Source organism: Zosterops lateralis, assembly GCF_965231275.1.
Source record: "Zosterops lateralis genome assembly, chromosome: 10".
NCBI lineage: Eukaryota > Metazoa > Chordata > Aves > Passeriformes > Zosteropidae > Zosterops > Zosterops lateralis.
The window spans coordinates 16,689,335-16,949,426 of NC_139770.1; the positions used below are offsets into that span (position 1 = coordinate 16,689,335).

The 260,092-nt window shown below is 40.1% G+C and overlaps 1 protein-coding gene across 1 annotated transcript; it reads right to left on the minus strand.

Moving 5' to 3' along the window:
* Window positions 1-19,752: 19,752 nt before the first annotated feature.
* Window positions 19,753-152,573, minus strand: NYAP2 (neuronal tyrosine-phosphorylated phosphoinositide-3-kinase adaptor 2; the record flags this gene model as incomplete). Its single annotated transcript, XM_083868621.1, has 7 exons — window positions 152,113-152,573; window positions 145,292-145,534; window positions 91,368-91,666; window positions 70,142-71,239; window positions 52,100-52,309; window positions 44,108-44,211; window positions 19,753-19,980 (listed from the first exon to the last, which is right to left on the minus strand). Exons 2-7 carry the CDS (start codon window positions 145,495-145,497, stop codon window positions 19,753-19,755), a joined length of 2,145 nt encoding a protein of 714 aa, XP_083724747.1. The 5' UTR covers window positions 145,498-145,534; window positions 152,113-152,573.
* Between the last annotated feature and the right edge of the window lie 107,519 nt (window positions 152,574-260,092).

The following is a 260,092-nucleotide window of genomic DNA, read 5'->3' on the forward strand; positions in this document are numbered from 1 at the left end:
AAACCTTCTCCTCCTCTTGGTTTTTTTGGGTCATACTCGGATTGCTGGGATTTAGGCACCGGTTCTGTTTCACCAACTAAAATTTCTGATGGTCAGGCTTCATATTGCTGAAGACTGAAAATTAAATAATAAAATGTCTCCCAGTTTTTGTTAACTGTGACAAAATTTCAGTACAATAGTAACCAAAATAAACTCACTTGACACATATCTAACTTTCATCATTTCCCTTTGTATATTTTTGTCATTAAAATATATAGAAAGAGTTATGCAATAGAGCATGAAGTTTCTTCACCTTTTTTCTAATTAACTAGCAGCTCCCAAAATGAAGCAGAAATTTTTACCTGAGCCATGTCTCAGCTCAAAATTAAATTTTTAAATATTTTTTTTATTTTAACTTGCACTATCTTAAGATTCTGTTCCTAGTCATTCAGAGGAGAGTTTCTGTTAGGTCTAGTGCTGCATGAAAATTTTAAACCACAGTAGCATAGGTAAAAGGAAATAATTTGGTATTTGTGTTTAAAATGGATTCATTCATTATTCCTTTTAATTGGAGATGAAAGTACTCTGCATTATAGGAATCAAATCTTGAAATCTCTGCTCTCAGGAATTCATTTACTATCCTTCCTTTCTTAATCCATTAGTATGTTGAAAAGAAAGAGAGAGGGGAGGTGAAATAAATCTGAAAATAGGATATAATAAAAAAAGATCTTTATGATAAAGGAAGAATAAAAATAAGGAGAAAACTACGAGTCAGGGATATCTTTCACTGCAGGGACATAAAATCCCCTAATTGAAAGAGAGAAGAGCATGAAGAGAGGTTGATGTTGACAAAGAAAAGGCAGTGGCATTGTATCACATATTTTGTCTTTCCTGGAACAGTGCCTTCAACAGGTACTTTCAGAGAAGGCAGTGGTTGGCCACAGACTTCATTCAAAGTGAGGATTTCCAGTTTCCGCAAGAACATTGGGAAATTTTTTTCCCAAAATTTGAGAAAAATTAAATTTGCTTAAGGCAGAATTTACTCTTTTCAGAGAAAATTATAACAAAATTCAATGTAAACTAACTGCTTGATATGAACTTCCAATCCGACTTCCACTCAAAAAAGAAAACCAAACCAAAAACCATGACAATGGATTCTGCCTTCCCAAAGGTGCTCACCAGTTCCAGAGGAGCTCCTTATGTGCTTGCAGTGTTCCCCAGAGAGTAGAACCCATTGGCTTGGTCCACAATCTAGAGATAAGAGAAGAGAACAATATCTAGCCACATCTTAAGTCTCCATGAAATCAGGGAAGAACACATTCCTATTGTAATTTCTGTTTTGAAGCATCAGCCCAAGTGCTGCTGTTGAGAAAGGTGCAGGAGTGTTCTATCAGCAGAGAATTCCCATGACTCAAGCACAGACTGCCCAGTGACCACGCATGGACAAAGTGGGAACCAACAGGACAGCAACACTGTGCTGGTTTTGAGTGTTTGTTTGCATTTGAAACATTTCAGAAAAAATGACAAATCATATATTTTGGCAGGTTTAAATGAAAGTTTTCCAGGTGCTTAATTAAAAATTAGAATGCTGTCTTGTTATACCTTTGTGACAAATAAAATTGGACAAAACCTTCTTCTAAATATTGTATTGTAACTTGACAGGAAGTATAAAGAAAGTGAAAGGGCTTTGATTTCAAACAACAGAATTTAAGCCAGCTCAAGCTTAAATGCCTTGCTGTTAATTTTGAAACTACTCAACCCAAAGTAATTTTAAATTTAGCAGATGGAACTCTTTATTTAATAGCAAAACCCAACATGATTAATCTTGGATTTAAATGCTATTTAACTCCAAAGTGTTCAAAGTGCTGAAGTCAAATATTGTAACCATAGCAAATCTCAAAACAAATGAGAACATTGCAACATGGTTCAAGCCATGGAGAGAAGCTGAATGTTAAACAACATCTGGGAGCAGAACAGTCATTTAAAGAAGCAGTTTTACTAAAGGAGACTAGCTAGGCAAGATAAACAAATACATTCTTCTGTAAGAGAATAACTGAGTTCTACACAGTACCAGATGTGTTGGATACTGTGAGGGGCAAGAGACAAATTCCGCTTCAGAGTTGTGATCTACAGTCAAATACAAATGTTGAAATTAGAATCAATATTTCTTTCAAGCTCTTAAAGTAATCTTAGTGCATCATGGGCTACATAAACTGCAATACTCTCTCTAGAAGTCTAAAAGCAGAATAAAAAATTGTTAGCTACACAGGTTTTTTCCTTTTGCACAACCTGGATGGAAATAGACGTGTTTCCTTTTTTTCCTGATGGAAAAAGTTATTGCTACAAAATACCAATAAACCCTACTGAAACAGAAATATTGCTCAGAGAATCATTATTCTACAGTCAATTACCAAAATTTTCATTTAAAATTGCAGGAAGATCAAACTGATACCTACTGGGCAGGAGAGCAGGCAGACTTAGACAAGTGTGTACGTGCCATAATTCTTCTTGAATTTCCCAAGTAAAGTTTCAGCTGTTATTTGAGATCCAAGTGCTTCTTATTCATTTGGAAAATATCAGGTAAGTCAATTCCAATGAATCAATAAAACTAATCTCAGAATAGGGAGCAAATCAAAAGGACCAAAAAGGATTAAGGATCCTTAAATCAAAGTATTTTAGATAAAAAGAAAAGTACATATTAATATTGATATTAATATAAGAAATTCACATTAATACATAGCCATTCTGGAAAAGAGCATTGTTATTAAGATGGTGCGTGCTGTTATAACTATCATTGGCAGAAACCTTCAGGCTGTGCCATTTAATTTTATTTTTTACTGTACCAGATGGGATGCTGGTATCACTGTCTAGTTCTTTCCTTCTCTCATATCTTGACAGTATCTTTAGATATCATGAATGTTAAAAATACTATTATCAGGAGGAAATGGGATCAAATATAACAAATTTCTTGTCCTCCCACCTCCAAGAACGACACCTCCAAGAACGAAATTTCTCTCGAAAGAAAAAGAGAGGGGTGATACATAATGAGAAAGGTGACAGAAATCAAGGGAAGATAAACCAGAGGAAAGATAAGCAGGGGAGAACATATGCAAACTGATTGTGAAGTTCCACTAGAGATTAGAGCCCTTGTAGGCAACCTCCTTCATCCTGAAACATCAGCAATCCTGTGTCCAGGGCTACTGGAAACTCAGAGCTTCACCTGCAGTAGGCACAATGCTGCATCTCACCACAAAACACTCCCTGTGTGCTGCTCCAAAATCCCCACAGGATGCTGGACAAAAACCCAGTGAATGTCTTCAGTAGAATAGTTGAGAAAAATCACATCCATTCCTTCAAAAGAGCATGGTGTTTTGAAAGATTTCTTCCTACTAGGAGAGGCCAAAAACTTAGAAATGTGGCTTTTTCTCCTCTATTGACAGGGAATTCTAGGGAAAAAAGGGACTGTTTTGGAAGAATGATAATGAATTTTCTCTTCCTGCTGTCTACTTGAAATGATCTTGGGAATTTCACAGGAATAAAATTGACCTGAACATAACCTAGGCTGACAAAGAGAATCCAAGCTCCCAGAAATTTTTGCCTCCCTTAGTCAGCTGCTTCAATGGCAGTGAGACTGCAGGGTACTCAGCATCTTCATCTCCCTGTAAGATATTCACAGGAAAAGAGCTTCTTAGTTTCATTTTCTCTCTTCAGGCAAAGTTTTCCTGAGGGGAAAATATCTTCTTTCCTGTAAAACCATATTTTTTGCATGGAAAAATATTATTTCCCCCAAAAAGGCATTTCATTTCAGAGAATTTGCATGACAGAAGAGACCCATATGATTTTATCATCTGATAAAATTGATTTCACAGTAAATTATTTTAAAATATTTGCTGGGAACAGATTATTAGCTCTTGAGAAATCACTCCACTGTTTTTCTATTTAGATCTCCATAGTTTACATTTTTAATAAATCTAACCACTTCCAAAGGAATAACTCTTAAAAACAAGTTTCCTCTTTTTTTTGAAGTTCTGGTTCTTTCCCATCTCTAACACTTCTTCCAATACTCCAGTACGTTGGGATAGCAAAAAAATCCTCAAGTTCATATAGTGAAATACTCTCAGTGTCTTAAAATGCAGAGATGTTTTGATTGTCCCTTGTGATTCCTGGGAAAGGTTCAAGTCATCAGCTGGCAGATTCAGTTACTGAGCAGACAGAGTCAGCGAAATCTCACATCTCGGGCATGACACAAGGACTGGGAAGGACAAAGTAATTTAAGATTAGATGGGACCTCCACTCTTCGGAGGTTCACACGGTACAAGAAGCAGCATAACTACATAAACCCCTTGTGCCCTCCTCACATCACGTGGTGAATCAAGTTCAAGATCCTTTTAACTTTAATAACTCTGCCTTCTTGCTCCTTCTTACCAAATTGATCCTTTAATCTCCATGAGCCAAACCAAAGGCTTTGTTCTCACACAGCACATCGCTTCCCAAAACCTGGCTGAACCTCAGGAGCCCAGAGCATTTTTTGACACTCCCTGGAATTTACTGCAGTGATTTGTCCAGCACATTCAAGAACTACAAGGCTATAACCATTAACACCTAAAACAAGCTTTGTGTCAGTTTTGGTTAGGGTCATTATTATTCATTTTCTCTTAGATCTGTTCTTGGAGAGGAAAAAGATGAACAGAAGTCCAGTGCTGCCTTGTAAGTATTCTGGCAGAGAGGTGTGAGTTAAAGTCCTGATAACTAGAAACTCTCAAGGCTTAACTAACCATGCCTTTAAATATCAGCTTTATACAAACCATCAATTAAGTTACAGATCTCTGTACAAATATGTACCTGGAAAATTTGAACAACTCTTGCATGATGCATTTGGAAGCTGAAATGTGCTTTGTGGAACAAACTTCATTCTCTAAGGTAAAGGGCATCGCAGACCCAGATCAGGTACTGCTGACAGGACCAATTCAGCCCGTTCAAGTCAAAAAGAATTGCTCACACAGTATGTTCAGAAATTATTTGAGATAGACACACAATAAATGGGGTGACCACGAATGTAGATCATTGGAATGGGATGCCAAGTGACTGTTGCTAGATCTGGGGCAATTTATGACACACTTAACCTGTCTCAGACCCAGAGGCTTGTAAACTCACTGTAGTGCTGGTTTTTGCATGACTTTTTGCAATAGCACAGTGGGTGATGAGCATTTGCTCATGTTTACAGCAGGACCTGCACCCCTACTCCTGCTCACATACACTTGGGGTAAACATACACCATTCAACCTGGAATTCAAATACGGAGTTTTCCAGACGTAAGAACCAATGGATACCTAAAATGTAAATAAAACAAGCAGTATTTTGCTTTGTTATAGACTTCACTCCTTTCAAACTTCAATTGTACTTTTGTTATTTCAGGGGTTTTTTTCTTGAAACATAATTTTATTTGATTATAATTTTTTTTATACTATGTGTCTCTTGCATTTTAATTACAGTTTTAAGGTACTTGTTAACCTGCAATTAGTATGCTGTGAAACTGAAGGGCTGCCTTGGTTGGGCCCAAAATAACCTTGTAATTTTCTCCTTATTCTCAGCTTTTTAAGCTCTAAGGCTCCAGATTGTTTGATTCCCATTTGGATTTTTAGCCCATCGTGAACTTGACACAGTTGCTAAGATACATATCAGTCTGCACCGTGTTGATACAATATTATTTAAACACTTTAAAGGGCAGCCTAACAGTTCTCTGTAAACACAAAACTCCACCATAAACTAGCTGTTCTCTGCAGAAGCAAGCAGCCTGACACAAAAATGAAATCCAGGGTATTTCAGAGATTACTGTGGAAGCCTTTGTGAGCATCTGCCCACCACCAGCAAAGCACCCCACAGTTTTGTGGCCACCCTGGTCCAGCTTCAATGTGCACACAGGTCCTCTGGCTCGGTGCCTGCAGCAGCCTCCCTGCCTCAGCTCCCTGCCGTGCCAGGTTCCTGTGCTGCTGTCACTGTCACAAGTGTGCAGGAAGTTTGATTTGATGGTGGCAGCCCAGGGCCAACACTTGATTCCAGGCTCACCTCAGTAACTTGCCCAAAATCGATCTGACCAGGAGCCCTGATCACAACCAAAGGCCTTGCCACACTGCATAATGTTTAAATAAATAAATTAAAAAATAAATTAGAAGGTCACCCCTTTACAAAGAAGGGCCAGATAGTCACACAGGTGGCAGAAAATACAGGCCAAACTCATGAGGCCGATCCTGTAACTGGTGTTTGTATTCCACGGCACCTTGTACAACAACTGTCAGGAAAAAGGTTTAAAGACTTTCTCAGATGTTGTAAGTCTTTCCTGAAACACAAGGGAACTCTTTCACAGAGCTAAGCCTCGACGACAATGTTTTCTCAGTGGTGTTTGGTGTTCGGCCTGTGAGCTGCATGTCCCCAGCTGGGACAGCCAAGGCAGCTTCTCTCCAATGCGGGCACGTGTGGGGAGTGTCACATCCAGAAAAACACACACAACCACACGACAGCAGCTTGAACTGACAGCCTGACATTCTCCATGACCATTTCCAACCCTCTGAAAACAGTGAGGAACACCTTATGCAAAATATCCCTATCTGGGAGCCAAAATCCAGAGATCACTGTCTCATGCTGTGTATTAACAGCATTGCCTTGGGCAATCATCCCCTGCACCATATTTGAACTGGCAATAATAGACCAAGTTCTCAAAACCAGAAAAACTTCACCCAAACTCTACATTGTTTTCAGAGTAAAAATATTTCGATCCATACCATACCTTGACTCCACAGTGTCACAGTCTTGAGGAGAGTTTCACGAGGGCCATGCATCAATATGGGTGATGGAAGGGCTAAAAACACCTGAAAATTCTTTCCCATTTAGTTCATTCCTACCAGTTTTGGGGTTTTTTTCCACTAATTATTCTGAATATCCTCAGGTCAGCCTTAAATTTTAACAGCATCTGTGGCTGTTTTCCTGGTTTTAACTCCATTAGGTACAACAGCAGTAAATATTTATCTTCTCCCTTCTAGTTTTACTTCCTCCACTAAAGCATATTCAGTCTCTTCATTATCTCATTTTTTGGGTCAGGCTACAAACTTTTCAGTATCATGTCTTCTCTCTTCTATGGTGGTTCAGATTGCTGCATGAGCTTTTCTTCTACCTGATTTTGTCCTTTTCTAAATATTCCTGTTAATCACTTCAACCATTAAGTTTCCAATGATATGATGAGTAAAAGCAGAGCAGGCTAGGGTGCAGGTAGCAATTCAGATCAACAGCAAAGTCCAAAACAACAGGGCTTTCTCTTGCAGAAAACTAATTTCTATCTTACAGAACAGGCCACGACACACAGCATGTTTTTTCTGCCTCAGTTTTTAGTCCCATCATTTTGTGTGGTCACAGAGACAACCACTTCTCGTGAATCTGAGGGCTTGTTTTAGGGTTTTCTTGATATTCATGTTGTCCTTTGACACTATGCCCACAGCCAGCTCTTCTGAAAGACCACACTGTGGCCACTGTCCTGGTGTTTATGTGTCAGTGTGTCATGCTCTGGTGCTTCAAATTCCTATCAGATTTTTTTTTTGTTTTGTGGGTCATGTAATCATTTTGCAGCTTGTTTCCAAAAGAAACAAGGTTTCTAGTCTTTCCTGTTCCAAAGTCCTAAACTTGAGTAACTGCACCAATGACAGTGATTTTTTTATTGAGTTTTTTATTAATATGCAAAACCTGCTTAAATGTTAAAAATCCATTTCGAAATGGAAAAAAAAAATAAATTCCACTTGCAAAATTAATCTTGACACACCAACATTCAAAAATTGCTTCATATTTTTAAACAAAAATAGAATTTTAACATCTTTTTCTATTAAAAAAATCTCTAGGAAAAAAGACTTCCATTTCAAATTTTCTAATCAACTGCACTTCCTGTTCTTTGCATTTATCTTCCTGATATATCCTGTCATTTATAATATTCAAAGAAGTTTGTTCTTCTTTCTCCTGTGGAGAAAGCAAATGGAAAGTGATCCAATTCATATTTTCCCCAAAGCCAGGCCTGAGTGTTGCAGTAATATGAGACCACAATTTTCCATGCTACTCCTAATCCTGCCAGACCAGGGAGATGTGGACATCCTTCCCTGCAGAGCCATTAGAGTACCAGCCTGAAAGTCACCTCCAAGCACACAGTGAGTGCTCTGAGCCATCAGAGGTCCAAGAGATGGAGTCAATTCCCTACCCTCTCTACATGCTCAGCAGAAGAGAGAACAGATATTGTTCTCTTGTCCTGCTCTGATCCCATGAAATTTGGAAACTCAGTAAGCTGAAGGCTTGGGAAGACACAAGATATTCCAGCTGGCACATTCAAGGATCTGTGTCACACTATTTCACATTTGCCAGTAAATATTTTCACCAATTTTAAAAGAAAAATAAACCAAAGCATGGTTTTAAGACAGAATCCTTGGACTGACTGTTTTAAGACCCATGCTTGGATGAATACTACTCTAAGCATACCTTTTTCATTCTAAATTCAGAACTGCTAAGTGTCCCCACATTTTCTTAGGCTACAGTGACAGTCTCTAGTTAGGACTTATGAGGGGGGCTATAATGTAAAAAAAAAAAAATCAATATTGTTATTTTAAAGTGTTCAGCCATGAAAGAACTATCAATGGTTGAAAAGACCAGGAACAATCGATTTCAATGAGCAGTTCATACTGGGGAATGAGGCAGCACAGAAATAAAGACTGAACTGATAGGAAAGAATATTTAAGGCATTAATTAGATACACTAGAGCTTAATACCCCTCAGAACAGTTTTTAAAAGAAGACACTATCTTAAAGTTTCACATTCCATTGCAGAATTACATCCATCAAAAAGCACTTGACAACTGTGACATTGAAAACTATTTTCTTTTAAAACAATAATAATTGGTTAAGCTAAAGCGTATACTGCTGCTTGAATTCTATTGGAGCATGTAATGTCATTTCTTGAACTCTCTAGAGGGAAGTTACCCACATGTCTAAGTAAATAATTGACAAATTTTATGGCAAAGTAAATGTCATCTTCAAATTGGGATTCCAGGCTGGAGCTGTCATAACATGGTGTGAGACTTTCTTAATGTGAAGGCCCTGAATTCAAAAAAGGCATATGATCCTATTTTCTTGTTCTTCTATAGGAGCACTTGGAATCAGGTACTCATTTTAGTTTTAAGATGTACAGACATACACACATGAATAGATGTGTGATATGCCCCTTCCTTGTTATGGAAAATTAGTTTATCTCTTATTTCAAAGGTTTATGGGAGAGTGTCAGAAGAATAAAAATATATAACAAGACTTACAACCCCAAAACCCAACACAAAAGACCCACAGCAAACTACCTAATAGCAGGAATGTGAAGAGCATCTGTAAGGTGCACATTGTAAAAAATGGTACTAAATTCAAAAATGGAGAGAAGAGTTAAGGGAGTACTGGAGGTTGAGGTCTCCAACATTTTAAAATGTTCTCTGAAATAGTGGGATAAATTGACACCCATCTTTCATTAAGGCTTTGATTTACCTTTGACAATATCAGACATCCACTAACAGTCTACCCAAACACAAATCAAAGGTGTACAAAATATTTTTTGTCCAGAGTAAAACTAAGAGTGTATTTGTCTAGAACAGCAGTAAATGTACAATTCGTCTTGGCTGTATGATCTAGTGTTCTTCAGTCAAGATAAAGTTTGAAGGACAGAGAACACTTTGCCACAAGCAAAAATCGAAAGTCAGCATTTTGTCCAATTTCCTATTAATCTGTCATGGAAACAAAATAAAACTTTCCTAAAACACTCCTTGAACTAGCAGAATATGTACATTAAGAGCTATATTTCACCACACTGAGACACTAAACAATCTTTCCCTTCCTTAAACCCACTAACCTCACTTGGCAGAGCCTCATTTATCTTGTGGACAAACAGAGAAAGAAAAACCTGAGTAAAAAGTGCTACATATTCATTCTTTCTCAGAGAGAGAAGGACAGAAAGGTGATTAATATGTTGTAGAACCCTGTTAACAAAAGCAATATTGAATTTCTGTGGAAATTCAATGGGCAGTAAGAAAGGTTTCTTATGAAAGCAAAGAAAGCATGAACTCAAATTTGCTTTTCTATTGAATTAAAACTTGTCAGAGTTTGAAATTTCTTTTGGTACCAAGTTTCAAAAGATTATTTGTGCTTGAATTCCTGAAAGAGATGAAAAATAAAGGAATATGAAACTTATGGCAAAAATAAAAATAAGAATCAGAAAAGTTACTTCGTTCATTTCAAACCCTGCTGTTATGAAGGGCTTTCAGCATTTCTCTCTGCCATAGAGTCAGTGTATTAATTCAGGCAGTGTGCTGGAGATTTGTACTTCTGCCTGTGTCTACAAAAATAGACATAAGTGATGAAACAGAGGAGCTTCCCAGGATAAATGAAACAGCAGCAAAAGTACAAGGAAAAACACATGATAACTGGTCAAATTCACAATTCCTGTCAGTCCACAGCAGTAAATCCCTGGCTCATATGCAGGATGATTGCAGCACTGTCTGTGGTGTCTGTGCAGCACCTGTTTGCAAGGGCTCCCAGCAATGCCCAGGTCACACCTGAAGGCACAGCCACACCACAGGGTGGGCAGTGCCAGGGCTGCTCCATGCTGGGAGATGTCTAGCTGGGCTTTCCCTCAAAGGTCACCACTTTTCTGTAGTGCTGCAAACCCCAGGGAGTGCTGCCAGGGGCACTGCAAGGGGTGTTGAGTGGCTTAGGTGAGCTTAAATGACCCTTCCAGGTGCTGATTTTCCCTTTGTCCCTGTGCACAGTACTGCAGGTTTTCCTCTGATGACTGCTGCTGCACAATTTTTTATTGAGGCTGATGGCATTGCTTGCAACCTTGAGTACCCTGAATAGGTTGGATCCCAGTTAGTTTCAAAATTTGTCCTCTTTTTCAGATGTACCCACCAAATTAGAAACCTCTTAGGAAGCTAGGCCAGGTGTTCTGTCACCATGGCCAAGGACAGGGAGGGCCAAAGCTTGGAGGAAAAGTCTTACACATGGTGAATGTGGAAATGGTAAGCAACACAGTTCAGAGGTTAAAGAGGATAAAGAAACACTCACAGGTCATGCCTGGTCAGTGAAACACGTACCCCAGGGAATAACTCATCCTGCCAGCTTATTCCATCCACAACATGTGCCACCACATCCCACACACAGGGTGAAAGCCAGGGAAAGAAAATGTGGGCTCCTTGGACGGGCCACATAGTTCAGCAGAAACTGTGACAAAATTCTCAAATGAGCATAAAACCCAGGCAGAAAGTGAATGCCTTTCCCTGCTTGGCCAAGGAGACCTTAGCCTCTTTTAACTTAATAAATAAACACACCAGCCATTCAGTTGTTGTGTTTACAAGAACAGTAAAAAAACCCTGAAGAACTTGGGAAAGAATAGAGCTCTTTGGTAGGAGCTGGATTCCACAGGAGTTAATTTGAATTTCCCCAGCCAGCTGGAGCCTGGGGAAAGCCGATTTTCCAATGCCCTGCACCTTGTAGAATCATTTACACTTCCCAAGTGGACATAAAACCATGCTAGGGGCACTAACAAGACCATTTAACACTCGCTTTGCAGAGGTGTTAACGCCCAAAGAAAGCATAAGGTCACGGAGAGCAGGACTGAGGACATTCAATCAGGAGCAGCTGATGAGGAGGTGCAGACTCCTCTCTCCCCCCGGGGCTGACAGCACGGCATGTCCCTGCTCCCCGAGCACGGCTCGCTGCCATGGTCACCAAAAACCTGTCACAGGAGGTTCCTCCTGTGTGAGGAGGGAAAGGGACCCTGCCTGGCTCCCTGTAGGGTCACTGTGACTGGCCCTGCTGCCTCAGGGACACCCTTGTTGCCGGCGGCTCAAGCTCACTCGGTGCTATCACTGTTCCCAGAGAGCCCTTCGGCTTGCTCTGGGCTCTGTTGTGATATCGTGAAGTTTTAGGCAGGTCTGGACCTGGGCAGAAGAGTGTTTGTATCAGAGAAGGAGCGACTTACAATCGGTGATAAAAAGATGTTTATTCAGGGCAAAAGCCCAGGTGGTTGAGGCCTGAGTGTGTGTCCGAAAGTGAGGGACCAGAGAGAGCGATTTTTGGGTCTGTCTTGCTCTTATGAACAGGGGTGGAACTGAATACAAATTAAGGGGAGTGACATTACCATTTAGGGTTTGAAGGGGGTGGGATGTTACCTGAGGCCTGTCTGGCCATCTGGCCTCCTCTAGCCATCAAGATGCTTAGGTGTACGCTCAGATAAGATATAATAGATTCTTAACGACTGAAACCAGGGCTATCAGAGACATACAGTGGGCTAGCCCGGGCCTATTATGTGACTTAACGACTGTAATTAAGAGAAGCAGGGATATGGGGGGTAGGAATGAAACCTTACAAAACCTTAATAACAAAAATTATACAAAAATTAAAAATCTCAATTCCACACCACTACACCGTGCTTCCCGTCACATTCCCAGTCGATCCTCTTTCCCCAGCCTTCTGTGAAACCTGCTGTGTATAAACCAGGGACAGCATTGATAAATCCTGCCTTCTAAAATAAAATCAATGGTGGTTCATCCTCCTGCTCTCCTTGTATGTTTTCATGAGGGTTAAGAGAGCACAGAGTCAGCTGAGAACAGGGGAGGGAGAGAGCATTAATGGGGAAATGGGGAAATTAAAAAAAAGTTGACAGAAACTCTTGTACCTACAAATGTATTTCCTAAGGCACATCATGAAAGAAAGGATTGAGACAGAAAGAGAGGAGTCAAAAGAAGATGAAAATATACCACAGTGTTAAAAATGGGCGGAGATAATATTTTTCTCCTTAAAATGCCTTTATTATTCAGCTCTTACAAAGGTGTCTCGAGGGGCCAGCAGCCGGGTTCGCTCTTGAGGAGGAGGGTCTTGGTCAGCTTTGCAGCAGGAAGTTTCTGCAGAGCTGGAGAACTCTTCCCTCGCTGGGGGTCTCCAAGGAGTTCTGATTTCTGTTTGTTTGCCTTGGGGTCTCACCTTTTTTTTTTTTGTATTTTTAGGTTACAGCGAGTTACAAAAATTGTATTAATCAGCTCTATTAATACTCTAGGGTATACACAGCTTAGTACTGGTTTTTGTGGGTTTAAATTTTACTTGGATTTATCTTTATAGGGGGTTTTTGGTGTTAAAAAGGGTCCCAGAATGCTTTGGGATTCCTAATTTACATGTATTACGGGGTTGCCCCAAGGGGGGCGGGGGGCAGGGGCTGGAGCAGCCTCATGGCGGGCTGGAGTTATTTCGCAACCAGCATCAGCAAGATGGCCGCGCTACAAGGGGAGCGGGCGTCTCGGAGGTCCCGTGGTTTCGATGGGGGGGAGAGGCGCTGGTGGTGGCACCTTGGCCGCGATTTGCCGCCGCTTGGGGAGCGGGTTTTTTTGGAGCGGGCCGGGGCAGGGACGGGCCGCCCCGTCGGCAGAGCCACGCTGGCGGCGGCGGGGGTCTGGGATGGCCGCGCTGGCTAGGAGCAGTGGGCTGCCCCATCAGCAGGGCCACGCTGGGGCGGGGGCACATGGCATAGCTTCGGCAGCGGCGGTGGCGGCGGTCCGGGATGGCCGCATGGGCTAGGAGCCGCGGGCTGCCCCTTCGGCAGGGCTACGCCAGGACGGGGGCAGCGGTGGGAAGGCGCGGGCAGCCGGCATTTCGCGGGGGTTGCAGGCTCTCTCAAGGCGGCGGGGGGGTAGCCCACTCCGGCATCGGGGGGGGCTGTGGGCAGCCTCCAGTGACCAAGCAGCCCCCCCTCACTGCCCCGGAGGACCACGGAGGTGGCTCTTTACTTTTACATTACAATTCAAAATTATTACATTTAAAATATTAATACACTTATTCCATGACAATCAAGGGTTTCAACTCTTCAAATCTCCAACATACATTTAGGAGTTTTTTTAATTTTCATCCTTTTCAACAGGTGGGGAAAACACTGAAACCACCACCCATCCTGGAGCCAAAAATCTCAATTAAAAGGTGACAGATGTGTAACCTTGTAATAAGGGAAAAGAAAAAGCACTATAAAAGAGACGTTGGCAGGTTTAGAAAATGCCAAATGTGTTCAAGTCTTGCCTTTGAGCAGTGTTTCTTTTCAGTTGTCTTTAGGTTTTGTAAATTTTATTTGGTTTCCTGCAGTTCCCTTGCCAGCTCTGTGAGTGCTGGCCATTGATCTGAGATGTTGGCCCATCTTCCCTCTAAGGGCTGCTTGACTTCCCTGCTGTGCTCAGGGCAGGTTACTTGTTCCTAAGCAAGACAAGCCCCTCTGTGCTTTAATTGCTTCTCAGCCACTCTGGCACCAGCTGAGGTCACTCCAAGTGACTGTGGGGGGGAAACAGCAGCAACTCCAGCCAGCGGTATTGTGGTGCCTTTCAAAATGCAAAAGGAGCAGAGACCCAAGATAGAGCACTGCAGGCACATTTCCACTTCTAAGTAAATAAGCTTAGAGAAAATACAAGTGTAAAACACAACTGTTGCTTTTTATGGTCTTGTCTCCTTTTAATTTAAACCTCCTATGTTTAATAAACAATGGTATATAAAAAGTGTTTCTGTGGTGGCAAAGAAAGAGAATACACATATTTCATAGGAAAAAGTCTGATTTTGCCCCATATTTATGCTCCCTGGTGCATTTTCAATGCTTCCATTTAATTCCTTCTCTGTTCAGGTACTGCTGTGTCCAGAAGTGGTGCATGTCATGTGCAGTGAGGTGAATGTTGGAAGTCACCATGGCAAGCCTTTAGAAAGGAGCTAGGACACAGGACTTTGTGAGCTGTACCACTGAAGAGCACAGACATGAATCTGACAAACTGACAAAATCTCTTCTCCTCTTTCAGGGCTAGAGAAATCCTTGTAAAACATCATTAATTTGTAGTCATCCGTATGGGGTCTTCATATAAAACATAGAGCCCGTGAAAAAAAGGCTGGATTTTGCTTCAGAGGATGAGTCACTCTGAACATCCATATCAGGGGCTGGGGAGAGGAAGAAGAGAGTGAAGAGGTAGCAAAGCTCTTCATCCTATGTATGGGCCCTGTCAGTGGGATTGCTGCTGAGGAGAGAGGATGTGCCTTGTGGAAGGCAGGTTACTCCTTGGCCAGGGAAGCACTTGGAAAGCACCTTCTGGATCATTTGCAGACTGTCCCAGAAGCAGCTCCTGCTGAAGACAATCAAAAGCTTACCCCTGCAGTGCACTTCTGTATGCAAATTTGTATAGACAAGGAGAAGACCTTTTTTGCATATTAGAGGCAGCTTTTTTTCATGAAAAGAGAGAAATACGGTCACAGTGCCACAGCAAGAGCATTACTGTTTCTTACTGGGTTCTTTATTAACTACTTGTTTACTTGTTCTTGGAAACCTTTTTAAATTGCAAAATGCCTTCTTAAAAATATTAGGGGGGATGTCTTCTTAAAAAGTTGTGGAATTCCTCTGCAAGGGCTGGGTTTTACATACTAATGGGACTAAAGCTCTTGTCTGGAAACAGGAAGAGATTATGTTTACTTTTCAGCAGATTTTTAGAGCTTTATGGAGAGTGTGATAGGTCCCTCTCCCATGTGGGGATTTTGTGCAAATGGAGATCTTTGAAGGGGATGTCTTTGAAGCAAGCATCTGCCATTCCAAACTGTGAAAGGTGCTTAGACAAAAATTTATCTGCTCTTCAGAGAAATCTTATCTGAAGGATTTAGTTGAGGATGGCACTCATGGCATTAGATGCAACGAGGCATGACTTGCAAATACTAACCTATTAAAGCAATTAATTCATTTCCTCCAACAAATGGTACGATTAAAAATGTGCCTAGGGAATGCTAAAAATATTAATCTATGACTTGACTTTTCTTCCCAGGAATCTCTGGCTTATCCTTAGTGAATAACCTGTCTCTAAACTTAAACTATTAAATGAAAATGAACAGTCAAATATTTTAAACTATTGCTTTTTATTATAATTACACCGGAGCACAAATAAATAAGCACTAAATTATTGTAAAATATTGTCAATGCACTAAAGAAAGCAGAATTGATCTTCAAACAACATCTTATTACTTCAGAAGTATCAAAGTACATTTAATTACATCTTACCTAAAAAAATCACGTACAAAAATGAAAAGAAAATTAATATGTATTTATACTGTGTATATAGAAACGGCTAATAATAATATATGATTACAGTTAGCCTCTAGCTACTCCTTAGTCCTACACAATCTCAGGCACATACCTGACAATTTCTAATGAAATATAAAAAAAACCAACATGACATTCAGTTTCAAGATATTGGTAAATGTATTACATTGGAATGAACACAGAATGATTTCATTTTATTTAAAAACCCTGTCATTTAAAAACATAGTGCCATTGTCCACTTAAAAATAAACAACCCAAACCAAAAAAACCCCATACTATTTTATACCATTTGCTTTAATTTGTCAAAAGGAGCGATAAAGTAGACATACATTGGCTAATATACGTAAACACATTTTTAGTGCAAGAATAACAAGACCTGTGACTTTACTGTGCTTTCTTGAAATCACAGTGCACCTTACACAAATTGCTACACTATAATGTTTAACTTCAGGAGTTTAAAGCAAAATAAGTGCATACCAAACAATTTCATATATACAGTCTCCATAAGTGTGTGTATATATGTGATCTGTATGTATATACAGATTGCATATTTATACAGACTACAGCTTTAATGACCGTGTGTAACTAAGCACTGTCATTCACCCTGTGACACAGAAGCTGCTGAGACAAGAGGTGATGTAGGAAATGTTTGACAGCGTTCTGATGGCAGCTCTCGGCAGGACCATGTGCCTTTTACTCAAGCCATAGGGTGAGCCAGCAGTCATGGGACAGGGTGGTGGCTGTGTCCTGCTCTGGCTCTGTCCCTGACCTTTGGAAACTACTCTGCCTGAGCCTCACGTCCCTCCTCAGCAAAACGGCTCTCTCAAGCATGAGGTTTATTTCACATTTCTAAAGTGCTTTGAAGGTAAGTGCTAAGTTACATTTTACTTTCTCATGTTGTCGCACTTTAAAACAAGAAGCCATTGTTTCCATGGGATACAATGGAGGTCTGGAAGCACGTGGGCAGTTATTTAGGAAGGACAACATAAACAGTGTTGAGCAATAAAAGCAAAACAAGGAGTTTGCGGTGGGTTAAGTGTACAAGCAAGTCTGCTTCGGACAAGAATGCTTCAATTCCCTGATCATTATTCCTATTACGTCTGGATATGGAAAGGACACGATATGAACAAACACTACCAAGCACAGAAGTGTTCACACTGACACTGCCTTCCCCCAGCAGGTGTGCCCAGGGCCCGTGCTGCCAGCCACGCTCTGGCAGCGCGCCGTTAAAGGAGCTGCTCCAGGAGGAAACCAGTGAGGAAAAGGATTGGCAGAGCTGACTGAGCGCCAGCTTGCGTTTTGTCACCAGTGGCTTTGTGCAGCTGGGGGAAAGGGCTGGGCTAAGTATTTCACACATGGATATGGAAAATTCTTCTCTTGCCACATTACAAGGAAGACAAAGCGTGAACACTTGCTGAATAATGAACCTGTTATCTCAACAGATTCCTCATGACCAACAAGTTGTCTTCTTTCCAGCAGATTCGGGAACTTTGCGAGATCTCTGGAGTTTTTCTTCTGCCATTTTCTTTCTTAAAAAAAAAGAGAATAAGCAGAATAAACAGTTGGTGTCTTTTGGATGTAACGGGTTCAAAGATTCCCTCACAGCTTCCAGGTTTTTCTCATGTCTTCTAACATTTTGGCTGTGAGGGGGTCTTCAAATCTGCATTTCAACACTGTACCTATTCCAGTCTTTGTATAATCATAACACACCAATATTTAACGTATGTGGATATACGTATGCACACATCTATGGGTATATATAGATACATGCATATATACATGTATATGTGTGTACACATATGCATATATACATATACAGTAATGCTAATATACATACACACATATAAACACACACTTCATCTTTTACAGAAATCTCAGTTTGGACATCAAAATATACATTAGTTAATTAGTTATAAAATATTTAAAAACTTTATTTTAGAGCCTGAAAAGAAAATACTACTGATAAAACCTTACTGAAACTCAAACTTCAGCAATATAGATTACAAAAACCTTCTAAAATTTGTTATTTTTGGTCTTTTTTGATCAGCAATTACAGCTGTGGCAATGCTGTCAATATAATTTTAAAGAAAAGCCAATATAACAAGAAGTTTCAAACAACACACCTTTTCTTCTTGGCGAATATAACATTAAAATGATTGTTTTAAAGAGGGAATTTTGTACTACCAAACTTCAGACACATAGATAGAAATTTTAATATACAAAATATATGTCATAGATCTTTTTTCCCCCCTATTCCACCGCAGTACAAGTTTCCCTCGTCCTCAACAGATCCTTTTGGAAGATATTTCACTGCACAGATTTCACCCTCATAATCAGTATAAGCCATCTCTTTCTCCCGTTAAAACCAGGAGGTCATAATTCTTTGGTCATGACATAATATTCTGTTATAATGAGTGTAACATAATACAGGATTGCAAGCCAATTCCAGAAGCAGCCAGGAAGAAGAAATGGCATAGCTGGGAGAACACGTTATGTGGGCTTCTGCTTCAAAACCGCATGAAATCAAGAGGGATTTCCCAACAGCCTTTCAAGGAGTCTGAAATCCAGCCCACAGAAACAACATGGGGAAATCTGACACAGCGTAAGTAAGGATGTGCTGCTGGATTTAAAAATAATAAACATGTAAACATATTTTGTTGCCTTTATTATCTGGACCATCGTTGGATGTGGACAGGGACGGCGGCTGCGGTGGCACGGCCTCAACTCGCTGAGCGACTGGCTCTCTCTGCCAAGGGCTGCACAATGCTTAGTCACAGTGAACCATGGTCTCTGCTAATCAATGGAACGTCATCAAGGAAGAGATTCTGTCCCAGGCTTTGCTGCAGAAAATTTAGCTCCTCGGCCAAATCATTTTAATAACTGGTTCATATAAAACCAAGGACAATTTATCTGGTTACCATGACGGGAAAACAGATGCAGAACAATGACTATTTTAAATGCAACTTGGGCACCCGCACTGAGCTCTTGTATTTTTGGTGCTTGCAGGTTTGCTGTTTCCCACCAGAACTCTCTCCTTTGTCCATCCCACCCCCCAAGCTAAGGACATCTAACAAGTACAACTCTAGTTATCTTCTACAGCCCTAGCACTGAGTTGTTTTGCACATCGTCCTCTCCAACAACACGTACAACCACATGCTTTTGTACAGAGGCCACATCTAGGCAGGTCAGAGAAATGAAAAGGTGGCAGTGGGGGTGGGGGTGAGCAGTAGGATAGAACATAGAAAATAGGTAATAAAACAGTATAACAGTAACATTATATAGTAAAATTCTCCATAAATTTTTGAATTTATATATATATATATATTTATATATTTAAACAGTGTATTAGTTTGGGTGTTTTTCAATATATTGGTGGAATATTTACATTTTGATATCTTCTGGATCCAAAAAAATCCTGGATAATATGTATGCCTTAATCCAGTCGGAAACTTAAATCTCTCTCTTGATTGACAGGTGAGAACTGTACCAGTGTGTTTTTTCCTAGGAAGCTCACCACCTGTAGGTAAGTCTTAGGTTAGAGCCTTTGCCTTTGAAAGAAAGCAGGCTACCTGTCCTTGGTGCCACACAGTGGAGAGGGCATCCTCCACAGATCTGTCAAATTGCAGTGTCCCAGAAAACAGTTTGTTGTTTGGAATAAGGAGGAGGGCTGTATTTCTTGGTCCCGGCATTCTTTTTCCAACTTGGCAAAATAGGCATGCTGTCCTGTTTGCAGAGTCCTTTCTCTGATTTCTGTCGAGCTTTGATCTCTTTGCAGAGGCAACGCTTTTTTTCAATCATGTCCAGCATCGTATGGTCCCCTTGCAACCACTGCATGCACGTCACCTGTTGGGGGAGGTGGATGGAGGAAGAAAAGAAGGGGTGGGGGGGGAAAAAAGAGTGAAGAAAACCCAAATAACTGTTTTGGTCATAGATTAAATACGATTTTTCTTTGCAAAGTTAGCTTATTCTTATTTGAAACACTCTGATTTTATGAATAAAAATCTATGCCAACAACAGAAACAGAGTAAGTCTTTACTTTTAATTACTTCTTTAAGGAAAAAAAGAGTAATAGAAGATCCAGAGCACTAAAATCTAATAAAGATAAACTGTTTTGGCTATCTCACATTGTTGGATTTTAAATGATAGAATAGATCTTAAAAAGGCACATGGATCTTAACAACATCCTTAAGCTGTGGAAATAAAAAATTCTACACACTGAAACCCATGTTTTATATTGCTTTCCAAATCCAATCTGTCACATTAAAAGCAGGGTGTTAACATTTCTGAGTATCAAGCTAAATATAACCGCTAAATTTTATTAAAATGATTTAATGAACTCCATGCAAATGATATAGATTAACCTATCCTACTCTGTGATATTTCATTAGCTGGAAGGCACCAAGAGTTAAGAAACTCCACGTTTTCATGCATGTGGAATACTGGAAAATGTGATCCTGATCCAAAAGGGGAGGTTAGCATATGTTTAGCTGTAAGTACATGTCACAGCCCCTCTGAAGCTGAGAATGTGACTTCATTTGAGTTCAGTGGGGAGTTCACAATTGAAAATGTGTCTTCAGAGGCTTTAGACTGGAAGAGAAATCACTAATAGTAAACTCTTCTGAAAGGGGTCATTGGTTTTGGATACCACTGTATACCTGCAGCTCAGGAAACTTCCTCTGAGCATTTACTTTGCGAATTTGAAGTGATGTCTTGAGTGTCCCCACATTTATTTCCCCAGAATTGAAGATCTGTGTGTAAGTAAATACACACAATACATTCACAGGGGCTGTTCAGGTACATCTCTGCTCTTGTTATGAAAATGAACATGTACAGCAATATTTTGGCAGAATTTGTGGTTCATGAAGGAAATTTATCTTTATTATTAAGAGTATTTGAATACATTTATTAATGCATATGCCTTTAATTCACAAATCTTAAAATGCCAAGCATGGGCCTGGAACTTGGGCCTGGTTTGCCTAGGATCCTCTATAGAAACTTCCTTGGATCTCAGTAGTTTTTGTGTTCAGCTTGAAGCATATTTAGCATTTACTGAAATAGATTAAGCAAATGTTCAGATTCATAGCAGAAAACAAAGCAAAAAGAATAAATTTAAGAAAGCCTACTGGAAAAAGTAATAAAAATGATGTACTCAAACAGAAAATAGAATACAGAAATGTCAGTATTTTTTGTAAAAAAAAAAAAAAAAAAAGGGGGCAAACCAGGATAAAATAATTTTATCACAAAACCATGCTTACCTTATACAATAGATAGTACTCTGAGTAAAACAAGCCTAAACCATAATAATATGGATTTTGCTCTTGAATTATGAATTACAGGTAATGATTTTTATGAATTTTATGAATTTTTGAATTACAGGTAACTTATCTGCAATGTGTCCTCCTGAATGGCTGAGCCATTTCTTTATGAATTCTGCTGTGCCTGTTCTTTAATTGAATACTTATCTTTCATTTCAGGCGTGATATAATGTTCACTGTGGTGCAGGTGGGCATGAGGCACAGCATCTTCCATGGCCATAAGACTTTCTCTCTTTGGGTGCCCAGGCTTGGTCCCAAACTCCCTGTCTGAACTGGAGATGCTCCCCTCCCACCCCTTGCCTCCACTCCACAGATCTTTGGAGAGCCTCTGCCTGACCCAGATTTCCTGCTGCTCTGTTCACCAGTGGTGGGTCAGTACTTACACAGCAGAGTCTTCAGCTTGGCTGGGTCCTCCTACATGGGGAAGGACAGGGACAACAGTCTGCGCGCAATTAATTACACAAATATTCACCAGCACAGCAGTGTCCGTGCCGGGCTTGACGACAACGCTTGAGCACGGATTTCCTCTCGTAGGCACCGGGAAATACCTTCTCTTTTACAGCCCATCAGTCCCAGGCAGAGCATGTGCCAGTGCCAATCCCCACTGCACGTGGTGTGCTCCAGCCACCCAGTGTCACAAGCAGCACCCACCACAGCCCCGTGAGAGTGTCACATCCGTGCCAGCCCCGCTCGCCACTGTGCACACACAGTGCAGTGCCAACACCGTGCCTTGTGCTACTCATCTCCTGCAGCCAAGGACCTATTCAAGGGGACAGAAGCAGCACTGATTTGATTTCTAACATGTTGGTTTCTAACATGCCAGTTGCAACTTCCCAAAGATAGAAATGGAGTTGTAGAAAGTATCAGTTACACAGACACTCTGCCACCCCCTGCAAAACAGCACCTAAAATAAACCAGAGAGTAGGCAGCTCCAAAGTATTTTTTTTTTTTATACTGGCCACCGTATTTTGTTATGGTTAGTGAATCATTTACTGTGAAGAATTTGAATTTTCCCACCTTCCAAGACATAGATTTTCAAGTCTACTTGGGATTTTTTTAATTCTATTTTTGTTTGATGGCTAAGCCCTTCCTATCAGCATCTTAGGTGTACTGTCCACTTGGCACAATTCTCTCTTGGAACTGCATTCAGTAATGGTCTGTGCAGGAGAAACATGTAGAACTGGGATGGGCAAAGTCTTTTGCTAAAATACACCAAGTGAACACATATGATGTCAAAAGGCCTGGGGGGAAAAAAACCTTTAAAATAAGCCTGAATACTAAAGGTGGTTTTTTGTTGTTGTTATTGTTGTTGTTGTTGTTGTTGTTGTTGTTTTTTAAATATGGTTTTGCCCAGTTGTTTAAGTGCACCAAAATAAAAATATTAGGAATATTAGTTCGTGGCCACTGGAAGCTGTGGGACAGACCTGAGAGGAAATCCTCACTGCAGGTCAATGCACTACAGACATGACAATAACCATGTTGATGATTTGAAGTCCCAGAGTGTTAAGTAAATTTTCATTGTGTCCTAGACAAATAACAGACACTGAGGCTCACAGGCCAGGACTCAACCCAGATGTTTAATCACAGTAAAAACCCTCTATGACTTCAGTAGGGCTACTGAGGTGTTTAAAGCTAATGTGTTTAACACTGCAGTCCTAGGCCTAATCCTCCCAGTGACTGAACTGATGGCATTCACACTTAGTTCCAGCACTAATTTTTTTTCACATCCTCCCTCCTTTCTGGCTTTAGCCTGCTCCTCTGGTCATGCACCAGGCTGTTAATATCCCTGCTATATCATAACAAGGGATTTGTTCAGTGTGAGAAGCACAAAAAATAATGATGTTACAATCTAATTTATGGAAAAAAGTAGAGCATTCAAAATGTTTTGCAGCTATACAGCTCTCCTGGGAAAGATCCCATCGTGCTTGAGGAATGGTGCACATACTGCAGCATGTCAGAGCTTGGCTGCAGATGTGGATGTACACAGACAGGCACAAAATGCATCAGCACTGGAGGTAACAGCCAGGAAGACAGAACACAGGAGAGGAAAAGTTGGTTCTGACCAAAGAATATTGGCCCAAAGCCCGAAGAGGGAAGAAGGAGCCAGGAACTAAAGTTAGGATTGCAAGAAGGGACCTCCTGGTGACTCCAGGATGTGTATCAGGTACTATGTCCCATAATACCCTTTGGATTACAAAATTTGCTGATTGCACATCAATTTTTGTTTTGAAGGTATTTTTACTCATTAGGTTATTCAAGGTACAAGACATCTTTTATAAAATTTTAATTTTAGATCAGATAGCGCAAGAGAATGAAGAAAAACACCAGGCAAAGGCCTAGAAGTTTGGTCATTCACCAAGGAGGCTTTGGAAGTAGGCTCAATTCCTTGTTCCTAAGCAGGCAGTAAAAGCTGTGTGATAGTCGGATGTGCAGGAATGTGACTGAGTGCAAGAGTAAACCAGGATGTCTGACAAGTTCTTGGTAAACACACTCACCCTTTGATTAGTCATCAGTCTCTAGTTTTCATTCAAAAATCTTCTTCAAACCAAATGCTTGTGCCAAACTTGAACATCAACAATAAAAAGTGAGAAACTCCTTCCACTATGCAAAATGGAGCTTTTCCATACAGTTTTAATCACCAACTTCTTTGCAATCTTTAGAAGAAACCCGTCTATGTTGCCATCTTACTTTCACTATTTTCTCTCAGTTTTCTGATATTTTTTATTTCCAAATCATTGGAAGTAAATATTATTAAGATGTTTTATAAACTCTTGGGTTCTGTGTTGGTACTGCCATGGAACAAGAAGTAATATTATAAACCCATCTTCAGCTAAGATAAAACAACTTTACATATCCTCAAAACAATGCAAAACTAAAATCTTTCAAAGTGGAAAAAAAAAAAAAAAAGATCCCTTCTGGTGGCTGTTTTAATGCTTTATGAAGGTAAAAGAAACAAGCTAGACAAAGTAGTTCCCTTGTCTGCAAAGTGAAAATGGTATGTTTTTGTGTGTGCCTATATTAGCAGTGGACCTGACCTCATATCTCATTAGTTTGAAATTTCATATTATTCCAGAAAGGTAATTAGCAGTCCCAATGGTTTCCAAATACATGTATTGCTTAAATTAGATTGCCCTGAGCTAGACCACAGAGATGTCTTGGAGCAGAGATTTGATGGGCAGAACACGTCCAGTTCAATTGCTCTTAGAGGCCAGGACTTGGAGCCAGAGGTCAGTACATGCCATAGCTCCCTGCCACATCAGAACTTACTGGGAAAAGCACATAATCCCAGGGAAAACTCAGAACAGTGACTGACACTGCCAGGAAGCCCGTAGTATCATAGCAGACTCTTTGTTTTCCATTGCCCTGGTCCTGTGTCTGCCTGGCCCTGGGCAACCCAGCTCTGACTGCTGGACACTGCTGGCCCTCACTGTGCTGAGACACTGCACCAGCACATCCACTAAACTGCTCAAACATGGCTGTTTGAAGCAAGAAAGAGAAATATAAATGAGCATGCTTCTTTCCTTGCTCTTAACCAAGCAGGATAGTTTGGTTTGGCAGAGAGAGTCATAGTTACAGATAGAAAAAGAATAAAATGCTATCTAAAAATACAATTAAGCAGCTACTGATGGACACAACTTTACACACAGGCCAGCTGTGTTCACCAGGTATAGAAAATATCTTGTATCTTTTTGTGGATGAACATCCATGCTATGAAGTCAGACTCTTGGGCCCTTCAGGAACTGGATGCTTGCTATCAGGAGCACCAGGCAAAGTGCATCAGGACAAGCCCCAAGCAGGGCTGTGCAATTCCTGAACACATGAATGACTCTGAAAAAAGACATTTTGATACCTGTAAGTTACATATAAACCAAATGATCCCATGTAGCATAACTTTTCGAAATGAAAAACATGAGGGCTGTGAAAAGAAAAATCAGTGAGCAGAAGTAAAAATACAGAGTGAAACATCCTCAGCACCAGGCCTGGGACTCTCTTCGTTAGCTGTGAAAAAAATTTATTTATTCATGTGTTAAATAAATAGCTACATAAATACATGGATGGATAATGCTGTCTCTTAGTAAAAAGACATTTTGTGCTACGTAAGTCCCACACACATCCCCTTGTCTCAAGCCAAGCCCCAGGTAACCTTAGCCCTGAACACTGGACAGGCAGGAGACAAGAGGAGAGCAAGTGCCAGGAGCAATTCTGCTCCTCCAGTGTCAGGCCACTGGGGTGAAGTGTGGTATGAGGATAAAGCCATGCTAATTCCCAGTGCTAAGAGGTGTTTCAGGAATCCTGTCATTGAAGGTGCGCTATAACTTTTTCACGAGTGCCCGTGAAAATATGTGCTGCTAAAAGTGCCATGTGGGAGAAGAAATACCTGAAATACTGTACACAGCTCTATCAGTAGTCACTATGTTTGAAAATGTTGACAATTTTAATTCATTTTTGAGGAACCCTTTCTAACATTTGAAGTGACCACATGATATCTCATGCTCTGGACAGGTCTGGGTATTCTGTTGTGGTGTATGAACTTTTAATGACCTAAAAAAATATCTTCCAGTATAGCTTACATGAGGGCTTTAGACAATACCATATCCCCTTCAGCTGTTTCTTCTCATGGCATCTTGGCTGTTAAATCCTTTGCTTGCCTTGTTTTAATGCTGTTGGTTTATTTGATGTGAAATCAAGAGTTCTGGGCAATAGGAGAGCCCCATGATTCAGTTGTGTATCCATAATTTTTTTCCTAGTAGAGTAGGTTCCTGCTTATTGTGCTGAAATTCCATAGGTTATGGGGCTGAGGAAGATGCTGTTTGCTTCTGGCCCTCGTGAGCATCTCCCTCTCCTGCTGGATGAGAAGAGGAACTGACTTTTGAAGAATGGGGAAAACTACATCACACAACATGGATGTCATATATAAATATCCTTTTCCTTGTCAAAACTGCATAACACAGAAAAAATAAAAGCCCAACAGCTGAAGTGAGGCTGTAACAAAGTGATCTTAAACTAACACAAAATCCATTGGAATAAAAAAGGCAGCAGGAGGAGATTATTAGCAATGTCTCCTGGATCTGTAAGCAGTGGTCTCTAGCAGTGCAATCTGTGTGCAGTGCTACAATCATTCAGCAGAGACAAGCATGCTGGTTTGTTTTGGCAGGCTGCAGTAAGTGAAGAAGAAAGGCTTTCTGAAAGCCACTTACCATCCTCTGGGAGGAAAAGGTACTCCCTCCCTCACGCCTGTTCTCAGACAGGAGTTTCCAAACTCTGTTTCCCACTGAAACTCTTGATGTCACTTTCTCTGGTGCAGATGGCTCCCAGCCCCTTGGCTGGGTGAGGTGTTTCCACTGGGAAGGAAGGTGTGAAATCCCACTCCTAGAAGGCAGTCCTGTGCCCAGGGCAAGCGCCGGAGGGCTATGTTGGGCAGCAACAGTGACTTCGCTATCTGATACTCGGCTTGACGTGCAGGTCCTCTTTGCACATGTTCCCAAAAGGGGAGTTGTCCAAGGCAGGAGGGAGTTCAGCCAGAATCAGGTTTCAGAAAATCTGAGCAGAGATCCTCACCCATTTGAAGACAAAAGGAATTTACCGTCTGACCTCGTGGGTCCAAGAATTTGACTATCGTTTTTTTTAAACAAACAGTAAAAATAACCTCAGTAAAAACAACTTTTAAAATACTTTAGAGGAGCACTTGGAAAGTTACTTTGAAAAAGATTTCTTTTGCTAACTGTGAGCTATAACCATTGCACTGCTGTTGAATGTTACTTCCAATGGCTGCAAAAGTCAGTAAGTCAGAATGGAACTACGGGCTAAATTTGCAGTCATTCCCCTCTCTCTGACAGGGGTATTTTGGAGGAATATTGCCATGAAAGACAGCAAAATTTGGCCCAGGATAGTTACTTGTTCATACAGCTCGGTACTGCTAACCCATCCTCCTGTTACTGTCAAATTCAAAACAACAGTTGATTAATAATACAAAGGTCATTAAAAGTAACAGTCTGTTCAGGAACACGCAGGGTGTGCAAGGTGAGCTGTGAAAGCAGACACTCTCCATGCAGTTTGGAGTGCCTGGGAAGGCTCCCTGGGGACAGTGGATGGCAGAACTGCAAATTCCTCCCTAGGAGTGCCTCAAGTGTTTTCTAGAAGCTTTCCTCTGACGCCAGCAGTCACATTAGAATGATCCTGTGCATTTACGTAGTTGCATCACAAGCACAAGTGCACACACAAGGTGTTAAGCACTACACAATCTGCCCTTTCTGACCTTCCACAAATTCTTCTTTTCAAGTGACACAAGATCAATCTCTACTTTCCATCTAAGAACACAGGAAAGAATTTCCTCATCACACTAGTTTTCATTTCAACAAAATATGTAGGAGTGAACACTTTGTAATGTTACCCTGTATATATTTAACATTAAAAGCAGTCACTGACACCTGCTATTTAAACCTATGAAACAGCATATGCAACACATTTTAGGGCTCTTATAACATTTGAATTGGTGTGTTTAAGGTTTTGATTTACATTATTTTGAATTTCTAAACTCCTAGAAATGTATTATTTCAATGATACTACTACAGAAAAAAAATGAAAACAAGGGGGCCTGTAAAAACTGTAAAACTAGAATCCCTGGAAAAACTACACTATCACTCAATGTAATTACATTATACAGTACAGTAAAAGAACTCTGGACACCTTTTTTCAAACTTTGAAGTCACTAAAAGACTTGACTACATTGTGTTGCTCTCTATGGCCTGACTAATCCACCATTTCAAAATGACGGACAAGATTATTTGGAACTCCAGGAACTCCCAAAGATTCAAGATTATGAGCAATTAATACTTATCCTAAAATTAAATTAGCAAGTGATCAGTAAACCTTCAGCACCTCTGGTTCCAGACCTCCAGTTTCATGATTCATTGCTTTCAATTACTGAATGTCACAGTTACTTTAGTCAGAACCAGCCGTGCACATACTCCAATGCCTCAAGTTTTCCAGTAGCCCTCAGATTTTTGCTGAGGCTACTAATAAAGCAAACTTCAGGTTACAAATTCACTGTTCTGCTTTCCATTTTCATACTGGCAGTCAGTCTAGCTATAGATCTTTCTGGCACTGCATTATTATCTTATTTGGAAACATATCCTTTTCATCTATTTTTTTTAACACCAAACAACTGTCCAAAATGATCATACTTGATCATACTCTGTAAATGCTTTCAAAACAAGAGCCTGTAAATTCACTGATATTTGGGATACTGTGGAAAGTCATCTCATGCATCTCAGTGGATCATCACAAAGTGCATTCCTATTGAGCTCACTTATTAAAAATCAAAATTTCATCTATGCCTTCACTAAGGAATAAATGCAGAACTCAAGCAACCCACCATTATCCTTCCTGTCATTCACTGTAAAATAGATAGGAAAATACAATATTGTATTAGGTCAATCACAGGAGGGACAAAGGACAGACACTTTGCCACAGTTCAGTTACGCAGACATCTCCTGTGTACTGCATTTTGCAGTGCAGCAGCTGCAGGGTAACACTCTCATGTCCCAGATTTCTTTGGGGGTTACTAACCCATTCTCTCCAGCATTTCCCCTTGCTGGAAGGTGCTGCTCTGTGGCCACAATTGCTCATGACCCAGACTTTGCACAGCAGAGTGGTTTGGGCTGTGACCCCAGTGGCCACTGCCCTGCCCACGTCTGGGTGGCCCTGCCTACAGTACAACCCACCTGCAGCTAATATTACTCTCAGTCATGGCAGCTTTGAAAAACAGCCAGATTCTAAATCTCATTTGGAGATGAACATCCCCCCTCTCTGCACTGAGAGGTGGTGTGGAGCAGTGAGAGCTGCTGGGCAAGGTCCTTTCCTCCTCCGGATCCACAGAGTCCCTGTGGGTTGCAAAAGCTCTAATGTACAAGGGACCTGAAGGCAGCAGGGTGAATACTCTGGATACTGCTCGGACCAAGAAAGGCCCAAAAACTGAGAATGAAAGTGAACGGAAACAAGACCATAACTTTGGAAGACCTAAGAACTGCAAGAAAGAGGACATTGAAACCTGTACTGAAGTTACAAAAATGTGACATGTGGGGACACAACAAATTCCATTAGTTTCCCCATTTTATTGGACCTCATTGTTTCCAAACTATAAAAAAAGCACATGACCTTCAGCACTATTTCTATTGAAGTCATACTTGAACCCAAGATTTAACTAACTGTTATTGCTGCTACAGGTGAGAACTTCACCACACCAGTTTACCAGCAAAGCTCCTAAGTCTTTATATTTCTCTAGCACTTTCAAGAAAATGGCCAAAAAAATTTTAAAAATAAAGAAATATAAAATTAGCAAAATAATGTATGGAGTGAAAATGCCTCTGTACTGAAAGCTGCTTTACTTTAAAGTTGCTTTACTTATGAGAAATTTTGAAATATGCTCTTACAGTTCCTCATTTTTGATAGTGAAACTGAGCGAAAGATAATTTTCTTAGAGTAAATGCCATTTCTCAAATATTGTACTGATTGTATGGAGGGGAAATGTTCAGGAAAACATGACTAAAAACCAACACTGAATGTTCGGAGATGATCATAATCTTGTAGGTGGTTACAACTTCCTTGTAAAAATGTGCAAAAACATCATTAAAAGACTTAATCTTCATTAATCATTTACTTCTAACTCCAATTTGAAGTGCAGTTAAACAACAGTTGTTGAAGTTATAAACCATACTGAGAGTTTCTGATGAATACAAAGATGTAAGAACTTGCCTCGGTATGAGATACCACATCTGATGTTACCTCACAGCAACATCATGCAATTTTGAATACATCAGGAATGGCTAAACTATTCAGTACTCACATCTAATATAGACGTGATTTCCTGGCACACAGAATGGCTGAGATACAGCAAGAGACTCAGCCTGGCATCCATGTGCTTTAGAAAATGGGATTCATTGGGTTCAGAGATTCCCTGTACTTTACTTCTGTTTTCTGTTTAAAAGAATCTCTGAGGGGATGGTGTTGGCTGACAGAGTGTGTGAATCAGCACTAACACACTAAATCAGGAGCAACAACCTCCTCAAGCGTGGAGTGACCTGGCAAGCTCAGCTTAGCCTATGCCAGCATCATGGGCTGTGCTCAAATTCAGATCACCAGAGCAGGAGGGAAATTTAAATATCCAGCTTAAAAGGAATGGCTAATGACAATGCAGCACAAAGAAAACATTGAGCTGCGTGTTAACCTATAGATAGACACATATCACCTGTAACATAAGCAAACAAACTCAAACAGTAAAAACATGCTTCTTTTCTCCAATTATGTTTTAAAGTTTGGTGCCAAGACCCACGATCTGACAAATGTTAATTTTAAAAATTCAAGTTGCCATTGTCTTTCCTAATTTTTATTATTTTCTATTGTGAATTATACAACTCTGATCTGAAACACCAGATAGCAAATGTGCTTTTCCAGACTGTAAAATAACATAAGGGCCAAGTGAATCCAAGAGTCCACTAACTGCCACTGACTTGTAAAGGCTTAAGATCAGGCCACTGGCCCATAAACTCCTGCCTTAATTAGTAGAATAAGTCCTTTCTCCAGCCTATGTTTTGTTAAGGGAAAGCATTCCTTGGACATTCTTGTTATAGCTTAGGAGTAAAATGGAAATTTGCTGTTGATGTGTGTGAGGTCACAATTTAACTCTGTAACTTCAAATTAAAAATGAAAAGGATTTTCTATTATGCAATTTTAGTTGGAGTGAAGGGTCTTCCTTAGAGTGTTACCATCACCGTACAAGGTTCTCAGTATTTCCTGCATAAAGACTTGTTTTCTGAGATTTTTCTGAGTAGCTGCTGCCACACTGCTGCAGTAATTTATTGCATGCTGAGACTGGTCCAGCTGGACAAACTAGTAAAATGATAAAATTAACTGTAAAGGGAGAACATTTATCACTCATAGGTCTCATAGAGAAACACAGATGATTATCATTTAAGCTTCAATTCAATGGATAACCTAAACACATGCTCAACTGGAAAAAGTGTATCTGTCACCCTCCTGACTAACAGAAATATTTTACTATTTAAGATAAGCCAGTGCTTTGCTGCCTCAAGGGCAGATAACTGAGCCTACATACAGATGTGTGGTGATTCATTTTACAAAGGGCTAATAAATGATTGTTAGCTGTTTCAATGAATGCTTAATCAATTGGCAATTATAGGTTACTGTGAACTGTAAAGGGTAAGAGGTCTGACAAATAGTCTGTAATGCTCCTGTAAAATCCACTTATAAAGTTGAGTATTTTTGTCCATTCCTAATGCTCACCTGCACTGGAGAAACTTTCTTTCCAGCCTCAGGCCCTTCTATATCCAGTATCTATTCATGTAAGATGTTATGGATGTGAGTCACCCCTAGACTGACAGCAAGTTCCTCATGTGAATAGAGCTGGGATCTGCAGCATAAGAGTCCAGCTGTTTTAGGGCATTTGTAAACCTTGGAGCACTTGATCTGCATAAGATACAGACAGCCAAAACTGCGCCAACTGAGCTATTTCCAAATTTTTTTTACCTACAGAAAACTGTCAGGAGAAACACCAATATATTTGCCATTTTGGATCTGAAAAACTGGAGACCTTAAAATTAGTAAAAAGAATAATCTTTTAAAGTTCTCATTTAAAATACATGATGTTTTTATTTTCATTGTTTTAACAAGACAAAATGAGAATAAAAGTAGCTTATCAAAAGTGGGTGCTGGCATTCATACTTTTTGTTTTTTAATTGGCATACACTTAATGTATATGAATAGCCACACATTTCTAGTGAAAGACTATGAACAAACACACGTACATATACAGAGATAGAGAAACATCCTATACATACATACATGAGTGAATATACATATTTATGTGCATACAGTATACAGACAAGATTCTATACAGGTACAGTCAGTGCAATATACTGTATAAGGCTACACAAACACCAAGAGAGTCTGGTGGGGTGGTGACAGCCATGAGAACAAAGCCTGGATGGTTGTGACTCTGCAGACAGTGGGGACAACCTGGCTGCCCCGTGTCGTGTTTTATGCATCAGGCACACGCAGCTCCAACAGAAACATGGCACAAAACAGCTCAGAAAAAGAGGACGAGTGGGAGCGCATGGAGGAAACTGAAATGCGTATGAGCAGACAAATAAGGTTGTTCTACCTAGGATACAGAATGTTTGGTTCATTTACAGAGAATGCCTATATATAAACCCATGCTTTCATGAATTCATGCCATTTTTTTATTTCTATCTTTTCCTTTAAGAATATTATAAAATTCTTGCCCTGAGTTAAACATAAATACACACAGAAAAGGGGGTGGGGAAAAAGGAAATTGCATGCTTCTGGGCTTTTTTAAAATAAATTTTTAACCAAGGCACAATTTCTTCAAGAGTGGTTGCAGGACCATTTGAAATAAACTTAGCAAGTGCTATTGTTCTGGGACTGTGGCAAAACTAATTGTTTGCATACAAAAGTCTCAGAACAAGTTTTGAAGTGAATTTACAAGTTTTAGAAGAGAACAAGTAAATTTATTACATATGCCTTAAAGAGAGATTCCCTGAAGAGGAAGGAATGCTACCAATGCTACCAAATTAAATTATTTTATAGACAACTTATTGATGTTTGGATGGAAATTATTTCACACAAATAACATTATATATTTGTTTAATCATTAGTTGTTACCTATTTTTAGTAGAATCATGTACAGTGCTGTAAGAGCAGCTAAGAATGAGATGGAGAACTTCCAGATAATTTTCAATTTTTTTAGCAAGCAGTACACACAGTGGTCTCACTGATTCAATGAGCTGCAAGAATCACAGCTCAGGCACAGCTGATCAGTGGTGGCATAAGACTTTCAAGGCTGTATCTCTCTCTGTCGTTGACCTGCATAAGTGTTTTATTGGAAATATTAGTTACTAGTTCCTGTGGGTCCCACTCTGTACACTCGTGCTCAAGTCTGACTCTCAAAGGAAAGGTCCGAGTGCAGAGGCCATGCTTGGCTGTTGCCTCCACATTCAAGCACTCAGGCTCCAGAGACACACAGTTGCCATCAATTTCCAGGCATTCTGGAGGGTACCTCACATTCCAGGGGCTCTGGAGGGTACCTTAAATTCCAGGGAACAACCATCTTGATTGTGCTGTGTTGGCTGCAGCATCTGTCCCCATAAATCTCTCTGTTGAGCTGACTGTCTTTCAAAATGTTGAAATACACCATCTCGATTCTATCAAAACCAGGCACAACATAGCAACCCCCTGAAACCTCTGAGCCACACAGGTGAAATCTTCTCATGTCTGTCCTGTGCCTGTTCAAGAAACTGTAACTCTCAATCTTAGAAACAACTAAGTAAGGACAGTAAAAAAATGCTGAGCATGAAAGTGAAAACCTCATAAATGCTGTGTTATTTCATCCTTTGTCAGAATATCATTGCATTTGAAAGGTTTCAACAATTTCTGTCACCAAGCTCAGCTCTTTCTGTTCTCTGCTGACAAGCTTGCAAAGTTTGTGCAAGAATAAGATATCAGGGTAAAGGAATGGAATACTTTTTCTTCTCCTCTCTTCCATCACACCTGAAATAGTGGCAGCCACATTGGCACTCGAGGGGAAGGCAGGATGACAGACCAGGTGTGGTGCTCACATCAGTCACTCTGTTCCCACATCTGACACCCTCTTGCTGTGGTATTACTTTTTCTACAGCTAATATGTATGGTGTAGAATGCTTTCACCCATTACTTCCTCCCCCTCATATATTTTGTGCCTAAACCCCGTGCTATGACCCATATGGAGAGGGAGAGTCACCAAAGCCATGTTGGGGCTTGGCACCTACAGTGACAGCAGTGCAGGCTCAGAGCCACCTGTGCCTGCTGTCCCCCATGCTGTGGGGCAGAGGCTGCTTTGGCTGTGTGGGGCCACACTTAAACCAGAGTCCTGGCAAAGCAATGCACTGGCCTGCTTCTGCTGCATGACCAACACAGCTGAATGATGAAGAAAAGATGTTGGGACAGCAGCAGCAGGCTTGTCTGCCAGCAAAAAGACACTGCAGCAAATGACACATTTGCTTCTCATGCCAAACTGTCAGGTGTGCCTTGGAGGTGAGGGATGTTGGATGTGATAATTCCATCTACTTCGAGGTTTTAATTTTCTTCTATTTTTTTGTTTTTGTTGTTTTAATTTTACTTTTTAAATAAGCATTCTCTATTTGCAATTTGTATATTTAGAAACCATTTGCACTGCTCTGGACCCGTGCACTGATTATGTAAGTCCACATTCAAGCTGAAACTCAACACAATGCAATGTGGAGCCTACTCCAAAGCATTAACATTCTTGTTGTTGCTCTCATCCAAAATGTTGACAGCATATTTGGCTGGACTGTCGACAGCAGAATTTTGCCTTCATGTGTGCAAAGGATTTGTCTTCGCAGGAAAAACCCGGAACTGCAGAAAGTAATCCGACCGCTCCCTCTCGTGGGCACAGGGCTCTACTGCACTTTAGAAAGGCACAACTCACGTAAATCCCAAATCCTACAGATTCTTAGCAGTGCCAAGTCCCCAGAGGGCTGTGTGAGACCGCAGGACACAGTTCATGCCTCGTGTCCCGGCACTTCTTTCAAGGTGGTGGCAGTCAGGGTGACTGATCCCTGACTCTTATGTACATTCAGTCTGAACAAGAAAGTAAAATCCTATGGCTCTAGATTCATGTTTTTAAATACACCCAGGCCACACACACTGGTCAAATCCAAACATTATCTCAAGGTAAAATTGGCCCCTGTCCCATAAGTGAAATGCCTGTCCCATGGCTTCTCTCTGTAGCCTGTTGTGGGTTCTTCCATGCCTGTCCATCCTCCCAGGTAGGACCCAGAGGATTTCCTCTCTCCCAGCCATTTGCAAAACCAGCATCCATTAGATTCAGTCTATGCCTACATTCCTTTCTCTTTGCCTACACAGACACTAAAGATTTCTCCATGACAGGGCCATTTGAAAGAGAGACATAATTTGTAAAGTGTTCTGAGTAAAATATACCTGGTTTTCCACTTTTAGGCATTCAAATGCATTTCATTGTATCAGTGACACATAAAACTATGTAAAATTGCTGTCACAGTAGATTGCACCCCAAATAGTTTTTGCACTTTCTATTTTCACAAAACCCAAACCTTAAGCAATTCCTGTGAGTTATACCCTTACCAATCTACTCCCATATGCAGCCTCTTACTTTCTCTCTATTACACTGAACTTATAAATCCTTGGGGCAGGAACAGCCTTTTTTCCATGCATATTGTCTACCAACAAATACCTACGACTCTTGGACACCACCACAATCAATATTGTGGTAGATCCTATTGGCCAACATTAAGCAGGTTTTTGATCCACTGACAATCCCAAGCCTTATTAAATGTGATGGCAAAGCATAAGGAGTAATTAAGTTCCTTTAAGTGAATATCTTCTCAGGCAAGAATAGAAGCTACCATCCGAAGTAATAAATAGTGTATAGAAAGTCCAGACCAAAGCCCCATGGGGCACTGATTACAGAGTGAGCAGCATGGGGCTGTTCCCACACTGTGGACATATATTTTGGATGAAGGAAAAGATCAAGTAACAAAAAGGAGCAACCATAACCTTGGCTCCAGGAGCACAGAGACAGACATCTCAGAGGCATTGCACTGGCTCAAGAGGAATACTTGGCATATATACTACACAAAGGGGGAGGAAAAGGATTGCCACTATCCTGTAAATTGTTTCATATGTTTTGCTATTCTATGTCCAAAATACACAATAGACTTTCAGAACTTTAGAAAATTAGAGGAGGAAAGAGGGGCAGAGAAAATTATGAGTGGCAATTAGCACAGTAGTTTGATATTCCCTTTGAATAGAAAACTAGGACTGCATGTCCCCTGAGATCTTTAACCAGCAGCCCACAGGGATCATTTTCCCTTTTGGTCCAGAGGGCAAGGATGACAGAAGTTGATTCTTTCTTTGCAAATCCTTGTGCATGATAAGAGCCAAAACAGCAGAATCACTAGAGTCTGGTGTTAGTTCTAGGTTGAGATTCATCAAGGAGTGCATGTAGCACAGATTGACAGTACTGAGTGCTGACATGGGTCTGTGCTGTGTAACACACACAAACTCTCTCGCTAGCACAATTTATATTTTTTACTACCATTTCCCAAGTAATCAAATTGGATGAAGGACTACTTCAGTCCACAGAGTTCTCCATCTACCTGCAATGACTGTATTTCTTTCATATTATGGAAGCTAAAAAAAAAGACTGCCGTGATCAGATACGGAACAGTGGATCTTGATTTATAGGTGCTCATTTCTCAGCAGTAGAATTCGTTAACTGCAGAATCAGGAACCCAGCTCTGCTACTGTGCCCCACAACTGCAGGGTGTTTGCTGACTCTTTGAACTCTTGTGCACTACTGCTGGGAAAAATTGGCAACTTTAAGCTGAGAATAATAGGAGAGCACAGATGCTTTGTTTATGCTCACAGAGTATTCACTTTCAGATGCACATTTGCCAACTAAAGCATGATAATGTCAATTCATGGGGGAAGTACTTTGTCTAGGTGCCTTCAAAAATAATTATAGCCATAATGGTAACAATTTACATTCCCTGCATTCATTAATTACAGGGTGACCACAATGCTTACAAGGCATACAAAGACTATAATATGTTTTGTATTCACAACTAAAGCTAGAGATATTACAAGCTGGGCTGTAATCACTCAATACAGAGTGAACTTAGGCATGAGACAAACGTGTAGCTGTGTTGCTGAAGAGTACTTAATACTTGAAAAAATTAAATTCTAAATTATTCCTTTAAATAATTGTAAAAAAAAGTGTATTTTTTTACAATGAGCTTTTACTGTGCTTAAACCGCAAGGTATTGCTCTACTCATGCATATGAAAAGCAGCTAAAATATGTCTCAGCTTCTCTGTGGAACTTCCCTTCCATCATGATTTTGTTTTAAAATGGAACAATTAGAATAGGTGTTTGGAATTTTTCAGCTGAAGTACAAAGTTAAACAATAGTCACCCTGAAAGTCTCACATCAGTTTTAATGTTAGATTTTTTTATTATTATTATTTTGCATGCATTTTGGTTGCATATCAGTTAGCATCTAAATACTGGGTCTTAAATAAATATTATCTAAATTGTTGTGTGGAGGATTTAACAGGTGAGGCTGAAGCAAGCCTTCTCCTTCTCTCCTTCCCTTCTTCCCTCCGAGGCAGGGCAGGAGCAGGTGGGGTGGCCCCAGTGAAGCCCCATCTTCCCCTGCAGATGCAGGATGCGGGATGCGGGATGCGGGATGCGGGATGCGGGATGCGGGATGTGGGATGTGGGATGCGGGATGTGGGATGTGGGATGTGGGATGTGGGATGTGGGATGTGGGATGCGGGATGTGGGATGTGGGATGCAGGATGTGGGATGTGGGATGGGCCGGCTGAGTGGGGTGTTCTAGGCTCAACTCCCCTCAGCCCAGAGCTGAGCCCACCTACCCTCAGTGGGATGGGGATCAAACCTCAGCAGCACCCTGCTTTGCCTCTCCAGCACTGGGGTAAATAAAGCTTTTTCTACTCCTATTGGATTAGGCAAACTGTCCATCTTGAACAGTTGCTAAAGTGCATTTTCACCCAGGCTGCCTCTGGCATGGACCCAAGGGGCTTCTCTCCCATCCCTGTTCTCACACCCTGGTGCACACTACCCCTGTCCTAGGCCAAGGGGACAAGAACACAAAGACAAACGCCCCCCCCCCAAGCTGCATATTCAAAGTAGCAAATCTGCTTCTTACTTCCCTACCTACACTGCTATGTTGGAAAACAGCTGGAAAACTCCTGGTCTCTGCTTCCCAGCTCTGTGAACCTTGGATTTCCATGTCTGGACTGCAGCTCCCTCACCCTGCCAGCCCCAGGCAGCACATGGTTATTCTCCAAGTCTTTTTATTTTTCTACCTAGATATGAAATTAAGGAGTCAACTTGTATCTAAAATTCTTGCCTATCAAAGACACATTCTCAAATAAACTATTGATGGATTCACTTCTTCTGGTGCAAGACAATGATCAAGTCCACTCCATCACAGTCCACAAAGGCCTTTCCCCTTTGCTATATAATATTCATAGAAATCATAAAATAAGAACTGTCCTGAATTTTGGAGGGTAATGGTTAGTTTCTCCATGTTGTGCCTTTTATTGTGTTTACCAATGTGGTCATTGTGGGGAAAGTAAAAGGCTGCCTCAGCTTGCAGAGGGCTCAGGAAGATACCAGGCAAGTAATGAACTGAGCTGCAATTTTTCTAAAATAGGCCACAAAAAGTTTCAGTGTTAATGCTGGTATATTTTCTAGCTTTTTCTTCATGCCTTCAGTGCACATTGAGACTCCTTAATTCATAACTGTCCATGTATCTTCATTCCCTCCTCTGAGTTATTTCCTCTAATCTCAGCATGGCTTCTGGATTTTACTTTGATCATCTCTGTAAAGTTTAAATCTTCTTTCCTTGCTTAAATTGGAGCTAGATATCACTGTCTGGTCCTCCCCACAACAAGACACCAAACCTTATGAGGCATACAAACCCTCAGGGTTAAGATAACATACCTTGAGGAGGCAACGGGAAAGGACAGTGCTATCTGGCCACTGGAAAGCAAGAAACTAACAGGCAGCATGAAGAGAGGCTGCTTATTTGCAGATAAGGAACACAATTTTGTGGAAATCTATCTAAAAATAGGCTCTGCTTTGCAGGAAAGCTAAAATATGAAACTCTAGCTATCAGTAATTTTGTTTTCAAAGAGTGTATTTTTCTTCAGATCATGGATCTTAAAAACATGCACTACTGTGCTGCTATGCAGCCTAGTACACGGGATTTTCCAATCACTATCTACAAATTAGTGAAAACAAATCTCACTTTGCAGAGTTCATTCACAGAAAAAAAAAATCCCAATGTGTTTATATGGTCTCTTTTTTTCTTAAAATGAAAATCAGTGGGGTTTTTCTGTGCTGAAGACTGTTTCAGTCTTCAGGCATGGCAGTGAGACAGAGAGGATTTTACATACATCAAAACTCTGGATGCAAGATGTTCTGCTCTCCAGTAGAGGGACTTCCACAGTCTGCTTGGAACGTTTCCTTCTTTTGTGACAAACATGCTCAGTGCACACATACCCTGTGTGCCACAGGGATATCTGAGCTCATCGATGGAATGGAATCCTTTGTTACCCTGCGGTGAAAATGCAGAGAGCGACAGGATGGCAGGGAAACATCGTTGCATAGCAGTGATACCTGTGACTCCAAATCCTGCTTGCTTTACACTAGTGCACAGTTTTGTTCACTGCAGCTGTCCCATGGCAGGGCTGAGCATTTAGCACTGCAGGGTGAAACCCTTGACCATGCCTGCTGCACAAGTCTCAGGCACCAGCATAGAGGCTCCAGCAAAATGGGTGAGGAGTTATTTACTGGGGCATCTGTGGAACTTGTTTATTGTTCTTTATAAATCTCACAAAGTGGTTAAATTCTACTGTTCTCTGTCCACTTAGTTGGCTACAAAAGACAGTTACTTGTTTTCATTTCCATATAAAGGCCAAATACAGATGGACTTTTACTATCTCTAATGTTAATCACACACTTCTTTTCTCTAAGATATAACTCACTTTGCTCTCTGCATTTCTCCATTCCCTGTAAGCTTTTTGTTGTACCTTTATAGAATGAGAATCACTTAGGCTGAAAAATGCCTTTAACCTAGCACTAAAAGCCCTCTATTAAACCATGTCCCCAGGTGCCACATCTACATGTCTTTTAAATACCTCCAAGGATGGTAGAATGGACTCTTCCACTGGGCAGCCTGTTCTGTTGCTTGACAACTCTTTCAGTGAAGAATTTTTTCCTGATATAAACACAGAATATCCTACTGTGTGTGTCTAAGTGTTCAAGCAGGTCACTGACCATTTCCCTGTGGATTATGGGGGTTTCATTCTGTTCCCTGTGTCCATCTTCCAGCTCAGGGGGCTGATACCTGAAGAACAGCTGATCTCAGTATTGAAGACTGAGGCAAAGAAGGCATTAAATACCTCAGCTTTTTCTTCACCTTTTGTTATGTTCTCTCCACCATCCAAAAATAAGATGGACATTCTCTGTAGACTTCCTTTTGCTGATAATGTATTTATAGAAACATTTCTTATTGTCTTTTATGACAGTAGACAGATTAAGTGCTAGTCAGAATTTGGCCCTTCTAATTTTCTTCCTCCATAACCTCATGACACCCTTGTCCTCCTGAGTTGCCTGTTTCTTCTTCCAACTTTCATAAACTCTCTATTTTCCTGAGTCCCAGCAAAAACCCTGTTCAGACAGTCTGGTCATCTTCCCTGCTGGTTGATCTTTCATCACTTGATGGCCTGCTTCTGCATGTTTAAGATTTCCTTCTTTCTTTCTTTCCTTTCTTTACAAGACAATACATTCTATCTACAATACTCCTCTGCTACTTACGCCCCTCTCTGTAGGACATTTTTATTTAGATATGCATTTAGAAAATACAGCTATGTGCCACTTTTGTAGCTCAAAAATATTCTATGCTTCTGCCATTATTACAGTTCCAAGCCCTCCACCTGACTTCTTCTGCTAGTTCTTTAATTTCTTAAACTTTGTCCTTTTGCAATCAATAACTTCAGTTTCAGGATAAACTTATGTTTATCTTTCAGTTTAAATTGAGACAGTTCATGACTTCATCCAAGGTTGCTTCCTGCAACCATCTCTTTCCAAATGGCCTCACCATTTCCCAGAACTAAGGCAGGCTCTCAGTCTGCCTTAGCATGTTGGTAAATCCTGGTTGCCACTACAGTACAGAATTTTTAGTGTTCTCCACCAGAGACAAGCCACATAATAATCTCTGCCTATAAGTCCTTTCTTCTTGTTTTTAGGTGATCCCTCTACTGCTTCCCATGAATATATCTATTCCGTAGATATATTCTGTGAATACTAACTGATTAATCATCACAATTCCTACATCAATAAGCAAACAAGAAATAAGAAAATAAGGCATAGGGGAGTTAAATGACGATAGTTACATAATTATCTCATATATGATTGGAATGAGAATATAGTTGTCCTTAGATCAGATCTATTTTTAATTACTAAGCATAGTCACCACTTCTTTGAACAATTGTATTACAAATGGTGGGGTTTGAGAATTCAGTTGCAGATTTGTCTTTTTTCCAAATAAAGCATTTTGAAAGCCATTAGTCTGGGATCCATGAAGATTTGAGAAAACCAATTAACAGTAATCTTTCCCAGATCTTATATTCCTGTTTGAATGTTAGCTGTGCTCATATGATCAACAAAGAAGTGGATAACACAATACGTCTTCTAATCTTTTGGAAAGTCTAACTGCTCATTATGATGTTAAGGAAAGCAGTATCAATACAATCAATAGCCACAGCACACAAAAACAGATACCCTGTATGCCACAATCCAGCAGACTGAGAATGGGCTAACAGCCCAGCTGTTGGAAACACATTTTACCAGCCATCCGTTATTTGCACATTAAGAGAGAATAGGCATTGAAAGAACAATCAATGTTCGTATCTGCTGTGGAGATAAGACTCCTGTCATTCCTCTGAAATCAGGGTCAAATCCACACCTTTAAAAATTATGCTATCATAGTAAATGGCAATGTAGTAGATGGACAGTAAGAGATTGTCAGCTGGAAGGGAAGACTTAGAGAGAGAAAGCGTGTACTAGTTTTTCTTGTTTTTCATGAAGTCATGACCGTACCATACATTATTCAATTAACAAGATCACCCTCCTACAGTCACTTGAAAATTCCTCTTATCATCTTTGTTCCTTTCTTCTGTATGAATTGAGGTGGATTTTTCCCTCCACAGTTTCAGTGAACCCTGGCCACAGCTTCTAAGAGGCTCATTATCTCTTCTATCACATCAGCTTCTGCTTTCAAGGCTTATTGTTTAGTTCTTAGTATAAACTGACAGGCTAAAATCCCTTCAAAACACCCAAGGTGCCTTTGCCACTGAGTAAACAGCAAAGCATCATGAGTGCTGTAAGACCCATTTAATCAAAAATATATACTGAATGAACACTGGGACACTGAAAACCTCTGGAAGTACAATTACCCTAATTTCTTCCTTAGATGAAGGAACACTTGATGTGTTATTTAAATGGGCTGTCATTTTGAATCTCCATTATGGATTTGATTTGCTTATGTAAAATATGCTTTAGAAATGTGCAGGGTTCTCTCAGTCTTCATCTCTGGCAGTGCTCAGAAGTAATACAATCATATCAATTCACACAGGTTACAGAACTGTAACCTGTACAGACTTGGCTATCCAAATATAACCTTCCTAACATGTTCCTCGCTTTTGGGAGTGAGTAAATCAACCTTACTCTTGTGGTCTTTGCTTTGGTCAAGGCATTATTGGAGCAACTCACCAAGATACAAAAAACACAAATATGTGATTATTGCAAAGCAGTCCTCAGGGAGATTTCCACTCAAACCTCAGTGACATTCAATAGGATTTAGGGCCCTAACTCCCTGAAAGCCAGTCAAAAATTCTCCATCAAAGTACAGGTGCCTGTGTGTGCATACATATATGCATGTGCACATAAATCCATGTGTTCCTGTCTCCTTGTGCACATACACTCCACACATACACACCAGTGATGCAGTGCCACAGTGCTTTGACAGAAGCCATTCACATGATGTTTAAGCAAAACCTCTTCCTTCAATTGCTACTCTCAGCTAGTTCTGTCAAACTAATAATACAGGTCTGTGCAACAAAATGTTACAACATCAGCATTAGCATATAAAATAAAGTATAAGTATAGGTTTCCCATGTCTTTATTTCTTTTCCATTTTCTCTCTATTGGAGAAATTTGCCAAACCCAAACACTTTCATTTTTTCCTATATGGCAGTTTTGTTTCTGATGAGGGCAAAAAAAGTATCTCTGTTTAAGAAAAAAGACGTTGCTCCTTTGATTTTTGTTTTTTTTGATTCTTATCAATGTACAATAAATATAACTACAGTGGACTATTTAATAGTCCTGTAAGCATTACATGGTCTATAGCTGAAGAGGGTCTAGCTGCCTCAACTAAACAAAATCACTTGCTGTAAGAGCAGTTTTCAGGACAGTGATAAATCACAGTGTAATACAATCATGCATTAAGCTCCAACCAGATGTGAGACTGGCACAAATATTAAAGTACAACTGGGAAGAAGTCAAGTATGTACAAGTCATTGACAACATTGGTGTAAGTGCTCTAGACAAGACAGTCAAAAGAAATTTACATAAAAACAGAGGTTAAATTTATCAAAGTTTGATAAATTTTAAGACAGTAAAAAAGTACAGAAAACATGAAAAAATAAAAAACCCATCCAGTTCATACAGTACAGCTTTACTACATTTATATTACAGAATGAAGACAGAAAAAGATACAAGGAATTAAAGAGCAAAGAAAATTCTGCTGGCTGTGGCCAGTGGAATTTCGTTGCCAATGAGAGATGCGCACACACAGATGCACGCAACACGCACAGAAAATAAAGACACAAACCAAAAACATCATTTACTGTAACAAATGACAGACAGAGAGGTGGGAACATTTGGCATGTTGCAGCACATGGAGTCATTCCCGATGGGCTAAGGATGGTACCTGGCTCGGCTGGAGGTCGCTGGGCTGCCGGAGCGGCGCCACAGACGCAGGAGGCACTCCCGACGTGGACGCAGAACGGCCCAACCGGCAACTCGATTTCGACTCTGAAATGGGTGAGAGCAGAAACACCAGTGAGCAGGAGAGGGTACTGCTGCAGCAAGCTGAAACACTGATCCAGGATTCCCTTGAAATGGAGACTCCAGCCTTGGTAATGAGTTAAAGTCTTGGACATTTGGCTGACTCATGAGCAGAAGTTGAGACCGGAAGGGGGATTCAGACAGGACTCATGCTGTGTTCTGCCTCTTTGCTCCAGCATCTCTGAAGTATAGAGCATAAAACAGCAGACAGGGAGAATACAAAATAAGCATTCTTGTTTCCCCACTCCCCTGCTCTCCAACATCTTTTCTTATAATCCACAGTGATTATAAGGGAGTTACAGAGGCTTCTGGTTTCAACTCTCCATCCCAGAGCTGAGGTACACGGCAGCCCAAAGATTGACTGTGATGAAGGAAAGCATGAAATGCCAGAAAATAAAGGAAGCAATATGTAAAAGTGGTGAAGATACTGTCACACTTGGGGATTTGGAATGACACCAAAAATACTTGGGAATCTCATGTCAGTGGCAATGATTTGAGAGACATAAAGTAGGAAGAAGAGACAAATCAAAACATTGCCAGTGGCAAAGTCAGTTGTCCAGAATCAAGGTGATAAAAGAAGCAAAGTTTGCCTTGAGAGAAAGCTCTACTTCAGAGAACTGCACAGAAATGACAGTTATTTGATTTTCCTTCTGCTGTTTTATATGGAATAGTTTCTGAGAAGGCTCCCCATTGATTTCCAGCACAGGTTACTATTGTACACACTGACATGAGGTGACCATAAAGTTCAGGATGCCTGGACAAAGGTTTTTATATCTAAGCCATGCTGACACCCATGTGCTACCCCAGCATTCAGCTGGTCTGGAGGAAATTGTCTTTTCCCGAAAAAAGGATCTGCCTGTTTCTGCCCAAGAAATTTTTTTGTCCTTACATTTCCTTTATGTGGCTGAGGAAGCACCTCTCAGCCTTATGGCTCTGCTCAGATCAGTGTGTTTGTTCTCCTCATGTTTCATAAACCTTCTCAACCCTGCACCTGCTTTTTCTATTTAGTGGGCAAACACTGAAAACATTTGGACTCACCAGACAGATTTGGTAGAATAAGAGAGTCTCACTTTTCACACTGACAGTGCTGCTTTACCATGAATAACAAGTAATTGCAATACCATGCTTCATTACAATTTAAAGAATTTTAAGGTTTATTTAATAAGGTTTGCAGAATTCCTCCTATTCAATTCCATGTTTTCAAGAAGAAGGAAGGACCTATGCCTCGTGCAGTTGTGGTTTAGCACGATTGCCTCTGAAGCATGTCTTTTGCCTGTGCCTGTCTGAAATTTATTTTCTTGTGCCTCATTTACATGGCTGCTTTCTCTGTGTCTGTTTTACACTGATTTCTCTATTTCCTGTGTGGATCTCTGGTATCACCATTGGCCACTGGTCAGGCTTGAAAGGCAGAAGATGCCTATCACCAGCATGTCCTTAAAGTCACTTGGCACACCTTGGGAACTTGAGGACAGCTGGCACATTACTCTACATTCCAGCCACAGGCTGAAATGGATTCTTCCACTTTCACTGATGCTTTCTCACTGTCACCTTGAAAGCTTATTTTCCTCAGATATTTCAGAATTCAATAGGGCGTGGAGAAGAGCTATCCACTTATGTTGGAGCACTTAGACCAATGAAAGCATCTGTATGGGTGAATATTCATCAACTAAATATTAATAGGTTAGTTAACATCCAGCTGGCTGAGCAGCAAAAATATTTATGCTGTTCACTGAATGCATTATTCAATTCACTCTCTCCTAGTCAGTCTGTAAACACACCATGAGTCAACACAGCCACAGGCACACAGAAAGGAGCAGACTGGCCTCCTCTATAACCTTGCTTTTGTACATAGTCTGCTGGTTTGCTTTTTTTGGACTTGGGCAGCTACTCTGAAGGTTGATTAGATTTGTTTTTGTTCTGATTTCACACTGTCTGTGTGCCAGATTTCTGACTGTTCCTTTCAGTAATATAGATATAATAATGGATCTCATTATTATACCTCATCTCACATCTCCTGGAATTTTGCTGGGGTTTCAGAAAGGACAAGAGTTTGGTTTTTTTTCAGTTGTTTTTCTCTACTGCTAAGTAGAGAATCTGTTTCTGCTGTGACAAGCAGAATCAGACACTCAGCACATAAAAAACTCCAAGACACTGTCTGACTATGCTTCTGAATTATTTTCTTTGCTTCAGGAAAGCAGAAAGAAGTGTCATAATTTCCAATTTGGAACTATGTGCAACAACAAGAGATTACCATTTCCTTGCCAAAGAGACTCCTTTCATCTGGCATCAAAGAAATAAAACCTATCACACACAGATGAAGTATTAGTTCCTTTATCTCCCTGTAATATATGTTACAGTATTAAGGAAACTATTGTGATTTCCATGGCGATCCTCACCAAAAGGTGCTTCAGACATGGCTCCATTTAGATTTTGTGTCCCAGTGGCAATATTTTTTAGACCAAATAAATACTGTATTCTACTGTAATTAGTGGTCTGAGTAACAGCACACCACTGTGGAGGAAAAATATTCCATACATAGTCTGTTCTTTAAGTGCTGCACAACTCACTGTATTTTGCAGGATATTATTTTTCAGCTATGAGCAGCTTATTCATTGTACTGGGGCTATCTGGATTTTCCTATTTAATGCCAAGAATCTTAAAGGGAGAACCAAATATCAGGGATGGTTTCTAGTGTTTAGAAATTCATGTTTATCTCTCATGGATGATACTGAGACAGCTCAGTATTAACATCTGTAATGAACAGTCTTGGACTTCTTGAGAAGTCCTCTTAGTGACAGTAATTCCTGGTGTGGAGCTGAGTCCTGACAGGCACATGGGGAAGGCTCTGTGGGCCAGGGGATGTGAACAGCCTCTAGGGATGCCCCTTGCGTTCAGTGGGGAGCATGAGGTCTGAACTCAGCAGATTCTTGGGGGAAGCCAGAAAGGTGTGAAATGTTATGGCAAAAAAAAAAAAGGTCTTAAAATTCAGTTGGTGTATTTGGCATTTAAGTGGTATTATTTTGCACAGCTTCAAACATGGCATCTCTCACAGTGGCAAGATATGAAAAAAGCACTGCAGATCCCTGGGAGGCAGGGGCAGAGTAGTGCTGGGAGGGCACGGTGGGCCAGGGAGCCTCAGTCCCCCCTTGTGGCACCCACAGTGGCCACAACACTCACACAGTGGGGTGGGACCACAGCCCCCTCACACTGAGCAAAACCCCACACAAAATCAGCTGCAATGGCCCAAACATCACTTCACTCTCGGGTTTAAACTCACTCTTGACAGCACCAGAAGGATTACACAGGGAAACAGGCAAGCAGTCAGTCCCAAAGGGCAGCATTAAGGATGAGAATTTTAGGAGAGACTGTGCAACACAGAAATACAGGTTTTCCAAACACAAATAGGATTGCCTTAAAGTTCTGCATTTAATTATGTGTCTAATGGCTTGTTTTCCAAAACTGCAAGGGCTGTCATCATGACTAAAGATGTAGAGGCTTGGCTGATTGCATTTGGGACACAGGGTGTTGTAGGATTTTCCTCAATAAAGCACAGTGCTAAAATGCCACACGATTTTATGTAAATATTTTCAATCAGTTTTATACCAAAGTACCACCATAGTGTGCTATGGCTTTCTATATTCTCTAGAAGTACAACGACTCTTCATGATTTTTATTTTTGGATCTTAATGGGAAGAGTCCTTTATTGATCCAAGGAAGCCTTCATTCTGCCCATCCTAATCTTAATTCGAAAAAATACTCTGGCTGTCACTCACATTGGAGAAGCTTCTTATCCTGTCACAGTCTCTTCTTTGCACATGAAAAGAGAAATATTGCTTATTTGCTGCCAAGAAATGCGTTTTGAATTCAACAAGGCAATGTGACAGCCTTAGAGCAATCACATGAAAAAAAAAAAAAAAAAAAAAAAAAAAAGAAGAGAAGAAATAGAAGAAAAATACATCATACCAAGTATCTTCATACTGGCCTAAAAAGAGATGAGTAAGCTGAAATGTAACTTGAAATTATGGAACAAATAGGGTGCAAAAACCTATATAGTATTCTGTTATCTAAAAAAAGCATTGAGTACTTTGCTATTGGCAGAAGCCAATTAGTGCTAAAATATCACAGCAGCACATCAAACTGAACAATTTTCACAAGGAGAGCACTGAACCTATGGAACTCAGTGTTAACAGATGTCCATAGGTCAGAAGTTTAGCAAGTCTCAAACCCAAGTCAGGTAATGAGAAAAATCATGTCTGAAAAGGAACTCTCTGTTTAAGTTTAGTGGATATTTTGCCCAAAGGGAAAAGCTGTTAGTGTTACTTTGTATCCTGAAATATGGGTGTTTATTTTCTTTGTAAACTATTTCTGGGTTGTAGGATTTGGCTGTGTTTGTTTGCTATTTCCTGGCTTCTTTGAAATACAAGTAAGCGTTTCGTATCTTTTTTCAGTTTTTTGTGTGCTCTCCTTACACCCAGGCAATATTTTTACCCCATCCAGAATCCATGTGATCCCACATCCTGGAGGTCACACAGCAGGACCACGGGCATTGGCAGGATGCCCTCAATGTGCCGTTCCCAGTACTGCTCATTTTATTATAGTGACAGGCACTGCTCAGGAGGAGCTTGTGAGCAGAGAACATGAATGACCACAGGAATGGCCAGTGCAGGCAAGGCGTGGGCCTCACTGGGCAGTAACGTAAAACCCCAACATTAAATTGCCTTCATGTGGAGAATCCTTGTGGGTTTAGGAGCACAGTGATACTGCCTGGGAGAAGAAAATGTCAGGCTTTGTGGGACTACTAAGTCATCTTTGTGTGAAGCAGACCTTGCTGGCAAGATCTGGGTTTTGGCTGCTATTCCTTTCTTACACCAATGGATGTGTCTTGTGCCTTGGGCTTCCCAGGCTTTGCCCAACTCCCAAATAGATGAACTAAAAATATTCATTACTTTTGGAAATCGACAATGATGGCCAGTAACCCCAATGAAGGGGGGGCATTTACTCCCTTCCTGAATTACCTACGATGTTTTCAGATGGAATATTTATGGGTGGCTGAGTGACAAGCTGGTGGCAATTCAAAACCAGGATACAACAGTTTCTGAGAATTAAAAGGCAAGGCAGTGCCTGTCTCCAGCAGCAGGTGGCAATGCAAAATGCTTCTTCGTTGCAGTGAGGAAAAAAGCAGCAACATTCCAGAAAATACTCTTCAAGTCTCCTGGAGTGAAGTTATACATATTCTGTGTTACAGATTGTGTTTGGCTGTTCTTTATAATTGCACCGACTTTCCTAAAAGTCAGCATGCCCCCAAATCACACTGCTTTCCATAAGAAATTATAGGATGCCAAGAAACAGAAAGTGCCCTTGACAAATTCCGTCTGTCACAGAACAATCAGGCATTAGAGACAGTGATAGCTGTGTGCAGCTGACAGCCCAGGTTCTTTGAACAAAATGGGCAGAAAATTTCAAGATTCTGTTTGGAGATAGCTCATTCCCCCTCTGATCTTACTAACAGTTTCAGAGTTGGGGAGAACCCACCAAAAATCAGTATTCTCACTTGGGTATTTGCCCAGGTCACCCCAGTTCACAACTCATCTGTGCTGGAGCAGAGCTGCCTGATGAGCACATGTGGTAAGTCCATTCACATCCTTTCTCTTTTACAGCTGAGAAATTCAACCCTTTTTTAAAAAATGTACTCCAATATTGCCCTAATAAATGCCTGTACCAGTGTGAACTAAGAGACAGGTACCAACCTGTGGTGTTTCAAGGACATGTCTGCACAAAAAAGAAGTAGTCTTTTTTTCAGTCATCTATGATGTTGCAAAGAGAGCAACAGCAGTGATGACTGTACTGGGGACTGCCTTGATTTTATTTAGTCCTGTGGCAAATCTAAGTTCTAATTCCTAGTGCAAAATTACTTTATCTCCTTGACTCCAGAAAGCATTTGTATTCATATGAAAGTATTAAATCTCTCTTCCTGCATTCTGTTACAGTTTTAATTTAATTGCAGAGAATGAGCTGTTACAGTTCATATACAAGTTCATTGAGGAGAACTGTGCACAGCATTCTCAATGCAGTGCTCCAAGTAAAGGTAAAACATGTTGCTCAGGCAACAGCAAGAGACACAGGGGAAAAAATATTCAGGGCAGATGAGAAGCAATATTCATCAAATAAAATATCATAAATCTGAAGGGAAAGAAAAATTACAATCAACTCTCAGATTTTAATCATAGAAAGGAGTCAAAATTCAGCCAAGAAAATAAAATTTTTCTTTGACAGTCCTAGCAATGTAAGACAAAGTCAGTTAACTAAATCAAGGCATGATTCAACAACTATTACAGTTTGCTGATGCCAAATGGAGATTGAGGCCAACATGTTTTGTCTGCTTTTGGAGATCAACCAACTCTTTGAAATAAAACTGCTGCAGAAATATTGGACAGCAGTATTATATTTTCCTAAGAGCTTACTCTTCAATTTTAACTTCTTTACTACTCTGCTCCATAGTGTCATCTTGCAGAACTGAAGAGGTTGGTACACACCTTTAGTCTAATTATTGGATGTCCCAATACTTTGATGTGGTAGCTTTAAACCCATCCTTTAACCTGCATTAGCACAGATGATGCTCTAATACACTGGGAACAGAATTTTTACCAAAAGCTATGAGCTAATCTGGAAAATTCCCACCTTCCAGGATACTTTGTGAGAACAGACAAGTAAGGAAATGGTAGTAACGCCAAATAAAATCTGTACTAGAGACATGTTTTGCAGAAAAGTCACTTACGTTGCACCAGTAAGGACTGTTTGGGGGGTCTGTAGCAAGTAAATCTGGACTACATGATTGCTGCAAGTGACATTTCACATCAGCAAAGACTCTTCAAGTTATACACTGAGTTTCAGGTGTCATTTTCAGCAATTCAGGGACAAGGTGAGTCCCATTATCACACAGGGAAGCAATGTTCTGGGTGAGGCGTGAGCATCTCTGCTCACTCAGCAGTTTAAACACTCCCTGCTGCCACTCACTGCCCAGCAGATCTCTCAGGCAGGAATGATTTCTTGTCTGAACAGCTCATTTGTGCTCTTACACTTACTGAACAGTGACCATGACTCTTCAGGAATAGATATGCCAACTGTCCTTAAAGTGGATATTTCTGATAGTCCAACTAACAAGCAATGAAATTACTCTTTTATGAGAGCTGCCAAATCTCAAAAGTACCAATACAGTGCTCATGCAAGGACCATAGATACCTCTTTATAGATGTCTATTCATTTATCAGTTCAATTTTTCTTTGTCAATTTATAAACAAGACTGCATTATAATGAAATGGTATATAGCAATTTACTATTTAATATGTAAACATTTTTCATTAATAAAATGAATAAGTGTGAATCTAAGACTTCTGAAATCCATAGTCACTTTTCTAGAAATTTCTGTACAAGCAGAAAGTGAAGGTTCCCTGTGTCCTGTCACTGTGCCCCTCAGTAAGACAGCTTTGCTTTTGCACAACGTATTTCTGTTACTTTATGTGATACCTGAACTTATGAACTTCTTCCTGAGGTGCCATCCTGAGTGTCTTAGCCATGGTGTCCCTTTTCAATGTCAGGTGGAATCCTTTACATCTTTTAAAGTAGATGACTACCACGTTTACATGCCTCTATTCTGTGCCACCATCTCAGTTGTTCCAGCACAGAGCACAAGTACAGCACAAGGTTTATTAGTGCAGCAGCCAATGGGCAGGGCCAAGTCTCGAAGATATTTGGAAGTCTAAAGAATCTGGATGCTTCCTACACCTGTGTGTCCTTAGAGATTCTTCATCTCACAAGGAGATTCATTAGATCTTCCCTTCTCTGCTATTTGACATACCTGAGCTGTTGCCTCCAGCCAGCATGGTTGGGCTGACAGAGGATCTCCCCAGTCTGCTGGACACCACAGGGGGGCCCGGCGTTCCATCCCATTCCTGAGCTTTCCCTGGCTCCCTGGAGGAAGCTGTCCCATGATGTCCTCTCTCTTTGTTTTCCAGCTTTGGTAGTGGTTCAGTGCTGTGACTTCTGATCTTCAGCTCATCTAGCGGTTCTACAAAATACACAAGTACACTTTTCACTATAGAGTAACTGCTAATCATCCACATCATGCAAAAATCTTTTGCAAAATACTCCATACATATCAGTCATAAATCCTTTAAGGGCAATTCATAGCATGGTTTTACCATCTGGGCCAAACCCCTATAGTTTACATAGGTTTCAATACAATTTTAATTATTAAAAGCACACACCATGCAGCAGATGGATAAAATGGAACATTTCTGTTACAACTTTTATATGCCAGGAAAATAATTTTGAAAATGGTTCCCTACCAAATTGTGGTTTATTAACAATTTATAGAAGTCCTTGAAATCTTTTCAGCTGTCATTTCACTAGGAACAAGTTCTTCTTCAGGCACTTTCTAAGGAAGCTCTCTCCTAAGGCAATATTGTGCAAGCAACGTATCAGTGCTTCTCATAAGCTCCAATAAAAGTGCACAATCCACGAAACAACAAAGCACAAATCCATTTTGGGTGTGCCCAGCACCATAACTTAGGGAATGAAACTGCACTTGGTTGGAAAATCCTTGGAGTCAGAAAATTACTTTCTGCTTGCAACACCACGAGTCGATGAAAAGAGGAGCAATTCAAAACACAGTTGAATGATTTTTTCAAGTGAAGCAGTGATGTCTGCTTTCTTCATGGCTGGTGATTTTCTGTTCTTTTCCAAGACCATAATTTCTTTTCTTGCAGGTTGAGCAATGCATGGAGAAAGAATTCATTCCTGCTCTTTCCCATCTGTAGCTGTGAAAAATTCACATGGAAAACTTGATACAGGAAAAACATTAGATTGCTCTTTAGTTGTAAGAGCTAATTACTGTGCCACTCAATTATTCAAAGCTGCTGTTTACCTCCTTTTGAAAAAAAATCAGTTCTCAGTTTGGAATTCTATATCTCAAACCCAAAGAGATCCTTACATGATACTCTCAGTTCTAGTCACACAGATCTATTAATCAACCCCCTGATGTACCTTAACTTCTGTAGGCATCTACAGTATTGAAATCCACATTTGATAGAGATAACAACCTTACCTTGAGATCTATCTAAAAAACTTTTAATGGCTTTGAGGGACTTTGGAAGGTTTGAGAGAGCTAAACAAAGAGAAAATGCCAGGAGATGCCAGCAGTTCCCTGAGGGGCCCAAGCTGAATGGCAGGGCAGGACTGACAGTCTGAGTTTCCACCTCCTCTCCCAGTCACCCCCATGGCCAGGAACTGGGACTATTCATCAGGGATCACCACTCAGATGGTACAGTCCCAGAAAAGGACCATGTTCAAATCCTTCTGATTTGCCTGTGGCTCAATACCCCACAGACTGTTACCTGTGGTACAGTGAACAGGGGAAGATGCACTGTTGGACATCTGTGATAGGTAGAGACCCCACCTACCCAAAACAGTGACAAAATCTCATCTTGTTTTGTGTTCTTTGACATTCCAGCTTGCAGATGACCTTAATGAGTAACAACACAGTCAGCCTGAGGTTTTGTCAATGAAATGTCATACAGGAAACATGTAAAAATATCTAACTGGATATGCAGTGTAAGATGTTATCATTAGTGTATTTCATTAACTACTGTTGGTTAATAGTAAAATTTAATATTGAGAATATCTTACCACAGCCTTCAAATAGTAACACTGCATGAGAAAATTATTAAACCACCCCAGGCTGGGAGTTGTAAATAGGATTCAGTGACATTTTATGTGACAAAGACCTTCAAAACTCAAACTCTTCCATGAACTTCTAGGTCACTTACCTACTTTAGTGTGTGCAAAAAGACACTGCAGTGAAAATCCAAAGTGTTTGTTTTTCCTAGTTGGTAACCCCAGCAGGGTACAAGGTTGAATAACAGTCTGTATCAATATAACATGACATCTGCCTTTCAGGGACCCTTGCTACGAGATGTCTGTGACACAGATCTGTCTGTGACTGCACAGAGAGACCTGCTAATACAAAGAGCTGTGCCAAGAGAGGGAGAGCCCAAATTATTATCAGGATTTGAACTGTTTCAGTTGACAGCATCGAGCTATCGAAAATACTGATGTGTTTTTTCACATAACAGATGCATGTAATCATACGGGATTTTTTTCTTCACACCAATAACATTCACATCTTTAAGATACTACTTATCTGGGAAAAGGAAAGATAAAAACAAAGTTTCAAAATGCTTTGAAAATGCACACAATCCTCTTTTCCACTAGTACAGGATGGTGTCAAGATTGCAGTTTATTCTTCACAGCAAAATGAAGAGAAAGCCAGAAGACTAGAATGTGTTTTTAAAAAGTAAGAATTGGGCCCTACAAGTGCCCTACCAAATTAATGCATTATTCAATAGAATTAATTTACTATGTCATCCAGCTGCTCCTGGGAATGCTGTGACTACCTTAGTGAAAACCTTCTCTGTGTGTGCCTCATTGACACTACTTGAACACCACCCCTTGAAATTTCACACACATGCAGTCAGCCCTTGTCACAGTGGAAACGCTCTGGCTGAGTGTGTAGCTAAGGATTTATCCACTTCAGTTTACTTAAGAGAGAAGCATTTGTACTTGTTGCCTGATAAAAAAGATTTGTGCATTCTTAGTTTTATTGTCAGCTGAATCAAAGCACAGCAGTTCTCTGCAACCAGCTGGAAATTGTGGAACTATTCAGACTAAATAAAGATTTGGTTTATAGCCTGGTTCTTTATAAGGTGTAGAAAATCAGTTTTCAGCTGGCTGTCTAGACTCTGTAAATTTACATTCCACTATCCTTTCTTGGGGATTTTCAGTTCACAGTTTATCTGAGAAGTAATATATCCTAAAAATGAAAAGCAGATTGAAACAGATTATAATGTCATGTAACCCATCACAGGGCCTGAATCATTATTATTTGGTGATCATTATCAGTAACAATGATACACAGACAGAAAACAACATGTCAGTGTTTTATGTAGTTTTCTGTAATATTGCTTTCCATATCACTTGTGAATACAGAAAAAAATGAAAAAGAAAATTATTATCTCACTTTTACTCAAATGTTTTGGGAGAATTTTAGAATAATTTCAGCTTCTTTAATAAATGTCAATGGGAAACATACTCCAACCCAATTAAAAAAAAAAAAATAAAAAAATCACTCTGCTACTTCTTGGTTGACTGAAAGAGCACTTCAGTTCCAATGTGCCCAGGACAGCTCCAGAAATGCAGAATGCTCCCCTGCCAGGTCTCAGCCCATCACTGGCACATTTGTTGACTGTCCCAGCCACTTGGACATTTTGATCTGGTCAACTACTCCCTGTAATAAATACAGAGCAGGCTAAGTGGCACAGAATATTGTGTCTCATAAGAGCACATTCCCTGCTCCACGTTTTGGCTCCTGCACAAGGCATTGGCAGAGAGCAGAACATGCCTGTAGCTGCTGGCTCTGGTTACCTGTGGGGTGGGGATCTCATCATCCACTGGAAAGCAAACCAGGACATTTTAAACAGAGTAACCCTTTATAAAAGCTACAGCAGGATTTAAGTGGCCACTTTATCCCTATTGATCCTATCCTGAAAACAGAAACTCTTGCCAGTCAGATATATCCATGTATACAGACACACAACTGAAAGGTAAAAGTATCTGCAAACCTTAATTTGGAGGCAGAAAATATCAAAGCTCAGTACTATGCTGGGAGCTCACTGAATCATATGGTGGCCACCAGAAAATCTTTTCACAGTCAAGTGCTACTTTTTGAAAAGCTGAAATTTTTATGGAAAGCATCTTTATTATTCAATATTTCTTCCACCAAAGTGGTACATAAAAATGTAAATTTCAAGAAATAATTCACTGCTTTAAATATTTATGGTCACAGTTGGTTAAACTGCTATAAAAGGCACTCAAATGTTTCAAGCACTTTCAGCCATCATTGTATTTCAATATTTGAGATTTGAATGATATGAGAAAGATATGATTTTTTCTTATTTCCTTCACCTGAATCTCAGACTTTTCCATTTAAAATATAAGATGGCTATATTTCACAAGTAATTGGCATGTACAATCTCCCCTCTAGGAAAGATCCCCTAACAGCTGTGACTAGGCAAGGCTGGCACATGAGCTATGGTACTAGAAAACCTGGGAATGCTGAAGGAGGTGAGAAACAAATTGAGTCAGTTGTAACTTGGACCCAAGAAAACTGAAATTACAGCTACAGAAAACATCTTACCTCAAAAGTTATCATTCAAATGAGTATAACTCTGTGGCCAATCTGCCACCCTGCTCTTAAACACAAATTAATTTCAGGTCCAGGTGGCTTCTTAGTGCAATGCTGTGATAAATGGCAGAGCCTTTATTACTGCTTGGGTTTTGGGGGAAGAATGAAAAGCAATTGTCTTAAGGAACTAAAAATGAGGATTGCTCTCTGCTGTCTCTCTCAGCTGTGAGCTGAAATGTATAAGCTAATCCATATATTATTAATTTATTCCTTTTTTTTTCTTTGTGTTTGTTATGAACCTAAATAAATAATATATCACTCTAGGCAGAACTGACATACTGGGGGAAGCAAATGGTCTAAAATTCAGCACTCACAAACAGGTGCAAAGCAAAGTCATTCAGGATGGGGTTCAGATGTGAACCAGAACTGATCCTCTCCAGCCTCAACATATCAGAGCTCACCTTGTGTGGCTGCAGGGCAGGCATGGCCCTGGCTGAGGGAGCAGGAGCACAGAGCACCCCAAGGGCACGGCTGGAGGAGTGCAGATGCAGGATGAGACTGCAGCCAGCACGTGTGTGCGATGGTCAGTGCTACCTGAGCCATGCCCCAGGCACTGCTGACCAGGGTCCCTTGTGCCACTGCTGGCACCACGGCAGCCTGTGCCCGTCTGACTGACCCTGCCCACAGCACAGCATGCAGAGCAACACTGAGCCCTTTAGAGAATCCCACAGTTTCTTCTGTCTGGGGCTTTTTATTTACCTTTACTGCACATTTAAACATTAGAGGATTTAATGGATTTCCTGATGTGTGGTGCTTTGTCTGATCTGCACAGTTGTAAATTTATCCCAATCTTTCCCAAAGAAAAATAACTACCTATTAATACCACACACAAGAAACATGGATAATGCTCACTGTTTCAACCATTAAAAAAAAAAAAAAAAAGAAAAAAAAAAAGAGCGTATTATACTGTCAGTGAAACCCATATCCTCATCTTTATTAACTATAGTGGTTTGTCTATTCTGACTTCATCCACTTGCTAATTAAGCAGAAGTTTGCTTTGCATATCAATTTTTAATATCCCTTTTTTTACAGTTAAGTGAGAGTTGCAGCAGCCAGCTTGTTCAATTAAAAGCAGCTCTGACCTAGTTCCATGCAAAATCAATAGGAAGCCTGAAATTCTCACAAACCATCCAACATTTAGGGAAGACACGGCTGAACTGCTTCTTGGTGCTCACAGAGCACATTCCTATGAGCAGTGTAGGGCTTGTTTTGTTTTATGTGGTGAAATCCAGAGGAGATCACATTGGCCTGCTACAGACAGCCAAGGGAGGAGAAGAGGGATTGCTGAAGAAAATGCATTTAGTTGATTTTCTGTAGCTGTCCCAAACCTGCTAAGTGTGCAATCCTGGTTATTAAAACAAGACAGGAAAAAAAAAAAAAGCCACAATACAACTAGCTGAAGACTCATAAAAGAAGGGATAGATTTATAGCAAAAGATTTATATCACAGATCTATCAATCAATGCTTTAGAACAAAAATAGTCAATGAAAATTATATAAGTTATGATCTGCTTGAAAAATAGAATAGAACTCTTTAAGTTTCAATAAACTTCAGCTAGTAGCATTAGTCCCTTAAAAGACCAAGTTTTAAAATTTCACCATTGTAAGACATATTCAACATTATTTGATGTCCTATGGTAAGAGGAAAATTGATTGAAATAAAGGAAAACCTATTTTTACAATTAAATGAGGAGAGACATTTTCCATCCCTGGAAGTGTTCAAAAATCTGCAGATACGGCACTTGAGGACATGATTTAATGTTGAACATGGTGGTGCTGCTGGGCTGACAGTTGTAACCAATGATCTTAGAGGTCTGTTCCACTCTTAATTCTATGATTCTATGATTGATCCAAGATAATCATATTTTGGCATATATTACATAAGTGATGACAATCACCTGTTTCCAACAGGGCCATCATTATTTCTTAATTATTCACTCTGGCTTGATCTTTGAAGTGTGCGTATTCTGCTGCAAATCACATCATAGCCCCACCATCTGAACAAAGAGGCCACATCTGGAAGATATGCACTGTACAGATGTACTACTAAAGCTAATAAAACCATTGTCCTGGGACTCTCAATATTACATCAAATGGCAGCATATTAACAAGTTTTCTACTTAATTCAGACTAGTCACAATTACATAATTAAGCAGAACACTTTATTATCTGACATTCATTGCATGTTTCTTTTTTTATCATTTTCCTTTCAGACCTTGGAGTGCTGGAAATTGGTGACCTGCACTTAGACAAACCCTAAGAGAAGCCTGTGTCTTCTGGTGCCTTTTTGGGCAAAAACCTAATTACAGCAAGTCAAAGGGAATTCTGTTACTGACTTCAACAGAGCAAGGGTTTTCCTTCCAGCAGTTATTAGCTGGGGCTAGCCAGCCATGCTGATTCATATGAATAGCTGATCATAGGGAGCTGAAAACATTTCTTTTAAACAGTTTGTGCACACAGATCTGCTGATAATCCAGGCTGTGCTTTTAATTAAAAAACTAAATGTGTGCACATACATTTCATACCCGTAGGTGGGTATGAACAAGGTCTAAGACTGCAGCAGATAGGATGTAAGTAGAAGGAAGAAGCCTAGCCTGAAAACTCTGAGTGTGGCAGGCTTGTGAAACTTTGGTTTCACTGCCATTAGCCTTGGACTAATTAGCAACATGCATTGCACAGACTGCCATGCCCACCCCAAACTCTATAATGATCAAAGAAAACACTGTTAATGAAACCCATAATGGAACTGTGGAAATCAGTCTCTCTAAAGGTGGCCCAACTGTTACCTGGGATTTGATTTGAAGGGATGGCACCTGCTCTTACTTAAAGGCTTTCCTTCTCAGCCTCATTCATTTCACCTCTCACTCATTCTGTTATTCAGGTTCTTAAAATACACTCTTGATTTTTGAAAGAAGACACAGTGGTTTGATGGGTCCTGCACACACCCCAGCACAATATGGCAAGAAATCATAAGGCAAGAGTGAGCCAAAAGAGCTGAACTACAGAGACATTTCAAGAAAAATGTTTTTGTAGAAAGTTCATGACCTTATGTTTCAAAGCTTCACTTCAAAAACATCAATCTTTCATGGAAGTCCTGACTATATTAAACTTGTCAACACTCTTTTGTCAAGTTTTCTGCTGAAAACCAGCCTTTGAACTCTTTCGGGAGTTTGGATGTAAGGTTTTTCCATTTTCTGAACACTTTAATTTCTTTTAAAGAGTATGTTTTTATCCAGATTCAGTAGTAAATGTGAGTCAGAAATTGAAGATAGAGTAAAGGATATGGATTGTGGAAACTGGGGACAGAAACCATCCCTTCTGTATGTGCACATAAAAAATATCAGTTTCAAAGTTGAAGTGAAAATTAATTCTTTCCTGGCTATTTTGCCTATGGTTTAACTAGCCGTATGAAAAACATTCTTATTAATGCATTTCTCTTTATTGGCTTCATTAATGAATTAGAAAATTTGCCTTTCATTATTAGAACACACATTGTGCCAAGTGCACAGCTCTCCTTTTAGCCAGTATGTTACCTGTAAAAGAGAATCCTGACACTTCCTGACACTGACCTCATCTGAATTTTGCTCTCTTTTACAGAGCCAGGCACAAGCACCTAGTGTTGCTGTGCAGCCTCTGTGCCTAGCTCTAGGTCAGGATCCCAAGAATCCACAAGATTCCTCCCCGTTACAAGATGAAACCTTTCTGTCATTCATGCTTTCTATGCCTTTTAACAGAATTAATTCTTTTAGGCCCTCCCCACTTTCTAATTAGAGGTTTCATTTTGCGAACTGGTTTTATTCTTGCTAGAAAAGCAACTGTGAAGCTGTGCCAGCACAGACTTCCGATATTGAGGAAGTAAGTAGAATTGCAGATGGTCTTGTAACAGCTCTGGCTGATGTCTGTGCTTGCAGGGCCTTACTATTATTGCCTCCACAAGTGTGCAGAGCAGCTACTGTGGTTGGCGCAAGGCTCACTCTCTGTGTCACAGCACATGCAAACTACATACAAATTACACAAACATTGCTGGAGCAGTAAATTAGCTACAGATTTCCTGGAAGAAGGTACTTTTTGAGTCATGAATTCAAATGCACACACAAAAATAAAGTAATTGCCATCTTCAGTAAAATTAAACACACAGCTTCTCTCTTTCAGATGAGTAGTTACAAGAACAATGGTTCTCCTTACTCAGTCTTAAGTGCCAGATAAAGTGCTAATTGCATGTTACTGTTTTAACAATAAAATAATTATTAGGGATGGATAATTCTGTTCAGAGCAGTGAAAAGAATGTGAACCTTCACATCAAATTGAATGTAAAGGAACCTGATTTTTTAATATACATGATTATCCTCACAATTATTTCCTCAGTGTTCCTGTGCTTTTCACCTTATCTATACCCAGCAAGTTTGTACACCCCAGAAATTTCATACTTTGATATTTGAATCATTTACATGTATAACCTAAATAAAACAATTTTTAACACTTAGATTTTTCTTATTACTGATAGAGTCTTGGAAGGTTCAGAGAAAATTTCAGGGGAAGCACCTTTCCTCCATTAAGAACCCAAGACTCTTTATCAGAATATTATCTCTTCTCCCAGGCAACTAATGAAAGCAAATGAGGAAATGGCCTCAAACTGGACCAGGGGAACTTCAGGATGGACATCAGAAGAACTTCTTCACTGAGAGCATTGTCAGGCATTGGAACAGAGTGCCCAGAGAAGTGATAGAGTCACCATCCCTGGAAGGGTTCAGGAAATGACAGTCTGTAGTTTGTTTAGCAAGGTGGTGTTTGGCCAAAGGTTGAACCCCATCTTGAAGGTCTTTTCCAGCCTCAGTGATTCTGTGGGTAGATTAGACAATACACTGACAAAAATGTGCAGCATATCATGCATTCATTCACCACTCAGTGTTTATATTATTCACTGCAACATTCTAGAAGCCAAAGTACAGAGTGGTTTTGTAAGGAACAGCAGCCTAGGACAAACAGAGGACCCTCCTGTCATAATTTATAATGGGATCCCCTGAAGTATATCCTCAGGGACCTTTGTATTGAGTCTTTAATGATGGGGTTTAAAAAATGAGCTTATTCAGGCAGGAACCAATTCAGTCATGCCAAAAAAAGTGTGTCCTTTAAAAATGGATATATGAACCACTCAGCCCAAGATATTGCCAGTGTTTGGTACACAGATCAGTAAGGTAAAAACATTTTAAGAAATATAAAGGTGAGAAATAGCAGTCAGAGAGATGGGATTTTGGAAGTGAGGGAATAAACTTTGTTGCACCCTTTACTCCCCACAAAGTTCCCACCATCTCCTCTTAAATCACAGAGGTTCTACAGCTGTGTCACTGTAAGAACAGATAAGGCATTTAATTAAATCTTTTCCCTTGTAAAGATGCAATAACAGTGGCTCAAGAAATCCTTGAATCAGTTTTCAGATCATAAGCTGGTGTGCAAAAGTGTTTAATTTAACAGCGATCTCAAGCAGCTCCTCTAGCTATGATGCAGATTGAAGAAAAAAAAAATGAAAGTTTTGTTTGCAAAACTTTTTTTCACTCATGATTAATTTTGAGGAAACTGTTATGATATGCTCTGTTTGAAACTTGTGCAATATTTCACCATCCCAAAGTTCTCAGTCCTTGGTTTGGTGGTGGTGGTGGTGTGGTCTGTGTGGTTTTGATTACTTTTCCTAAACAACATGGGGATCTCCTTCCCTGTGATTTGGCTTACGCAAAGAGTCTTACATACCATCTCTATACACTTCCCGTGGAAAAGGTCAAATGTGGTTCAAAGTGCTTTATGAACACTGTACTTAACAATAAACACAGACCTTCCTACTACTAATCTCTAATTTTACTAGTAGGACTTAACAAACAAAAATGCACTTGAATCCTAATGCAAAGAAAATCTGACTCAATTCAGAAAAAGATGCATTTCCAGGTTACAAAGAAAAGTTCTGAAAGAGCTGGCAGCTTCTGCTCTCAAGCCCCTGGCCCTGCCAGCCCAGCCAGCTTCATCCGATGTGTCTGTGCCAACTTCCTGAGTGAAGGAAACATAAATAACCCTGCACCATTCTATTAAATCAAACTACTTCCACTCCTATCCTCTTTTTTTTCCTTAGTTCTTTCACAATAGGACCTGATACCTTACACTGACACCACATCCCCTGAAAAAACCACAGTGGGAAATTTTAAGAAAATGTATTTAGCAGTTTTTTTGAAGCCAATATATGGTCATGGAAAACACCACCAGATTAAGTATTTCTTGCCATTAAGATTGAGCACCCATAAGTTGGTCATAAATTGTGTGGTCCTGCTTGAAACAGAAAGGCAATAAACTCTCCAGTTCAGCATCCTGCTGTATCACTGCACCATTTTGAATACAAGCTGTTCTAGTCACAAAGGACACATTTATTTTCTTGAAGCCAGAGACACAGATGGTATAAACTGGAGTACCTCTCCTGATTTCAAATAAAAAGCAGTGATTTATAAGTGTTGAGGATTTGGTCTAAAGGTCAAGATATTTCTCTGGCTTAGAAAGCTCTGTTCAGGGGAGTGGGGAAAATCAATGGCACTTAAAACTGAGAACCTATTATCATTATCCATGTCCTTAAGTGCAGCACATGTTCCTTTGCTTATTTACCATATAGTGAACTGGGTGCCAGTAAGTGAATTTAAGACATTTTTCACCCTCTATTTTTAACAACTTTCAGCCATCTCACATCTTACTGTACATTAATCATAAAGAGAATGTCTTTATTATTTCTTTATCTGAAACCATATTTTTACTTGAAATATAACAGAGAGAGAATAGCTTTATCTTTTCTTTTTTACCCCTTACAAGTTTATTTCAGAAAAAGAAATTTTATCAAGCAGTCAAGTAATATAAACAGAAGGAATAAATAAATCTGTATACATCAATCAGAGACAGCAGCTGTTTCCAGAAAAACCTGAGCAATTATTTATGAAATTATGTCTTCTTGAATGCTTCTGCATACCCTCAGAATCCCGGGAGGGCCTGATTTCCTGATGAGCCTAAATTGCTGAATTAGAAGAGGAGACAATGCCATGGTACCAATTAGCAAAAGCACTGCATATCATCTCAAAATGCTTGTTTTGTGTTTTAATAACTGCATCTAACAAAAAACATTCCTTCATCCTAAGCATGGAGGAACATCCCACCATTAATGACTTGAATGACTAAATGCCCTTAAAATGGCCATGGTCACTTTTGTGTGAAAGCAGCAAGACAATAAACACAGCATGCATTTCAATCAAGGAACAGGTGTCCATTGATTTATCCATTAGAAACAAGTTCTTAAACCTGACATTACCCTTGGTGCTGAGAAAGAATGGAATTACTGGCCTGCAATGCAAATTGGGGCAGTGATGGTGGAGGTGTGGCATGGAATTGCCCTGCTGGGATGTGCAAGGTGCCACAGGGCTGCAATAGGTGCTTCCACACGTTTCCCCTTTGGACCTTTGCTTTGCAGCTCACTGCTTCCCCTTTAGAATAAACAAGCCCAGGTGAAACTATGTTTTCCTGCCTTTTGTGGGCTTGGCTGAAAGACCTTACTGACACATTATGATTTTTTTTTTTCCAATTATTGTCTGTGACTGCTAACTGGGGAACACATGTCAGCTTCAACAAGAGTCTCCAGCTGGCCGGATTAGCTGATCAAGCCCAAAATACTTAGTCCAGTGGACACCTTCCTTTGCTAGGGATCTAAGGACTACTGTGGAAGGACAACAGCAGGCATGGCTGAAGCAGCATTCAAGACCACTGAACTGCAAAGTGAATCTTGTTTTTTCTCAGAAATTTGGCTCCTGAAGGATGCTGACCACATCTGGTCATCCCCATGTGTACACTTCAGGCATTTTCAGTGCTGTCCCACAGCATGGCACAGCCCCCAACAGACCCCTCCCCTGGGGGAGGACAGAGCTGTAGAGACCCACGTGAGTCTGACAGATCATGACTTTTGTGGGTGAAGGTGTCCACATTTCTTGCTCCAAATATGCACTTACGAGTGAGCACCTGCAGGAAGTATTTCTGATGCTGCTACTCCTTGGCTTGCTGATGTCTTGGTAGACTGGAATAGATGTAGCAATCCCCTCTTGGGGTTTGACTAAATGGAATTAACTGTGGCAAGATCATATCCTTCCAGGGGTGGACGAGTGTCATTCTCTTCAAAGCTGCTGTTCTTTTTACCTTTTCCTCTGGCACTTTCCCCTGCTCCCACTAAGTGTTTGCTTTCAGACCTACTTTCAGGACTGTCAAATGAGATGTGACTGTTTTGATCACCTCATTTAATCCCACACATATCACGGCTCATCAGATTACAAAAGCTTACTATTAGAGAAATGGATGCTTTTTCAGTGATGGAGAAATCAGTACATCTCTGGCTCAAAGGTTCAGGAATAACTGAAATGCTGTAGCTATCTCATTAGACTGAATACAACATTCATACTGCATAGAATCAATTGCTATAATGCACGAAAAGGGACAGAGAATTAGGTTGACATCCCTTTAGATAAAAGTATGGAAAAGATATTAACCTAGAGGTTAGAAATCAGGTAGGCACTCAAATTTTAGTCTCTAATGCTGACTCAGCTGTGCAGTAGTTGATCAATGGATGTAATGAAGTATCTACAATGGTTTTTATGGACAGCCTCATCTTGCAGGCAAGTTTTTCCTGTTCAGGACAACAGAGGCTGGGCAGGTACACAAATGAGAAGCTATGTGCACAACACCATCCCAATCCCACCCTCCTTAGGCCAACACTTCTCATTCTAATTCTGTTAGAAATACATCAGCTGAAATCCTGCCCTATGCCCCTCATTCTGGACTTAATGCACAAACATAGAGGTTAAATGGGCCCACACGGGATGAATTTTCACTTGATGCATCTCCCAAACTCTGTTCTCCATCACACTGTTCAATCTAACAAAGCTGACTGAGGAATATAAAATGACCTGAACTAGAAGGGACCTTAAAAATCATCTAGCTTCAATCTCCCTGGCACAGGCAGGGATGCCATTCACTAGATCAGGTTGATCAGGGCCCCATCCAATCTGGCCTTGGACCCTGCCAGGGATGGGACATCCAATACTTCCCTGGGATTTCTAGTATCCTGGAAAGCAGCAGTATAAAAAAAATGGAGGAAAACAAATTTCTACTCTAAGTCTCAGCTGCCTGAAATCAGCCTAAACTCCTTTTAACAACTGAACTACTTCAGCATCCCCTCCCCCTTTCCTTACACTATTTGATATGTTTAGATTCTTAATTCAGTACCAGCCAGGAACAGGAAATGTTAATAATTATTCCAATTTTCAATCACTATAACTGAGTTTTCAAAGTAGCACGTTCACAAATTTCCTCCCTTTATGTGACTAGAAGCTGAGGAGTAAAACTCTGTAGGCAAATGCCAACGCAGCTCTGAAGCCCTGCAAAGCAGCTTAGGAAAACAAAAACCTGAGCTGCTGTGCATCACTTGTTTGACCTCACACCTGTGTGCAGAGTCAGAGCACACAGCTGAGGTCACTGCTCTCTTTTGCAGATCCTTAGGGAGAATGTTTGCAGTAATCGCTCGAAACTGGTATGAAGTTCCCAGGAAACTGTGAGGAAACAGAAGTCTCAACAAATGGAAACAATCAATACACAGAAAGAAAGGCTGGTCCTGACAAGGATTTACAGGACTCCCTCACAAAGCAAGCCTTGGAGCCACACACACAGCCTGAAAGGCAGTGCAGTGCAGGTGCACAGCAGCCTCTGTTCTTCTCTGTGGGATGTGGGGATGCCTTCAGGCACATGACTCCAGTGCTACCTCCTCATGGAGTACAGTGTGTTTCTATGGTGCAGAAATGACAGAAACAGCAAACAGAGCTCCAGAAAAGCTTCAGAGCATTCCTTTCCTCTCCCTCCTCTTTACTGAAGGACACAGGTGACACAGACACTCTGTGCACAGCGACAACAAAGGGACACTGTGGTTCCACACAGATGATGGAGTGGCCTTACTTCAGAAAATGTGGCCCTGAGGTGTCAGACTCCTTAGTCCCACTGATTTATTCCAGTTTCTCAATAACACAAATGAACCCCAAAGAAATAAAATGGACAGGGATAAAAATGGAAAAAGTGGCAGAAAAGTGAAGAAAATAATACAGAAAGGCTAAAAGGGCAAATTTACTTGTATACTAAAGCTTTTAACTAGAAATAATTTTTGTGCAGTCCCATCTCCTCAAAAAACAAAAACAAAAACAAAAACAAACACAAACAAACAAACAAACAAACACCCAAAAAACACCCCAACAAAAACAACCAAACCCCCTCCCCCACAAAAAAAACCCCACTCAAAACCACCAAAAAAAACCCCCAAAAACCATACCAAGAAAACCTCTACCAAAAAACACCCAAAAAATCCATTCAAAAATAACACAAATTAAAAGCCAGCAAATACATTTGGAGTTTGGACTTAGATGCTAAATTTCCACAGTCTCAGTTGCAGTAACCATAAAGATGAGACAATTATCTCCGTAACTGCTGAAATATTTTCCAAATAGACTCAGCTGAACATAAAAGTTAGTATGCTCTTTTTTTCAGACTTGCATATGGTAGAGAAGACTTCAGACAAGTCACAGGGGGCACAGTCTTGGAGAGTTCAATGAGAAAGTGGCTTGAGATGTGGTCAGAATAATTTTATATTTTAGAAACAAACATTCTTAATTTCCTAGCATGACTTTGTAAGAGTCATATACCTTCTTTTCTGTATGTTTATTTTCCTCTAGATTATGGAAATTTTTCTGAATGCTGAGAACAAATTTCCCTGACAAGGCAGTCCCAGTTAGTCCCACTCTGCATTTGCTCTCCCACTGCTTCAAACAAACAACCCAGGATGGTGTGGTTGCCTCAGGCTTCCAGAGTGATTTGCAGGATCAAGGTTTCTTTAACATATCAGATGAGTAGCCCAGCCTCCCCTGTCTATCACCATGTAAATCATGACATGTAAATGTGGCACTCTGGTCAAATGTCATGTTCAAATCTCCCAACTGAGATTCTTTGTGGTGGATCATTTTAATGTAGAATTGAAAGACGTAAAATGCCAGGCCTGTATGTGTTTTCTATAAATCTTAGGGTGTCTTCTACCTCTGCACTATCTGAACACAAACCTGATTCTTGCTCAGGGCAGTAATCCCTCAGGATTAAACCATACTGTAAATACCAGACAAATTACAATCAGATTAGATGGGCAGCCTGTTCATTTACTCAACAAAGCTGCTCTCCAGAGTCTCTACACCACTGGTGTCTATTTATAACATGAATGTGTTTTTCTTAAGTAAATGAACACAATTTCAATTTCATCTCTCTCCTGTTCTTACCGTTTGTGGCCAATAAGGAGCACATTTCTCCTCTTAAAGAAAGTGCTCCTTGAGAGGCCAACAAGGCTGTTCTTGGCACAGATCTGCAGGGCAAGATTTAGTTTAAATTTACCAGTGAATGGGTCTTTGAAAGTTTTGCATTCAATATCAGTCATGTAGAATACAGCAAACATATTCTGGAGATAGGTATAAGACAGCAGCACAGATATGCTGGAATTTCCCAGAACTTGCAGTATTCATGGCAGGAATTTCTCCAGGTTCCAAACCTGCTTACACTGGTGGGAGTACAAACCTCTCCTCCATGGTGTAGCATGGGATTATAGAGGATTTCTGCTCACTTATGAATAAGAAGCATATTTAACAATGTTCAGTATTACCTTCCAAAATCTCCCTAGCACTCCGCTAAAATTATTTATAAATGTCACATCACATCCCTCATAATTGTTCCCAATTACAAGAATCATCTTGCCTTTTAGACACAAACTTGCTTCCATCCAGCACACAAATCCGGTGTTGCTGTAGTTTTACTACTGCAATCAATTAATGAAACCCTCCTGAATCATGGAGCTGAGACTTTCCTAAAACAGGATTAATGACTACAGGCCATGAAAATACTAAAGGCGAATCAAGCAAACTGCTGCACCCAATAGTATTCTCTGCATCTTGCTAAGTCTATTCTCACCTTCACCTTCTGACTGAAGAGTAGTTATTCCTGATGTGCACAGAGATAAATAATAATATTGAGGCTGGAGAAGTGGAGCCAATGAGTCAGGAGGGATGAGTTGTAGGCCAGCCTAACCCATTGCCACCAAGCTTCTCCATTCTTATACACAGGCATATCCTCACTCAGCCGCAGAGGTGCAAGGCAGACAACTCTGTCCTGGAAACCCAGAAGAGGTGTCCTGCTGAGCACCCTGAGCATGCCCCAAAGGGCTGTGACCACACTGCAGTGAGTGACATAACAGTGGCACAAACACAACCAGAAATACTGTGTGGAATTCACTTCCCTTCTGTGGTGATACAGTAGCCTGGAAACCAGAGCATGCTTTTATCAGGTATAAACCAGTGCAATTTATCATACCATACTGAATATGTTAGAGCTATCAATAGCCATAATATTGTATGTACACAAATATGAGATCAGCTTCTCTCCAAAGACAGCTTTTTCATTAGGCAGGTGTCAACAGTTCAAAGTCATAAACAGATTTTACAGAAGTGGAGGAGAAACCATCCCGAGTCTGCTTTGCACTGAGACAGGAGGTGTAAGAACGACCATCCACTGCAGGACACCCACTGAACAGGAACATTTTTGCAACAGAAATACTGGTGCCAGCCTCTGCTTTCACACATGTGACTGTTGATTTCAAAAGGAGTTTCCATATTTCACTAGCTCAGAAGTACATGGTGTACATGGTGTAAACCTGAATGCATATGGAACATTGATTTTACAACACAGCATAAGACAAGTCAATATTGGCTTCAGGTTTTCCTGCATAGCCTCCTTCTGTGCCTTTCTTCCTGTGTGGGTTTATAGGTTATGTGCATTATAGGTTATGTTGGTTTTCAGATCAATTCACAGCACAACCTTCCAACCAGTCACACCAGTCCAGCTGAAAGAGATATTCCATGGCACAGCATGGAAGGAGAGGAATGGTTTACAGAGAATCACAGAATCATTTTGGTTGGAAAAACCCTTCAAGAGCATCCATCTTAATCTTTGCTCCAGGCTGAACCAAGGCTAAGCTGGTATCTCTGGTTGCCATCATATTTTCCAGGATTTCTGTCCAAGTTAAGGGTGATCAGTGGATCTTTGCAAATTACCTTTTAACAGCTACTGTTTGCTTATTTTGCTACAAGCTGCTTACTGTCTTAGCATCCATCAAGAAAGGAAGGATGTGACAAGGTGAGAAGATCCCAACCTCACATGGAACATTTACAGCTGTGAAAAAATTAGTGAGAACTGACTCTTTTTGCAAGACCAAGCCATGAATCATACTTCAAAGTGCAGTATGCATACTTAAAAACCTTAAATATATAACAATATAAGAAATATAACAATATGAAGACTAGAGAAATTTTAGCAATAATAATTTTTCTTTTCATTACAAGAAATTTCTATAAGGAATTCAGAACTCTGAGTTATTTAAATTTTTGCAAGCATTTTGATTTAGTAAAGTGCAGTAGCAGATATTATTATACAAAGATGAGGAAAAATTACATCAAGGACTTACTTTCTGCAGGTTCCTTAGATCTTCTGCCACTGGAGGATTTCCTCAGGAGACTTCTTCCTGAGGTGAAGAGGCTGGTTAGTTCCTCCAGAGGACTGGTGGGTGTCCGAGAACGGGAACTGCTCTGAGATGACGACCCATAGGTGCTGACTGAGACACTGACCATCTTTCCTCCTTCTTGCAATGTGTTTCTGGCTGTAGAATGAGGCACTGATGGAGAGCTTCTTGAGAGACTTCCTGAATGTACAGAGTCATAAGGTGGAGGTCTTTTGAGGCTTAAGGGGGTAAGAGACCTACCCATACTGACAGGAGAAGGTGAGGCAGAGTGACTTTTAGGATAACCGTGTGGAGACTGTGTTCTGTATAATGTAGAAGGATGAGGAGGTGAGGAGGTGTGCCCAGGGGTGCTAGTTCCATGAGATACTGTCTGGTCTTTCTCCAGTTTTTGATGGCCTGGTGTGTGAGGTGGCAGTGAAGATGGAGAAGCTCCAGCTTGCTGTTTGATGTAAGACACGTTTTCTAAGACGGGGAGCTTTGTGACCTCTAGTGGAGTTAGAGGAGACTCGTCAGAATTCGGGGAACACTGCACTGGTGCTGGTGGGAACACCAGCAGTGGAGGTCTGTGGGAAAGCAGATTTGGAAATGGTGGGGGTATGTCACAAAGCAAGCCCTTGGGAGTAGATGGCACTGAAGACTTGGTGAAATCTAGGTCAGGCACTGTGGGAGTAGCACACTGAGAAGAACAGGTGTGATGGTCATATTCACATTGACATTTTGAATCTTGGCCTACGTCATCAAATATAGGGTATTTCATCTCCTCATAGACCGCTTCGCTTTGGTCATCCTCGTCTTTTTTGAAGTCTCTGAGAATATTCCCAACCATTTCAATATAAACAGGCTCTTCCTCCTCTGTGTCTGGAGCAGGACTGCTGACCTGCGAGAGCGAGGCATCCCTAGTGAGGGTGGTCTTCATAGGGCCATGCTTTTTGATGTAGGTTTCATCAAAAGATGTGCTTAGCTGAGTGTTTGGGTTTCGTTTCGGCTTAGGAGGTGGAATCTTCTTTGTGTACTCATCACTGTGAGGTCTTGGTTTGGCTGACACTGAAAACAGAATAGAACATAAACTAGTCAGAAGCCTGTAACATGCCTTGTCAACCATAGGGTCGCGTTACAGTGTCATAATTCTGGAATGGATTTCCTGAGACCAGCTTGTTGCTGGTTTTCTCTGGTATTACATCAATAGAGCAATATAAAAATAACACTCAATTCAAAACTCTCCTAGACTTCCCCCAGAATGCTCTGACACTCCAGGATTAAGTAACTAGTGAGCACTTCCCTTCCTCCGAGACATCTGTTCTTTCCCAAACTCTTTGGGACAGGGGACTTTCCATTTTTAAATATTATGCTTTTCAAATATCACTGTAGGATTTTAAAGACCCATAGAGTTGCCAGTGACATAACACTGAATATCAAAGTGAACTCCTTTTGGCTCCAAGAGAACAGTTAAGGTCCTGGACAGTCATACTGGAATGACAGTGAGGTAACTGCAGTGACAAAGTGATGAATCAAGACCTTTTTATTTATAGTAACTTTTTGCATAAAGCACAACAATCGTCTCAGCACTAACTGAGAAGGAAAATAGTCATACACAAACTGTAAAATCTGCTGTTGAGATAATCCTAGTGATTTATCTGGACTCTGTTCTATTGTTAGAATCTCGTGAATCTTTTCACAAGATTTCTGTGAAGTCAAGGAATAACAAAGTATCTCACAGATTTGGATCCTTTCCACACTGGTTATTTATAGAAACCTTGTCTTTGAAATTATAAATCAAAACATTGTGATGAAATTCATTTGAAATGAGAGGTCAAGGGTTTCTTGGAGATTATAATTTATGACTTAAACAATAAAGAAACCCATGCAAATTGCATTTTGTTCACTTTGCATAAAGAGCTAATAAAACATCTAATTAAATGTTAGGGTTAATAAAATGCCTCATTAAATGTTTAAGTGAAGTCAGTTTTTATCCTAAGCAGACTCAACAAACTTGTTCAGAAAGAAAATTTATCACATACGCTAAACCTAGCTCATATTTCTAGAAGGTAATTGATACCTCATTGGTAAGTTCCCCAGTACAAACAAACAAACAAACAAACAAACAAAGAACTAAACTAGTGGACAGGTTAGAATGGTAGAGAAATTTCCAGACACCTTCTGCGGACCCATCAGCAAACAGCCAGCAAATGTCTGATGCTAAAGCAGGCAGGCAGCACTCGTGGAGTTGAAACCTCCCTTCTAGAAACAGCTGCAAACATATTCCTAAAGCCAGCAGTGAGACAGTGTGACAGTGACAGCTCTGCCAGCTCAAAGACAGCATTTTGAGTCTGGGAGGATGCTGGCTCAGAGCTGGAAGACACCCGTATTAAAGCACTTTACTAACGTGGTTTGGCCACTATCAGAGGAGGATTCAAACAGTGTTATCACTTTGTCACACTCCTGCTTTGATCTGCTAAATAACTTCTGTTCAATTCCCACAGGTGTAGCAGTAAAGGCAGATGATAAACAAGTTTTGATCAGGAATAAGGAGCTGTGAAAGTGTACATATACAAAGTAATGAGACTACTCTTTGCTAACAGCATTTGTTTTAGCTTAACACTTAACTAAGGTACAACAAAGCAAAAAGCAAAAGGAATCTTTCCCGAATTAAAAGGGGGGAAAAAAAAAGACTCAAAAATTATATTATACTTTCATGATGGTTCCAATTAATGTGTTCCACTTTGCAGCAGGCTGGGGACATGCAAAAGCTACCACAGATAAGAGTGTTTGGTAGCTTGATAGTTTTTCACTATGTGGATATATTCTAATGCATTTTAAATTTGTCTTTTTAATTAACCCAAATTAATTTTCTTGAATGTATTAGGCTAGACTTTTGGGAATAAGATGTAGGCTACCAGAATCATTTGGGCTTTGCAGAAAATATTACTTGTGATGTATTTGACAATACTAGCAGATTTTTCTTGCCTGTTTCCAGCTAAATCACTATTTCATTTCTGTTTAGTGTCTTATTTGTATATTATGTTTTTGTATAGTCTACTAGCATAAACTTGATCTCGGTCCTCTCTCCAATCTCTGTTAATCTGATTTATAACCCTGTCAAAAGCAATCTTATTCATATTGCTGTCATTAAAATGAAGACACAGCCAATGAAACTGGCACAAACTGCCTGATCATTTGTGAAGATGTTGTACATGACCTGAACCCTACTTCAGCTACATTTGAAAATCCTGTATTTTGTAAACACGTGCTTCTCACAGTCTTCAGTTCCCTGTGCATCACGCTGCCATCACTAATGGATACCTGAGAAAGGAACATTTCCTGCTCCTCTGCTTCCTCAGATCCCTGTTCCCAGTGCTGCCTTTTACATCTTCTGTGCCACAGGTGTCATGCTGAGAATGTGCTCTGTCTTACAGCCACAACCCCACTCTTTGATATCTTTATCTGGATGGATGTTAATGATGGACAAAATAATCAAAAGCTGAGTTACTCTTGTGCTGTGGTCATTCAAGGCTAATGTTAACTGATATTTTTTCTAAAACCAACCAAAAGTGATTGAAAGTGCTGTGTTTTTAAATGTTTAGAAAAAACATTTTTTTTCTCTTCCCTCATTCCATTTTCACAATTTTTACCCAGCTGAAGAGGTTCTGTTACGTGGTCTAAACCTGTCCTTGGGCGTTGGAGTTCCCATATAAAACATCCACAGGTTATTATATTGCAAACAAGGAAATGAGAAATGTCAAGGCAAAACGATTGACATTCTGCCACCCAGCCTTGTCTTTTTGCATGGGTTGAAATGAAGTACCACAATGACACACAGAGCCTCATCTGCCATTGCATGATATGTAGCATTAGCCTAGAATACATGGTGACATTATCAACAAAAAGGTCAAATGACCCAGTTTTGCTGTATGAGACAGGGTAAAACATGATAAGGTGATTTACTTTCTATTTGCTATTTAAAGCATTTTTCCTCTGCTGCAGTTGATTTTACTAAACCATCTATTTCCAGGAGGTGGTGTGTTACTGAGATCTTTTTCCCTTAGTGACAAATTGGACTTTTCAAACTAAAAATTTGAACTAGATTGTTTAAATATTTTACAAATAAAAAATATACCTCCAATATGCTGCACAGAGCATGAACATTTGCTGCTATAAGACTCCCTAGAGAAAATACACAGGTAAATGGATAGAGATAATAACAAAAAAAGTTTTTTATAATTACTAGGAACAGAGGAACTGTTCACACCCACTAGGAACTCCCTCAGCTGCAGGAGGCAAACTGAATTATTTTTAAGAAGGCTATGGTGCAAGACACTGACATTTATTTAACAATGGTGTCTACACTGAAACACGGCAAGGGCTGAACTCTACAGCACACCTGTTAATGAAATATGGATTATGAACTACTGTTCCAGCCCAGGACAACAGAGAAAAGTAACAGTGATCCTGCAGCTAATCAGAGCTGTGCAAGGCTAACAAAAGGAGCAGGGAGTACTTGTGCACTTCCTGTGTTACCAACATTTGGCAGGGATAGATGTGCATAAATGCAGAAGCCCTGGCAAGATCCCACACCCAATGAAAGGAAATTATTTGGCAATCTCCAGAGAAGAACAGGCAAGATTGTTGAAAGTACTTGACATTTATCAGGCAGAAAAAGCATTCGGTGCCTGCTGGGAACTTAAACTTCTATGAAAAGCAAACCACGCTGGCATATTGGTGATACACATACTGCCATGGTGTCTGCTCTAAACATGGAGTAATTAAGTGCCTTTCAACGTGAATTACCATGTCCTTGATGAAACTGTTGCCTGTAACTTGTGTTGAGACTCTGCCACTACATCAGAGCACACGAGTCCTGATCCAAAGCTAAGTGCACAAAGAGAGTTGTTTCTTTCCCCACCAGGTGCAGCTTTCCTCAAACCCATCTCAAAGTGCACCACAAAGCTCTTGTGAGTGCTTCTGTTACAGACACACACAAACACAAGAGCCCCAGGCCTGTGAGGAGTCTGAGGTGCTCAGGGGATGATGCTCAGCACCTGCTCCTGGTCCTCTGTCCCCAGAGGAGCTGCCCCAGCTGTGGGAGCTCTGAATGTTGTGCCAGCACCTCCTTGTTTGCATCAGAACCACCCAAACCACCACAGCTGATAAACTTGCAAACAGAAGTGAAGTGTCCAGGGTTCTCAGTGCCTGGGCAGGAACTCTCCATGTTTAGCAGGACACTCCTTCCAATTAACTGTCTGGCTCTAACAAACTTTCAGAGAATCAAGAGATGCAGCTCCAGTAACTCCAGGTCTCATATCCAAGCAAGAAACACAGTGCTTAAAATAGCCCCCTGGAAGCCCTACTGAATAAGGAGAATATGACATTTTTGAAATGAGATATTTGTAGTGCAAAGGTTATGCATAGCTTTCAAACATGCCCAGACAATCTCCGTTTCATTGTCAATTTTGGAAACAGAGAATGCTTCTGGTATTATCCTGTTGAAGTATTTTTTTATTCTTTAAGGAGAGACTGAAATATGAAAACATGTTGTTAGATTGTTGTTTATTATTTGCTCATTGTATAAGGAATGAGTGAAAACATCTAAAAAATAAAATTAATTTGGCTATTTTATATTGTCCTGTGGGTATTTTCCAGCTTTTGCATTCCACAGACCAATCCAGCGAATTGTTCTGTTCATTGTAACAAACAGAATAAAACCACAAACAGGAAAATTATTCCCTTTCAATTTCTACAAGCGGCTATAGATCCAATGAAGGAATGATTTGGGGCCTATTTTTTTTTTTTTTTTTTTTAAATCTTAAAAATCAGACTTTAAATGCAGGAGGATTTAATCTTGCTGTATTTTAGGGGGTACCTCTATCAAAAAGAGCTTCCAGGAGTGAAAGGAAATAGAATTTCTTTAATTAAACTCTGAATGTGTTGGATACTGAATCACAGATGCACAGATTCTGATTTTCATCACAATATTCTAAAGAGAACATCCAGCTTTAGGGTAGTACTGAGCCTGTGGATATATGTACAAGCTCAAGACGATGAACAAGCAGTTCATTTCATTAACACCAGTGGGGTTACTTGCACAGGATCTTAAGTGCATTTGTGCACCAGTGCTTATATTGGGTTAGATTTCATTATCTCTGTAGATGAAGTTTGAATAGTCTTAGTGAAACTGATTTTTTAAAAGGCAGAGTCATCTGAACTATGCAAAATATTGGCACTCAGGAGACCTGAGTTTAATTCATCTCTTTTCACAGGCCACAGGGCCTCACCTATCATCTTACCTCCTAATGCCACCTTTCAATATGCCACTTCTGCCTTGTTAGGCTCTAGGGTATTTTACACAAGGGTTTTAATTTATTAGTTTATATCAAAACTTGCACAGAACTTCCTATCATTGGAAAGCAACAGTAGAAAACAACAAAAAAAATTAAATGTAGTTATTGGGGACATGCAGTGTTGAAAATGCATCTTTTCTTCGCCAAGAAATATTTGAAGGCAAATGTTCCTACACCGTGAACAGCCATAAAATATACACACAAAGATGCATCTTAGCAAATGATTATTGAAACATCACCAACAGTTTGAAGTAACATCAGAGAATGTACTTCTCTCAAGAAAAAATTCTAGCTCTCAAAATAACACTGTCCTGATGGACACAAGGCCCTTCCCTGCAGGTTACCTCCTCCTTTCCTAAAAGATATTCTAAAAGAAGGGAAGCACAGGGGAGGAATAAAAGGACCATCTAATTAATTCAAACAGGAAATGGGTGGTTTCAGCACAGTGGTTTTAAGCAGTACATATTTCTCCCCCTTCATGAATCTATTAGCTCTTAGTGGAAATTATTTGGGCATTTAAAGAGGACAAAACTATACTGAAAATGAAAGGACTAAAAGCCAGTGTCATAAAATAATACTGACATACTACTCTTATATCTCAAGGCTATGATTATGGATATCTCCTCAAAAGTATTCAGGTCCCTTTATTTTGGCTATGACTTCTTTTGGCTTTTAAAATGATTGATTTCTGCTCTAATTCAAAGTGGTGGAGAGCTTGTGGCTCTGGGGGTGATACTCCAGAATTACACATCAGTACACCAGAGAGCAGAACCAGGGCCTGCAGTTAAATCCAGGTCTGCATTGTTCCAGCAGTCCAAGCACTGCAGCTGACAGGCTGTGCTTGGAGACATTCTGCTCCCAGGTTCAGCTCAGGGCTGAGTATCTGGGCCACAAAACTAAACTCTCAGCCCCAACACCACAGCCTTTTACACTCTGCATATGCCAGGGTTGTTACACCTTCCTGGGGCTCACAAAACCAGCCCAGGGCACCAGTGCCTTGCTGCCAGAGCCTCCTCCCAGCCCTGCAGGTGCTGCCAGACTTTGCTCTGCAGCACCAAGGCAAGGGCAGAGCCAGAGATGCCAGGATATGTCAAATCCTTTGTAATATCAGCATAGTGCAGAGATTCCAGAGCAGACTGAATTCCAGGTTTTCTCCTCCACAGCTCTCACTTCTCTGTACCTCCACCTGGCCAATTACTCTTTCCTACAGTGTGAAGGTTTCCAAAAACTCACAAAATATTACAAAATTATTGTCTCCTCCTGAATGCCCAGCCTCATGCTCTCCTATATTTGGAACTTCACATCCTTGTCTTTTTACAGAATGAGTAATTATGTCCCTGATTTTTCCAGATAACATTGAATAGGCAAAGAAAAAAAAAAAAAAAAAAAAAAAAAAAGGATATTTGGGAAATAATTACAAGTTATTTGCAATCAAGCTGTTCTGTACTATTCACTGAGGCTAAAAGTTACTGTCAGTTGGCACAGGCCTGGTAAGGCAGAAAAAACAACACTTTGGATAACTAAGGAAAGAATAGTCAATTTGAATCATCCTCCTTTTACAGGAAAACTGATATGCTGATTGCAAATGAAGGCAAATGGAAATCTCACTGTAATTTCTTTTAGGTTACACTCTTAGTACCTATCTAGAAAAATATCCTTGAACTAATATAAATACAAGGGGCCAGATTTCTGGCATTAAGTTATTATTCTGGGTTTAAGTTATAGAAGTTCCAGTGGAAGAGGCTCTGAGGACAGAGAGGTGGGAGAATTACCAGGGAAAGATCCTCATTCTGCCCACACATGTAACAAGTATTTTTGAAGTTCTGGTTCATTCTGAAGTCTGCAATATGCAAAACAGGTTTTGCAACCAGTGCTAGAGTGGCAATAAAAATTTCTGTAACTCTATATACTCTGAAGGAATTCTAGAGAAAGGCAATTGGTATGGAAATTTCTCTATCACAAGCATCATTAGTGAAGAATGTACAAATGGAACTACTGAATCACGCATGCAGACAAATTAATTTACAAAGTCCATGTGCTCATTTGTTGGTGTCTTTCAAGCAGGAATCTATATAGAACTGGAGTACTGAGGGGTTAAGCATGTTCACAGCACAGAACAGTAAAACAGCCACAGAGCAGAAACATCATCAGTAAAGCCTTTCTAATTTATAGCACGATTTGAAATGAAACCTGAAAGAGTTTGCTGGTTTACTGTGAATTAACTGCCATTGCTCTATTTTTATGGCTCCCTACAAACTGACTGCCTTTCACAGGGAGAGCAATGGGTGACACCAGCCAGCCCCACCCCCCAAATCAGCATTTTTGTTGTGGTGCAGTCCTCATGGAGCTGTCACCCTGCACTAGCTGCCCCTTCTCCCTCTCTGCAGCTCCCCTGTAGCTATTGCCTATCACACAGAAGACAGTGATGCTCTGAGTTTCTACAGGCTGTGCCAATGGATTGGCTGCATTACAAGTGCAAGAGAAGGTCTCTCCTCTGTCCAGAAAGGGAAGCTCCTGGTGGTGTGTGAAGAGTGAAGTCCCATTAAGACATGCCCTAGACACCTACATCACATGAGCTTGGTGTGTAGGGGACACAAGGACAGCAGTGAGTGTTGAGTTGCTTATTCCTGTTACCTGCTGCCCAAAGGCACTGAAGGCCTCTGTGGTATTATCTGTCAATAATATGTATAATCTGTACAATTATCTGTAAACAGAGGCAGACTCCAGTCTGAATGCAGCTCCCACCTTCACAGGAACAACACTGCTATTGATTACTGCCTGAGACAGCTGGGGGCAGCAATGTGGGAAATCATTTGCTGAACTTTCATGAACTTCTTGGAGAAGTTACAGCACACAGGCTCTCTGACCCAGCGCTCACAGAGACACTGAATGAAATAAATCTCTGCAAGACTTCCTAGCTCTGGGGGATTTCTGAAACCAGGACACCCAAATAGTGGACTCCAACATTATTTACTGGAAAAATGGTAAAGAAGGAGATCAAGCTAGAGCAAGAGCAAATACTAAATGAAACAGTAAGTTTAACTTACCTACTTTATTTATCTAGGAAAATAGTCTGTATTTGCTCACTTGATTTGTTGTTTTGGTTCACAAACAACCAGACCAGAACACTAGCAATTACTATATGCAAAGACTTGAATAATTTATCCAGAGATATGAGACTCCTCATTTTTCAGATCCTAAGCAATGCCTATCTTCTATTTACAGCTAACATAAGTAGGTCAAATGCATTATTTGCTTATATAAGTAACAATCTGTTTGCAAGCTTCTAAAATAATTGCAGCCCATTAAATCAAGCTGGCAGGCCTACTAAGGTGGTACTGAGCTTGTGGGGACTCCAACATGAGATGTGCTGTGTCCAGCTGGTCCACAGGCACAGCAGCCCCACAGAGGGTTCTGTGCTTCCTTGGCACCTGCACAAGGAACCAAGAGATTCCAGTAATCCCCTCTCCCCTAGAAGTTCAGTGTGCTCTGTACAGTCCTTTCCTTGAGGCAGTTGTACAAAGCTGCCTGACACATCCAGCAGCTCCTTCCGCCACCACTGAGCTCACATTTCAAAACAAAGCACAAGGTTGATAGCCAGGGTCAGATGAGTCACCACAGCAAGAGCATCAGAAAGCAAATGAGCCACAATGAACAAGAGTTCAGTGACAAGGGGCACTCTTTCCTTTACCAGAGGCCACAAGGTGACCCTGCAGGAGCAGTTCCTGTAAGTTGTCACTGAACATTTTTGGGTGAATACGATGACAGCTGAAGTGGACAGAACACTGCCAGAACTGCTCACAGGCAGGCAGCAGTGCCTGGAAATGTAACAGCAGCAGCACTATGGTCAGAGGCTGAGTGCTATAAAATACTCACTATAATCAGCTTTAGGAAAAATGCCTCCCAGCTATTAATTTTACTTCCATCTCCATAGGAGTGACTCCTCTCCCCTCAACTCTAAATAAAGTGTTGACAAAATTACAGACAGGCCACACTTTATCAGCCGTCTCATGCTCAGAGCCTCTCTGTGTGTCTGGCAACTATCATTTCATCCTGCATTTATTTGCAGATAGTGTAGTGAAATTAGTAGAGCCTGTAATAGTGTTGATCTACAAGGGCCAAGCAGCTGGGCCTAATCCCCATAAATTCACCTGGTATGACTGCAGTGGACAGTGCTTTTTAACAGTGTTTTGTGCAGTTCCAAACAAGTTTTAGGAGAAGCATCTCATTTCAAATGTCAGGCTTGATCTCATTATTCCACCCGAGAAGCAAGATGGAGGATGAAAGGGCAAAGATGGAGCAGAAAAAGGAATGGGAAAGCAGAGGTTATTGCTATAACCTAGTGTTTTCCAGACTGTTTCATTTTGTTGTTTTTCAGAAATGAATCTCTTTGCAGGAATTCATCCCCACCACTGAGGCACAGGCTATGGCAGAGCAGAGCTCAGAACAGCCTGAGCTCTGGGGGGGTGGTTATACACCATCTCCTGGGACTGTCTGTTCTGTACACCCATAGCATTCAGCATTTCAGAGCTGCACCATAATGGCAGCTCAGATTTTGCCATCCTTTTTCACATTCTGCAGCATCAGTGATACCAACAGGAAGCTGAGAAAAGGAACTTGAGCAGTTCCTACACTGAGTGGCTGCTTGAAGTCTTCATTTCCAGAGTGACTTCCCTGAGTTCACAAATGAAGCCCTGTCAGGTGTGCAAAATTTCACATTAGCAAGGACAGTGGTTTTCACATATTCCTTTCTCTACTCAAAAGCCTCTTTCTAGAGTGCTGCTCACAAAAGCAGTGTCCCATCATCTCAAGCTTTCCATGTGAGCAGAAACATTCTCATCATAAGCTGATTGCAAATTACTTCACTAAACAAAGCTTTTGTCACTATCTCTGTGTTACAAAGGAGGAATCTGTGACACTGAGGGACAAGTGAAATACTCAAGGTCATCTGAGCCAGTGGCTGTTCCTCCACTTACACCCCTGGGAGAGGATGCTTAGTATTATTTTACTAAGTCTCCATTTGGCATAACACTTACTGACATGCAAGTGTGCATTTGCAGGACTGGGGTCATATGACAATGAGTCACTGCAGATATTTGGCCACACCACCAGTAAAAATTATTTCACCTTTAACATACCAAAACAAATTCAGAATCATAGAACATTTTGAATTTTCATGCTGTTGCTTGCAAACACTCAAAACGAAGAAAATAAGTAGGCCAGACATATTATCAAGCTTTTGCATACACACTAGTCCTATAGCTTCAAGTTTGTGCTTGGCACACTTTGGTGTGTTTGCTTTTTGGTTTTGGATTTTTTTTTATTTTAATCACAAGGTTACTTACCATCCTATTCACCAAAATTCAGATATTAAGAGACTTCCATTGTCATAAGCAAAACCCTAACCCCATTGAAACTGAGACTTCTGGCATTACTCTAGTGATTCTAAAGCAAGGTTTGGTATTCTACCAAGAGGAAATAGGAGAGAGCTCCATTTGTAGTCATGCATGGAGGGGAGGATGTCAGCAATCTCCTTAATCCCACAAAGCACCATTAGGAACAACAACCCAAAGGTAATACTGCTGGTTTTTCCAGGCATGTTTATGCCCAGAGAGTCCTGTACTTGTAGTATTGGTTTTACCACTAAGCATAAGGGGAGCTATAATTCTTCAATTGTTATTGTGCAAGAGGGCTGTGACTTTGAAGGTAGAGTATTATTTGCAATTATCTCAGAGAAATTATGGGAGCCATGCAAATATTATACCATTGTACTGAGAATGGATATTAAGCTCTTGCTGATGCCAAGTACACTATGCTCCAGCTTTTTACTGCCCACTTCCAAACCTTTCTTCACCCTGAACTAGAAGCCATCTACCAACCAGACTTTGGGAGATGCGCTTCTCATTTGACACGCCAGTGGTTTAAAGTTAAGGCCACTAAAATCAGCACCAAAATTACGTGGGCATTGTTTTATATTTTCTCCTCTTGCATCTGTGAGAAGCCCAGGCTGGTACACTGTGAGCTCCAGGCAAGCTGATGGCCCTTCAAGAAGGAAGCTGTGCTCTGTGGAGCTGTCAGTGTCAGCACATTACCCCAGCACAGCAGTGTTTGCACACGGACGGACGGACAAGCATGAAGTGCCAAGCACAGTTGCAGCATGTCAGGCATATGTTGCCTGATGTCATCCAGCATTAAGCCAAGTGGAAGAGATGAAAGCAGCAAACCAGTGCACCAACCAAGACTACTATATTCAAACAGTCATTAGAAAGAAATTACCAACAAAGCAGAGGCTGGCTGTGACAGGATCTCACCTGGAGCTAGACTTGAATCTTTTGGGATGTGATTCTGTAAGCACTGTGCATCCCCAGTAAAGCCAGTGTGAGTGCAGGGAGCACAAAATGTTTTGAGAGCTCAGTCATGCTTCACTCCATGAGGATTTGTCTCATTTGGTTATTAAAGTGAGACGAGAATTAGGGCACCAGTTAAAAATAAGGTAAAGACAATGAGGCAGAAATCCAACGTACTTGCTGTATTATAAAAAGTGCAGCTGTTTTGTGTTTTTTTTTTCTTTAACTCCAAATGAATTTTGCCAGACACATCTATTATCACAGACGAGCTCTGAGAGTAAACAGGGGCTTTAGGATTTCAGTCTGATCCCTCAAGCCCTTACTCATTTGTCCACAATGCCTTTAACAGAAAAACATGCCAAAGACAGTATGCAAAACAGAAGTGTAGTAGGAGGATTCTCAGATTGTTATTTTTGCAGTTTCAGAGGCATTTCATTTTACTTAACAATTTGTGATGTGCTGTCAAAATAAGGCAAGAGAATTAACCTGGATTTCTCCTCCCCTCCTTTTCTGGCCTTGACTTCAGAGCCATTCAGTGAAGCAAAATAATGCAAGAATCTAGTATTTCATAGTATTTCAGCTCATAATATTTCAGTATTATGGTCCCCTGAGGTATAAACAAAACAAAAAATGAAACAAAGTCACAAATGTGATGACTTACAGTGATCTGCTGACAATGAATAGGTTTATTGATATTATAACCTTACAGTTACATAGGGTCTGTCTATCGAGGCTGCAAATTAACCATGCAGTGAACAAGACCACCCACACTTGAGCTTTCTTCAGAGACTTCCTCTTCATTCTAGTCTTTCTGGCAGAGATTATTGATTCAGACACCTCAAAGATCACATCTGAAATACTTCCAGGAGTGGGTTGGCTCTAAAAGCAGCCTAGTGACTTTCATATGATGTGAAACCTGTGCTAATACTCTGTCCTAGATTTCAGGCATGAATAAGTGGCTCACATTTCCTTGCCTTGTTGGCATGTCCAGGGGCTACAGTGACCTGTACAGCCAGAGGACAGCAGTCTGAGAAAATCTCCCATACAGTATGTCTGTGTTATGCCCAACACTGCTCTTAGCTCTGAGATGGTCCAGCTAATTCCAGGGCAGAATGATGTGAATTCACCAGCAGTTTGGACCTGAGGCTCTGACCAGGCTTATAAACTCTCCTGAGCCCTGGAGCACTGGGGCTCTGAACTGAGAGTGCAGAAAAGCCCACATGCTCACAGCAGGAGTCACAAATGTTTAGCAGAGCTTGCTGGCTTCAGCTGAGGGCAGGCAGCTCCTCCTGGACTGGCTGCATTTGCAGTTAATCTGGTAAATCAGCAAAACACTCCCTGAACTCACATTATTAAGGCTTTTCCATTATCAAGAACATCACAACTTCCATCACCCTTGAGAGCAGAGCAATAGCTGTACTGCAGGGGAGCTGCACAGTTAATTTTGGGCTTTTTTAACCCAGGTGCAGAGTCTCAGCAAATGAGCAACATCCTATCATGAAAAGAGCAAGGAGAAATACATAAAGCAGCTTTGTTGAATTAAGAAAAATAAGAAAAGCCACTAAGTACACAGGATAGACTAGCAGAACACAGCTAAAGTACCAACTGCCAAGTCCTGGGCACTGTGTGATTCCCCAGTGGGTAACAGAGCTTCGTGTCTTTTTGCCTGGTCTATTTTCTGTTCAATGCTTGCAGCTTCCATTAACGTTAATGAGTATGCATGCGTGCCTGGAGGGTAAGAACATATTCCCTCTGTGGCTTCAAAACTTGTTTATAAATCCCTCCAAAAATCACATCGTGTTCATTGCTCTGCACAGAAAGCTATTATAACAGCTATAAGAACTGCTATGTTCATTCCCTCCTTTCCCCTTGCCCTTGCTTATCTGAGGGATGAAGAAACAGACCTGGAAAGATGAAGGGCTGAAGAAGGTGATGCAGGGAAGTAAACCAGCTCTGAAAGCTGCAATATGACAACTGACTTGCTGCAGGGAGGGGCAAACTGAAATCTTAGCAAAAGCAGAGAAAACCAAATCCCAAAGCAGTGAAAAACTACTCTTACCACCAACACCCCAGAAAGCAAAGCCTTCGAAAGTCTCTAAGCTATTAAATACTAGAGAACAGACCAACATCTTTGCCATGTCCCACCTGCTTGAAGGCAGATCATTGGGAACAAACTACTGGGCAGAGTCCCAACACAGGCCAGGGCTGCCCTCCACCCTTCTGACCCCTGGGCAGGCAGGAGGCTGCGAGGGGAAGGGCTGAGCAAAGGGAAAGACATGCCAGGGCTCCATTAGGAGCTGCATGGCCCTGACACTGCTGAAGGCACCATATGCATCCCAATGCCAGCTGGACACACAGGACACACACATCTCTGGAGTCAGACACAATAGCTGAAAGCCAATTCCATGTCATTCTACTGACAACAAGGCCTGTGATTTCTGACTTTGCTGGCTTTGACTTTTCCCTTCATCAGTGCCAGCCCTTCTCTCCACGTGCACAGATTCAAGCTAAGCTCTCAAGCCTCACAGGCTGCAAGGGATACAGCACAGCATACAAACAATTATGGGTAAGACAGCACTGAGATCAAGAGTCAAATTAAGGTACGTGAAAGAAAACACTTTGCTCTACACACAGCTCAATACCAGCTCACATTATACCTACATAGCTAATATGAACCAAGCTGCAGCTTCCACAGGGAAAAACGCTGCGCTCAAAACACAATGCAGGCTGCAGGAGAGAGGAAAATGAGCTGTAAAACATAAAGTGCACAGTATGCAAGCACTGAGGCCTCTCAGTGACCCACTGCAGCTCAAACTGAGCACCTGGCTGAGGAGCCCGTGCCCTGGCGGGATGTCCTGGAGCTGGAGCTCAGGAGGGAGCACTCCCTTGTGCTGTTCTGCTGCCCCCAGGCCCACACCCTGGCACTGCAGCAGCACTTCACACCACAGTGACAAGTGGCCCTCGTGGCAAGAGCCATGGCACAAGCCTTGTGCTCACTGCACAGGGCTCTGACAGACTGCACTGCAGGATGCTGCTCCCCAGACCTGCCTCCCCACTCCTCTGCCACAGCTCCTGCCACGGGGTGCAGCAGCACTCGTGCCCCAAAGACATTTCCCTAAAGCACTGCACTGTGCTGGGCTGTCATGTCAGCACGAGGTCAAGCACACAGCCCAGAGCAGGAGCATCCCAAACTGCCCACAGGTCAACCCACCAGAACTCATCTGTCAGTCCCTTTTGACTTGTTAGGTCTGAAGAGGGCTCATTAATGAGATTTCTTCCTTTGGTAGGCATGGATGGAAAGATCTGGGAATAAGATCTGGCTATAAGGAAGAACATGTCATGGTTACTGCAGAGGATACTATTTCAAAGTTTGGGTGAAATACATTATTCACTAAGGTAGGAAATAAAAGGAAACCAGCTCTATGTAAAGCCAGCAAAAGTGCTAAATCCCTTTAATCCAAACTCTGGTTAATGAGAATAGCAAAAGTTCAAATTTACAATGAAGAGCCACCAGTCTAGCTGACAGAAAACTAGATTTATGAGAGAGACCAGCTGGACTGCAAGTCCAGTTATAGTTACTGTAATTGCTTTTCTCCTGAGAAAAATCTTCCTTACAAGCTGTCCCCCTTTAGAAATTGCTGAGCTCACTGCAAGGGCTTAGAAGGCAGCAGCAAGATCTTCTTTCCCAAAACACTTGGAAGGAAAACACTAAACAAATTGAGTGGGTTCAAGAGGTGGGTCCCCTTCAAGTATTTTCTCACATCAGAGGCAAATTTTCCTTTGTCTCTGGCAGCAGCAGAATTACAACATGAATAGCATTTTGAAAATGCTACTCTGAGTTTTAACTGGTATCTGTGTGCACATGTTTATATCTACATGAAAGTATATAGAACCTGTGTTTCCATTACACATGTGTATATTATGCAGATATAAATTAAATTTTATAATTCAATTATATATTTCCTGTGCATTTCTCTATATAATTTAGTACTCCATATCACTAAGCAGAATTTTTAACAAAAAATTAACTTTCAAAATGCAGTTCACTTGTATTTTTTTCATTTTTATTTGCACTGCAGCAGATCTGTAAACTTTCCTGTAGACACGCAGTGATCATATCAAAAAAACACTGCTTGAGGCTGGTTACATCAGCCAATTACACTGTTTTATTACTTCCTTTTTCTGTGAGATTGGGCACTGAAAACAAATCAATTAATTACACTCCTGCATTTTCTCAATAAAAAGCCTTTCAGGATCGAGATTAGATATGCCTTCCACGCTGAAATGTTATTTTAAATTACCCTTTTCAGTTCACTTCTCACTTGCAATGTGTGATGCATGGGGCACAGCTCCATTTGTTTGCTGTTCCTACCAGAGTTTGAAAACTCTGAAGAAAAGACAACCCACATTTGGAAAAAAAAAAAAAAAAAAAAAAATCCAGAAATCTGTCATGGAGGAGAAATGCATTGAGTGGAAGGCGTTCTGTGGGTGCATATGAGAGGCAGCCAGAAGAGTAAGAAATGGAATATTAAAGCACAAGAAGGGACACAAAGTATGGAAACACAGCAACAAAGCTAATGTCAAGTTAAGGAGAAGGATGCCTGCAGGCTGGAGAGGGCTCTTTCAGGCAGAGCCAAGGTAGGCTGGGATGAACAAAACAAACCCAAGTGCTGCACATCGAGACAGGGCCAACATGTGTCACTGCAGCTCAAGGGAGGATTCTCACACTCCCACAAATATGGACGCCAGAGCACTCACAGGAAAAGTGCACAGAACCAGTGTGGGTGTTACTGCTGCTATTTGTGCTTCAGGAGGAAAACGTCCTTCAAGCTCATGACCAAATTTCTTCTGGTCCTGCAGTAAAGTCCGATGTATTCAAACCAATCTAACGTTATGGCAGATATTATGATGGGATAGAGTCAATATTTTGATTTCACTATGATCAAAAAGACTATCAAAGTTACTATCAGTTACTGCTTTTGTTTGTATAAACAGGATCACTATCAAAAAGCAAACATGTTTAATAAAAATGAGTGATGAGGGAGTCCCTGGTTGTCTAGAAAATGTAGCAAATTCCTTTTCAAAGTAGCCACAGGGTCAGACAATAGACATTATAGTCTGAATTATTCTGCACAGCCATAAAAAAAATTGAGCTGGGAACAATTTTGTGACAACTCCTTTTTAGAGATTCCATGGTAATTGATGGAGAAACAATAGAGTTTTTCATCATTATTTTCCATAGTTCCTAGAAAAGGCTGTAGTCATTCAGCCTGCAAACACCACAAGAACATGCAAATGTGTGAGACACATGCATATACAAATATTTGGTTACAATACAGACAACAGTGACTGAAAATTAAACCTGCCTGTTCTTGGACCTGAGCTTTCAAAGACATCCAAAACAAAACATGAATATTATATCCTATGGAATTTCTCACCTGAAATTGAGAAGAGGCAGACTTACAATACCTTGAATTCAAAGTTTGTTACTAGAATGAGAACTGCTGCATAGGTATAACCAATGGTCCACACAAAACAACACCAGTAGAATTGAGTTTCACAGGATTCTTTGAACAAAATTTCAGATACTGAATTTGCTGGGAATTAATTTTAGAGCAACAATAATAATTTCGTATTCAGTGACAAAGCTTGTCTAATATTTGTATCAATCAATACTGCAGGTAATGAACTTTGACTTCCATCTGTTCTTCTCATCTTTAGAGGTTCTCATCTATGTATGACCATAGTTTTTATATAAACATTCCTATATTTCCAGATTACTGTGAAAATTCATCAAAACAAACATTACCTTGATAACAAAGCCTCTCCTAGTGAGAGCAAAACATCTTAGAAATACATTCTGTTCATCTAAACACCATATTGTATCACCCTTGAGTATACCTGTGTGAAAAAATTGACTGCTCCCTTAAAAAAAACCCAAACCAAACTAAAAAAATGTACAGTCTGATCTTTCTATTAAACTCTTTAGTGAAACCCCAGTATACATAGAACCAGGGCAGGCATTCTGAACACACAAAAACAGCAGTGTGATTAAAGGGTTCTATCAATTGAAAACCTCCAGGAACTTCTTCATTTTAGCCTGAAAGTGCCCACTGCTGCTCTGCATGCAAAGAACGAACATAACACATGTCATAAATTAAACATCATAGAGATTCTTAATGTTCCATGAAGGCATTTATTCACACTGAAAGGTAACATTTAGGTATTATCTTTTTTGCTAGTGATGAAGTATTACTCATTCATCAGTTCTTTACAGACATATTCATGCTATGAATATTCAGCTCTTGATTACAATAATGAGAATCCAAGGTGCTCTGCAATACTTGGTCTCTGGTATTGTACCATTGTCATAGAGACGAACCAGAGTGAACAAGGCTACAGTACCACACATGTCACTCACAGCCTCATATGATGGGGTAGATCAAGCTCAACCTGCATGGAGTGAAGGAGGAAAAGTGTCTTTGGAACAGAAATGTCAACCAATTTCAAACTTTGAAATCTGTCAGAAGGGACATGATTACATATTCCTCCCTTGGACTCAAATATCAGATGGCAGAAGAAGATGAGGGAAAAGAACCAAAGTTTTCATATCCTTCCAGAATGAGAATAATGCTGAAAAAAACACTAGTTCTGTGAGGAAAAAGGCTGTTTAAGGAGTCTGCCATAACTTCTCTGAGGCTGGCAAAATACTTGGATGTATTTCAATCATCATTATCATTGCTATTATTGCTACCTCAAGCCAGTCAAGTTCTCTTGCATCTCAGCAAATGAGGAAAAGGCTGGGATATGGGTAAAACAGACTCCATTCCTAATCATCCTAGAGATGATGCAGAAGTCAGCTATTCTGAATAGCATCATGCAACTCTGGGGAAGATTCTCACACTCCCACAATGCACACTTGTGACTCAATGCACACTTGCAGGAATAGTCATTAAACAAGTTAGAAAACATTAAACTCTTTCCTACTACATTGTCTGCAAAACAAACTTCATCTAGTCTTGGTGATTCTGGTTGGGCAGATTCAGGGAGAAAGAATGCTAAGTAATATATTAAAGAATTATAAAAATACTTTAAAATGTTGTGTTTTTTAAAGAAGTTTTGAGTAAAGTAAGAGCTCCTGACTTTCACCTCAGAGCATATCAGACCAAGAAGTTTGTGCCATGCATTCTCTTTTGATATTGAAACAAAATTTGGAAGACTTTCTGATATGAGAATTTAAATCTCAGAGTTATATGGTTTCTGTGTAGGCTTAGGTCCAGCAAAATTGTGGAAAACTGCTTTTGTTAAGGACAGCTACTTAATGCTTGCATTTGCCATGTTAGTCCAGTGGAGTCGATGCCATGGTCCCTGAAGAAGACAAGCTATAGAAATAATGAAAAACGTCATATGCAAAAAAACTACCAAGAGCATAAATAAATCCACAGCTTTGTTCAGCACTTGCATTCAACTTCACAATCATAGACATATGTGTCACCACGATTTACACATTCATTGGCATCTTTGTTATCATTGACAACTTTTTAAAATCAAATTTGCTCAAAGGGGGTCACAGCATGAATATAGCTAACAAGTATTCCTGGCCACAACACCAAGCAAAGGGATACACACAAGGAGGACAATGTGCTGTATTGGGTGTCAAAACTGATATGTAGCACAGCAGTGGGAGACACCAGCACTGATCAAAAACATTTGTCCTTATGGGTTCCTTCCTACAGTTCCCACTGTGAAGTAGAGTCATCCTGATCTCTCCTAGGAGAGAGTACAGCTGGTCCTACTGCTGCACAGGATGTATTTACAGCATGGAATAAAGCAAGGAGATGATCCCTACAGTGTTAGCTCATCTGCAGCAGTGCAGAGTAAGGAACAACATCCTTACTAAAACCATTTGTTAATTCTCTTCTGAATGCTGCACTGGCTGGCATGTAACTAGGAGGATTGGGAAGAGAAGATGTAGACTCAAACACAAACAGGATCTTTGAGCAATCCATTATATCATCCTGGCTAAAATTTTTACTGTTGGATGATATTTCTTCGCTGTGGAGTTTCAAGGCCATGCAGTATTCTTTTTATTAATTTCTGTTCTTCACTGCTTTGTTGAGGAGAAGCCTTTCCAGAGCTGTGGTTTGCACCAGGCTAATGATATGGTTGGTGGAATTTGTCTGGTGGGCAGATAACATCAGTCTACATTCCAACTGACAGCAAACTCTTTTCCTCTTCACTTTTAATAGATTCAACTCATTCTCCAGTATACATCTACACCATCTAAGTGGTGCAGTGACAAATATCCACAGCAAAACTATCCAGAGGAGTTGGGTAGTTGGTCCAACATTTAGACATGAGTGGTCTAGGACCCCTGTGTTGGCATTGTCACACTAATAAGGAAACATACAGGTAATTCTTAAGTGCAACAGGATAATCTTAAGACTGGTTTACCAACTCCCTTTTTTCCCAAAGAATGACTGTGTTTACCTTCAGTCCTGTCCGGTAGTTTCCCACTTTTGCTTGTTGTTCCAGTGTTGACTGTTTCAGACGAGGTGCTCAGTTTGGTGTTGGGGTCTCGCTTCGGTTTTGGAGGCGGCTGCTTTCGAGAGCTGCTGCTTTCATCGTCGGTTCCTCCAACTGAGTGAAGAGACTGGGATCTGACAGTGAAGCCACTGGAGCAGGGGTGTGGCAGTCTGTCCTGAGGAGCAGGCATTGTCATAAATCCCATGCGGAAATGTTTCCCCACGTAGCTGCCTTCATTTCCTCTTGCTACTTCTCCACCTATGCTGTAAGAGAAAATACAAATATAAGTCAGAGGTTCTCCTTTGCCTGAACCATACCTGGAACCAGGGTCTCAGTTCTGCCTTTGACAAGCAGATCATGTTTATGAATTTGAAAACAAGCAGTGCTCTTCTCTGAAAAGAAGATGACTACTAGAAAAGTCTATTTTTCAACATAAGCTGCCAACAACTAAGACATAGTTACACTGCTACGCACTCAGAATTTGCAAGAAGAAATCAAGAAAAGCTTTTGTCAGGTTTCATAGTATTGTAACTAGAAATTTTCTACAGAACCAATTTCAAACATTGAAAGTCAGAACTGAGTTTTCAGGAAAACAGGAGACTGTGAGTAGGGCAAAAAATAACACTTCAGAAATACAAGATGGTGTATTGATCCACAGTCCCTGACACTCATCTTTGACTACAGATGCTCATGTAGCTTGGGAAACAAGGCTTGTGGCATCCAATCAATCTTTTCCCTTGAGACTAAAGAATGGTAAAGAAATGTTCTAAAAATTACCTGGATATAGGAAATTCAACATCACATCTAATCCACGTAAGTCTGCAACAGAAGCAGCTTCAGACTAGTAAATTACAAGTGTAGCAGATGAAAAGGCCATGGACTGTGGGACACCAGGAAGAAAATAACCTCCAGCCATTCAGAAACACAGGTAAAGAAGGAAAGTTCAGTTGAAACAAGTGCTACCATGCCAAACACTGCATTTTTATGTGGGTGGCATGACTGAGAACTTGGTATTATTCCTGTTCCACTTATGCTTACCAGTTCTGAAAAACAGCTCTTACTGGTGTTTATACTGCAAACCAACAGCACATTTCAATTCAGGCAAGTCAGTGACTATGCAAAGAAGCTCAGCAACATACACAGGTCAATGTGGGCCTCTTTGCAAGGAGGTTTGAAATGTGCACTGTGGGCACATAGAAATGTCAGCACAAGAACGGTGAAGTATCAGAAGGCTCTAATTAACTCCTGTTTCCCCTTCACACAGAGTGAAGCTCTAGGCTGGGTCAATGTCCTTCTCTGAAAGTTTCTTGATGTTGCCTTGGGCTGGTGCAGTTTATTTGGTGCTGGAACACATTTCCTTTTTTAAAAGACAGGAACATTTCTCAAAAGTGTGAAGACTAAGCAAGGTCACCTCATTTCCTGATACTGTGTCCATCTTCACTGTAGGTAAAACACAAGCTGTATCTAATTGTCCTAAAAGCATCAGACTGGCAATGAGCAATATACAGCTTTGTGCATGATAAAGCAGAATCTTTGTTTGCTTATTACCCTTCCTGCCTTCTTATTCCATTTCCTCTCCAAGTGGAGATGTTTACTTTCAAAACTGGTTGACAACAGAACAGGTCTAAGTGACCATGTGCCCCTTTCCAGGGCAAATGTAAATGTGTGAACACACATGACACACGTATGAACACACTGGCCCGTGTTCATAAACCAAATTGTTACTAAATCCTAATTGGCATCAATTCCAAAGGGATTTGCAGCCAGAAAGATCAAAAGGTAGAACTCATTAATATGAATATTTCTAAAAAACCTGTAGCTAGTTTGAGTGATTAACTATGCCTCTACTAATCTTTCATAAATTGTTCTGAAAATAATATAATCCTCTGACACTGGACTACAGAAAGAGCCTGTCATATTATTTAAAGAAGATTACTATCCAAACATGCTGAAGAATGCAGGTGGGGAGTCTGCTTCCTTTCTTAAGTCCATTGGATAATCATGCTTAGCAAAAAATATTTCAGTTTGCCATGTCTCCAATGTTACAATTCTTAACAGTTTACACTATTTAATTACTGCATTTACTTCACTGCTGCATGAAGGTGTTTGAACCATCCATTAGAAGCCAGGTTCTGTCCTGGATGGACTTGCACAAATCCCTCTGAGGTGATATATTTCACCCTTTCCCTAAGAATACACAGAACGGCATTTGTATGAAGGATTTCTGCCAAACTGTTGCACCTTGTATTCCAGAAATTAAAACTTACAAAATGTTTACCTGGTATCTAAATGCACTGTCTCATTAAACAATTAAATCCTTCCTTTTTCTTCCCACTCCCCTCCCCCTGTTATTTTTTTATACTTTACTGAATTTCAGCATAGATGAAACCCTAACCTGTTTCCTACACTTTCTCCAGAACAAAGACCCTCTGGCCAGGTCAGACAGAGGTTGTGGGTACAGATGGGAACAGAACCTGCTGCTGTGCAGCATCACAGCTGGAATAGATCTGGTCTTGCTCTACTATATCCTCTGCTCAGCTACCAGGCAAAAACAGCAGGGCACCATTTTCCTGTTTTCAGCCACATTTAAAAGAGGGTCCATTTGTCTTTGAATGTAGGAGCCAATGCTCAACTGTAAACACTTACATACAGTTAAGAACTGTAAACCACAGGCTGAAGAAGACCAACCTCTAATCTTTGGTCCTGGGCCCTTGTCACTGACCAGGACCACAAAAGGCTCAGACTCGTTCCTCACCCTGGCAGCAGTTCCCAGTGTAGAACAGTGAGTGTTTCCCAGCTGAGTCTGACCAGTTCACACCAGCACAACACACAGTGGGGTGCCGAGTTCACACCTCAGCAACGCAGACCAAAACCCTCTGTGTGTAAAGAGAAAGGAGTAACCCCAGACTCACAAGTTCAAAAGCAGGATGGCAGATTTCAAACGTGGCACCCCCTGCCCTCAGGCAGCAGCATCCTGAAGGTCCATTTGGACTTGTGCAACACACGCTGTTGCTGTTGTTACATCATGAACCCAGACAGAATGAAAGGATTTATTTATATAATCCTCCTGCTCAGGGCCATTGGAATTGGCTGGGGCTAGCATGTGTGTCCCACTACAGCACAGCAATCTGACAAAGATTTACACATAACTTGCTGTGCAGCAATGACCACAGAGACAGTGAGAGTGAGAGCAACTGTGTCTCAGTCCATTATTTCTGACAGGTAAGACTCTGTGCTCCTCATTGTGCTGATAATGAGCTCCATCTCATTCCAAAAATGTATTGTGTGGGTTGCTACAAGTATTACATAGTTTATTAATATATATGAAAATGCAGATTTGGTTATTCCTCTGGGAAGTTTCAATTTGAACTTGCCCAGGATCAAATGCTTCTTTGACAAAGAATTATGTACAGCATTAAATAACCATTAAAAATGCAAGACTTTTGTCTGCAAAGAGAGCCATGATTATATAACAACAAAATTAATAATATGATGGCTTACACTACATACATCAAATCTGACTTTGTGCTGAAAATGCACTTCTATGTTTGCCCAGGTCCAGTGACTGATGCTGCCACAGGTGCAGAAAAGGGCAATGCCAAGGCTGGTGTCAGACGCCTTTAAGAAGATTGTTGTGAACCATCTCTCCTTTCAGAACCACACAACAGGCCTTCTCCAAACCCAGCTAACTAGGCCAATGCAGACCATTGAGAGCTGCCACATGCTCTCTCCTTGGGTGCAGTGCAAGGGAAGCATGAGCCCTTCCCTTTCCCTCTTCCACACAGTGATGGAATTAAATCATTACAACAAATACCCAAACAGTCGGATCTGTCTTAAACCAGTAACAGCATATTTCAGCTTTCATTTACAAAGTGTGAACAAGAGATCTGATTGATGGATCCAATGCATCTCAATATATAGGTTTTATCTGTCAGCTGAGTTTTTTGAGGTCAGAACTGGGCTGGCATTAAATCACACTGGCCTTGCTGCTCCTACAGCAGTGTCAGCCTGCTGTTATGTAGGCTGTGGCCATGGCAGTGCTGGACACTTCACAGCTCACTTCTGGTGCTCTGCCTGCCCTTTTCTACCCAGCAGATACCAGAGTATTGCTGTAACTATGGCACACAATAATGGAAGAACCTCTTTGAAGAACTACAGAGGAGAAAGTCTTTTATATTATTCATTTCATTACACATCACAAGAGTGAAAGTTACAGAAGAAGACTAAACATTAAAAATGAACACAGAAAGTACTCAATGCAAACAGCACGGGGAAGGTCGTGTCTGCCTTGCTTTGCCATGAGTCATAATGTTCCTGTTGACTGTGAACATATTTTCAAGCTGTTAGAAAACTAAGACAAATAAATTTTCATCACATTTATGAAAAATACATGGCAAACAGAAAGTATCCAGAGATTGTCTGCATCAATCAGTGTGGTCTTTTTAGTTTGCATTGCTCCTATTTAATATTGCAAAGAACTTTAATTTGCTGTGCAGTTTCATTACTTGGTCCAGACAGAAACTGAATTAATTCCTGGAAAGCAAAATAATAGTTGCATGAAAACTTTTGTTTTACTTGGTGTCACTGTTTAACTATAAACAAAATGGAATAATAAATTCCTCAGTGCAGCTGTAAGGGGTAAAAATCTTGGACTGAGACCATAAAGTCAGAATACCCTGGAGATGCACTTTCTTCCCAGCCATCTATCTACTCTTGTTCTTGGTTTTCATGCAAAACTTCTCCTATCAGTTTAAATTTACACTAGATTATTTTCATCCCTCAGGCACCAAGAACCACTTCGTAGTTCTCCTCATCTTTGCATAGTTTCCTTTTTTTCTTCCTGTGCTGCTTTACATGGGATTTTCTGCTTTTTAGACACAAGTTCAAAAAGGGAGCTACACCTGATTATGAGATTTGACCTCCAAAGACGGAGGAAGGGGGATATGCTTTGCTGGGGATGTGGCATCTTTGAAGGTATTTTACCATTTCTTTGCTGTGTTACATTCCAGTCAGGGATCAGAGAAGGCCACAATTCTTCTAAGTGCTGAAATTCCAGGTAACCAAGAGAAACCATTTTAAGAGCATCTGCTCACTCCTCTTGTGCTTGAAGAAGATTCATCATGGATATTGTTTCATTTGCTGGCAGAAACTGAGCTGGGAGTCTCTGCAGGCTCCTCAGGAAGTGGGGAGAACTATGAATTCCAGGGCAAGTGAAGCACATGGATGGCCAGGCTCCTTCCCTCTGGGGAGCTGTGAGCCCACACAGAGCTAACCCCCCATGACACGCTTCTAACCCACCAGGGAAACCACCTGAGTCAGAGACAGGAGAAAAGTCACTAAAAAAATTAACTGATAACGTAGGAAGAATTTTCTGTAGAAATGACTAATCATCAGCAAAACAAAAGGAATAAAAATACTTAACTCAAGGATTTCATACAAGCTGGCTTCACTGTGCAAGCAGCAGTTTATCCCATGGTGCATTTATGTTTCCTGGGTTAAGAGAGTAGCTACTGCTGTTTTAACCATTTCCTTGCTCTTACAGCAGTGAACATCCAGCTGCCCTACTCACATCAAATGTTCTGCATATGAAGGGCTGAAGTGGCTTTGAAATGTCTATTCCCCATCAGAATAAATTATACACACATATACTAAGGATGACACATTTTACTTTGTATCTGAGAAGCACTTTCAAGATTAGCATAAATTATATTTGTAAATTAGAGGTTGGATGCCAAAACAACAGAAGATATACTATTTTTATCCCCCTAAACATGATTTCAACAGACCATGAAATGTAACACTGAGGAAATAAGGACAGGATCACAATCATGGATACAGGAACTACCCTGTAGGTATGGTTTTACACAGATCTATACCATTTTTATCACAAAAATTAAACATGTACATTTATCTCTATTTTTTAATAACACTTTAGAGATCCCCCTTCTTATTCCCAAGGAACATACACACTTTTTTTCTGCATTACTTTTCTGAAATATTCCAAACAACTCACCATGATCTTAAATCAAGATCCAGAGGTTAATGCTACCATCCTTTTAGATATAGGCTAAAGCCTAAATGAATTGTGACAAGGGTCAGATTTAGAGCCATTTTGTGCACCTGGAGGACTGCCTAAAATGAGCAGCCAATATGTCTATACACATCAAACTTCTTCCCTCTCCCATATGCCTCTGCTTTTGAGGTAGGAGATCAGGTGCTGCTTAAGAAGTCAGGCCTCTCAGGATATACGGAATACATTAGTGCTATAAAATAAAATTTATTCTTTTATCCCACCTGTCAAACCCACAGGCCCAATGTTTGATCCTGAAGACATGAGATGAGCTGCCAATCCCACTTTGAGGACCTGCATTATGCACTGGAACACCCAGGAAGCTTTGTGGAAATTGCTCGTGCCTCATGAATCTCTTGTAAGCAACACCACTTGCAGATGTGTATCCACTGCCCATTTTGACACTTATTTCAAAGAGTTATTTCTTTTCAGGGTTATTTATTTAAGCCCGTTGTGGTCCTCTTGAGAGTCTGCCATCCCCAACAGGACTCACAGAAGCTCCAGAAGAAACTGAACTGCCACACCACATGTTGTGGCTGCACTGTGAGATTAACTGAGTCCCTGGGGAGCAACCAAAAGACAGCTGTATTCCCTCTGCAGTGCACAATGGATAATAGAAGCAAAATTAACCAAAACTGTCCACAGCAGGTTTTCCATATGATGCCAGAAAATCTGATTTCAAATAATGATCTGTATGCTCTGCAGTGAACTACTTTTATAATGCAAATGTTGAAAATTCTAGCAAGAGTTGGAGTTTTGGGGAAAAAAGGAAAGAAAAGGCAAAATCAAAACAAACCCAGAACACTTTATGAGAAACACTGATAAATTAAAAACTTTGGGTTATTTTTAACAAACCTAACATAAGCTAGACAGCTTGGAAAGGAGTAAATGAGGAGTAAGGACCTTTCTGATCCACAGAGAACAAGATTGTTTCATGAATCTGAGCAGAAGTGCAGGTACTAGTTCTATTTTCCACTGGCACTGCTTCTATTTATATCAGACTGTCTCTTAAACCAGGGACTAAGGATGCCTGCATTGGGCTGAACATCCACAAAGGCCTGAAGCTGCTCTCCTCAGGAGGACCAACTCTCCCTGCTGTATCTGGGGGACAGGGACTCCAGTGCTGCACCCCACGTGTGCCCGGTGACCAACTGATGCACATGGACCCACGTCTGTGGGTTGTGAATATACAACACTTAAGAGGCTGGAATGGAAAGTGCTCTGCTGTTATAAAGATACAGTTATTTTTAATTTTGCATTGGGGGATGCACAGCTAAAAGCCAGCAAATGAAAGCTCATATGTTCAGAGTCACCTAGAATTAGACATGGAGCATATGCAATGTTTAAGCTGAGTGCAAATGCATGTTCGCATTAATGGAGTGGGGCTTTGCATCCTGTCAAAAACAGGTGGAGCTCGACCAAGGCTGTGTTTTTATCACATTCACTGGAAAACCACATGGCCCAGACTCCACTCTGCCTGAGCAACTGTGGCTAAGTAAATATTTCAATGAGATACGGGAATAAATTAACATACAAAATAATTCTTGGGCATTTCTGTAAGGAAATTTTTCTTCAGTTTTGAATCAAAGCTTCAATGGAAAAAAATATGTAAAGAGTAAAAAATGCTTTTTGTGGATCAGATGCTGTGAAAAGTTAAAACCTGAGGAAATTAATGAAATGTGCTGAAACTCTAAGACAGAGACCTGTAAACCAAGTGCTCTGTGTGGGCTGAGATGTTACACTGGGTCTAGCCTTTCCAAATTCAGGCTTACTTCAAACACTGATTGTACAGATGCTCTTCTCAGTCCCTCAAGCAAACATGACACTGCTGTTTTTTCAAATCCAAGCTCAAATGGATTGACAAGGAAATTATGGTGTTGAATAAATGCTTCCTATGGTATCCAGTTCCAAAGAGAAAGGACTCTGAAAGTATTCTTCAATCCTGAGTGGCAGGGAACAGGAAGAGCAGCATTTCAGTTTGGAAGAAAACCCCTGACAAATTGCACTTTAGGATGATCCATAGCAAAACATACAGATTATTTTTTACACAATTGGTGATCTGAAGGTCTAGTTATTCACATTATTCTTCTGGTAGTATTGTCATTCACAATTTGCAGTTCAAGATACATTCTCTGATCTGATCTGCCGCTTCATTTTCTTTTTTAAATACCCTGTGAGGAGGTAAGAAGGAGAGAGGCACTTCCTGGCATACTGGGAGAAGCTCTCAGTAGCACAGTTGCAGTAGGGATGTGACAAGGATGCAGGTTCTATTGAAGGGACAGTTTTACGCAGCAGCCTATCCTGTGACAGCTCACCACTCCAGGTCTGTTATATTCATATCGGGTGATTTTGCTTCCAGACATCTCAGCACATGACAAAATTTGGGAGTTTCCATTCTTTTGATCAGGCATTTATCCGAATATCTTGGGGACAATTTTAGCCACTGCTTTCATTGACATTCAGGGTCAGTGGGTAGTTACTAAAAAAATATCTGCACATTAGCAACTTAAATAGGACTAAATTGAATTTAATCTACAAACTATATATTAAAAAATTCATTTTAGGGGAATGCACAGTGCAAGATTTTAAAACAATGCAAGGGTTATTTGAATATTTTCCCCTTTTATGAGGACTCTGGGTGCTGGACTGGCCTTTGCACAGGCAACAACAACAACAAAAACTTTACTGCAGTTTACCTGGCCTAACTACAGAAGTGTTCTGCTGGATACATCACTTTGCTGTCATAGGTTCTGGAACCCACAGAAGTCTTCACCAGAAAATCCATTTTTACCTGGAAGAACCCTGCCCAAGCCCATTGCCTTGACTTTCCTGTCCTAGAATTACTGCCCTTGTGCTATTAGGTATCTCTCTGTTCCTTCTGATGTCTGAAGGAAAGGTTTCAGCTCTTTTGTCCATCACCACTTTGTATTTTAAGTGGATAGCAGCGAGTATCTCTGCTTTGCAAAATGAAACAGACTCAAAACCTAAGTGAAATATTTTTGACTGGTGTAATAAACCCAGAAAACAGGAAAGGGAATCACTCCACAGATGTGTACATTGGTGTCCCTCCCTCCTTGGACAGTCTCAATCTGCTAAATAAAGCTAAATGAAATCCTGTACATCAGTATCAACAGTTCTTATCATCAGAGCCTCATGAGGTTTGTTCACTAAGATACAAAGTTCTTGTGAAGAACTCCCTGCTTATGTCACTCTTCTATGAGTAACAAAGTGATCATTATTGCAACAACAGAATATTAATGTGCTTCACATCTAAGTTTAGAAATAATAATATAAAAAACTCTTTCATTGTCTTGAGGGATGTCAGTTTCTTAGCCAGGGTTGTCAGAAGCTACTTATTTGTTCAGAGAAATAAATAAAAAGGGACATTTTATTTTCAGAAACACAGTTAATTTAATACTGCACGTCAGAGCATGTGAAAAGGAAGCGTAGTGGGCATAGAGGTGGTCAGGACCAAGTGATTTGAGTCAGGACACTGAAAGAGGCCAGCCAGTAAATGTACATCTTTCCCCACTCATGCATATACCCAGCACGACACTGAACCTCTTCAACACTGAGGTCTTCCAACACATTCATTGCATCTCCATGCACTCCCTTTAGAAATCAAGGTGAATTGTCCAAATGCAAAGCACAGAAACTCTTTTCTCCTCTGTATCCGAGCACAGATCTAATGGGCCAGACCCAGGAACTCCAGCAGACTACTAAAAGGTCTTTATGTATACAGGAAATTAACACCAGAGACAACTGGCTACAATAAAAGCTGCCAATAAACTTCCAAAGCTGACAGAAATCAGCACATGCTGACTTTCATCACTCTCAGAATTACTTTTGCAAATGGGGATGATCAGATAATTTTGGGCACTGCTGTGTTGTGCCTTTTTTTTTTTTTTTTTTTTTTTTTTTTTTTTTTTTTTTTTTTTCCCTGCAAGAGTAGCTTTTTGCCAAAATTTTTAGCAAAAAACTATGTCAAAGAAACTCTGACAGTAAAGGAAGATGGAACTTAAATGCTCCTTTAGGGACAGGTACTTATATTGCCCAAAGGGTCATCACTACAACCTATGAAGCTGCAACAAAATGGAATTTTGCTAAAGCAACAGCTTGTTTTCCAAGCTGTGAAAGTCTGTGTGAGGATTTGTTAGAGAGCTAAAGCATTAAAACAAAGAGTAAACACCCTTGTAACCTGCATTTAAGGGTGTAATGGTAAATTAAGTGGGGAATGTACTAGTTTAGTTCCCTGCATGGGAGGTGATCAGCTCTGTGCTGTTCATACTGAAAGTATGTAAATTCCCTTTATTCCTCAGGCAACTCGTCAGAGCTGTCACTTATTGAGTGTCATGTTTGGAGTGTCTCAGCTTGAAGAAATGATGCTGTGTGTGCACTGAGGTGGTGAGCTGTGGCAGCCAGGGTCACACAAAGTCTGGACCTAATTTTACATCAAGGTGACAAACCAAAAATGATGTGCTGTTGCTTTTCTTTGCTCTGAGAATTATTGTTAAAATCAGCAAAGCTGCTGGTAATAAATTGTAGTGCATGTATATTTCCAGGCTGCTTAAATCCCTTTGAAAAGTCTTCTATCTAGGAACAATAACACTGACATAATATAAACTGAATTTCCCTCTCCCAAAGCTACATTGCAGGCAGCAGCCTACTGAAAAACAACAGAAAGGGGAAGAAGCTCAGAGACAATTTGTGTGTAAGCTCCAAGTCCAAATCAGTTATCTGCACACCAAGGTGCACACAGGGGATGTCTCTGTGCCTCAGAAGAGCAATTCAGCTATGCTTTTTAATTGTTTATATATTTTTAAACCTAAAAAATTACTGTTCTCTGCTCCAGAGTATGTGATATCCCTTTCTCTGCCCTGTGGTCCACACAGGACACAGGAGCCTGTTGCTCTGTCCTTACTGCACCAGCTACCCCAGAGTTTTCAACTTTGAGATGCTAAAACAAAAAAAGTTCCTTCAAGAGGGTCCCATGATAAAAATCTTAAACCAGAGCAGCCTCAATTTAAACATTTTGGGTTGTTATGTACAGGACTGGAACAGTAGACTTTCAAGTCCTACAGAGAGCTCGTGACAACATATCTTTTAATAGGCACTTTCACCCACTTAATAAATGTAGGGATGGGATACTGAGCTTTAAGGAATAGAATCACTGAATCACTGAAGTTGGAAAAGATTTTTAAGATCATCAAATCCAACCATCAACCCATTATCACCACCAAACCATGTCCTCAGTTCTAGGAAGGATGAACCTTATTGGACTTTGCACATGCACCTCTGTGAATTTGCATGTTAAAATATTTTGTACCCTACCTAGAATGGCACACAGAAATGTTAATGGTCCTGGTGCTGCTCAGCTCATTATTCTGATCTCTAGAAACTCTATTTTATTCTTACCTCAGTAAGAAGTGAAAGATAACAATTGTTAAGAGCTAGCAGCACCCAGTCATTTAACCAGTGGATATACTGCTTTACGACAAAAGTAGGTGATTGGAGGTAAATTACATTATTGCAGCTCTAAAGTGCCTTCTAGAAATTTGTGAAGGTAAAGGGTAAAATCAGCATATTTCCCATAGCGGGTTTTGAGTTAAACAGTTACCTGTTGTCATGTTTCAAGTTTTGCCTTATATCCACAACACACTTGGAATAAGAGACAAGGCTTTTTGATAGTTCTTCTATTGCATTCTGGGAAATTAAATGTAATTCAAGGTTGTACGACACTGGAAAAAAATTGGGCAGTCAAAACTATGGAGTTTCACAGATGATGTTTGTGAGTGATCCAAAGTGACACTTAACCCACTCTTGGATATTAAAAAAGAGATATTTCATAGGTGTATCCAGTAAAATTAGGATAGCTTTGATTCAAGATCCAGAAGAGCTTCAAGAGGGCTCACAAAAGAATAGTATCAAGGAAAAAAAAATCTCCTAAGGAGAGATTCTCCCCTGTGACAGTGACAAAATTGGGTCGTCTCCTAGATGCCAGCATCTATAATTCTTGAAACGCAGATAAAAATAAATAAAATGTATAAACCTTCATAATACATTGGAGTTATTTATGCATATACTTACTAATCTGTGTTTACTGCCCTTCAAGCTGCATACAGAAACAATTAGATCCCTTTTTAGAAGGGGTAGCGTGGAGCATGCAGATCTATAGCTTTGATTTAAAGAGTATGACAGGCAATCAGTGTGTGTCAGAGGAAGCCCACATCAGCAAAATGACATGTTAAAGCCACATTTGAATTTTCTTTTTTAGGACTGAAGAGATGAGTGTTTCCTTCATGTTCTGAACACAGTGAGATTGAGAAATATTCTGAATTTCAGGCTAGGAGAAAATGGATTGCTTCAAATTACAGGAAAATGAACAGGACTGATTTTATTCCTCACTTTCAGCAGAATTGAGTGGTGCATAGCAGAAACAGGAAAGCCAGATGCATTTCTAATATGTTATATATTTCTACCAGAAGTAGCATAACAACTAGAAATTAACTATTTCCCTACATTTTTCACTCTCATGAGGAAAAACATTAAATTTGGCTAATGAACTGAAAAGAAAAAAGAAAGTCTATGGATTATTTTTTTTTAATGATTAAATTAAACAGGAATACAGACAGGAAATTAAAAACTGGATTCCTGTATTAATACTGATGTTCAATGAGAGCAGCTAAAGATCCCTTTTAAAAAGACATCAATATTGCTCCCACAAAATGTTTACATCAGTTCTGAGAATATGCAGTGAAGCTATTTCAGCTGGGAAGAGTCTGATTGCAAAGTCAAAAAACTGTTAAAGGTGCAGACTTTAGGAAGGAAGGAAGAAAACATCTAAGCTAAGAAATCTTTTGCATTTTGTTTTTGAAACCAGAGACTCAAACCATTATGTGTTAAGTTTGAAAGAAACCACTACAAAATTGAGAATCCCGAGCAGGACTCCCCAGTCCCTTCTGTCCCATTTCCATAGACAGACTCCTCACATCCTCTGTCAAAGCCAGGCTCAGATCTGTCCCACTGTGCTTTGTCAGGACTACAGAGGCAGAGAGGAGTGTAAACAAACTGCTCTGTTTTTTATGGAAATAAACAAAGGTCAGGTTTTGTCCTCCCAAGTCAAGTCACTCAGTGACTACAGTGAATATGAATGGCTGGACAAATGTCTACTGCTGTCCCTGGAGAGGAGCACTCTGTGCCCTGTGCTTCTTGTGCCAGGAAGACTCAGCCAGACAAGTCTCTGTCCTACTTTTTAACTGCAAAGTGCAAGATAATTGAGAGTCAAAACAGAGTCTAAATAACCCAAGAAAAAAAGTTCCTGAGGTTCAAGCTCTCCAAAACTTCCTTTAGAGACAGTTATACACACATGTACTGCTTACACAATCTCATGAAGAAAGCTTCAATCTCAGATAGTGCTGTTTCCAATGCCAATGTTCCAATGTGTGGTTTAATAATTCCATTGGTATTCTTTGACAATAATGACCATTGTTGCTCCTTTTTGTTTTGCTGCACTTTCTGTTATTTTCCTAGCTTCCATCCCTGATGTGTTTTATTATTATTCTGGTCTTTGCCCAGTTTGTCTGTTACCTGCTCATTAGAACTCCCGTGGTAGAAAATGTTCCTGCAAGAACCTTATTCTGGTACGTTTCAATTTATTTTCAGGCTGAGTGAGTATAAAAGCTCAGATTATTAAGGTGAGCTTGCAGTGATGTATTTGATAGACTGTGTTTTGTTGTACTAAGGCAAAGGGAAATTCATCTATAAAGTTTCAACTTTATACTTGGAAAGCTAAACAAAAAAAAATTAAATCTAGACCCTCAAAGGTGCCTCCACTGAGGCTCAAAGTGACTAGGAAGTCAATGGGCAAAACAATTCAAGGCATTTCTTTGTAAGACGTATGAGAGGGATATATGGCAATTAGCAATTCAAGCTTGTTCTGATGACACTTTCACAATGGAAAGACAGCTTGGAATCCTCCAAAACAGCTTGAAAAGTTCCAAACAGATTTTTTTAGTTCAAATTATCAATAAAACCACTGAGTGAGTCAGTGAATTGAACCTACAGCAAGCTCCAGAAGCACAAAATTTTTATATGCAATTTTAGGGCTGAGTTCCCTACAGAACGACTGTAGAGCTGTTACTGCACTGCAGTTATGGCTATAAAGTATTAGCAATGTTAAGTAAATTACAATGAGAATATGAGAATGGCCTTCCATCAGGTAACATCTGGCCCTCCAAACTATTCAGAACAGGCCTTATTATTTGTCTCCACTTTATTTCAAATTAATATATTTACTAAGACTTAATTTAAAGAAAAATAAAAAAGAAACAAAATTCTAAGAGTTTAATCATAGCTAAAAGGTTTACAGCATGCACATTTTCTTCAATTAATTATTAAATACAGCAGCAAAAAATGACTGTGATATTGAAAGTGCAAGATAAAATTAAGCAATGCCTCATCTACTACTTCCAACTCAATTTTAAGCACTCTGGGCCTTTTAATATAAATGACAATTTTATTGCTGGCATTAGAGAAGTAGTTATCCTGCTCTCTGAAAATGCCTACTACTTTCTGGGCAAGTCAGTGGAATATGTGTAAATGATTAACCACAGGCCAGGTCAGCTCAGACACAGAGCAATTACAGACCACTGCAGAGCCCTAGAAAACTTCATAGCCACAGGCCAGAAGAGGCTCTGGATTGAGGGATGCAGACTGAGCCACTGGCCAGCCACTCCTACCAGAACAAGGTGGACTCAACAGCCTCTTTCCTGTTCCCCTGCACTGGTTGTTTTCTCATTTCCTGAGGCAGGACCAGTGTGCTCATATCCAGCAGGCAGCACCATCACAACCAGCCCCTGGGAGGCTCTGGTCTCCACAAGAGCTGTAACAGCCCAGGAGCATCTTGTCAGACCAGCCAGCCTGAGCAGGGGGAACCTGGCTCTAGCCCAGTCATGCCTTAATGAGAATATCATCTGCCTGATTACAAAAGACACCAAATAAAACTGGATATTTAGGACTCATACTGTCATGAGAAGGAAAACTGCTACTAAATATTAGCTTATCACTAGGTATCCAACCAATTTCACAGAAGACTAGCAGCATCTCGTTAGGTTTATATATATAAACTGTCATCTGTTCAGTCCATTTATAAAATGTGGGAAGGCAGCAGGAAACCTAAGGATTCATGAGGAGTTCTTGGAGAGAAACATCCACTGCTCTCTTTCTCATTTCTCTCAGACTTTGATTTTAGCCTCATCTTTTCACAGTTCTTTTTCCTCCTTTCTGCATGCCCCCTGCTACTGCAGAACCACCAATCACCCTGTGCACTCCATGTTAGACACTGAGGGAGCTTCTGTGCAAATGTTCTGTCAGCAGCTGTATGCTGGCTCTGACATTTTACAACACTTGCTCTTAATCTAGGGACAAGGGGAAAGGAGGGCATGAGGTGCACAGGGGAAAGCAGCAGCCACCCTACAAAGCTTGTTTTGACACAGCCCACAAGTGGAGCTGCAGGTCAGCAGGACGGCGGGGACTTCAGAAACCCCACTGAGTACCTGGGATCCAGCTTTGGGCAGCTGCCTTGTACAGTTATACAGTCCCAGGGGCTTACACTACCTTGGCCTCTCCTGATCATTTCCTCTTGGATTGCTGCTATTGCCCCATTTCAAAAGTGGGCAGATGATACAGAACAAACAGCTGAGCCAAAACCTGAATTCACACCCCATGATTCCCAAGCTACAATCTCAAACTCAGAATCCCTTTGACATGCTTCTGCTTTTCTCCGTGTGCTTAGAGTTTCACCTCTGAAATACACAAACACTGGTCTGAACACAGCTTCAGAGCCCTCAGAGAGGGGGCACCACAAGGCACCACCTGCCAACTCAGGAGGGAGCTGTTGATGCTATGAAGACCTCTCCAATGCACTCTTTTTTGACACAAATGACAATGGCAGTTTCTCAGAAGACCAAGCCTTTGACCTGAGACCATAAAAGGGGTTGAGGCCACAGATCTGGCAAGCAAAGCAGAGTATGTGCTTGGCTTACCTACAGCTGCCATCTCATTATTTCACTTCTCATATCTTGCTGTCCAAAGTTCCCCAGCACACTAGCAAGAGAATCAAGTCTATAAAATACAATATAAATACAAATAAAAGATTAAATTAAATACCTCATGTTGTCAATATGATACAGCCCTTGGCCAGGAACCTGTGAACAGATTTGAGTATTTGGACAATCTGTTCATAACAAAAGACATGAAAGACAGAAATGCAAGGGTGTGTCCAGTAAACACGGTGAAGTGCCAAGGCTGGGGGGATCAGTAATGACTGGAGGAAAACAAGTTATTTTGTTTTCCACAGGTCAGATAAACAGGAAGAGGAAGATGAGGAAGAAAGGGAGAAGTGCTGCTCTGAGCATAGTCAGATTCTTCATGGATGGATGCATATTTGCTGCACTGCAGATACACTCACACATAATAAACCTGAATTCATTAATACTAAATATTTACGCTCAGCTTGTAACTTGTCCAAAAAAGCAATTATGATACATCATGCTGATGGAGAGTATAAAACCATTAAAATTTGGATCACTCATACAAGGTACTGTGTCAATGCATTAACAGTAAAATTCCTAGCACAGTACATTTAATGGGAATAGTCCAATGCTTTCTAATAAAGCAATGCAAAATCCGTTTTGCTGTGACTGCCCTGGTTCCAGGAGGGATGGAGTTAATTTCTTCTCAGTGTTGTTACAAAGCTGTGTTTTGGATTTGGGATGAGAATGATGCTGATAATACACTGACGTTTTGGTTCTTTGCTGAGTTGTATTTAAATCAAGTCAAGGACTTTTTTTTCCTTATCTCATGCTCTGCCAGTGAGGAGGTACATAAAAAACAAATAAATTAACAAAACCCCAAAAATCTTCCCAGAGAAAAATTTAGCATGGCTTATCTAATAAACTAAAAGGCAGCTCTTGGGACTGCACTTTGTAATATTTTCCCAGCAGCCTAACACGTTACAGGTGTCATTCACAGGGAACTGAAAACCTAGAGATGAGCTGGTAGCAGCAGCACCTCATCATGGCAGGTGAGGAGAAGCTCAGGAAGAGACTCCTCAGTGCCCATCCTCAGCCTGTTTCCAGTCCTCTCAAATATCTTTGAGAAAGGGCTAAACAACAGAAACTCCTTGGATGGAAATGAAGAGTGGAGCTACCAAAAGTCAGACCCTGAGATGCAACAGTCAGAGTTCTCTCTTTCACAAATAACACTTGTCAGAGATTAATCATGTGGTCTTTTAAAAGGCAGCACATTCCCTGCAGAAGTCATTGTTCATGCAAGTGCTGCTGGATATGGCTTCAGCTCCCACAGCACAGTGGCCATGGAATCAAAATCTGGCTGAAGTTGAGATTGTAAGTCTTGGAATTACCAATAGCTGCTTAAGAGATATGTAGTCTAAAGTACATTGAAATACACTGAAGGGAATCTGATACCAGCTGATGACAGACACAGGTTTTAGGGGAAGTAGCTGTCCAGTTTGGCACTGGGAGTACATCACTCCAACAACGTGACCTACACAAGTTGTGAGCATCCCTTTGGATAACCCTGTATATAAACACGTGGTGCCAGTGGTAAAACATCGGCTGGCAGGATAAATTGTAAAAGGGATAGTATTAAATCAGGCATTTCCAGGGCTCAGATCCAAAGATACTAATCCTTTTATCAAGATTCAAATTGGCAATATTCCATATAGGAGGACATTTGTTCTCTCTCTGGACTGGATATAAAATTAATCTGTTCAAGAGAGCGAACACTCTTCTACTTACAACTCCACTACTATGTTCTACTATGAGGAAAGGCATAAAACCATGTTTGCCTTCTGTGTGTCTCCCGAATTACCAGAGTGACCATGAGTGCAGTGACAAGCCAATGACACTATTTGGGGAGATGTAATGCTCAGATATAAGACTTTGTATTGTGTTTCACAAAGCCCATTGATAGTATAGGAGCATGCAACATGTTTGACCTACACCAGGATCGAATATCCTCACTCAAGGAAAAAAAATCCTGTTTTAATATAAGCCCACCTTAGTACATGACTTGATCAGATTCATGAGTTCACAAACAAACCCAAAGCTGTATGTATTGTATTTGGGCTGCTAACATGGCTCTCAATGCCAGCACAAGAACAATATTCAAAATTTCTTTGTTTGGAAATAATTCCAGTGTTCTAGATACCACATCATGAAACTGCTGGTGTTTTTGTAGTGATTGCCATTCCCTCACAAAACTCATCTGCAACAAGCAGTTCTCCAAAATCAGAGTTACCATTCTGACAGAGAATGATAATCTGATGATTTAAGTCAGACAGCAAGGAAAACAAGTTGGGACTACTTCAGAATATTCAGTCTGTGATCATTTCCTTGAGTTTCTGGTTTGCCATTTCTTTTATTCTTGAGGCTGAGCCTGAGAACTTATATCTGTGCTTGGATCAAATTGTATGCTGCTAGTTTGGGCAACCACATATAGTAAATATCACTGGATGTATAAACAATAAAGATGTTTTACTCATTTCTCTGCTCGATTCCTATGCACTAGGAAGTGTACAGGGTGGCTAGAGCCAAATAATGATTTATTTTCTGTGGTAGGAATAAAAGTATGATCATTACCTTGAAGGCTCTATTTCACCCTAATACCATGGGACAGGAGTGTGATACTAACCATTGAGAATAAACAAGTTTATTATTTATGGAAGTGCTTCATCGATCCAAACACAAATCACAGGTCAGGTTTACACAGCTATAGAAAGCTCAAGGAAGTATTAAATGAAATGTTAAAATTAATATCTGTGTTATCTCCCAGGTAATATAATAAATTATTGCAAAGAAATTTCTCCAATTCTGTGTTGGATATCATATGTGGTAAGTAAAGAACCTTAGCCTGTGGATTTCTATATGTACAATTGGAGCATTTTCCAAGCCAAGTTTTTTCTACTAGTATGTGTTAATGCATCTTATAATGTATGAAATATAGTTCAGGCAACTCAGTCTGAAAATCAAATTATTTTTGCTACACATACTCACCAGGTCAAGATGGTAAGTTTTTGCATAGTAACTATGCTTTAAAAATATATTTATATTATTTAAAAATAAAACCAAGGCTTGATAACTTGTGTTTTAGCAAAAGGAGAAATCTCCTTGTTTTCTAAGGAAAGAACTACTTGTGGAAGCACGATATAAAGTATTAACTTAGCAGAAACCATCAAATAAGTGTCGATTTTTCCAAAGTTTTATAAAGCACTTTTGTGCACAATACATAAAAAGATGTACTTAGCCTTAACATGGTCCAAGGATATAGTGTAAAAAGCATCAAAATCCACAGCCTTAATAACCATTTATTCATTAGTTTCAGCTCAATGAAGTGTCATGGAATCATGACAAAGCATGTTATTTACTCTTTTTTTCAAAGTCAAGCAATCCCTGTCTTTTCAGTTTTTTTCTTGTATTGCTTCTAGATGGAGTTACCCTGTCAAAAAAGTGTCATAATATTTCTTGAAAGTAATTGAAAATACTTTCTAAATGTGTTCTTTTAGGATAGATTAAAGCACAATAAGCCATTCCACTTCTTTTGAAAAATTATAACTACTGTAAAGCCCAGCATATCAATGAGGTCTGATGGCACACTGCAGCAGTTAGCAAGAGGATACATCTCATTTAGCCATCTCCAACAGGAGGGTAAGGAGGATGAGTACAATAACCCACTCAAGCCTGCAAACACAAGCCACAAGCCCTCACCTTGCTTTTGGACAATCAAGACCCTTTCCTTCCCGCCTACACTGTCCAAAACACAGAAGAACTGGCCAGGGAGAAACTGTCAATGAGACATTTGAGGAGCCAAATGAGGAGCACAGATTTTCAAAAAATGACAAAACCACTTGCTCCATGTAAGCAACTATATTTTGCTAGTTAAAATGACCTGAAGGAGTGGGAGCTGCTCAGGGAGCAGAGTTCAGTGCAGCCTGGGAAAGGCAGGGAAAGCAATGAAACTAATGGGGCTGCAAAGCTGCTGCAGCAGTGCATGAGGCTGGCTCTGGGAAGGGAAGGACTGATAACATCCTTACACTATTTATTCCGGTCTAGAAATGTCCTAGAAAGGCAATTTTGCTTCATAATGAGAGAAAATACCTTTAGATCTGTGGACTGGCAACTGCCAGCAGCTTTCTGGGATGCAGCAATACAGTCTTTGAGCCTTGTCTTCTGCCCAGTCTGAGGTTCTTGTGCAATCAAGCCCCACAAGTGGGGTGATAATCTACTTGAGCACATGGATCTTCTTATGAAATAGCAGCTTCCTGTGAGGAATTTCCTAGCTTTGTCTCCCCAAACCAATCTGTGGGGAGACAATGTGCCTAATTTCTGACTTTATAAACACTAGAACAACTCCCTTGTCTCACATAAAATATCTCTAACTGACCGATGTATAACCTCAGGTAATTAGATAGATTCCTAGATGGCAAATACCCAAGATTCATCTTTAATCTCAAGGGAAAGAATAGTGACAGAGCTTTTAAAAGATTTTCAGGTAATTCATAGAGACATTACATCCCTCATTACAGTCATCTTAAATGCAGCAGAATTGACTGAGTTGGAGTTTCAGGAATGAAATGAGATATAACCTAAAGCATGCTCAACAGCCCTTTCCTAAGCATCTCCTCTTTCCTACTCAGCCTCCTCAGACAGGTGATAAATGCAATCTCTCCATTTATTGGGTCATATTTCATCAAACACAAATGTATGTGTCACTGTACATCTGTGAGCACCCTACATGGCCCCTCCAGATTGTGCTAATGGGGCTGCAGCTCAACAGAACCTGCTCAAGTCTCCATTAAACAAACTCGGGACAGCAAGGGATGCTGACACAGGGATACAGTTTAATCTGGCCATTAATTCAGGGCCTAGGCAGAAAAATAAATGATCCACTTTTTCAGAAGACCTCTCTAATTTAATTCTCAGCTAAACAGGAAAGCAGTTTCTATTCTTTCCTGACCTCAGAGATCCTGGGGTGAGCAAATCCCTGAGTCAATATCTGAGGTAATTCACCCCAATCTGGGATGGGTTCAGACCTGGTCCAGGGCTAAATGTTAAAGAAGCAAGATTCCAAGTGGGATGGTCATACCAGAAACCTAATACACTGTTTTACTAAATCAAGCAACCTAAAGTCACTTTTATTTCTTTACTACTGCAATTGCTCTTAAAGGTCCCAACACCCATCCTACAGACCATGAAAAGGCAAGAATCCAGAGCTAGTTCAAGAACACAGGAAGGCAGCTACTGATAGCCTCTGAATTCTAAATCAAAACTTCTTGAAATAAAAAGTAAATAGTTTATAAACTATTTAGCAGCTCAAGGATTAGCCACAGAATTATCCAAACAGTTATAACAAATTTATAAATCTATAAATAAAATCATAAGCCACCCTTCAGCAATTTATAAAGCAGAAAAACAACATGTCAATTATTTGCTGTAAAAAATGTTTTCTACTTTAGCTTCTACTTAAGTAGCTACAAAAATAAATAGCTTAACAGCCTGCAACCATGTTAGTTTGGCACAAGAGCATTTGAATTTAACTCTTAACAAAAAGAATTTATGATTTACATTCACTTTCATTTCAGGAAAACAAAAGAATATACTGTTTTTCCTGTCTTTACATTTATAAAGTAGAGGGCATGGATCTTACAGAGAACAGCCTTCAGCATGTAAATCTGGACTGAGAGAACTGCAGAAATGCCTCAGTTGCCCCAGGCTGATCATCGGGAATCAGTGACAGTCAACTCAGGATTCAAAAATTCCTGCCTATCAAGGATGAAATGTTCATGAGATGTGACCTATTTCAAAGTTCAGTGAGGTTCAGTTATAGATCTAAACTTTGTCTCAATTGTGAAAACATAGAGTAAAATACTAAATCCAAACTCATTTCACATCTGGTTGAATGTAAGTTTTGGGCCCACCCATCAAAAGCTTATTTTAAAAACCTCTTGGGACAGAAGTAAAAAGCAAAGTCAGTACTGTGGGATTGGATATTCTGATGAATGGGAAAACTGGGAATATGAATAGGGAACAAATGAAGAATTACATCAAGAAGTAGCTGAGCTTCACTTAAGAAAATAACAGATAGTTGATTTCAAAGAGAAAGATAATGGCAAAATGAACTATGTGAGAAAACCTGAGAGAGGCTTGGTAACGTTCAACACCTATGATGTGGTATTCTTATTGTGCAGATCAGCTCTAATACTTTTGCCACACAAAAGGAACAATTCCAGCTATAAAAAGGGGTCAGTTAATGATACATACATATTTGTAGATAAAACAGGTAAGAGTATGTTTTTCAGAATATGGTCAGATCTATAGTTCTGGAATTGCACAGCTTTTATTTCTACACTTCAGATATGCAGTGAAAAACATATGGACTGATTTTACTTAATCAAACAATTTAAAGTATGAACTGCTTTCTCATTTAGCTATTAGCATATAATAACCATTAGAACATGCCATAAAGTTATCATCTTATTTGCATGAATACCATACTAGAGGAAATGAAAGTATCCCAGATTTACACAGTCATTGAGAGGAAGATCAAGTCCACAGTGTATAAACATTAAAAAGACCCTAATTAGAATCAAGTATTTTTGACAATTTTATTTCCAGCTAATTAGCACTGATGTTTTAGTACTTGGACCTGACTGCACTGTATTCCGCAATAAAGATGATTCATATCTACATTCAAATAAATAATTCAGCAAAGAAATATGCATAGAAGTGCTTTTGTTTATAGTGCTGTCAAAATGAAATACTTGGGAAAAAAAATAAATGTTAATCGTCATCCACTTTTAACAGGTTGAGACTAGACTAAGTGCTATTTACAGGGACTCAGCCACCCTGAAGACTGGGAATAATTAGACACCAGAGCAGGTTCCTTGCAACCTGACATGTAAAGGCCAATTTCTGTGTGTGCACACACCCACATCTGCAATGGGAGGAGGCTCTGTGTATGCAGCTCGGAGTCTGCAGCTACAATTGTGCCATTATGTGACATATTTGGGTGGCTGCCTTTGCCCAAGACCCTCTTACAGGGAGAGGAGGTTCTGCTGGCAGTGCAGGGGAGTGCCCTGCCCTATATCCTGTGGGGGAACAGGGTGATGCACTTGCACAATCCAGCACCCAAAACCAGAATCAAGTGCCAGGACTATTCTCCACCCTGGGGCTTCTGCCACACTCCCATGCAGGGAATATTGATGCCAGAATACCCCACACCTGCTGGAAGACTACAAAGGTACATAGAATTTGCAGGTAGAAACACAACAAAATGGGATCACTGCATTTGGAAATGTGTATTTTCATGTCCAAAGTCTTCTGTACACATGCAGAACTGTAAAGGTTACACGTACAAGCCTTAATATTTAATGCAGAGTCTGTAGATGAAGCGGCCTGGAAGTACATTAACCACAGAGAGAGACACTTCACAGCCAAACCCCAGAAATATATTGACAGTAGGAAGCAGAGAATCCTGAATCACTCTTGTGCACAAAATAATTACTATGTCTAAGGTCATTTTAAGAAAGAAATTGTCTCTAGGCATGGCTGCTGTCAGAAATGGCACAGAGAATAAAGATAGAACATCAGAATAAGATTGCTATGAAGGAGGGGACAGGCTATTCAAAATATGGAAGACTTCCCTTCATCTCTTTGTTTCACCATACTCACTGCCCAAGACTGGCTTAATCCTTCATATCATCACTTATAAAATGATTCATCCTCTGGAAGCTCCTGTCCTTCCACAGCAGGTGCCCAGGCCATTCCAATGTGCAGTTATGGACATTCAAACCACGGGACTAAAGTGGGATGGGTCATGGGGGTGGGAGGGCTGCCCCATTTTGCAGCCACACTGTTGGCATCAGGTGCACTGTGGATCAGAAGTTGCTCCAAACAGCAGTATGTCAGTACTTACACATCCTGAGGAGAAGTGGGGCATTGCATTTACCACTGGTCCTCTCTGCTAACAAAACCAGTTTAACATGTAGCCAGCAGCAGCTGCAAAATGGAACTATAATTTTTACTCCAACTTTCTATCACTGTGTATAAACCATCTCAGTGAGTACAAATAATTGTAACATCCTGTTTTGCTCCTCTATAAGTAGCAGTGCACTGACTTCAGCCAGAGAAACATGTGAATACCTTGGAGGTGATGTTTCTCTTCCCTTGTCCCAGCCCTGCTTTGGGCCAGATTTCCTGCTGGTGTAGACTAGAAAACTTCACAGGACTAAAAGAATGACACTGACTTATGGCAGCTAAGGATCTCTACTCTGCTAAGTACGAGGAGGAAGAAAAGGGAAATTTATTAGTGCAGTTACTTTAAAAGGCAAATTACATTTTTATTAGAGGAAAAGCTTCAGCAGTTTTAGTTATTTACAATTTAACAACCATGCTATGAATTTAATTGATATAAACTTCCTCCCCCCCAAAAAAATAATTAACACTATAAACAATAAAAATGAATTGAGTGTGGATCGAGACAGTTTGGAGTAGACTTGGTGGTATTTTCCATTTAGTGAAGCGTTATTATTACCACTTTAATGACCTGAGCTTAGACATTCTGCTTCCTTTTACCATATGTCACTTTTATTCTGCCCTTCTGGATACACATGTGGAAAAGAGCAGGCCTGATGTATATTAGAAAAGTTAAGTCATTCGATTAATTAAAGCCTTTGTTTTTACATCACTAACATTTATGAAATGGGAAATAAAAAATTTATTCTAAACCAATAATAAAGAATCAACAGCATTAATTAAACCTTTAATAATGAGTGACAGTAATAACCCCAGAGACTAGATTACATTTTAACCATGGTAGATAAAATCTGATGCAATAAACTTGTGATTTTGGTTCACTAGTAGAGATTCATGTACCTCACCTGGTATCTCACCTGAGGACAGTAAAGTCTCTGCTGAAGTCTCACACAAGGCACCAGATTTGCATGGAGTGACTGATTCTGTTGGATGGCAGCAATTCAGCTCCTTCTTTACTCCCAGAGAGCTGATGTGAGTAGCCAGAGTCTGATTTCACACCAGTTTAACACATCAGCAACATTTCTCTAGTATAATTCAATCTCAAACTACCCCTTCATTTACACAGCCAGCCAAGGTGAAAAATCAGGCAAAAAGACAATTCCAGAAGCAAGGTTGCTATTGCCTGGAGACAGAAAGGCACATACCTCCCACATGTCTGTGCTCCACAGAGAGATTCATTTCATCCATTCACCCAGAACAAGCAAACCCACAAAGAGAAGAAGTGAAGCATTCTGCTTCAGGCTTGGATCCACAGCAGAGTTGAGCTCAGGTCCATCCCCTCTGCCATGGGCCTATTAGCAAGCAGCTCCTAGTGCCTCAAGGGAAGAGGGAAAGTGGGGATAAGACAACTCCACCACACCCACACCTACCTGCTGCACCAGCAGGACAGGCAAGACCTGGGCACAGCAGGACTGGAGCCAAGACATGAACTAGTTCTGCCCTATCTAGACAGCTTCAACCACTTCTCCTCACACCTTTACTTATTTCTGTAGCTGTCACCCCACACTGCTATCCCAGCCTTGTGTTTTGGTAACTCCATCATGGACTGGAAGGGAAGAGAAGGCATTTCTGCCCTGTGGCTCCAGTTCCTCCCCAGGCTTCCCCTGGCAGTGCTGCACAAAGGAGTTTAATCCCTGAAGAGAAGAAGAGCTTGCAGTCCCCAGTTCTGAAGGGAAGGCACATTTATTTTGAGCAGGCTCCAAATGCTGCAGAACTCCAATCTTTTTTTTTTGCAAGATCCAGTCAGCCAGTCATTAAAACTGACTGGGTCTGGCTGCTGGATTCTGCTCGCTTGCATTTTACAAAGCAGCCATGGCAGCTCCTCATTTGCTCCTCTGTGCAAATGTTAGCAATTACAGCTCACACAGACATGAAATGTAGGTATGCAGGCTTAATTAGAGCTGAAAAGATTTAAAGACAAATATTTTCCTTAGAGAAAACCTATCTGAAACCATACTTCAGACACTTGCTTGGACAGGTTCTTTGTGCTAAAAAGAGTTCTCCACACTGTACCATGCTGGAAATCTTTAAGGAGAATAAAAGAATCAAGAGCTCAGAGCAAGCTTTAATTCCAAATGCACCACTGATGTCTATATTCCTGTGATCCCTTGACACATTTCTTTAACCAGCCAGCTGGGATTGCAGCCAGGCCAGTAATATTTAGTTCCAGACTAGAGGAAAAGCTATTTGCACATCCAGCCCTCTGCTGTAGATGAGCAGCACTAATAGTTATCGTTATGTTATATATAACAATGAATTAGAGCTCAACCATTAATGAGCTTTTAGAAGATGCGTTCATTAGACTCTGCTGCAGTGAGTCTGAAACCAAGAAAATGCTGTCACCTGTCTCCTGTGAGCTGCCTCTTACAGCTCCATACAGCCAGTCTACTGTCATTTCAAGTAATAGGAGAGATATTTTTGAACTCCTTTGATCAGGGTTTTTTATTTTTTTGCAGAAATAGCTGAAAATAAGGAGCGTCTAGGTGCCATGTCATCCTTTCCCCTCACCTACCACTTGCACTGACTGATGGCAGAGAAGAAAATTCCTTGGCTGGTGGCAGAAATCCTGTCACTTCATCAAAGCTGGTGGCACAACCTGAGTTTACACGCTTGAAAATTTGGCTCGGTGAGGATTTACCTACCATACCAAAATGTGGTCCTGGATAGAAATTTGCCTCCTCTAGATAAGTTTAAAATCCAAAGTTAAATTTGTTTTAAAAACCAGAAAATTTATTTTCTTTAACAGACCTCATGTGGAAACTTCAGAAATCTGAATCTTCATAAGCAGATTAACTTTGGCATCTCCCACCATGAAACAGGAATATTTAAATCTAAAAATAGTATGCTAAAGCTGTTTTAAGTTGGATAATTCAGCTGGAGGTGGCTTTCATTTCATCTAGCTCTACCTAATTTGCTACAGCTAAACCCTATTTGAGACATGCTGAGCAAAACAGACAAGCAAAGCATCCCCTTGTCCACAGCTTAAAACTCCACTTTAAATCTTGCAAGTCACTGCACACATCTTGTCCTATATTTAAAAGGTCACATTTAACCAAGCTATAATTAATCACACATCCTCACAATTTAATCAATTGGTAGAGAGATTATACTAGTAGCTTTCTGTAGCAGCATGCAAATCTTTTTGCCCTAGTTCAGCTTCTTTCCAACAAAGCAAGTCAGTTTCCAGCAGAAATATGAAAAGCTATGGCTCATCTGTTAGAGGAGATAAACACAGGAGATGTCTCTTCCTTTTGTTTTCCTACTTAAAGATCAAGGAGAATGTACATAGGTATGGGAAGGCTGATGTTTAATTATACAATAGCTATGGAGAGATAACAATCTCTTTGAAGTGTTTTAACTTCTGTGCCACTTTCTCAAGTGAAAAAGGAAGGAAGATACTTATCACTTTGAATGACGCCAGCTTAGACATGGAGGAGGAGACAAGGGGGAAGAATGTCACACTAAGGAAAATATATATTCAAATTGATTAATAAATGTAAACACGTCATTCGATTAAATAGCAGGTTAGTTTCCTGACAGGTAGGCTGTCAGGAGGAGAGAAAAAGAAAGGAAGATCACAAAACCCAAACAAACAGGTGCTAAAATAGTGGAGCTATTTGGAGCTTGATTCTGTTTCTATTTCTGTTGGTGAGAATCTTTCCATCAACTGGATGCAGCAGAAGGAAACCATGGGTTGTTTTCTGCAGCTCTTTGTGTTGGTGTCAATTAACCAATTCCTACTTTATTCAGCTTAGGCACAATTCAAATCTATATTTTAGCCATAAAGTGATTCCTCATCCCTGTCCAGGATTAGGTCTGAAGTTCTTTCATGAGAGATTTCCTGTTTCAAGGAGCATATTCTGGTCAGGAGTAGGCAGGGGTACCTTCCTGCTACCTGCAGAAAGATTCTGTTTTCAGCTACTGAAATGTTAGGAGTAATCAAGAGGGAAAATTCTGTAAGTGTCTTAACTGATCAAATCTGGCAAAATAAAAAGGGATAGATTTTCAATTAATAACTTCTTGAACAGGGAAGGCAGAGTGCAATGACGGAACTTTTCCTTCCACTAAAATCCTTTATAAATGTGTATTCTTAGTAGGCTGTAAACTTTAAAACAAATCTTTAGCAAAGGGAAAATCTATACCAAGAACATAAAGAAGAAATTAAATTAATTCCATTCTCTGTTATTTACTGAGCGATCAAAGTGTCCAGCTGTGAATTTCTTAGTTCAAGAACTAATATTTTTTTTAATTTAAGGATGGCAGAATTTAGTAAAAAATATGGAGTGATATCCTAAGCAATGAAAGTATTGCCAATTAAATTATACAGTTGATTAGTACCCATTAAAGCAGAGGGAGAAGGGAAGTATGATAATTTAAGCATAGTGTCTAGAGAAGATATATAAACTGGTATCCTTTTTGAGGGCTCCAGATCTGATTACATAATCTTCTGCTATTGCTTACAGAGTTTTGGCCCTCTCCATGACACATATATTTATTTAATCTTACATACCAGATGTAAAATATACATGTAAGCCTATACATGTTTTAAAATGAAGTGTTGCTTAATTTTAAATAAGCTTTTTTATTAAATAATATATAATTTCCATATGCCATATGACACACATGGTTTGATTATCGTAGCAATAACTTCCACTTATCTCTGTGTACTTGCAAATACTCTCTAGAGACCAATAAAAGGACATATGGCATAGTGGCATCTCTTCAACTGTAATCATTATTACATATTAAAGTATCGAAGGTGAACTGAGGGCTTGCCAAAGACAAGCTCTTTAACACAGACATTTGCTTATTTCTTTCAGACAAAATTACTACAAAAGAGGGCACCTTATTCATGGTGGTCTATATGATTTGGCAGTGGGGGTGCAGCTTTTGGAAGCACCTAGTTTTGACAGGAAAACTTGCCTAAGAAATTCTACCTCCCCTTTCTTTCTTTCATAGCCCAAAAGCCCTTCAGTTTGGCTCATGTTCCAGTTTGGGTTAACAACAATCTCTTTTATTTGGAGACAACAAAAATTTCTTCCCTGTAAAAACACACATACAAGTGTGCTCTGTTCCTACCTTGGAAGGTTTACTTTTGGAACTATCTCATCCTATTCCAGCAGAACAACTGCTTACCTCCTATTTGGAAAACACAGCTTTATTTCTGTGGCTCGGAGTCAGGCAAAGCTTATGAAAGCATGTAACAAGCAGTGAAAATTGAATCCAGAATTGGAGCTTCAGTTACATTTTTCCAAATTTTTGAGAGCTGTCTGGATCCAGGGAGTTATGACTGTAGGCCAAACACCAAGGTTCAGTGCCTAAACTCACATATGGAATATGCTTTTAATTTAGAAACTGGGCCAACATCCAATGATGGCAATGAGGACATTCATTTCTACTCTCCTTCCCAGTGAAGAACAGTGGGTGTCAGTGAGGGAACTGTTTGTACTACAACAATTGCTGTCTGATGCAATGATGGCAAGAGGTCACCATCTTGTGTCTGATACCAAATAGGGATTCTCATCCCAAAATTACAGCTTTACTTGATAGCTGTCTCCAGCTTTCATCCTAGCAGGTCAGAGGCATCCAAACCCCCTGAACAAATCATTCAGACTCTCCTCCCAACATCACAAATCCACACAGAAACAGACACTACCTGAGGAATGCAGCTTGAACATCACACACCTCATGGGAATTCTCTAACTTAATTCTAGCATCCAAGTACAACCTCAAATAGTCAGTTCCTCATATTTTCTCAGGAGCTGCACTCAATACCCAGGATTTCAGAAATGTCATTCAAATGTGGAGCATGAGGTTGGTTTAATCTTCCTCAGAGCTTCTGTATGATGCAGTTGTACAAATATCAGACAACATTATTATTTATTGCTTTCCAAGCAGGAATAATTAGGATGTATGTGAGTGTTTTTCTCATCAAGATAAACATTAGTAATTCTGGGACTCCATTATGTGTACCTATCTGTATACACAAAAAGTGGAGTTGGCTTATCACTCCAGATAGCTGGTGCAAAATACATCTGATCCTGACAATAACCAAATACCTGGAACATTAAATTTGCAGTGTTGAAGCAGCCCTCTTGTTAGAGGGTAGAAATGAGCCAAGACACAGAGTTCCTGTTTATGACAGTATGAAAAGGGTCCTGGTTTATTCCTCTTTACAGCTCAGCCATCCTGAGTCCAACCATTCACTGACTCTGCTGTAGGTTTCCCTTGCAGCCTCTGACTGATGATGATTTCCTGCCGAAGTCTGACTGCAGGTGTCAGTTTGCAGACTGACTGCAGACTTTTACCTGGCTAGACTGTGACTGCAGGGATTGGTGTGCAGACTCTGACTGCAGGCTTTTACCTGGCTAGACTGTGACTGCAGGGATTGGTGTGCAGACTCTGACTGCAGGCTTTTACCTGGCTAGACTGTGACTGCAGGGATTGGTGTGCAGACTCTGACTGCAGGCTTTTACCTGGCCGGACTGTGACTGCAGGTTCCACCAACAGGCTCTGACTGCAGACCCAGACTGACCTCACAGCAGTGATTCTCTCTCCCCAGGATCCTTCTTCTCAATGATTTCTTCCTTCACGATTCCTCTCACTATCTAACCCACTCCTTTTTATCACAATTATCTTTCCTGGATACAGCTGCGACTTATCTGGGGCGAGGTCACCTGTATTCCCTTCTCCTACAATGCAGATGTAAGTAGCATTTTTAAACCATATTCTACTGCCCCTTCGAATAAACCAGCTCAGTATCACTTTGAATCACACTAGAGTTAACAAGCTGTGAACCCAAGCTACTGACAAAAAGGTCTGTTGCCTCAAAATTTACATCTCCACAGCTGCTTAAGGAGTACCTTATTAACTCTTTTCATAACTCATCTTCTCTCTCTAATGAAAACTGAAAACTTGATTCCTGTTGTTTCCCTACAGGTAATGGAATTATATGGCTTCTGAACTTTAGTCTGTCTCAAAATCTGCAATTAAGGAATGCTACCTCCATTTTATATTTATAGATTTTTCCATTATTAGAAAAAGTATGACAAGACATAAAGGAAGAAAATCAGTCTGAGACTCCTAAAATGATCAATGACCTCTGATCCAGCAGCCTTCAGCTTAAAATGATGAAGAATAAAACCAAACAGCCTTACTCAGGAGGTGTGGAGGATACATCTCACTGCTCCCACTGAGGCTGAGGGAAGTGTCTGTAGGCAGGACACTCCAGTGCTGCTGCCCCAGCATCCCTCACACACCTCCATGGCCTCATCATGGGCACAACCACAATGAGACGTGGTCAGCCCCTGCAAGGGGTTCATAGTCTGAAAATAAGCAGGCAAAGCAGGGGGGGAAGCAAAGGAAAACAGGTTTAGTGACTTTCTTCAGGTTTCATTTTCTAGCAACAGCAGAAGAAAAGAAAATCCTTCTCTCCAAAGCCCTACTTTGGTAACTTTTTGTCCTCTAAAGTGCTGCTTATGGCAGGGGAGCTCAAGCGAGTCTCTCCTGCCTTCTTCCTCTGGACAACAGGATACTCCTCTTTAAGCTCTTGTCTGACTTATGGGGAGCTGGGACTTCATTCACATCACCTCAAGCTCTCTTATGAAACATAACAAACAAACTTTTGAAACATATATATGATTTCCAGGAGATCTTTTTTACTGTTATTTATAGTCCTGTTGCCATCTCCTACTCCTCGTCCTTTCTCTCTTCCTCAATATCCACATCTCCTGGAAATCAGCTGAATTGCAATTTTCACAAAAAGGAAAGCAGCAAAGATGCATAGGCAAAAATTCAGTTGCAGGGGGAAACCAAAAAAAGCAAACAAATAAAAAACACAAACAAACTAACAGGAGGAAGAAAAGACATCCAGTTAGGTATAAAACCATTTCCCAAGAAAATCCATGCAGAATCCAACACTTGGTGTTTGAACTTACAATTTTAAGCCCAACTGAACCACGTCTATGTGGCCTTCTGCTTGAAGATGTAAACAACCCCAGCCCCAACAATGCTTTTGTGTTAAAATCAGCACTGGCAAAGCATGACATAAATACTTTTTGTCTCACTCAGGAAAGGATTCCGTTTGCTTTGGGAACTATTCAATGTTATCTACTACCCTGCAACTTAAAAGTTTTGCATAGTATGAAAATAGAACCAAACACGACGCTCACACACAAAGAATAACAAGCACAAAACAACTCACGGGTACTCTATAGGCTGAAATTTGTTTTGCACAAATTATTCAGTGAGCCCTTATGAATAATGAATGCATTGTGGAAGTCATGACTAGCTTATGAATTATTTATTAACTGAAATATGGGCTGAATTTGTCAGATAACCTTATTTTCCACAAATCATTCAACCATCTCCTACATTAAATGGTACCAACTGGTCTCCAAATAGCCCTACCTGCAAAATACAATCTTTGTTTTCTGTGGCACGAGAGGAGCTTTTTAAATCAAATTTCTGGAGACCTTCCATAATATTGTCTGTCAAAGCTTTGCTCAAAAAACAAGTAATTATCTAGAACCAATACTAATGCCATCCTATATTTTAATTACCAAAGGCTATAATGTGACAGCTTGGCACCTATCCTATCAATCCCAAGCCTGAAAAGAGAGTATGGGTGGAAATTACCTACCACATAATACTTTAGAAATAGTCCTGCCAATCACAGTGCCTTTAAAAGGAGTCATTATTTTTGAGTTGTCTGGGAGAGAAAGAATAACTAAAACACCCCAGTAGGTGAATGAACATGACAAGAAATTTAAAATATTTAATTTTGAAGTGTTTTAAAATGCTTGGGAAATTAATTCAAACTTGACATTTTATAATATAGTCTCTTTTCTCGAAGATGCTGCTCTATAGCCTGTTTAACCAAGGACTCTGAAAGTAATTTACCAGTATATGTAAAAATCTTCCACATGGGAGGTTGTATTGGCACATAGAAATTGTCCTACTGGGTTGGACCTGAAGTCTTGCCAGCCTGCTCTCTTTGACGGCACCCAAAGTTTACAGAAGCTTGCAAAAACCCTGCAGTAAGCAGCCAGATCTCCATCACGCTCACAAAACCTCAGAAGAGCAAGCTGCTGCTCTTGACCCAATTCCTCCCTGCTGCCAGAGGCGCACGGAGGCGTTATCAGCGCATCCCTCCGGATCTCGGGCGCTGCTTATCTCAGGCACCGCTTATCTCTGTCCCTTTCACAGCAGGCACGGGGCAGGAGGAAACTCCTCTCCCTGCCCGCTTTTTTTCCGAGCATCCCGGAGTCAGATGGAAACTTGGCTGAGCGCGAAGGAGGGGAGGTCCCCTCGGAAAGCGGGGTGATTTTAGAGGGCAGCTCTGGAGGGCTCAGGCAGCGCTCCCAGCCCGCTGCTGTCACTGCCGTGCGGACCCGCACCAACCCCGCGATGCGCCGGGCGCGCACCGGGATGCAGGAGGCGGCTCGCACGCGATGTCAGCAGCGCCGGGGCTGCCCCGCTCCCCCGCAGCCTGTCACACCTTCAAAGGACGGCGACGGCGAGCAGCTGCCGCCTGCATCTGCCGGAGGAACAGCTCAGGTGGGATTTCAGCTCCCCTGGGCTGGAGCAGCTCGGCGCGGCAGAAAGAAAAGCCGCTAATGATGGTGCCGGGCTGGGGAAGGCGCTGATGGGGCTGTGTTTGCCGCTTGCTTATGCAATTGTAAGGAAGGGTTGGTGCAGCAGTGCCAAAGGACCTGGGGTGATGGTGACCTTTTGTTTTGCTTGCTGCAGTCTCTGGCAGCTTCAGCAGCGTGATGCCTCATGGCAAGCAGCAGCCGCTGAGGTGTTTACTCTGGGTACAAATGGATAATGAACAGGAGCTGAATCAGGATCCCCCGCATCAGCATTCTTACCCTAATAATGTCAAAATGCAACAGGCTACTCACAAACAAACCGTGCAGAGATGAAAAAAATAGCATTTCCCCAGTAGTTTATTGCAAATCAGTTCAGGAATAAGTTCATCCCAAATGTTATTCCGGTAAATAAAGGAAGTTGAACTAGATCTTTGTTACCCTTCACTGCTTCAGAACAAATTGGTAAAAGTGGGAGAATATACTGATTAAAGATCTATTTATTAATAGATCCAGTTGGAATCTCTTTTTCTAGTTTCTATTCTGGACAAAACACAATGAAATCAAAGTGAAAGAAAATTTACTGTCTTCTGCAGTGGTGGGTGCTTCATTCTCTTTTTCTTTATAACTACTGTCCCAATTCAACAGGTATTCTACCATGGCTGAGATGTGCTTATGGCAATAGGATGTGTTATCAGCATGGCCAGGAAATGGTTCACTTGAGGCAATTAGAACTGACATACAAGCCTTCATTATAATTAAAAAATTGGGAGGGTTTTTGACCACACAGGCTTTTTGTCCAGTGCGGATATAGTGCGACCTGACCAGATTCATCATACATTCCCATTAAAAATCAACAAAAAAAAAATCAAAAGCATCAGTCTCCAAGGAAGCGGATAAAGACTAAACTGTCTTAACAGTTTCCCCCATGAATAGGCATAAAGGCCCTAAAAGAATAGCAACACAGCTGTTACAAGAAGAGGAAATCCCATCTTATGAAAAACAGTCATAGACTGTGCTTTGTTGAGAAGACCTCTCTCCTTCTGATGCTTTGAGGCACTTGATAAAAAATAAAATTAAAAAAAAAATCAGATACTCTAAAAAATCAGAGAACTCTTTCCAAAATTACTTCCTTTAGGCTGAAAATTAAATATTTAATCATGTATGCAATGAGATTCTAAAACTGCAGTGGGAGAAGACTGGCTAATTTTAGGATTAGGCTAAATGTGCTCTTGAATGCTTCACCAGATTATGAGAGACATTTGTTCTCAAAAATACACAATTGCATCTCCTGTTCCCCTTCTGTGTTCAGGTGAGTGGGCTCAGAGTGGGCTCAGTGCATCCTGTAAAAGCCTTATCCACCACAGCCTCAAAATGCTCACATTAGGATGTTCCACTGTTTCCTATGCACACACAGAGAGAAAGATGAAAAGGACTGGGAAAAGTGATTTGCATCTCTTTCAGCAGAAAGTATTGCAAAGAGACAAATGAGGATGGAGTAGTGAAAGCAAAGCAACTACAAAGCTTTAGGTGAGGCAATCAGAGAGTATGAATCATCTGAGGAACTTTGCCACTGCTTGTCAAGCAAATTATTCATCAAATTACATATGCTGGTCTTTGACTGGTTCTAATAAATATCCCAAGCTTTAAAAAGCACAGTAGTAAACCAGCAAGACTAGATATCTTTGTATCTTGTGGTCTCATAAACAAAACGAAGAAACTGAAAATTCTTGCAAATTGAAGATGCCACTGAGGAGGCAAAGAATCAATTTTGATTAAACAACCTGAAATTTGTTTTAGTTCAAACTAAAAATAGATCAATGCTTTGACTTCACAGAGAAGGAGAGAAAAATAGCAGGCAATGCATTTTTTGCTCAAGCTGTCATTTCATGTTCACCCTTCTAAACAAGTTCCATTCACCTCAGCTATCTTAAGGCTACTGCAGACTTTTAAACCAAAAGCTTTGGCAGGTCTGCGCCATATAGACACTGCATCCCCTTGCAAATTCTAAGTTACTTACAGCCATACAATAAATATTCAGGAAATCCTGCTCATCCAGGCACCTTCTGCTACAACTTTAACACCTGGGCCATATTGGTAGAGACATTTACACTGGGACATAGTGCAAAATTTAATCTGCAAATGGCTGAATCTGAGCCCCATCTGCTCATGGGCACAGCTGTGGTTTGCAATGCCAAAAGATCCTCAACTTGACAAACCCAAAGGTGACTTTTGTGTGGTGTGAAACCTTGCACTCACCAGAACTGCAATGCTCAATACACACATAAAACTGCCAACACAACAATCAGGTCATCTGAACTTTGCAGGCTGCAAGTCTCCTGAAACACTGAGATTGTCCAAAACCAGCCTGTCTAGGAAGGGCTATTTTAGCAAACAAGCATCTGTTTTCTTAATGTGTATATCTGCTCTCCAGCATTGATCTACATGACTAAAAATGGGAAAAAATATAAAGTCAGGTATGCAAATAATAACAGTAATATTAACAGTCCTGGGCTTAGGTCAAGAACCAAGGCAAAGAACCAAAATTTAAATGTTTTAAATGAAACAAAGTTCAATTTCAGTGAAATTAAAACGCCTTCCTCAATGCACAGCCTAACACTAGAACTTGCTAAAGAAAGATTAATATTAGATCTTAGAGACCTTACGCCTTTTTTTTATCTCCTGAGAATTGAGAGGTTTCCATATGCTACAGAGGACACAGGCTTCCAGTTCCTAAACCAAGAAATGGAAAGGGTGAATTGTATGACTGCAAACTTCTAACAACATACAATTACAACTGACCACCCTGTTTCTTTTGTTTCAGCAGAAAACAACAGAGAATTCCAATATCTCTGCTGCCTTTCTCTGTTCTCCTATTTCTGCTTCACTGCCTCTGGTCATGGAGAGTTTCTTCCAGCAGGTTGACAAGCACTGCGGAACAAGTGGCACCTTAAATCACTGATGGTTCATAAAGCACATTGAAATAAACATGGATCAACCACTTTGGCCTTCAGATGATCTCAGTCTGTGAGGTGTCTCCTTGCTCAGGTCCCCTTTTACTGCCCCAAAACTGCACTGTATGCACTTCACTGGAAACCCTCACAGGCACATTTTCTTGCTGTCACCAGCACAGAAACCACAGCAAACCCAGAGGACAGAACACACATCCAAAGGATCTGGAGATCACAGCCTTGCAGGGACAACAGACACGGGGGAGCATTTTAAGTGAGCAGGCTGAATGTTTCCAGGATGTTAGTTGGTTTGACTGGTTTTGGGGTTCTTTTCCATTCCACTCCTACGTTTTACCATATTTAATCTGGAATCTCACCTTATGTGAGAAGATGATGCAAGATTTTTCTGTAAGCCAGGCCATCTGCAGCCTGTGTCACTCTTGATAGTGTTTTAGGTCAAGAAACAAAAGTGAGCATATCCACTGAATCCCTATTCAGCAGTCACATCTGAAGTTTTTATTATGAAGGTGTTTCAACATGAAGTGACCTTTAATTTCAGTATTTTAAAATTACATATCAAAGGAAAAAATTTGGACCTTACCTTTTAAATTCATTTCACTTCACAGGAAAAAACAAACAAAGAAAACAAAACCACTATGATTTTGGTTTTAGTTGGAAAATAAAATTCAAAAAACCTATTTTCTACACAACAGATTTTAAAAAAGTCTACATTATCTCTTTTCAATTCTTTACAATTAATTTATAGGAGAAAAACATAACTGTGAAGCTGAAAAAATAAATTGTTGTGACATCCATAGTTATTACCTAATGATCTGTAGAGCAAAAGGCACAAAGACAATAGATGCTGCGTTATTATTTGCTGCATTTGGAGTTATTAGACCAGGAGAAGTCTAACCACTTGGAATATTTTTACTTTTACATGATTTATCTTATGTGTCTCTTTGCCTTGCTTTGATCTCATCTTCTTCAGACCACAATTCTTGAGCTCTGTTAAGTAAACAGGGAAAATTGTGGGGATCTCTACCTGCAGATTTCAAAGCAGGCAGCTTCTAACTCTCAGCAGGCTCTTGCTGGGCTGTTCAAATTAGAAATGGAAAAAGCAACATTGTGCAATATTTCTGTTAGAATATACATGGGCCTAATATACTTTTTAGGTGTTATAAGAAAGCAGAAAATAGCTTGACAGAATTTTCTAGGGGGGGTAATTTTTTGAACAACAACAAAAAAACTAAGCTAGGAAGAGAAAAAAAAATATTCCAGCCTTCACAAATTTTTCCTGATATTTCATCCTCTATCAATAGGAGGAAAGCAAATCGTCTCCAGATGCTAATATGGGTGTACCAGTTCTTTATTAAAAAAGGCAGATCTGAATTTCCTTTCCTTTTACATGGCAGCCCCAATGTTTCAAAGGCTAATATGCTGAGAGCCATCATATTTCATATGTTACTTTATTTATTAAAGATCATTGCACAACTAGTATACAAACACTAACTACTGTAAGTAGTCAGAGCCGTGTTTCAAACAGCAAAAAGCTCCCTCTGACTCTAGTACCAAGTATATTCATTTAGTTTAAATAGAACCAGCCTCCAACAGACACCCTAACTCATGTGCAATGCTTGTTCTAAACAGTTAATACGGATTGAAAGAAAGCTCCTGTACAAATATTTGTAGAAATATTTTTATTTGCACAAATGCCTTTCCTCAGGAGCTGCAGGCCCAGGCCAGGTGGCAGCAGCTCTTCTCTGGAACTCAGGGCAAAGCTTGGCTGTGACACTGAGAAAAGCAGCTCTGCCTTGTGACCTGGGTTCGTGCTGTGATGGATTTGCAGCTGCCAGAGGATCCCAGCTGTAGCGCTTTCCACCCAGGCCACCACCTGGGTCACTGTCCCCCAGCCTCTGCAGTCCAGCCTCCCTCCTGCCTGGCTCAGGAGCAGGAGGCACCAAAACACCATCTATATATGGACACCAGCCCCTGCTGTAAACCCAAGCACTGAGCACTGGTGGTTGCTCTGCCCCACAAAACATATCCCAGACAGGTACTGACAGGGACAAAGAGCACTGAGGCTTGAGCTCAGGTGAACACCTCTGCTGATCATGTGGAATTTGACCTCACACCATAGAAACCCTTGAGGCAGGTTACTGCAACTTTGTGAAATCAAACAGACACAATCAAGTACCAAAAAAGCACAACAAATGTGTCAGGGATACTAAAGCCAGCAGGCATACTGACAGATTTTTCCACCAAAAACAGAAGCATTTCATTCTGTCTTAATGCAAGAGATCATGGTATAAATCAACACATGGAATGATAAAAGACTTTCTAAAATATTATTAAAAAAAAAATAATGGCCAAGTATTGTTTATTTTCACACAGAGGCTGAGCTATATGCAATTTAATCATGGAACTGTCCTTGCAGTTGTAGGTTTAGTGAAACTCTACAGCAGAAGATGTGTTAGAAAAAAACAATACTTGCTATGCGTTACCTTAGGAACTGGACTTCTGTAGTTAACATATGTATGTGTAAACTAACTCTTAATATGCTCTGAACATTTACATTTCTTTAATTAATAAAAATATGAAGAGCCATATATTTCATTAAAACAAATCTTAAGGTTTCTTTTGCTAGTAGGTATCAACTAAAATCACTAAACCAGCATCACCTTATGTCAACATCACTAGAGTGTGCATCCCAGTCATTTACAAGGCACTTTATGATAGAAGGTCTACAATTAATAAGCAGTTCTGATGGCCTTGCCATTAAAGACTGAAAAAAAGCTTTTTCTGTTCCCTTTTTACATTACATGGACAAAAAAAGGTTAGAAATAACCAACTTCCCTTTCTATTTTTCTGTCACTGCAATTCACTTGCTCTCAAAGAACACCCCAAAGTAATTTTAAAAAACATAAAGGAGAAAAATATATAGAAAAAAAGTTATGGGATTCATAAAAATAATTCATACAAAGAGGGGGGAAAATTTACTGATTCAATTATTTTTCATCTCAGCAATTGGGCATCCAGAAGTTGAAATGTATAAAAGAATATCATATACATAAAATGTATAAAGGAATATCAAAAGTAGTCCTGCAGGACTACTTTTGCAGCCACAAGGATCAGAGAATGAGCCAGAGTGACACTCAGGGGCTGATGCTCTCTCCCTAAAGTTCCTGTGCTACCCTAAAGAGCTGGCTCAGAAAGGAGGGCTTTCCTGATAAAGTTGTTCTGGAGCAATTTATCTGGGGTAGTAACCTGCAGTTTGGCTTTTCTAGAGCTTGGTAAAAACATCTACATTCATACATCTCAATGAATTTCAGCAAACAGAAAGACGGAAAGACTGACAGACCACACTCCAGGACAACCTGTCCTAACCTTTCCAGAGCAACATCCTACAAAATAGTAATGCACCTGTATGGACATACTTCAGCACTACATTATCAGAGATACTGATTGAACACAGACTCAGATTTGAGCTCACTATTAGGCTGGTGAGAACTGCTTATTCATTTGGTATTGTGGGGAGTTCTTCAATTTCACAGCTAAGGTTTCACATTACCTAAGAATTAATATTTATTTCCGTTAAAGAAACAGCAATGGAAGAAATTAGCATTCTGAAAACAGGGGCGAAACCTCTGCTTCTCTCTGTTTACTGCCCATATTTAGTTTACCAGATGCATGCCTTTAAAACCAAGAAATTTAATAGCTTGGGATGGCATAAATCTTATATTGCCTACATAATAGCTGTGATGAAACCAAGAAATGAAAACTTCATTGTGGCAGAACTATGTTTGCACCCCAAGTTAATTGCAGTATTTATCTCAGAGAGCAAACCAACACAAAACATTTCAGCAAAAGAGACATAAAAAGAGTCAATAACACATGGTGGTCAACCTTACATTAACGTCAGCATACACTAATAATGGCATCATGACAAAGGAACACTGAATGCTGCTACTTTTAAAGAATGTATCATTTTCAAGCAAGCACAGCTGTTAACTCTCTTACTAGAAAAACTGTGTATTTCTATACATTTCATTTTTTCACTTGTGTGTGGGGTTGGTTTGTTTGTTTATTTTTTATTTATTATCAGGTGAAATGCATGTAATGTAGATTTGGAGAGTGAGATGAAAATAACCAGTATTAGACATTTAGGAAGAAACCAGAGGTCAAAGCTCTGGTGTCACTTCCAAATGCCCTTAAAACCACATTTGACAAGAAAATGCATTCAGCTTATTTTGTGCATAGCTTAGAATTCAGGGCAGCCCACAGCTCTCCCCCTTCCAAGTGTTTGGGAATGGTAAACAAATTGGCAGATAATTACATTCCGTCTCTTAGCAACCCTAAATGTCTTGCAATGAAGTTATTGGGCTTTTTTTTCTGATGTGTACTGGTAATGATATTATTTCCACAAATTTTAGACCCAGCCTGACAAAGCCACTTCCTACACAACCTCCTGGATCAACATACAGTTTAATGGCAGCAAAGATCAGCTGTAAAAGCTACCATCTTGTTTGTAATGTCTTGGGAAGACAATTCACAATAAATATATACTGAGGACAAACAAATGACTAAGTAGGAAGAGGCTAGTCAAAATATTTTGTCATGAGCCTAAATAGCCTTTTCCACTACCATAACTGCAAACAAACAATACAGAAACCTGTGGTTTAAACACAAACCTTTAGACAGCAAAGTGCATTAATTAACTGAATTAATTAAATTTGAAATTTTGAAATAGGAGAGAGGTTTGAGCCAGCTTCTCAGGAAAAGAATTGATGGTGGTAATTTTTTCTGAAAATGCAATCCCACTTGTAGGCATGAAGGAATTCTAAAAAGCCAGTTCATGAAAGGGGAAATATTGCTGCCACTCCTCCCCTTCTGCAGACACAGCACAACGCAGCAGCAGCAGCAGATTGCTGGGAGCGGTTGTCAAAATCTTCACTACATTTTAGTGGAGTGGAGAGGGCCTTTGTTCAGTGCCTTCCCTGGAAAGTCAATCTCTAAGTTTCCCTTCCCTCTTAATAATATATCAGAACAGGTATTAAAAACAAAACAAAAAAATTGCTGAAAAATCAGTACTGCCATAAAATACAATAAAAACAATAGCCTAGAATATCTTGTTCTACCAAAAGAGTTTTCATTACACATTCCCTTGCATGTCTCCTTATTTAAAGGCCGATTTTGTATTAGAATCTGTGTACAATTGCTGGCAGAGATGCATGGATACACACTTTGTCACTGTGTCCCTAATAACACAGATAATATTTCTTCTCTGCTTAGTGGTCAATTTAGGTACAAGTTTCTCTCTAAATTAACTCCCAACGCAGGTTATTGTTACCCTTACCATAGATCTTCCCCAAAATTATAACCAAATAATAAACTCATTTGAAACAGAAGGAACAAGAAGTCTCTCACTGAACAGTGTTAATTATCAGTATTTGCACCTTGACTGATTACTTGGGAAATGAAGATGAAAATCTGACAGCCTGGAACTGGACACTGAAAATAGATTTTCCTCAAGTGCAAAAGCAACACCATAAATCACAAAAATTAACTTCAGCACATGGACTTAAGAGTTGGTCTCTCTATAATACTTGATAAATTACATTTGCATAGCAGACAGGAGCCTAAATAACTTCAAGGCATTTTGGCAATAACTAATCAAGACAAATGCAATATTTCAGTGTTTTGTTGCTGTGTAGTGTTCTCCATTTTAGTCAGGCACCTGGTGGTGTAGCTGGGCCCACACAAAGTTCTTGACACAAAACCCTCAGGTTCCAACTAGATGAGAAAGAAAAACCACATCTCTTCAGTCAGGCATCTGACAGAGGGGAGGCAAAGAGAAGGGCAAAATTATTCCTTTCCACTGTTTTAGTAAAGATGAGCTTTTCAGGAGTTCCTTTCCAAGTGCAGACTGTGCCAGTGGGCGGCAGAGCTGACCCTGACAGCAGCATATGCTGCTCCTGCCTTATAGCAAAGGAATCAGGGCAGCTCTGCACTGCTGCTGGTCCCTTCGTGCACATGAAGGTGCAGGCAGACACTCGCTTAACTCCTGCCACCTCTCCCCTTCTCCTTGCATGGCACCTCTCATTCCTGTGAGACTGCAGCCCTCCAGATTTCCCAACCAAGCGCCACACATAACTGCTTTTACACAAGCTAAAATGGGGAAAACTTGTATCAGTCTACATTTCACTGGGTAAGAAGCTGGAGATCATTGTCATCATCATCATCAGGTCTAAGAGGAAGTATGTAAAGGAGCAAAGGCCTTTTTGGAATGCTTTGTTGGTAACGGAATGGACATGGGTTGGTTTGGATTTTTTTTTGCTCTGTCCTCATTTTCTGAGGACACCACACATTCCACTAGATTTTCTGAAATCCAGTAGAATCTAGGAGGTGAGAGCAAAAAATTTTCCCAGAAAAACAATATATTCAGTATAGTTCACTCGACTGCAAAGAGTTTCTTAATATCTAATTTTAAAAATAATAATTAAAATCCCCACTACTTTATCTTCACACATAGATTTTTTTTTTCATATGAAAGACAAACAGAAGGGGGGGAAAAGCTACCAGCCTAAAAAGGCTAAAAGCCTTTTCAACCTTTATCCATTTTTTAAAAATGCTCAAAACGGCGTCTAAGAGGAGAAGGCGGCACTGAGGCAAGATGATGCTGGTGGAAGCGCGGCTGCCCAGGGCCAGTTTCCCTTTAAGGAGCTGCCCGTGCCGGAGCAGTCACAGGGCACTGGTGGCTGTGGTGGCTCTGTGCTCAATAAGCCATGATGCTCCGTGGCCGAACGGGCGCTCTGATGTGAGCCGGGGTTGCCATGGCGAGCGCCAATGCGGCTCCCGCCCCGCCCCGCACCGGGGCAGAGCAGCGTTCACATCAGCAACGCGCTAACGGGCTGTCCTGGGGAGGGGGAAACCCTGCACTTCGCTCTGCCTAACAGTTTGGATATAGAGCTGAAACAATTAAAATTATCTCTGAAATAGTATTTATCTATTTATTTATTTATTTATTTATTTATAAACTGCAAGACCTTTTACTCTCAGAACAATAGCCATGTAACAAACACCAGCACTTCAATCTTCGATAGCAGCTGCATTTTGGCATAAGCTGCAGTACATGAATTTCAGGCTATTCTTCCATTTAAGTACCAAGAATATTGAATTTCTTCTTCAGCCCTTTAGTCACTTACAACTGGAAGGGAGAAGAATGGGACATGGCTGTTCCAGTGGAAAAAAAAAATCACGTCAAACCAACCCTAAAATTCACTCATTGCATTTCTTAATGTGGTAATCCACAGGCTGGCATTCATTGCAGGAAATTTTTGTAAAAGGTGTTCCTTACACTGAGGTAGAATTTTATCATCAAAGTCCTAACATCTGGTACCAAAATTAAGCAGTTTGCTAATACAGGAGGCTAATGAAGACCTGCATCAAATGGGCTGCCATTCCTAACTTGGAGATGGAATGCAGCTAGGGCTACTTGCAAGCCAAAGGCAGGTTTATTGAGGGGACTCTGTTCCTGTAGGGGCAGCCATAGGACTGTTTTACCAGATTGAGGTCAATTCCAGCAAAGCACGTTGTTCTTGCACTTTCAGGAACCTCACATATGCCAGATCTATAATATAAACTGTTCAGAGACCTCTGGCATACCATGGCCTTCAGTGTTTAATACAAATACAGGGGATATTCCTATGTGTTACTGCTTCCAGAGAAAAGGTATTAAAGTCCTGAAATAATCTCAGATAAAGACTTTACACAATAATTTATAAGGAGCCTAACCATAAAAAGTGAGTGTCCAAGACTCTGAGCAATTATGTAAAAGCAAACAGACCTCAAAGTAATTGAAATTTTTAATAAAAGTCAGTCCTTTGTCTCCATGTTTGTAGAAGTGTCTGAAAAGTGATAACTTGCATTGAAAAAGACAAATAATTCTCTTAGTATTCCCTTCCCACCAGAAAACCAAATAAAAATTCAGTTTTAGTTAAAGCCAAATAGATTCCCCACACCTCTACATGGCCTTCCTAACTCTGCCCATCACTTATAAGGGGCTGCTCTCACACCTTACAGAACCATTCAGCCTGTAACTGCTACCAGCTCAGGGCATGTGGAAGTGCAGAGCTCTCCCAGCACGAGAAGATCATGATGTTGTCTTTGTTCTTTCCCCTCATTAGAAGATACTCTGTTGGGGCTTCATAGGTTAATTTAAGATCCTTCTCTTTTTTAATCTTATGCTTTTTACTGTACCCCAACACATCTAACTTTCAGCACCTACTAGAGGTTTTTTTCTCCAATAGCAATAAAAGGGAAAATCTCCATTGCAAATCACTTGCTGGTTTAAAGGAATCAGAATGCTAAAGCACAAAGTGATGCTCCAGGATTTCCTCTCCATCAGAGTGAGCAGCATTTAGCACTGATTGCTATTATTTTTAATGGGATGTCCAAAATATTGAAGACCTACATCTTTGCTGATCCAATCAAGATGCTTCTCCCACAAAAAAATTGCATAACAGATTATAGGAATTTTTACTGAAACTACCTTGAATCTCTGCCCAGGGAAAATGAATATCAAAATCTAACCACTAAAATATTGGATGCAGTCTCAGGATGAAAATAACTGATTTTGTTGTGCTACTGAGTTTTGTTAATGACAAAATTGTTGATATTTCACTCAAATTCATCTCATCACCAAAAATTAGAAATGAGATCACCAGTCAGGCTCCTACTAATGTGATTTTGGTGTTAGCAGACTAATTTTTTAATATGTCTCTCTTGGTTTACTTATTCCGACCTGCCTATTGTGGATGGCTGCAGGATTATCTGATGTCAGAGTCACAAAACTGAGCATAAAATAAATAACTTCTCACACTCCTCAATACCTCTCTTTCAGCCCTAAGCATTCTGCAAACAGCAGGAATTTGCTACCCCATAGCTGCACACAGAGAAGCAAAACAAACTTTGTTTAATTATAGAAGATTATTCTCTAGATGGGCTACATTTTTAAACAATCTCTTTTTGAAGTACTAAAGGACTCAGCAGTTTCCTTTTGTCTTTAAAGATTCAATTAAAAGTATGTTTCCGAAATTAAATTACAGCATGAAATTAGCTGAGGGTATGAAATACGGCATTTGCCCTGGCATTCAGGGGAAGGCTGTTCAAAGCAATTCACTTAATGGCTCCAACATGTGATCTCAACTTAATAACTAAAGTGCCCTCAGCTCACAGAGGATCTACTGGGGAGATATGCCCTGTATAATCCACCAAAAAGAGAAATGGATTAAACCCTGGTAAATCTTATTAATTTATGAAAACTCTGCAGTTACTCTCATTTTTGATCTTTTAAAATGTTACCATTTTGTCAAGAAAAACACTTGTTGGCAGGAATATTTCTGTGGGTTTTAGCTGGCTTTGGCCTTCTCAATCTTGACACATTCCAGAAGCATCTGCCGGGGTCCATTGGAAGTGTTTGCTCCTCTGTAGCTCTCAGAGAGAACTGCTGGATGTAATTCATCACAACCACTGGGGACACACTTGAGTTTATTCTGTGCTGCACTAATATAGGGAAGGAAATGAGCAGTCTCCCAACTCCTCAGCTGCCCCTTTAGTCACCCGTGGGGTACAATTTCAGCTCGTGCTGGGAGCTGTCTTTGCTCTGCCTGCGCCGGGTTCGTGTTTCAGAGCAAACTCATTTCCACCTGGGATCCTTGGGTGCCGTGCAATGAAAAGGGAAATGAAAACCAATTCCACTGACATCCATCTTCTGTGGGACCAGATCAGCTCCCTGTGCTCACTGCCAGGCTCCTGGCAACTCAGGGGGGCTGCAGCACCTGCCCCAGCCCAGCAGGGCTCTCCCGGGGGCTGAGCTGGGCTCATCTGCTGGCTCTGCTCCTCCTGAAGGAAGGCCCCGTGCCCAGGACACACCACACAAAGGGCTTTTTTCAGTTGGTTGGTGTTATGGGGGGCTTTTTGTGATGAGGGTTTTGTGCATTTATTTTTTAACATATTTATAACTGACTTCACTTAGGATTACAACTTAAATTAGAGTAGAAAGCCAGAAGGAAAAATAAAAGCATTCTCAAATTAGCTATAAAACCCACAGCTAATAATGTCTCTGCAATCCATTTCTTCTCTAATCTCTCCTTGCTCCTATTTTAATCCAATCACACAAAAATCTAATCACTGCACATACATATTCCTCTTTTCATACAAATTTTAGCCAGTGATGCAGCATAACTTGACAAGAAGATGCCCTTCACCTGATGCCTCTGTTACAGAAGTGGTGTGACATTCTCTTTTTTCAGGAGCATACCCGAGACTCTCTAATTTAGGCTAAGAAAATAAACATCCCAATTAAATAATCAAGTATTATACTACGTTTCCCTGTGAAAGAATAGAAATAAATAAATAAATAGGAGTATGCATAGCCTGTCAGGAGGGTGCTGAGGAGAACATGCAAAGGGCACAGATGCCTGCCAGCTGGATGGGGCTTAAAGCAATCTTTATTAATATTAAATCCAGCCAAATACAGCTGTGATTCATGGCCCTGAAAAGAGCAATGAACTGAGCTATTTTGCTCAAAGAAAACATTTGTTTTTCTTCAACTTTATGAAGAGTTATTGTTAAATAAAGGATTTTCCTGAAGGTACAGAAAGATTCACTCTTTCTATTCTAATTCTGGCACAAAGCATCAGTTCTGCTGGGTTCTCAGACTGGGGCTGTGTGTTCCCAGTCTAGGACAATGGCCAGCTGCAATTTTGCTACAATGGGTAGTGAGATTTCTTCCTACATGTTTTTTGTACAAGTATCTGTCCTCCAGGTTGCAACATGAACTCTAAATTTGGGTCACAGGCAATTACAAAATTTGTTAGGTGTCAATGAACTTCAGCATGGAGCACTTTTTGGTTACTGGAAAATTTGTGCTAGAACAGGTCAATGCTTTTCATTTGCATATCAATTGTGCTGTATTGCTGAATGTATTTGTCTATTAATGAAGTCCATCCTAAAATGGTTATAAAACATCATCTGGGCATGCTTGAGAATAGTCTTCCTTATTTTTTAACCAGTCTTCATAACAACAGTTTTAATTAAATTCTACTCTACTCTTTGCAAATTTGCAACATACATGAAGACATTCTCGAAAAAAATGCAAACATTTGACTGCAAATAATGGCACCACCAGAACTTTACAGGACCATGCAAAATATCTCTATTTCCACAGCTCTACATGCATCTCTCTTGCTAAGAGGAGTTTTAGGTTTGAAGAAATGCAGGATAATTTTAACTACATCCTGTAGCTGAAGAGCAATCAAAAGATAGTGAGAGAAGAGACTGGAAATAGAAGTGGAGTGGGAACAAATGGCTACAAACTGTCCATTAAGATCCAGGGAGCCCCAAGCATCTCCCCTCAGTAGTGTGCCAAGGGCTGTGTCCTGGAGGTACAACACACCTCCAGGATGACCCAGAGTGCCCAGGCAGCTCCAGCCTCCAGGCTGGATGGGAACACCCAGATGGAATTGGAGCATTTACATTCCTCATTTACACAGGTGCTCAGGCAGTCCTGTGAATACCAACAGCCTTGAGACACTTCCACTGGGTTTTAACAACAATAGGGGTCTGGAACCCCTATAGAAGCTTTCTGGGCTCTCTGTGACCCCACACTCCTGATGTGCTCTTAAATAGAGTAAATGAGTCCTCAGAGAAAAAAATGCACCCACCTACATAGTGGATCTGAGCAATTTGTGGAACAATGAAGGGAATGAGGCCATGTGAACTCCCTGAGAAGAAGTAAAGGTTGTAGGCAGAAGCCCTAAAAGGGAAGAGTTTTTGAAAATAACATCAAGATTTAGATAGCAAACTGATAATGATTTCTGCTTTATTTCCGTGGTCTTTTGGATTGTGTTGTTGGATATCAGCCTCTATGGTAAATTTTAAATGACATTAATCACATGAGTGTTCTAAAATAAAACTTCTCTGAATAACAACTACAGCAACATAAAATAGTTTGCATTGTGTCTGTTGTTTATTTTGTGTGGCAATAATACAGGCAGCCATATGGATATGAGCATTTGGAAGGGAGGATTTGTTGGCTAAATCATCACATCTGTTTACTTATAAAAGCAACAAAAATACATTTGGAGGTCACTGACTGCACAACCATTCTACTTACTCTTGGTGAAAAAAAAGCTATCAATGCTACTCTTTCTACATTGAACCAATTACAAAACACACCCCAGGATATTTTCATGAAAAAGAGGTTTTGAAATCATAGAAAAATATTAGTCTCCATCACACCTCATCAGCCACTTCCACCATAACAGTGGTATCAGAGCAATAACTTAATCTAGGATGAAATAAGCATGCAACATGTCCAGGAGGAAGATAAAGGAAACAACAGTGCTCCAGTTAAGCTTCTTCATTGCACAAACCTTTTGATCAAAGGAGTGCGTACCACTGACCCCAAAAGACACATTTACCAAGTGAACTCAGATTTGATTTAAAAACAAAAACAAAGAGAAAAACCTCAAAACAAAAAAACCCCCAAAAAACCCCAAAAAACCTCCAATAAAACCACAACCAACCAAACAAAAAACTTCCACAGCTTACATCAACACACCAAGCCAAAAACAATGGGTTAACAGGCTTGTAATGTATAATATCTCAACAATGTGTTTACAGGTATTTAAACTGAGGCTCTCACCATGACCCATAATATTTAATGCACTTCCTTCACCATTTTTTTGAGGTCAGGCTATAAGCATACTGTAATCTAGCAAGCATAATTATTCCTGCAAATTTAGAAATGCACAGTTTACTACACAGAATTTCAACTAAAGACAGATGTTCAGAAAGAAAAGAAATAGTATTTTAAACATTCTTTCACCTAAAGTATTGTTCTGATTTCAAAACATAATTATAAAAATTAAGTTCATAATGAAATTTTAGGTTATTTTTTATTCTGATAGAAATATTTTGGTAGAAACTCTTCAGCATGTCCATATAGTCTAAGATTACACACATTTTCTCAGCTGAACAGAGCTTTTGGCAGAGAATAATCCCATGCATAGAAATCTTTTTATATTTTCTTACTGTCACCCACGCTTGATAACAACTTTTAGCTGAAGGACACATAATTTACATCTTGTTCACGAAGGAAACTAAGGATAGGAATGACAGAAAACTACAGAAAGATAGTACCTGAATTCAATTACTTCCATGACCATTTAAAAAAAAGGAAAAAAAAAAAAAGGCAAGAGAAAAATGTGATCTTACTTTTGCTGATGGGTTAGTCTTCAGTAGCTGGTTTGCCAAAGAAAGGAGAGGTAATGACAGCTGTTCATTACAATTCCCTCTTTACTACAAGAGCTTAACTCTGCCACTGGCTGGCTGGCCCATTTCTGCTAGCTTAGCACACAACAGTGCTCCTACAAGCTCCTCCTCCTGACAGCATCTGTCTGGATACAAGCACAAGCAAGGCTTTCCATAGAGCCATTTAGGTCCTGGGAATGAGCTACAAGTAAGGGAAACCATTAGAAGTAAATATTTTGGTGACTAAGTCCGGGATTTGGCAGGCAGAAATTCATGCCCACTGACACCACCAGCTTTACAGTAGTCGCATCTTCACAGTGTTACAAGTGAAAATGATGACTTCCCTGACAGAAAGAGTAACTTAACTGATGCATAAAAATAGAAGGCAGACCTTTGAAAATATGCACTCCTTAATAGTTTAACTCTGATAAATGCAACATGTCCAAGCCTTCACAGGAGGAGTGTTCATTATTTGTTTCTTACCAAGCTTTTATATTTGTGCAATTAAAAGGGGAAAACATTGGTAAACTATCCACACTAAACAATAATAAAGTATCTAAATATGTGCATTTCAGTTATGGATGAGTCAGAAAGCAATTGCTCATTCTAACAGATGCCCTGCATAAACTCCAAATACTCACCTTTTTCCTGGCACCCACACTAGCTGAGGCAAATCTACCTTCTGTTCCCAGAAATGCTGCTTACAGCTGATATTGTGTCATGGCAAATGTACATCTCATGGTATTGCCAGTGAAAATGAGCTCCATAACTTTATTTGCTCTTTATAGGCTCTGTGGGCAATATGCCAGTAGCTTCCCTTAATCTGGACACAGCTCCCAATGTATAGACAATGATCATGTAGCGACCAGATGAATAAAAGATGGAAGAAAAAAGGTCTATACATTAGGTCCTATATACACATGTATTTATTGTGTCTTACTCTCAGCTACTAATCAGCACATTAACCTTATTTTCTCTGCATGAGCGCTAAGTACCATACTAAAATTAGGTCAGAAATTCAGATCAGATCAGCTGACTCAGCCCAGCAAGATTAGACAAAGACTAGTTGCTGCTTTTTTTTCCCCAATCCAATACGCTGTGTTTATCTCCCTCAATGTACAATGGATCCATACATTTTTCCCCACAATTAACCTATCAGAAGCAGACACCATGAGATAGCAATGACACTGAAGGTACATCAGTGCTACTGAAGAAACACAGCCCAATGTATCCTTTGGAAAGAAAAACCTACAGCCAAACATTTTTTTTAGGTCATTTTTCAGATCTTGTTTCCAAACTGCTCAGACAATGCATTTCAATGAACTTAAGTCGTTCAGCATAGTTACGAGACGATTTAGGTAAATAACAGCTGCTTCTAAATTCTGTTGTATGTGACTACGACCAATTTATTAGACAATATACTACTCATTATTATGTTGTTAATATACACAACCAGCTTTCTTCTAATAGAGACCATCTGAACACTAAAATTGAATAGCTTCTAAATAATTCAATAATTGGAATAGCAGGTGATGGTGCTAAAGACTTCTGGCTGCTTTGATTCTCACATGCAAAAGAAGAGTATTTGTGGGAACCCTCTCTCTCCTCAAAAATCTACCTGCAGTTAATCACAGGAGATGACTCCCTTGTTGCTAAGGAGATTGCTTTCAGCTATTGGGAGTCTCTAGACTGGTGGCAGTCACCACTGCACATGTGCACCACTTGCTATCTAGGCCACGCTCTCAGGAATTAGGGACAATATAAATACCCACCAAGATAAGGTAAAGACATAAAGAATACAGTACAGAACAAAGAAGAAATCAATGATCCTACTTTACCCTTTCCTGACTGCTGCATTTCAATAGACAACGTGGTCTTGGATGAATCTCTGGAGGTTTTTAGAGGGAGCTGACTCAATTGCAATCAGCCTAAGTGACTTGGGGCATGGTGGTTCCTTTAGTCAAATCAGGTGTTTTCCCTTGGTCTGCCATTGCTTTTAGTTTTTCCAGCCAGAGGTTGATGGCAAGTATCTTTTTTACCTCTCCAAGTTTACAGGGGAGAAAGCAAAAAAGACATAAAGAGAGTGTTTTTCAAGATTCCCTGAGGTGTTTTCCTACTTTGTTTCCTCAGGCAGATATTATGGCCCTCCTCAGTGTTATTGAGATAAGCCAAGTGAGGAGGGATCAGAGGGGATCACTGCAAACACAGTTTCCCACAGAAGAGCACTGCATTGAGGAGATGTTGATATCTTCAAACCACACACAAATACATGCTGTTCCTCTAATAAGCCCACTGTGCTGCTGGTCCTCTACCTCCTGTCTTCTGGCTCTGTGACTGAGGATAAACACTCTGTTTTCATTGATCTCAGTTGAGTGTGGGCAAAAATTTCATGGTTTGGCTCAGCCCTACATCATCTGTACTTATCCAGAGCTCTTCATCAAATTGCTTTGCCAGGATCAATGAACAAAGCCACACAAACCAACCACAGTATAGGAAATACTGTCACTACTGTTCAAATGAGGTAGAAAAGCTTGGCTAGAGGACTATAAAGAACCAGGTCCACAAGTTATTCTCTCATGTCCCAAGAAACCTACTCATAACAAAATCTGTTCTGGTGCTTAGTAACCTTTATGATCACACATATAAAAGTACATGCAAGCAGGTTAGCCAGAGTACAGCCTAATTATCTGTATTCACCTTAATTTCACATTATTCTTATCACTCCAATGAAATTACTGACAATGCAAGTAGTTCCACTTCCTGGAACATAAAGCAGCCATATTTTCACTATAATTCCTTCATCTCCCTCCTCTCTCAAACTGTGTGTGCTGCTCTTTTCCTTTTAATGTTCCATCAAAATTATCAGACTACTGAGGCGTTGCTCGAATGTTCACAGCACAGCATGTCTGTTATACCTGGATGTACAGTACCCAAGACATAGCATAAAATTTAATCACTTAAACTGAAATACAGAAGATTCATGCTGGGGAAAAAATTTCAAAGGACCCCCTATCAGTTTATACTCAAGCCATCCATTTGCATATAAAAGTTAAGGAATTGGATGGAGGATTTACCTGTACTACAGAATTTTACCTTCACCTCAAGAAAAACCAATTTTTTGTATTGGCAAATGTGTATGTAATAAATATTTATATCTATTCCATTCAGCCTTCTTTCCCTCTTCAAGAGGCTACAGAAATTTCATTGATATCCATTGGCACAAGAGGCCAGGTCATGCAAGTGCTCCTCTCATTAACAGTCAATTAAAATCAATGGAATTGTTCAAGAAGAGTCATTATAGGGCTCTGCCCATCAGGGGCTTGATCTGTTTTCCTGCAAGTGATTGCAATATTGTTACTGACTTCAGAGATCATAGAATTGAAAGGAAAATATAAATAATAGACACTTTTAAAAAACCCAACAACTCAGACACCAGTTAGAAAGCTTTGAAAATTTACCAGATTTAAAACATCAGCTCAAGAAGAATCTATTTTGACCTGTGAGACTCTCCTTGTCTTGCTCATACACAAATATATTTTTGCACAAACTGCTCATCTAAAAGCACTAAGAGAATGACAACCCATTTGTCACTAGATCTACCTCTCCTATTCCAAAAAGCCAAACTTTTTGTTATAAATCACACCTGCTCAAGATGCCACATGTGTTCAAACTATGTCTACACAGTGTAAGCCACATGTATTAGAGGCCTGACAGAGGCCAATGGTCTGTACTGCTTTTCCAAGCAAGCTGATTAGAAATCAACTACTCTACACCTATTTACCATATCTGAATCCCTTGGGTTTCATTCACTTTGCCTGACCACTCATCTTGTTATCAAAATATTTACCGTTTTATTGCTTCTTCTTGTTTTCGGCGTTTTTCACTCTTTTCTTTCAAGTAAGCCAGGTTTGTTTCATTCCTCATGCGATCATTCTCTCGAGCAATGTCTGATGCATTCTGTATAACCAAGCCATCATAGGCCTTCATCCCCATGTCTTCAATGTACTGGAGAAAAGCGCCCAAAGTGACCTCCTCCTGATTAGAACTCATCATCTTGCAGGAGATAATGAACAAAGGAAAGCAACGTTTCCTGCAGGTTGAAAAACACATAATACCTTAATCAGTAGGAAAATAGCTTATGGTTTATGACAGCAAGATTGTGTCAGTTGTAATTAACATCTCCGTAAGAGACAATTTTTCAGACTTTCTCATTTAAAGGATAATAAACAAAGCAATTCAGAACACAGAACAACATTACCCCAGACAAGAGGAGACAAAACCAAGAGTCTCTTCTTCCAGACAACACAGATCCATATAATTACACTGTTTACATCCCAAAAACATTTCCTCCCACCCCTTCCCATTTCCTAATACCCATCAGTAGCATAAACACTGCCATTCTGAATCTCAGTTTGAATTGAACTCAGACAGCTCCCATCACAGGACAACAGGTCCCTTTCACAATTTGGATAAGGCTGCACCAGAGCAGATTATGAAAAAACAATTCTATTCTGACTACCAGAAAAAGTTCCTATTCTGCAGGATATTCTAAAGTTCAGGTGAAAAGTATTGTTCCATTTTTTGAAACAAAAAACATAAAAGCTTTCTTCAGGTCCAGAATTTAGAAAGCAATATTGTGAAATGTTTTCCTGCATTTCTTAATAATGTCATATGAGCCTATAAGCCCTGGTCATCTGTTGCCCAACATCTTGTTAGCTTGAAGCTCCAAGAATGGACAAGAATGCCCAGCTGAGCTGGGACCTTCAGAGCAGACCCTTGAAGTCTTCAAGAATCTGTAATCCAGAGGTATAACACACACTAGGGTTTACAGCAGCTCCAGCTAAGTGCCTTGGAGCAGACACACTTAGACCCTTGGGTCATTCCTGGGTCTGTGGCAGGCAGCCTAAAAACTCTACAGAAAGGCCCCAAAGGTTTTCCATTCATCAACAGAACTCCTGGGAGTTGCAAGAACTCTGGTGTATAGATATATAGATACATCAGTAAATACTACAGGAGACTAAAGGCAATGTAGAATTTCAAGAGATAACTGTCTCTCTCTAAAATTTGTACTGGATAGGACTGGATTAACCACTCATTAAACAAGTAAAATAGAAGTTTTAAAAAATAGGACTGTTCCATCCTTTTTAAAATGCTGATTATTGTAAGTTCCAGAAGCATTACAAGCTTGACTGGCACTACCTGCACACAGCCCCGTGAGGGGCCCTCACCCCACAGCCTGGGAGTTGGTGCAGGAGTCACTGAGTGATTTGCTGGCAGACCTGGCAGCTGAACTCAGCTCTCTGAGGCACGTTTGCTTATTCACTGCTCCAGCATTCCCCCCTTCCCTGAAGAAGGATGGTGTGGCTTCTCGGAATCAGCCTCAAAACATGCCAACACTACAGCTAGAAAGGATCTTATTGAATAGGCAATAAGAATCCTGTCTGCACACAGATTTTAGGGGCAGGGTTCCGTGGAATCAGCGACAAAATTCTTTCCCCTATTTTCTAGTATAATGTTGTATTTCTAACATTTATTACACAGCTGGAGATGTAAAATTCTGATCTAAGCTATATACTGGTTAGATATAAATAAATAAATAAATTTAAATGCTCCTAAGGATTCTAGAAATCCACTCTGGGCCTTCAGACCTGGGCCCTGACTCTGAGAATGCAAGGGATAAAAAGAGCAGAGAAATATATTTCTGCCCTTGAATGTTTTTCTCCCATTTTGATTGGGGGAACTTTTGAAGTGACAATGACAACAAGCAGCTAGTTTCAGGCACTAAATACCTTTAAAGCACTCTGATAATTTCCCCTTTTTATCTCGTGTCTGCATATCAAAATTTCTGTACAACGGTAACACAACTGTTAAAATCATAATGACTCAGAGGATGCAAAGGGTCTTCTCCTATTACCTCTTCTGCCTTCCAATCTATCAGCTAAGCCTGAACATGAACATAAGGCTGATGTTGAGGGTCACTGAAGTGATCTTTAAGCATTTTCAAGCATGGGTATAAGCATTTCCCACTAATCCCTGCAGGGTAAAACCAGTGAAGGAGGTCTCAGTGCAGCCCAATGTGCCTTCATGCCATTTCACACAGCTCTCACATTGGAGCTGGCTGGAACTCTGCTGGGCTGGAATGTGCATTCAGCCATTCTATATGTTCACCACAAATAGCACACTGTCTGCACAGGAGGATGTTGGAAAGATCACAGTGAGGTGAACAGACTCTATGGATGTTATGATTCTTCAGCAGACATCGTTTTAGACTAATTCCTAACCTTGCTGATTAAAAAAAGTAAGGCCATATATCAAAGCCCCTTCCTGAGTCTCTCTCTACAGCATGAAGGCTGCAAGATTAAAACTAATGCTAACAGCACAGACAGCTCTAACTCCTCTTTCTCTGAACTCCTCAAATGATATCTGCTTTTTGATGGTTAAAGTCTGGGCCATTTCCCCAGATAGCTATTTTATTGTGTATTCCATTCTGGACTTCTAGTAAAACCTTGTTTCTGCATATGTTGAATTAAATTCAAATAAACCTGCACAACAGAGAAATCTCACCCTAGTGACCTGAATGGCAGTATTACCATTGATTTTTTCAGTGACCAGGGTTTACTCCTGAACTATAATAGGACATTTTATACTGAAGGTAACTGCAACAGGGTTTCAATAAATGCAGTTCTCATTCATTTTCCCCCAAGACACACGATGTGCTTTACACTGCCTTTTGTGACTATACTGCATTTCTTCTCACTTTTTCCTTTCTTTTTGGAGGTCAGAAATGAACTAACAATTAAGGATATGATTAATCTCCTTGTATTATGATGTTTCTTTTTTAAACAGGAGGATGAAGTTATTCCAGTGGCAAAAAGAATTTAACAAAAAGCCCTTATTCTGCTCCATGAACTGAGGAGAGACTTTATATTCTGGTTTGCTACTGATGTTTTTTTATTACTAAACTCATGCAAAAACTTATTATTTAACATCAAAAACTTACTAAATAGATCAAAATCCATTTTTTGTCCCAACAGAGGCCCAATCCCACAGCAGTACTGAGCAACTGTAGCTACAGAACTTCTCCTGTGACTGCTGATCCTTTGCATGCTTGTGACACTAAATTCAATTTGGGTACTCCTGGAGGTAGCTGGGAACACACAGATATTTCAGAACCTTGAGCCTGCTCTTATGGCACTGACTCCAAAAGGCCTCTGTGCAAGCAGCAAGCATTTTCTGACTCAAACCCTTTGTACCTCCCATGTATGTGGTATTTTACAGTCTCACTACATTTTCTAATAGTGTACAGTTGTACATGCTATACTTAAACAGGGATTAAAAATGCAAACAGCAGGTGCAAAAAGCTTAATTAATTACTGTAAACATTTTTACAGTCTTAGTAGTCTTTGGGCAGCACACTAGGACCAATTTTACTTACAGGTATTAATGCCACTTCAGAGAATGTGTTACCTTAGTAAATGTGCTCAATAGCTGCAACAGGCTGCAATCAACACATATTGTCCCTGGAGTCCCATGCCACGACTGCCCGTCCTCCTCCTTGGGAAATGGCTGGACAGCACTGATCAGCTTTTGAGCAAAGGTTCTGATGGCTGGTAAACTCAGGCAGTGCACAATTTTAACCATTTGCCAGGGCAAATACAGGCAAAGGCAAGGATTCTCTTTGAGTACATTCATATTTGATTAAAACTGTGAAAATGCAAATTGCCAAGTAAGTCAGGTAAACTAAGGCCCCATGATCCTGCTATACCTAATATGCACAGTGTGATCAGGGATTTTGTTAGCCCGTAACAAAGACTATACACAGTCACCTATGTATTTGTAATCAAGTTACTTTCAGTGCATTTTGTTTTCTGAAATCAAGCACCTCTGGAAAACTATAACTGGGAGTTGCACCGCTTGAGAAGTTCTTTAGACACTCCTTTCTTTTCCCCTCCTCATTGTGAAAGAACAAAAGGAGACAGTGGGGCAGAGAAAAAGCCTTGGAGTTTAGCTATTGGAGCCAACATACTGAGAAGTCAACAAAAATTGTTTGGAGGAACTTGGTTCTGAGTGTTCACTGAACACGAACACATTTGAAAATCCATCTGAGAACAAGGACACAAAGGAGTTCTCCATCATGTACACTTTGCTTCTTAAAGACTAACACTCTGTGAAACCTCACTGAGAAAAAGCCGCAATCACAGCCATCCTGCCCACAGAAACTTGCCACTTCAGGTACCCCCAGACCAGAGGGACCCTGGCAGAGGAGCACAGAGGGGCTCACACTGGCACGGCTCATGCATTCAGCTGTCAGCATAGGAGGGGTAAAGCAAGAAAGATGTTTTTTTCCCTTCCCTGCCAATGCATCTGGTTTACTGGCAAGGGCAAGCAGTCCCCTTCCCGGTTTGCCTAGAAATATTTGCATAACTAAATTCAAGATCATTGTATTGATTCAGATACAATTTCTGTGAGAGCAGAGTGCATTGTGTTTCACAAGACGGTTGCATACCTTACTTCTAATCTAACCCTTTGCTCTGATGCCACATACACAGCATTTTTGATCAAACCACAAAGCACCTCCTTTTCATATGATCAGTGTGCAAAAATATTGATTTCAGAATATGACTAATCAGCTGAATATCACAGTATCCAAGCTACACCAGTGCTACACATGAAGATTCAGACATGCCATTCTTTCTTATTCACATCAGGATCCCCAAAATATCAGTTGCTTTTCAGCTTGCTTGACAGCCATAAGCTGCAGCTGTGCTGCATTGAAAATTGGCAATGCTGACATTAAACTGAAGGAGCTTTTTGAAGTAATGACAAAGGCACTGATTGCCTTCTTCCAAACCAGAGGGAATTTTTCCCCCTAAATTTTAACATAGGAGAAGAGACCATGGAAAAAACAAGTGTGGGGTTGCCCAGAGTCCTGAGTCCAATCTCAAATTTATAAAGGCCTACTGCACACTTCTTCAGTATTCCCAGATTCCCTCCCAAACACTGCCTCCTCTCTTTGAAAGAACATCTGCTTTCTCGTTATGTTTTAACTCCCTCCCCTAAATTCATTATATCAGAAGGATTCCACACAAACAGGGATGATAACCAGCCATTCAACCTTTGAGTCAGAGCTGTTTTATTCTAGCTTCTCTCAAGAATAAAAGCAGACAGGCCAGCCATATCCAATTTTCACAAACTGCTGACCACAGCAGCAGTAATAAGGACCTAATGGTATTGGGTGTGCAAAAAATACTTTCACTTTAATCAAGAAAAAATTAGTGAGGGAAAAATGTACTATAGACTACTTAGCAAAACTCTGTCTCCTATCATAACAGCGCCTTATATAAAGTGATATTTGAAATACCCAAACAGGTGAATGTGATAAGACAAATTGCTAAGACATGCCTTTTAAAACTGCATCCCCTGCCCATTCTTAACAATAAAATGACATTTCTGTTTTCACATACAGTGATGCCAGAAGTTATAATGTTAAAGAGGAAAAATCGGCAACTTTCCTACTACATATCATTTCACAACTATTATGCAGATATTTAAAGAAAAAGAACCAATGAACCACTACTGTCATTTGGAAGTACAAAGCATACTTTATATTCTGGCTGGAATTATAGATTATATACCTAGTGCTCATTATATCACACAGCATGAGCTCTAGCACCTGGGTGAAATCACTAAAGCTGAGTAGTGCTGAGCCTTTCACTTAAAGAGGTTAAAAGTGTCTCCTTCAGTAGACTGAAATTGCTACTGCATGGGTTTAAAGGAATAGTCAATTTCTATAGATGTCCTACGCTTTAGAGGGGAAAGCTGTGTTCCCTATAGTTTTAAGAACTAGAAAATAACCTGGGCCTTGAATTTTGGCCCCCTTGCAGGTGCCTTTTGAAAAGGAAAATGGTCTTTGCTATTTTCCTCTATGACTCCAGGATGTAAAAGCTGTTGTTTACTTTTCAATACAGCAACACTTTTATCACTTTTATTCCCAGAGGAAAATAAAGCTTCCTCCTAACCGCATGGATGCTGGACAATTACAAACCTAGATTCAGAATGGCCAGCACTTAAGTGCAATTAGGACTTTTATCATCCCATTATTATGCAGACAACTTATAAACAACAAGAAATAAAACCACACAACAAGCAGACACATACACACATTCTCTATGCCAACAGCAGTGCATTTGGACTCAGAAGAAATCATGAGCTTCTTGCTGATGGACTTATTTTTTTCCTCCTCTTTAAGAAAATGAAATGGAGATTTCACTACCACCAGCATCATGTTAAGATGCTGTAAAATATTAATGGTGCAGTGAGTCTGATAAGTGACTATCATAGATGTTAGAAATTATTTCAATTAATTCATCAGAAAATATAAAAGAATGGTTTTAATTATTTAACAGTGCTTTTTACAAACAAAAATAAAATCAGCTGCCGAGCATCTTTACTACAAGCACAATCAACATGTGAAGTACACAAAACCAGTCAAATAGACTCCAGCTTTTAGTTTAGCAATGGTTTAATTATCTTCTAAAAATACATGCAACCTCGTCACTATGCATTCTTGACAACTCATAATCTCATTTTGTAATGTTATTTTTTTTATTCTGATTAGCACCATATTTTATTAGCATGCTCATAGGATGTATTAAAATGAGTACGTACCAAAATTCAAGTCCACGGGGACCACTAAGTGCAATAATCAAAGGTGACTTTTGCCTGTAAAAGCCCTTTCCTGTGGTTATCTCAGTGCAGTCGGAAGGGATATTTCAGCACCATAAGAAACAGATTTTCAGTTAGGCTCAGTTTTTTCTTCAGTTAAAGTGCATTAAGTCTTGTTGGCAGAATTGCCCAGATTGTAGAATTCGACATCACTATAAGTCAATGCGTTATGTTACAGATCTTCTTAATGTATGATTAAAATGGCATGGAAAGTTTGGCTTAAAAAAAAAAAAAAATTAAGTGGAAAGAAAAGACAGGTGCTTGCTTCTTAAAATCCACATTCAGAGAGGAGAGGGTACGGCTAATGGGAGGGTATAAACAACACCCTGCGCTGATGTCCGGCAGAGAAGAAACTGGATGATTTTTACCCACTTTACAACACAGATGATTACAGCACCATCATATGCACTAACACAGAGATTTCTAAGGTGCCTCATTTGAATATGTTCTGTGGAGACAAAAAGAAAGGAATATAAGGAACAGCAAATATCCTATCCAAATGGCTTCTTGCAGCAGGAAAGACGCTTGCTCGCTCATTGCCACTTACAGAAGGTCTGACACAGTCCGGGCTGGTGGCATCGTCTCTGTCTCTCCCCGGTGACTACAGGCAGGCTTGCCCGGCTCCGTGGATGCTGCCGCTGATTAATCAGGGATTCTCAAACAAAGAGCGAGCCTACCTTCGGGTGCCGGCAGGACTGTGGGGCTCCTCTCCCGCTGCAATCCGGCCGCAACCAGCATGCCAGCACCGCGGACAGCTCCGCCGCGCCGGGCCCATGGACACGCCGGGCTGGGGCGCGCCGGGAGCCGGGGCGGCAGCGGCGTCCTCCTGCCTCCGGGGCTCGGGCACAGCCTCCTAGCGAGGCAACAGTCTCGCCCTTATCGCCACTGCACTGAAGTCTGATTAGCAAATAATCCAGCGGGGTAGGGGGGGGCAATCTGCATGAGCAGCACTGTGCATCACACGGAGTCTATAGGTAGGAAGGAATATGAAACAACGCCCTTTCCCCCTCCTTCTCCCTTCCCCAAAAAAAGAGAAATTCTTCTTCCGCGGAGAATGTGTAAGTTAACCTTTAGCCCATATTATGGCTCAAGGAAATGAGTAGCCACTTAAAAGCAACACCTAAGCCTCGGATTGATACCTCGTATTGATGTATCTTTTGCACTCACCCTCACTGAAAAGCAGTGCAAGGCACACAATTACTGCTGACGCAGATGAGAATGCTGCTTGGGGAAGGAGGGGAGGAGCTTCTCAGCCCATCAAAACAACCTCCCACCACCTGCTCCCATTGCACGAGAACAAAACTACGCAGCTCGGACAGACTGAGCGTGACATTTATGCCGTTTCCCTTATATCGACAGGCACGCTCTGGAAAGCATTCTGTTTGAAAAGCATTCAGGGTGAAACTACACAGTTTTATGCTCATCCAGAATTTATGTAATGGTTTGGAAGAAAACATTTCCTTTCTTCTGAACCGGATCAATCTGTGCTAGAGCTCCTCCCTGCAGAGTATGTGCAGTTTTGCTTTCTCTCCCCCAAACCTGCAGCCTGGACACAAAGCAAAAGCGTTCACTCCCTGCACCAAAGCCAGGGAAAGGAGTGATGGCTGAATGTGCACAGATTTCATTACCCTATTGTCAAAGGACATTTAATTCTTCTTTCTTAGGTTACACAAATATTTTTCTCTAGAATAAATCTTGATTCTGATGTTACAGTAACAGTTGAATCTATTCCTAAGACTAATAACAGAAATTTCAGTCATTGAATGAAATCCTTTCAAAGTAATATATGTTCACATGAAAAGCTGTGCTGTGACACAAATGAAATGTCATTACAGAGCACAGGAGAACTTCTTGCAGGTTTACTACCCCAAACTGGAATATCAACATTACCCCAGGTTCAACAGCGCTCAAGATGGCCAAGAAGACACATTGGAAAACACAGAGACCACCTTCATGCATTGGAACCAGAGCCTGAGAAAAGCCTGATGCTAAAACTGTCTCTCATATTCACTGGTAATTCATTTCATGCTCACTGTAATAGTGCATGTCCCAGCACATCTCTTGCAGCCCTGTGAAACAGAGCAGTGAATTTTCCTCATGACATCTCCAAGAGACCATTTCAAAAGGATGTTTTAAAAAGGGTTACAAAGCCAGAAGTACAGAGTTTGAAGATACGGAGGAGTTTTCTTTGTGTTAAGGAAAAAGATCTAGGAGGGAAGTGCCTACAGTGTAGAACTGGAGGCAGTCCTGTGAAGAGTGTGCCTTCCCTAGCCCAGAGGCTAGCTCCCAGTTCTGCTTCTGATTTTTTCCTCCCTTGAAGGATACCCTAAGAGCAGCTGAGGCTATATAATTGAGAAATTTTAAAATTTTCATCAGCTGGAGATTGCTGTCGCATAAGAGCCTCTTATACTAGTCTATATAGCCTATATACTTTCCTGGAACTAGGGATCTTCTCTATCTCTGCCCTAAGTCTTGCACATAAAACAGAAAAATTGCACAGTCAAACTTCTTTCCAAGTTACTTTAACAAGGATATCACTGTAAAGTTATTACAATTTCATAAGCAACTTGAAGAACTACTAATCTTAATCTCAAAATGTGAAACACTTGCCTATGTCTTCACCACATGGTTGATCCCAGTTACTGAATTCCCTCAGATAAAATCCTTCCCCTGACTATCTATGTTATTGCACCTTTTGGCAGTTTCCACATCTTCTCATTCTTGCACCAGGGTTCCTGGGAATCATGTGTCCATCAGCTGTGGAAGGAAATGTCCCTTTTTTTTTTTCCAGTAGGATTGTCAGAAGGGCACTGGAGGTATGATCTCTGCAAGGCTGGCAGTTCCATTCCTGGTTATAGCACACAAAAGCTTCTAATTTAGTTCACAATCCAGGAAAAAGCACCCACAGAATTGAATATGACATTTCCTGCATCAATGACAGAAGGGCTGGATCAAAGTTCAGCTAATGTATTTTGTGTTGTTTGTTGTTTTTTCCACAGGTTTCTACAGAACTGTGCTACTCACCTTTTAACACCTTTAATGACAACTCTAATGAACCCATAAATGTCTTTTTCTCCTTGGTTATAAAAGAAGCCTAATCAGCACAAATATATGCACCTCCACAAATTACTACCTGTGTTCTCATGCTGCAGAGGCCAGCCCCTGCCTTCCTGGCCTCCAAACAGCCAGCAGTGGAAAACCGTGCATTCCTCACAGTACCTGCCAATCCTCTCTCCCTATCTCCTTTGCTCCACATCCTTCCCAGAGTTTACAACCACTCAATTCCAGCAGTTGTAATTTCTTGCATTTGCTTTGAATTTCTGAAGAACATGTGCAAGGCTTCATTACATTCCTGAAAGATTAACCCATTATATTTCTGTATGTGTATGTACATGCTCACACACATATATAACAAATACACATACAGAGAGAGAGATGTGGCTTGACCTGTGGTTGACATTTGCAGACTAGGAAAGGAGAATACGAACAATGTGCTGTGGAACTGCTCATTGGCAACTACTCAAAATAGTTATGGGATACCCCAGTCTCTGCCTGGCCCTGCTGGCAGTGGGCTGGAGCACAGAGTATGCAACGAAGAGACAGAAAACCTCTGCAGGAGGCTCCTTTGTCCAGGGCATGACAAGTCCTTTCAGCCTCAGTGACAGGTTGAGGATTTGCAAGGCCTGAAGACTGCAGGCAGCACAGAGACAAAGAGCTTTCAAGAGGAAGAGAACACTAATTTAAGATGCTAACAGACCACTTAGTGACTGAGAAAGACAGTCTGCCTGTCCCTGAAGTAAGAGAAGCTTGAGGACAAATGGATTAGAGTCAGTGCCAGCGACAGTCTCTGCTTGTCTGGTGAATGGAGGAGGAAGGATCTCCAAGAAAAGAAAATCCCATGTTTCCAGGCTTGAACCTGGTAACACCTGAGTTGGTACAGAGACTGTTATGTCATTGTTTACATTTATGAGGGTCAAAAAGGTCAGGTTTCTTGTCTTTGAATGCACCACCTCCAGGTCACCTGCAGCTTCTCCAGAGAAGGCAGTTCCATGACAGTTTTTTATACCTGACCAACAGACCATAGATGAAGAGGTTTTTTTTGAACCACAAGTTCTAAAAAACCTGAAGTAAAAAACAGAAACTGAGGACTCAAACCAAGAAATTGCTGGCACCTAACCTAGGGGACCATAATGGGAATATAGATCCCTGTACCCAAACCCTACATCCCAGTGAATGGGAATAAAAAGGCTATTGAACAAGACCTGTCCATGCAACAATCAAATGAGGTAAGGCTCCTATCACTCAGGTTTTGCTGACACCAAATGCTGACCAACCCAGAATCATCACAGCAGAAGCTGAGCATTGCCGATTTACCCTCACTTACAAATATGATGCCATCAAGATGATGGCTTTGCCTGCTTAACAAATTCTTTTGCTAAGCTAAACTTAACTTGGTTTTATTCTTTCTCCTTTACAATGCCTCCTTATCTTCAATTGCATTTCCCTGTCTCCTGCGCACTTGGTCATGACCCTTAGGTTTTATTGCTGCCAGTCAGCAGTTGCTCTAACCACTTCATGCCCTTAAGTATGGATTGCTTGCCTGATCCTGGGCCACGTCTCTTAACCCAGGCCTTGCTGCTATTCTTGACTTTTCCAAGAGTGACCTTTAGCTTTTCTTGCTTCCAGCACCCAGCATCGGGTTCTAATCAGCCCCAACTATTAAGTGCCTTCATTTCCCAATAAAATCAGTTTCCTTACAGCTACTATCTTGCCCATGTTTGAGGCAAGAGAAATTTTCAGTGGCAGTCTTGCCTATGCTTCATTCTAAATCTCAGTTTAGCAATCACTGTGATGGGCCTTCAGCACCAATTGAAATAAGATGCTTAGGTTTTTATTTGGATTTAAACCTGAGTTAATAAATATTTTTGAATAGAAGTGGGTTAATTTGAAGAAAATGCATAGAAAACAAACTACATCCAAACCCAAGCACAGTGCTTACCATAACTTTGACCTTAAACAACCATCTCTTTTGTTTGTTCATGCTCTTAGTACCCACCTACCATCATGCTAAGCAAAGGGAAAATTTAAAGTTCTATTTGCAATTAATATTCAACCTGACACGCTGAAATACTAAATTGAGCCTTCAAGGCTGCTTTTCCCAAATTATTTCATTCCATGCCCCAGATAAGCTTTAACATTCATGCTTTTCCCCCCCAAGCATTCTTATAAACCCTTGAAGTTCTGCAGTTGCTCCTCTTCCATCCTTTTGCCCCTCTGTCACTCCTCACACACACACTGCTGCCATGACAAGTAAAACTACTCACACAATGAGAGTAAAGGAAGCTCTCAGTGCTCCATCTTGGCATTTGTTTCAGCTTTTTCACATCCCTCTGTGGCATTCTTTCACTTCCCTGGAGCACACTGGCTCTATCCCTCCCAGCAACAGACTATCCACCACTGTCACGCACATTTCTCTCTTCAGAGTTCCAAGGAGGATTCTTCTAAAGGTAAAACAGTAGAGGGGTCCCTACTCATGTAAAAAGCCAATTAAAGTTAAATGCTTAACTGCCATCTGTGCCTTTAAGAAAAATCTCTTAATTTTCCCCAGTGATCAGTTTTTTTCTCTTGGGACCAATTTCACTGTTATTGCTTAGGCAAAATTCCCATTGAAGTCCACAGGGAACTTTGCCTGAATACAAAATATGGAGCAAAACCTTGTGCTTATTTGCATAGACCACAAATCACAAAAATCACATCCTGATGCAAGTGATTTATCCTACATGACAGCTAGTGCAACTAGTCTATTTTTAACCATGATATTTTTGTAAAATATTTCATTATATTTACCATTCAAAAAGAGTCAATTGATACTTTTTTCTTAAACTGGATTAGATGGAAAGATTCTGGCTGCTTTCCAAACCCATTAATTACTAAATGGTACATTTTCTACAGAAATGTTAAGCTATAAGTAGTTCTTCTGGAGCCAGTTAGCTCCTAGCTAAAATCAATTAAAGCTGGTAAAGATACATTCTATGGTCAGGTCCCAAATACAGAGATCTGTATTTATAGCACAGTGGATGCTGGTAAAATCCCCCAACACAGATACAGCTGCACTGGCAAAGCTGTGCTTTCACTGTTCAGCTCATACAGGGGGCAGTAGGTGAGTTTATTACTCCAGGATAATCCCAGCTGTGTCAGTGGAGCTGCACTCACACCATGCTCTATTCTTGGTCTGGTAGCCTCAGTTTTCTAGCCCCAAAGAAACACTCTTTCCTATGGAGTACAAAGGCCAGGCAGTTTAAGCTGGTTTGTCACCTCCCCACCCCGCTGCTCATTCCCACTTGTGAGGGCTTGCAGGGAACTGGGTCATGGAAATGATCCAGAACAGAAATAATTTTGGGTAAGAATGAGGGAGAATCCAAAAAAAAAAACAAAGGGGATGGTGTTCCTTTCAACCAAATCACTTCCTTGCACCACACAATGCAGAGGGCACTTCGCAGCGTGAGAATGGCACCCCTGCCAAGGTGGTCTGTGACTTTGGCTGGAGTGAAAATTCCCCATGCTACAAACACTCCTTCACTGGGAATGAGTCCAGTGCCCAGGCAGCACACATGCCAGAGCTGGTGCACTGGGACTCAGCCTGCTGAAGACTACATGAACAAAGAAAATCCTGGAGGTAGTCAGGGAGCTGACAGGCACTGCTCCCTGTCCCAGAAACTCCACAACTCTGGCAAGTACATGCAACCACCCAGCTGCCTTAAGGTGGAAGAGGGTATGTACACAGCACACAAATGTGACCATGCATGGAAGTTGCCAGGTGCTTTACCAGGCACTTGACAATCTCCAGGGGTTCCAAATTTGTGTAAGCCAGAACTGCAGCTTAAAAAACAGGACCAAGAATGCAGCTCTCAGCTCTTCCTTTGGCCTCATTCTGGCATTGTTATTTGGCCGTGTGGTGAAGCAGATTGGGAAGCTGATCAAGCTGAGAACCAGCCTAGGATTTTGGCACCACGTGGATGTTGTTATTTGTGAGAGGACCACCCTGCCTGTGCAATCAGTGGGCAGCAGAGACTCAGTGCAGCCCACCAGATGGAAGGCAGGCCAGTTGGGTCTCATTCAGGAACATCCAATTTCTTGCTTTCATCCTCACTGGTGAGAGACTCAGCTGTGAACAAGGAGCTCTAGTGAGCCCCACAGCATCTCTGAACTCTGAGACAAGTGCAATCCCACAGAGCAAAAATCTCTAAAAGCAGCTGATGGTGAAGTCTAGAGCAAGAGGTCTTGGAATGAGAGATAAGAAATTCTCCACAAACTTGAAGTCTGTTATCTGCACTTATTGATATAATCTGCAATTTTTTTCCCAGTACAGAAAAAGCAGTCCTATAAATCCATTAGGAAATGGGCAAAGATGGGGAAAGTGAGCTTTATTCACTTTCACAAGAAAATCATCTGGACCACTAAATAAAATCACAGTAAGGGAGACTGGAAAGACTTAAAGAAGAAATTGCAGTTTGTACTGTAGGACTGACAAATTGGCAAATTCCTCAACTAAAACATAGCTGTGCTATGTACATTAAGATGGTATTTATGAGTAAATTGCTGCTGCTTGTTAAATTCTTTAAGGCGTTAACTTTGCAAAGAAACTAAAAGATTCCATTTGTTCAATGAAATATACTTAACACCTATAAGTCATACAACTAGATCATGTATTTTTAAATGTGTTTTCTTTCAGTATTTAATAAAAATCCACATGAAAGGTTTCTTGCTACATACTTCAGAACAAGAGAGGAGGGCAAGTGAAATAGGAATGAAGAAGGTGTTAGACCTCTAGAGAAAACATGCACAGCTCAGTGAATGCTGGGGGAAAACAGAATTGAGGACAAATAATAATTATTAAAAAAAAAAAAAAAAAAAAAAAAAGGGGAGAGAGAGAAATCAAAGAACACTGTAAATAAAGATGACTTCAAGCCAAAGAAGAGATGGCCATGGCAGAAGAGATGGGGGGCATGCATATGTGCTTCTTTCTTTGTTTGCTTTTCCTAATAAGACAAAGATGGTCGTATTAACTCCTGAGATGAAGAAAATGACCTTAAAGAGGTTCTCAGGCAGGAAGGCTTCATACAGGGGCTGTAAGTGGTGAGGAAGGCTGGCTACCTCACCCTGCTCACATCACCTAAACCAGCAAGCCCCACCTGAAGAGGCAGCAACAGTGTAAGGAACTGGGTAGGCTCTTCCTGATGGTGTGTGGGCAGCCAGGGTGGGGAGATGCTCAGCCCCTGGAGCCCAACCCAAGCATGGAGAGCTGCAGGCAGGTGATGGAGGCTGGCTGTTGTGCAGGCAGAAGGCACTGCTGGCAGTTTGCCCTGGTGGCTCGTGGCCAGGTTCCCCCAGCCCTCCTTAGCTGCTCCTGACCTCAACCCTGCACAATGATCCAAGCTCAACCAGCACCAGGGGAAGGTCTTATTGTCAGAACAGGCTGGTGAGAAGGCGACAGTTAACAGGGCTGCCTGTTGTCATCAGCTGACCAGTGCCTCTGGTCATGGACCAACCAAGATCCTATGAGGGCAACAGGGAGCAAAAGCCCAATTTTTTGCCATCAGCTTAGGGAAATAAGCCTCATTTTAGGTGTCTGAGTGACTTGACATGGGCTATGTTAACAGTAGCTAGTATCTTACATTCAGAAAATCCTTCCTCCACAGAGAAAAGAGTTGAGGTTTGCAACACAAAAGTCACAGTAAACACTTTGACCAATGTGAGCTGGTTTTTCATGCTCAGATATAAAACAAAATTAAAAAATCGAATTCTTCTAATTACTAAGGAAACAGTAATTTCCTGCAGGCACTCCCTTAATAAATTCTTAGGAAAATCAGTTTTCTCTTCAGCTATAGCTTGGATAATCATCATATGTCAGTTAATATATTTCAAGTTTCCCTCCTGCATATTTTCTTAGAGAAAATATTATGATCCTTCATATTCTCTCAGTATAAAAACCATTCCTATCACAGAATGAGCTCAAATTGCCACCACTCAGGAAGAAAGGAATGCAAATGAGGAATACCAATTAACCCCTTTACAATTAAAAATATCTCTCTCTATTATATCACCCATTAGTGATACTCTAGTTAATGGTCTGTCGACATTTCCATTAGACCTTTTCCCCCTGCTCCCACACAGAACTAAATCCTGGCTAATCACCTTGAATATACCTCTATGGATTTACACAATACATAGACACGGCTCCAATGAGGCAAAATATAGATTTCTCTGTTATCTTGAGCCATTAGGTTCTCCAAAGTACCTGTTTTCTAATGTATCATGCTAAATACTCTGTACTCCAAATACACTGAATAATTTTGCAGGATTTTTTTTTTCCCAGTGTTACAAATACTTCATGTGCAAAAAGCTCAAAGTGATTGCACAGACCTGTCCTAAATATACACCATGAAAATTGTGGACAGAAGCTCAGTTCACAGCGGACTACTTTTGCCCAATATACTTGACATTATACCATGCTTTTTTTACACTAGACAGTGAGACAGTGTGTTACATTTGGTGCCACACACTGTAATACCTAGAAATGACAGGGTGAATTAAGGACAAAGCTCCAGCCTTAATAGCTTAAGATCCCCTGGCATCCTTATGGTCGAACCACGTTCTCCACACTTCCGTAATGTATTTTTGTGTGTGTGTGTCAAATTAATTACAAACATATCACATTCATATATATTGCATTTTTTAGTCCTTTCAACTCCCAAAATACACTGAAGCATTTTATTCTGTGCTTGTGATCAACCATATTCAGTTCAAGAGCTGGCATAGTGGGGACAATAAGAACCGTGTGCCTGATAGGCAGATGGAAGGAGGGAGAGGTATGCAGCATGAATCCAAAGCTAGAGTTTAACCCTTGTTTTCACATGAGATTTCTCAGTAAATTTATGATGGTATTGTTTGGTGTCTATATGCATCTTGGCACTATTTTTAGTCATGAGCTTGCACACAGCAATTCAGCTCTGCCAGATTTTCCTGGCTTGTTTTTAATCCCCAAATAGAGGATCCATAGCTCTGATGAAAACTAATTAAATACCTCTTGTACACAGACTACCCTTCAGAAACAAAACCTGCACTCTTGCTCACCACAGTTAAGTGTTTAATACAGTGTGACTGGTTTTGTTTGGAATTACTGTTTGCAAACTCTAATTAGACTAAATGAAAATGATTCATATTTTATATATTACAGTTGATAAAAAATACTGGTTGGAAAAACTGTGTGTGTAAGCATGCAAAGCAATGCCCCCACACACAAATACCAGAAATACTGCTCCCTGGCAGCCAGGGAAAGATGTCCTTCGTTTGAGAGACTATTTGAATTTACAATACCCTGGATTCATGAGTCTACTTAAGATCAGACCATTTGTACATTTGTAATACCAATTTTGTTCAATCTATATTTAAAAATCCATTACTTGCAACATGTATTGAACATTAAATTGTTTATCATCTAAACTGGACCAAGTATTTGCTAAACTAATCTAATCCAGAAAACAATAAGCAAACGTGCAATGGAAGTTGCATTTCACATCTTCCAGTGTAAAACTCCTGTAAAACAATGCCCTCAGACTCCTGGAAAATGGGCCTGCCACTGCTAAAGGCCAAGCACGGAATTGCATCTTTCTGTGAAAAAATTACCTGTCTACAGAACAGCCCTGAAACCAATTTTTTTGCCTGGTCATATCAATAAGAAAAAAAAAAAAAAAAAAAAAAACAAACAAAAAAAAAAAAAAAAAAAAAAAAAAAAAACAACCCCACAACTTTTTTTTATAATTACTCAGTGTTACACATAATACCAAGCATGGTGCATTCTGCATTGGCACACAGTAAATGAAAGAAGTAAACAGGAATACCCTTGATAGCCTTAAGTTTATATGTTCAAGAGCCAGTTACTCTGTCATTTCTGTAAATATTTAGAAGTAAAAACCTACCAAACAACTAAAACACAGGTTGGGGAAGATGGAGGGATGGGTAGAAAAAATAAAAAATAAATATATTTATCTTGGCGCCATCATGAACAGAGCTACCAATAAGCTCTGAAGGCAATTGAGACTTTTTACCCTGCTTAAAGTGACATTTTATTTTCTGTTAGAGTAGAGGAATAAACCACAGGTGGTATTAGGAATAAATTTTGATGAAAGTGCTGTTACCCACCCTGGTATGAAGAAACTCCAACTCCACCTTACTGGTGAGAACAAGTGCAAGGGTAAGTGAATGTTAAGGGAGCTCCAACCAGAACTAATGAGAAATTCCATGTGAGAAAATTCGTCAGTGGGAACCAGCCTCACTCTTTCTTTGTAAACTAAGCAAAACAAAACAAAAACAGACAAACAAACAAGTTATCAAAAGACTATGATATCAGGCAGAAAATTATATTCAGGCTTAACTCAGTTTCCTCACTTTCTAGATATTGAATTTATAAAAGGAAAGAGGAAATGAAGCTTCTGCCCTGAAGGGGAGAGAGGAGAGGGCTGAGAAAGCACAATTGGGAGTGTTTGTTGACTTGGAAAGAACAGACCCCACAGCAAAAGAGATCCTGTCACCTAAAGACAGTAAGGAGACATTTTAAAGAATACATATTAACTTTAAATAATTAATCCTTTCTGGATTAATCCCTGGGAAAGAGGATCAAAAGGAAACATTTGGAGTAAACTTGTGGCTTGCCTGAACTTATTTCAAGTTTCTAAGATCTAAAATAGAATCTTTTTTGAAAGCCAGACCGTCACCACAATGAAAGAAATTACAAATCAGCTCATTTCTCAAAATGTTTTGGCTGTGATGAATCAACATTTTCTGATTGAAAAAGCATTTAATCAAAATCACAACCAGATCAAGCTTAAATGAGGCATGGGAAGCCAGGAATAGCTCTTGAGCACGAGATGTCTCGGTCTTGTCTGAGGGACATCTTTCACTATCAATAAAGCCAATTACTGTGGAGCAGTGGGCAGAAGTTAAAGGCATTTCTGAGTTTTTGATTCTCAGGTGCTATTAACCATCACAGCTCATAAATTAGACAGTGATATTTAGCATAGAAAAATTAAATTAAACATTCAAAACACCCTCGAATCAGATGTCGTTGCATGCCTCTACCTACAAATCAATTCTGATTCAACCTTCAGACAACTCTTTCCTGAAGGGAAATTTCCTCATAACTTACACATTTTCAGAGATGTAATGATAATGCATTTTCCTTCATTATCAGAATTCTATATTACTACTATTTCAAGGCTTTCTGGTGGCAAAAGCTTGAACAAAAGCTTTTTCTGCTAGCAACAAAGAAAAAAAGAAGGAGGAAAGAGGGGAAAGAAGAAAATTTGCTTCTACTCTAACCCAAGAACGACAACAATGGCATATCTCCTAAAAACATTCCACTACGTAGGTGTTCAAGTTCCAGTTACTCACACTGTAACATGCAGGCACAATCAGCTATGCAAACAAAGTGGCAGCAGGCACTAAATTTGCCTTTGTCTGAGTATCTTTGTCCTACCCAAGCTGACCTTAGTGTTGAGCAGACCTAATGCCTCCCTATTTCTCTCACTGCATCCCTGTCCACTGTGACCTGCACAAACTTGCCCCTTCAGCACACCACACAGAAATATTCAATAGAATTTTTATTCCAGAGTATTAAAAGCAACTCTAAGTAAATAGCACAAAATTAACCATGTTTCATATTCACATTGGCAATTCAGAATTGGCATATTCAGTATTGGCAATTTTCAGCAAATTTCAGTGACAAAAAGGAGAGAGATCCATACAAAAGAAGCAAAAGAGATCCACTGAGTTCCACAGCTCCAACATGTTTTTTGCACATGGAAAAATACACAAGCTAAGAAAGCTTCAAGGAAAGCCTTCACAACTCTGCAATCTCATGCTCATAGTTCACTGAGCTTTGCTTTTTGTATTTGTCACAAACATGCATTATCCATTAATTGTCCCAGGCTAATATCTGGGAAGAAATAAAAAAGGCAGCTTATGATGTGTCAGCTCTACTCGCACCCTGCTCAAAATGGGAACATCCAAGAAAAAAACCATGAGTATGAGTCTCCTCTTTCCTTTATCCACACATTTCTCTAAGCTGAAGTGCATTAGCAATATCAGTAGCTAATTCTTAATCTTTAGCAAAAAAGGCCTTGAAGTTTTTGATTTCCATAATTTAAACAAATCTGAGGACTCTTCTCTGGTAGCAATTTTTTTTTCCCTTAATCATCCCTATGACTTATAAATAGGTTACAGAACTGTAAAAGGTGGTGTGAACTCTTTGCCAGAATAGGCACTCCAGAATGAAGAAGCATTACTGCTTCTTATCTTGTGCTTCTCATTATTCATCTGTTTCATGCTTCTTCATTGCCAAGATAGACTAACATTTCTGGTGCTTCATATTTCACTGAGGTTTAATTGCAAAGAGCTTCTAGGAGGAAGAAAGGCAATAAAGACAGACATGGGCTAAGGGATTTTGGCTTAAAGAGTAAATGTTGACACTGTACTATTTAAGACAAATTAGCTGGAAGGGTGACACAAAGGATTGAAAACAGACCTGACTGTAGGGATACATGGAACAGACAGGCTGACTTTCTCATTAAATAGGATAGAGTCACTGAATAAATTTCCATCTGCTAAAGTGGAAGAGTTTTACAAATATAAATGAGAATGTAAGAAGGTTTCTCAACAATGGTCTCAACAAATGAAGGAAGGAACACAACTCTGCATCTAGATTAAACTTGAGCAGTGGGCATTATCTGGAAGTTTCATTATGGATTCATACAGAAAGTTTAACAGCTAACTCAAGAAAGTCCCTTCTTTGCTACCACTGGTCAATATGATGTGCTCAAATACTACTCTTGGCCTCTCAAAAAGCAGTGCATGGGATGAGAAACAGACAGTGGTGTTTGAGGTGAAGTTCCTGCCATACTCTGCCCATAAGCACAGGAAGCAGTCTGCAGTCTAACAGGCCTGGCCCAAATCAGCTCGTATGGATCATGATAGCACTGGCTCACTGAAGAACACAGAAATTCCTTCCCTGATATGGATTTCCCACTAAGCTTGCATCTCTCTGAACAATAATGTACAATTTGGGCATCCATTAGAACCTGTTAAACTCCCTTATAGGCATACAGGCTTATGAAAATCATCCTGCAAGCATCCTCATAGAGATGTGACATGTCACTTTTCACTCCAGCACAAAGCAAAGAGTTTTCTATTATGTGCAAAATCCTGGCAGCCATATCTCAAGAGATTTTTGTTTCTGATCAGCCTGACCACTTTGCTCAGCTCTCAGAAAGACCCAATCACTGCCTTAACTGCATATTCCATAAGGAGCAGCACTGTGTATATTGGAATACAACTCTGTATGTGACCCTACACTGCTGATCTTCCAGGAAACCTCTTGAATTTCTCATTCATATGCAGAATAAACCAAAATCTAAGTGGCAGAAGGACATTCTAGAAATGACCAATTTCCTGGAGATTTCTCATCCTTGCCCTCTTAGAAGAAAAAGAAAGCGAAGAGGGGACTGTTGTCTGCTGGAGCCAGGTTTTAGTCAGGTTTCTTGTGAAAGGCTGTGTAGGAAGAACACAATCAAGGAAACTGGCATCAAAAAAGATGAGGCTGCTGAACACGGTGCTACACCTTGTGCAGAGTACAAACATTCACAGTGAAGAGTAGAATGATCACTGCTAGCATTTGGACTACAGCAATTCCTATGGGAGTTGATCTGGTCTTAGTTTGTCTCACCAGGAGCTGCTTTTAATGGATTCAGGACTGCAACTTGCCATTGCAGAAACAAGACCTTAGCTGTGGGACAGAATTACCCCAAATCACTGTCTTCACCCAAAGGGTTTTAGATTCCTTGGACAAGCAGGATTTTGTTATTTGGAGTAGGGTTTCTCAGAGGGAATCTGGTCTAATTATCTGTGAAACTTCAAGAATATGCAGCCCAGTTTCCCTAACCTGTGATAACATCTGCAATGACAGCTTTTGTTTAAGTAATCTTCTGTTGTTTCAGCAGCAGAACCCAGTATTTTCCATTTCATTTTTAAATATTCAGGAATTGTACATGGCTTCTGCAGCTGCAGTTTTTGAGTAACCAGAATAGATCAAGATATTTGGTGGCTGAATTAATTTACAAATATTAAACACTACCAATATTTGAACAGTCAAAATATTTTGTGTCTATTCATCTATAATTCTGCTATTCATTAATATTTCAAACATTACTTAGGTTTTCTGTAGGTCAGATATCTGACTTTGTACTGAGTGTTTCTGTCAGATACAAACTTAGACTGAACTTTTTATTCATTTATTGGGCAAGTACCATCTGTGACTACAGAACAGTGGTGGAAATCTGTGCTGGCTATTGCTGTGTGTGACAACTGATATAAGTTAAGAACTAAGAGCAAGTGAAAACTCTGCTTATTTAAAAGTTATTTCAAACTATTTTAAATAACCCTTTATCTACTTGAAGCATAAATCTAAAGCTGTTAGATGGGCCTATTTCTTTCTTAATATTTTCTCAGAGTGGTGAATCATCCCTGTACTGAAGAACAGGAATCAGATCTTGCATGTCTTCACACAGATTTAGAAATTTTACAATAAACCTTAATCCGTTTTTCACTCTCCAAATCTTCCTTCAGAGCATCTGGCATTACTTTAATATATAACTGCTCTAAAAATACAGTGCTGTAGGCAGCAACTTTGACAGTGAAGACCTGATGGAACGCCACCAGTGCAGCCCCCACCACGTCTCATTTCTGCTCATGCCTTCTTTGCTCCCTACAGCAACCAGAGTAAGGTAGATGGAGCTGCACCCACCCACAGCCTTCCCTAGATACACAGGGACTTGCCAAAATGGTATTTACAGTCTCATGTGCCACAAAAGTTCATAGCACTCCTGGGCAAATGGGCCAAGACATAAAGGTTGTAAAAAAGCCTGAAAGGGACTTCACAGGGAGACACACAACAGTTATCCATGGCAATTTTAATTTACATCATGGAGTTTTCTTACCACATTTTGAATCTCAAACACCAGCAGTTTGGTTCTTCAAATTCAATTATTAGTCTCAAGACAGGAAGGAGTGACAAGTTTCTGACGATAGCAAAGTCACCCTGGAAGCAAGTCTAGGCCAGGAACACACAAAAAACCAGCTCAACTTCATCTCCAAACAGAGACAGAGTTAGGAAAAAAGGACACAAGCCCAACTTCAGCTTTCTCACATAACTGAGAGAAACCCAAACATGCCCATCTCCATCAAGGGTCTTTTGAACCAAGATGGTAGAAAGAAAACAGCAGGTTCCATTTAGGCACTATGCACATCACTGGATACCTGATGGAGACATTTTCCAAAGTTGCATTGTCAGTGGCACTAATTGATGCTACCCTAGTCTTCAAGCACTGTCTTCAAATATGTGTCCTGACTATTAAAACTAGAAAGTACAGCAAATATTAAAAGGAAATTTTTCCACCAGAGCAGGAGGGTGTCAATGCAGCAACAATACAATGGTTGCTCTTTTATGTATCAGATGAAAAATGCTGAATACCTGCAGGGAATTTCTTAGATTGCTCCAGGAGTTGGCTGGGCTTCTGTAGAAGAAATGGATTTTCATATATCTCCACCATACTTTCCAGTTGTTGGTGATATCTGCTTATCTACACACAAGCTTTCTTGCACTATTGCTCATTTTTCACAACAGGGATCCAGGCAACAAGGACATCATCACTACAGACAGAGTTTAAAGATTTTCAGTATCAGCGAAATTTCATACAACAGCAGTGTTATCAGGAAGAGCTGAGACATGTTCAAAAGGTTTCTAATAATATCCCTGGCCATGGGCAAAGCTTCAAAAAACCCAAACAACTCTGCCAGACTTCAGGTTAGGACATGTGGCAAAAACCTGACCTTGTATCTTTGATTTGGGGCTAGAACCAATAAGCACTAAAATTTCCTTAGCCACATTTTTGCTCAACTTTGATCTACTGAAAAATATGCAAAGCAAGTTCAAATTTACCAGTGCAAAAGCAATAGAGAGGCAAGTCTGGCTAACAAACAAAGGACTACAGCTAAGTGTATTTAAGACACATATGTATAGCTGAATATTTTATTTTTATTTCAAATGCCAATATTCAGCCATCTGGCTTTCCTCGAGGCTTTTCATTTGTGCCTTTTTTTTTTTTTTTAATAGCCAATTTTCAGTAGTGAAGCATTAAAAATAGAAAAGAAAACCAAGTTCTTTAGTGTGAACCACTGCAGGCTACCAATCACCACTCCATTGTTAAATCCACATGAAACATAATATCAAGAAAGTGTCTATTTTCTAAAACAGTCCTTTATTGTCTAAGATATTCATTCCCTCTATATCCTACAACATGCTAGTTTTAATGGCCATATGGCTGGTCATTTATAATTAACAGCTTTTATCTAAATAAATACAGTGCTTTGAATATTTAAAAGATTTGTTCATTAAGAACTCTCAACAAAAGGTGAAAAAGGCTCTTTCCACAAAGAAGAATGGAAGGAAATGAACTCCATGAGGTGCCTGCAGGCAGGAAACAGCACATCAAGTGTGGTACTGACCATGTGCACTGAACAAGCACCACATGCCTGCACAGACACTTCAGTGTAAAGCAGATAAAACACCAGATGAGTTAAAAAGAGTTCTGGGGGACAAAAATCCCCACATATACACAGCCTGTGTATGCAGGCAAAGGGTCTGATAGCTTGAATTAGCCCTGGGGAACCTGCACCAGAACTTTCCTCTACAGCACAGCATTCAGAGACCTCAGTTTTTATCTGACTTTACAGCCTAACCATGTACATTCTGGTTTTGCTTTAAAAAGTGAAAAAAGGCAAAGAATTGTATTAATCTTCTCATCCTGGCACAGCATTGTGGCTTTTTCCACTTGGGCAGTGCATGTTAACTCTGCCTCAACATGGCAGGGGCTCTCAGTTTTTTCTATCCATACTGCAACAACGTTTTGTGCTGTACTAACAACCAAATTCTTGTTAGACTTCCACATCCACTCATTATTTCCTTTCCTTGTTTATATAAATTACCATGGCTTGTTATTTGTCAGGATTCATATCTGTGAATTTAATGGAACTGCATTTCTCAAAATCACCCACACTGTCAACAGCTCTAATTTGTTTATGTCAAATCAGTTTCCACCCCCCCTCCCCATTTACCCTTCTGTTTCATACCATTTATATTAGCTTGTCAGCTGGGATTTTATTTATTTATTTGCTTTGGAAGGTTTGCTTCTGTGAAACCCTGATGGCAGAAGAACCACACAACTCAAGAGACAAATAATAAGATATAAATGGTTTCAAAACCAAGATGTTACTTCCAATTCAAGTTCTGGTCAAGTGCAAAAGAAGCTTGGGACAGGTTTTTTGCATTTTCTAGGAAAAAAGGATATGAAATAGTTTGGGGTTTGTTTTTTTTTCAGTTTTTGTCCTTTTTAAAAATTATTGTTGCTACTATTATTTTTGATATTTTAGCTCTGCAGCTTGCCCTTTCTGACTCGTACTAGCCAACACTTTAGAAAATTACTAAGAAACATTAAGTGAAAATGTAGATACTTAAAGAGTTAATTAACTCTTTCAAACACCAGCATTGTAATAACAGAGAAGTCTTAGAAGGCACCTGATCTCTCACAGCAATTTAAGCACTAGGACTGCACCTTTTCTACAAAGAAAACAGAAATATTCTTGCAGTGGATACTTCCATATAGGACTTTGCAATGAGGTTACTACTAAGATATTAGCGCATGTATAAATTTTAATATGTACTGAGAAGAAATTAAAAATACTAATGTGGTATTTTATACAGTGCCTGCATGGTGCTTGGTGCTGCAGAAACCCAAAGTCACAGTTGACCTTGATTGCTTAGAAAGGATCAAAGTCATCTGCAGCATAGCATGACAAACTCACTGCATGAAAAACTAGATGAATATTCAAAAATTATTTTTTGTTTGTTTGTTTTAGATTTAACTTGAGTTTCTGCAAATATCCAAGACTTTGATGTTTTAGAAGAGATTGGGATGCAAGGGAAGAATGCCAGTATTTTGCTCAGCTGGATCTTTGATCCTTAAAAACCAAGTCATTGACCCAGAAGGTGTTCTGCTGGTTGTGCAGTGTTCAGTATCTCCAAGGGGAAAAAGCATCCGAGGCAAGCCATGCTTTAGAAGGGGCTTGGTTCATCACACCTCCTCCTACTCCATGGAGCAGTACAAGCTGCAGCATTCCTGTTCTGTGGCCTTGCCCCATCTCCAGCCTGCACAAAAATGTGCTGGCAGCACTCTGTGACAAAGGTACGGGGCATCTGGGCTCTGCAGGCAGCCACAAAAACCTGCTCTCTCCTCTCCACCCATTTTTGTGCTGCACCAGTTTAATCAAGCAGTAAGCTACTTCTGTCAGGGCTCTTAGCAGCAGCCTGGCACACCACCTCATTTGCTGGCCAATCTGCTTTTTAGACCTTTAACAATAGCTCAGCATTGTGAATGCTCAGCACATCATATATAGCTATTGTGGTGTTTCTGATTTCCATTTTATTTTGGGCACTAACTTTTTCCAGTTGTGGCATGATTTACGTGCTGGCAATGCCTGAAAAAAATTATTAATAGGAAGTATTTCTGGATGTTATGGCAGAGTTGTGTTTAAAAAGGCAACAGAAGTTCTATATTTCAGTTATTATGCTGAAAACAACAAACTCCCTTTATTTCTGTTTAAACATTTACTGGAATCTGTGTATTTTTACTTTCTGTAAATTTTATCCTTAAAAAACCCCTTAGATTTCACAGCAACAATATTAGCATGACTACTGTGTCAAATACCAAAAGAAGTTTCTATTTTAGGAATTCATAGATCTATTTTCAGCTTGAAGAAAAAAAATGCCTTGGGCTAAATATAGCTCTCAAGATTTCAGCATTTATGTAGGGAATGGACTTTGAAATTCTGGAACATCTGAAGTAAGCATCCTTACTTTCCAGATTACAGCAGGACAGGATTCATGCTCATATTTGCTAAGTTGAAAAAAAACTTGCCATAATGATAGCAACAAATATGCAGGATCAACAACATGCCTTCAGCTGAATGTAAGGACAACACACAGTAATTTTACAAACAATTTGAAACTAATTTGAGCTCTGAATTAGAAATATTCTGAGTACCTCAACAAGAGTTGCAATCATCATTACTCTCCTTGCAGCACACTGAGATGGGCCTGATCCCATCTGCTCAGTCAATGAAGCCAGAAATCAAAGTTGAAATAATGCAAAACTTGAACTGTTGTTTTTTTTTTCTGCTTGTGTCAAGGATCCAAATTTTGGGACAAAACCCTGAATGGTTCTTGATCTTAAAATCTTCTTTAATAAAACTATAGCTAAGATTTGAGAACCTGCATGAACAATTCATCTAGACATTGATATCATCACTAAAAGGTTCCATTTGCTGCATGATTCACTGAAAATAAACCTAGAAAAGCTGTGTCATCCACTGCCCTGCTCCAAGTCAAGAGAGGTGCTATTAGCCTATCAATAAAGGCTTCCAGTGATGGAAAACAGACCATCTTCTTGTGAAACCTTTTCCAGCCTGAAAATGCTGCTAACAACCCCTTACTCTGCCCTCAGTGGGAGACAGAGAATATTAGTTCACCTTTCTGCTCACAACAAACTTTCACACACTCTAAATTGATCATCTCAAAGTTTCCTCATAGCTTGTGTTATCTAAGAGAACAAGGATAAAGCAGAGACCTACAGGTTTTGTCTATATCTTTCTCAAAACATGGTTCCTAAAAGAGAACCTCCAGGACTGTAATAATGCCTTACATAAGATGAGTCTATTCATTCACCCAAGAGCAATTTTGTTGCTTTTTTTAAGCAGCAGCACAACACTGAAGTTTTATGTTCAGTTTGTGGTTTTCTAGCAAGTATTTTCAGTGGTACTGCTGCCTACCCACTTTTTCCTCATTTTATATTTGATGATTAATCTGCCTCTTCCTTCTTACACACAGCATCACCTGGGTGAACTTGGGTGAATCTGGAGGATGTGTCATCATTACTCACTAGTTCCCTTTAAGTGTTGTGTGGGAAATTGCCATTCTTGTAAATAGGTCTTTTATACAAATAGCCTACCTTATGTCAGAAGCCAGTGCTCCAGACAAGTAAACAGCAATAATAGCTGGTGCCACAGTATCTTTACTACTGATTCACTTTAGCCTTAGTAATGACTTTTCCTTTGTTATCACTGTTCAATTAATATTAAGCACCAATTAAGCCTTGGTTCTTCACCAACAGAACCCTGAGCAGATGGTGAGGACACATTACAGTGGTGAGGCCAGAGCTGGCAGTTCTAAGACTACAAACCATCTCCTGGGATAATCATTAAAAAGGAAATACTGTATTCATTTTCTGGCACTTTTGCTCATCAGAGGGAAGTAACCCTGGGTAGATATTGTTCAAACTGAGACCAAAGCTCTTTGGAGTCAATCAATTATATTTGTGTATATACACAAGACTAGTTAAGTCAACAAACTGGCATCCATGCAGAAGCCTCAAACATAAGGACTTTTATTTTTCCACTGGGCAAGACCCAGAAGCATTATACAAGATTAAAAAAACAAAACAAAACAAAACAAAAAAACAACAACAACAAAACAAACAAACCAAAACAAACAAACAAACAAAAAAACAAACAAAAAAAACCAAAAAAAAAAAAACACAAAAAACAAAAACAAACCTTTCCTCATTCACACTGCCTTGATATCAGCTTGATACTGCTGCAGTGGAGCCCTGAAGACTGACCTTCAAGGGAGTGAAAGTAACAACCCAGAGATGAGAGCTCAAACCTTGCACTGAAAACATTCCCTGTTCAACCCATGAAAGGTCTTTCAGGACAGAAATTCAAAAGTGACTGGAAATGATGCTTCACTCACTTCTGCCAATTACAGGCCTTGGCTGACTTTAATCAAGAAAAGAGATGAGCACAACATCAGCCACTTTTGGCCAACCCTAAAGCAGTGTAGCTTCCTTCTCTTCCCCTCCCTCACCAAATACAGAAGAATAAATCACTGGTCTGGAGTTGGATTTTGATCTCAAGGAAATTGATGGTGACACAGGTGTTGGAATTTGACAGCTTCATAGTGCCTTTTTAAAAAGAAGACACCAGGAGATATCTCCAGCATATTTAAATCAGGGAATGAGATTTAGAGCACTTTGAACAGAATAAGCAAGAATGCTTTTCACACTTGACTGTAGTTACCAAGTTTTACATCTTTGCAGCATCATAACAGATTTGGAAAAACCCAGTATATTATATTTTCCATTATGTTGTTGGCTCACATGGAGTCAAAATAGGACCATAAACCAGGATGACTTGGCTCTTCATAGGGGAGAAAAGACAGTAAAGGTAGAAAAAAAAATTTTGTTGCTTGTAATATGGCACTTCAATTGGCAGTGACCAACTGAAGGTATGTAGCACAGCTGACAGAAAACATTTCTGTCCAACAGCCCATTCTGGCTACATATCCCAGTACATAGCAGTTAGGACTGCTTCTTAATTGTGTATGTGTTTGTTTTACAAGAACATGTTGACCCAAAATACCCAAGTTCATTTCTATTCTCACAAACACCATCAGAACAGCAAACTGGTTTTTGGTTATCTTGCTGCTCTGTGAACTTTTATAACTGTATTTACAATTATGTTTTAGATTCAAACACCCTCTACAGTTATCCCAGGAACATTATTGGTTTGTGGTGTAGGATCATTGAGAAGGGGCTTTTCAAATGCTTTAACCATAAAATAAATCAGGGCAGAACAGTACTTTTGTGTATTTATCTTTTAAGGTAAAAAGAATTTGTCAATAGTAAAAAGTTGTATAACTTGAAATACTATTTCTTCTTCATTTAGCAGACAAAGCACTCACCTGAAACCTCTAAGAGTTATATCTTGGTTCCAGCCAAGATCGTTGCTTTCACTCACTAAAAGCATGCAATGTACTCCATTAGGCAATTGCTTGCCCATCAGTGTGCAATCTAACACAGGGCCCCTTGAAAACATTTTATTTGATAACCATCATAAGGATTGATTAAACTGCCTCGGATAAGAGCATGTGCTTCCATCAGGTTAGTTAGTTATGCTAACACCATGTGGCAGTACTTACTAAGCAGATGAATTAGTGGAAAGTTCTGCAGATATTTTGAGGCTATAACAGATATTTCATTTTGACTTGAGATTAGCACAATTCTCCCCCAACTGCTGAAAAGCATAGATGTATAAATGCATTAAAGCCAACAATTTCTAGGCCCCCTTTCTATTTAAAACTTGCTAAATTATGGCATTTATATTTCCACAAATTACTGCAAAGTGCCTGACCTAGAGGTTGCTCTGAACCTCACAGATTAAACACTTTACTGGAAATTCTTCTCAGCAGCTGTTTTCCAACTTTATTTCATTTGAAAATCTTTTAAAAATACTTTTGTTTTTAATCATTATTGCTAAGTGAAACTTTTTTAGTTGGCCAGAATCAGAAAACATTTTACTACCTCACAATGAGTCAGTTCCTGAAAGCTTATTAGCTTCTACTTCATATATGGCTCTAAAGCATTCAGTTATCAGCAGTGACTCCCAAATAATCATGCTGGACACTTACAATGAAGCAAAATTTACTTTAAAGCAAACAATTGCAAATGCAGCATGCTTTGGATCTCCTAATGTCAGTTTAAGTATTATTGCCTATTAGGAACAACAACAGCACAGCTGAAGCGGTTAATAGAAATGAGCACGAGTCACAGTTTTAATTGCAGCCTTAGAGCCATATTCATTAGAGATGAACACATTCCCTCCACGTTGCAAGCAGAATGCCTGCATACATGATTTCAAAAGTACTACACATCTGCTTAGAATGTGAGTCCTGTCTTCCCACACATACCTGATGTCCCTGATAAGGACAAGAATGCTTCTGCCCTAAACTTACCAGCTGTACAATAGAGAACAGTGAACACCTTTAAAAAGTTACACTTTGATATGTCCTTAAACAAGGCTTTAGAACAAGATGTAATTTTAAGTAATGTACAGAGATATATGGAAATGTACTGACTTGACATTCTTGCTATATCTCTCCCATTGTAAGAAATTGTATTTCCAGTGCTACATTTAAGAAAATTACACCTGTTAAGCAAAAACGGTCTCAAACTCTTAATACAATCCCTTGGAAATACAAGAAGACACTACATGATGTTATTTCCTGCACTGGTAGAGGTCAGCTATTGCACAGGAGTCATTTACATCTCTGGAGGAAAAACAGTGCTTGTAGAGCTCCTAACACCACCCTGTTAATGGCAGTTCGCACATGCCTTCAAGGACACAACATCTTGTAGTTTTCCTTAGAAATCCCAAAGCAGAGTTTGGGAACTACAGGTGGGAACAGAGAGGTTAACTGGGCAGCAAAACCCCGGGGAAGGCTGTATAACCTTGAAAAGGATCAGAGTGAATGAAGTGGGGAATGATGATTTGGCTGTTTTGAAACTAAATGTATCAGTCCGTGACATCTATCTAACAAGGAAAAGGTTAAAAATGCAGATCTGGGATGCTACACTCCTCACTGTGAGCTGCTATGTGTCCACAAACAAATTCCAACCTTCCAGTCACTACAATTTAAGGGAGGATCACTCACAATGGATGCAGGGAAAATAACATTCTCTTCAAATGAGAAGAGCTCAAACTCTGAGAATGCCAATCTACAGGCAGAGAAAAAGACTGAAAGTAGCACAGGGCAGAGAGATTCATTCCAACCCTCCAGATTTTGAAAAACCAGGATCAAACTCAGTGTACAAGAGATTCTTGGGTTTCATCTCACCATTTCTCACCACTCGACAGGAATCAAGTATTTCAAACAATGAGGGAGCTATAAGAGAGTCCAACATAAAACAAATATGTTGTTGTTTGGGAGGAAGTATTAAACAAGGAAAAAAACAATTAAGCATTGGAAGGCTTTTTTAATAAATATACATAATCATAGAATCATTAAGGTTGGGAAAGACTCATAGAATCATCATATATAACCATTTAGCTGGGACTGCTAAGCCCACAAATAAACCATGTCCCTAGGTGCCGCATCTACGTGTGTTTTAAACACTTGCAGGATGCTGTTTCCAATACTTGACAACTCTTTCCATGAATTTTTTTTTCTAGTATCAGTTCTAAACCATGCCTGGTGCAGCTATATAATTCTACAGTATATTCTACTCTTGAACTCTGAAAAAGAGTTCCTCTTGATGATTTATTTTTAATTTTCTACCAAAAGAAATGGGTAGATATCTTGTTAGTGTCAAGTTAGTTAGTCTGATGAATCCATATATTAACAATTAGAGTACATTGCATTAGCGTGTCAACCAGATAAAGTATACTTTAAGGTTAATAGAGTATGGTTTGTCATTTACTAATTAGATGACATGTCGAATATTTTTATTCCTTCAGAATGAACTCCAGTTTTCTCATTTGAAACTCAAAACAAACATGAAAGGAAAATAAAAACTCCAGAAGAAATATGCAACATATTCTGAAATTAAATTTGGCTGCACTACCAAAACATTTCAGTGACATGCAATTTACTGGAGACAAGAACTGCCAATTTCATCAAGTGAAAATAATTCTCTTCCTATTCCTCCATCAGCTGACAGCTGTATTGGCCTCTCATCTCCTACCTATGTCTTGGCTTTGGCTCCAGCCTCATCAACCTTTAAATGGTGGTCTCTGAGGAAACAAATATGTTTTCAATTCTGAGCTCCAGCTCTTCATCTACATTTATCCATTATGCATCTCAACTTGAACTGCTGAACAAGGGAATTATGCCAACCACGCACAAGATGGCAGAAATAGCCTTCAGCCCAACAGCCAAACCTTGCTCCCTTTGCCTGTCTGGGTTCCAACGACAAATACACGGGCACACACACAAAAAAAAACCAAAACCAAAACCAAAAAGAAAAAAAAAAGAGAAGGCTGAACTTTGGTTATCAAGACCCTGCTTGAACCTTAGACTTGAATTTTAGGCTCATTCTTTCAAAGCTGGGAAAAAAAAAAAAAAAAAAAAAAAAAAAAAAAAAAAAAAAAAGTTTAAAAACTCAAAAACTCACCTTAACATAATGTGGTGATTTTTCTTTCCATGTCATGTGCCATACCTTAAGAGCACTAATCTATAGATCCTCTGTAATTACATGTAATATTCTGGAAAGCCATGGAACAATCCTGCCAACCACTGTCTTTTTCTCCTGTTATTTTTCCAATAATTAACAGTGTCCAGATTATCCGTACTTTATGTTTTTGGAGTTTTTTAGGCATAGATTCTAATTGAATTCAATTAGCAACAAGAATTGAGAAGGTTTCTGGTGCTCAGCTCCAGAAAGTACATCACAGACATCAAGCTTACACAGCCACTGCATAGAAACAGTCTCTTCTAGGAAGTCAGGCTTCCTTTTTTTTTCACTGTAAAACTTCAGTCTCACTCCCACACAAAGCCTGCCCACCTCCTGCTAAGATATAAAGAAACCTAAGGATGTGGTCATAATTGCAAAGGTGACATAACTGAACCAACCACAGAAGAAATCTCTCATATTCTCACCCTTTGCTCATGTTCTCACCCTTTGCAGCTTTTCACATTCTCTTCACACTCATTTTTGATGTAGCCTCCCAACCCTGAGACTTTGGCCTTGACATGAAGGATCAGACATTAAGTCTCTGACACAGCATGAAAAGCAGCAACAGAAATTTCCAAACAGTGAAGTCAGAGAAAAGGCAAGAAAAAGGAATTCCCACAGTGAGATTCTGTTCTCCAAGATGCTCCTACGTCAGCTTCCAGAGGGAGCTCTGCATCTAGAGAGGTGGGGTGGCTGGGTCCCCTGCTGCTCCCCAAATTGCTCATTTAGGCATTTCCCTCCTGCTCCCATTGAAATGTAATGCACAAATGGATGCTCACCAGAGTGGCACTTTCCAGATGGCACATGTCTGCTCTAACTTTTTGTATTGGAAGGACAATTTCCTCATTAAACCTGCATGACCCACAGCATGGTGTCTGACTGTAGTCTGGATTTCTGCTCCCTTTCCATCAAGGTTTACCTGGTATTTCAGCCAGCAACCTCTGCTGTGGTTTGGAGTTTTTCAATAAAATGTAGTAACACAGAGAAGCACAGTCTTTGAGAAATATTGGAAAGAAGGGTAGGGCATCAGAAGGAGAAAAAACTGACAGTAAAAATGGTGTTTACAGTGGATAATTTGCAGACCTGAGGCAAGGGACGCACAGCATGGTGTTCACAACTGCTGACAAAGAAGCAATCTTTTCACTAAGCATCTCCATGAAGGCCTCAGGTCAGTATGATAAATACAGGATTAGAAGCAGTTTGTTTAAGTGCTTAGCTGAATTAGAGCATAGGAACAGCTATCTTGGATCCTTCCCAGTCCAGTCACCATAAGGGATGTTGTTGCAGTGCAAGATTTTGTGCTTGTAGGAGGCTGGGGATACATATCCCGTTAGAGAGACCTTTGCATAAGGAAATAAATTCCAAACCAGGAGATGTAAATATTGTGTTCTTCTACTATGTTATTTCTAAGAATGTCAACCCCCTAATTCTAGTCCAAACTCACATTAAAGCTTGATTATTTGGCTTCATTCACATGATGGAAGAAATTCTCTTTGTGGACAATAGTCTGGTCATCAGAATCACAGATAGAGAAAAAAAAAATCTAGATATAACCTACTCTCTCACACAAGTTTTGGAGGGTTTTTAAATTTTTTAGAACTTACTGATTTCATGTCCTTGCAGACAGAAACAGAGATGGACAGTTGAAGAAAAAATTGAAAGAGCAATAATATCACAGACTTCCCACTGTTTCTCAGGACAATGGGAGAAGTGCAGTATTCCATGAGGTTGCCCAAAATGCCCAGGTGCTCTGTGGTCTTCCAAGGAAAACTAACAAATTGCAAACCCCACAGCTAAAACCAGTCTCACTCCCACACACACAGCTCCTGATGCCTTATGCCAGGGTCCCCTGCTGTCCCTCAGATGCAAGACTCTGGGCAGCCCACATATCCTGGTTTCCATCACACATCTCAGCCTCCACTTCCTGGCCACTCCAGGTCTGCTGCTTGCTCCTCATGAGACATACTGAACAGCAGAGGGAATAGTGAGATACTCTGGACAAAAGGTAGCAGGAAGAGCAGCACATGAAAAATAGATGATAATATAATAATGTTGACACTAGAAAGGCTGTACTTGCACAAAATGCTTTCTTTTGAAAGAGGGTGGAATCTTTTTCAATAAAAAGAAATAAATGATAATGGCTAAACTGACTCTTTGATCCTAAAAGCCATCAAAAAAACACAGTTCAAAATGAGTTACAGTCTGGGCCAGCAAGAGCATATCCTTGTTAAGGCAGCAACTGTTCTCACATGTTTTAGCAGCCCTCTTGTTAGAGGGTAGAAATGAGCCAAGACACAGACTTCTTGTTTAATAAAGGGTCCTGGTTTATTCCTCTTTACAGCTCAGCCATCCTGACTCCAACCATTCACTGACTCTGGCTGCAGCAGCTCCTGCTGTAGGTTTCCCTTGTGTTGAGCTCTGTCTCAGCCTGGATGGGGCTGTTTGAGCCTGGGCTGGGGAGGTTTTGACTGGCACAGACGATGGGGTGGCTGCTGTCCTTCGTGGCCCTGTAAGGGTGGTCTGTTCACAAGCAGGGCCATATCCAGCATGAGCTCTCACTGAGAAGTAGAAAGCACATGAAGGAACTAGGGAGACAAGGTTTGTGGAGCTGTTGTGACTCATTTTAAACTAAGCAGCCTGAAAGAAATGTAGAAGCTTTGGGGTACGTAGGCCATTCCTCCCAGTTCAATGTCTCTGCCTCTATGACATGAGTGAGGAACAGGGTGGAAACTCAGGACCTGGAAGTACAGGTGCTTAGCAGTGCAGAGCAGGACCTGGGAAGCAAGGAAAGGCTGCACCTTGAGTATTGTGTCAAGTTCTGGCCCCTCAGTTTAGGAAGGACATTGAGACACTTGAGCACGTCCAGAGGAGACAACGAGGCTGGTGAGGGGCTGGGAACACAAACCCTGTGAGGAACGACTGAGGGAGCTGGGGCTGTTTATCCTGGAGAAAAGGAGACTCTGAGGTGACCTTGTCACTCTCTACAACTCCCTGAAAGGTGGGTGTGCTCAGGTGGGGGTTGGTCTCTTTCTCCAGGCAGCCACTGACAGAATGAGAGGACACAGCCTCAAGCTGCACCAAGGGAGATACAGGTTGGATATTAGGAGAAGGATTTTGTGGAAAGAGTGATAAAGTATTGGAATGGTCTGCCTGAGGAGGTGGTGGAATCACCATCCCTGGATGTGTTTAAAACAAGACTGGATGTCACACTCGGTGCCATGGTTTAGTTGAGGTGTTAGGGGTGGATTGGACTCAATCTTGAATGTCTCTTCCAACTTAGACATTCTGTGATTCTGTGATTCTGTGAAAGTGATCAATAGAAGGTACCTGAAAAACTGGGATTGCTGCAGCTGATTTGTGAGGGGTTCACTTGTGTGGGCCCTGGTCAGGCTGCACAAAGGTGCCAGGGAGGCACTGGCTGGCCATGCCCTGCTCTGTGGGGGTGGCTGGGGCTGTTGTGGGGTTCCCAGCCCCAAGGCCTGGTGTCAGATGTCTCTTCCACAGCATCAGAGTCACCAAGGACTCCCTGGCCAGGCCTGCCCATACTGCCCAGCCCCACATCCCCTGTTTATGGGATCACAGCTGGAGCTGCGGGGCTGCAGGCTGTGACACAGGCTGCCTGCTGCTCCTTGAGTGGCTCCAAGCCTTCCTCTGGCTCCAGGGAGAGGGGAATGAACAGGTGGTGAATGTCCCAAGAGGGAATGCAAAGAACAATTCACTTGTGACAGCCCCTCACTCGCTGCTGGAAATTGAGTTGCTTAATGAGTGTTATCCCGCTAAGAGTTTTTTTCTGCTTCATTTCTTGGGACCATTTGAGGATAATCATTGACAAAAGAATGTGGGTTAGGGCTGTGCAATTGTTTTCATGGTTCTCTCTGCCTGGTATTACAATAACTGCTCTTTTATGTATCTTTATACTTTTTTGGTGGCATAATGGATATTCTGACCTCCTTTTTTTGTGAACCCTACTCGCCTCTGGCTTCTCCACAGAGGTTAAAATGGAGAAGATTAGCCTTGTTTTCTGCTTCAGAGGTAATGCTATTTTCCTGTAAGCAGCTGTGGGCTGGACTGCAGAGTCAGTATTTCAATGTGTTTAAAAATGCAGAAACTTCAATAAATGCAGCTTAAAGGTTTGGTAGCCATGAATGAAAGGGAACAAGGTTTTATTGAGTTGTGCTTTCTCAGGGAAACTGAAAATGTGGAGCACAAGCGTAAGTACAAAATGTAGGGGGGGCTATGGCTCAGGAGCATGTATTAATAAGAAATTGTAGCAGAAGTGATTAAGTGTAAATAACAAATGCAGCATAACAGGAAGCCTAAGATCAGTGGTTTCAATGTGATAACAAAAATAAAGCCAACAACCCCACACCCTCCCCCATTATTATGGACAACAGGAATTACTGCTGATCCAAAAGGGGTTTGGGCAGCCTAAGATGAAATGGTCAAGACTCTCTCTTAGGGTTAAAGATCAATTTGGACAAGTTGACTTCCTTTCTGTTGAAAGTTAAAGTGTGAGTTTCTCTGACTGGAGTTACGAAGAGTATAAATTTACTATTCCTCTAATGACCACAGCAATAGGCTTGTCAAAGCATTTGCTACATAGTAAGTTACCTGAAGAGTTTGGATATTCATGTAGTCAGTAACGTTCTTTTACAATTTTATAAATGCATAGCACTTATGTGGAATGTCTTCAGTTGTTATTTATATAGGAAGGCCTCTTAGAGAAAACATGAGGAAAAGAACACCCATATGCTCCATACAGACAGGATAAATTATTTTATTAGACTTGTAATTCATTCTCTTGAACTGTAACTTTACCTATGTTAAAGGACAAAATTATCATAGGCATCTCAGTCTATAAAATCCCTTCCTCTGCATCCTATTCAATGCTCTTGCTGTAAGGCAGGTTCTTGGAAAAAGACTCTTTTGTGAAAGGATCTTGGTGTGGAGTAATTTATCTCAGAAAAGTGTGAAACTGCAGTAGAACACTTTAATGAGACATTTTGCCTCATGTCTGTCCATGCTGCTTAAAAATTGGCTGATCAGGTCTTATGACTTCTGGGGACATATTGCTGCCTGTCTTGTAAGAACATTCTTGGTAATTTTTTTCTTTTTAAAATGAATTTAATACTTACAATGTGACAAGTTTATAGCTACAAACAGTGAGATTTTCAAGTTGTTGAGAGAAATATGGAGCCCAAAAATGCATGAAGCAGGTCTGATTTTAGTCTTATAGGGGATTGAGAGTAAAAATTTTGTTTTCTTTAGAGTAGTCCAGATTTTTTTTCAATATCCATTTCTTTTTCCATGAAACAAATCCAGAAACTGATAAACACTGTTTTCAATGTTGCAGTTTCAAAAAGTCTGCTTAGCCAAGACCTCTTTTGATTTTTAGGTGCATAGAAGATTGAGCTCTGTGTGATTCATGATGAGTCAGGCTGTCAAGGGTCTTAAAGACCTAGAACAAGTCTCCAAAAGGCTGGCATATGTGAAAATTTTTCTCTTTCCTGACAGCATTCTGAACATCATGGCTTGAAAAGAGCACTGTGTTCTGACCTGCTCTAGTCTGTAGCAGCTTAATCATTCTTTCCCTCTCTGTCTTTTTTTCTTACAATTGACAATTATAATTTTCATTCCTTTCCTATCTTTGGCCTTTTTGTTGTGGCTTGCAGCAGGAGCACTGCTTGTGCATAGTGCATCTTTGTTTTACTACAGGCCTGGCCAAAGCCTTTCAGGAAATCATTTGATGCCTTTAGCTCTGTTTCCTGTTCTGCAAGAGGGTGAAAGTGCTATTGCATTGTAAAAATTTATAGAATCTACTTGTGAGAAGCCAGTAAATGCCTTTTGATTTCTAAAAAATCATCATTGTGATACCACCAATCTGCTTTATTTAATGCAGGTCACAAATTACTTCTATAGGTAAACATGGTGTTGATTTGAGCTCCTGAGGATAAATGCATTATTGTATTTTTTCTCAATATGCATAATTGCAATTTATATCATATGTATCTTTAAAGAAATTGAGATACTTTATTCTTTTTGTCACATAGGGGGTAGTAGTAGCTGTAGCTGCTTGCTTTTATTGACCTGACAATGCATTAAAAATGTTCTTTTCATGATTAGGGGCATAAGAAAGTATTACATTTTTTCCCCCATAACAGGAATTGAAGTCCATTTTAAAAGTGATTCTTTTTCTTTGTGCTTCATGCACGAGTTCTGGACTTTGAGTTTGGGGGCTTTTGTAATTTTGTTTCATGAATGCAAAGAGCAGCAGGCCTGGGGTGGTACAGGTAGGGAAACTCTCCTGAATGCCTTGTAAGAGCATTGCTTTGCCTGTGTGTGATACTGAGAGCTCTTCCCAGCCTAGTTCAGAAAGACTGAAATGACTGTATTTTAGATGCTTCCTCAGAAACCATGTTTTTAGTGGTTTCTAAATTTTATCTGCTGTTTCAAATGCATTTGTTCTCATTCCATTAGTGCTATTTATGTTCAATTAAACCATTTTTCCATGGTGGAGTTTATTTTGAATAATCCATTAAGGCAGTCTTCTTGCTCTTTAGCCTTCACTTGATCAAGCTGCATATATTTATTGCACTTTATGTTTCTTCATTGGAATTGAGGTGTGATTTTTTTTTTAGGCAGGGAAATATCCATGCCTTTCAGTTGCTTGTCAGCATTCCCTTAGCACAGCATAAGTTTGCTGAGTTCTTTGAGAGACTGAGACTCTAAGTTCTGCAGAGCTGAGCTGTGTTATGCCTGTAGAGATCATCTCCTAGCTGCTTAGTAAATTTATTTTATTTGGCAAGTTTTAGTTCCTGTTGTGTGTCATGTTCCACTCAAAGGGAAATTAACCCCTCCCTCGGTTCTGTTGTTAACTCTAGGAAAGCTTTCTCTGACGGTTGTGTTGGGGAAGTGGTGGCTGTGATGATGTGACATTGTCAGTCTTGTCAGATCTGGGTCATGTGGAGCAGGGTTTCTGTGCTTGCCTGGTGGTAGTTACTGGGTTTTGCCTGTGCAGCCCAAAATCATGTCTGCCTTTGCTGGTGTGAATACCCCTGCATGTTCTTGGTTAACTTACAGCCTGTGACTGCACCCAGCCCTTGTTCAGTCTTATAATCAGTAAATACTCCAAATCTGTGTCCCACTTTTATACTCACAGGCAGGTTTTCAAGTGGAATAGTAGTTTTTTGTCCCAGGGATTCCCAAAATGATATTTTTCTGCACAAACATAACATTTATGTTTGTGCCCCATGTAAATTCTATCTTCTCTTTTCTCCCCTACTCCCTTTACTGCTGAATGATTTTCAAATCTTGTGTGGTCTCCAAGTACAACTTCTAGAAATTCTTTAGAAATCTCTCAGAGGCTGAAAAAGAACAATGAGTTATTTTCATATCTGTATTTTTTCCTGTAATATTCTCTAAGCAGTGGATTCAAGACAAAGCAGTAAGTGTGGGAATGGACCATTCAGGCAGGCACTGACATGTAAGGCAGAAATAAATGGGGGAGGAGGAAGTGCCCTACCACCCACTTTTTGCTATAATATTCCTGTTCACATGTCCAGTGTTTGTCAAAGATTGCATCTCTTCCATAGTGTATACCTACCTTTTTTTTTTTTTTTAAGTCATATCTTCTATATATGTTTTTGACTTTTGGGTTTGGTATCTATTTTGGTTTTGTGCAATAGGATTTTTTAAAGCAGGCATTAACAATTTACCTGTCAAGCAAACAGTTAAGCTTGCAAAAAGGCATGGGTACAATAGCTCTGCTGCATTGTCCTCTCTGAGTATCATCTTCTATTCTTCTTAGGATGTTTAAAATCTTTTGAACCTAGTGATTTTGGAAAAGCTTCCCAGGTTACAGAGCTAAAGGAACTGTATATTTCATAGAATTTTTTAGTTCATGTATTTTCACTGCTCTGATCTTTTCAGTAACTGGAGCATAAAGAATCATACTCTACCTTAATGCATCAGAGGGAATACTTTTAATTTATCTTCAGTTTGTCGAAAGGCAGCGATGAAAAATTGAAAGCCATTACTTTTTCTGGGAAATAAATCCTCACAAAATAGTGTAAAGAAATCATTTGGGGTTCAACTAGCCAAAATATTATTGAATGAAGGCAGAACACCCTTCACTAAGAAACTTATTTCTGATCAAGGACTATGTATCCCCTTTTTTCCTTATATTTTTTAAGATTCTTAAACAGGTTGTACTTAGAAGACCCAACAATCACAGTCTTTTTGGAGACAATTGTAAGTAATTTTTAAATTGCACTTTCTTTCTTTCAGACAGGAAAAAAAAAAAAAAAAAAAAAAAAAAAAAAAAAAAAAAAAACAAACCACAAATGAGCAGTGATTGTTGAATCATTAAGTGATTTTTAGAGATATTTAAATTTCAGGACAGAGATATGTTTTAATTAAAAGATCTTGGGACTTTCAAACTATTTAAATCTTTGTCTCATGATTGTAGTGTATATACATGTGTTGTCATTTTTGCTGGAGATGTGCTTGTCTCCAACAACCATGAGGTTTTTAGAAGCCATGGCAAGAAAAGACTAGAAAGTGTTCCCCAGTTTTAGTATAATCACAGCAATCCCCAGCATGATAAATATTCTTGCTGCAAGGATTTGGGATGTACTTTTCCTTGAATTTCACAGTATGCTGCTGCATTTAGGCTTTAGAGCATTTTCAGGTATGTTCCTGGTGAATGGAGGCTCCTGTCCAGCTGAAACTGATCTGCTGGAAGGTTCTGAGTTTTTGCACAACCAGTTACAATATAAAACAGCCCTTAGAGACAAGCTTTGCATAATTTTGTACATTTGAACATCCTTGGAATGATGGAATTCACCACCAAGCCTACAGTTTGGACAATGTCACTGGTTTGATGTCTCACTCATCTCCAGGAAGCAGGAGTTAGTTGCCTATAACCCTTTGCAGACTATTCGGGCAGCAGAAAATTGCCTGCATCCCTCTCAGTTTTCTGCCTGGGGAATTAAGATGAGTTAAGATGTGTTTCCAGCAAGTTTTTCCTTTGAAATCCCATTATGGCCATTAAGCAGGTTGGGATTTAATCGTTAAACAGACTATTGCCATTATGGTGTTTCTGAAGCACAGCAGTGTGCGCTTGTCGAGCATTCGTGATCTACCCTCATGAAGAAGAATTTTGGGCACAATGATTAATGGTGTGTTAGGATGAAATTGGACAGAAAGATTAAGTGTTTATAAAATAACTAAACAGCGACAAAGGAAAGCCTCTGACTGTTGATTAAAGGTATTTACAAGTTCAGGGGAGCATGAAAGAGAATTAGTTGTTTAAAATATCAAGATGTTTCACTGTGTGTTAGGAAGACTATGGAAATGGAATCAGCCCTCTATGAACCCTTATGCAGAGACAATTTTTTTTCTCTTGAAGTGTAACCTTAAAGTGTCAGCAGAAATGCTGTTGTTCTTTAGGGAAACTTTTATCCTTCCTCATTTTTTCATCTAAAATAAGCCATTTTGCAGTTTGATGATTATGCGTCGAGCATATAACACTTTGTCTTTCTGCCTTTTGAGGTGGAAAGAGGGACAGAGTAGATTTAGCAGCAATGTATTATGATGACGTTTATCACAGTACCATAACTTTTCCCTTCCATAGGTGAGAGAAAGGGTAACATATCATGGGCTTTGGTATATTTTGAAAAACAGAATCAGTACAGAGATGCCCATGCACAGAGAAATGGAGCAATTCTGCTGTGAGTTCTGTGATTTCTGAGTCAAAGTCATACAGTGATGGACTGAGTGAAATTTTGCAGGAAGAGCACACTAAAATTAATCACTCTGGAACAATTGTTTGTAATCTAAACATTTGGGGTTTTGAATCTTTCATCTCATTCAAGGCAAAACATTTATGATTGACGAAAATGGAAATATCCCTTCACTGTCTTCATTACTACTGTCCCAATAGAAGGTGTATGTGTCTTTTGGGCCTCTCTGCAAATTGGTGTTTGAGCAGTTAAAACTCAAAGCAGTAATTGGCAAAATCTGATTCGTCTGCTCTGCTTTTTCCTGTTTACAATTTTGCAAGGCAGGCAGAGAGTTTCATGCCGCACTGCATATAACTGCAGAGCTCCCTCCCTGATTGCTTGTTACATTCTCCCGAGGGTGATGGAAATCAGCAAAGGAAGGGATAGGGCTCTCTGCTTGTTCCAAGAGGTGGAATCAGTGTACTTGGTAAAAAGCAGGGATGGGGACACAATGAGCTCTCCTCTGTCAAACTGGAACTCAAGAAAAACAAAGAGCCACTTTAAGAGAGACTAGAGGTGGTTTCTTTAATTTCTTAGTGTGGAGGTGTCCAGTTAAAAACATATGTTTCCTGACTTCCCCACCATCTGTTCTAACCTTTGTGAGTACTTCTTGTGTCTGTAGGGAATAGAAGTGCTAACTTCCAATCTAGGTACCTAGCAGCTCTGCATATGGTGTCAAACTGACACCTTTCGACTTGAAACCTGGTAAGAGGAAATGAGGAGCTTTGGTGACAAATGTTCCGTCCTATTATAAGGGAAATGCTTTTGTTTTCATGGCTGGGAAGTTTTCCAGGCCTTCACTACGAGCTTTTGGCAGGTAGATAATGAGTAATTACTTACTGATTTTCTTCAGTAAACTGCTGAGCTCACAAAAAAAATAATATGGTTTTGGGGATTTGAAGAATGTGCACTTCAGTGTGACGGTTGGGACATCAGAGTCTATGGTGCAAGAATGATCCTGAAAGATCTGAAACCAGGAACTAAATTTCCTGGATTAGCAAAACTGACATACATGTGAAAGTTATTTTAGGCCAGAACACAATATTGTTTTGCATTGTCTTCAAGTTATGTTTAGATTCAGTGACTGCTGATAAGCTCTGAAGAGCTGATGCTTTGGCAACTAAAGGATTGCAGGGGAAAATAGATGAATTATGAGGTACTGAAACTTAACTGAGATGTTAGAGTGTTTACATCATTTTAAGTGGTCCAAAGTATGATCTAGTTCTGTTATTTCAAAGGTAGAACACATATTTTTCCACAAATTTTCTGCAATTTTTTTTTTTTTTTTGTGCATTGAAACCTACAGCAGGAGTTGGAGATGTGTTTGGGTTTTTTGGAAGATATGAAGCTCCTTTATTAAGGATTATTATTGTTAAGGATTATCAATCCTTAACATGAAGGATTGATTGCTTTGCATGGAACATCAGTCATAACAGGTAGCAAGCCCAACCTGAATTTGCCTCCACCCCCTTCAATGATCAGATTATCCGATTCCTTTAAATACATGAGAAAGCCTGGGCACAGTTTATGAATACTTCTTACAAAATGAAATCCTCTTTTTCATTACTCAGAGAAATTATGACATTTGCCTTTATTTTCATAACTGTACTGCTTGAATACTCTACCTATACACTCCAAATCATTTTAATGTACTTTATAGAAAAAAATAGTTTGTAAATTAAATGATGACTATATCTATCTTCTATGACAACTGAGTCATTTGCAGCTGTTGGAAATGAGAATTGACACTAAAAGCCAAGGATGATTTAAGGGAAATGACAAACACTCCTGCAACAGTAAAGTGCTGTGTATTTTAAGATGTGGGTAACCTAGACAAGTGCTTTAGCTACACAATTTTGATTCAACATGAGGAACTTAAAGGCATCTTTACAAAGTCAGTACCTGAAAGAGGTTATTTTGTATCTTGAATGTGACCAACCCTCATTTTTGTACATTTTATAAATAGTCATGCTTTGTATGAGTATGAAATATCCATAATCCATATAGAAATTTATGGACCTGAGAGAAGAACAGATGAGTCTGAAAATGGAGCTTGAGACCAGGAGTGCCAGTCTGATGCCTACAATGGTGGTCACAATGGTGGCAAGGGAGGAGTCAGTCTTGGAGGATTCAGACTGGGTAACCTCCAAGTTCTCAGTTGGGGTATTCTTCTCCTCAGTGTGTTTGGCTTCCAGAAAACAGCTTTTTGATAACGCTGAATAATGGGGAATAAACACATCTCTTTGTTCTAAAGGCAAGCAGTGAGTTTGGGTTGCTTTCCTTTGTGCTTCTGTGGATGTTTACTTTTGCAGCTGGTCCTCTGTTTATCAGGTGAATTCAGGTGTTTCTTTGGGCTCCTCACACTTAAGTTCTCTTATCGGGTATCAAATCTTGTGTTCCTTTAGCAGATTGGATACATCATTTCCTCTGAGGTGTGCTCAGGATTCAAGTGGGAGTCCAGTGCCTCTGATAGGGAAGAATAGGAGGAAAGAAAAGCTGCCTTTGCAATCTTTGTGTACTAAAAGCAGCACAGTTGTTGTTGTTGGGTTGCTTGGATACCGTATATAGAAAATGCTGTTGTACCTGAGCATCTCATCTATCTTTGTTGGTTGGAACTTGGCAGTGCCTAAAGGATTCAATTTTTTTTGTACAAGTGTAAATTCAGGGTAACTCCTCTGAGGACAGAGGTGTTACCTGCTAAGAGAATCAAGATAAAGATGCCCTGCACAGGTCCTCTCTCTCCTTTTGGAGCTCCTCCATCCACTGTAACCTATTTCTGTCTGTAATCTCGGGGCCTGACTTTATCTCAGAGCAAGGTTCTCTGCAGTTGTGAACTCAGTCCTGGTTTTTTATTTGTTGTTAAGTTTGTAACTTGTTTGTGCACTGCTTACAGGGAAAGCTCTGACCTTGAGAAACAAGAGAGAGAAGGGGCAGCAGGATAAGGAATCAAGGAATCAAAGAGCTTCAGATGATAGGAACCAGAGCAAACTCTTCAACTTAACCACTACAGCAAGAGATTTGGGGATGGGGTACCAAGGAAAGCTGAAGAAAGGTTTGGTTTCTCAGGAGGCTGCTTTGTAGCTCACAGGATATTGGAGTTACAGTTAAATTTCAGTCTTTGAGCCTGAAAACAGGGAAGTCAGGTGAATGTTCATATTGTATTTCCCTGTGGTTTAGAGTGAGAATGACTAACCTACAGCCTGTGGGCCAAAGTTGGCCACCAGCCCAATTAATCTCGTGGAACATTTGCCACCCTTTTTCCCACAGGTTTTCATATGTGAAGATGAAATTTTTCCAGGACATGATTCCTGCTGCCTTCTTTTTTGAGTCTTTCTGGACCCTTCCTTATTGCTTGACTCCATGAACTCCTGGGATGACGTGACCACTGATCCACAGTTCCTGGAGACTTTTCCAGGCTTAGGCCCTGGAAAGAGAGCATTTCCGAAGTATAACTTTACTTTTTCTTGCTTTATTTTTTATGTAGGTGATAGCATTATGACAAGTTAACTGTACTATGAAAACTGCTGTTTGTTATCCAAAGATTATGTCCACCCATGGCATTTGTTTGAATTACATTCTATTTCTGGTTACAATGTTTATGCCAGCCTAATTAAATGCTGTTTTCCTGCTGGAATGTTGCATCATTGGAGCCAAATAATGATCTGATGATCTGTGACATACAGTCTACTTGGTTTTGCATCTGTAGCTTGCTTTTGGGATGTAAAACTTCATTGCAGGTCTGTCAACAGATGAAAACTTAAGTGCAGTCAGTGACAACTCCTGCATGGATGTGGGAGATGGTGGGAATGAGTCCTGAGGGTCTGCAGCTCTTCATGGCTAGGGCTTTGAAAACCATTGAGCTGCTATTATCTGTTTGATTTTATCTTTGCAAAAACAGCCGGTGTTTCTTTCTTCCCACATTTCTATTCTTTTCCTTTCAAAATTAAACACTAATATTTTATTAAATGAAATTTAATTACTCTGGCTGAATGCATACTCTTTATTTTATTGAAAAGAAGAAAAACTATGTAAGAAAAGTAATTATGTGGGTAATGTAATTATGTGCCTTGTGAGTGGTGCTGCTTCTTTCAAAGCCTCAGTGCTCTTCCTATTGTATTTTTCTTTTCTCTAATTCTTCTTTCTGTCTGAGCTGGACTTGAGTCAAGACTGAAGGTAAAAGGAAAGATCTGAGCAGGTTCTGGGGCTGGGCTCTCGAGGTGCACAATAACCAGTGCAGCTCAAACCTCCCTGCAGTCCCAAGGAGGAAGCCTAAAGGGCTCACGTGCACTGCAATGAAGCTGTTGTGCAAAGCAGATGCTCTGGCCCATCTGCTGTGCTTTTCTAGTGGCACAGCACATTTGGCACGGGCTCCCTTGCACCATGTGAGAGGCTCTCTCCTGTCCAGCCTGCAGTGAGGCAGCTGCAGCGCAGGGAGGGGATCATCGATCATGAGCCGGTGCTGCTGCCTGTGCTCACCGTGTGAGGGGAGGTGGGTCAGCCCCTGTGCTCACGGGAGATTTGCTAAGGGCCAAACATTGATTCTTCATTCTACCTTCTGCTTTCTCCATTAGCTGACACCTGGCTCTTGCTATCTCAGGCCCAGGCTTTTTGTAGCAGATGTGAGCTCCAGAAGTGCCAGGCAGGTTCTGTGCATGGGCTCCTGTCTCGTTGGATTTGTAAAAGGAATGCCTGAAGGAAAGCAGGCTTCTCCTATCCTAATTTGTGCTCACATCCATTCTGAGGAGTGCTTGTTGACAGTTTTCACAGCATTTATTACTTTTTATTCCATCTTAATGTGCAGTATTATCGAATCCTGGTTTTCACTGCTCAAATTCCTTTTCAGACTGGGAGAAAGGGACCACTGGTTCCAGTGAGGAATTTTGCAGCAGGAAGACATGGGTAGTGGGGTATCCTGCCTGGGAGAACCTTCAGTCTGAGAGAAATCTGGACATCAGTTTAGTATACAAGTTTATAATATACTTTTATTTTTAAATAAGACTTTCTTGCATAAAAATGAATGTGTCATACATTGGCTTCCCTGCTGCTTTTTTCAGTAACATTAAGATGATACAAGTTGATAACTTGGCTTATGTAGGAATATTGTTCAGCAAGGGATTATTCATATTTGATACTGGCATCAATGTCTCAGAATATGTACCAATGTCAGGATTTTGACCTGTCTTAAAAAGTGTTTATTCTAACATGATGTGATACTCCACTGGAAGGCTCTGTCATAATCATTGACATTGGTGAATCATTTCACTGGTTTTTAAGAGGATTCAGATGAGATCCCATCTTTTCTGGTTTCAGGTGCAATACCTTAACTCAAGGGAAGGAGAAATCACTTTCCAGTCCATCACTTTGTGCCTTAGAATTGAGAATGGATCAAAAAAATATCTAAGCTTACAGTGCATGATGAACTGTCCTATATGACGTAGTCTTTTGTATAATGTGGTGTAACTAGGGAACTCAAGTATAGACAAGAGCAAATTTTATTTTTTAATTTTTTGTTTGTCTACATTACAAATAAACAATATGCAGTTACATTATTTTTACTATTAAGGACTTTTAAAAGAAAACATAGCAATGCTGATTTTAATTTTATTTTACCTAACATTATTTTTAGAAACTAAATAATCTTTAACCAAACTTTTACTCAAGTAGATAAGTGGTCACTTCAGACAAAGCAAAGAAACCAGCTAGTAAAAGGAACAGAAGTGGATTACTTTGGGAATATTTTTCCTTTAAGTACCATTTACAAAAATTACATATTCAAAAGCTTTCTAAGAATCATTAAATATTTAAAGTTAGTTCATTAGGGGTAAAAAAATTAAGAATTTAAGTCTTTGAATCCTTTCATCTTCTCTGATGTGAAGTTGAGTGTTTAATCACAGAAACCCTTGGATGCTTGTTGCTGATGCACCTGTCAGCTTTCTTTACCAGTGTGGAAAGCAGACTAAATAAGGATAATTTTTCTTTTTTATGTTCTAGGGAAAAAGCTAAAATGGAAAAGAGGAATAGAAGAAAGGAAGGGAGAGCCAGCTCCACAAAGAATGTAAAGTCTTGTAAAATAGAGGGCTGGAAGGTGTCAGGAAGTGATAACCCACCAGCATGAATTGTGCTCAGGGTGGGCAAATGGGGGTCAGACACTGGTTGGTATTTTAACGTGAAAGCCCCAAAGGGTGCAAGGCTCTGTTGTAGGAAAGATGTAACTTTCAGAGGCCTGATGATGTGTAATCCCTACAAATACACAGCTCCCACCAGCCTCAGCAAGCCCCACACTCCAGGCAGTCACCAGCTGGGTGGCTGCAGTGGTGCAGAAACCCCCTCACCACATCTGGGTGTGCCCTCCACACCTTGGCTGGCTCTGTGTCTGCAGCTCTCAGCAGGACCTGCTTTGTGCTGTGCTGAGCCAGCCTGGTGATTAACTCGCTTACTCCAGAGTGTCACAGTGGATAGTTTTCCAATTAAGAACTGACTGTTAAACAGTAAGTTAAATTGCTGCTCTGACCTTGCTGTGAGAAGCCACAGGGGCAGCCCTGACACAGCTTGGTGTGTCAGGATTTGTCTCTTCACACTGAAAGGTATCAACACCAGTCTGTCTGAAGGGTGGAAACCAGGACACAGCTACACAGAATCCCTTTGCCTTTTCTCCTGAAAGGATCCTAGTTTCTCCCCAACAGGCTGGGGAGAGTAAAAAGCAAATTTAAAAGACAATTGAAACAATTCCTTCCCTAGACACCGGTTTTCTCCTTGTCTCCTCTCTAGCATAGACAGCTGAACAGAGCATGTGTCTGCTTTCAAGCCTTCCCAGCAGTACAGCTATGTATTTTATTGAGCCTCTCTATTTCCCCACATGAGGGTGGAGGGGTTTTTTGTCTTGTTTTTATTTTCCATGCTAATTTTTAAAATCAGAAATACCTCTTCTATTTTTGGATAAGGTTTTTTAAATATATAGCTATATGATATGTAAAATATAGTTAAATCATAATGACAGCTAAGAAAAAAATTATCCTAGAGGTTTTTGCTAGGTACTGAGGATAAAATCACAGTGAAGTGAGCATTCAGGTGAAAGCTGACATAAAAGAGAGCCACGCTCAAGAACTGCAATAAGAAAACAGTATGCAATTCAGAAAATTTTCATTTGGAAATTTTTCAAATTTCAGATGTTTCAAATTGGGAAGATTTCTGTCTGTGTATGTTCCTGCAGCAGTGTCATAGGGCAGTGTCTGGAAAGATAAGTACTGTATGAAGAGAAATTTATTTAATCATTCTTCCAGTCAGACAACCTGGCTTCTGCAGAGATTTCCAGGAATCCTGAATACAACTGCCTTTCATTTTCAGTGGATAACACATTCAAGCAGTTCCTTGGAGCAGTCATTTCACAATGAGTGCTGTCAAGCCTAACACACACCTGATTTTCCTGAAGCAGAAGGATACAGTCATATGTGTTTAAACTTTGCTGCTCAGAACACCTTGATACGTGCAGTACAGGATGGGGGAAGGGCAATAAACAACAGCACAAAAGGAAGAAAACATGCCTAAAACTGCTTTGACTACACAAACTGCAGGAGAAAAGCTGGCATATGAAAAGATTTCCCCATTACTGCTTGCTGAAGTAAACAGAGCAGTGGTGACAGAAACTGTATAGATTTGTGTTCTTTCCTCATTATCTGCTCTTATTTCTGACGAAAACATCCTCAAACTGCATAGTAGGCAAAACCCCTGTTGTGTGCCAGGCACTTGGTGCTGCTAATGAATGCTGATATAGGAGAAGTGCTCCAGTAATTTTTTCATGTAAATGGGATCGACAGTAGGTCAGAGGCAAACATGAAAAGGAAGGCAGACATTTAAAGAGAATAATTTAGTGAGATAATTTGTATAATATTTCATTCCTTTCATACACTAAAAGAAAAGCCTATGAAAAATATAAATGAGAGACGAGACTGCAACAGTCTGTCTGGGAAAGCTACAAGGCTCTGTATAAGAAGGTGACATTTGAATCTATTAGATAACAATCACATGAGATAGCCAGGCTTTCAGCTGAGTTTCAGTGGACAAGAGCCCTGCTTTGTCTGCCCCTTTCCTTCCCCTGCCCTTCAATATAATATGTGAAAGAGAGGAAAATAAGGTTTGGGGCATGTCACTTTCACTCAAGCTTGCCACAGGAAGGTGATGTGAATTGTGTACTGTGAGCCCTGTCTTAAGTCAATAACTACTCAGATCCTCATCTGGTACAGATTACTTAACCCCAGGGAGGTCATCGTACCATCAGTGAGTGTGGGGCAGCTTTGGCCTGTCCAGTGCTCACTGATGGGTAGAAGAGGTTTTTAACCTCTGGTTTGTCATTCACTAGATGATTTCTGAGATCACCACCTGCACTGTAGCTTTGTTTCCCAGTGTGGAGCAACTGTAGGTGCTTGCTCTGAAGCAACCCAAAGGGTTGGTCCCAGTGCCAAAGGAAGGAAGTAGTGGGTAAATCAGTTTTAAAGCAAAGTTTTTCCTCCTCTCTAATATTATTTATGCTGAAAAAGAAAGCAGTTTTTTTTAAGAATTTGGAACATTTTGTGTTGCTATGTGTAATTGTGACTTTTTTCCTAAACAAAACCTGTATGCTTTAAGCATTGCACAAAATAGCTAATGGTTAGTATTTAGTGCTTCAAAATATATGTCTCCTTGAAAATGGGAAGGTGACTAGTTCTCTGATTGTGTCTCTACAAAATTCAAAGTTATTCTGATTAGATTTTTTTAATGATCAGAATAATTGCCTTTAGCTGCCTTATACTTAATGTCTATGTTCTGCATCAATATGCAGGTGAACTGAGTGCAAAACTCCCTGATGCTTTGAAATGATTGCAGCTCTTAATGTTTAAGAACCTGTTTCTGAGAGATACTGAGTGCCTTTGCTTTTGTTGAAGTGTGTGTTCAAAGAGCTTGGGGATTCTCAAGGAACTGCCTTGGAATCTCACTGAACCAGAACCTGAAAACATTCAGAACGAGCCACAGAAGAAAGCAGTAAGGACATGACCTGTGTGAGCCCTGCAGGGGCCAGTTTGTTATGGGTTCTTTGAAATAAGTGCCTGGACAGGAAGCTGAAATCAAATCAATCTGTGAACATTTCAAATTCTTGTGCCCCTGAGGAATGTAGCATTCCCCCTAGGAGAATGTTCTTTCTTCCCTTCTTCAAAAACTTCCTCCCTCCCTAAATGTTCCCTGATACCAGTTCCCTTTTTATCCTTATCCTGCCTCAGTTTCTATGGAGACAGCCTTGAGGGGCAGGTCAGTCTCTTGGGATCACAGAGACTTCACTCCAAACCCTTGTTTGGCCTGGTTACACTGATGCTTTAACCCTGGGTTGCCAAATTCCAAGGCACAGGGCTGAGATTCCAAGGCTGTTTCAGCTATCCAGTGGCTGTCATGTTGAGTTTCCTGGTGGGTAAAAATGAGCCGTCACTGAGTATGGAGCTAAACATCAGTGTCCCATCTTGAGCTGCATCTGGAGATGTTATTTCTCTGGATTGATATTTATTTGTGTGAAGTAATAAGTGTCCTGCCAGAACAGAGAATAAGCCATGCAAGAGTAGTTAATGTCGAGTGGATAATTACTGGGATATGCAAAACAGGTCTAGTTTTCCAGTCAGACTCAGCCAGAGCAATGTGGGTTAATTAAAAACTCCATGATGCTCTAGTGGTTAGATGTATTGGTGGTCCTGGATTTAATATCCTAGCAGGGCTAAGGAGCTATTTCCTCTAAAAATTTTTAATAAAATCAATACCTTCATGAAATGCTTTCATTTCAACTCATCAGCTTCTTCCCATGGGAAAAAAATGCTTTGTCAGACCACTGACCATTAGTTCTGCTCATCAAGCTGAATTTGTAAGGCTTGTTCAGGGTTTGGAACTTAATGAAGGTGATGGCTGGGTTGCTTAGGTTTTCACAGGACCAGCAGATTTTTTTTTTCTATACTCGATAGTTCTGATGCTGAAACACTCAGGGCATTGTAATAAATCAATGCTTTCTTTTCATTTTGTGCAACTCATGATTCCTTTCTCCTTATCCAAATAAAAAGCCTTAGGTGTTTTTATAGGTTCGCTCATGACCACTTAAAGTGACATTCACAATGGGGTGTGAATGCCATTCTCTTCTCTTACCTGTATCAGCAAAACACATTCCTTATGCTGCTATAAATGTGTGCAGGTTGAATAGCTGCCTTGACCACACAGTTAAAGGCTGTGTCTGAGCTGTGTCTGCTGTATCTCCAAATGAGTTGAAAGTTGGGAGAAAAATTCTGGTAAAAATTCCATATATATATTTGCTATTTGTGTTGTGTTCATTTTTGGCTACTTCTGAAGCCAGGACCTTGACCTAGAGGAACTGAGCCAGTTTTACATTCTGATATTCTGGGGGTGACCATGTCAGCCAGTCTCAGGAACCAGGTCCAGGGAGTCAGCTGTGGGACAGACATGGATTGAGAAGCTGAAAACAGAAACTCCCAATGCTTATGGAGACCTTACTACTGCAGTCTTTCCTTTGCAGCATGAGCAGAATTACCAGACCATGTATTTTTTTACAGTTCCTCAGTGCACATGCTAGAATAGACCTAAAATCAGCTGTCTTTATTACGGTGTCGCCTACTGAGTGTCTGAAATGACCCTGTAAAACCAAAATGCCCCAAGTTATAAAAGGACACAGCTTTAGTGATATCAAGAGATTTCTAGTGATTTATGAGGGCTGCAATCTGGCACTCCCTTAAAAAAAAGTGGGAAAAATTACTCTATGGCAGATAGCAGCTTGTTCTGTCCTCTAATAAATTACACAGTGTGCAAGACAGATGACTTGCTAACACTTAGTTATTTTTGAAATTACAATTGTTATAATTGAGAGGGGTATGGTGCTAACAGAGGCCTAATTTTATAGAATCTTTTTCTAATCTTGGAGTATAGATTAATGCAAAAGAAAAACAAAGCAGACTACAAACCCACAAACATCTTTATATATTTGTACTATTTGCAGTTATCAAAAGTAGCTTCTTCAAAGAGCATTAAAAGTCTCAAAGAGCAATCTAACATTGTTGTTCCTGAATTAGGGGGTTTTGAGGTGGTGGGTTTTTTAAATAAAAAAGCTGAAGAAGAATGTGCAGAAGTGAATAAGAAACTTCTCATAAATAACTGAGTTCTATCTATTAATAATGAATGAAAGCTGAAAGTAGGTTGTATCTGTGTTATGCAGATGGGATGTTTTAGCCATTTTTATTAAAAGTCAAAACGTGTGAATTACAAATATATGCAGAGACAATCTCACAGAGGATATTAAAAATCCTTGTGAATGTTTCTGGCATAAGAAAACTTTTAAGAACCCCTGTTTTCTCCTTGAGTTATAGTGGCAGTTGAACTTTAGCGTAATGAATATCTGAGTGAATGATCTGGTATTGCATTCAGAGAAAGTGAATAGGAGAATAAGAGCTGAATAGGAGAGGGTGATTATTTACTATTTTTCACAAAATTGAAGACAAAGTAATGAACAGTGATACGACTCAGTATCAGATTTAACTGCTCAAGGAAAGTGCTTCTTATGCACACCAGGTAATTAAATCTTGGACCTTGTCACCATAGTAGAGACAAGATATAATGAATTTAAAAGAAAAAAAAAAAAAAAAAGATCAGTTGGTAGCCTTCAGTCATGATGGTGCAAAGCAGAAGACTCCTTTCTAGTGGATGGCAAAACCTCCCAAAAGAGGAAAAGACTACACTTGGATTGCAAGGGGTTCTTGTGCTCTATTTGTAGTCTACACCTGGAAGCTCTAGGAGGTAGGATGTTGAACTTGAAGAACTTTCAGTCTTATACTCCATAAGCACTTGATTAAAGTATCCTGGGGACCTGAATATGAATGAATTTTTTTTAGTGTGTGTTTAAGAATTCTCCTGTATTTGCCTGTACAATGTGTGTGGTAATAGAGCATTGCCATGAACACGTGCAGAGCCTACAGAAACATAAAAAGGTCTTCCAGTGCTTGCACCTCATGTAGTCCCTGAGGGCCCTGGGCTGTGTCTCAGCTTTGTGATGGGAGCAGACCAAGTGGTGGTTCTTCTGTACACCTGTATCTTCTACTGCAGAAAAATAGCCAGAATTGGTGGTGGTGCCCTGTTAGTTTCCAAATATCCAGAGGACAAGAATGCTCTCTCTGCAGTATGAGACAGCCTGGCCACATGTCCAGGAGCCAGGACTGTTAAACTACTGTGAAGTGCTTCTGCTTAATGTTGTTTTAATCTCACTACACAGCAGTGGCAGCTTGGCACAGGGAAGACAAAGACTGGCTCTGTTTGTGACTGCTGCTCCCTTGCTGAATGAATTTGAGTAACTCAGCTTGGCACTTCCAATTTTTTTCCTTGCTTTTCCTGCTTTGGTTATTCAGGGTAAGCAAGATTTGTCAATTCCCTGTCTAGAAGACACAAGCTTGCATTAAGAAGCCTCTTTTCTTTTTAACTTTCAACACAGTTCACTAGCTTGGGCTTGGTACAATGGCCAGTGTGCTGAGGGACCTGTGTTCAACTTCCATCTGAAAAACACCACCTGGATGTGCACTTACATGGGAGACTATGGCAGTCACTTTTTCCTCTACATTTTTGTACAGAAACTCATGGCTGCATCCTGTATGCACTGCTATTTATGTGTAATACATTATAAAAATTAAGAATAATTGATATTTTTAGAGGGAAAGCAGTGTCTCGTCTTACTATCTATTTTTTTTATTCCCAGCCGAATCAGCAGCTGTACTACAATACACTAACTTCATCATCTTCTTTCTACTGGGCTTTGTGAAAGCTTTACTAAATTTCCATTCCAAGAATTAGACTAATTGCAAATGCAGAGCTCTCTGTGGAGCTGTAATATATTTAATCTTAACAGATAATGCAAAAGATAGCAATGCTATTTTTAGGTACATGGCCTAAGGTTCTATAAATTTTTAGAGATGTTATCAAACAGCAGTGGAATTTTACAAGTTACACTAGTGGATATGTTCCTTTCCAAGCATATCTGTGGGACTCAGTCTGACAACTGCTCAAAGTATTTGGTTACAGCAGCCATTTAATTTTTCTCCTGTATCACCCTAGATCTTCCTGATTTTGAGGATGGTTTCAGGGATTTCGGTCTCTCTGTATTGTCTTTTCTACTTCACAAACAGTGGGAAACTTATCATTTTGCCTACTTTACTAACGGAAAATAAAACTTCAAACTGTAATTCATGAGTCATGTTCAAATCCTATTAGTTCCCCTAATATAACTGATTTACTGATTTGAAGTTTCTTGCATTTTCCATTTAATTATATGAGAGGCCAGAAAGTTTTGTTGTGGAAAAGCCAATAAATTCAGGCTACATTCAGTGAAAAATATACTCTACCCTGTTGCATAATCCCATAGATCTGAATTAATCCCAGTTATGGCAAATGAAATGGGGAGGTCTACTTTGATAATTTTGAATACTAACAATTAGCAAATCTTGTAGAAATTCTTTTGAGGTGATAAGGATTTGGTTGAAGCCACTTTGGTAAGAATGAACACTTAAAACAATTACAGGATATCTTCTAAGATATCCTAATGCTCCCTTTTCCATGTGGAAGACTATAATATCCTGCTCTTGTGTCGGCATAACAAAACTTCTGTATTCTGAGATATCCTCTAAAGTCATTATGCTGTAAAGCTATAAAAAATTCTTGCCCCATGTCCCACTTTACTGACATTTCACTTGTCCTATTAGAGGTCAGGATTTTCAGGCTCACACAATCAAAACAAAGCAAAACCAGAAGAATTTTCAAAAATGTTTTTGTAGCTTGTTTGCTCCAGGTTTGACAGTGGGAATGAGCAGATGGAAGCAGAGAAATGCCTGAGGTGGCTTTTTGACTGGATATTGACAAATTGGGACCACGCCCTCATGCACTGTGGTGGTCACCAAGTGAGCTGAGGCTAGTGCTGTTAATGCTCATGATACCTTCAAGTTAATGTCAAATATCTTTGTTGTGTTTTGTTTGAGAGCCTGATTGGACCAACTTTGGAGTCTTGGCTTCTTGATTTGTTTACGTATTTCTGAGCAAAAGGCAGCTGCATTACTGATGTCAATGGATTTAACCTCAGTTGTTTTATTTACTGGCTGATAATAAAAATTCCTGCCATAGAAGGTAACTGTAAAATTATTTAAGCTAGATATGTCATCAACATATGATGACAACTGAAAGAAAAAAAGCCAAAGGAGCAGTGTGCAAATGCAACACACGGAACATGAAAATGCTGATATTTTGAGAGTCATGACTGGGTTAAAGTGAAAGGAAATGCCCTTCATCATTTTGGGCATCAATATATTTGAACATGGAGGGATACATATTTTATGTTGCTAGATTATGCACAGTCTTCTATAAGCATTTTTGCACCACTCCATCATTTTGATGATGAACATGTGTACTTGTGACTTCGTTCTGTGCTGTATTGTTTGCTGGTAGAAAATGTCACATTGATTAATGGTGCTTTTTAACAAAAAGGAGTATTACAGCTATTCTGACTACCTTCTTTAAATGACTGCATAACATATTTTGTCCCATTATCCAGCTTTTTTTTTTCTTTTGTGGGCACAGCATGCCTTTTAGAAACGCTTAAAGATCTCAAGAGATGGAAAGCAACAGTGCATCCTTGGATAAGAGATCCATAAGTTTAGCCCACCTCACTGTCCTGCTTTGAAATGGCTTTTCATTTGATTGGCCTTACCTTTGTTGATCAAATGACAAACATGGCAGAGTTTTACTGTTTTTGTTTTTTTTTTTATTTTTAAAACACTTTCAATAAAAACAATTTGAGCTTCAAAAATTTCCAAATGGAAAGTAAGAAAAATTAAAAGTTGAAAACTATTCTTCAGTGGATGTTTGTTTAACCCAATGGAGAATTACTACAATTCCCAAATTTTCCATAATTTGTTTTCATTTCCTGCTTCACTTATATGGCAGTATTCATGGAAGCTGTTAGCTGTCTAGTAACTCAGTGATAATGAGATTTTCATGTTTCTCTGGTGACAACTGATTTGTGCTCGGGACCATAAAAATATCTCTTATGAGGGCATAGATGGATCAGACATATGGCACTGGTGAAAAATCACAGCCAGGGTTGCCAGAGGGTTTTTTTTGTGGTTTTTTTTTTTTTTTTTTTTTTTTTTTTTTCATATGTTCCACAGAAAAAGTTTCTTTCCTCAAACAATGGATGTGGAACTGCATGAAATGAGGAAGTACACAAATCCTGTATTTTGTGTTTCTGTTTTACAGCATTGGTTCTGCCTAGAGTCATTCCTAAGCAATCTTATCTTGCTCCCTTCTGCTGATTTACTAGGTTTGTGCATTGTGTCAAATATCCTGATCACAATGAAGATTTTTCCATTTATTTAATGTAATTTTTATGGGTAGACCCAAAGAAGTTTATTGTAATTATTAGTTTAAAGAAAATGCATGGCCATAATCAAGGAATCCAAGTCACAGTCACTGACCAGGAGCAAGCAATCATCCCCTTCTGGTCAATACAACTCCTGCAAGGGTTGACCATTTGCTCAAGCTCTGAACTGGGGCACTTGTGGGTTTGAATATAATTGTGGTTAAGTTCCTGGATGGGAAAAGTGATCACCTCTAAAAGCTAGGATCACTTCTGCAAGTCTGTGTTATCAAACAAGTATTTGAGGAAGGAAAAAAAGCTTTGGCTGCTTTGAAAAGTCACAAAGCAAAAAATGTCAAAACAGCGTGGCTGAAGTGCACTTTAATGAATGTGAATAATACAAAACCTATTTCTGTAGACAGGCTTTTCAGCTGAATAGTCTCTTCAGTCTACTGTGTTTCATTTTGTTAGCTTATCACTGACATTTTAACCAATCCTTCCCAGGGTCCATCTGGTGGTCCATCTGTCTTCAGCATCTACAGTTCACTGTGTGACAAATGACGTATACACTATTAAAGAATAACAATTAGCTACAACATTAAACATAAAGGTTACACAAATTGCACACTTCTGTTAACAAACAGTGTCACGCTAAGGCATGAAGAATTTGGCAAGTCAGACAGTAAAAGTACACTTTATATCACAGACCAAAACATATTTAGGTCAAATGATTTGCTGTGATTTTTTTTTCCCTACCCCTCGGGTCTTCTGAATAACAGATGTTGGCTGTACAGTGTTTTGATTATGCAGAACCTTTTTAATGCAGTAATGTTCACTATAAAGGTCAGATTTACATGCAAAGCAAAATAGTCAAATTATTCATCAACCAAATATTTGTCATTCACCATGCATTACTTCAAGATAATCACCTTGAAGCACGGAAATTATAGGACCCTTCTCATTTAAAAAAGCATAACAAATTTCTAGTACAGCTGCAGTGTGAGCTTAATGCTGGTTCTACCTGCTCTGGTTCAAAATAATCCCTCCCCTGAAACAGGGAGATTGTGTATGGATTGTGTCAAATTACCTGAGACCAAAAGAGGAAAGAGTTAACAACTGAACTGGGTTCATTTGACTCCTGAACCGGGTTCATTTGATTCCTGAACCTTTCTGCAGAGTGTGACTATACCTATGCACAGAGATGAAGTCTGCAGTATTCCATGTATTAGCCAAGTGGTGGAGAAATTGCCCAGACTTACAGCACAAGGTAGTGCTGGAAGAATGGTGACATAAGGTTAAAAAAGAAAAGTGGTGAAAGTGGTAGGGCAACCTTTTAACACAAGCGTGCCCTTGCATCAGCATGGTTCAGTAATTCAGCAAGTCTCTTCCAGTCATTTCCTGCCAAAAAGTGGCATCCATCCAAGTTCCTTGCATGCTAATGTTGCATTCTGGTAGGTGCAGCTTTCCCACCTGTTGGCTCCCCTTAAAGAACCTTGAATGCTCAATGAGTACTTCTGACCTGGTAAAATGTGACTGGACTTGGCAAGTATAGCCACACTGTAATGGATCTTGGGATGCAGGTGGAGAGAACAAATCAAATCCATACTCTTCCAGAGTTTTGGCTGTTTTAAAAATATTTTTAAGACTTTTTTTTTTTTTTTTTTTTTTAAATTAATTCAGGACCTCACAGTCAATTGGAAAAGAGAAGTGGTCTTGAAAGATGAGATTTTCTTTTCTCTCCTGAGTCATTAATTCTGGCCTCTTTCTCTTCTGGAGACACAAAGGCTCAGCTAATGCCTCCTTTGTTTCTTTCTTCCCCTCTCCTGTAGCTCACCTCATCACCATCTTTGTTAAACTTCACCTGGGTGCATATGCTGATGACAGGTAGAAAGAGTGCATGGAGCTCCTTATATTTAAGTACTCACTTCTCTGTTCCTAAAATTATTTCCTAATGGGAAGGAAAGGTGCATCCCACCCTAAATCCTAGGCAGAAAAGAGTATTAACCTGAGCTTTCAGAGATTAAATTGTTGATGTTGTTACTAAGAAGAAATATATTTAAAGCCCCTACTCTTTTCTGATTTATCCTGTGCTCTGTAAAAGGAACTGTTTGTGCCCTGTTAAATGCATGAGCAGTTGTAGAGACAAACTCATGTTTGTCAGTGGAACTGTGTATTACCAGTGTACCACACAGTTTTTTTGCTCTTTCAGGGCATGGCAAACTACCTTGGAATAGGTGGCTATTACTTCACCCAGCTGTTGTGGGGAATATGCTCTAGGGGAGGCACAGATATGACCCTACAGAGGTTACAGAGATCTAGAGCACATACATACAATCCTTGACTCTGACAAGGAATGGATGGCCAGTTTGAAGGGCAGAAGGTAGCCGTGGGCTGAACTATAATTTTGTGTGTAGAGTGAAAAGGTTTTATTCATAATGGGGAAAAGTGGATGAGCAAAAGGATGAAAAAATTTCCTAGTGATGCAAAGTTAAGTTAATCAAAAGTAGGGATAGAGGGGACCTTAAAGAATATTAATGGCTCTTCCAGGGAATAGTGATTGAAAATCAGCACTGATAGATAGAAAACTACATGAATTATTGACAAATTTCACACTGTTTTCATGGTAGAAGTGTACCAAAACATCTTTTTTATGCTGCAAAATGTCTGACAATGGCAATACCTGTTGTTCATGGGGTACAAATGACAAGGAGCATCTGCTCTACAGTAAATGCTGTTAAGACATTTGCCAGATGACAGCTATGCCAGTAGTGAACTTCATTATGTGCAAATTTTTCCATTCTCTTTCCTGTCCTACAGTATTGGAGGAAAGTAAAATTGACACTCTCCTTCAGAGATGGCCTCACCTGGTGCGTGAAATGATCTCAGATGCTTTCTGCATCTTAAAATGTGTAAGTACTTTTGAATTCTTCAGGAAGAAAGACCTTCTCCAAAGTCAAGGTAAAGGAGTAATATAGTCCTCCAGACTGTGGCAAAACATCATATTTATGTTTAATAATTATTTAAAGTAATAATATGATAGTTATAAGATAGTTATTTTAAATACCATGCTGAGATACTAAAAGAACCGTTGTAGCTTTTTAGGATTTACTAAGGCCACATATTTCTATCCAAAAAATATCAAGTTGATTTCTCGTTCCAACAAAACTATTAAAAGCTTCATACTTTTAAACATGTAGTGAATTACATGGCTGTACAAGTACTGGATAAATTCTTATTTATTTCGTTTTTACAGTCAATAGTTGACATAGCATTTGTTTTCCTTTTGTTGATTTTTTTAAACAACCTAATGCAGAGTGCCTAAATGTTGCACTTAATTTATTTTTCTGCTTGAATGGCGAATGCCAATTTGTCTGGAGGCAACAATTTCACTTACTATCAGCTAGTATTCCTCTCTCAGCAGCAATGGCAGAATATTTTTAAAAGAAAATAAGTAGTAACATTAAGAAAAATTACCACCCTTAGAAAAGAAATTTTAGAATAATACCTGAAAGTGTCAAAACTGCTGTAATAGCTTCTGTAACTGTTTGAGAAAATTATTATCTGACCTTAAATTCATGAATGAGATTTTGTTCTTTCAGAGCAGAGAGGGCATCCTCTAGCACTGTTTTCAGTCTTCAGTACTAAAAGGAAAACAAATTAATTCTTCATAAGGGTGCTGTTGGTGAGGAATATAGCTCAGGTGCAGAATGGCCATGTTGGCTATGCTGGTCAGCCCAATGAACTTCCTGTGGTTCAGCAAGCACAAGGAACAAACGTCACTGTGACTACACATCAACCCTTCCCACTGCCACACAAAATCCACATCAAGTCTGCCTGCCCCTGTCTGGGCTGGGAATTCAGAGGTCCTGAAACTACACTGCACAGTCTGAGGGCAGGGCTGGAGCAGAGCAGCTTCAACTCCCCCTCCCCAGCCCCACTGCTTCAGGTAGTGCTGGACTGTAAAAAGATGTTCAGAATTTGCATCAAATTCCCATAAGTCTGAGTTCCCCCAGCCTGCTTCAAAACTAACTAGTGCAGAGCTGTCAGGCTTTTGTTCCACTTTACGAATGCCCTTGATAAGAAGGTTGGGCTGTGTGATTGGGTTTTGTTTTTTCTTTGTTGCCTGTAGAGGTGCCCAACTGATAATCTTAGAGAATAAAATCCTCTTTTCAGTCACAAAGCAGATAACTGCCTGTGAAGTGACAGTGCAGGTCTCCGTTCTGACCTGTAAGGAGATGAAGGAATACGAAAGACTGTAACGTTTTCAGTTCATACTTACTCGGACCTGACTGGCATCTCAGATATTAAGTGCATCTGGCAACAATGTCACATTACAGACAACCTGCCCTTCCTGAGATAGACTGAAATTTCTGTGTGTGTTCTTGCAGCTGACTGAACATCTCTGGGATATCCTGAAAGTTTTAAATTTGCACTTGTTTTTTATTTAATCATTGGCCTTTTTTTACATGGAAAGAATAAGATTTATTTAATAAAATAAAATAATTATTTTATGATTTTGGAGCTATATAATAATTTTTAATAGCTTGAAATGCATCTCTGTATGGTTGAATGCTTCAAATTAATAATGTCAGAATATAAAGGTATGGAACTTCCAAAAAAAACTCTTTCCTAAGGAGGAAAATAGAAGCACTTTTGGTTTGTGGGCTATTTTTGCTAAGATTATTTACTTTGAAAACTCTTCAGTGTTTAGGGGTGTTCACAGGATCAGTGTTCTGGTGCTGAGTAAAGAGGAAAGTCCAGACTGATATTAAAGAAGTAACTGTTCCTGGCAATTGCTGATCTGAGATAGATCCAAAGTGACCAAATAAAGACAAAATGCTATGGGCTGTGATGTTGTGTGCTATTGTCCACTGAATTTCAAGCTGAGCAACAGAGTACTAATTTTCCTTCCAATTCCTAGTCATTCCTATTTCAGTGTTCTGCTCCATCCTGATGACACTTGTTCCTCTAATTTAGGAAGATGCTGATTTCTCTTAAGGGTTTAAAACAGGTTCTGTATTGTTGTAGACAGAGTGTGGCCAATATTTCCCCATATTTTATGTGATCCTGTGGTTCAGGTTTTCTTACTAAACTCAGATTTTGGTGCAGATTCAACACTTCTTTTTCACAGACCTTATTGCCACAGAAGAGTTTCTTTGAGGCAAGTTTTACATGCTGTAATGAAATAGAAATATTGACTGTCTCTGTGGTTGCAGCAAAGGCCTTGGGTAACAAGCAGCCATGGAACATGAAATACACTTAACAATCCTACTTAAAAAAAGATCTCTCAGTGAAGAACTCCATATCCCAGGGGTATTTGTACCAGCCTAGATACAAGTATTACTGTTTAAAACAGTCCTGAAAACAGTTCATTTATTCTATCCCTAAATACTTCCCGTCATTTGAAAGCTTTTTACTTGCTGTCAGTTGATCTTGTCACTTAACCAATTTCAGGAGTGCTCAAGACAGTCTTCTCCTGGATCAGCTTTGACAACATGTCCAAGGAAATTTTCAAAGTAACAGTACTGAACAAGTAGTGTGGGGATTGGTCATTCCTTCATGCTCAGCTCTACCTGCATCTCCTTTCTAATCACATCAAAAGGTTGCGTAGGCATCTTGCTTTGTAGAATTGCCAATAGTAAGTTTGGGACTCCAGAAGTGGACATGAAGCTCCCACTAGGACGTGCACAGCATTGCATTTGGCAGAGCTGACTGCCTGCAGTGCACAGTGACTCGTGAACAAAGCCACCAGGTCACATTATTTGTTTCCTGCAAGTATTCAGCACTAGCTTGATACTTGAGGAAGTGCTCAGATATCCCTTTCAGTTCATAGCAGGAAAGCCATCTTCCTTCTTTTTCCTTGCCTGCATTCTGTCTTTGACCTTACTACAGCACTGATTTGCTCCTTTTCTTAGTAAAAACAGCTAGAGGATCTGACCTCAATTTCCCAGGATTCTGTGTTTGTCAGCAGGGAGCCACCATCAATATAAGAGGGAAAAGCTGTGTTTCTCTATCTGTTTGCTTCAAGCTCAGTAGCCAGGCTCCATTGCAACAAGGGCACTGCTCTTTGCTGTGTGTTTGTTTATGGGGTAACAGTGGGGTCCCCATCGAGGGCTGCAGCTCTTAGATGTTATTGTAACAGAAATAATGTGAGAAATAATAGCTGTGCTGGCAGGGAGACAAATCAGAGCTTGGCAGGGAATCTTCCCTCAGCCCAGGTCCCTTTTTGAATGTGCAGGTAAGCTAGCTGTGCAAATTAGCTTGTCCAGCTCCTTGTACACAGGGAACAAGATGGAGTTAGCCTGGTTTTGCTGGTGAATGTTTCTGTGTGATGGGATGTTTCCTGTGGCCTTCATGAACACTAAGGTGCTCTGTGTGTGGCACAGCCACATTTATGAGTGAATTCAGAACAAAGTCAAGCTTTTAATGGCTTTACAAGTCTGTCCTGATGATATCAACAGTGCTGAGGTATTAAGAATGCCATCCTAGGTGAATTGTACGCAGAACAGAGAATGCTGCGGATTTAAGAAAAAAGCGTAAAGACTAACTGAAAGATTTGGAAGACTAATATTCCAGCAGCAGTCTCTGTCTAAAGGCAGAGCAAATAGACACCCTAGACCTCATAGACGCTTTGAGATTTTCTGTTCTGGCAGAAGGGAAGGGTGTTTGAAGAGCACAGTCTCTATTTAGAGACTTCTCAAACAAATGGTCTCCTATTGCCTTGTTGTTGCAGAGTAGATAGCCAGAAGATCACCTTGTCATGACTTTACACACTTGCTTATATGATGAAAGATCTTGAAGTGTTGAGATTTCTATGTACAAAGAGAAAACCAAAAATATTTCTGCATCAAAGTGAAACTTAATTTCCTAGAAACAGACGTCATCTAGGGGGAGTAGAACTGAAGTGTCTAAAACCAATTGTGCAGCTTCAATTTGCACCTCAGAGCTTTGGCTGTTTGTCTGGTGGGCTAAGAAAAAGCTTGGAGTTCAACAGATTTTGATGAAACTGATTTAGCCACAGGTCCTAAGGCCCTGGCACTTCTCAGACTGTCAGAAGCTGAAATAGCAGGAAATCGAGGTTTGAAGAGTCGACAAAATTACACTGCTCCTCAAAACTTTTCAGTTTTGACAAACCTCCATTTTTCAAAAGAAGAATGTTCCATCAGAAAACTCACAAGTATGCTTTGGGGGAGGAGGAATAAGTTTACTCTTTTCCTTCTGCCTTCAATAGCAACAGGCCAGAAAGATGTTCTCATTATGTGAGCAGGGCCTGAGTCATGGGGAATTGGATCAAGTAAATTAGTTTACAAGGGAGTGGTGGAGGTTGTCAGTGGGGTGAACTCTACAGATGTGATTTGTCTCTTCCATGTGACTATTTTTGTGTTGAAATGGAAAGTCTCTGAAGCACAGGTTTCTTTTCTTCTGTGAATGTCCAGTACAGAGTACAGAGTTGTATAGTACAGTACAGAGCCCTGTGTTGACAGTAGGCTCAGGGAAGGCTCTGCCAGTATCCACCTAAACCCCTCCAAGAGCCTGGAGGAATCCTAGTGGAAGTGGGCTCAGGATGAAAACTACCAGTTACAATCCTGGCTGTGGTAGTAGATTTATTTGCTGCATGCAAATTTGTGCATTACATTTGGATATAGGAATTATTTAAAACTGCATGGAAATGGTTTTCTTTAATGAATTGAGTGATTTAGAGCCCCAGTGATTTGTGAGTTACAATTATAGCCCATGCAACGTAATGTGAAGGGCTGTAACTAAATTCAGCATGCCAGTGTTGCTGTTGACAAGTTGATACAAATAGGGGAGACATATGGTCATCATCTGATCCAGCTGCTTGGTGAGAGCAGACCAGTGTCACCCAAGTCACAAAGAACCAGCAACTTCACAAGGCAACTTCTCTAAGCAACGTACATATTCAGAATTCTTGACACGAGCCGAAGCTGAAATTGAATGTGAAATGTTATCATACTTTCATTTCTGAGTGATTTAACTTTCTATAATATTAAGCACAGTATTTGTACAATAGGTACAAAATTATCAATGGAATTGAAGCTAGCAACATACAGTATGATTCATAGCAAAATACTGTCACTACTAAATGCTTACTTGAAGTTTTGGCAGGATTTTGTTATACAGGACAAATGCTCTGTCTCTTGTACAATTTTGCAAATATCATAGTTAGCTTTATTTTTCCCTTTAGCTTCAATTTTCAGGAACTTTAGGTTATTATATCTGCATTGTAACAAAGCAGATTATAAACTAGGCACAGAACTAAACTTAAGCTGGAAAAGCATATGGTTAATATGGGGTTCAGGCATGGTGGGTGTGAAAGAGGAATGAATTTCAGCCAGCATGTGTTTATCAAGCATTGTCATTGCCAGCTATTTGAAATTCATTTTTTGCCATTTGGAAATGTTAACATTGTAATTCTTATGTTTTTCCAGACACAAAGAGCAAACAGACACTTTCTATGGGAATTAGGTTTCTTTGATTAAGAGAACAACAAACCAAACAAAAAAGTCCCCTTGAAACAATGCCCTGGTGTGGTTTTCCTCTGACAGTCTGTGCTGCAGTTTGCTCTGCTCCACAAATAAAGGTCATCTAGAAATGGAAAGGAGAAGTGCACAAGAAAATGATTTTCCCCACTGTGTTTCTGCCTGTCACCGTGCCCTGAAGAACAGACAAAATGCAGAGTGGGTGAACATCAGTGGTTGTTTTTCTCACTAGTTCAGAGGATAAGCCCAGGATATGCTGCCTGCAGTCTGTTTGCCATGAGGAAATTCTTAAAGGACAGCCCTGAGAAGGGATTAGCAGGCAGGGAGAGCCACAGAGGGTGCCATGCAGTGACTTTGGGGCAGTGAGGTGGCTCATTGGAGGGACTTGTAAATTCAGTGGTGCTCGGGGGGTGGCTCCAAGAGGGACAGGGGCTCACCTGGCAGCAGTGGGAGGTGCCAGGAAAGCATGTGCCTCTCCCAAGGGCAACTGCATCTTATCTGGAAAAAAATAAGGTGAGTTTTGCAGCATGTTGTCTCTGTAACACAGACACAGGATTCTTTAATAATAAAAATATAATATGTTTGAATATTCTCTTTATATCTTATTTGTTAATATTATTTGCTGCAAAAACCTCACAAAGGTAGTCTAGCAGAAGTGGAATTCTGCATATTGGCATAACAAAACCCAATCATTTTCATTTTTCAACTGCAAACATGATACACCTAATTCTTCTTATCACATATCAAATTAATACTTTGTTACTCTAAATACTGTTTATATTGAAGCTTTTTCTGTAAAGAGCATCATATAATTTTAATTATTATGCAAATTATTACAGCAACTGCTGGGCTTTGTGCTTTATTTTTCAATCACAGTTCCTTAAACTTCGAATTGCAGCCACTAGGATCCCTTTTATTTTGTGAAGATGAGCAACAGGGTGCAATTTCCAGTGCTGATGGTATTTTTTGAGATATGGGTCAAACCCAAGGGAGAGCTGAGTCAGCTGGGAGAGGACAGAGGTGAGTGGGTGGGCAGTAGGGTGGGAGGGCAGTTGCCATGGGGATAGAAGCCCCTTGCAGGGTACTGGAGGGTTAAACAAATCTCTCCTTTGCTTAGGAAAGCAGACTGCAAGGAGCTGCTCGCCAGACTGAAGCAGCTGCATTGTAGCATTCACCTGTGTCTGAAAAATTACCATCCACTTCCCTTCTTTTCTAATAAAAAGATGAAGTTGATGGGTATATGAATGGCAACTTAGCCAAAAGCAAAAATACAAGGTGTATTGGAGTGTCTGACTGCTCTGTGTCCTTTAGAATATTCCTCCTCCCATTTATCAAATTCCCATTCCCTTAAACATGAGTTTCTGGTTGCTTCCCCCCTCCACCCAAAATTTTTGACCCCCCCAAAAATAGAAAAACCAGTGAAAGTAAAACTCAAAACAAAGAGCTCTGTGGAAAAAGTTCAATGGTTTATGTCTGCTTGGCTTTATTTTTAGATCTGTAAAGTATTTCTCAACTTTCTGTCTTGTGTCAATGTCAGCAAGCTTCTCTGATGTGCCCCAGCTTTAGTTCCTGTTATTAGAATTGAGATAGGAGTATTAGAAAGAATTTGGGTAGCAATGCTGTGTCTGTGGTACTGTATTTCAGAAGTCTGAGAGCGTCAGAGATCTTACAAATACATCTCCTATTAGTCTTACAAAACTATCCTCGTGTGCCAGGCAGATTAATGCTAATACTTTTGCAGTGAGAAGAGTAAATCTCTGAGACCACACATTCAGCTTCTGTCTGCCAGTTCTTATTATGTCTTGCCTTATTATGTCAACTCCAAGGCTTTCAGCAGGTCTGCACAGAAGTAATAAGAAAACTGGAGACGATCCTGGAGGTGAGGAAGTTTCACGCCCAGTCATCGCAGTCTCCTGTCGCTGCTTCAGGAGCTCAGCAAGGGAAGGGGTCTGCTGTGCCTGTAGGGAGATTGCTACTCACAAAAAGTCATTCCTTTGGTTAAAAACCTTCTGTTGACATCCAATTTTCAGTTTATTCAGGGAAAGCTCACACTGCTTTATTCTTGTGCCAGCATCTTCTATTTTCACACAAAGAGATCTTTTCTCTTCCTGGCATTTATCCCTGTGATGTATTTATAGACACTAATGGGCTTCTATCCATTCTCTGCTTTCATTTGTTAGTGGAAGTAAGTCAGGCTTCACCAGTCCCTTCCATTTGAGCAAAATTATAGCCAACACTGTAGTCAAAGCTGTTTAATATTGTGTATTCTTCTCTGAAGCATTACTTGCTTTTGATGAAGTGGATGATGTCTCTGATACTTCCACAGGTGTCACTATGGCAGCTTCTTGTCACCTTACATTCAGATTGCATGTCCATATATTTCTCAGTGACTTCTATGCTAAAAAACTCCTATTTTATATCATGAGTTGTGGGTTTGTTGTTGTTGCTGGGGTTTTTGCTTTGTTTTTTTTTTTTTGTTTGTTTGGGTTTTTTGTTTGTTTGTTTGTTTGTTTTTGTTTTTGTTTTTGTTTTTTTAATTAGGCTATTAAGACCAGATGTTTTATGAAACCAAATTCATTCTGTTTCTATTACTCTTTTTCTGTCTTGCCTTCCAATCTTCTTCTGTTGCTGATACAGCCTACATTATCATCTATTAATCCATTTCCCTTGCTCTCTTACATTTAGTTTTTCAGTCCTCACCTTCTTCATCTCAGCTAGTGGACTCTTACATGCTGCTGTCCTGCCAGTCTAGGTCTTTTGGGTTAAAAAACTAGTTATCAAAGAAACCCAGAGAAATCCAAATTAATCTGATGTAGCCTGACATTTCTTGTCCAATCCACTCAGAAGTTGGGGCTGGCAATAAATGCCTGTTTAATTTTCTCAATGCTATATGTTCATTTGAGGTTTATTTCCATACAACTTCTGGTCATTTCTGTACCCTTCATTCACTTAAGCCAATCTGCTTTGATTCCTATATTCTTTTCCATTTAGGCCAGGATCCATTTTATTTTCTGTCTCTATCTGGGGTATTTTAATTAGCTAAATACCAAACTCTTCTTGTGGCAAATGGAGTGCCTGCACAGGTCAGTTGTTTGCTGTGACTTCCAGAACTATTCCAGAACCTGCAACAGCTTTTTTTGAGCCTATTTTTCTGTTACCTTTTTAGAAGGAAGAAGGTGAGAAGACACTCAGCAGTGTAAAAAGCAAAATTTAAAGAAAGTTTGCGATGTTCTCCATATCAATCTTTGTCATCATGGCCAAAGTAGGTTTTACAGCATGACAAAAGTAAGGAAATATCTTAATGAGACCCTCACAAACAGAGCTTTGTATGGAATAGTTTTATCATGAGTGATTTGGGAAAAATATGTTTCACCAGGAATGAATTTGATCCAATGACTTTGAATCTCTAAAATATTAAATGCAAATGTCTATCTATTATATCTTATCTAAAATGTTTATTATAGACTGGTTTTGATACATTACCATTGGCTCAGAAAAGAGTTCAATAGGTGTTACAGAACAGCCATTCATATTCTTACCTTAACAATCATCAGAGCTCTTGTTTAAAATTCCTGTTTTCATGAGCTTGTCATTTTGGCTCTAAAATGTTCCAGACTGAAGCTTGGCATAAGAATGCAGCTACAGATTGCATTTATTCAGTTAATCTAGGGGCTGGGTGGGGGGTTGGTGGTTTGTTTGGTTTTTGTTTTGTTGTTTTGTTTTTAATTTCGGAATTTCTATCTAATTTAAAGAACGGGGTTGAGGTTTTTTGTCCCTAATATGAATTAATGTTATAGAGTATTAAAAGTGCCAAAGACATTTCCGCTGCCAGCAGGTTTGTGCATGAATCCTTATTACATTTTCAAGACATATTTCATGCATTTCTGCCACAAAATATGGGACTAAATATTCTGTGCCTGCTTCTGTATGATGATAATCTAACTTTGCATGCTTTTTGAGACAAAAAGCTGTTGTGAAGCTGATAGTCACAGGAAGCTGATTCTAGCTGCTCAAGAGCCTTCAGCTGGCAGGGGCAGCAAGGATGCTTGCACATCAACTTCTTAGCTTTAACACTGTAGCTGGGATCAGGGCTTGTATTGCTAAAATTGCATTTCTCTAAACATTTGCAGCCACAAGCCAGTGTCAGCCCCTCAGTCTATTGCACTACTGCTGAAAAGCAATTTAAAATCTGCCAGTGTGCAGAATAACATTTAAAGTGTTAATAATTTACCTGTTTTCTTCTTTCTTTCTTTCTTGTTTATATTTCACATTGTGTTTTGTAACAAAATAAGACTGGAAACAATGTCTAGAGTATGGACTATTTTTTGCAAACACAAAACACTGGATCATAGATGTGTAAGTTTAAAAACAAAAACAACCAAACAAAAAAAATCACTAAAACCTTATTCCTGATGAAATTGTCCTTTCTTAGCACATACTTTACTCTAGGCATGGTATCAACAAAAGATGGTTGTGGTGGAAGGCCCCAGCCAGGACCCCCAGCTCAGGGGCTGACAGGGTCTGTTCAGCAGTGTGTGCACAGCTCCTGTGGCATCTGTGATGAGCAGCACTTGAGCTGTTTACAAACCAAGCACAGCACAGGGACAGCTGCCTGTCTCCTTCTCTCTTTTGTCCTTGGGTTAGAGCAGCATTAGAGCAAAGGAGACGCTGTTTTTGTCTGTAGCCCTAGAGATAATTACAAATCTAAACTATAAATGTTAATGCTTCACAAATTCAAGGAATTATTTATGAATATGGATTAGCCCAGCCAGTGAATATTAACAATGATAAATATCTTGTGTTCTTCAGCATTGTTTATCAACAGGTACTCCAAAATTCATTGCAGTTTTAACCTTGATTTATACAAACTCTGCAATATGCACAGGAGTCACTCTGTAACAAATCACAGGGAAAACAAAAAAGTAAATTAAGTTTAGCAATTAATGTATTCAATCATAGTAACAAGGTCATCTGAAAGTAAAGGGCTTTAGCAAGAGGAGTTGCCTAAGTTAGAATTCAGCATCTCTGGACTACCAATTTTTGTAGCAAGTAAACAATGATAAGCATATTCTGAGGTTTTAGTGGCCACAAAATGTCCAGCAAGGCTGGTTTCCAATCCCATGGAAGCACAATGACCTCACTACAGCAACACACAGTGCTCAGGTGTGAGCTTGGTCTGCCCCTAAGTCAGACTTGTGTGACTGGTGGTCTTTTGAGGACATGCTCTGTCTGCTGATCTGTATGACCAAACCCAACCTACACAACAAAACAGAGCCCAGTGCAGCCCCTGGGAAGAGTCACCCCTTGCTTTAGCAGTGCAACTTTTCCTTGTGCTGCTCTTAGAGCTCTGCCACTCAACTACAGACCCACTTCTCTTATAAGTTCTGACAAGATCACAGCTGGAGACAGTATGGCTGTAGGCATTATGCATTTTCATGCACTCTGAGTACTCTTTCAGGATGAAAGTGATTAGAAATTTTGACATATTGAGGGAAAAAATGAGGAAGTCACATGGACTGCAACTTTAAAATACAAAACAAGAAATGAGGAAATCATGTGGACTACAATTTAAAAATATAAAATATTTTTTAAAAATAGTGAATGTAGAACATTTTGCACACCTTGAACCTTTGAAGCAATTATGTTAAGTATAGTAATAGAGCTTCTGTTTGAAGTGTCACAATTATTGTATATTTTTGCCAAATTTCTTCAATTTCAGAACTATCAAAAATGTCTTCTCAGATTCATTCATATAATGCAAAACAGGAGATACTTAAAGGTGAGTAGATAGACTGTGTTTGTTATAATAATGATTAATTCTATCGTTAGTATTTTATTTTAATAGCTTCCAAGTATAAACACCTGCTTAAATCAAAATAAAGGGCATGTCAGGATAAAGAGACAAGTAAAAAGGTATAATGCACAACAACAACAACAACAGAACAAGCAAATGGAGCTACAGAATACATTACATTTCCCAGAGTGACAGCTGATTTGTATGAGTGACAACAGCTATGCTGGTAAGAGAGACCACATCCTCATATTGATCTCAAAAACAGAAATGAAAGGAAACATAAGGCAAAGATATGTAAAGGGACCAGATGCAAGTCAGGCTGGGTTTGCATGCCATGTATCATGTTTGCCTAGACCTAGTGATGCATTCCAATATATTCTGGACACAAGAAAATAAATCCATTTAGCATTAAACTGCACAGACATACCAACTCAGGTCTCAGGACTTGGCTCTGGATTTCCTAAAGTACATCCTATTTCTCTAGTGTAGACATGCCTTAAAATGATTTCTTGGCTATGTCTTCCATTAGCTGTGAGCAGCAAGGGGTTGGGGAAAGGAGGTTTAGCAGTGTTACATCACATGGTAGTGGTTACTGTGGTGTTATAGAAAATACAGAAGTTTGGGAGGGTGAGAGTTACAGCTAGAGGAGACAAAGTAGGTTATTTTGCTTTAAAATCAGAGGAAAAAGAAATTTCTTACCATGTTGATATTTCAAGGTTGAGCTGGGAATTGTCGTTACTGCACATTAAGTATAATGTTATGTGTAGGGTTGGGATTAGGAGACTCTCTAAATTGGTATTTACAAATTTCTGTGTAAGAACAAATGAGGTCATAAATTAGAAACAACTGGCAAAATTCAGCTAATTAGAAGTTATGATGGTAGAAAAGATCCTTTGTGCCACTAACAAGTATCAGACTACCTTGTGATAAGTACAGGCAGCATATTTAATTGAGGTCCAGCATTTTGACCCAAGAGTTTCTCCTTGGTGCAGGGTTACAAGTCTGTGTTATCACAAGTTTCTCTGTATTCCTGTAACTTCAGCTGATCTGTTTTTTTACTGTCTCATGTCCTGCTTAGTATGTTGACAATTCAGTAATACTGTTAAAAGGATAGGTGGGCTTGCAAGCATTTGTTCTCCAGTTCTGAGCATAACCTGTGATAAGAACAGACAGTCCACACTTCTCTCTCTGGTAAATCTTCATGTGGAGCTTTTATAAATGGGGAGATTTCCTAAGAGATATTCCAAATGTCTTGACCTCTCTTTTTCTTGCTAGAAGATACTAAAGGTAAAACTCATTCATTCAGAGAAATGTTTTAAAAGATCCAACTCTTCAAGAAATGGAAGTTTGAGCCAAATTCTGAATGTTCCCAAATGCTCAGGTACTGCTGCTTCAGTCTATTCTCTGGTGCCAGCCCAGTGACTCAGTGTTCTGAGAAATTCTTGCCTGTTTCTTACATTCCTTCCATTCAGATCATTTATGTTTGGGCTCCCTGGTTTTACCGGGAGATACAGGTTTCTTTTCTCCCAGTAGGCAAGGAATACAGCAGTGGGGCTGGGGATTTTTTTTTTCAGAAATCTCTTTACTACTGTCACTTCTATCTCTACATTCCCTCTGCTCTGAGGCTGATAGAAAGAACCAGTGATGAAAACCTAAATACTGGAAAAACACTTGGAATGCTTTAGAGGAAAGTCAAGGCCTTATCCCTGACATGAAGAATCTAGAAGCTCTCTTCCAGTTATTGGCATTAGAGAGCTGATGATAATTTTGAGAGTAGAGCAAAATCAATAAATCTGGAAAAGTAATCAGCTACAATAGTGTATGTGCTCTTTCCAGAAAAAAAAATTATGCTAGCTGCAACCAAGGACTTTAAGGTACCTTTGTGGAAAATAATTTTCCAAAGGCTTAATTTTTTTCTCTAGCAAGTGCTTTTTTCTTGTATGTGTGCAAAGGCAGATGAAAATTGTATCAGTGATACTCAAAATATCTGAATTATAAACAGAAGATACTTGTTACCTTGACTCTGAGGGCAACAAGATCTTGTATTCTGTGTCATGAGTAAAGGCTGAATATAATGTTCAGTGAGGTGTTTGCAGGTCCAAGTCAGTCCGAATGTTTCCTCCACTTAGGTTTCTGATCCATTTGTGTGGGATATGTCGAGGTCATGCATGTTGAGGACATGCATCCACTGACAGTCCCCTGCTTGGGCAGTCACTGGGTCAGAACTGACAGAAAAAAACAGCTTTGGTTTAACTTTTTCAAAATTTCTTGAATCTCCTGCAGATCCATTTTTAAAGTGATCTTTAATAATTTCATTAGTGGAGGAAAACTTGATTAAAAAATTTCCCCAAACTAATTGTCCTGTAAATGACTTCTAGAAATTTTGGTAAGGTGTTTTATCTGAAACTCTTCTCATTAACATAAACAAGATATTGTCCATCTGTCAAAGGCCACAAAACCCTCAGACTCCACAGGCTGAAGCCTCAGGATTGGTGATATACACTGGTACCTGAAGGGAAGGAAAATGTGAGAAAAGCATAACTAAGATATAATGAATTTATGTCTGACCAGATTAAAGCCATCATAAATTTCAAAATTTACACGGTATTTTTCTTACCTTAAAGTTTATTTTACATTATTGAGTTAAACAATTTAGTACCACCATTAGTGTCTTGCTAGAAATAAAGCACTGCAGTCTTTTGCTTTGGCGCTGGAGGCTAATCCTCCTGCAGGCAGGGACTATAAAGAAACGGAAATAGTGAAATGTGGTTTTCAAGTGCACTGGCTGCTTTCCAGCTGTATTAAGCTGAAGTGAAGACTGTGTAGGACACCACTGAGTCTCTCAACAAGAGAATTCTAATGGAGTCTGAGATTGTGAGATTTCTGTTCAGCCAGAGCAGAGCAACTTTTCAAAGGTTGTCAAGGATGAAACTTAATTGAGTGCTGCAAGAGACCAGGAAATAATCAGTCAAACTGACAACTAAATCCTAGAAATATAAAGGCATTAAAAGCCAGATGTCATGCATATAATCATAAAGCATTGAGGAAATTTGTATGGGGTCTAGACCAAGAAGAAAATCTGGATATTATAACATTTTCTGCCTGCATGGTTCTAGTGATTTTGGAGGTGAATGACTCTGGAGTAAGAGCCAGAAAAGGGAAGCCAGAACAAATAATCCCCAAATGTCAAAAGACAGCTAAAGGACCATGCTTGGACATACAAAAAAACAATGAGAACTTCTGTGAGTTTCCAGAGGGACTTTTATACCACAGCAGTAAGTATCAGGTAAACAAATTAATTATGCTGGTACTGCAAGATTTAATGCACAGAAATACAGGACACTGATACCATTTTTACAGAAGTGGATAAAGTTTATCTCTGTCATTATAAACATCTGCTATTTTTTCTTACAAAGAAAAACAGAATTGAATGAAAAAAGCAAGAACACAGACTTGTTTCCCAGTATCAGATGGGATTTTCTCATCTGTGAAAAATTCAAGAACCAAATCTTTTTTTGCTCACTTACTGCTCCAGCTGATTTCCTCCCACATGTCATCAAATCTATTTATAGATTTCATTAGCCCAGTGTCTCTTTCTTTAACAATGTCAGAATCTTTTCTGAGCTAAATAAAAACAAATGAATATTAATGCTTTCTTCTTTTGTTTGGCTCTTCTAACAGGGCAACAGGAGATGCAAATTTGTTCACTGTGATTGTATTCCCTTGGATGGTAAAGGGCAATGTTGTTTTTTTTATAGACTTTAATAATAGTAATTTCAAAACATAGATTAGGTAAGGTGTGTTTCTTGGTGTACATGTGGAACAGTTCTATGTCTGCAAATATAACATGATCCTAAACAAAAGCTCTTAATGTAATATGCACATAATTGTGATTCTTCTATACACCAGATGTTAAATCTGCAAGGAATCCTGTTGATAGATAACTGGATGGCATGCTGGTTCTTTTCCTATACAAGAAACAAAAAGAAAATCCTCAGATAACACTATGTCATGCAATTCCTTAAGGCTTTCTTTTTTTCAAAGCAATATGCAAAATATTGCAATGCATCACAGACATAATTTTGCCTTAGTTAAGGCAGAAAAAAAATCCATCAAACAAGTCAATCACTCCAAGCAGGAAAAGCATCTTACAGTTTTATTCTGTGTTGTTCAGTAATTTTAAGTCATTTTATTTACAAATGAAAGGACCCCCTTGTTAATTTACGTAGCATTTTTGGGGTAATATGGTTTCAAATATGAAGATGGATTTTACCTTTTGTAACAAAAGAAGTGGGGAAAAGTTGTTCTCTGAGATATTATTTTATCCAGCCTTCCCAGTAGATATAAACCTGAGCTAGTAGGTAATCTAAAGCACTGGGGAGAAGTGAAAGACAAAGGAGAAAGGAGCATGTTGTAACTCAGTCATGGAAAAAAGGGATCTGTTAAACTTTATGGTTCATTCCTTTTCATATTTTGATCAAAAGGGGAAAACATTGGTAGACTGAATTGCCCTCCACCTTTCTACCCAGCCCCATCCTGGAGGACATGCTTGTGTGTTTTATTTTCATCTGATTTACACCATATCCCCTTGGAGTCCTCTGCTCCTGACATCTCCTCTTCCATTCTGCCACAGCAATTTCTGTGACCATGTAGTTCATTCCCATCCTTCCAGCTTGGTATGACTGTTCACAGCCTGATTTATTCGTTAATTGTCTACCCCAAAGTAATGTTTCTTTAGGAAATTAACTTGATGGTGGGAAAATTCTGCCCACAGATGTAGAAAGCTTATGTTAGGATCAGTTGTCAGTTTTTAACAGTGCTGGAACTTTGGAAAGGTTATACTGAAGTTTTCTGTCTGTTGTTTTAAGTATCAGGTGACATTTGTCATAAGTTTATGCTTCAAGTCAGTATACACTTCACTTAAATTTGGATTTCACTTTGGTCAGGCTTAAATTAATTAGGGGCAGAATTAAGCTATAAATATCCATTAACTTGGGTAATTAACAATTAGAGCATTTCAACTTCTTTTTTTTTTTTTTTTTTTTTTTTTTTTTTTTTTTTTTTTTTTTTTTTTTTTTTTTTTGTCTAATGCTTAACATATAGTCCACAGTTCTACCAGCAGATCAGAACATGGGAGCATTTATTAATGCATTCCAGCACGAAGGGCAGAGGCTTAATTCAAGGTCTGCACAGATCTATTGCAGGTTTTGGTTTTTCCTGTAGGTTTTTTTGTCTCATGTTACATAATTGCTGAATTTAGATTGAATGACAATTTATTCTGTCATCACTAAGTATATGAATATAGCTGGAAGAAGAATTTGATTTGTTTCATATGATTTTTTTTGTTTCTTGAATTCAGCCTGGAGTTTATACTACTGGCTCAAAATAAAAGATTTTTTTTTTTAAATAACCACATTTATGGGCTCCACAAAGTGCTTATTGAGTGACATATTTGGCAGGTTTTACATTAGTTTTGTTCAGGAAAGCTGAACATTATTTTATACTATTAGATTACTTTAAAAGCATTCTTCCAAGAGAATATGTAGCAAGTTCATTCAGTTAGTCTGATTAAAAACATTTGCAGATGTCATTTAAAACTTGTACATAAAAGCCATTTCTTTTTTTACCATTTCTGTAGCTGGAACTTCCCTTCTGCTCTCTTTTCTCTTCTCTTCTCTTCTCTTCTCTTCTCTTCTCTTCTCTTCTCTTCTCTTCTCTTCTCTTCTCTTCTCTTCTCTTCTCTTCTCTCCTCTCCTCTCCTCTCCTCTCCTCTCCTCTCCTCTCCTCTCCTCTCCTCTCCTCTCTCAAAGTAGCAGATCATCTGCTATAGCTACTTCACCAAGAAAACTGCAATCAAACAAGCAATAAATATTTAATTAATTTAAAATAAAAGAATTCTTTCCACCAGATGAGAAACTAGTACAATTCTTCATCTTTACTAACATGCATATTAGCAATGGAATCCCAGTGAAAATGGGAAACTGGCCCTTACTACAGAATATGCTTTAGTAAGGAATTACCTGTCTTTATTCTGGGGTACAGCAATCTGCACCCAAATGTATAATCCCTTCTTCATTTAGAGGGGGATAAACCTAGCCTTATATATTTTTTATTGACTTAGGACAACAAATTATTCCAGGACTCTGTCTCTCCTATTCTTCAATCCTTTCTGTTTGTGCCTGCTCATTTGGAAGTGGCAAGTTCCACCAAAGATACATCACTGTATTCCAGTGACAAATTAACTTTCCTCTCACTTAATTTAAGATACAGTAAATCGTTCAATTTACTCAGAGAATTTATGCTTCTTTTCTTTAGATTTGATTAAAGACTCAGATCTGAGAAGAAATTTTAAGAACCTTTGTGTAAATACTAATTAAGAATCTTGGTTATTCAGCTATCAGGGTCTTGCCAGAGCTCTGGTTTGCAGCAGACAGGAATCTCAGTGTTAGAATAATTCTTCTAAAGATTTGAAAATGGTCCAGGCTTCTCCAGCACACCTAATGTCTGGAAGGGTACAGCACTTCTTGCATTTGTGAGTCTAAAATTAGAACAGTAGATTTCAGGCAGATATGTAAATTACTGATCCTGGAAACTTTCCACCTTTTCAGATTACCTGAGTGTTAAAATATAGAATGAATAATCAACTTAGTCACCATTTATGAAAATTTAAGTTGTGCTGTAGGTAGTTGTAATAATAATTTTTAATTTTTTGTACTTTTACTCCTAGGAGTTGTTAATTATACTGTCACATTTCAAAAATAAAGAAATCAGCTTAGCATAAAATTGTCATCATTCTCCCTGAGATGTCTCTGAGTGCACTGCTGTCCTGCATTCTAATTCTAAAAGGAATTTGTTAAAAAGGGAAAAGAACACTGGGTAGACACATTTCATTAAATGTCCAATTATATTCATAGCTGGAGCTGTAGTGGTTCTTCCCTGATCTTTTAATAGAGACATTGGTCTCCCAATAATTATAATTGCCTGTTAAACCAACCTGACATTGCAGTGCTGGCCTATAAAGAGTTGTTTAAACTTGAGACTCAGGTAGCTCTTTCTAATTCTAGGCACCTATTTTGTTAAAGCTAATGGAATTATAGAGGTTATTCCACTGTCCTCTAAGAGGAGTAATTTATCATTCACATAAAATCTTGCAAAACAGTAATGCAGCAACATCTTTAGCTGAGCTGTCATTTCAGTAAGTTGCAACAAATGTCCTAAAGTTTAAGAACTGAAATCATGGGATAAACAATGAAAAACCCTTAAATATGAGTCTAAAAATTGGTTTGGAATATTCCCTATTATCTCTGTGAAGGCTTTTCAGACTATGCTGCCATACAGTTGTTAATTTTATTTCCTAAATGTTTTTAAGTACTCCTTTTCCCCATTAATTTCTAAACAGTTCAACAAATTCAATTTTCCAATCACTCTGGCTGACTTGAATCTGTATCATTCAGTAAATTCATCATTTTCTTAAAGAACTTCTTCAACCCACAATTCAAGGTGAAGCACTGACTCTGCTGTGTAGGCTGAATGAAGACCTACAGCCATACTTGTACTGAACTACAGTTAAAAGTAAGTTCACAAATGACCTGTTCAAAAAAGACAAAGAGGCTGCACTGAGTCAAATGAGGGATAAACCTTTCAACAGCTCAAAGCCATTTATGTGGAAAGCTCTACAAAGGCCTTCCCTTTGTGTATGAGCACCTCCCATACCTGAAAAACAAGGGAGAGCAGGGATTTGTTCAGAAGCTGGTGCCTCAGGGAGTGGTGAAATGAGCATCCTGCTAGAGGGAGGATGTGGTTTGCAGGTGGCAAAGAGGAGCTGGAGATCTGCCAGTGTGAGTACCAGTATGGCATTCAAGTCAACTCCATCAACCTCCCAGCCAACTCAAAGTAACACATGCTGCATGCTAATAAACATCATATGGCTTTTCAGTCTGTGGTGGGAAGGGCCAAACCTGCAATTTTTAAAAATATTTTTTGGGATTGTGATGATTTAATTAACAAGATTCAGTGTAAAGGCACTGGATGGACAAAAGAAAAAAATTCAGAATCCCAGCAGTGTCAGAAGTTAAAGTTTGGGTCGGATGAGGGTGAAGGGGCTCATCAACTTTCGTCAAGAGGAGATTCAGGATAATGGAAATGTCAGCAGAGGGCCCTGGAACATTTAGATGCCTCTTCTGCCATGTCTTCTGACAGCTGGCAACAGAGTACTAGTGAAATGCAAGAAAAGGTTAAAATAGCTTGTCAGTAAGATGCTGTCTGTATGATGGTGTCTTGGTTTGTGTTGTTTCTTATAATTTCTTATTTCAATGCACAGCAGCCAGAAGATTACATAAAATTCCTAAAATAAGATTAAAAATTATGTAATTTTAGCGTGCTATTATATCTGTCAGCTTCACTTGATGTCAGTAGAAGAGACATAGAAGATTTATGACTAGAGAGGTTTGATTGTGTTTGTCAGTGAATCTTTTTCCCTTTTGGATTTTAATTGTGTGATTACAATGTGTTGTCTAGTATAAATATTAACTAGGTACTTGGAAAGGTTTAAATATTTGCCAGGAGTGCTATCAATGGGGTCTAGTGTCACAAATGAGTGGTTTAGGCCGCTTAAAGCATCATCATCAAAGCTATTAGCAAAAGCAGGTTTAATAGAAATTTGTGAAAATGTAACTTAATGAAGTTTGACAGCACAGTTCACTCTATTACTTACTGCATAGATGAAGCATGCAAAGGAAATTCAGATTAGAATGTGTTTAGAATGATTTACAGAGACAGGGAACACAACAGGGTAAGGATGCAGAGGGGTAGGGACACAAAGCTTGAGGGTGCAATCAGGTGAAGGAGACCCTTCCATTGGCTCATGAGGTTCAGAATAGTCCCCCTTGCTTTCTATCCTCCTGATGGAGCAAGGCTGACCCCCCAAACTTAGCTTCCAACTTGGTCAACAGTTTACCCCAAAAGCATTTAGCAGCCTTTGATCGATGGCTGAACCAAGGATAGGTTATAGGATTTCCTGTAAGCACAGCAGTGACTCAAGATCTGAGATGGAAATGTTCACGCCATGCTTGCCATGGAGCACTGCAGTCAGTTCACACCTGCACACACACCAGCACAGGGGTGTACACGTGCATGTGTGCAGATCTACAGAGCCACCTGCTAAAATTCCCCTCACATTCACTGGGACACTTTGGATGCCTTTGCATTTCTCATCAGACAAGGGGTGAACCTTGATCATGGGGGTCACAGCTCAGGCCCTTGGACAGATTTCAGGGTGACCCTCGAGTATTGCGAAGGTCACAGCTGGTGGCCTGAGCTGTCCCACTCAGGGAAATGCTGCCACAGCCCCCTGTGGCCCCAGAGAGCTCCAAGGGCCTCACTCAGTACCACTGCTTATGGGGTTGCAGGATGATTGGCATTAGTCATCAGTCAATGTCCATCCCAGCCATAATCCAATACAGTAATCATTGGAAATCATTTAATTGGAATTACAGTAATCATTTTTAAAACTCTAGTCAATAGTATTGTTTCACAAGTCCAGAACAATGGTATTGTTCTTCTTGGGCTGTAATTCAGTCAAGTAATGTTCCAAGGCTGCCCAGGGATGTGTGATTATCTCCTGTTCCCTTCCTTGCTTAGGCAACAGAAGTCCCTGCTGCAGTATTTCTGGTAACTCAAGGGGAATTTAAGTGCCATGGGGCCATTAGCCAAGGCCCAATGAGGTTTCCTGAGGTCACAGAGCAGCCTGAAGGAGGAGGATGGGGGAATGCACCACCACACCCAGTTAGACAAGAAAGGGCACAAAACAAGTATTCAAGATGAAATCACAAATCTCCTTTACTAATCTCTCTAATTATACATTTTCTAGCTTTCATAGCTGCAATGTATGATCCAGGTGTACCAGGCAATGTACAGGAAATTAAAGTAGAATCTTATTGTTGGAAGAAATACGTCAATGTAGATTGTAAATGGCAGATACAAAAAGCAAAGGAATGATAGTAGGAACATATTGGTCCTTCTGCAGGACCTCATCTGATAACTATTAATCAGAGAAGGAAACCCTGGTCTGGATTCTTAGGCAGCCTAAATTGAATTGTCTAGACTGGGGTGAACAGAGGGGATTTATATCTGCTGAGATCTTTCCCCACAAGTTTGAAAACTCAGATTCAATTTTATAACATGTCAGAAAGCCTTAATTTTTTTTTTCTGAAAGAATATTCTAGTGGCTGTATCTGCAGAAAATTAAGCTTGTCCAAGGTCATCAGCAGCTTGTTAAAAATGTAAAGAGCTTACAGTGACTGTACCTTTAGAGGTACACGTTTAAGATCCAGGGTGACTATCTAGCAGCTAGCTCTGTAGCTGGGGAAATATATTTTTGTGAAATTTTAGCAAATATCAAGAAACAGAAGCATCTTTGCTTTAGTTACCTGAGGGGAATGTGAATCTTCCAGGCTGGAAACCGTAACATGTACAGCACAAGAAGAGCACTCCAAATTCAGGCAAGCAGGTTATGACAGGGGAAGAGAAACTACAGGGTGATGTGACCATAAAGGTCAGGACACAGCCAGGTCATGGCTGCAGCAGTCCAGACTTAAATATCTTTGCACAAGGTGCTCAGAAATTACCCATTATATATAATTGAATATTTTTATTTTTTTTTTTTTTGTCCAACTAATAGCAATTCTAGGCAGCTCTCTAGGCCTTTCTCTTCAGGAATTATCCTGGAGGAAAGAGACTATACAGAAGCTAAAGCTTTATACTAGTCAGCTAAGGAATGGTTTAGTATGAAATTCTTACAAACTTTATTTTCCACAGACCCTTCTAATGGCAGTAAAAGTAATCCAGCAGCTGCAGCAAAATTGGTCTGTTCCAGAACACATACCCTATGTTTTTCTAGTAACATTAATACACTGAGGCATGTCAGTCCAGGTAGAAAACAGCTTTCTGAAATAAGCCTATTTAGGTCAATGTGTCAAAGAAATTAAATTATTTTCAGTTGCATTTATTTCTGTTGAAGACCTGTTACATACAAAAAAAAATTCAAATTGTTGAAATCAAGTATGTGTTTATTTGAACCTGAGATTCTATTGGAATGGATTTTTTTACATATTAAGAAACCAAAAATATGAATGCTGAAAACTATTTCAATTCCACTGTTTGGCTGAGGACAAACACAGCTGCATGGAAATTTAGTGTGGTGGTTCCCACAGCAACTGTAGTCTCACCATAGAATACACAACAATATTCTTAATTTTCTTCTAAAACTGAAAATTTACCATTGTCTGAAAAAAAATAAATCTGAGTAATTTCACATGCATAGTGAGAGATATATTTTTGAAGAAACAGCACTATTGAATTTTGAGCTTCAGTAGCCTTTCATTTCTCATCTGTAATTTTCCATTAAGACAGGATTTTGTACCAATGTATTTCTATAGAACATGACAACAATTCCTTTTACAGGCACTTGTTTTTGTAGTATTTCAAATGTGGAGATCAAAGTGATTAATGGATTCCATTTCACTGTAGAAGTACTAAGAGAATACTTCCTTCGATGACTTCTGTAATCAGGTTTAATTAAAATAATTTTTTGCACTTCAGAAAATGAGATTCAGATATTTATTTGAATGTAACTATAGTCATTTAATTAAATCATTAGCAATCACAGAGATGACATTATTAGTTCAAGCTCACTTAGTGTGTACTTTAGCTTGAGGCAAAGCCATGGGCTGAAATTAAGAGAGGCAAGTAATTTTTTTTTTCATTTGATTAACATAAAACCTTATGAACGTAGAGTATTATTATTGTAGTCTGAGTTAGAGCAAGCTCTATCAAATTTCACCAAGACTGGAATCCAGAGTGCTGGGCTTTAGAGCTTCCTGAAGGAGAGAGCTCCTGACAGGCACAGCTTGTAGTTTAAATAGAAATAAAGTCTATAAAGGAGAACAGGCAGCTGCAGCTCCCAAACCCGGTCACAGCACAGCTCCAGAGGATCAGGTATTATCCAGGAGCTGATGTGCCCTTCCCCAGTTCCACAGGAGTTGGGAACCCTCTTAATTGCAAATCAACTGTTTTACAACCATTTGTTGTTCCCCTGCCTGTATTTTGTTAAACTCAAAGGTTTGGTGTTATTACTAATGTGAAAAACTTAAGAGTGAACATTTGTTAGTATAAAATTTTTCCTTTGTCATCTTCCCTTTATTCTATTGTCCTTATGCCACTGAAATACTCACTGGATTCTTGCACTATTTCTCTTGGTTTTGGTGCAACGAGACATAAAAAACCTGGAGGTGAATTGGATGCAAATGTTACTTCTAATGAGGAGAAGAAACCTTATTTCCATTAAATGAGCATAAGAGAAAAGAAGGTCTTTTAGTGAAAGACACTGTAGAGAGACAAAATTGTCTCCAGTAGGGCTTTTCAGGACCAATGTACAGACACTGTTGGCTCACAGCATCTCAGTTCAGAGCCCCAGCCCCAGCCAAGGCCATGTGGTCCTGCTGGGCAGTGAAAATCTACCAAACAAATGGTTATTAGGGTACAGAAGAGCTCCTAGAGGAGATTCCAATTTTGTATTGCCACAGTCCAGTCCTAATTAGTGTTACAAAATGTGCTGTCTTTGAGGTGGGCAAGTAGACAAAGACATCTGAGAGAAAGGGTTGGGAGCCAGAAGCCAAATTGCAAAGTGTTAGTGGGCTAGTGTGGGAATTATACCAAGAGTGTTTTCCTAAAAGCTGGAAAGACCCATAGGGAGAAGTGGAACACTTGACTGTGGAGGTCTTGGACACGAGTGTAATATACTGACAGTTTCAGTTCTCTCATTTGCAATTTATGAATAGATGAAAAGAGCAACTAAAACCAAAATAAAAGTGCATTTGCCTTTTTCAGTCTTCATTAGCATTCTTTTCTTGAACAGATGGGCCCTCACTAGATATTTTTATGTTAAGTTTTGTTCTGTTCTGGTTAATATTATGTTATTTGAATTATTTAATAAACTTAAATTTATAGAGACAGTATCTGAGCTCTCATGAACAAAAGGCTCAGAGCTTGGAGAAAAACATCTTCTTCCTGTCAGCTTAAAAATCACCTGAATTTTTTTTCTGAAACCAAGGACAACTCTGGAAGAATCTTCACTGTGGTTTACGGACATCTGTTTTAAGGTCATCACCCCTTTTTCCTTATCAGTTTAAAATTCAGGTCATGTTTTCAAGGTGCTTGCTGAGATTTATAGACACAGAACATGCCTGCAAACTCTACACCATCTTTACTGTCTTCAGCTGCACTACTGCTGCTTTTTATATTTTGCTGTTTGATTGACCTGTAAGATGGAAGAAAACTCAAGGATTGAGATAAATAAGAGGTAAATTTAAACTCTTTCTTTTATCCTTTTGTTTGTCTGATTATAGATATTCACATTTACATGATGTGATGGAAAATTGTTTATTTTGTCACACCAGGTCTAACTTTTAACTAAATAGTTAGAAATCTGAAAGATTCTGAGAAATCAAAACTAAATTTGTTACATTTTGCAAATATTCTCTTTAAGAAAAGGAAATGTGAATGCTAAAATATTACCCTCAGTGTTTCATTCTGTCAAAAGATTTGATTTTAACATTTGAAATGTCATTTGAATGTGTGATTTGAGTAATATCAGTAGGTAAATGAGGCTTCAAACTTATAAGTAAAACATCTTATTTTGAGTCAAATTAACTGCTTTAACTTTATTTATTGGAATTCAAAATAATGTTGTCATCTAAAATGTTTAACATTGAATCAAATTTCTTTCAGAGGTTTTTTCTTTCAGCTGTCAAGGCAAAAACAAATTTCTCTCAGAGAGCGGAGAGATGTAATAACCATAGACTTCTTGGGAAGACAGGATGAGAAATACAAAATGTGCCACTACCTGGGTAAGAAGCAATCTGTGGTTGAAAGACTTTGGCATCTTCTTATGCTTTGTTTTGCTTAAAAGCATTTCTGATTTATTTCAGTATTCCAGAGTCCAAACAGTGTAATGTAATATTTAAATCCCTGTTCTTTTCATGTTTGATTTGAAATATGTATTTGAATGGAGGCCTTAGGCTTGCAAGAGGAAAAGAACAACAGGGAATCCAAGGTTGGAATCCAGTCCCTTGACTGTCCAAAGATTGGGTCTTCAGGACCTTAGAACTGTCTGGTTCTGGAGGGAGAACACCTTGCTCCGGGGGAGCTCAGTGTGCAGTGATTTGGATTACACTGATCCTGCCTGGGACAGAGAAGGGATTTGGTGCCAGACAAAGGAGCATCTGTTGATCTTTTTGAACCTGGAGAGAGCCTGCTGCACTAAGTTCTAGTTCAGCATTCTGTAAATGCACACAAAGCTGTATATACATGGAGGGAGTGCAGCTTAACTCTTTTTTTCTCTACACACAAAACAATTCTGCTCACAGGAATGCAGGCAAAGGGAAGAGAGCTCTTGGTTTGGCTCAGGAAACTTGAACTCCAGTGGCAGAACCTTGTCCCATGTGTAAGACAAAGCTCTTCTTTGTCTCAGGCTGTACTTTACCAGTTGTGAAAGCAGCTAGAGTGATTTTACTGTACACTGCAGAGCACCCTAAGGCAGGTATGGCTCTTACTGCCAGGGTAAATGGAGTGAACTGCTGGAACTCCAAATGATTCCAGGAGCTAAGAGTGAATTGTGGTTCACTGGTTTTCACTACCTTCTTCCTACCTGGTATTTTAATGCCAAATATCTGGCTTATGTTTCTGGAACCTCCCTTCTGACCTACATTGCTGTGAATCTGACTCTCCTCCTCCCTTTTTTCTGCCTCCCAACATACAGGATTTCCTCTGGAGCTACTGCCCTGTGTCTCTCTGAGAGGCTTGTGACTAGTACAGGCCCCCAGACGGACAAAGCTGTCTTCCTTCTAACAGTAATTTCATATATTTATAGACATCAATGAATGCAAGTTTCTCAAGGATCTATGTAGGTACTGAGGAGCCTTTGAGGAATTACCATTGCCTCTACTGCCCACATATTCGTTCTCAGCATGATGCTCTGGGAGGGATGTTTTAATGGATGAAAGGTCTTTTCTGCTGGAAATCTGGAATTGGCTGCCAATAAATAAGACAGAAATCAGGAATTCCCAGACTGTTTCTACCATATTACAAATCTGGCCTCTTCAGTTGTATTCTTGGCATACCTTACTGTAAAAAGTGTGTGAACATCTTGTCATACTCACTATACCAGGACTTTGAGAAACATACTGGAATATTCATCAAGGGAAACAATGTAATTTGAAAACATGCACATCTTGAACAAAGCATTTATTTTTGAAAGAGATGGAATAAAGCTTTTTCATCTCTTATAGTCAGTTTATTAATATTTTTATTTTTTGTCATGAAAGGGAGTGGGTTTTCTTAGCTTTACATTGTATTCAAATTACCCTGTGGATCGGGGACAATTCTATTCTTAGTTTGAAATGTTTTGTAGGGAGCATTCACAATGAAGTCATGTTAATAAGTATAGCTTTGTTAAAGACTTGTATAGAATAAAAGAGAAGCTAGCTGATCCTTCTCTGTCTACCTTAAGTCCAGAAAAATAATGCAGATACTGCTATGGTAACCAGAACTGAGTATTGTACCAAGACTAAATTTATATTGCTCCTCTTGTTTCTTTACCTTGTTTGTGGCTATTGAGTTTCAAGAATGTAAATCTTTCAGATGAGGACCTCAGAGCCAGGCTAGCCCTTTGGTTTAAAAAAAAATTAAATACTGTCAAAATTTTTTGTGGAAGTGAAACTGACTCCTTTAACATGTTTTTTTTTTGAAATGAGTTTTTCTGCCTTGGTTTTCCTGCTCACAACTCTCTCTCTTTGTAGTCCTCTTTGGCTCAGTGAATATTTAATTATCTACCCAAAATGAAAGAGTTCCAGCATGAGAGAGGCAGACTCTGTAACGTCTACTGTTAATATTACAGCTTCCTTTTACAAAAATACAATGAAGTTAAAATTCTGGTAACCAGATGTGCTTGACCATGACTCACAAAGGTCTGATATTTCCCTCTCAAATGCATTTTCTGTCCCTGCCAGCTTTCACCACTAAAAACCTTCCACAGAGGAGAGTAGTTCTTGCTCCTGTTCCTATATGGAAATGAACCATTTAATCTGACCTTGAATTTAATCGTGTTATGCTGCCAAGTACCACACCACGGATACAAGGGCCTCTGTATGGTAAAGGAAATTGTGTGAATTCACGTTCAGGTCACTGACACAAATAGAAAGGGATATGAACTTTTTTCCTTTGTTCCTCCCCACTAGGATATTATTTCAAGGTGAAAATTCTAATTTTGGAGAGCTTGCACTTTCCAGGGGAAAAAAGTTCAATCAGAAACAGAAATCACACATTAGTTCTCGTAGCAGTTAGCACAGAAGGCTTAATGAAAGTATTTTCTGGGTTTAAGGAAGAGTGGTTAGATATGTCCCTCAAGATATATTTAACTTGCTAGCTTTCTTTTGTGGGTGGAAACTTTTCCTTAGTGGTGCTTTCCAGGCAACCACTATTCTAAACCTCTTTGACAAGAGTATATACCTTTTCCTATAGAAGCTAATGAAGCTTCCAGAGAGGTATGTTATTTTGGAGGGATTTTATATTCTCTACTCTGGCTGTCCAGGCTCTTTTCCAACTCCTGTTATGCACAATTGAAATAACTCCAAGTGGAGGACAGTAACACACTACTGTCTAAATGTAGCTGCCTTATTTCAAGGGTTTGCTCCTCATGTTCCCCATGTTGCCTCAGTATTTAATAAGCACAGAGTGTCTCCTGGCCAGTGTTGTCCTCTGCCAAATCCATAACCAGAAAACAGAAATCATTAACTTCAGATTCTCTATTTCCTTACACAAGGATCCAATTTGAGCAACTGAGGTTGGTCTGTGCAAACAGGCTGCAGTTGTGGGCCTCCTGTAGCTCCACAGAACAGCCTCCATTCAGCCCCAGAACATGCAGGAGGGGAATGCACCAGTCCCTGACCATTCTGGTGGCCCTCCACAGAGTTCTCTTCATCTCATCTCATCAGCGTCTTCAGCTCGCTGTGCTGGCACCCCAAAGGGGCAGCAAGCTGCAGGTATCAAGTGTAGCTAACCTTGGTGTGTGTGCCCTCTGTGCCACAGCACAAATGTGCACTAATGTTGTCATTTGGGCATTGGAAACTGAGGGCTGCATCTGGCAGCTGCTCCCTGTGATGCCTGGAAGAAGAGCAGCCACCATCTCTGCCTTCACTCCTTTGGTGTGCTCTGGTCCCAGCCTCTGTCCAGAGAGGACAATACTGGCAGTGGGCAGCTACAATTCATCTGCTCCTTAGAGGAACTTGAATCTTTCAGTATTTTCCCTGCTTTCAGGCAAGTGTCAGTGCTGTAACACTGCTGTGTAAACTCTTGAATAACACAGTACATGTCCCTCTGGACACCATTTGTTTATTAGGACAGGGGATGCACCAAGGTTACTATAAAGGATGTTAGCCAGAGTCTCCATGAAGCATGAGTCACTAAGTGTTAAATATTTACCCTGCAAGTAGAATAAATGGCTTAATTGGTAGCACAACAGTACAGAAATGCTGGGTTTAGTGTAGGATATGATGCAAAGAAGAAATTATGAAAAGGAAGATGCTGTTGTCAGTACCAGACGGTTATGTTTATTTTTTCAGGTAGCTGGTTAGCTAAAAATAGAAAGGGAGGTGGAAGTTTTATCACCTGAAATTTCTTTGTATAGAGAAGTATCCTTTGACCAGTTGCACGGGGCCATTTCTGGCAATGGCATTGCTTTCAGTCTGCAAGAAATCTCTGTTACTCATTGAAGTGTGATACTTTGGAAAGTGAGTAACTCAATACCTTTAGAGGAAGGGTAACATTCTCTGAATATTCCTGTTGTGGAATACAAATGAAGGTTTACAGCTGGTCATTCAGTAAAGCTTATTAGAGTGAGCTTCATTAGCTCTTTTGTATGATTTTGCTACAGGCTAAGCAGCGTTCTTTATGTCTTTGTTACTTTTTGCGCATGCTTGTACATAGGCTAAATATAGGAACCTAGAGAGATGGAATTGGTTACAGAAGACACAGCTGTGGACTTATTATTTACAATCAAATTAGAGAAAAAGAACAATTGAAGGGAACAGAGACCCCACTAATAACTGCTGGAAGCCTTGATTGAAGTACTCTTTTATTCTTATATCCAAATGTATCATTGAGAGACAAACAATTTGGTATGGTGGTTTTATTATTGGAGTACTAGACTGTGCTGTTTTTTCTTTGCCAAAATTTACTTTTTATACAACTACTGTATCGTATTAATCTGTTGCTTTTATTTTTCTTATTTTGTTTCTCCCATAAATTGCTGGGTTTCACTGTAGTATTCCATGGAGAAAAGCATCTAAAGGCAGCATTCCCCTTCCTGAATCCAAACCAAACTGCAGAGCTGGTACCACAGAAATGAAACTTCCCTTTCCCAAATCAGTGTCCTTCGTGTCACTGGCTGATGACGAAGCTCCAAGACTAACATTGGCATCCTAAGAAAACACAAGCTCTGGCTGTATGGTAATTTAAAGCTCACCTTCTCAAGGTCCAAGTCTGTTCAGCAAAATTCTCCCACATATCTCCCAAGACATCGCTGTGCTGGCTTCAGGCACATTTTTTGACAATGATGTCCTGTGGTGCTCCTGCCCTTTTAACACCCTCGTCCCAGGTTGTACTTAACACTCTGCTGCAACCTACTGATGCTCCGAGGAACTACAGATTGGGCAATCCCTCCTCAGCCCCAGTCAAGCAGAAGGTTTAAAATAATTAAAACAGTCCATTTTCAGCACTCATGGCATCATTGTTTGGAGGGGAATGCTCTTCTATTTTGGCGTTTCTATATTGGAAAGTTTCCTGTAATGCAAACTTGAAATGAGTTGCTGTCAAGTTTGATGAGCACAGCAGGATGAACAGATTGCAGAGTCACTAACATGAGGAATTGTTTCCTTCTCACTGTTACATTCTTTCTAGAACTTCATTAATTTGTCTGAACTTATGCAGAACGATTAATGAAATCAGCTTTGATAACAGTTAGTCAGCACTCGCTGTGCAGGAGCAACTTGCTCTATTAAGCCAGTGAGAATGATAATATGTATAGGTGTCAGAGTTTTTTTCTAAGGTGCCTCAGTATCAAGATACTGGGATTATTCCTTGTTCTAGCATGACAATTACTATGTGCCCTGTTAGTGTTTTGTCTTCATAAACTGTGTAGAGATAATCTGGAATTCTCAAAGGCACATAGAAGCTGCTAAGTCTTATTAATTTTAGTAGAAATGGGGAGCCCAGCACTGAGCTGGCATGAGAGAAAAGAAGATAATTGCTCTTGTACAGCTGAAATGTTGGTTGCTCAAGAATACACTGGTGTTAGGATAAGACTAACAAGCTGGATGTCTGGCCAAGATCTACCATGGATACCTCTACAAAGATCATAGGTAGATGAGGAAATATCCAAATTCAAATTATGCTATCTGTGCTGATAGGTGGTGATGGGAGCCAGAGCTTATGATTATAAGAAAAATGTATAGAAAGAAAGGTGACTAAATAAGTGAAAAGGTAACTCTGGACACCATGGAAGCCATACTTTACAGTGTGCTTTGGAATGACCAGAGCAGCAGTGCTCTGTGTCTTTCTTTGCAAACCTGAGTGGAGTCCCTCCTGAACCAAGGCTCTCTCAAGCACAGAGAGAAGCAGTGGATGAGGGCGGGTCTGGAGCAGTGGTTGTTAACAGACTGTGGCTTGTGGATTATGGCCATGCTCAGAAAGACCTTGGGACCACAGCTGGCTCAGGGGGAGAGGCAGGGTCTGCAGTGACTCACGGACAGTGTTCCTGCAAATCTCATGGAATATCAGTCTGCATCACCAATCTGGTCACCTCTTTGCTGGTGCAGGGTGATCACAGGTTCTGAGGAACAGCCTAGAAGACCAGTTACTGCTCAAAATTAGATCAGTATATTAGTCAAAGAACCAGGGGAGGCTCACAGTCTTCCAGAAGCTGTCCTAGCGTACTTCTTTAGGATTTTTTAGCACTTAAAACAGTTCCCAAATTACACACTATGAAAATTATTTCAGAGGATGTCATGCTTTCTATTCCAGTGTACTTGAAGAGGAGCTGAGGAAAAAAAAAAAAAAAAAAAAAAAAAAAAAAAAAAAAAAAACAACCAACCTTGCATAAAAAAGCCTGGAAAGAAAAGTGTTGCTCTCATGTTCTGACTTCACCAGCCTACTGAGCCACCTTCAGGTTCAAGCCTCAGACCTCAAGAGGGAGCTCATAAGTGCTCTACTGGCTTACTTTATCCTTCACATTTGAACTAAAAATATTTCTCATTTTAAGGCCACACGTCACTAATCTTAATTGTAGCTCTTTTCCCCATGTCAAATTTTCACACGTTAAATCCACCACAGTGCTACTGAGTAACGCCACCAGTGTGTGAAGAGCTTTGGAAAAGCAGAGCCTGATCTGGAGCTGATTTATGTTCCTACACACTCAGAATTAGTCAGAGAATGAGAATATGCTTCCGTAGTTCTTTAACATCAGAAAAGAAACAAGGGAGATACATTTTGAGGTTTAATCTCAAAGGGCAGCTCAGCAGACAGAGGACACAGGCACCTCTTTCCAGTGATCCTTACCTGTGCTGGTTTTCCCTGACTCTTGGGTGTGTCAGAGATGAGGGTGCTCAGCATTTCATGCAGTCCCACCTCACCAGCTCAAGAGCTAAAGCTGGCACCCTGTGACTTCCCAGTCACTGGCATGGATCAGACCTTGCTGCCAGCCCAGCAGTGATTTCCCAGGGAGAGCCTGATGTGATAGATTTGCTATTAAGGGGAGTTTGGCTTAGCCCACACACTGACCCCTCTCAAGATACATCACACAACTTTATTCCATTTCTTCAAGGAGCTGAAGCCAGCAGCCTGTACCTGTCTGATGGGTTATATTGAGAAGCCTGTTTGGAATTATGTTAAGTGTGGAAAGCAGATAAATTGTACAGAGACACAGAGGAAATGGTTCAGGGACCATGTGCTCCAAGGGGAGAGCTCATGTACCTAGAGCTGCAGAATTGCTGTGGGTCAGGAAGGCAGCCAAGGGGTGGCAGGACATGCTTGAATTGTCCTGTTCTGCCCACATTACTTCCATGCCCTGCCACCTGCTTCTGTCTGAGCCTGAGCTGTTCTCTGCTAGTTTTGGTCCCAACAACCAAATCAGAGCAAAGAAGTTATTTCCCTGTTTGGAGCTCCAGGTGTCTGTTCTGCACAGAATGGTTTGGGGGATGAAAAGCTCCTGAAGGAAAACAATCTGGGAGCAGAAGTTCATTAGGCTGTGGATGGCTTGAGTAAGGACACCTAGGAGAGAGAGTTATGAAATACTGTATTAGTTCTGGGGAGTGGGAACCTCTCCATGATATTCTCTAAAGGAAAGATTGTGCTTTAATTTAACACTGGCAGAAGAAGATGGATTATCTGAATACTTGGAGGAAATTGTGTGAGGAGATGAGTTAAGAGCTATTAATCAACAAGGACTGCTAAATTGAAACAAATGCAATCCAATATACTTCAGACTGTCCTGGGCATCAGAACACTTACACAGATTGGGATCACAAGAAAATAATTTATGCTGGAGAAGTTTCAACCCAGGAGAAAATTATAAGCATATGTTTTGGGGCAGCTGTAACCTGGAGCATTGTGGAATATGATTCTCAGTAATTAATATTGCAAAAGCAAGGACACCAGCATCTGAAGTGCTACCTATAGTATATTAGCAAATTACTCTTAGTAATAGGAGTACTCCTAGATAACAGAGGAGTTTCAGTCTTACGCTGGCAAATTAGTTATTGGATCAGAGAGAGTGTCCTGCTGATTAGACAAAATGGCTGAATAGAAATAGAATAGACAATGCATTATATAGATGGAAAATACATTGGAAGAATGTTAAACATATGGAAAGCATTTAAGACTCTGAAGGGGGAAAATGGCTGGATCAAATCTGGAGTAAGAAATGTACTCTGTGAGACACAGGGGTTTTAAAGCTAAAGAGAAACCTTAAAGATTGTGGTTTATGCTTTTGTTCTTCCTTTCTTCACTTCCTTATAAAATGCCTACCCTTATGGGAACTCACAGAGCACAGCCAGGCACAGAGCAGTGCCAGCCCACAGTTGCAGTCTCTCCCTTCCCATTTCTGCAGCACTACTACTTCTCCTTCCCTCCCTGCGCCTCCCTGCCCCCAGCTCTGCTTTCCCAGTCACTGTGATTTGCATGTTTTGCTAGCACAATTGTACGGTACTTTGACTTCTACTGAAGAGCTGAGAGAGGGATAGAATTTAAGTTTGGAAGTAAGTAGAACTTGAAGTCTGTGATAGAAAGAATGCCTACAAATGGTTCATGGGAGGCAAAATGTCCTGGAAATGCAGAATTTGTGGGTAGACTGTTGGTACTGGCTTACACCTTCCTTAAGAACAGAAAATCTGGCACAGAAAATGATGTAGGCATTTTTCTAGGCCACTGACTCTAGACGGGTGTTCTAATGTTTGCCTCTCTAAAAAAGCAGTTGTGATACTGCAGACCACTGTTTCTTTCCCATTTTATCTCTTGAAAACAGCATGTCAAGGAGTTTAAAATCTCTGTCTGGGGCCCGCTCTGTGCTGGTGGGCTTTCCTGGAGAGTCTCCTAACCATCTACTGTGTCTGAACACTGCAGCAATTTTAAACTGGATTTGCCACCCAGCATGAAGCCAGGTGGAATTCAGATGATTTAGGTGCAAAGTTGTGATCCTGAAACCCCACCAAACTGCTGCCACAGCATCTGAGCCACACAGTCCAGTAATGGGTCTGATAATAAATTGCTCAGGGCACATGGAGTGCATAGGAGGAGGCTCAGTTGTGCCTGTTTGTTTCAATACACATTTCTTAAGCAAAAGGTGTTCAGGAATTCCTTGCCCTAAATTGTCCTCTTTAAACCCTTTTGGTATTTTGAATTGGGATTGGTTGTGTAGAAAATAGTGGATTGGAAACGTTTTTCCCTTTTTTGAGAGATTTCAAACCCATGTTTCCCATTCCTTTGGCTATACTATCAGCAGCAGGAACTGCTCTGTGTCTGGCTGAAGCAATACCTTTGTAGAAAACCAGTTCAGCTCTCTGGAAATACACAAAGCCAACAGGCACCAAAAAGAATGAACATATCTTTGCATTTTGGCATTATGCAAGAATGCTGAAGTATTGTATGTCAAATAGTACAGCTACTTTTTCAACTGGAATTCTGATCCAGTCCAAAGTAATTCACCATTGTTTTTGCAATAAAAATCCACACCAGGGCTGAAACCCCTAAGAAAGTTTCGTGCCTTCAAGTCTTTCCCTGAAAGTACTGTATTCTGATATTGACCATTTTGGAAAGTTATTTCCTGCTTCTTTATTTCCTGCTTCTCTTTCCATATAAATCTATGTTAAGAGGAGATGCCCCACTGAAGAATGAGATGCATTTATTTTTTACCTTTTTAATGCTATTTTCTCACTTAAATACTGTGTTTCTGTTGCATAAGTGTCCTCATGACACTCATGCTCATGTCCTTGTAGCTTCATAACTTCAGAGAAAGTTTGAAAACACCAGATGAAAAGCTGAGAAGGTAATTTGTTATATCCATAGTTTGGGCAACAAGTTTAAATATGATAATAATACAGAGAGTTAAATATAGACTAAATATATTCAGTTAGAACTGTAAGCAAGCAAAGACTGGGAGGAAGTTGGATATGGTATTAATATCTGATATTTCAAATAAAACCAGACATGTCACCTTCTGACCAGGAAGATGATATCAACAGGACTAATCTACCCAACAATATGCTGATTTGAATGAGAAATAAAGAATTGCGGAACATTCTAAATTCTAATCAGTCTGATTTTTTTCCTTCTGATTTTAAACAGAAGAGTTGCAACATTTTAAATGTATTATACTTCTATTTGAAAAGCTTTCACTGGGAAAAGCTACTAAACTCTTATTTATTTATATACTGAATTTATTTTATTTGTGTATTACTTTAATCTCCAGTGTTTGTGTTGCCTGCAGGACAGCTCTAGAGTGTTGCTGTCCTACATACACACAAAGACAATGTGTGTGGGAGGAAGTTATATTTTTACACTGACTTAAAATCCCTGATCTCCACGAAGTCATGTACAGGAATAGCTAAATGTTGCAGCACTGGGACATTCTAGATAATTGTTTTAGTGCCATAATACATGCATAAACACTGATATCCACCTCTGCACACTGGGTGCAGCATTTTCACACAGTAATAGTGCAGGTAAATAGAATAATATGGTAGAAAGTATTTGGAAAACAGACCCCATTCTCTTGGTTGTGCAGTGCAGGATCTCATACCTGTATTTAAATTTTGTATTTTATATCGTTCCATCATCATTCTGAATTTTCTGTTAATAGAAGTTGTTTTACTCCAGGCCTTTTGATGTCCTATTGCAGTCATCTCCCAACATAATCTTTTTTGTTTTCTAAATCTTGGAAATATTCAACAAGCATATTAAGTCCCACTGTTTTCCAGATAGAGAAATATAAAATCTCTAGAAATGTGAATAACTGTGGACTTAAAGCATTGTCATGGTCTGTGCTTTAGCTCTTGAGTGACTGGGCTGTGCTATTCCCACTCATGGACAAATATCTTGCTAGCTACAAACTGGAAAAAAGTGCATGCAGTGCTCTCATTAGGTGACATGCCTAATCTTCCTTGTAAAATAGAAAGACTTTAACAATAACAAACTCGTGTTGTTTGTTCCTTGATTCTATTCCTGAAAAGAGTTCTACAGAAATTGTTCTGTATGTTGCTACATCTCCTTATTTAACTACTTGGGACAGGTACATCACTGCTTAGTTGTTTCTGACTGTTTTACTGCTTTGAACTTGTGCCCAACTCTCTTCTCCCCACCAGGCCTCTGCTTCCACTCTGGATCTTTACCCTGTATTTTCACTCAGCAAATAACAAAATTAGCACAGCATTAAAAAATGTCACTAACTATAGGGTTTAATACCATTCAAAGTTGAAATACCTGACTGCTACTTCATTAAAAATTCAAAATTCAGAAGACTTTGACACTGCCAGTCTCCTGTTTCTGTCTAAACTTGTACCAGCATCCCAAGTCATCATATTTTGGCTTCTTGAAATCCCCCACAGTGTCCCACTTGAGTACCAGTGCAAAAAAATAATTCTTGGCCCTTTTTAGGATTCACAGTCTGCATCTTTCTGACTTACTCATCCATAGAGCACAGTCTGATACTTTCCAGGTCTGCCTGACAGGTTGGGGCAGGGATCTTGTGGAGAACATCCCACAGCAGTGAAAAGAAATAGCATGCCTTATCCAGCAGCTCCATGGCTAGGGCACGCATCTGAAACGCTGGAAATCCCAGATCAGCTTTCTATTTAGGTGAGTTAATCTGAATCCCTCTCTCCCAGGATAAAGGTCTAATCAACGTCTATGGGTTTGAGGTATTCAGCCTACAGCCCAGAGTGTCTGCAGTGCAGAAGGACATCACAGACACTCTACTGCACCTTTCCAGTTTTCCTGAGGATTCTTTAGTCCCTTGTTGCTGTGTGATCATGTGTCTGTCTCTTAAAAGCAGCAGGGTACTGGAGTTACACTTGGACATGGCCACAGGCTGGTCAGAGCACATGGGAAAGCTGGAATTAAATGGCCTCAAATCTCTCTATTTCCCTGCTGCAACAAAAAGCTGGAATACTGTTGCCTTTTAGGTGTGCACAGCAATCAAATAAAGATTGAGACAGAGGGCATGAAAAACTAGAAGTACTGGCAATTACCCAGAGGAGGAGAGGCATATAAATCTGTGAGGGGATTTGCATCTTGTTTATTCTCTGTGCACTGTGTTGCCCAAATTGCCTTAACAATAGATATGTCAAAGCATTTGCATTCAGACAGTAAAATCTTCTTCTTTGACAGACCAGCTGACCTTCCAGAGCAGTGTTGTGCTGTATCAGATACGTGGCACACTGAGAACACATCCTCACAGGACGTTTTCATAAACAGACTAAGGCAGCAGAATCTAGATGAAATCATCATTAGCTGAGTACATGACCAGCTGAAAACTGTCCAAAGGTCAGATGTCAATTGGTTTGCTAAAACAGAAGGAAATTTCAAGAGAAAGCTGTCCTCAGCTGAACTGTAATATATCTCTTTGCTACTGACATAAGAGTAGAACAAAGATGGTCTATTAACATTTGTAGATGATGCTGTACAGGGAAGGGTTGCAGTACTTTGATGTAGAAAACCAGAATATTCAGACATTTAATTAATGGTCTGAAATTCAGCACTTGACATTCAATCCAGATCCAAACCACTGCATTTCAGAGAAATTGGGTACTCAAATATGAAACAGGAGAGTAACCAGCCAAGCAGCAGAAAGATGCAGGAGTGTCTGACACCTCCAAGGGAGCACCAAGATGGTGATGTTACTGTGAAGGCAGATCTCTCAGTGATGATAAAAACTAGAGAGTTTAGTCCAGGAAGACTGGACTAAAGGCAAAGGCTATATGGAGGAAACACACATAACACCGACCCTTGGAGATATCTTGGCCCTGCCTCCAAAAAAAGATGTAAACTCTATGACCTTACATGTCTTTTCTACAAAAAGGCTTCCTTACCTAATCTGAGGCAAGTTGAGGTAAAAAGAGAGAATGTAAAATGGAATAAATAATGACAAGTGAATTGGGCTTTTAGGATTAATGGATTAATAATATTCTTTCTTGTTTAATCATCTAATTGTAACTTTCACTATAGGTGGGAAACCATTTACAGGGACAGAGCTTATCTCCCGCCTGTGACTAATCAGCTGGCAGAAACTCAAGTGTCACCCCCCCAAGTGAAATCTGGGTGGGGATAGAGCTTCAAAGAGGAAGTTTACACTGTGAGACTTTACAATGGGGAGGGAATGACTGTAATATCCCCACTTTTGTTTATGGCGTGTGTCATGTCTGATTTGCATGCATCATTCCACTTCTGTGTAAATGTAAGATGATGAGAAGGTGGACCTAGAAATTTTAAATTGTTGGGGTCCACATAAAACAACATTTAAGGACACAGTCAGAGACTCTCTGCATGTTAGACTGGGAATTCAGAGAACTATAATTATTTATGTCCCATTAGTCATAAATAAATATTAAATAGTCATAAAAGCAATCCTGATGTTAACCCCTGATGTTTTTGTTATTACCTTCAAAGGAGCTATTAACTGTCACAAATCTTCTGGCTGAGCAGGGAATAAGTATCTTATTCCAAAGTTGAAGAGATGGCCTTAAGGAAAATGAAGCAGCTTAGAAAAGAGAGCAGTAGTCTAATTGTGATGGGCCCAGAGCTGCAGCCAAACTGGACTGCTGCAGATAAACTTGGACAGTTTATCATGCAGGCAGATGCTGAGGCTAGAGACTGATTTTTAGCTCTTGATATCTGGCTACTGAGCCTACTGCTCTAGGAGAGATACACACACAGTAAATACCTTTGTGAATCTGCAGTATCAAGTCCCAGGCAGTGCACCAATGCAGCCTGTAATACTTGTATCTTCTGGTGTTTTCAGTTATGTTTTACATGTGACACATTTCAAGTTACATCTTTTTTCAGCTTTCTGAATGTAGTTTTAAGAACCATTGCTTATGAAAATGGCACCTGCTCTGAACTGTACCTGCTGCTTGTAGTGCCACAGCATTTCCAGTTTTCCTGTCCCACCAACTCTCCAAATGTGGGTAGAAGAATTCCTGTTTGCTTGTCTCTGATCCCCTCACAAGTCATTCCCAGTAGTTGCCTTGTAAACTAATGAGAGACAGTGGGTCTGTAGTGGAACCTCATTTGGGCCTGGATGCTACATAATGGTAGCAGTAAGTTAGTTTAAAAACCCAGGTGGTTTACTATCATGGCATGTTGAAGGCAAAAGGTGGACCAAGAGTATTCTACATACCTTTTCCCACTGTAGGAGGTAGCAGGGAGGGAAGACCTTCTTTCAAATTTAATTTTCTGCACCTGAGGAAATGAGCGACTCTGCTCCTCTGCACAGATGGTAAAATAAAAGGTATCATATAGAAAAAAGGAGGTGGTAATTACTGTAAAAATCTTCCCTTAAATGTAATATATGCATCTTTCCCCTCTGCCACATTAATTAATCTGTAGAAGTTGAATGAGAATATGTGTACACTTCAGGAGAGAGTTTTTCTCCCATGTTAAAGATGTACTTCAGTAGTAAGTTAGTTGGAATCTTCTTGCTTATACAGGGAAGAATGTCAGAATGTCCAGTAAAATTAGTGGATTTAGTCCCACGAACTTTAATGAGATTTGGTCAGTTTCAATAACATGATGTATTGTTATTGATGTATCAAGTAAAACCCAGACTCTGATAGCAGCTTCAGAGTACAGTTGCAGGTCAGTTTTTAACACTCTTCTCTAGTTACATTAAGTATATAGAGTTACCCTAAGCAGAGTAACTTATTATTCCATCTTGTTAAATGTGTTTATTTATGAGTACAGAAAGAGGAGAGATGTCTTGGCACCTGTCATTGTTACAGAGAGAGGGGCAGAATTATTTTACATTGACTGATGCTGGCAAAAGTTCCTGTTCACATTTGCAGTTGGTCTCCATGGGTGGCTCTCTCCATTGGATGTTATGTAGCTATGGTGCCCATCTGTGCTCTCATTTTATAACAAATCACTTTCTACTGTTTTATTAGTATTTGTGTACTCTGTTACTGTATTAGAACTTCTATTTAGAGATTTTGTGATACACTCCAAAGATTCGAGAAATCCCTCAGAAATAAGACGTTTGATTCCCCAGTGTGGAATATGCTCATTCAACCTGCTGCTTTCATCTACATCGCATGAGTTACAATCTGAGCTTGACCTCGAATTGGCCTTGTTGCTGGATAGGTGAAAAGGATTTTTGTTTAAAATACAACTATTTTTAATTTATTAAGTGTCTAAATTTAAATTAAAAGTAAACCTATTGCCATTCTAGCACTGCTGTTTGTAAATATCAAGGGATTGCTCAAGGGATAACAAACTTTATGTGGTGCAAGCACCATTGCACCCAGCAGCAGCTCTTATAGTGACAGGAACTAGATTGAATTCTGGACTTTCACTTACATAAATTCGTTACAATCAGCTGCTAAGCAAAGAGTTTATACTTCAGGGATGACATTTTCCCCTCTATCTCCTGCCAATGCATCCCTGTGAGTTGTTGAGGGGTTTTAGTATTTTACTTGTTTGTGACGGAACAGGGCAGAGGGAAGATAATTTAACTTTCTCTTTTTTCTTATTCCACAAGTTCCCTTGTAAGTTAAGAAGAAAGCAGCAAATTTTAGCAAAACTAATCCTCTAGAGAGGAAATTTTAAAATGCCTGTTTACATTTTTTTTCTGACACATGTTTATGGTGTAGCACTTTGTTCAACCCTTCTGACTCAGAAGCGGGAGTGGGCCCAAGAGTCTTCTAACTTGGAAAATTCAAGTCTCTGGATGTTTTATAGAGAGCCAGATTACATCAATCTGAGTGTTTTCCACAACTAAATCAGCTCTGGCAATAGTGTCCTTGCAGGGTCCAGACAAAATTTCAGAGGGGTTGTGGGAGACATCTTAAATCTTTCTGCATTTCAGTGGCAAAGAGAGTGAGAAGATTCCATCTCACCATGAGCATTTGTGCAAGAAGTGAAACCAAAAGTGATTTTAATCACTTTGTGTGAGAAGCAAGAGTAGAAATCATAGAATTTAATCACTTTGTGTGAGAGGCAAGAGTAGAAATCGAGAACAAAACTTACCCCAAAGCCACATGATGTGACCACGTTTCCACTTCAAGGAGCAGGTTTCAAGAGCCAGCGTGTGTTTGTGGTAGGGACAGGATTGCACAGGGCTGCTGCTGTGGCTCCTACTCCTTTTCCAGCACAGCAGTAGAACAAATCTAAGAGGGAGCAGAGGAAAGGCCACTGCTTTTTCTGTGACATTTGAGGACAATTCCTCCCCCTGTGCAGGCAGGGGGGTGGGAGGAAGGCAATGATAAGGGCAGAGGCCACTCACTGATGTTCCTGGCTGTATTTAGGGATGTGCAAGCTGGTGGATGCATTTCCTGAACCTCTTCCACAAGCTGAGCACTCTGACTAAACTCCAACAACTATTTTTTTTTTTTTTTTTTTTTTTTTTTTTTTTTTTTTTTTTTTTTTCCCCTCAAATGGAACAAGAAAGAAAAAAAATTCTTTCCTCCCAAAAGAAAGTACTGAAAAAAGTCCAGTACATTTATCCTTTTCACTCCCATTTGGTCATGCAGAATTTCCAGTCTCCAGCAGCTGCTTGCCACCCTGGCAGCAGTACATTGTCATACGCACGTTGCTGCATCCCAACAAACCACCAAAACAAAGGGACAGTAAGTAGTAGGTTCAGCCTTTACTTCCTCTGGTTTTAAACTCCTGTACCTTATTGAAACCTGTGTCTACCTTTATAAAAATGACTGAAATATATGAAGGGCTTTCTGCCTTATTTCTGTTGCCTGCTTTGTTCTTGGTTATGGTTATGCCTTCCTTTTCCAAAGAGTTGACTGTGTATATGCAGTGCCCAAGAGCTTTGGCAGAAGTCTAGTCAGGTTGGCTGGTTTTGCTGTTTATTGTTTTATACCATAGATCTTATTGTCTATGTGCTCTGCATTTTCATGAAGGAAAAAAACATTTGGGCAACATCTGCTTTTAAAAAAGGAAAATATGACAAATCATCCAGATTTCACCCAAGAGGCTTACTCATTAAATTATGGTTGCATTCAGTTCTCACCCCAGTTCTTTTCCATTGGGAATTTTTACCTGTGAAGTAGCAGGCCAAATGCATTTTAAAATTAAATTTAGAGGTCACAAGACCCATACTATTAATCATTTCAAGCAGTAGAAAATCAAGCAGACTATGTGTTTAGAAAAGAAAAAAGAGGCTCCTGGAATGCAATCCTCAATGCCAAGTACACTTTGTATAGAGAATCATGGAAAAACAGCATTTAAAAATGGAAAGGTCAGGATCTTGACCTGGTTGACTTCCACAAATGGTAAAATATGCTTACTGTGAAAGAAGAATATGTGCTATGGAGGTATGGGACATGAAAGTGAGAATTAAAAGCATGAAGACAATTAATCTTGCCTTTAGTATCATCTGTAAGTACAGTGAAAAATGTGCAGGTGGAGCACTTACTAGGTTTCAAGCTGCTCTGAACATTCCTAAATTAAGACTGTGATCACAGAGAATTACCTTAAGCTTCTGCTATTTCATATTTAAATTTTCTGCCAATTTTTCATACTAAAGAGGTGATTCTAATGATGCACACTTGTCAAGTGCTACATGGAAGAGAGAATTTCTGCTTTAAAAGGGAAGAGGCTGCTTGAGCTGTAGATTAATTTGTGTGATTATGTGCACTTTCACCACTGCAAAACATGACAGAGATCTGTTTTTTTGTGACAATGGACCTCCCTCTATTTACAAGAGGGTTGGTGTCACAATTAAATCATGCATGACATTGCATCAGTCATACCAAATGGAGCCTTTCAGCAATGTATGTTTAATGGAATTGATAATGGAGTCTTATTTTGAAATTGAGAACATATCAATCATCCAGTAATTAAGATAAACTTGAAAATGACTTGATGTGATTTTCCTTGCAGCTCCCATGTTAGCATTTTATGAGAATTTCCAAAATGAATCTGATGACTCGGTAGAGAGGGGATGTGAAGGCTGAGCCTTAGAAGGGCTGCAGTGCTCAATGCTGCCATGCTTGAGAATTCATAACAGCTTTGCAGAGAGAAAGATTTAAACACCAAACTTGTTATTTTCTGCACACTTAAGAACAGCATTCTGTATTTAATGATGTCTGTAGACCTGTGAGTGCCTGGGCACTTATAGGATGAGTGTCTTGTGAATCACTGAGTACTGCCTCTGCTCCATAAAGGTGCTTAAACTCATGTGTGAATCTTCTCCTAAGAGGCTAATACAGCTGACACAAATTCAAGGGTTTGCATTTGCACAGTTGAAGTGAAAAGAACTTTTTTTTTTCTTTTTTTGTTCCTGTCAGGTATTTCTATTTAGGTCTGAATGCAGAGTTTGAATGCTTTATGAACAGCATTGCTCCTGCACCTGTGTGTGCAAAACCAGCACACACAGTAAAGGGGAAAGTATTGAAACTGTTTATTGGGAGAATGATTACTCTGAATTACATGGCTGACCAGAAAATGGAATACAATATTCAGATGGAAAATTTTTTGTGAAATTCCAGCTCTGAATGAGACTAATAAACAGCTTAAAATTACCACTCTTGAATTAGTATTAATTATTTTTGTTCTTAAAAATATTTATGTATAGCCATAGATAGCCTTGTTACTCACTTGAACCTTGTGAACTAAACATTTGAACCCCTTTATACCACACCCATGGTGAGGATATAGTTTTTCCCATCTTCTAGAGGAAAGTCAGATAGAGAAGATAAATTCTGCAGAATAGGAATCAATGCAAGTGTCCAGATTATTGCCTTAAACATGAGGTAGTGCCCTCTCAAGTTTAAAACCATGCTAATATCACCACATAAAAACTGGCAGTAAATTTTATGCCTATTCATGATGCAAAGGCACATTACCCTAAAGAAACTGGTTTGGATGAATAAATGCTTCTTGTAGTATTTACTGTAAGGGTGTTGGGATGGGAGAGGAGCTTATCTCTAGAGTTCAAAGCATGAATGAATTCAGATCCACAAGACATACTGGATTTTTCTGGCTGCTTATATGATTGCATGCCCTGGTCAGAGGTGACATTAAATATGTATATATCCTTTTTTTCATTAAAATTCTGTACTTGAGTACTTTGGTGGCCTTTAAATATAGAGGATTTATTTATTTATTTTAACGCTGAGGTGTTCTATTCTTCTCAACTCCTTACACTTAACTCTCCAGAAGGACTAGAATTCTGCCCTGGCATTGTAACTAAATATGAGGTCAGATTTAATATTCTGTAATTAAGGAAAGACATTCTGATCTTGCTGAACATGTAAAATAATGGCATAGCCTGTCTTTCTACAAGCATTGCATTTTCTAGTAATGAGAATTTATAAAAAGGATAAGGGCACTGTTTGCCCAGTGTTTTACACTTAACTACCAACTTGATCCTGATTCATTAAAGACATACCTGTGCTAATTGATTAAAAAAACAGTTCCACTGTAATCTGTCAGTTGTAGCTCCTTAGTGATGAGCCTACATCCTCACAAATCTAGCAGAAATAGTTAAATATATATGCATTCACAGAGTAGGTCATAACATGAAGCCTGAAATATTTAGAGCCACCCTGTGACCCTCTTACTTGCCTTGCTAAAATAGCCCTGCTGATGCCAATGATGGTTCTACTCAGGCAGATACACTCAACCTGGTCCCTTAGAGAAAGGGTGAATGAAGGGCTGGAAACTTATTTCTCTTAATATCCTTTATGCTACAAGACTGTTTTTACAGAGTGTAACCTTTGCAGCAAAGTGAGCCTATATGTGCAGATATTAAAGGCCGTGCAAGAGTATTACTTTTGCAGTTTTTAATTAAGGTGTTGGAGATATTTTGTGTTTGCAGGTTTTCATTTCCTTCTGTTGCTATCTTGTGTTATGACACATTGAACTTCAAAGAGATCTATCACCTCGAATTTGGTGAGTTCATCCACTGTGAGACGAAGCAATGCAGATGCAGTGCAGGTATCAGCTGTGGAGGGAGAAAGCTCTCCTCAGTGCTGTGGGGTGTGTGCTGTGCCTGGGCAGGCTGAACCGTGTTCCAGAGCAACCACAGCCATCCAGTGAAGGGCAGGTGCCTGTGAGCAGCCTGGATGTCATGTTCTGCAGGTGGCAGAACAATTACAGATTGTGCAATGCTGTCATTTGTAACAAATCAGAGGGAGTGGGAATTTCCTGGGAAGTGAGTAGTGAAGACTAAAAAAGTTTCTGAATTACTGAACCAGTGTAAAAGTCACTTGCATTTATAATCATGTTAAAGGAGACAACCTTCTTATGCTATTAGTAGTGATGGAGAATCCTAAATTCCACTCAGCAAACATCTGCACCAGCATTTAGTGACAATTTAAAGCTGTACTAGAAGCCAAGAAAGGTCTCACGGGCAGGAAGATTTTTTGCATTGCACACAGGAAGAAGTTCAAAGCCCAAGAGAAAATTAAGTTACTGTAAAACTGTATGTTTGGGGGGATTTGCAGCTCAGATGATAAAAAACCACAGCAGCTAGTTTCACTTTACAGTTAGTGTGTGCTGATAACAGGCAGAAATGCATCTGTGGTCCGGGGCAGAAGAGGCAGAGGTGGGGGAAGGTGTTATCTCAATGAAAAAATGTTTTGTCTTACATGCTTGTGTGCACCAGCTTAATGATATAAGAAATACAATAACTTTGTCACTAATCCAATTAATGAACATTTCAAAGACAAGGAAAACTTAGGTAAAATGTTTAAATACTCACACTCCTGAGTAACCTGATGGCATGAACTAGAATCCCCAGACAACGAAGCTGGATGTCTGTGTTAGAAAACTAATGCATATTGTGTTAAGTTGTGCCAGTACAGATATATAGAATGACAGATTTCTGTGATTTTCTTCAGAAGGCAATTCTAGAAATGTTAAATTACCAAACATGCTAAAGAAACAAACCTAAACAGAGTGTCACTATCTTTTGTTTTGCTGTAAGCCTGGGGGAAAGGGAGCCAATTCTTTGATGCATTTGTGAGAAAGTGGAACTATTGTCTATTCAAGCTCACACACAGTTGTGAAAGAAAATAGTTTTCATGGTCTTGCTAAACAGAGAAGAGACTCACATGGCCTTGCTATTTATTGCAACTGCAAATTGAATGGGTTTGGTTCTGATTAGTGGTACTGAAAAAAAATTCCAAACATTCTTGAAATTTGAGAGAAAAGTGTTCCAGATCCAAAGCTGACTTTGAGAGTGAAACCCAGTCCAAACAGTTACCGCCATCCATTTTATGCTGTGCTGAAATTGCTCTCCATCAGTGATGCTATAATCATCCATCTCTCAGGGGCAGCCTCAAGTAGTTGTAGGAATAGACTTCAAACTCATGTTTTAAGAATGACTTGTTCTGTATATCCAAATCTCTAGTCCAAGATCAATTGAATATCCAAAGTTACAACTCTGCTGTTGCTGCTACTTTACTATTGCTAAATACCTGATTATCAAGGTAACAGTTTTTTAAAGGTAGAGAATTAAGAGCATATAGCAGAACCTTTTTAGCAGAACCACACTATGGGGTACCCAAAATCAAATGGAAAGCCTCTTAGGGAGTACAGTGGCCTCGTGTAACAACTGACTGAAAGCTGAAAACCAAAGAATTTCTGAAATACAGAAGAACTGTGAAACAAACCCAAAGAATTACTCTTGCATAATAGTTTTTTGGTTGGCAACCACATGCATGTAAAATCCTGGACACTTGTGCTTTGCACTGTGTGTGACAAGACTGAGCTTGTCTTTGACACAGGTCCTTTCTTAGACTTTCACTGAAGGTTTACTTAGAAGGATGGTAATAAAAAATGTGTTATGTTTAATCCTACTGCTTTTTTTGCTCATTATTTGAGCATTTGTGGATATTTTTTGCTCCCCTGCAGGCTTGAAAATGTTTGTGGTGTAGAAACAGCTGGCTTTTTTACTTCTTGATGTCTACTAATAGATTTCAGCAGCCACATGCTCACTGACAAATATCTGCATATTCACTCAGCCCCAGCTTGCCCATGTGCAGATCTGAAGGGAGAAGTATTGTGGAGCACAGGCTGCTATTGCCTGACCACAGGGCTGACCACATCTGAGCAGGAGCAACAGCACTGTGCCCAAACACAGGGATGGCTGGACATTTCTGGCCTGCTTTAGGGTGATGATTTTCTTAAAATCATTTTCCAGAATGTACATGCACATACTGAATGGAAGAAACTATTAATTTTCTTTGTCCTTTCTCACATATGCAGTGTGTGTTTTCTTTGCTATCTGCAATAAATTGCAGTTGAATTTATCCTAAATTACATCCTTGCTGTGTTGAGGCAGAATGTTTCCCTAATCTCTGAGTCTACTTACTCTTCTTTTTTGTTTCTTTACAACACCAGGCTGCACTCCGAAAATGAGCTTTATGTGGATTGTTTGCAAAACGAATGGAGTCTTCTTTTTCATCTCACAGTAGGTTTTTTTGTCAAATTTCTTAAGAATTTTTTTCCAACCCAGTAGTATTTTCTTACTAAGCTTTAGCTTCAAACAAATGTCATCTTCAAGATTTTACAATGTAGCACCTGTTGCCTCGTAGAAATGGCTGGACTAGAGTACTTAATTGTTAAAAGCCAATTCTGAAGCACACTTCAGACAATTCACTTTATGGGGAAATGTTTCCTTTGCAGAGCAATGCTTAAACTCAGTTATCATTTTGGTATCTTCACTCAGCTTGGAGGAAGGAACTGGGAGCCACGAGGAGGCTGCAGTGAATTTGTACCACACTCAACCTGCCGTGTCTTACAGCCTCAAACACACACGGTGCTCCTCGAGGAGGGTGTAATCCAGGAATCCTTGCAACATTTAATTCCCTCATGCAAAGTCTAACTGAACGTTAGCTGACTCTGTTGGGGTTTGTGTTTTAGCACCTTTGCAGCTTCAGCTGTTGCACTCACACGTGTACAGCAGCATTGCCCTCCAGGGATTACACCTCGAGTCCCTCGGGTTTTATTCCAGTCTTTTCTTACAGGGATTGCCTTGCACTCAGATGTGCCATCTCTCATGGTTACCTCCTTTCCCACGCCCACCAGTTTAACTGGAGGAAAACTTTGCATTACAGAGGAGAATGTAAGTATGTAAGAAATTAAGATACGGCTCTCACAGCAATCTATTCTCCACATTTGCAGCCTTAGTGTTAAGGCACAAAGCTGTATCCCTACTAACAGAAGGTATGATCGCTCTGCTGGGGGCTGGGAGAGCTGTGACTATTGTGTAACTTCTGTGGGCTTAAAAAGCTAAACTTAATTGTGGATCGGCTGAGTTTTCCATGGTGAAGAGAGAGGGATGCCATTCCCGCTGGCAGAAGGGCTGGGAGACATCCAGCCTTGATCTGTGCAGGGTCTCCGTGCTGGCTGGAGGATGCTTTCTAGCAGCTCGGCGGACGGTGGTGATGAGCAGGGAGTTGATATCTCATGAAACCTGGAGACCACTTCGGTTTCATCCCGTGAGCCGGGTTCCCACCTTAGCAAGCGTTTAATACCGAGAGTGGCTCTGACTGTGCCGAGCCCGCCCGGAGCCTTGCGGAGAGCATCCTTTGGTGCCCACCCGCACGGAGAGCGGTGTGGCTGTGCCCGCCCGGCTCGGGCTCCCCCCGGAGCCCCGGTATCCCCCGGGGTGTCCATCAGCCGGGGCGGGCTCGGGGCCGTGTTCTCGCCCCCCTGGGCCCGGCTCTGGCCCGGCGCGCACACGGCCGGAGCGGGCGGCGGGGGAGAGACGGCCCGGGGAGGGTCTGCGGGCCCGGGCGGCCCCCGCCCCGCTCAGCGCCCCCGCGCGGGGGGAGCGCGGGGAAACCCCCAGTTCCGCTTCCTGACGGCGCCGCGGCCCGGGCGGGAGCGGCGGCCGGAGCGCGGGGCTGCCGGCGCCCATGGCCGGGGAGCGGACGCGGCGCTTCACGCGGAGCCTCCTGCGCCCGGGGCAGGCGGCCGAGCTGCGGCACAGCGCGGCCAGCGCGGCCGCGGGAGGGCGGCTGCAGCCGCGGGTGAGTGAGGGAGTGACTGAGTGAGGGCGGCGAGGCAGCGCCGGCGGGGCACCGGGCACCGGGCAGCGAACAGCGGGCACAGGGGAGCGGGCACAGGGCACAGGGCAGCCGGCACAGGGCAGCGGGCACCGGGCACAGGGGAGCGGGCACAGGGCAGCGAACAGCGGGCAGCGGGCACAGGGCACCGGCCCAGGTGCGAGGCGCGCTCGGGTCCCGGGGAGGGCGCGGTGGCGGTGGCGGCGCCGGGCCGGGGGACAGCGCTGGAGCCCCGGCCCCGAGCGGAGCAGCCCGCGGGCAGCGCTGTCGCTCCCGCGCCTCCCCGCGCTACGGCCGGCGGTGACAGCCCGCGGTGACAACAGCCCTCGCTGACAACAGCCCTCGGCGGCGGGCCCGCATCCCCCCTTCGCTCTCGCTGGTTTTCTGTCCCCTTGGCCGAGCTCCGCGGGGGCGGGGGAAGGTAAAGCCGGGAGCGCCCGGCCGGTGTGGGACAGGCAGGTGAGTGAGTGTCGGTCCCGCACGGCCCCGGTGTGGGACAGGCGGGTCAGTGAGTGTCGGTCCCGCACGGCCCCGGGGTCCCATCGCTGCCACAGCCGTGTGCGCGCCCGGTGATTTCCACTGGAAACCCCGCGCGAGGAGCCCGAAATGCCACGGAAACACAGACCATGCTCTTCCTACTTGCGTTCTCTTTTAGAATGCGCTGCATGAGGCTTCAGGCCCCGTGTCTCTCCATCAGGGGAGTTTTCTCCTCCCTTACACAGTTGTACCTCAGTCCTTAGCTGATAGGCATAGATGCAGATTGTTAGGGTTCACAGTAAAATACCCACTAGCCTTTTCTCTAGACATTTATGAGTCTTTCATTAGCCATTTTGATATTAAGATTCCTTTTAGCTATGTCTTATGAGAGTTATATGACTCTTTAGATGATTAAGCATATCATTTCTGTGAATCATTAAATCCAGATAAATATTTTCCTTTTCTAGTTCTTCAGGCAACACAGCTCAGGAAGTCAGGGAAAGTTGTAAGTGAAAGGTCATCACTCATCAAAGTTTACCCCACAACAGTGCCTGGCTGTAATACATTCTCTCTGCAAAGAACAGAAAGTAATTCTGCAACTGTGTTCCCATAAAGTTAGTGGGCATTTTCCATCTTCTGAGGAGGTCTTGCCCAGCACAAATGAGCAGCTGTGCTTGGAGGCAACAGCCAGTTCCCAGTTCCTAGTTACCTGTACACCAAATGTGAGTTGTTTTCTTTACGTCACTAGATTTGAAGTGCTTTTACAGTCAGCTTTGAAGGTCTCCATAAAGCATTCCCAAACTCCTGACTTTTGAAAGCTTAGAAGAAATTACTTGTCTCTCCTGCCTTTCCACAAATGTTGTAGATGCTCTCAGCCCTGTCAAATCCCAAAGCATCCCTACAGCTGCACCACCAACAGATTGATGTGGTCCTGCCTGCTGGACACAGAGATCAGAATTTGGCTCATTATCAAACAGGATGCACTGCACTGATGGGGTTTTGGTGGAAACCCTCAAGGAACTTTCATGGTTGGTTTGGGCTCTGACCCCTAAGAGGGTATGTTTCAGTTCAGGCACCAGCTAAACTATTGTATTGTCTCATTGCATCCTGGAGTATTATAAATGAAGTTCTGTTAGCAATATGTTTTACTCTGCTGTGTCTTTGCTGCAAGAATGCAGAAACAAAACAGAATGAAACTGATGAAGCAGATCTGAAATTGATGGTCTGTTTCCTTACAGGAGACTGGAGTTTTTAATGTGTTGCTAATGAGTCTTATACTGCTATCTTAATATAATTACTCCGTGTATTCACTTTGTATTTTATTTAATTTGCCTTTAAAACATCGAGACTTGAGTTGTAGGGTGACAAAAATCATCTGCCACTTCTGTGACTCTTCTGTGAGACTTCCTGTTGACTGATGAAATACACTGGTGCTGGATTTCATCAGGGCTTTTGATGCAATATCTGAGGCAAATATACAGTCAGCTCTGAAAAGATGATCTTTGAAAGATACTGAAGTGAAATTTGAAGATGCCAGACCAAATTCTGGTTTCAGTTATACCGCTCAGTGGGATCACTTAGGGACTTCCAGATGTGTTTTATTCACCAGCAGGCACAATGGTTCTGAAGTCTGAGTTGCTTGCTGTGTTGAATATGTATGGCTCTGGGGAACTTAATGAAGTTACCATCTTTTTACCATACTTTTTTGGGTTGCCAGTAAGGTTGCCTCTGAAAGGCAAAGTTTTAGAAAATGCCTTATGCTGAGGTCTCATGGAGGATACAAAGCTGCTCCTTTCAGGGTTAAATCTTTTCTATCTACATCAGCTAGATTGAGTAGAACTAACCATTGTGTCTTGGCTAACAGCCAGATCTCTTGGCACATGTACCAGGGTTGCAGTTTTGGGGCTGCCAGGTGGGGCTGTGGTGTTCTGTCCTGGGCAGTGATTGCTGCCTCTGGATCTGTAACACAGAGTGCCAGGGTGGCAGATCAGAGGTGTTCTAGGGTTCCCTCCAGCCTCTGTGCCTTGCACTCAGGGATGCTGGGATGGCACAGCCATTGCATTGTACAAAAAGTCCCACAGAACCTGAAATTTATGGCTGAATTTCAGAAGTGAATATTCTCACAGAAGAGAAAAATTTGGTATATTCAGTGAGGTCCGTTGGTTCTTATCACATCTTGCTCTGGATGTATCAGCCCCTTATATTCCAGTTATACTAAATCTGGCTTTTGTTGGAGTGTCCTGAAAGTTGGCTCAGCTGCTGTCGAGAGTCTGCATGTAACTGGCAGCTACAAAGGAGGGAAAGTGTAAATGTGTAACATATAAAGAATTATGTCTAATTAAGCCTTCTGGTGCTGCTTTTGTCTCTGTCCTGTACTGAGTTGCAGCTGGACTTCTGCTGGTAGTGTTTGGACTGCACCTGCTCTAGGTGCAGCCCTTCAGTTCAGTAAGAGTATAGGGATCAAATGTCTAAACCATCTTAGGGAAAATCGAAATGTTGTGTCTTGTAGCTCTTTACTGTCTTCATAGAGATTGCTTCTTTTTTTGTGTTCTTCACCTTTACTTTTGCTTATTTATTCATTTAATAGTTACTACTGTACAGCACACAAATCTGTTTGTAAAAAAAAAAAAAAAAAGGTGCAATTATAACCAGGAAAAATGAGTTGGCAGAAGTAAGGATGTTTGTCATTTGGTGTTGTATAAGAGAGGAACTTCTGCAGTGCCCTGCAAGATAAAAAAAGTGGAAATAGAGGTTGAAGGTGGAATATATGTGTGTCTATTGCTGGTAGGGGGTAGTAACTGCAGTGTTTTGGCAGATGTAACACACTGTACATTAATTACCCAACTCTTCAGCAGGTGGGAGGAGTGGTGCTATCAGGTGTTAATGGTCTATGGCTGTACTTCAGGTTGTTTCCATTGCCTCCTTAAGCTCTCAAGTAGTAATGGCAATTCACCAGACTGGCTGGTGAAATAGATCAGCATCATCTAGAAGGTAAATAATTTATTGTATTTTGAAACTTTGATGTGAAATTCTTTGTCTCTTCTAATAGAAAACACTTGTTTGAAGGTTGCCTTAAGAACATTGGCTGCCACTGCCCAGGAGAGCTGAATAGCTGTGCACAAGAAAGGGAAATTAATATGTCTGTTGCTTCATTTGTGCCTGTCACTGTAGCAGTGTTTTACTGGAAGTTTTTAAAATGAGGATGGGCCAGTCAGTGCTCCTAGAAATCAGCTTTCTAACTCCATAGCTAGTACTAAGCTTCATGTTATACTATTATTTCCAGATCTTAATTAATTTGGCTAAGTACTACTGGCTGCAGTCCTCATCTACATAAAGTGTTGTGACATTGCTTTTATAAAAGACCTGTGGCAGGTCTTGCTCCTCATCTCTCTTCCATCATTAACCAAGTTAATAGCAGTCTGGATTTGGGCTGTTGCTCCACGTGTCTTTTCTTTGGCAGGGGTTTCTTTCCATCCCACTGCAGCCAAGCACAGAGTTGTGATGTCCTATCCCGAGTATTGGCTGCCTCTCTCACGTGGAAGGCTGCTTTACTTGGCTCTCTCTTCTGCACAATGTGGGTTCCTCTCCTTTTTACCTTACCTGGAGCCACCATAATTTCTCCCTGAAAGAACAGATCCCATTAGTTTCCCGTGTGTATTTCATGTGGTATGTACTTTACAAATAATAACATCTCTGTTTATATTGTGGTTGTATGTTTCTAGTTTTGCATGGGTAATGAACTGGTTTGTGACTCCAGTGGTGTGTTGTAGTCCCTCAAGAAGAGTGATGTGTGTGGTTTCCAGCCTCACAGGGAGCACCCACTTGGTGAATAATGATACCAGAGCTTTGACTGTGCCTACTCTGTATGGCCCATTCTCGTTATGTGAT